This window comes from Opisthocomus hoazin, chromosome 2, assembly GCF_030867145.1.
Source record: "Opisthocomus hoazin isolate bOpiHoa1 chromosome 2, bOpiHoa1.hap1, whole genome shotgun sequence".
NCBI classification, from domain to species: domain Eukaryota; kingdom Metazoa; phylum Chordata; class Aves; order Opisthocomiformes; family Opisthocomidae; genus Opisthocomus; species Opisthocomus hoazin.
This window is the reverse complement of record NC_134415.1, coordinates 60,667,680-60,956,037: the sequence shown is the minus strand read 5'-3', so window position 1 is coordinate 60,956,037 and position 288,358 is coordinate 60,667,680. Positions and strand designations below refer to the sequence as shown.

At 40.1% G+C, this 288,358-nt stretch overlaps 4 protein-coding genes across 12 annotated transcripts; 2 read left to right on the top strand and 2 right to left on the bottom strand.

Moving 5' to 3' along the window:
* The first annotated feature begins 98,296 nt into the window (after nt 1–98,296).
* NOX3 (NADPH oxidase 3) lies at nt 98,297–138,862 on the top strand. 2 transcript variants are annotated; one of them, XM_075446440.1, is made up of 13 exons: nt 98,297–98,341; nt 99,011–99,106; nt 99,312–99,422; nt 101,252–101,336; nt 110,893–111,038; nt 114,244–114,425; nt 117,133–117,262; nt 120,372–120,464; nt 121,604–121,857; nt 125,700–125,862; nt 132,642–132,788; nt 136,418–136,542; nt 138,736–138,862. In XM_075446440.1, exons 1-13 carry the CDS (start codon nt 98,297–98,299, stop codon nt 138,860–138,862), a joined length of 1,704 nt encoding a protein of 567 aa, XP_075302555.1. The 2 variants fall into 2 exon arrangements, with proteins under 2 accessions (XP_075302555.1, XP_075302545.1); XM_075446430.1 differs by having other exon boundaries at nt 101,234–101,336.
* Nucleotides 138,863–162,012: 23,150 nt separating this feature from the next.
* On the top strand, nt 162,013–193,020 carry TFB1M (transcription factor B1, mitochondrial). Of its 5 annotated transcripts, XM_075413847.1 has the most exons (9): nt 162,673–162,889; nt 163,009–163,185; nt 163,271–163,424; nt 164,956–165,107; nt 168,766–168,874; nt 170,661–170,812; nt 176,076–176,195; nt 187,227–187,354; nt 192,072–193,020. In XM_075413847.1, the coding sequence occupies exons 3-9, from the start codon at nt 163,292–163,294 to the stop codon at nt 192,331–192,333; spliced, it is 1,056 nt and encodes a 351-aa protein (XP_075269962.1). In that variant the 5' UTR covers nt 162,673–162,889; nt 163,009–163,185; nt 163,271–163,291; the 3' UTR covers nt 192,334–193,020. The 5 variants fall into 5 exon arrangements, with proteins under 5 accessions (XP_075269959.1, XP_075269960.1, XP_075269962.1 ...); XM_075413844.1 differs by lacking the exons at nt 162,673–162,889; nt 163,009–163,185 and adding an exon at nt 162,013–162,279; XM_075413845.1 differs by lacking the exons at nt 162,673–162,889; nt 163,009–163,185 and adding an exon at nt 162,204–162,299.
* Nucleotides 180,016–180,675, bottom strand: CLDN20 (claudin 20). The gene has a single exon (XM_009936069.1). The coding sequence runs from the start codon at nt 180,673–180,675 to the stop codon at nt 180,016–180,018; it is 660 nt and encodes a 219-aa protein (XP_009934371.1).
* Nucleotides 193,021–193,064: 44 nt separating the features above from the next.
* Nucleotides 193,065–285,515, bottom strand: TIAM2 (TIAM Rac1 associated GEF 2). Of its 4 annotated transcripts, none has more exons than XM_075413831.1 (26): nt 285,428–285,515; nt 283,191–284,393; nt 276,293–276,728; nt 271,040–271,212; nt 269,757–269,981; nt 259,865–260,050; nt 258,488–258,634; nt 254,809–254,871; nt 249,962–250,129; nt 247,200–247,301; nt 246,646–246,727; nt 245,638–245,730; nt 244,315–244,575; nt 227,242–227,345; nt 207,081–207,260; nt 205,499–205,567; nt 204,986–205,111; nt 203,635–203,743; nt 202,880–203,059; nt 201,355–201,473; nt 200,069–200,177; nt 198,293–198,351; nt 197,331–197,436; nt 196,471–196,558; nt 195,089–195,243; nt 193,065–194,206 (listed from the first exon to the last, which is right to left on the bottom strand). In XM_075413831.1, exons 2-26 carry the CDS (start codon nt 284,385–284,387, stop codon nt 193,563–193,565), a joined length of 5,181 nt encoding a protein of 1,726 aa, XP_075269946.1. In that variant the 5' UTR covers nt 284,388–284,393; nt 285,428–285,515; the 3' UTR covers nt 193,065–193,562. The 4 variants fall into 4 exon arrangements, with proteins under 4 accessions (XP_075269946.1, XP_075269948.1, XP_075269947.1 ...); XM_075413833.1 differs by having other exon boundaries at nt 249,962–250,126; XM_075413832.1 differs by having other exon boundaries at nt 283,191–284,426; nt 285,428–285,469.
* Nucleotides 285,516–288,358: the final 2,843 nt, after the last annotated feature.

Here is a 288,358-nt window from a genome sequence, read left to right as displayed (position 1 = left end):
TTAAGGTGATTGAAGACTAAACATACAAACTTTTATAGCCTTAAATGTTATGCCTTCAGAGTGAAACATTATTTAAAGTATTGTGATTAAAATATTCTTGGAATGTACTTTTAACCTGAATTTTATAAAAAATATTAAGATGAATCCCAGTGTGGATTATGTCAGTCATGTCAATTTCTATCATGTCATCCATCAGAAAGATAAATGGAACAAAGGATGGAAACAAAGAGGTGGGTTACTGAGCAGGAGACAAATCAGGATGTATATATAGTGAGAGAAAGAGAGGATGACATAAAAGGGTGAACGGAGAACTGACGGTACAGTACAGAGCAGAGGAGGAGAAAAAATGCAATGTTATCATGAAAAGGGAGGATAGCTCTATACAACAGTGAAAATCTCCATAAAGCCACCTCCGGTAAACAGTCTAAAAATACTTTAACATTCTTAACATGCTCGAAGACAGTTTTAGGGTATGTCAGTATATTTTTTAACCTTTATTTGTTGTTTTCTTCCTATCAGATACCTCAGAGACAGGTTTCCCTGGATCTTACACTATTCAAAGTTTGTGTCAAGAAGGCATCAACGCATTGCTGGTGTTTATATCATCCTTGGTTTTAACATTACAGTGGCTCAACTCATTGTTCATGATAGTGCCTTTTAGTGCTTTTTTCCCATTCACAAAACCTGTGTCCCATCTGTAGTTAAATCTTGTCCCATCTATCTTTCCAGATCTGTTAATCATGAACTACATTATTAGTAGGTACAAAGAGAATGATAATATAAAGTGCAATCTTGAGTTTATGTTAAAATATCACATAGCAGTGTGGATGAGTTTCTTGTCATTATGGAGAACTGAGGTTTGTAGCATTACAGCAGATTACTTGTTCCACTGAATGGGTATGAGGTACCTGTCACCCTGGTACCCAAGCCCCTGTGAAAACCCTGCTGCCTGTAGTGAGTTGTTATTACTGTTACTGCTATTCCTCAAATAGCTGTTTTCAAATATTTTGATTGCTTGGATAGCATGCTAAAGAGAGTATATTTAATGGATAGTTGTTTTGGTTTGGCCTGGATAAATGCCAGGTGCGCACCAAAACTGCTCTATCGCTCCTCCTCCTCAGCTGGACAGGGGAGAGGAAATAGGATGACAGGCTCGAGGGACGAGACAAGGACAGGGAGAGATCACTCACCAATTACTGTCATGGACAAAACAGACTGAGCTTGGGGAGAAAAGGGAGTTTAATTCATCACCAATCAAATCAGAGTAGGATAGTGAGAAATAAATCCAGATCTTAAAACACCTTCCCCCCACCCCTCCCTTCTTCCCCGGGCTCAACTTCACTCCCGTTTCTCTACCTCCCCCCCACCCCCCGAGCAGCGCAGAGGGACGGGGAATGGGGGTTACGGTCAGTTCATCACACGTTGTCTCTGCAGCTCCTTCCTTGGCAGGAGGAGGACTCCTTACACTCTTCCCCTGCTCTGGTGTGAGATCTCTCTCCTGGGAGACAGTTCTCCACAAACTTCTCCAATGTGAGTCCTTCCCACTGCTCGCAGCTTCTCACAGAAGCCACCCATATAGCCCCCCCGCTACCAAAAGCTTGCCGCGCAAACCCATAACAATTGTCTTTTCCTTTCTTTGCTGACTGAGTAGCATCCCAGTGGTATTTAAAGCAGCTGATTATATGGAAACATAATGTTAAGGAAGAGCATTTTATTTTTTTTTCTCTCTCTGTCATCTAATGTAATTTAACAGCTAGAAAGTAGAAAACCAGACTCATGTGATTTGCCACCGTCCTGATGACAAGCAGGTTGTATCATCATGGTCCATAGAAACCAATTTGGGAACCACCTTCTAGGAGTGAACACTATAAAGAGAAATGTGTTGTCTGCGGCTGCTCTTGGACGTGAAACTCCAGGAAGAATTTAGACCTTACTTTCAGAAGCAGAGCTTGTGGCAGAGCTCTAGTGAACACGAATTCCTGCTCTCCCAGAGGTGAATGTCCTCCACACAAATCTATAATCACAGGCATTTTGTACCACTGTCTGTCAGCTGTTACACATCTTGATCTTACAGTAAGTAAACTTTTTCCATGAAGGTTTTCTAAATGTAATCCACAAATTTCAGCATTTGCTTTAGAAAGGCAAGTCTACATTTATATGCACACAGGCAATGTTAAAGGAAGCTTTTTGCCCAGCAGAAGACTGAGGCATTTTTTTACTCACTGAGCAGCTAGAAGTACACACCTCAGAAAGGCTATTGGAGAGGGCTGTCAGAACAGAAGACTTCTTCATGGGGCACTGCAAGGAATCCACTGCCGAAGGAAAGTGAAAAAAAGAATAGACTAGAAAGCATCACAGAAGCAATTGCCAGGATGTGGCAAGGCTGTTGAAGGAAAACCAAGGCAGTAAGAGAGAAAAAAAAACCCAGAAATATAGGCACAGCTCTTTATCTGAGATTAATTTCTGCCTCCAACATGGGAATAAATACTATTTTCATACTTAATGGAACTTCAAAATTCCTTCAAGATTCCTTTTTTACTTGAGGGTTAATTTCAATTAACCTCATATTTTTTAACTCTCACATGAATTTCCCCCTGATAGCTCGTATCTCTGTATTGAAGGGAATGATGCCTTATACAAACCCTTTGGGGAGAGGCTTCAGTAATTTATACTACATTGACGTCAACTGTGTACAAAGCAACACTTGTAGGTTAAGGGGGTCAATAACTGACCCTAGGTTAATGATAAATATATATTTTTGCTAGGAGGTCATAAAGCACCCCAGGGTAGCTATCAGACATATAAGGTGTTTGATCATCCTGTCTTAGCATCTCTCAGAGTATTGAGTGGTGTAATCTTTTCACGAGAAACGATGTTTTCCAAAAACCTGTTTTTAAAATTTTCCTTAACAGAATAATCAAAAGAATCCACACATAAAAAAGTAGCTTAGAATATTGTGAACATCAACTGACAAGATCCAAGAGTCTGAAAATGTGATGTAGGTCACAGCCTTTGTTTTTCTTCACAGTAGCACAAGAAGGCGGCAAAGTTCCACTCCTACCATTGAATTTCTTGGCTTTTGTCGTTTTTATCATGATGTTAATATTGATAAGCATTCAGCAGTGCCAAAGGGGTGTGTGAAAATGATAGCATAAATACAGTATTACTATGCATATAATTAATATAATAGCAGAAAACATGCACAAGCTACTGCTGTACTTGACTTGCTTGACTTTCCTCTGTTGAGCTAGAATCTGTACTTAGTTGCAAGTGTCAATATGAAGTGGTGATCAGGGAAATGTGCTAATTCTTGGAACCATTGCCCTTCTGAAGAGTGGCAAGGTGGAATTTTCTAGGATGCTTGAAATTTCAGTCCACTAGTATGATTATAGCATGTTGCAATGCAAAGTGGAATTTCCTAGTTAAGAATGTATCTCAGGTTCCTAAGCCCCAGGCCAGTGAAAGCTGAGTGTACTGTGAAGGTGAAAATGCTCAGTCTCCAAAGCAAGAGAGCCATCCACATCAATTTGCAGCAGGGTAAGTGGCATCAGCTATGGGAGGCAAGTTTACAAAGTCTAGCTTTGAGAACTGTACTGCAAAAGTTACACAGCATGGAATGAAGGATTCTGCATAAACAAATGAGAGACATAGCTAAAATGCTCTAACACCACTAAGTGTACAGAATCACAGTGCTGCAGGGAGGAAGATGATGTAGGAGAACTAATATCTCCCATATAGTATCAAATAGTGTTGATTGTATTAAGGAAGGAATTCGTTTGGTTTATACTCTGCAGCAGTTGGGATTTACATCAGACCATACATTAGGGAAATCTGTGAAGCAAGCTTTACTTATGGTGTTGCAAAACTTTGAGGTTTTATATTTGTAAGTACATGCACAAATATATGTATCTAGTCTGTGTGAATCTGTATTCCACTCCTCCCCCAGAGATTCACTGAGGAGTGAACACCAAATCTGAAAAAAAAAAAGCCCTCAGTCAAAGCAGCCAAAATTCTCCTGGTACCATCACTACAATGGCACTGATTAGGCACAGCGATTCAGTGCAAAGTTAAAAGGAGGCCCAGGCTGCCTCTTAAGTTTTATGGCCTCTGATGATTCTCTAAAAGCACATAGACTATGAATTTCATTATTACAGTGGCATCTGAAAGCAGCCAAGTTTTCTGATTTCAGGTTTCACTTTGCTCTTCTGAGACAAGCAATGCGAAAAATTGAGTTAAAATTGGCTGGCAGGAGATAATTAGGTAACATTTATGGAAGGATGCTTGAAATTGTAATAATAGTGCATTTTCAAGAGAACTTTAGAGCCTTCAAATAACACCTGTTTGTATTAACCTCATCTTATTTTCTTTCAAAATAAGGTTAATTGCGGAGATAAAATCTGAAAGCAGAAATTGCAACCTGATACTGCAATGTACTGAATGTAAGGTGTCAATTTAAGTTCCTTTCAAAAGGTGTACAGAAATGAAATCTGTATGGAATCAAAAGGCAACTGGATGGCAGATGTTGTTAATGTTGTCAGCTACACACAGACCCAGATCCAGAGAAGCCTGGATGTGGGAGAACCTAGTATCCAGACAGTGACCTAAAACCAAGGTTTGTTCCCAACTTTGTATACGATTCTGAACTTCTAGGAAGATTTTCTTCCAGCTTTAAGGAGTTTCGAACTCCAAACTTGAGTGCTTCTTCATACGTATAACAGTTTCCGCAGCTGCATACGAACAGTAAGTGTTGTAGAAAATATGTTTTTCCTTATAATGAGAGCAAATAGTAATGGAGATCCTTAAAAATGCAATATAACTTTTGATGCACCATGGAATGATACCTGCTGTTCTCATCACAAATATCTGTTACTGTGGCAAAAAAAATGCTGCATTGACATTATTTAATATATTGTGTATATGCAAACACACAGCCCAGGACAGCTTTTACTCACAGATATCTTTCAGCTAATATATATATTTTTTTTTCCAACTATAGAATTGAAATAGCATAAACATATTTGAAAAGTAATCTTATTGTTACAGGAAGAAAACACAGTGGCAGAAACTGCCAACAGAAGAGAGCTTGATTAGCGTCCTCTGGCCTTGCTAGAATCTTCAGTTGCTTCTTTACTAAACAGGCTCTCTGAGATGCTGGACGCCTGAAGGTCTGCTGGATTCATAACTTCAGGTTCCCACACTTTTCTTATTTGAAAGTTCAAGTTTTCAGGCTACAGGCTTCAAGCACTTTTATTTAATTGGAAGCTAGGCATAATACACTATTACCTTCTTATGAACAGTTTCAATAAAACACTACACATAGCCACTTGGAAATGTTGAGATTGCCTGTCTCCAGTATTTTTCTCTTTAGTGAACGTCCAGCACACACTATTGGATGCCAAATGTTGTGGTGTTCCCTTTTCAACAAGTTGCTCTCATCACTTCCCTCTGACCCAGGAGCTCTGTGAGGAAGAGGAAAGAAGAGGTTCTCTGAAAGCTACATGACAAATAAGTATTTTCAAGGAACAATTTTCTGTGTGACAAGTTTGGCATTTCAGATTATTAGCTTCAAGTTGTGCTATTCTGTCCAGCAGAGCAGGATTTGAAAGAGATAGTAAAAAGAGAAAGAAATGAGTACTAGCCAAGTGGTTTCTCTTGATTTTTGATCAATCTTGAGCAGTCTTCAGGCACAACATGTAAAAGGGCTTGTTGCTGCAATGTACCTGCCTCCACCGTGCTGCTTGTGTTCCTGGTACCAGGATGGCTGGACAGTTAAACAGAACGCAAGATTTAGTGATAAACAAAAACAGTACAGACATAACTGTCCAGAGGTCTGTTTAAGTGATTTTCTCCTTTCATGAGCTTTATTTATGTATTGCTTTGAGGTGCATGTGATCCTCTAAAAAGAAAGAAAGAACAGGGAAAAAATAAAAAAGTGGTGGTCCCATAAACCTTGCACTCCAAAACATGAGCAAATGGATGGGTGACCTACACGGTGGCTGAAGGAGACCCTGAAAATGAGTTAGGAGGGGAAAGACAATAATGGTAATGGCTAAAATGGTAATAATACTATCAAATTGTTGTTGACACCCACTTTGGAAGCAGGAATGAACCTGAGGCAAGAATCAAATCTAGGGAAGGTGGTATTATGGCAAACCAACATTTGTTCCTGACGATGTGTGCCAGAGTTGAAGCATAATATTAGTTTCATCCAACACTCTTCTCCCACTTTAAAGGTGAAAATTGTTATGCTATAGTGGAATGAAAGTCAGGAGACTCTAAGCAGGTGTGGCTGTGACTGCTGTTGTTCTAATTTTTTATTAACTACTGCATGAGTTTTAGAAGGCTCTTCTTACAAAACTGTACTTCAGTTTTGACCAAAACTTTTAAACTTATTTCGTCATCCAATTAAGTTCTGTTCATGGAGCAAAAATGGTGTAGAAGTCAGGGAACAATTCAACCCCCTGGGTAGTAATGACATGATGGTTTGACATGGTTTTACATCTGTTGTGTGTACTTCAAATAAATATCAGACTTCCTTACTTTTTATTTTACCTTTTCCTTTTCTGAAATTTGACATGAATACGTCTAACCACTATGTTTTGAAATATTTCCGTGTCCAGCAACACATGAAAAGCTTTGATCAAATGCCTCTCTGTTCGTACAAAGACCTCTCCTTTTTGTTCCATGTTTTGAGGAACAGAAATGCTGCTAGGATAGTAGGACAGTCTGTTTCAGTATGGAAGAGTAGATGCTTTATATAAAAATTTCGGGTTGTGGAGCACAGCATCACGATTTCACTCTGGGAGAATTTCTCTGTGGTGATATGTAACTAGAGTCATAAGCTTTGTGATTCACAAACTATACCAGAATACTGTACAAAAATAGCTTAATTAGGAGGGCTGTCTGACAGATATACTAGACAACAGTATCTCTACGAGGGCTAGCCAGGAATTTTGTGACAAAAGGCCTTTTCATCATAGAAAAATGATTCATGAAACCTAAAACTTTCAGTAGAAATTTTCTTTTTTATCCTACCTTTTGGGGAAAGATTTTTCAGACTCAAAGTAGAAATAATGACAAAGTCAGAAAGCTAGCCAACACTGCTATGACAAGGCAGCTCATCAAAAACACCTGCCCTGGTTCAGGCTAGAGACTCAGCTCTTGACCTTCCAAATGTCCCTCGCATACCCTGACTTTCCTCTGGAGGGGTGTCTTTACCTTCAAGGGAGTTGTTCTGTTTTGTGCCAATCAAAACACAGTGAACCAGGAACCTGAGCCTTGGTCTTCCATGCTCCTGGTGACTTCTCCTACACTTCAATAGACAGTGATTTCACCCTGTGATGGCATGCTGGCTGTTGAGCTGTTTGAAAGGGCAGAACTCCAGCAAGGAGGCCGAGCAATGAGGACTCAGTCATTCGTCTGCATTCAGGACGAACAGCAGAGCGAGGAGCTCCCACACTCAGGTGAACCCATTGGCTTCCTTCCCATCTTCTTTCCCCTCCTGCTGAAGAGATTGAGGTGGGAATTTCCTGCCACTTGCTAGTCTTCATCACATGGTTCTGTTTTTTTAGTATCTGGTTAACATGCAGCTCTTTGGGGGGTTGGACTAGATGACCCACAGAGGTCCCTTCCAACTCCTACCATTCTGTGAATCTGTGAATCTTTGGTCCTGACCTCTACCACAAGGTATGTTTTCTGAGAAACCTTGCTGTATTGTGTTACCGTGCCCAAGAGGAAATGCTTCATGTGAAAAACAAGCTGTTGCTGCCTGTGCCAGAAAGGAAATATTTCTTTCTGAAAGCCACTTTATTCCCTTGGGTGAGGATGCCCTGAGAGGAAGAATTATGCATGTGAGTGCTCATGGTAGATCTGAGGTCTGTTGCCAGTATCAGCTTTAGGAAGCTCAGGCTTCTAGATAAGATGCGCTTTAACTTAAGCTTTGCCTATATTATTTCTTGCAGCTCTGTTTTCACCATTAAACCTTTCTCTTTTTATTTCTCTCTGAATGTACTGATATCACTTCTTTCTGGAAAATCTTTTCCCTTTTGTCTAGATCACTGCTGCTTCTTTCTGTTCTGTCAGGGTCTCATGAACATGGAAAAAAAAAAGATTTTTAAAAGTCTTTTCAAAAGCAGTGGAGTTTTGTGGATTGTGTTAAGCCTAATATGTATTCAAATGAACATTGCTGCCCTTGCAGTCTCAGCTGTCCTTCAGTCTGGTTGTAGAGCTGAACTGTAACACAAAATATCTCCATCACAACAATGTGGGGGTAAGGAGAAGGAAAGTGTGTCTCATACTGAACTTTGTCTTTCTTGAAGATCAAATAGATTTGACTACATCCATGTCTAACTAGACATTGTATTGTGAGCAAGACCATTTTGCCATTTGTTTTATCATTTTTCCCCATGACTGGACCATGTAACACAACAGGCAAAATATATGATTAGAAGATATATCATATTATTTATACATAGGCAGCAACATACACAGATTTGTCAGCGAGTGCAAGTAGCAAATCCTGTATTTAATAGGAGATAATGTGTTACAGAAACTACTACACCATCCCCTCCCCAGAAGTGCTTCTTATAATTTGAACACAGTTATTAATCATAAGAAGTTCTCTAAGTAAGAATTTTTATTACATGCTGAGGGAAGGAAAGCATGATGCCAAAAATAGGCAGTCAGGATTATTATTAGTCTGTTTCCCCAGTATCATAAGATCATCTTAAAAAGAAATATTTGGATATTTTTACTTTTGCTTCTGTTTTTGTATATTAATGCTTAAGGGTTTTTTTATCACAGTAAGGACAAGAATTTTTTTAAAAAGTAAAAGAAAAGAGATTTTCACATAATACCTTCAATTCAGGAGATGAAATCTAGGAAAATCACTACATAGCACAAAGCTCTCAATAAAAATCACCAGAGTTGACAATGCAGCCTCCAAATTATCATTTTTTCACTGCAGGTTTCTATTCTGGTAAAAGAACATCCAGAGTTCAAATCTAGTGTAGAGAATAGTCACAAAGTTTCGTCCCTCTTGAATGAATGCATTCTTTCCCAACTAGGACAAGAAAACTATTTATTGTCACTTCCATTTGTGCTGCAGCAAAATATGACACTTTAATTCATTGTAAGGATTGCACAAAACAGTCTCACAAAGTCTGTATTTGGTCTACAAGAGTAACTTTTGCTAAGAAAAACAATTGCTATTTGGAATAAGTTCAGCTGCTCTGCTCTACAGACTTTTCACAGTCTAGCTGTCAGAGGAAGATTCATGGAGAGGCCATTAAAATTTAATATTTCAAAAGTGAACCCTATTGTATGCTTAGGAGGTATTTTTAGCTTCCAGAACTATTTTTACTGTTTCTCGAAGACTAAACAATATATATTCACTGGGATAAATTATTTTGCTTACCACTGAGTGGATCCAGAATAACTCCATACTCTTGAACTGTATCAACTTCAGCATAAGGGAAAGCAGGATTAGGTTCGCTGTCTTTCTGTTCATGGTGTTTCCGTATGTGTACTACTGTATTTCACGATTTTCCTAGTGTTAGTTAGTAAAGTATATGGGGTTTTTTGCAGTTCAGGAAATTTTGTTTTTCTTTCTCCTGTAGGTCTTTCATAGAATACTCTCTAAGCACATATTTACCAGTCTTTGTAATATATCTAGATACTGCATAGCTGTATTTTATTGTCTTCCTAATGTTAGTTGATAAAGTATCTATTTCTCAGTTATTGCAATAAAGTATCTCTTTATATATATAAACGAGGTATTTCACACTTCCATGGTTGGCAGTGTTCTTCCATTTGTCTGCAATATTTCATTACAGTGTATTTGAAAGTTCCAAAATTGATTTTTCAGCCTATAATCTGTTTTGTACAGAACCTTCTTAGTCTTAATATTGATTTGACTGTATCTTTGCATCTACATTTTTTGTACTTCCTAATTTTCTTTAATATTAGCTTTGGGTATAATAGAAAGTGTTAAGACTTGCTCATTGATGCTACTTGGACTTTCTGAGTCTGCTCTCCTAGTAATGCTAACTTTAGGCTTAAATTGACTTAAAAGTCAGGAGTTCCTCTGGCAGTCAAAAAACCCACAACCAACATTAGAAAAATCTACCTATCAGCTTCTCTGTGCTAAATCTAGGAGCTGGCTTTTTTTTTTTTTCCCCTGCTCATCCTCCTGCATTCCAGTTTTCATCTCTCTTCTTACTTGCGTCCCAGCTTTCTGTTTCTTACTCACTACATCCTTCAATATCCTTCAGTTCCTTTTCCACATGTTTTTCCTTCTCTTTTTTTCCCATGGCACCTTACCCAATTACGCTATTCCCTGCTTCTTCTCTTCTAGCCTGCTTTTCTGCTCTATTTCCCCATTTTCTATCACAGCCACATTTAAGGAATGTAGAAACAAAAATTAAGTTTTTTTACTAGGGGCAATTTAATATTTGCCTGCAAAGACTTCAGAGAGATAGCAACCATATCTGTAGAGAGTATTTTAGATACAGCTGTATTCAGAGCAGTGGGAGAAAATGGCATTTTGGTAAAGGCAAAAACCTTAAAGATTGCTTCAGGAGGTAAGTTTTAAGGAAGCAAAAACAGCTGTTAGACTTGTGGCAATCCTGCAAGCATCGGGAACTCAGCTCATAATCTCCTGTTCTGCAAAATGTCTTTTCTCTCCTACTCTCAGTTTCTTCAGATAGTGAGGTAAAATGGGAAAAATAAATGGCCTGTGAGGAGGGGAAAGCATGTATGAACCATAGAGGGAGATGCAAGCTGTGGTGTTTTTTTAAGAAGATATTTCTCTGGTGCTTTACTCTATTTTTTTTCAGTCATAGAATCACAGGTAGGAAAAGACCTCTAAGGTCATAGAATCATAGAATCATAGCATGGTAAGGGTTGGAAGGGACCTTAAAGATCATCTAGTTCCAAGCCTCTGCCATGAGCAGGGACATCTTCCACTAGACCAGGTTGCTCAGAGCTCCATCCAACCTGGCCTTGAACACTTCCAGGGAGGGGGCATCCACAACTTCTCTGGGCAACCTGTTCCAGTATTTCACCACCCTCATGGTGAAGAACTTCTTCCTAATATCTAATCTAAATCTGCCCTCTTTAAGTTTAAAGCTGTTCCCCCTTGTCCTATCACTACTTACCCTTGTGAAAAGTTCCTCTCCATCCTTCCTGTAGGCCCCCTTCAGGTACTGGAAGGCTGCAATAAGGTCACCCCGGAGCCTTCTGTTCTCCAGGCTGAACAACCCCAGCTCTCTTAGCCTGTCCTCGTAGCACATCATCAAGTCCAACCATCAATCCAACACCACCATGCCATGCCTACTAAACCATATCCCAAAGTGCCATATCTACATGTTTTTTGAACGCCTCCAGGGATGGTGACTCAATGCAGCTAATCTGACATTATGCTACAGCAAATGTAATAAATACTGAATTATTTTCCACGTAAGGAAAATGTTCCAAAATACTAGAAACAGCCTCTATTTTTAAAATGTTACTTTCCTTAACGGTATTTACCTTTTTCGTCTCTGTTATGACAGGTTGTAGTGAATGTAGAGGGAAGAACATGACAAAGCAAGCTGGAAAATTAGAGGTATTTGGAGTTGCAAATGAGGGGTATGGGATGACGGTACAATGGGCCTGTGATAAAAATTATTTTGTCTAATTCTGTACTGGCCCTTAACGTATTAGAAAACATTCAGTTTACTTCTCACAGAAATCTATGAGCACATTGCCATGTATTTACAAACAGAATCCTGGCAGGAATTTGAAGTGGTAGGGAGCTGGCTGAGACCAGGGGCTGAAGAGGCCACCAGGATGCAAAAAGGTACTTCAGTGGTTGCTAATGACAAGTCGGTAGAGTACGGGAAAAAAAGGAGGTATTGAGATAGCATGTAATTAAAAACTATACTGTAACACACAGGAAACTAAATGAAGTACAGGCAAACTTAATTCCAGCGTGTATAAGCTTATTGATATTTGACTTGAAAACTGTAGGAGCATGATGGGTACATGTGGGAGCAAAAGAACAGAAAAAGAGCAGAATAGGAAGGAAGAATATAACTATTAATTAATAATCCTTAGATTGGTTTGAAAGTTGCTAAGCACTGTAAAAATTCAGTGTAAGTGACAATTTCTATATAGGCATTCAAGGATCTACAAACAGAATTTCTTGTGGTAGTTCACAGTTACATAGGTATGTCTGGATTTGTTTTCGCAGTTCGCTGTCAATCTGAAACAAGGACTAGATGCAAGTGATGGATGGACTGAGCAAGTACACTATTTTTTACATTATTTAATTTAAATACATTGCACTAAATTTACTGCAAGGTTTCTTTCCCTAAGTCTGATGGTCTGTAAACCCCACATTTCTGAGGTGTAGGTCATACAGTACAGCACCAAATTTTAATTGATCAGTGTAAGTTTTAAATACATGCATTTGGAATATTAATTAATTTAGAATATATATTTGAACCCCAGTTTTGCAAAGACCAAAGCATCTACTCAATTTGTTCTAGGTCACTGCACGGAGTTTTGAGAAATGACCAGCAGCCTATGGATGTATTTTTGCTATATCAGGGTCTCCATTAATATTTTGCAGCAACTGCTTTAAAGCAGTTTTTCTAGTTTTCAGAAGTACCTGAGAAACTTCTTAGTATACGGGACAGGTAGAAATGGAAACTTAAAAATGTTTGACTGTGGCTGTCAACGCGTTTTAACAAATACGTAGTTGGAGGTGATGAAGAAAGATTGTTTGCTCACCTCTGTTTATGATTAGAATAAAAGATTTTAGCTACAGCTTAACAAATAGTAGAAAATAATATCCTTCCAAGCAGCTTTAAAATTCACTGAAGTTATGAAAATACACAGAGCAGCGTTACTGTAATTGACACTACATGCAGTGGAGAGTAAAACTTACATGGAATATGTTTGGCTGGGTGAAATAGGTATCAACAAACAGTCTTGACTGGCAATATGTAAAAAAGATTTAAGTGAGTCAATCCAATTATTAATTATGATGTAGAATTTATGTCTGGAGTTACCTCATGATGATGCTATACGGGGGAAAGTTATCGGTATGACAAGTTATTTGATCATCTCTGATACAGCATTCTTGCAGCAGAAGATCTCATTTTATGCCAGGAAATTAGAATATGGGGTACCATTATTAACAGCTTAACTGAGTGAAAAGAGCTTCAAGTACTATAGGATTTTTTGACAAGATTCTAGCCAGGCTTTTAAAAAGAACTATTCAAAACTGCATAGAAAACCCATTGAACGTAGATAGAGGGCAGACTTAAATGTAAGATTTCCTCAATAAATTTTGTTCTGAAGGCCTTCATGGACCACATGGACACAATGGACTAAACACATAAGTCTGCAGAAGTTTGTTCTGATTTTGACCTTTACATATACATATATATGTGCATATACTCAGCAACATAACTGAGATCCAGGAAACGGAGATAGAGGTTGCTCCGGAAAAGGGCATGGCTTTCTTCTGTTCAATAGTATTTGTGGACAAAATAATCAACAATCTTTTACAGAAAAGTTGAGTTTTAGGCAGAAAAAAATTTCATTTACTAATTCTGTCTTCATAATGGGGCACATTCATCATAACTGTATTGTAACTAACTGAAGTCATTCAAGGTTATTTTTGCCTAATTGTTTGACTGAAAAGGGGAATCTCTGAGTGATTTGAGGACATTTTGCTGCAACATGAACGCTTTTCTTAGTTGTTCCTCCCTGTGGTATGTTACTTTATTTTGCATTCAGAAGATGAAGAGGGGGAGAATTCCTAAAGCAGAGTTGTCATTCAGCAATGTAGTATTTTAAATGGCATCTTTATTGTATCTGAAAGCATACATCTACCTTAAAGTCAGCTGCAGAACACTGAAATGGATAGAGCCCATGACCTGGGATGGAAACTGTAGGTGCCTCCTGGAAAGTGCCGTGAGATCCTCAGCAGTCGTAAGTGGGAGGACTTGATTTTGCAGCTCATCCAGCACATAGGCTGCCGCTGTCCTTGTCGAAGGCAGATGGAGAACTTGGCTCTTTACTCACCACGGCACTAACAGGACTCAGATGCGTGTGCTGCTGGAGCACTCCCATTTGGGCACTGAGCAGGCATGATCCCGTGCAGCTTGCCATGCCTGGCAAGACCACAGCACAAACTGATGCTGCCTGGCTCTATAAGCAGTAGAGCGGTGAAAGGCCTTTCAAATTTGCCTATCCTCATCCTTCACGGAGATGTCGTTACTTCTTGTTAGAGTACTTAAGTCCTTTTTGCTCTAAGAGTTAAAAAAAAAACCACAAAAACAAACACGGAACAAGTAATGAAGATTTGTATCAATGTTTTGTATCATTCTAGAAACTAAAGGAAATGGGAGAGGTGAAAATAAGGTTTTACAGGCAGACACCTTAGGAACGTGCCAAATTTGGAGCAAAATCCAGTGTTTTTTGGAGCTGTTAAATTACTAATATAGAAAACCTTAGGAAGAAGCTGGGTTTGCATATGAGCATAGAATGATGCATTCACATTTATGATCAGAGGAACCTTTGTTTGGATTGCAAAGTATTTTTCCTGTCAACTTAATTCCTTTTCCAGTTTAACACTAGAACCAAAAAAGCTCAATTGTAATAGTATGTCTGAATGAGTTATGCTTTGTGCAAACAAAAATCGTAGAGAAGGGGACACAGAAGCACTGTGCTTTAGCCCACTGAAATCTGACAACCAGAGTTTGACTCTTAAAGCTTTGACACCTATGTCAGCATTCTCTTTGTTACGATTTTTGTTTCAGTTTACATCCTACTGTAAGTCTAGATGAAACTTCAACAATACCGGAGAAGGAAAAATCAACATTATGTACAGCTCACATTCTTCGCTGGGATATGAACAACAGCAACCCTTATATAAGACAGGGAGGAGGTTTGAAAGTCAAAGTGAAGACAAATGCTATAGAAACTGTGCATTCGTGGTGCATGGTAAAGAAGGAAAGGCAATGCATTTAACAAACGCTGAAAGTGGAGCTGTTTCAAGCAGTGAGAGAATGACTTTTAAATTGAAAAGGGAAATTCTATCTCAAGAAAAGTAAATGACAAAGCCACTATTCTCTTACAAAAGGCATGAGATGATCTCGCAAATGAGAGATGAAAACATCTGGAACCTGATAAAGACCGTATAGAACATAGGACATAGGAAAACATGCAAAATCTGAGATAGAGACTTTATCTTACGGATGCTTATTAGAATGACAAGACAAAAGCTGTGAAACACACAGTTCTAGTACAGGCAAGCTTTGTGGGGAGGAATAATGCATTTTAGTTCCTTATGATTTGGGCAAAAAAGAAATAACCTCTCTCAAGCACGCACGTACTTCATCAGGACTGAAACAGAAGCTTGAACGAATAGTTTGCAGTAATAAATCGATGGCTTGTGTCAAAAACGTTGAGCCCCAGAAAGGCATATTGGCTGAGGTTTGCTTTAAAAGCAGCTGAAATCTAGCTAAATCTTGGCATGGCTGTCACAGCACAGGTACTTCTGTTTTTATAAATAAAATGGAACATTTCATTACAAACTACCAGACTTTCTTTTCTTTATGCTTTCTGTTTCAGCTTTGGATTATTTTATTTTGAATAATTTTCCTTATTTTAAGAAAGGGTAAAAGCTTTAGACCTCATGGCCAAAAAAGATTTTGTTTCCTTATAAAATAATAAAGTTGAGAGACCTTTCTAAAATGGCTTGTGTTACTTCTGTGGTCGTTCCTGTAAATATTCCAAAGTGGTGGATAATCTTAATGCATCTACTTTGACTACAGTTGTCTGGCGGATGCTTTTATGTTGCTCTTGCTCCACTGAGGTTACTGGGCTTTCAGATTTCCACTCACATTCTGTGGAGAATTAGAAAAATGTTACATATATTGTTTCATAGCTGTACTCACAATGTGCAACACAGAACATCACTTACAATTGAAGGGCCTGTAAAACAGAGAGCTTATTTAACTCCTTTGTTTCAGTGCGCACCAATCTTGCAGCACCCTGTGATACTGCATTTTATGATTCTTCAGACTAAAATATGACAAACCTCAATATATTCCCTGAGACATTAGAAATTTTTTTTTTCCATGAAGATACTGGACTTCAGGCAGCAATGTTCAGCTGGTATTTTGGGACCCAATTACACGACCATGTAAAACCCTGGAAGTAAAAGTAGAATAAAACCTATTTCTAGAACTGCAAATCTTTTTTTTTTTTTTTTTCCCTTTTATTTTAACAAACAAACAATCAAAAACCCCTCAGTGCAGATGAATTAAAACCTGCATTTTTGCCAGAATCACTGTGCACAGTGGTCCCAAAAATGCCGGGAGGTCAGCCTAATTTTCAAATATGGGCATCTTAATAGGATATCCAAATTGCACATTTGGGTTCTTACATGGATACTTAGATGTTTAAATGTCCACTCTGTGGATCTAAGTGCTGATTTGAGCATTCATGTCTGATATTTAGACATCCCATTAAAACATCCAGATTTGAGACTGGACCCATAGTTTGTATGTGTATTATTAATGTTTAAATCGGGAAAAAGCATATGAGCCAACTATGCATTTTCTATAATACTGGGTAGCCGAATGTATTTCTACTGCATGCACTTTGGATATGATAAAACAACAACAATGAAGTTCCCAGTAAATGTACAGACAATACCTTGAACATATCTTGGATAGAGAGAACATGAAATGTCTGCACTTTAAAATAAAAAAAAATTTCAGGATACAGTTTTACTTCTAAATACATGCATTATAATTATGTTAGGAATATAAATATTGAAATAAACATTGAACCTTATTTTTGTTGTGCATAGTCCTACTAGAATCTGGAGAAAGGCCATTTATTATAATAAAGATGTTCACGGTTTGAGATGTTTCCCTAAGCAGCAGTTGCCCAGTGTGTTGGACATTACACATTCCAGACATACTAGACACATAGCCTCATTTGGTCAGGAATTCATGTCTCTACCAAGCTTTTTCATGCCTTCCCCTCTTGCTCATTGAATGATCTTCTTTTATGTTTCTGTTGGGCTTTCCAAGCTTTCTTCCATGTACTCTAGCTTAAACATAATCTTATGTGTTAGAAGCACTTCAGGCACAAAAAACCCCATTATTAGGCAGTAAAAAAATTGCAAACTCAACCTCCCATGGAACTCCTCTAAGAGCACTGTGAAAATCTCTGCATTTGGCTTTTACTTCCAATGTGCAGAAGTGTTTGATGTCAAGCTTGGAGGGGTAGTGAAAGTACCAAGACACAGTGACAGACTTGAATGGACTTTTTTAATAAAATATCAAACAAAAATAACCCCTGTTTGCAGAAAGACTGGTCTCGATGAAGTAGGAACCTGAAGGCTCTGGCACAGACATGCAGAACCTGTATTTCTAAGGAAGCCCTGCAGCACACAGACCCTTGAGCTGGAGGCTCAGGGGCCCTTTGCATGGCAGCCCTGACTGGGGATGGAGAAAAGCGGTGGCTTCTCCTCAGCTGTGGGTCCCAGAAGTGAAACTGGGAAGAATCACAGCAGTTTTGCTTGGAGAAGGTGCAGGAATCCTCCAAATGGCTTTCTTTTTATCCAGAATGGAAATGGGAAGGTAAAGCTGTACCAGGCTTTTCCTGAGGATGTTCATTGCAGGTATGACCTCTGTGATCGATGGCTTCTTGGGCTCTGGTTTTTGCAGAATTGGAGAGAGGTCTAAAATAGGCATCAGGTATGAAAAAGCAGATAGTATCTTATGAAAACGAGCATGGAGAATGAAAGGATAAGGGAGTGTGTAGGAAAACACATGGATCTTGGCATTAGCCATGTAAAAGGTAAAATGACAGTCTGAAGCAGACTGGAAGCAAGCATGCAAGATAAGTAAACCAACTATTTTTCCACTGTGAAAAGATCTTATTTTAGTCCAGCTCACATTATAACAGTCTGAAATAATTTTAACAGACTTGAGTTGCAATTATCTTAAACAATCATGCAAGTATAAATTGAGTTAACACGCCAGTATTTGAATTAATGAACTCTAACTATGGGTGATTTTTTAGACCATTCAGTTTATGATAACTGGGAATAAACAAATTTTTTCAAATACACAAGAGGTTGCCTAAAATACACTACAACTGATTTCAGGCAATATTTTTTTTTTAAAGTTGGCAGTTAGCTTTTCTGTTCTGCATAGCTTGCAGGATATTTTAATGCCATTTGTTGCCATGGTAAAATGTATTGCAAAGCCATATTCAGTTCTGGTGCAAACGACTACAAGTTGTGAGTTGTTTTGCTTATATAAGGCCTGATAGTTAGGTCCATTTTTGTTTCCCTGTACTTGAAGATAAGGAAGAAGAAATTGTCATTGCGCATTGTGCATAAAGGCATAAGGGAACTCCATGGTGAACAGTATTCTTGATTAATAAAATTTTTAAATTCACTTGAGATACACTGACTTACCAAATAACAGCTGTTGATGAAGAAACATGCTATACCAATAAAAATAGATTACCTTTACATTAAAAGATAGTGAATTTAAAGTAAGCATCTATGCTTCAGGTAGGACAAGTCTTCAGAAAGTAATTCCTTTTTAAACATAAATTAAGAATCACGCAATTCATATGATTTAAAAATAAATGCCTGACTTTAAGAAAGGATTTAAACAACTACATGAATATGAGAGCAGTTCTTCAATAATAAAAATGTGACACAGTAAAAAAAAATATTTAATAGACAAATTAATTTTGCTTATAATCATACTGTATCAAACTTTTCTGGACTTCTACTCATTTTCATTTTTCAGGCTTTTATAGTTTATTGGGGCTACTGTAATTTTAATAAGGCTGCCAAAGCTCACCCATTATACTTTAGTAAGCCAAAATATAACACTTGAGTACAAGTGTTATATTTTACATATTCACTAACACAGCAAATCCACAGATGTTGGATTTTTGACTGCTGGAACTTGATACATCAGCCTGACACTGCATTGTTTCACGAGCACACAATGGGGAAAGTCAGTATCATGTTACCACGCAGAGCTAAAATTTGAAGCATGAAGTTCAACACTTGTAGGCTGTTTTTGCTTTTAGTGGGGAACCATCCTCAAAAGAAACATGTGTCACTGAGTACTGAGGATGCTATAAAGCTTCAGTGCAAGTCACTTGCACCTAGAATTATAAAAATTCTCTGGCAGTTTCGGAAAAAAATGTAATTTTGAACCATTTAAGCAAACTGAAAAACCAGACAACCTGATCTCAGAACAGAACAGAATAGAATATTTTCAGTTGGAAGTGACCTACAATGGTCATCTAGTCCAACTGTGTGACCACTTCAGAGCTAAACAAAAGTTGGACCATGTTACTAAGGACCCTGTCCAAATGACAGACACCAACAGATTTGGGGCATCAATCACCTCTGTAGGCAGCCCGTTGCATTGTTTAACCACCCTCTTGGTAAAGAAATGCTTCCTAATATCTAGTCTGAAAAGAAGATGTTTCATTATGATCTGTGTGGCTTTTGCTACTTTTTGGGAGGATGAACGGGTTTGTGGCACAAAGTTTACCAAACTTCATGATGGAAGAGAGGATAACTGTGAGCCCAGACATCTTATAAACCATGTCCTCAGGACACTCACCTGAGATGGAGAACTATACTGAAGTCCTCCTCTCCCCAGGTACTGTCTGAAAGTTTTCTGCTTTGAATATGTTGTGAAATAGTCAATGGCTTAAAAAGACAGTAACAGGCTGGCTTTAAAACTTCTGGGCAAAACCACTCGGAGAGAAGTGAGGCAGCTGTGTTCCTGTCCCTGAAGCAATGTATCCTTTTATTTAATGGGGTGAAAAGTAAACATCCTTTCAGTTTCAGGTTGGGCATTAAAATATGCATCCAGTTCTTAGCCCCTGAATCCAAAGGTTTTAAAAATTTAAGAAACATTGAGATGAACTCTTCTGACATAGGAATGTGGGTTTTGTTTGCTTTTGGTAGAAACTATTAATTAAATATGACTCTCATTTGTGTGTGGCTCAGACCCAGAAAAATGATAAAATCCTTTTTTCCAAAATATACATAAACTACCCTGTTCTATTTGTATCTTACAGGTTGGGAATTGCAAATATCTTCTCTAAATGTGATAAACTGGTTAATAATAGAATTCAGTTAAATGCAGTTCATTTTTCTGTGCTTGTCTTTCTTGAAATAGAGATGGTCTGCTCCCCATTTCCTGACTGCTGAAGATGGGCTGTTCTTGCAACAAGCCTTGCATTTCTTAAAGTAAGATTACTGAAGTTCTGAAATACAAATGGTGTAAACCAAAATATATTGCAATTAGCTTTCAATCTGAAAATGTTCAATGCATTAGGCATTTTTCAAACCAATCCAATTTTTAAGAGGCTTTTTTGTTGTTGTTTTGGCCTTTGGCATTTGAAAATAGAGATTACTTGTCCCATCCATTACATTAAATGCCTGGGTTCTGTGTTCGTCACTGAAAGATATTGTCTGTGAACAGTTTCCTTTGAACAGAAAAAAAATGTCTTTGGACCTTGATCATCCAAATATCTCTCCTCTGCATCATCCACTGCAACTGAAACTGTTCTGCAATTAGCAAATAATCTAATGTGATTCTGCAAGGAATCTTATAGGATATTAAGCACAGTTAAGGAGAAGAAAACAGCTTCTTTAAACTTCTAGTCAGTTTAGAAAGACTTGGCCAATCCTTTTAAATGTCAGTAGTCCAGCTTAATGCTGTGTGAACAACCAAGGTTGCATAAGTGATAAAACTTGATGAATATTAATCCAAGTCAAGCACTATGCATGGAAGCCTCTTTTTTCCACCTGAGACATTTTCAGAGAAGTACCTCATTATAATGAAAAATTAATGCTTTTAAAGATGAATCTGAGGGAACAGAGAAGTGAGGATATATTTTTGTTGCAAACTGGTCTGTTTATAAAGCATGTTGTTAGCAAGGTAGTAGCTTGGGTATACGGCATATTCAGGCATCATCAATCAGCTAATTAATTATTAGGCAAATTTCACTTTACCTTTCAGATTTCTTATTTTTTTTTTTTTGCTTTTGCTTCCTTTTGGGTCATAAAATTGGCAGACTGTTTTCTTTATTCACGTTTTAGAAACCAATTTGAGAAAGCAACTACTCATCCGTATTTTTGTCTTCCACAGGGTATTTTTTCCTTCTGGGGGATGCAATCCAAAGCTTCTTCCAATTGAATCCTTCCCTGGATGGTTGCACTCCTATTCTTCTGCGGCTGATCTTCAGCACCACATGAAAAAAATTATAGTTATTAACCTTGCAGTAATCACTTCCCCCACCCCCCTCGGCATCTTCCACGTATTACCTTTGGCTGAATTTTAAATTGTGATCACATTTTGGCAAGTTAACATTACTTGATTGCAGTCTATTTAATAAGCTACCGGAGACAATTTTACTCCTTCAACTAATTTAATTATTGCATGAATTATTTAATAGAAGCTATATCTTCTGTTGGTTTACAACAATAATTCTACTATATTGACATTTTCTGATTCTTAAATGCTCTGTCTTGTTACTCAGTGTTCTTTGAAGATAGTGTATTTGTATGGAACATGCCATGTAAACTGATGTGCAGATATAGATGATTGTTACCTTCAGATCTTTTCAGCCTGAGATTGAGGTTATGACAGAACCATGTCTATGTTCAGAGAACTTTGATCATTCCTTCACCTAGCTCAAAGAGTATTTTTTTTCATTCTTTTATCTGTGCTTGAAAGTTTTGAAGCCCTTGTGTTGGTGAAGTCTGTGTTCTTTTCACTTTTTTTGGGGGGAACTGCTGTGTTATACTGCCACCAAAAAGTTGTAAGTGGTCTTTTGCAAGCATAAGCTGTGTTTCCATGCTGCAAGGTTTTATCGCAACATCTGAATAGACAGACAGGTCCAAAAACTCAATCAGTTGCCGAAGGATATTAAAGCCTCTTTCAAAAACTGATATGGGCTGCTATATCAAGTCTTTACAGTGCTGAAAGCCTATCCAAGGTAGGGGAAAATGATACTTTATACATAATTACTGATTTTTCTGAGATATGGCCCATGATTTCCCACAACCATTGGACTTTATGCGGATTTGACAATATTACTTCATTTGCCTGAAAATGATGCACTCTTAACTACACCTCTGCTATATTTCCCACCGCACTTGTTGCATCTAATTTAGCTCCTCTTTCCTTTGGTGTAATTATAAACAGATGGAAAGTGCATTTGCCTCTGTGGATTTGAAACAACATTGTCTGTCTTGCTTAACGCAGGGAAAAAGCTAAAGCAAGCAAGTGAGAGTAGTACATGCTGAGTAAAAATGCATGAAATCAAAACCGACAATTGGGTATCTCTGGCTGATTGAAAGGTCCCAGGGAATGACCTATCGTCGTCTTGGAACAGATCAGACCTGGAGACACAGTCAGGATTGTCCTGAGTTAAAATCCAGAAAAATGCTGTTTCTTTCTTTTTCCCTCCCTCCCTTTTCAAAACTCTTGGCTATGGCCCTTTCCACTGGGAAGGACTCTATGCTGCTTGGACTGAAGAGGCTCAGGGACTCAGCTGATCATCTCAGTAACCAAGGTCCCAGTTACTCCAATTTCCAAGGCTGCCTCTACTGCTAGCCTTACTGATTACATCACACTTACTTGCTGACTTACAGTTGTGTCATAACTGCCTCACCCAAAGGAATGAGCAGCAGGCTGTTGGGCAGCAGACTGGAAAATATGAGGTAAAAAATGGTAAAATAGTGAAAGTGGGTAAAGAAAGATTCAAGCAAAAAGGAGAAAATCAAGTGCAGAAGCAAAAGCTGCAAGCAAAAGCCAGAGATATTTAACTGAGAGATGGAACATCAGTGGAATGGGACAGTGGTTAGATATACTGTTAGGTGACTGAATGGTCTGTGTCTGTTTTAAACACAACATTTATCAATGAGACAACAGTAACCAGTGAGGGGCTTGGAGAAAGGAGAAAACATGTCTGGGGAACTACAGATTGCCTTTACACACTTTACCAGTGAGTAAGAACTCTTAGTTTTCTATCTTGTTTCAACAAGCTGCAGCACTGCAGATGTGATTTGGATGAGTGCACAGCATGACTAAGTTATATCAGGGCATGGGAGTGAAAATTATACCTCCTTGTGCGAGAAAGGAGGTATAATTTGATTGTTGAAGGGAAATTTCTCAAAGCTGAATTACAGGAGGTAGTAGGTTTAAAATCTGCTAGAACTGTTTTGAGAAGCCAGTGGTATATTTTAGTACTCTAAAGTAGCTGTACAAGAGATGATTTATTGCTTCTTTGGAGACATTTCCTTTGCACTCTACGTTTCTATTTCATACTCTTCTCCAGTCAGGACTTGAAAAGAATTGTGAGTACTTCTTGGTAGCAGAGCTGCCCTTTGAGATAAAAAAAAAAAAAAAGCTTATGAGGGTAAAGGTTGAACCTTGGAAAAAATGGCTTTTAGAAGAGGTGTTCCCAGTTCTGATCTGAATTGCACCACAGATATACGGAAAATTTATTTAGAAGTCAGTTCAAGACCTTTGAAACAGAAGCAGTTTCTTCCATAATACAGAAAACTTAATAGTTTTGTTCTCAGAAAGGAGGTAATAAAATGATGGAAGAAATGGGATTGCTCATGGGAGGTTTGTTACCTAGAATAACACTACGATGAGTGGTAGGAAGAACTAATGACAGAAGAGTAATCGGACAGCACAGAGATTTCAGACAGAAATTTTAAATTTTTTTTAAGAAAGGACAGAAGGCCATTTAATGTTTTAAAAAGATCTGTAATTTCCTCCACCCCTAAGTCAAATAAATTTCCTTTTGTGGATTTTCAGCTGTGCAAATAAAGCACTGGAATTTAAAACAAGCAGATAGTTATCAAATGTTTTCATAATCAATATTAAGGAAAAATCTGGGTTTGCTGGATGTGGTTGATATCTTGTTATTCTTTTACACCTGTTAGCCCTAACATGCTTCACAGAGCACTGAATTAACACACTCACTAAAGAATGGTGCAGTTTTACCCTCAATGTTTTCTTTTTTAATGTGTCTCTATTCTCTACGAGCTGAGGTGCTCTCAGCACAGATGATCATACTCTTAAAATGCCATCTTTCTTGACCTCCTGAACCTCTCATGATTGCTCTCCTACCTCTCTAAGATCTGTCTCCTAAAGAGCTGCCAAAAGGCATTCTTATTCATCCCGTGATTGGTTCTTCCCTCTCTGTTACAGAAAACGAAGCCAATTCCCTTGTCTGTCTTCTTTTTCTGTCCTTATACTGGTGCTGCCTTAAATTCAGATAGGAAGTCTTTTGGATCAAAGTCTGTCTTTTCACCTGCTCTTCGGCAGGGCCTCACTGACTAGGAGACAGGTCCTTCACTACTTTTCCTAGGGGCTTTGGCAATGCAATGAATTAACAACAATCAGAAGTCTAAGGTCTTTTCCGGTCCTCAGGCAAGGGAAATGAATACAAATGAGTAAATCATCAGCTGAAAAGAAGACAACTCTCCCTAGTAACAAGGAAGTGACAAAAAATGTATTGACTGTAGTTACAAGTAGAACCATGTGAAAATACTGCCTTTGGAATATATTGTAGGATATAACTCTTTATTGATTTCATCTTTATATATGCCTTAGAAGGTTCCAACTGCTTACTACTCAGCTAATTTTTTATGATAAAGAAGATGATGTGACTTCTAGAAATCCCTCAAAAGATGCTGTTACTTTTTAGATTAAATATTTTCAGTTCTACCGAAAAGTAGAACACTGAGATATCCCAAAGTTTTTCCAAAGCTGTACCTTCCTCTCTTTTTTGCTTTTAATCTTTTGCTTCTTTCCCTCCTCTTAAACTTACACAAGTCTGTATCTGAGGAGTTATGTTTACAGGGTGAGGCATTCTGCTTTGTGGATTTTGCTCTACAGGACATTTTCTGGATCAATGGCTTGCTCAAGAGAGTTTGTGTTTCTGTTTACGAAGTCATGTCCTGGCTGCTGCAGCAACCCAGGTGCTGAACATGCTGTACAAATGAAAGAACTTCAGGGCTCAAGTACAAATGAAGGTTCACTGTAGTTGGAGCACCCTGATGTTGGAAACAGGTTACCAAATCAGTCATGCAACTGAACGTGCCACATTTTCTCTACCAAAATATCGTCATAGAATTAGACTGGTGAATCCTTGACTGGCAGAAAAAAGTATCAGCCAAGGCGATTAATTGTCTATAGCAAACTCATTCCAAATGTTTGCAGTAAGCAATATGACAGAGTGTGTAGAAGCAGCATTGCATTTAAACCCCAGATACTTATCAATACTAGTAGAAAGCACTCCAAGAAATTGGATGTTGTTTGTAGTGGATTATTTCAGCAGTGATTCATCAAATACTATCGCATATATCTGACAGAACTCAAAACTGGCAAATGTTCTAATGGAACATAATAACAATGATGAGTCGTACATTTGTAGCACTTACTAAAAAGAATTTGAGGATTGACAAATTGGAGAGCAATGTTGGCAGACTTAAAATGAAGCATTTGTACAGTATATACAGTACTCGGAGATGTGGAATAGATTCCCATATGAAATGCAGAGAGGTTTCTTAACATCTTTCTAAAGCTTCATGCCAAGATGGTGCCTGATTTTTATCCTGTCACTCACAAACCCCTTGGCATCTGTTGTTTCAATGTGTGAACAGTGACCCGGTTCAAGCTGCTGCTAAAACTTGAGCGTTAATTAATAAGGGGAAAGATGGCTGATGGATAATTAAGGGCAGAGTAGGAAATTCTAGACAACGCATTTGCAAAACTGCACTTGGAAGAAAGATGTAGAGTGGTTTAAGAAAAATAAAGCCATTTTGAAGTGAGATCTTTAGGGATAAATGGTTGCAGAGATTATCATACATTTAAATCAGCGTGGAAGGCTCCAACCTTTCACCTTCCTGGGATACTTCACTGTATTTATCCCAGCTACTGGACTGGCCTTGTACTTGATTCAGAGTTGCATGTTCTCTTTCAGGAGCACATAACCAAAAAGCAAGTTTTAAAAGGCTCTAGCTCATCAGTGCTACTTATAGCTGCAGGTCCACAACAGGTAAAACTGCTGATCTGTCTCTTCACATGGACACTCTTACTGTAGAATTAACAGGGGGGTTCTCTTACACCAGTATACCTGGAGCCCTTAGCTGAATATTATGCCTCTACTGCAGGAAAGTGCCCTTTTATCACCAACAATTTCTTGAGGCGCATGTTCTGCACCATTTCTATGTGGACCTTTCATTCAGAACTTCTCTTAAATCTGTTTGTCCAATATATTTAGGATTTATTTCTCTGTGATGTCTTCTGAGAAGATATATTATGTTGTGCTAATCCTTTGTCCTTTGCCATCTTGTGTCTACTAAAAATTCTTCTTTGAAATTGTTGTCTATTTTTTACCTTCTCTTATTTCTCTGTGGCTGAACACAATAGGGCAGTAATCCAGATCAGAGCTTTCCACAAAGTAAACGCAGTCTCATATGTAGCTCTACAGAAAACATTTTGTAAATTTGTATGTCCCTGGAGATTCCTTTTATCTACTGTTTACTTCACTTTAAAATACAGTTTCACCAATAGGATTATTTGATTTTTTTTTAACAGTTGAAGGTGATCAAGTTGAGTGGAAAAACTGTAGCTATACACACACACCAGATAATTTACACTCATCCAGGTTTTGACTGACATGTAAAATCATGTTAAGTAATGATTGTATTCAAAAGTACTCACCACAGCTATACTACCAACCACAAATCTTTAGCAAATAATCCCAAGCATTTTTTGAGTAACAACCTCTAGTTTGCACTGCTACACTGTTGCTGAAACACATGAAGGCACAATTATCAGAAGGCACGAGAAAGGCTCTGGGATTGTGCACAAATCAGCAATTTTACTTGGCCTCATGATACCAGGACAGGCATGGCACCGGAAAGCAGGATTTTCTGAGAAACAGCCCTATGTACTGAAACTACTGCTTCTTGAACCGTTGCTGCTGATTCTTCCATAGATTTCAGGTCTTAAAGAAGAAGGAAAATAAGACTTGAACACATTCGTCAAAAATCCTCCAAGTAAACTCAGCAAGTGCATTTATGGTGTATACCTTGACCAGTGTCACATGCAAATGTCTACACACATGGTTATATACACACAATAAAAATGTATTTCAGGAGTGAAAGAAGTGAAGATGTTGTCAGAAATAAAGATATTATGTACCTGAACAGAATGACTGGCTATGTAGTTTGATTTCTTTACTTTCTTCTAAGTTCTAGCGCTCCATTTTTAAACTTCACTTTCAACAAAGATGCTTTGATGGTCATTAAATATTGAATCCATTCTGCAAGGAGGATGGTTTCTCCTTCTGCCAAGGATGAGATTTGGCAGCACTAATTCTGCCAGTCATATCAACATGATCTTCCTCAGACTTTCCTGCAATTTTCCATCATGAAAACACATAATTATGCATTTGAATGCCTCATTCCAAAAACTGAGTGAAAAAAACCTTTTTATTCTGTTTATCTGAGGAAAATGTAATTGTTATGTCACCTCAACTTTTTCCAGGTGTTCTTTTGTGCAGCCAAGTGCTTGCCATTGGGTCGAGACAGCCTGCGCGATATTTTGGCTGGGTGCTGGGTTCCTGCTGATCTCAGCAGAAGCAAGGAGCAGCTGGCTTTGCAGAGAGAGAAAAAATCCCACCTATCTGAGAGGCAGAAGCTCTAGTTTGCAGAAGGGGCTGGATTTTCTCTCTGGTGACAGCCAGAGGCTCTGGGGTCACCAGTCCCTAAACAAACCTTGCCACGGCCAAGTGGGAGAGACTCGGCAGCATGCTGCTGAGCTCAGCAAGGTGCAATGGGCCCTAACGTCAGCCTGGGAGTGGAGCAAACCTGGAGGCTGCTGCTTCACATAGCCTGCAGAAATGCATCAGGAGAAGGGGTTCCTGCTGAGCTCCTCCAGGCACCCTGCATGAAGCCTCCCTGCAAGGAGAGGCAGAGTCGTTGCAGTGTGGCTGTTCGGCATCCTGCCTCGTTGCTAGCAGCTCTGGCCAATGGTGCCTTGTATGTATCGAAACAAATCACTCTTTCCAAGGTTTGAGTATACACGCAGCGCGTAAACATCACCTTCCCAGGGGTGGGAGGGTTTCCATTTTCTTCTCCTTTGCTTGAGTGACAAGGCTAGAGTCCAAAGAACATCATTCATTTTCTTTATGCTTCTGTAACTCAGGAGTAGCTCCTTTGCAGTCAGTAAAGCATGAAAACCATGAGCACCAATTCCTGAGGCACTTAAAAGGCTGGGACAAAGAAAAAAATCTGCAAATAGTACTGTCTCTGAACAAGATTTTTTTTTCATAATGGACATGAATGGAAAATTTAATTATTTGCACAAATCTTATAAAAATTCCATTTGAAACACAGATCTTTCAGTATTTATAATATTGACAGATATGTCAAATGGCTTATTTTGGTCCAAACTTCAAAATTGTCTTTTTATTTTGTAATTCAGTTTGGAAACTAGAGGTCTTGATATGTGTGTGTGAAAAATGATATCCTTTTTCAAAATACTTTATAACCTAAAAAGGACAATATTTTTTGAGAACTCATTTTATTTTTTTTCTAATATTTTGGTTTCTAGACTCCTTGAGCACTACTGTCGCTAGTCCCAACTTCTGTATCCATTTGACTGAAAGGTACTGATGATACAGAACATCAAACCTTTAAAGGCTAGGAAAAAAAATCTTTGCAGCAGTTCTGTTCTAGCAGCCTACAACAGGATGGGCTGGAGGGCTAGGGTAAAAACAAAATGTATTGAAAAATGTACACTTGCGTGCATTTTGAATAACCATAATTACCTAAGTTTATAATGACGTGTAAACAAAGTATGATTTGGCAGAGGTGTCTTTGCCACTGTAAAATCCTTTTCCTGCTGAAAAATGTAATAACTACTTTTAATGACAATCAAGATGCAGCTGGATAATGACTTAATGTGCTCTTTCATAACTCTTTCAAGCTGTCGACACATCTGAATATCATACTTTCCATGGGAGGTTATTCTGCTTTAACTTCACTGATGTCTAGGTGAAGGCTTTAACCTATTGTGCCGGCTTAAGAACAAAAGGAACATGTTTGCCTCCAGCATCCACTGGAAATGAAAGGCCTGTGGACTGCTGACAGGGGCTGTTAACAGCATGATGAGGGGTAAGATGTTAGAAGGGAGGACTGCAGGTCCTTTAAGGTCTATTCCCTTAATTTCAGAGTAATGGAAAGACCAAGCACTACATAGTTGGTGCTATGTTCTGCCCCAATATTGACTGGTCCTCAGCACAGATTTTGTTTGCTTATTTCCTAGGATCTGGAGGACCGTGGAAGTTTACAGACTTTGACATATCTCTGCAAGTCACTCACTTTTGAACTACTGCCTCCCAGAGCAAATGATTCTGTTTGAGGCTGGACTTCATTCTGGAGAACCACAAGAAACTCTGAAGTGTCTCATTAAACCCTTCATCCAGAACATTTCATTGTCATTTGAAATTTTGTGGAAACCAGAGCAGTCCTCCAGCCTCAGAAGCTCAATACCAGCCATGAGAACCAGACGGAACTTAGGTGAAAGAGGCTGTGTGATCACTCAGTTCTCAAAACTCCTACTAATGTCTGAAATCTGCTTGCTTTCTCCGATTAAACTTTATTATGCTTCTCCCTCCTAGTGTCTGCAGTTTGAAGTTTGTCTCTGAGCCTCAGCTCCCCCATGGCGATTTGGAGGTGGCCTCTCTGTCTGCACCAAGTAGGAAATTTCCCTGTTCCCATGCAGAAGAGCTAATAGTGTTGTGTTGTCTTAATTGATGCACCTGATTTTCCATATTTGTCCTGGCGGAAGGAAGAGTTTCTACTTAGGCATTTGTACACCACCAAGAGCTTGGGGTGGAAACCTCTTCATTCATTTCTTTTCACGTACAACTCTCTTCAAAAATCAAATCTCAGACTCATATCATATGAGCCCAATCATGACACTAGCCAGACAAGGCACATAAAAATGAAACCACTTTGCACTTTCCAAAGTCTGAGCATTGAAGATGAATTCTTTGTATGACTGCTGCAACCTTCCATAGACAAAAACTGTAGCTAATATGTGTTGTATAACAAGGAATTCTTTGTTTACTGCCAGAAAAGGATTATCCGTTATAAATAAAGGAAAAGTCTGGAAATATCCTCAAGGCAGCGGCATTCAGGGGCATAAAAAAAGAGAGAAATGGATCTCTGGGAGCTGTGCACGTCTGCTGAACACTAGCAAGCAATTCCCACCTTGTGCCCCTCTGCGGGGGGCAGAGATGCAGGGAGGCCTCCTGCAGATCAGTGTTTAAAATTGCTTATACAAATATTCAGTGCATGTCATGCTTCCACCCAGGCAGTGTCATTTCTACATGGAAGGGACTGGACCCACAGCTGAGGTCTGCTGGGGTAAAGATGTTGGGGAGGTAAACAGCAAGAGTAACTCTTCTCCAAGCAGACACACACAGTGCTTCTTGTTAAAAAGCAGCAGAGCTGTGCATTTTTCCACTTTCTCTGTTCTGCAGTTGACCATTCCCTGGAGACTTCAACCTGCCAAAGTACCTGCTGATGGTACCTGGCCTTTAAAGCCTTGCATGCCCTCAAAAATGTGTGTGCATGTTGTTGTCAAACTTTCAGTATAAAGTCTGTATTTTTGTACTGTTGTTTAGTATTTCATACAGGAATATAGCTCCATACTACAATCACCAGAGAATAAAACCAAAGTACTTACTCAGCAGTATTAATATATAGTTACTTCTGAATATTTTATGACAATGCTTTAGGTGTAAAACTTTACCAGAGGCAGCTACTAAATAATTGTGTTAAGGAAATGAAAAGAACAAGTGGAATATAGCAGGAGAATGGTATGAATTCCATCATCCCTTACCATCCTCTCCTTTTATATTTTCTTTGTACCACAGAAATCTGTTATTATTTGGAGCTGATTAACATCATTGTCCCATTAAAAGCTGACTTTTATAACCTATAAATATATTTTTAAAGTAAGATTTCTCTGTGTAGCATACATGAAATAATTTGCCACAGCAGGCGTCTGAAGCAGGAGAGGTAGAGCATGACACAATATGTGGTTGGGTAGATATATAAAAATGGATTTTCCCCTGAAGCTTAAAAATGAGCCAGTTCCCAGACTTCGGTGGCATGTTGTCCATATCTGGAATGGGATGACACAACTTTATTACTATTTATGGCAAATTATTTCAAGTTTCTGTATATATTTATCTTGACCTTCTGTGTGTTGATCACTTGGACCATTGGAAATTTCACATGATGTGGTTCCTCAGCTGAATTTTCCCACATGTTCTTCAAACTTCTTTGGAAAACAGGCAGTCAAAATATATACAATAATTTTAAAGTAAATTAATGCACAACCAAAACAGAAAAATGTGCAGTCAAATATAAATATGAATAGTTGCATTTTTAAATCCTCGCTCTTTTACCTACTATAAAAATATATTTTTTTTGTTAAATGTTTCTTTTACCTTCCTGATCTTACAAAATGTTTTTTGGTTGTCTTCTTTTTTCGTGATTCAGCTTTACTGCTTTTCTCCTCAGAGATCTTTTCAGCTCTTGGATCTTCTCTCTTTCTCTGATTTCACAAAGATAAGGAAAAAGAAAGCCTCAAATCTTAATTAGTTTGGCAAGATATTCACATTGAATGGTCTTTATCAGCATGATTGGATTAATAATAAAGTTCGTTAGAAAAGTATTTGCACTACAATTTTTATTTTTTTTTTTTTTACTACAGGGGGTGTTGGCATTAAACTTCAGAGCGAACAGTAAGAGGAAAGCAACGGGACAGACAGAGCAGGTCTGTCAGTTTTGTGTGTGCAGAAACAAACTTCACATTGGTATGATCCTCTGTAAGCAGGCAGGCATTTGGTGGTCTGTTTTTGAGGTGAAAGTATTCAAAATGTGTGGTAGTTCTTAGGGTTATGCTAGAGTCCAGAAGGTGTGGGATGAGCAGCTCCATGGCAGTCCAATAGCTGAGGTGCTCCCCTGTTTCCTTACTCCTCTTTCGTGGAAGTCAAATGTTTGCTTTCCCCAGTCACACTGATTTCTTCAAGTGCAGAAATAGCTCGTTTTATGGTACCTTATGGAGTTGTACTTTATACAGTACATCCCAAAATCTTTTCAAACCTGAACAGTTCAGTAACCTGAAGAACTGCTCTTTACTTGTAAGAATAGCTCATGTAGTGTATATCAACCTGGTCACGGTTTTAGCATCTTTACAATAAATATGTATTCTATTTTCTATAATATAAGATCTGAAACAGCCACTGAGACCTGGCTAAAGCAGTGCAGGTCTTTCACCTTTGCATATCTCCTACAGGTTGCCTGAATTGTACAAAAGTGAGCTCTGAAGATGCTTTCACATGTAGATAAAATATTTACCACGATGTGCTAGTAAATGAATGGCAATTAATGTGTAGTAACACACCAACATAGAAAAACAGCTCTAGCGGTAACATACCTTTATTGCCTAAATAGTGAAGTTTACCTTTACCTGTTAAATCCTACTGACTACCTCTGCCTTGTCAGCACTGCCATATTACCCACACTTGCAACTACACAGTTAAAAAACCCCACAATCAAATATCTTCTTCCTTCTGCTGATGGCAGCACCTGCAGCAGCTGTGCTTGACTTGTGGTTATTGTGGTTTTCTGCCTCTCACCAGTACTGCTTTGCCCTATAAAGCACTCTCGTTAGGGGTCAGCTGCACTAACGCAGGACCTCTCTGTCCCACTGCTGCTGGCCCCACAGCACGTCATCTAACCGCGCCATCACGGCCTCATCCGTCTGCCACCAGGAAGTATTTCTGTGGAGGATAGCATCATAACTTCGAAGGAGTCTTTGATGGCACCTTTGATTTCCTCACCCACCCTTGGGGGCCCTTAAGTATGGGAATCTCTGAGGGTATGGCTGTGCTTATGGATAACTCCACAATTAGCTTGCTAGGTGATAAAAGTCGATTTAATTTCTACTTCTTCAGGCTTCACAGCCTGCTGGCGGATCTGCTAATTGGATTGAAGAAAAGGAGGGAAGAAGTGGTAGAAAAGCGGAGTAGTGATGAGAGAGGGTGCTGTCAGGATTAGTCCACAGAGGAATAGGTCTTTCAGAAGGTTTCTGAAAGATGAAGGTTTTGTCAGACCTGTTTTAATCACACAAAAAATGGTAACCTTTCCTGACGACTTGTAGTCACTCTCTGTACTTTAAAGTAGCCAAAGGAAACCTTCCTGAGCACTAACAAAACACTGCACCTCCGTCAGAAGTTATGTCGTCATCTAGATCAGTTTTCTTGTTGCTTCTATTTCCAATTCACCATTTTGTGATAATTAATGTGCTATTGTACTTTTAAATATCATTTATAAATATGCATAAACCGAAATAATCTGTAGCAGAAAGGAATTGGGAATAAAAACATTATGAAACCTATGTCTCTCCAATATAAAATATTATAATGTAAACATATTGCACGTAATTACATATAATGACAAACGTGTCTCTGTGTGGTATGATTAGTATTGCCATAACAAAAGAAGAAAGAAGGAGAAGATACCACTCTAGCTGTCAGCTATGTCAAATAACAAATACAGACAAAGCATCTCTCTCTCACTGTTATTCTATTTACTCATTAAATAGTCACTATAAACTAACCAACAACTTGTATTCAACTAGAGTTACATAAATTCAAGAAAGGAATACAAACAATGATCACTCTTACCCCTTTACTGGGGACTTTGAGCTGGATTCTGATTAATATACCTCATTTAGACAAAGAACGTGCAAAATGACTCATCAACTTCACAAAGAGCAGAGGAGCTTTGCTGGAATCATTTAGAAACCAGACGACAAATCATGCTCTGAGCATGCCTTCGAAAGATTACTCTACTGGGAGACCTAGAAAATGGTTAAGAAGAATCAAATCTAAACTGTATTAAGCAAAAACAAGATATTGAGTAGCTCTAGGAAACTTTCATCAAAAGCTTCATAAGAGACTCTTTCTGAGAATACACACATATGAAACACCTTTGTGAGGAGATCTATGGGACACTCTCCAAAAATCAGAACAATGAGCCTGGAGCTAATGATGTAAGTAGAGTTGGCTGGGACATTTTAACAAACTGAAACTTCTGTAAAGTTGGTCAGGCCCTACCTGGGAGGAGAGCATCCACCAGTCTGAGAGCAAACAATAAGCAACCTTCCATGGGGTGGGACATGGCAAAAGTAAGGTCAACGCTCGAAGTAAGGTAGGTGAGTGGGCTGACCATCGAACTGTTGGCAACTGAATGATGGCCCAGTCTTGCCACATAATTTTTGTAAGAAATACCGAAAGATTATTTTTAGCCAAATATTTAACAAAACCAACTTCAAAAGCTTGGGTTTTTTCATAAAACAGAATTTTTCTTTTCTGGACAGCTTGGACACAGTGTACCTAGCACCACATGCTGAAATGAATCTAGAAATAGGATGGTAAAAAGTGATATCTTGGAGTAGGCATAAAGTTACCTTGTAGAAGATATGAAGTGCATTTTAAGAAATACATCAGTCGCACGTGTCCAGTCCTAGTTCTGTATTACATTTTTGGCCTTCCAGTCTGTTCAAGCATGCTTATGAAGTACACGCATTAAAGCTGTGGCCAACTACACTCACAGACTGGAACAAGAAAATATACTCCATGTTCCCTTCCACATAAAACAACTACTGTGGCAGTGTAAAGCAGTAAATGGTAAACAGAAATATAAAGGTAAGTTGTATGTGTCTTGGCACACATAAAAGTAATTCAAGTAAATGTAGAACCTGCTTATAAGTCTAAGTCTATTGCTGGCTAAATGTCCACAATAATTTTCTTCAGACATGAAAAATGTACACTGTCTTCTTGAAACTGTAGACTGAAGGAGAGTGCTTCTGTAATGCTAACACGGTAATAGACATTTTCTTGCTGTCCACACCACTGAAATGTGGAAAAAAAATCCATCTATGAAATATTTTGTAGGAATTATACAACATATCTCCCCTCTCCCTCTATCTTACATTTATTTTCTTGAAGAAAATTAAGTAACTCATGAAAGACCAAATGAATATCAATGAAGAACACACACACTTCTATGGTTTCTTTCTGCACATGAAAGATATATGATCAGAATGCAGTATTTACTACAGTGTTTTCTTTCCATAAGAGCCCTTGATTTCGCCAGGAAACGAAAAATACTTATCATCTGCCTACAAAATCACATCTTCTAAGTGAAACCAAAATATCATCAGAGTGACAGCTCCTGCAAACAGAGAGCTCAAACACGTGACAATGAGGTCAAAGAGGAGAGAGGAGGATTTTGGATGAACTTTCCCAACAAGAAAACATCTCTGTACCCTGGATGGCAGGAGGCTCTTCCCTGCCTCCTGTTCACTTTTTTCCTGCTCCCCACTTCCCAAAACGACCCTTTCTTTTGCTCCCCCTGAGGGAGGATGGGCAAGAAGGCCTGGGAGTAGGCAGGTCGAGCCTCATGTGCTTTGGTGGCACAATTCATTGAGTGACAGCCCACTTGGTGCAGGATGGAATGCTGGCTGGGTCTGGCTTTCAGATCTGAAGTCTTACACAATATCTACGGCATCAGATACAGTTTAAAACAAGCCCAGATAGAACTTGTTTGCCCTTTTCATGGAGCCCTTTCTCCCCTGTTTCTGTTGAATGCTCTTCCTCTCCAAGAGGTACCCAAATCTACAGAAAACTTCTTCACTGAGCTGCGGCAGGAGCTAATGGGTCATCTTTAGCCTTGACAGGGGAACACAGAACCTTCATGGTAATTCAACTGTTGTTGGGGAAGGAGTGGAGGATATTGGAAAACTGAAACCTGTTCTGCAATGTTGTTTCTTTTTTACAGTAAGGGTGAGGAGGAAATGGGTAGGAGTCTTTTTTTCAAATAAAATAACCTGAAAGTAGCCTTAACTAACTCTAGCCAAAAAAAAAAAAGAGAAAAAAAAGGCAAGTATTGGAAGAGGCTGAATCAGCCCAATTGATTTTGGCCAGTCTGTCACTGCTCTAAAAGCAGGGCTGGCTGGAGCTCTGCTCCCCCGTTTATAGCCTGGGCTTCAGAATTTCTCTGCAAGTGGTGAATAGCGCTTTCATAGTGAGAGTCAGAAACCTTTACTGTCCAAGGAGTACCATGGGTGCATCCATCAAATGGGAAGGTGGAAGAACCATTGCAATGACAGTCAGTTTTCCCCTTGCTTTGTGATAAACTGCTGGCTTCTGATAACAGCTGCAGCATCTCAGCACACATTCATCTTGCCATTACAAATACGCCGAGGAGAAGCAGGGCTGTATTTTACAAAGAACTAATTTCTTGTAAGTTAGACTCAGTTCTAAAGCCTAGAGCAATCTCAGACCTCTGGGATCCTTTGTTTATTCTTAATTGGCTTTTAAGATCTTAGAGAACAATTTCAGAATGTCACTTTTAGTCAACACAAGGCTCACGTTTCTCAGTCCCTTTTGCAAGTATCAGGATCTTCTGAATTTTTAAGTAAATTCCATTTTGTATTACAGGTTTAAAGTGGTCATTTTGGAAAAATCTATTTCAACAACTTATTTAAAATGTACTGTGAAAAAAGTATACTTTCAAAGGCACTTTTTCTAGCCAGCTTTTCCGGAAGCAAAGTTTCTGGGAGGAGATTTCAAACATGTAGTGTTACCACTGACTTAAAATGTTATCTTGCATTAGATCTGGTTTAGACACTTCTGAAAATTAAATCTGAGCCCCAACAAAGCTGCATGTGAGGAAACCCACGACAGAAGACTACTGCAATGCTGGAGCATGCAAGACTGTTTTCCATCACAGTTGCAACTGAGATTCACTCTCAGAGTGGAAGTGGCTGGAAACACTGCAATAGGCGGGTGCACAAGTTAACCTTCTCCTCCTCACCCATCTGCTAGAGGTTGCCAAATCCTAACAGCCATTAGAATTTTATCACTTTCAGAACTATTAGCTTTAAGTCTTTAACTATCATAGCACTGGGTATCTTTGTCACTTGTTAATGTCATCCGTTTGTGGCTTGTTATGTTTGGTGTTTGCAGAGCTTTCATAATTTATTGCCTGATTATGCCACTGAATAGCATACACAACTCTTATCGACTTCAAGGGGAGTTTCACACAGAGAACATGGCAATATAATGCAACACTTCTAAAGTACTTCCTATAACTATTCATGACTTTGTCTACATTGGTGTTAAGATGTAAACTGAAGAATGGAAGATTATTCCCAGTAATTCCTTTTGTCATACTCTACTTTTGTGTGTTATGAAGACAACAAGAATTTGCAACATTATGGTTCCTGCCAGAACAGAAGAAAGCTAATAATTTGCCAGTGAAGTCCACTACAGAAGCAGACCAGATATAAATCTATATGCAGAGGTTTTGCACACATGAAATTCAGCAAGAACTGACCTAAACTGGTCAAGTGATGGCCTAAATGGCTGGGAAATTTCCAGAAGAATAAGTGATTGTAAAGCAATTTTCTGACAGTGTGTTGTAAGCAGACAGGTCAATTTATAGTCAAATATCCCCAGCTCCCTGCTGAATGCAGGGTGATGGCTACAGTTAGAACATTGGACAGCACTTTCAATGGCTGAAGCACTCTGTTCACAAAGGTGATTATTGCTCATCAAATATTTTAGATCATTAAACTAGCTTCAAGGAAGGCTGTCCACCAGCTTATGAACATACAAATCCTGAAGAGAATCAATTTCGGGGCTCAAAAGATGTCCCAGTTGAACCCAGCTGAATTGTTGTAATTTTTGGTTTCAAGGATCCCAGCTTTTCAGCTGGAATCAAGGAGAAGAAATTTAGAAAAAAAATCTGAAGGGCAAAATCTGAAGGATGATGAAGCAAAAACACCTCACTCAAAAACAAGGCAATTAGAACTTGAGAGTTTCTTCAAATGGAAGCCTTTTCAAATTCTCTTGCTGAAGAGAAGTGTATTCAGAACAGGCTGTATGTCTATCTTTGCAAAGATAAAAGAAAATTCTGGACTTGTAAATTCATTTTGGGAACACAACAAGTAGATTTTTTATTCAGGAGATATTTGAATCTATGAGCAGACAAAATGAATTTCAGCAGAGATTGGGAAACAGGCTCTGGAGGCAGCTCACATTTCATGAGATGTCAGGTTAGGAAAATCAGGTTCTTAATTTAGTATTTTGGTAGGTTATCTCAGTCGGGCTTTTCAGGAAAGATAGCAAAGCAAGACACATGAAAATGTTCAGTCTGTATGATCCAAGAGTCACTCAGTAAGAAGCAACACAACCTTGGCGAATGAAGTTTAGCTGTGAGAGGAGGAAAGGGAAAAAATATTCATTCTTCTGGCACTGTCTTTTAACATGCCTGTGTTACATGAAGTCTTTGGTGAAGGAAGAACTTCATGTAAGCCTTACATCATATTCAGGGAATTCTCAAGGTTCTCTGTCTTAACAGATATTGGCAAGTGGAGATTTTTCTGCTTCCCTGCTGATACTGCCTCTGAGCTCTTTGTGTGTATCTACTGTAATAGAGAAATATCCACAGAGCCTGAGGGGTTCCTATAAATGTGGAAGGAAAGTGGAAAGATAGTCACTGTCATTGACATCTAATCTTAACGGCCAAGGACATGTCACTTGCATAGCTCAGGAATGGGTGACGGAGAAGAAAGTCAGAGTTCTCTCTGTGGTAAGGTGCATCAACTGTTTGAGAAGTTCAAAACCTCGGAAACCTAAAATCAGAAGATGCAGCTGCAAAGTGCCTGGCTTGGAGGAAGAACTTCCAGTGAGAGATTTTGACCTGGCACCTTCAGAGGTGTGAAATGAGAGAGCCATCTAGCTGGCTTCCAAAAGAAGTGGTGATACCAAGCAGCCAGTCTGAAGTAAGGATGAACAGCCATTTATTGGATTTAATGGTGGCGGTTCCAGGCAAACTTAGCACCAAGGACTGGGGAGATTTTATGTAGCTCCTTTCTTTTGACTGTACCATAACTTCTAATGTGCCAAAGAAGACAGGCAAGGCTGAGTTCTGATATTGCATGGCCCCTTCTCACCCAGTCTCCTTTACTGACTCTTGACTCTGCTTCCCCTTTTATGATTACTCTACCACACCCTTCTCTTTTTCATCGAGGGATGAAGGCACCTGCTCCATGAACCAGGGATTAATGCAGCAAAAGAAAAAAGGTAACTGCTGCAGTTATAGAAGAAACATACATTTTATTTTCAAGTACATGAAGCAAAAATACTGCCTTAAGACAGGAGATGTTACCAAAACATAGTATACACCTGTTGTTAGCTGTCTTTGAGCATACAGCGTGCGGGCTGTAAAGCACCTCATTGCAACACCAGAGAAGTCAGAGGGAGAAATTCTCTTCTGTAACACCTCTGAAACCTGGCAAGTCTTCAGTGCTGCTGCATGTAGCTGGGGGGGAAAAATGATCCAAAGTGTAAAGCGTATTCTGGAAGATGGTTTGAATATATTATGATCTGAACTTAATTTCTTCATTTTAACTCAGGTGGGAAACAGGAATAATACGTATATTTTGCCTGTGTTTTACTGAACAATACATTGAAACTTGATAAACTGAATGATAAGATAGAAGGAATAATTACAATTAAAACTCTAAATAGTAGTTTTTGGGGGCTGAAAGAATTCTTGGATTATGCTAATGTTCAGCAAGTACTACAGCATCAAATATTCTTGTAAATGCAGGACAATGGTTAGGATCTTTCAAATTACCGGTGTTAAAAAGATCATTTCTGAAACAAAAACTCTGCACATTCACAAAAACTCAAACATACACAGATATAACCTGATCAACCTTCTCAAGCAAGGCAGACAATCAGGAAATAATTCTCTTCCTTTACTTGGCAAATTATTTTAATCATACTATCTGCTACATACAAAATCATGTACCGCAAAAGCAAAATAAATGCACTGACATTTTCTGTTACCTTCAGACCCTTCTTTGCCATGTTGTCTTTTGTTACAGCAAACTGTAGAGCAAAATTAAACTCCTAAAAATGGCAGAAATCTCTTTACTAAACAAGAGCTTTTTTAAAAATTCATTTTAAAGTTATCTGCATTGCCTGGCTTCCTTATCTGCATTCCAGAAAGGCTGTGCCAAAGAAGTCCCCAAAATTTGTCAGAGTTAACTATTTCGCTAAACTTAAAGCTGCCACCTCTGGTGATTAATCAAATTTTGCTCTAAATAGGATTAATTCGGGTGTATCTGTGAAGAAGATTGTCAGAGTGCACGTCCCTCTTCTCATCTGTCCTCAGGTCTTTTTTTCTTGCTGAATTTAAAATGAAGCTCGAGCTATAATCTTGTACGGCAGATACTGGATCGTTCCTTTGATAAACATCTAAAATGCTAATGAATGTGGGCTGCAGTTCTGAAACAGCAAAGCAAATGATTTGACAAGAATCTGGAGGGTAAAAAAAAATAGGAACTTTCTGACTTAAAAGAAGAACTCTTTTTGTTCACATAGAGTATTGTTTCCCCAAGAAAAATTTTTCTGCTCTGCAGAAAACAGAAAAAATCCTCCTACATCAAAATGCGGAAGCATGAAAAACTGATGAGCTTTCAGATTGTCCTCTTTTGCATGCAAATCATATCAGAAGTTCTCATTAGCATAAATGCATGAGCAACTCTAAATGCTTTTAATTTCCAATCTCAGCCAGCAGAGGAGTAATTTGTCACTGTCAGGGTGAAAATCTAAAAAGAAAAAAAAAAGAGAGAAGGACTCCATGCTAAATTGGAATCATATAAATTTTTGATTTGCTAATTGACTGATGCTGCAGTTCAATCAGCTGCCTTGAAGGTGTAAATAATTCAGTGTACAGTCAGAAATAAAAGCATAATGTGCTCCTTCTGAAGGCATATTAGCATTCACTGCAACAGGACACATCTGACCATGTCTTTTTCATAGATATCCTTTAGTCATGTTCTAAGACTATGCTGGCAAGCGCACTGCACTAACAAGTAAAACTAGCTTTGAAAATATTTAGGCTTTCATATTAAGAAACACATTTTAAGAGTTAGTTTGAAATATTTTCACTCCAAATAATCTTGTAAGTCAGTCCTAATACTTCAGGAATGATGGAACACGTTTGTATAACACTAATACTATTATAAAATATAGAAAGTGCATAAATGGAAATCCAACAATTCTGTCAACTTTTAATTATCTCTTTCCCTTAATCAACTGCTTTAAATGTCATATGCAAAATGTATGTATTGCAAAAATGCTCCTCATCAGTGTGCATACACAAAGAGTGTGTTAGAATCTGTACAAGGAGTTGCAATAGTTTGTGATTTACAATAGAGGAACGATATTCAGATTGCTTTGTACCATATGTGTTAATCAAAAATTATTTCTTTCAGAGCTTTTGCTTAAGTAAAACCTATTTTCAAATGACTAGCCATTTCCTCCTTACCTAAATCAGATAAGATTTACAGACATCTTGTATTTTTGTAATATAATTATACTTCCAAGAGCATAAATGAATAATTAACAAAAACTACCTTGAATATACTAAACCCCTGCTATGGAACATGTATGAGTAAAAGATCCAGTCTACAGTTTACCAGATGCACTGAGTTAATCGTTAATGTCTCATGGACTGGTGGATGTAGCCAAATATGGCTACACTGACCCACAAAATGAGTAGTTGCCGTAGTTGTGAATTATATTTTGAACAAATTCTAGTTGCACAGTTTTGTTGATATAACACCATAATGTATCAGATGATACACTCGATCTGTTCTTTACTTTTGCCATCAAACCCGTTTTCCCTGTCCCCATCCCTCCAAATATACACTTAAAACATAGTGGTTTTAATAGGTTCGGTTGAAACAATTGGTATTAAGACTTTATCCCAGGCAAAGAGCAGATTTAATTGCCGATAGCAGTCTTGCAATGCTTTTTGCAATGAAAATCTTAGTTTCTGATAATGAAAGGCTTACGCTGAATTCCCCAGTGTTTTCAAAGGGGATTTAATCTGAATAAAGTCTGCAGGGTTAGGTTCCAAGGTGTTCAGTTTGACTGAGTTTTTGATTCTGCTTTCAGTGAAATCAATGATGGCATTGATTCAGTCATTCACACCTTTTACTTGTCATAAATTGCACATTTCCTTTTAAAATAGTGTTAAAATATGAACCACAATAGCCAAGTAGTGGGAATACCTGAAATACAATGAGTTGAATATAAGCTGTAAGGATTCCGTTTCCAACAAGTTCCTGCTTTCTCTGATCATTGCCTAAGGAAGGAGGATAAGTCCACTGAGTCTATAGCAATCTGGAAAAAAAAATCTGAAAGTCAGTTTGAAGAGTATATTTTTTTGTACCCAGGGCTGTGGGCAAATCTCCAAGTTCCTTACTCAAGCAAGGGAAAAGCTAGAGTGAGAAAAATCGTATGAGAGCAACCCAAGTGTCCTCACCACGCTGAGTGCAGCACAAACATCTGAAGATCACGCCCCAGCCCAAAGATCCTGCAGGGCAAGCAGAAGAGGCAGATGAGAGCAGGGGGAGCAGATACCCGCAGGAGTCATTTCAGATTACAAAAGGCGGGTGGCAGAACTGGCAACAAAACTGAAGACGCCTCATCAGTCTCCACAGCCGGTGAAGCGGGGCTTCTGTCCCTGCCCAGGGCTCGTGGCCGTCCCAGGCTCTAGCAAGGGGGCACAGGGGCCCTTGGGAACTAATGGTCCCAGGGGGAACTCACAGGGCTGCTCTTCCCTCTCCTCCATGCCGCTGAACCCAGGAAAGGCAAGTGAAGGGGCTTTGCTTGGACTGAACTGATTTCTGCGGGCCCTGCTCCTCCTTTCTACATGCTCTTCCATGTTCCAGAATCCACTAAACTGGGAGCTTTGTGGGGAAAGCCCTACTGAAATATGGCTGTCTTGCCACTGCTTGGTTCACCGTTTGAAAGGCAAGCTGCTTTGTTCTGCTGGTCAGGGTGGGTTACAGACCTAGTCCCTGGTGGAAAGAGGAAGGTATTAGCAAGGGGAAAATGAACTGGATCACAGGATTAAACAGTGGGGAAATGTCCTGGAGTCTCATTCATACTGTAAGTAGGCAATTAAAATTTTGCTCTAAATGAAGAAAGTGCAAAGTATGGAAATTGCAAGCATTTTTTTTAATAGCTTTTCAAAATCCCTTTAAATATTTGTATTTCAGTCTTTTTAATCTCTTCTTATGTAGCTGCCTCTAGTTCTCTTGTGACTTGTGCATCATTCTAGCAACCATTGTGTCAGCCTTTTAGATGCAGTGGGAGGGAGATTAGTGAAACGAGTGAAATTTGGTCTTGCTCAGATCAATTGTTCGTATCTATATTTTAGATGTTCCTGTGGAGTACAACCATCATCTCTGACAAAAGCATTGCAGATAATCACGATCATCGTATTACAATAGTTTAAGACCCACATTAATACATCCACCTATCTTTTTTACATAAACATCGTGAAGAATATAAGAAAGAAGGGCAGATTTGGAAACTTATTTGGTGAGCAGATTCTCTTTACTGTTTGGAGATCAGGGGGACTCACACTCTTCAGCCGTAAAACACTGGCCAAGTTACTGCCTGGCCAGTGGTAGAGGCCCAAGGGTTAAGCAGATTTCACAGCCCCGCTGCTCTTGAACCAGGCAATCCCAAATGGGGGGTGGATGTGTGCTGGACCAGACTGTGCTGGTTGGCAGACTCACCAACATGTTCCACAAATCTCTATCTGGGCATTGACCAATACCAACAGAAACACATACTGCATTTGCTTCTGTTTTTTCTAAAAAAAAAAAGAAAAAATGGACTTACCCTTCTTTTGCTCCATTTCTCAAATGAACAGACAGCAGTGGGTATCTTCATTTGCTTTTTAAAATGTGCTGCTACTAATAGATGTGAAATGCTGTAACCTTCCTGAGGCTGCCAAGCCCACTGATCTCCCTCGCTCCCTCCCTCTCTCCAGTGATTTTTACTCCGACTAATTGCATTCATCTTTAGAGTAAAAATAAATATATAAATAAATAAACAACTAGAAATCCATTTGCACCCAGGTTCTATACTTCTGAATGTCCAGAAACAAAGAAATGGCTCTGACCCTGGTAGGAAAAGGAGAGCACGGCGACCAGGCTCACGGCTGACTCCTGTGTCCCATCTGCACAGCGCTACCAGGGATTGTTGCTGCCGCTGCCGCCTCCCAAGGTTTGTGTGGTGATGACGGGGTCTGATTAAGGTGCTGAACTCCAGGGCCAGGAGGGTGACTGCTCTCAGCCCAGAGCGTGAAATGACCATTTTTTGGAAGCGAGGGATCTAAGCGCTATTTTCAGTATTTGCTGCTGCATTGCTTATCTAGCCTCAGTAAATCCCAGGGTCGGGCTGTGCTGGACATGGAGCTTGGGGACCATGCTGGGGACATCACCTGCTGGGGGGAGCATGTGTTCGGAGCTCAGTACCTATCTTAGTTCACCTGCGTGGATTTAGCCCCCAGACGACATTGTGACGATCAGACACACAAAACAGTACCCTGATCTACAATCAGAGGAAACAAAAACCTCTTTTCAGTATGAAAGCTTGGGCCTGAACTGTGTTACATGCTTTTATTTCACCTTTTCTTTCCTTTTTTTTTTACTTATGGTAAATTCTCTGTTTCAGATGATTCTTCGAGCTTTTTTTCCCATAGTAACATGGTTCAGACTTGCAGAAATGTATGCAAATTAACTTTTTATGAAAAATGGGGGCAGAAATAAAACATTATGCTGCTCTTGCAAAATAAAAAATCATTAGTGATTGCCAAAAGCAACAAAGTTGATCTCTTGGCAGCGTATTGTATATAATTACAAATTTTCTATTCTATTTCAGACCCAAGAACAGTAGAAGAATAGCCCTATCATAGGACACAAAATAATTCTGACACCATGGTAACTCACTCGTCTACCTCATTCTGACCAGCTTCACATGAGCATTGTTTCAGACAAGCCACATTTTCAGTGGAGCTGTGAGAAGGAGAGAGAGAGCGAACATTTTTCATTACTTGAAAAGTGCCAAGGATGCTATAAGCATACCTCAGGCAGATTTAATTGTAATATTAATTAACTGGTTCACTTACTCACTAATTAATCTGCTGCCCCCTCTTCTTCACACTAATGTATTTCAGAAGCATATTCAGAAGAAATGTTAGCAAAGTTTCTTTTAACAATCTCTGAACTAAAATTTGCAGAAGTGCATGTACAAGAATCGAGTTAGGATCAGTGGCAATGCTTAATCTACTATCTTCATTTGATCTAGTGATTTTAAAGCAGGAAGAGGTAGCTACCTCTTGACTGGATAGCATGACTTAAAGACAATCAAAATATATCTTAAGAAACAATCCTTAGTGTTGCTCTATGCAAATAAATATATGTACTAGTGATATCCATGGAACAGTTAATGCAGTCATGTCTTCAGCTACAAGCATTTCTCAACCACAGAGAAATACACAACAGATATTAGTATTCACTTAGTAGTATAAAATACAGAGAAAACTCCACATGGGCTGTATCCTCATTATCCATCTCTTCTTCAATTTCTTGCAGGTGCTCCATGGAAATAACTGCTCCCACATCTACAAAAGCCAACCTGCAAGAAAATCATTCCCCCATCAGCAGCATTCCTGTCTTGTTGATTTGGAAACAAGACATTTCTGTTACCAGAAGGAGGACACTGCCAGCCTGCTGATGAGATCCACAGCACTGTTTGTTGTTCAGTAAAGGCTGATAACACTGGAGTTTAATCTAAGGCACTCTTATGCATAGACCAGGTTTAGAAGCATTTTCAATATGTTAGTTACAATTTCTCTTTCCTTGCAACAGAAAAGATTTCCCAAGAGAGTTTCAATTTATAAGCAAATGGACAAAAAACCAAAAAATCATATTTTCTTGCTGCTTTGCCAGCACAAAGATGGGCCCTTACAGAATGCTTCTAAAGGGGTAACAGGTGAAGAAGAGCATATTCAGACCTCCTGTTTTAGGCTATGGCAACTGTATAACTCCAACGTTAGCTCAAGTGGCAAGATAAGGTTTAGACATGCCACTGTGTGACAAAGGTGCCACCCACTGTGATTCTAAGCAGTAAATGCAAATACCTTTCATCACCTCTTGAGACTTAGGACCTGTTAAAGATGGAAGACCAAACCACAGAGCCTAAATGACTTTCCCATGATCAAACAGCAAACCTGGGGAAAAATAGAAAGTAGGTCAATGTCTTCAAGTACAGGAAGACACTTAGCACTGAGCCACATTTTCTGCCTTTAAAACGTTTTTGGAGGTAGGTAGAATAAGTATCATACACAGAAGAAATGATGGCATAACATAACTTCATGGTTTATTGGGAATGTCTTGGGACAGGTTGGATAGTTTTCTCATGGCTTCTGCACATTAAGGGTAAATTATTTCCCTAAAATCTTATACATGCCAAGCCATGATGTATTTCTTCCTCATTAGCATTATTTAGACAAAGAGACAAAATGCTTCCTGCTAATAAGCATTGTTAAACAGTTTCACATGGATAGCCCAGTGTTTTGGCTCAGTTCTTACTCTAAGGGTTCCTTCGAGCTTATACCTCCAACAGTGGTGATGAAATCAGTGTTCATTCTTCAAGAGAACTGCCTCTGAGACAGTTAAACAAAGGCAATAAAGTTAAAGCACTTAATGATATCTTTTTCTTGGAAAATATTTCTCTATCAAAATTGAATACAAGTTATGTGATTTCTGGCTAAAGACATTAATTTTAAAAAAACTTAAGGTACTAAGCATCTTTCAGTGGGCAATGCGAAACATCCAGTGATCCAATTTACACTTGTAAAAAGGATAAGTTCCCAGGGAATAACACTTCAAAGAGAATGGGTTCAAAATGTTTTAAAACATGTCAATGAATAAATGTTTAAGACTTTTTGGCAGGATGATGAGCTGATGCCATTGCGTTCATACATTTTCACAAAAGTTGTGGCTGAACAAGATATGAGGTCACCATCACAACTACCCTTACAATCGTACGTTGATGAAAAAGAAAGTAATTCTTACATTTGACAAATTAATGAACCAAAGAGACACAAGAAAAGCATTGCGACAATAAGTTGCTCATAAGTTATATTTCCCTGGGTTCTTTGTTTGTGTACTGGCTCAGGATTCTTTGGTGTCATCAGCCTGCCAAAACTGATATAGTTCACCCAAACCTTGGCCAAGTGCAAGATTTTGCTTTCCATTAAAAAGCTGCCTAGGAACATTACATATTTGCTATCTGAATTCTTAATATGCATTGCAAGTAAATGGTCTGGTTGTCAGAGCAGTAAAACAATGTACTCTTTAAGGCAAAAAACTGCTTTTGAAAAAGGTACAAGTTGATAGTTGAAACTGCATTTCAAATTAAATGCACTTACACTATTTGTTTCTGGAAGTCCAAATCGTGACTTGGTTCCTTGCAGACGTTAACAAAGAAGAGGGAGGAGACTTCTGTTTTGTTTGTAGCAGCCTTCCAGGAAGGTCTACAATAGTAAATGATCGAGGTAATTTGGTGTTCTGCTGTGTCTCAACAGCTGAACCCTTTCAATAAAGTACATTTTTCATTGACTATCAATAGCCTTTTTTCTAAGCAAAGAGGTAGGTTTCTATTTGTATCACTTTTGATCCCAGACCCTATTTACAGAAGAACAATTTTGTGTCAATTTCTAGATCTACTAGATTGAGATTTTCAGTAATTTGTGTAGACTTGGGCAGTACTCAGCATCCTGCAAGGCTTTGTGTTCACTAGGAAAAACAAACAAGAAAGAAGTTAACCCACAGAACTGAGAGTTAATATAGCATGCACCAGCATATCACTCTCCCTTTAAGATGTAGTCTTCAGTATAAAAAAAAAATTTCAAAGCACACAAGTCCAAGAAAATATGATTGTCTGAAAATTGCTGGAAATCTTCTGTGCTTTCTGGATTAAGATTTCATCCTGCGTTTCTCTGCTTAATAACTGCCTCATTCTAAGGATGGTCTACTTTTATTTTTGTAACTTTGGAAAAGATAGTGGCAGGTTTTCTTATGAGGCAGTGGCAACTCCCTTTCAAATTGTTAGTGAAAGCCTGCCTTAACTTGATGAAATAAGAAATACAGTGTGTGTGAGAGGCAGTTGTCATAAGAATCATATCTGGCTAGGTACACATTTGTATTGCTTTCTGGGTGGGAAAGTCTTGAAATGTTAAAAAATAGCCCTTTCATTCAGCCAGAGCATTTTCATGTCTTTTCAATCACGCTATGAACATCTTTTGCTCACTGGAAAATGCATCCCAAGGCTTATGAAACAGATTAGCTATTGAAGTCTGAGTGAAGTGGGGTATTTGCCACCATCTGGTTGTGAACCCTATAGAGAAACCATTGCTGGGCCTCCTTGCTGTTTAAGTGGTAGCCATATCCACACTGGTATACCAATTAGGAAAAAAATGTTATTTAATTGGAAAGACAAGTTCACACATTTCCAAATTTTATGGCAGGCCCAGATGAGACAAAAAAAAAAAAAAAAAAAAGAAGCCACCAACAAACTCCCCCAACCTGGTTACATAAAAAAAAGAATTTTTTTCAAATTGGCACAGAAGTTACCATATTTTACTCAATAACATTCTCAACTACCCTGGATGGGATGGGGGAGGGAAGAAAAATAATTAATTATTTTTCTGATATAGAGAGGAAAGAAAAAGCATGTGGACTCCAAAATGGCACCTTTCCAGGAACCTGATGAAAAATCTGTTATCTTTTGAGAAAGAAATTGTGTTTTGTAGGTTTTTAAAATGCACAATGGAAGGCTTACATATTGTCAGAATTTTCAAGACTTTTTTCTCTGTGTTTCGGAGGAGCTCCTGTTGTCCTAGTTTAAAAGGTAGCCTATATTTACTAGACATCAATGTATCACCTGCAGCAAAGGCATAACTCTTTTCTAATCTGATTCAGAGATCACTTACTGATTCTTTTCAATCTTATTCCATAGAAAGAACTTTCTCTAAAGTCAGTAATGGGCAGCTGCTTACAACCCTTTACCCCTGTACAGATCAGATACAGTTACATTTCTAATAACTTTATTTTTAGCCATTTTCCTACAAAAGTGTGTCACTGTAATTATCATGAGAATTAGGTACACGGTTACCTGAAGTCTTAGGGCCGTAGCAAACTGTTAGGACAGTATTATGGCTATGAGAATCAGTACTTAACAGATTTGAATAATTTTATTTTTAAAATATTCCATTTGTTCGAGCTGAAACAAAAAAAAATCCTTATTCCCCAGTAACAGTATAACTAACAAAGGGATTAAAACATCATCAGAGCTTCAGTTTGAGCTTCATTCCACCAATGCAAGATAATGTCCTTTTGAACTCTAAAAATAACAATGAAATTTCAATTAATATCTTTCATGTGTGTTGGATTGCCAGTAGCTAGAATGGTCCATTCTGTTTGCCCTCAAAACTGAAGCCACTTTTTTTCCACATATATCAGTGGCGAATCAGTAGCTTCTAAGTGTCAAAAGATGGACTGGCATTGGCGTATTTTTGCTATAGATATATGAGATTATATTGAAAACAACCAACCATGTTTCTGTTCCTCTCACCGGCGTATTAATGTGGGAAATAATGGAAGATACTTTATATTCTACAGCAATGAATTATCAGATGCTGAAAAATAGGACCAAAATCCTTATTGCCTTGAATACACCAAGTTAAGTAGATGTTTTTCCCAAGGAAACCATCAAAAATTCCTGGCACTGGATTAGCAATAAAATTATGTCTAAACCAACAAACGCAGAGCATGACACTTGTTCAGCTGAAAAAAAGGAAAACATTAAAGGGAAGTGTAAAGAATATATAACATATTCTGAAATAATGTTACTGCATAGATGTGTACATACAGAAACATTCACATACTTCGACGTCTTTCAAAGACCTTTTCTTAGGAAAATGGGCAGCACTTCATGCAAAAAGGTAGAATTCCCAAAGAGGATTTTTTTTTGCCTGACAGCTTTATCTGAACACATGTACCAAATGTGTGTTAAATAAGCGTGGGGTGCAAATCGGCAGTCAGACTCCTAGGGTTAGATATATAGCACCATGTGCTGGAGTCAATATATCAATATATCTCTAAATGAATGCAAGATAGCAATGGGTGATGTTTGAAAATTTGCCAATACTGATGCCATACCCCAGAAATATATTGTCATCCGTCTCCTCCAGCCCGGCAACTCATTACGCTGTCACGATACAGACTCCACCTTCCCAGGCTCTGCTTAAGCAAAGAGGCCAGAAGGCAGAGAGCCAGTGAAGTGACTGAGGACTGCTATAAATGCACCGTCATACAACAATACATGAGGGATCCCTTGCAATGGGTAAGAGCTGTGGAATAGCTCTCCTTCCTTGTTGTACACCAGCCAACAGAGCTGTCACTGAAAGGAGACTGAAGAAGAAACTAGAGTGTACGCGTGGCTGTGACTTACAGTCTCTTTTCTGATCTGCTTATGGGATGTTACATCTATGAGTTACTTTCAAAAATTAGACCAAAAATCGTAGGCTATAATCTAGACCACACATTTGCCATCTAACAGCCTAGTCCATAACCTGCAATTTTTCATCTGTTTTTGGATTCATAGACATAGTATCTGTTAGCAATGCATATTGGAATGTCAGGCAAAATCCATTAAAGTTTTATATCCATAACTTCAGTGTGAATTTCGGTAAGCTGTCTCCTGTGTACATGAGCAAACTGCATGTGAAGTATTTGTATTCTTAGTGAGACTGACAAAAATATTTGAAATATCACAAGGGGGACTGGCAAAATTCAACAAGATACATTTTTTAAAGATCTGTATATTTGTTTAGATTGAGGTGGTCTGCGAAGGAACTAACTGATAAAGGAAGAAAAAGTTAAAGATTCTCCAAACCTTCAGCGAGTGTCTGTTTAGCGCTAGAAGGTCTCAATCCCAAGGAAGTAAATTTCTGGTGTTGGTCCTTCTCAGTGCACTCAAAGGCCAGAAGGTTTGACCTAAGGAGATTTCATCAACAAGGGCTGCCTACTTTACCTACTGGAAGGTATCTGAAAGATCAGCCCTTAAACACAGCAAAGCAGAAGAGAGGAAGCCTGGGATCAGAGTGACACAGATTTATTTATGTCCTTCCCTATGTTGATTTACAACATCTAACTCCTAGGAGCACATTCTGACCACTAGCTTCTGATGCACTATGAATTAATTGCTCTTTAATTTTCTCATTAAAGCTGCTTCATTGTATGTAGGAGACACAAATATTTACTATGGCAGGATCTTTAACTTGGGTCTCCCAAAAAAAAGCACTCTATCTAGCAACCAAGCCATTTTTCCCTGTCTCTAGCCGAAGGAAGAAGATTTGTTGCAATAAGCCTGACACGGAAAAAGAAGCTCCAGGATGGCAGCGTCCTCCTCCTCAACATTTTCTAGCAGCTGGCTTGGGTGGCCCCCTTACTGAAGGTCTGCCATCTTCGTACCTTGTGCTTAGGTAGACACCAGGGGCAGCAGGTGCTGTGATACAAGTTACAGTTTTATGTTTGCGTTTAGACGGTTAAAACAATTCGGTTCAATCCAGACAGTATACTATTTGCCTGCCATGGCAGCTGCAGCCTCAATAGGCCATTGTAAAACAGAAATATAACCTATACTCCACAAGTAACAAAAACCTCACCTTCACAGAAAAGTAGCAACTTGTGCCAGTATCAAGAATCCCTGTAGTATTTACATGTAAACTAATCTCACCAATGTAAATATTTTCTACAAGAAAACTGCCTAGGAATATTATACATTTTAGATGCTATACTCTTATCTTCATTAGGCTCCAATTCACTTATGTTATTACTGTGTTATGGAACCACAGTATTTGTCTCAGAAGAGTAAGGTAAACTCATGGCTCTACATTAATGAAGCAGGTGTGATCTATAGGATTTGGGCTGCAATAGCTTGTAAGTAATTATACACACAAACACATGAGGCATAGATATATAAAGAACGAGTTCAGACTGTGCATAAATTTCAATTAACCCTGAGCGGGGCTTAAATGCTTTCCCAAACTAAAAGACCGCAGAAATTGAATTACTGAACAGATCAAAATGTCTCTTATTTAAACTTTATAGTTTTGGGTCATTGGTCATCAGTCTTTTGTGTTATATTTAAACTTATCACATGTTGTTTGTTACAATATTTCTGTTTAAGCTGAGAAAATTTCCTAAATAAAAAACTTAAGAAAATGATTAATGAAAAACCCAAACCAAGCCAAAACTTCCATGGAATGAAAGAGAGAATGTCTTATTGGCAGAAACTTTTTCTGTCTAGGCTGGGCTTTCTAGTCAAGAGCATATGGAGGTAAAAGTCCTGTAAGAGTGAACAATTTTATATTAAATACAGGGGTATGAGAACAGCAATTGAGGACCTTCATCTTGGCTGTCAGCATCTTGACTGAGTGCCACAAACACAAGGCTACCGGCTACCCTATAGCTGATGACTCGCTTAAAGTCAGAAAAAAACTTCTGTGGGTCTGCAGTCTGATGTCCGACAAGCACAGAGCATGAGAAGTGTTGAAAAATAACATTTCAATGGGACAAAGACATTGATTCCTGCCCAGTTCTATTCATTAGCTGCTCATCACTGAATACAGAAAAAGAAAATTAAATCTGATGTACTGACATAGCTTCCTAAAATTTATTTTGCTAAACAATTTACAAAAATCAAATTTTTCAGAGAACAATCATTCAACATTAATTTTCCAATAAAACTCATGTAAAACACACAGACCACTCAGACGGTCTAGGACAGCACTCCATATTTAATACTGTATCCTATTTATAACAGTGCTCAGAGGACCAGTTGCACAGGCAGCTATGAAACTGGAAGACAAAAAAACAAAGAATCAATCTGAAATCGCATGCAGACATGTGTATACCTGTAGCAATCTGTATCTAATATTATATGATATGAAACTTATTTTAAAAAGGAGCACATTTTTCCCCTCTGATGTCTAAACAGTATTTGCTTTAAACATCACAGGCTCATACTTTATACATGAGTAATTTTTTCTCCAAAAATGAAGGAGAGTCATACAAAAGTTTTATTCTTGCAGAATGTGCTTTTATTTCAACAAAGCAAAATGTGCCTAGTGCTATTTCGTTCAATAATGATCTGCATGCTCTCAGCTCCCGATGGCTGGCCACGTGGTTCGTCCTTCTAGACAAATAGGATTTTTTCTCCACTCCTGTAATTGATTCTGATGTGCAGGTCTGGACATTGTTTCTGTGTTGTGCCACTTTGATTCGCCTATTTAATTGAAAATGTGTTATGTTTACAGAACATCAGAGGGAGTGTATAATCAATTTGTAAAAGTCTGTTGAAGCAATTTTAAGCCACAAGATGGCAATGGTGTTTACATTTTTATTAGCACTTAGATTATGTTCTGTTATATAACCTACACTTAGTTTATGTTTAAAAATAATTGATATTTTGCTCTAGAGTGGCATCTTGAAATCTCTAACCATATTTCTAAAGCTTTAACCATGGCCTTCCCACCACCAGGGAACGCACAGTGAGTCACACTATGAAAGCCATCCCATGACCTCTGTCAGTCACCTTTCCCAAGCCGAAGGCAGGCATGATGACGCTATGGTGCAGAGAGGCATCAGCCAGCTCATTGCAAGACAACTTGAGTCCAAGGGCCACAATTCATTCACTTTGTACAACATCCAAGCTACCATTGATCTGCTGGTCTGATTTGCACTGTGCTCTCCCATGCAGATGGACTTTGAGTCCCAGGTGCACCCACCAAGAGTATCTATACCTCACTGCTTACGGTTGGGTAGACATACACAGGATGCCTCACAGAAAGCAAAGCCAAGAAACCCCTGGAAGAAATTCTGTGGTGGTATACAACAAGCTTCCATGTGCCTAGAGCTGCTCCCTGGTCCCCTTGCTGGGTCCATAACCTCTTCCACTCCTCCCAAGCTTGGGCAAGGCAATACCATCTGCCACACCTATGGCTTGCAGTGCAGGCTGCTTCGGATCCAAACATTTTTTTCCCAGAGATGTGCAGTTACTAACATGCATTTAATTTCTTCAGTAGCATCCTAATATCCATACTTTACCACCTCTAAAAATTTAATCCTCCCTGTCCTTTACATTTGCTGTCAAACCGGCTGGCTTGGTTGGTTAGAAGATTTTATGTCTCAAGATGTTTGCTTCACTCTCATTGGACACGATCTACAGTCTACTGCAGCGAGCAGAATCACTACCTGATTTCAGCAGGATTTGACACTCCCGACACTTAGTTTTCTTCCTGTGGCATTACTGGCAACCCATCCTTACTCCACCATGATTTTTTTATATATTTTTATATATATATATATATGCGCATATTAAAACCCACAACAGAAAAAAAAGAAGCAGCAGCAGAGCAGATACAGAATCATCAAAGCAGGCTCCTAACCCTGCAGCTGTAACTGCATTACATCCTTCAGCATTGAGGTTAGGAGTTAGTTTACTTAATGATGTGCTTCAATTTGCAGTATAAGATTTTAGGCCAGGGAATATTTGTTATTATTTTTTGCCTAAAATATGTCTACAGTACAGCACTAGACAGAAATGAGTAATACAACACAGAAACACTCAACATGATAAACATCCTCACAATAATCAAAACTGATGAACATCATCTTTTCTATCTTATTGTAATCTCTAGTAAGTAAAGATTTCATACTGAGAATGTACCCACAGGGTGACTTTGGAGCATGAAAACACTCTTCGCAGGAAAGCAAAGGGGAATAAATGAGGTCTTAAGGAAGAAGGCCTAGTTCAGTTTCAGCCATTAGAAGATTAATTCAACAATGGAAACTCACAAAGATGTACGAGCGAGTCTATCTCTGACATGTGCATTGGGCAGAGGGAAGCAGGATGGTAGCAGAGAGGGGGATTTCTTAAAGATGAAATGCTGAGAGCTATTGTGTAGAGCAATGGATTATTGATCCCAAAGGCAAGAATGTCAAAGAGGAACATGCAAACAGCTGTTTGGGCTCTAGGTCAGAAAGCCATCTTTATTCAATACATTATTTACGCCTATAAGCATATGATTCATTGTTGCCCTGAACATGCATTTAATGCATTTAATCAGTTTTCTGAACAGAGACCTAAATAAATATTGAGAGGTAGGAGATGAGACAGTAGAGGACTGAGCTATGTAAACAATGGGAAGGTAATATTTCAAGGCAGTTGCCATAATGTTGAAATCCAAGGAGAAGTGAAGGAGGATGAAGATGGCATCTGACTAGAAAGATGGCGTTAGTTACTTAAGTACAACCAGTTTTAGCATTATGGATAAGGTCTCAAGAAGGACTTCAAAGAAGTAAGAGAAGAGCAAAGGGCAGCAACTGTGCAGGGAGAGGCAGGTGTTGAACAGGGAGTTGGGAACTGCAGTGTCAGGGAATGTAGCATGTGCGTTGAGAGTTGGTGGGCTGTGATGGGAACAAGAAGACGAAAAAGAGGGTGAGAGGAGACAGAAGGCATTGGAAGTGGAGCTGTTGGGGAAGGAGGAAAGGGAGGTGAAGGGATACTGTGCAGCTCAGCTGGCAGCCAGTAATGTCAATCTGGCCCACAAAGTGTTTCAGTCCGGTCCATCAGTTTTCCCCAGAGGAAGAGGAGGAGGAAGATGCCATCCTGTACTCCCACAAAAGGCAATGTTTTCTCCTTTGCCTACTTCTGTCAAGAATGGTGATGCTGAGGGACCATGATCACAGGTGGAGACCGGGCTTCCAGACAGCTGTTGCCTCCACTTGCTTCCTATGGAGCAGCCTGGCTCCATATGCGGGGCATAGGCTTGTCTTCCTGCTGGCCTCGTTTGTGCTCTCTAGCATGCTCTGGTGAGCCAAAAGATTCAGTGAGGTTCAGAATAAGTTGACTTATAGCTTAAGCATGATTGTGCATGAAGACTATTTATCAGAAATCTTCGTGTGTCATCCAAAGATGAGAAGCGATGAATGTGCTCTGCAGTGCCTGCCTGCATATACTCAGTCAAAGGCAGCTGGCATTTTGCCTCAATACAGATTGCAGAATCCATCTACATGAAAGAAAGATTTCAGTATCTCACTCTCAGCCTGAAGAATCAAGACTGGCTTTTCGATCCTAGTTCTCACCCCAGCGACCTATGGTAGCACATTTTACACCACAGCTTTCAAAATGACTGGTAATTCTGGTGCCACACCGCCTGGTCTTCAGACTTACTCAGCTCCAATTTCCAGCTTAAAAATTAAACATTATATTTGAAAATGCTGCTCTTGCCTCTGGCCCAATATCCCTGTTTGTAATAAGGAGTTAGCTTATTTCCCAAGAATGCTGAGAATTTAATTACATAATGTCTGTAAAGCAATTGGAAGAAAAGCACTATATAAGTGTTAAGCATCATAATTGTATTAAATGTGTATGCCCAGCATTGCAGGGAGGGGATGTGATTATCTAATAAGCAATGACCTCTCATCACCAGCAATAAAAGACTTTGTGAAGACCACAGTGCTGGCATAGGCTGAATTAAATGTCAAGAATATCAAGCAGTGGGTTTTAAGTTTTCATTGCACAGAAGGTTAAAGGAATTTTTCTTAAAACACGCACTGCCCAATAAGAATATTCTCAGTGTTAATGATTTTACATATACTAGTACAGATATTAACTGGAAGAGCTAATTTGAGGCTATCTACTGTCACCAGCGCAGCTTTAGATGAATGAATTTTAATCTGACCCTCAAGAGTCAGTCTAGCCGAATAATAACAATGAAAAATGCATGAGAACAGCAATTTCAACATGGCTATTTCACAGACAAGCTTATTTTATGCATCAATAGCAAATAAATCAAGAAATTGGATGGACTTTCTGAATATCTTTCACTGTTCTAAGTAATTCCATCTAGCCAGTGAAACCATCAGTTCTAAAGATTGGAGAGTAAACAGAGGAGGAATACTGATTGATTGCTTTATTTGGAATGGAATTTCTAACGTCACCTTTGCCATGAATTTAGCTTATAGGGGTGAAACTCACTATTTTGTTGTTTTAAGCTGACCTGTAAGATACACTAATTGCTAGCATTTGGATTTCACTGATTATCTAAACAGAAACCGCATTATAAAAAAAAACTTCTGCAAACTTTACATAAGTATCATGGAATAATAACTAATCATTAGCAATGAGTAGTTGCACAGCTCTGGTAGAAGGGCCAATGAAGTGTAGTCTTCCACAAAATGTACTATGAACTATGTGTCCTAATTAGTAACAATAGGAATTACATGTTGTCACAGAAAAATAGACCAGTTAGTTCAAATTTAGGTGTCTAAAAAAATAACTCAGCCTATTCTGGCACAATGTTGTGGTCTATCACTATTTGCTTTAAAATAGTTTCCCAATGAGTAGATACAGTGTTTCGCTATCAAGCAAACAAGGAAAAGTACTGGTTTTGGTATGTCATTTTTCTACTCCTAATGTTAGATGCTCAGGTTTAAATTCAGGCCCAATTTCCAGGACATGCTTCATTTGATTTGGAAGATGGCCCAGACATTTGTATTAATACAAAGAAGAAAAGTTTTTATATTAGTGCTCACCAGTGGATTCAAGTGGAGTCCAGACAGCCAAAGTTTCATTAAAATCATCAAGCCCTAAACAGTAGGTTATAAAAACAACTGATCATACTTTGTTTTTAAAAGGAAGTTTGACGTATTTTAGTTAATGAGCATTCAGTTTTGCTATATGAGAACTGATGGAGCCTCAGAATAATATTCTTTAACATAAATTGCTGTATATATTTCATTACCTGAAAATCTATGAAATCAAGATACTGAAATCTTTATTTATTTTTTAAATTAACAAAAATAACTTTTTAAATACTATTTTCACTGAAATCCTCAAGCATGTACATAAGCATCCAGCTTCATGAGGATTCCTCTTCTATTGAATGAAATGTCGTAACTGCTCTATTAGACACAGATAACTGATGCATTATTACACCTGAACAGATGCACAGGAAATGACTTTTGGGTGTTAGCACTCTGCATGAATCTGTACCTGCAAACGCGCACGCTGAATGGCTGGGACCGAAGATTATGTTTGAGAAGTCTTAAACAAAAGGCTTGTTTCATTTACCCTGTCCTGTGTGGATCTCCATTGACGTGGGCAGTTTAAACATGATACCGGAATTACAAAGGAAATAGCGTACTGCCAATGGACTTTGGATTGCATTGCTGAGAACAAAACTAATGTTAATGAAACTGTTCTTCTCCAGATCCTCAGCAGAAAGATGATATGCAGCCCTTCTGGGCTTTCATTTCCAATATATTTCTCTCCTGACATGATAGCTGCAGATTGATACAGATGAGAAAGAAATCCTCACTGGCTATTTGAGATAACTGAGCCTGTTGTTTTCTGAGCAACTTTGTGAAATTGAAATTGTGTAATGTAAACCAAGAACCCACCTGGAGAATGGATCTACCAGGACAGTGGTTGGAGGAAAGACTTAATGAGAGTTGACAATAGCAAAGTGTGATTTCGAAGACAACAATGACATACATACAGAGACATTTGTGCTTAATGGGACAAAACTGAAACTAAATATACAGTGTTTCTATTGCAATATAGACATTCAAGAAAGCCTAATTTCATAGGTTCAGAAGAAAACCAGAATAAAATTCCACAAAATCCACTGTCTTGTTCAAGCCTTTAAGATGCATTTCAGAGAAAAAATAAAGTTTTATGCCACGTGTTTGTACCACATCATCAACATCACTTTCATCACAGAGACTGGGAGGCAATACAAGACCTCCACTCCACAGAGTGGAGAAAACAAATACTAAGTATGAGTACAAAAATCCTCAATGAAAATCCCTGTCCCAGTGTATTAAGCAAAAATAACATCATGAATTAAAATAATGAAATTCGTAGAAAATCTACTGTCGTCTGTATATGGCTGATGCAATTCAGAAGCATACCTAGGTTTTGTCTGGGAGGACATCTATTCTCAAACATAGTACCATGACATGTGAGCTGAGATGACTGCCATCAACAAAAAGATCCACAGCATTGGAAAAGATCTCTTGGAAGGTCATGGAGAAGATGAATATGGAGACACAACAAGGGATTCTGGTTCAATGTAGCCAAAGCCTGAGCCTCCCCACTTCCAGTGATATCACTGACAAGATATTCACAGCATGAGTACTCAGTCCCACATCAGCAGATCACATGGAATGATTGCAATGTGTTATCCTTTGAATACATTCAATGTTTGGAAAAGGTGTGCTGAAAGTATGATAACTATGTAAAAAGCGTATCAATAAGAAGTGCCAAGCACATCAAAACAGAAAGAGTGTTCTCTAACAAATATTTTCTTGCGTATTTCATGGCAGGACAAGATTTTTTGAAATGTGGAGAAAGACTTGGGGAGGAAGAGGGTCACATGATGCTACAAACTATTTGTGTATCTGTACATAAACCAGAAGCATAAATGATGGAATGAGAAAGAAACAAAAAATCAGGAGAAAACAAAACACTGAATCTCTTTGAAGAAAATAAAAATGCTTGCACAACCATGCTTCTCTGCCCTAAAACAAGTTCTCTTGGCATTTAAGGCACGTTCAAATGAAAAACATATTAACTGTGTAAAAGGGACTATTATTTATGCAAGATTAAACAGTGATCCCAAAGAAAATGCCTTTGAAACCCTGTGCATGCTGCTAGGTTAAAGATGGACAAGACAGACATCTTACTGGCAGCATGAAAGAACAGTCAGAAGAACTAGTCATAGACTATTTCATCTGTGCAAAATATCAGGACAAAGCTGTAAGGGACCTTAGATAATTTGTAATTAATCTAGCAGAGCCTGGCAACAACCGACCATAGACTGACCTATGTGAATAAATGGAAACTACTATTATGCTAGTTAGTTATTGAAAATTCATTTTTTGAAGTAATTCAACTGTATTATTCAGCACTGGGATTAATCACACCATGGCAATGTGCATCAGATTTTCTCTTCATGATAAGCTTGTTTCAGCTAATGGCTCACCGTATGTAATGAAGGAACTCTGAAGGGTTGCAAAGAACTGGGATTTCATATCTATAACTAACTGTCTGGACTAGTACAAGCCAAAGCAAATGAGAATAGTTAAGAGGCTTAGCTGAGTTTGCTAGCCTACAGAAAGACATCTACAGAACCATAGGCTTCACCTACACAGGTATATAAGCAGAGGATTTAAAACTGCACACCCCATTAAACAGTGTTGCCTAATGCTCTAAGCTGTGAAAACAATGACAGAACAAATGAACAAAAAAACCTTCAATACGTAGGAAAGGATAGAAATGCCACGAAACCATGAAAGCCTAAACACTGAAGTTCTTCACAAGACACTCCAACATAGTAATTAGACTTGTAGCTTAACAAACTCTCCTATTACTAACAATGCAGCAGATTACACAAGCTTTAGTTCAAAACCAGCATATGGTAGGACAACCGTGATCTCAACAGCCTTTGACAGCAATTCACGAAGAGCAAAGAGAAAGAGCTCTTTTAAAATCAGTACAGGCACAACCCTTGATGCCACCAGGACTCTATCTAGGAAAGCATAAAGCACCACAGTAATCCCATGTATGGGGAAACTTAAAGCTCCAAATATGGCAGGACAAATATATTCTAACACTGGGATAAGAAGAGCATTAACATCAGCTCTGTTCAATCTTAATTTAGAGGGAACAGTTGTATAGATTTAAGGAATGCCCGGAAAACGACAGCAGGGTCCTTTCTTTACTGAAAGATTTGTGAAGCATTGGAAGAAGCTGCCCAGGGAACTGGTGGAGTCACCAACCCTGGAGGTGTTCAAAAAAATTGTTTTACTAAGAAAGGCTCAAATATCTAAGCTGGAATCAGTGCAATTCCTGGCAAGATAAACATCAAAAAGATCTTGGTATTAAAATCCCCCATCTTCCAAAGAATGACACTTTTTCTCTTTTTTCTGTGCCCCTGACAAAGGTGAGCTCTTGAAAAATGAGCAATTTACTTTGGCTCAGCTTGCATATGCTTGATTTGTGACTTGCGGTTAAGAAGTGTCTTGTCTAATGGATGTCCATCTGGTCAGGGAACAATAAGAAGTTAAAATGGCAGGGGCAGGGGAGTGGGGAGGAGGGAGGAATGAAATATAAACCTTGATGGAAATAGTACCATCACTTTGCAGAACATTAGGCATGTGGAAAAAACATAACAGCATACTTTTTCAAACAGTTCTTTGACTTCTCTAACTAGGGGAGAAGGTCCTCCTACTAGGTGGGGAGAGCCATAGGGCAGAAAGTCTTTCCCTTGGTGAGGAGCCAAGCCCTCTGGCTAACTTTATTTAAAGTTGCTGTAAACACTCTGCCAGTGCATTTACAACGGATGTCTGAATTTCTGGTGGAAGGAGTGCACTGTGCAGTTCACAGAAACACTGGTGTGGTACTTTGAAGGAATGTGAGGTGGTGCCTACACACATTCGTCAGTACTGTAATTTCTCCCCTTCATTTAGGGCACACACAAAAGAAGGTGCCTTATTCATTGCAGATGGTTTATCACACAGCAACATCCTTTGTTAAACTGCCACAATACTAGGGAAGTAATAAATATGGAACAGTCATTTCCCACTTACTACTGAATCTTTAAATTGAAGACAAATTTATCTCACCAAATTTACAAGTCTACAGCATCATGAGCCAGTCACCATTCACTCTCTTTACAACTGATGCAGAGGAAGAAGTGTTGTAAAGAACAGTTCATCTGACCTAATTTGGAAGTCCACTCTAGAAGGGTTATATCTGAGAAGTGTCTTTTATCTATTGACTATAAAAGGATATAGATTATCGGCTTAACACTAGACCTAGATTGTTACTTGTGTAATATTTACTAAAGTTTCAAATATTTTGTGATTACTGATATGCAATGTACATCTTGTTTCTGTCAAGTTGGAATTTTGAGGGGAAGCTGAGTGATTTGTTGTTCATATTTTGATTTAGGTGATAGAGATTGTTTAACTAACACTTATCTTTTTGCCGTGCGATTTCTGCACTTCACGTGCTGTTTAAATACATATAACAAATCTAGGATGGAGGTCATGTATTAACATGGCAACTTTGGAAATATTTCCAAAGAAATATTATTTTTATCTCCAAATCAGCTAAATAATCTATTCATTAGTTAAGTATATACCATATGTGTGACTCCATAAATAACTGAATTACAGTATTGTATCGGTAAAGCACAGCTTCATTTTACACTTTCAGTACAGAATCATTAAAATCAAACCATTATCTTTATTGAATGTTGTAAGTATATATCAGACATACTAGATTCAAAAGAGTTTACATCATATTTTGTCACTGTCAAAACATTTCTCTTGACTTAGTCCAAACACATTCCAGTCCTAACAGATCAATACATCATAAGGTTTACTACTCTAATTAACAAGAGAAGGTGGCTTTTATATCAAGGGTAAATCATCTGTATTCTATTTATCCCACTAAAGATTTTAGTTTGGTAAAAAACAGTTATGTCTTTGTCTCTCTGAAGTCCAGTCTTCTCTTACTAACTTTCATAAAACGATCAAAACCAAAACCTTTACACAGAAATTAATCCCACCCAAGAAGAAAGGCATCTTTCAGAAACAATAGCATGTGTTCATGCATATAAATAAGACAGTAGAGTTAAGACTGTGTGGAGCATCTTGACTTACATTTTCACACTCTTGAATGCTTTGATCTACTACCTTTTAATGTAGGTGTTTGCTAATATAATTAGGGAAAAGCCATAAACAATTTCACGAAACATAGAAGCTCAAAGACTTCTTTTCGGGATCCTATCACTGTGATAGTTTGTGCAGTGAAATGTGCAACAGAGATTTAACTCAGACATGGAAATTATTTGCTTGTCTAGATCTGATTTATCTTTGCAGTCCTGGATCATTCTTATTTAACTTTCTGCCAGCCCTCCCACCACATGTGCTGTAGAGGAAACTTAAGAAAAGTCCTCTGAATGATTCAAAGCGGGATAAAGATGTTCAGCATCAACCACACCAGTTGTAGCTTGACTTTTCCAACACTGTCTTGACTTGACCTGTGAAAGAACGCATTTTCCATTAGCGGAAGAAACTCACTCGAAAAGGAGTCTGAATACCTACAGCCTATCATTGTGTGGCTATTGATACAGGGCAAAATAGGAATAAATCAGAAGTCTCCACTCAATCTGCAAACAAGGGTAAAATATAAAAATACAACAGAAGACAAAACCCAGAAGAGAAGTGGTATTACGTTGCTTAGTGATGGAGAATTAGAGAAGGCATTCAACAGAAGAGTGGACATGCAGACTGCATGTATTAAACTGAAGTGTAGGACCAAAGCTTGTGCACCGCCATGCAACTGCTCAGTGCTTAATTTTTAGCAGACTCTATCGTGGTGGTGGCTGAGCCAGCTACCATTTTCCTAGGCAGTGCCCTGGCATGAACTGCTGGATATCTTGGGCTAGAAAGTGATCCAGTAAGCAGTACGGACGGTAGCATTTGGTTTAGAGCAGGGAGGAGGGAGTTTATCTGGATAGGTCTAAGCCGGGACATGCACTTGCCCTGAGGGCCAGGGAACAGACTCTGGTCACTGTTGTTTACTAGTTAGTGCAGATATGGTCACAAGTGTAGATAGTGGAATAGCCTTTTTGCTCTCCTGCAGAAAAAAGAGTTTTTACCCTACTCGTCATAGGTGCCTTGTGCTAAAGGACTTAGTTGTTGGGGCGGGGAGAGGACAGCATGGAAAGTTTGTCATCTTTTATGGAAAGGTTCATACCCATTAAAGGTATTATTGTAATCTCATCAATAAACTAGACTTTTAAGTTTATCTGCCCGAAGACAGAGAGGGAAGAAAGACGAAACCATCCTCCTTTTTATCAGAGTTGTTCTGTGGCCAATACTAAGTAATTGTACTGTGTTTCCATATATGAATAAAGATTCTCTGTGATCTAAGCAGTGAAGATTTGATTAGCAAACCTCATGAAGATGTTCACAGTTTAATACAAGTGATGCTTATTTGCCTACAGCCATCTTTCTAGTAAGTGAAATGACTTAATGAATAATTGAAACACTGCTATTTGATACCTGCTCAATTATTCAATGGTAAAAGAAAGAATATAAATTTTTAGGTAAACATTGCTATCCTGAATTTGCTTAGCTGCGGTGCTGAGATCACAGTGGCAGGTTTACCCTCAGTGACAGTGAAGAGGTCAAGGCTATTTTCTGATGGTTATTTTATGTTCTAACAGACTAGAAGCATTATTTTCAGAGGCATTAACACCGGGGGCTCTCTCAATTTTTGTGGATCTGGGGTGTTTTCAAGAACTCAGGAAGCAGGTCAGGGATTTATGCATTGTGCAGCAAACTTTATTATCCCTTTGGGTTTGCCTATTGCATCTTACAGAAAATTCCTGCATTCTGCTCAGTTATTGGCAACTGGATTAAATTTCCAGGAAAAAAATGTAAGAAAGATAAGATACAAGATTTAGATTAACGATTTGAAGCAATGGTCAATTTATAGCTTTGAAAAAGAAAGGTTTGCAGTCTCTAGCTTACACAAGTAAACTGATGACCTGCAAGAATTACCTACAGAAAGAGTGTATATGAGTAGACACAGCACATATATTTAGATAAAGGGACAACGAGCTTCCAGATAAAATTGAGCAGTCAGCCTTTCACATCACATTATTTTAAATTGGACTAGTGAAATATACCTACTTAAGAAACCTAGATTTTGGCAGCCGAAAGTTCAGATGGGCCCAGAGAGACACCTTATTATTTGTGTAGGGGCTTGCAAGAACGTTTGAATGCTACCTTGGAAGCGAGCAGTCTGAAAGAGCTTTGGAGGGGTTGTGGTTATCACCTGCAACAAACTGACTTCCTCAGAGTCAGCCAGAACAAAATGTGAAAAACCATGACTCAAAGACATGAAAACCAAACTTACCACTGCAACAATTACATCATCACAGGGAATGTTACAACCCACCATGTGACTTTTTTAATAAAAGAACCCAATTTTTCCAAAGACATATGTTTTAAATACTCTGTCTGGACTTTCTGAAATTACGTTTTCTAACTCCACCAGGAATCAGCCAGGCCTTCAGACTTGTGTAGCAGCTCAATTAAATGTTCTGAACTTTATTCTGTGTATAGAAATCAGACTCTAAGTTTGAAGTCCCAACTGCTTTGTTTCTACAACTCTTTTCAAGGAGTTTCCAGTTCTGACTTCAGCAAGAACTCCCCTCTGAGCAATGTTTTCTGGTAATACTTGCTCTAGAATAGATGGATATGCAGGTTATTAGACATGCAAAACTCACGTGTACTTAACAGACACAAAATTTTGATGTCATTAACTTTTATTCCTATAGGTGTAACTTTTGGGTTAACTCCAAGAACCTGAGGTCCTAGCAAAAGTTTGCTCACAGTTCAACAGAAGATACAGTTTGAATTTCTAGATTTTTTTGCAATGGGTACTGACTATTCCTTTCATTACTTATTCTAAAAAGGACAAAATATTGCAAGGAGAAGCATAATGGCATAGTTTCCTAAAGTAATTTAAGTGTCCCTGATGCTTTCCCAAGTTTGACAGCAGTATCAGAAGAAACAAGGTACTGCTTCTACAACTTAATGATAATGCTTTCATCCAGGACAGCAATAATTGAGTTTTAATGTCCCGCACTGTTGCTTGTCATAAATCCTCTCTATGTGAAACTCTAACCTCTGCTAGGCAAGATTAATGGTTAACAGTGTATATAATATTTATTAAACCTCTTTTTATATTGCTTGGCAATCTGTGCTGCCATCAAACAACTTGAAATAATTGACATTTAGCGCATCAACCTTCTTTTGACTAAGAAGCATGACATTCATGTAGATAGTAAACATTTGGCAATTGCTGTAAATGTCTCCAAATTTAACGCCATGACCTTTTCTCAGGTAAATGTTTTGGGATAAAATGTAAATAGTGATTTCCTGTATGTCAAATATCATGGAACGTCAAGTCTACTGTCTTATTATTCTTGAGAGGTTTGCAACTTGATTTTGACCTGTTGCTTTATCTTTTAAACTTTTGTACAAAATACATGCATGTGATTTTTTCACTCTATTTTTATGACTTGAATATTGGGAGAAGTTAGTTGGATTTTTTGTTTTTTTGGCAGTTTTACAGTTCTATTGACAAGAACCCAGTAAAATTGCTACTAACGTAAATAAGAAGAGACATGTAAATTTTAGCAAGCTGACTTCAGTAAGGTTGTATATGTCAGAGTGCTTAAAAACAGATTTTTTTTGTTTGTTTTTTTGCTTGTCCTGTCATGTAGTCTGAAGACAGTGCTCCAGAAACAAACAAAACAAACAAAATTCACACTATGAAAAGCAGCTGAAGAAAAAATTACTACAAAAGCAATAAATGTTGGATTCATTCAGGTCAAAAAGGCATTATACGTTGTGATTGAATCTGAACCAGAATGAACACACCACGTGTCTGATTACATGTAAGTTTAGCAGGTAATTTTCTATATTTAACTACTTTGGAGTAAAGTTAATTTGGCAAGAAAACCTGGAATATATCCCTGTATATGCCTGTGATTTAGAAATAGAGGTATTTGGTTACTAATATGGTTCCTACCAGTGACAACACATGAATGTGAGCAAACATGTTCCTGGAGTGCAAAGAACGTAGGGAGTTACTGGGAGATCTGCTTTGGCCAATGGGGAGCTGAGGAAGTATGTTATGAGAGTTAGAACAAAACACATGCGTGTTTGAGTCCCATGACTTCTCTTCCTGTTATCCTACTCCTTTGCCATTTGGCTCACCTTTGCACAGTCCTACCAACCCTTGATCACTTTGTGAGGCCCACAGAAGTTGGAGTAGCAATTCCTGTGCCCAGAGAAGCCTCAGGTGTTGTATGAATGGAAACTGAAATCCTTCTGATACTGCTGTTAACTGTCATTTTAGCCACGAAATTGGAAAGAGTTTCTGACACGGAGGTCTCTTGAGAATAGCCAGAGAGCAGAGCACATACTTGCTATAATCCGGCTATCATTGCCTATCGCTGTCATCATTAGTCTGTTGTTGTCACCATTCCCTTTTGCAGGATGGTCCTGCTCCTCTGACTCATTTAATCTGCTGCTTTCAGAATATCAGTTTACACAGGAAATTCCAAATAAGGCACATCAAGCCTCAGTAAGAGCTGCTTGTGTAAAACTCTCTCATCATTGCCACTACGATCCTTCCCCCTGTACCACCACAAAAAGTTGTAGGATGCATCAGGATCTTGGGCTGTCGTGGAACAGCAATCCCTTCTCCAGTAATTTCTAACCATGAACAGATACAGATATTTTCCACTCACCCCAGGTTTGGCCTGTTAAACTTGTGTCTCTTACATTTACTGTCAAAAAGAACCAGCAATCTCTGATCCTAATCCTTCACCCTACTGAAGATCATGTGTCCCAGGAACAGACTTTTCCCCAACCAAAATATTTCCCACCAGCAGTCAGCAAAGCCTCCTGCTCTGTCTCTATAGGCCAGCAAAATCCTCTGCACAGGTAGCCAGCAGTAGCCTTCCTTGTTTCCAGATGTGTTTGTTGTGATAATTAAGCTTTCAGGCATCTATTCACCCTTCTACGCCAATGTTTTATTAATGGACCTTGCTACAAACAAATACATTGTATAAAGTAAAAAAGAAAATTACCAGCTGAAATAAATAGCTGAAATAAAATGCAGAGAATGGACTATCAAGACTCACTTAGCTGGGAATATATTTGGATTTGTGTTGATGAAATGGGTATGAAATAAATGCCATCAGAGTGGCAGGAGCACAGAGCAGAAGCCATTCAAACTAGACATCACAACACACATTTAAAACATTAGGCAGAGTGGCCATTGTGTGACAGAAGTTAGAGGAAGTCGTAAGTGTGGTCATGAACCAGTGCATAATCTCAGAACAGTAACAGTCAACCAGAAAAAAGTCAAATATATCTGCAGAGTAACAAGGAGCAAAAGCACCGTGCTAAGACACTCACAACTTAAAAGACAGGGTGCAGGACACCGTATTATTGCTTGACTTACATGATTGCTGATGGGGCAATAAGGATGAAACATATTCTGCCAGTTTGGCACTGTCTGCAGACTATCAGATAAGCAAGGATGTGTTCTTTAAACAGTAAGAAATTAACTTTGCATTCACAGTGACATATTCAGTGACTGAAGATGCCTATCCATTAACTACATATTTGCAGAACAGGTGGTATAAAACTCATTATCTCTTGACTCAAACAACAATCAAAGACACTGATCAGCAAAAGAGCTAACTCCATCAAGTCGTCAGCAGCTATAATCAATAACCAGAGCCATAGGTTTGGCCATCAAACCACAAGTGTCAAGAGAAGACAAAGGCAGCCATTTGTTAGAGTAATAATGACCCTATTGTCAATACTAATGTCTCAAACTTATAAAAGTTTAGTTGGATTTCACCAGCCTCTAACTTCCTTGGATACTTTGTTTCTGGATCACATTTAGAAATTTTGACCTTCCCCATTGATTAAATGGCAATTTCATATAGCCAATGATTAGATAATCCAATCTTATCTGCCAAAAGTGATCAACCGTATATGGAATAAAGGGCAGAAGTTGTGTAATTTACAATACAAATGAGCTGGTTCCTGTGGCTCTGATTAAATAAAACAAAAAATCAAATTAAACAGTGATCAAATTATAGGGGTGGCACTGTAACAATTTTAATTTTTCATGATTCATTTAATTTAATACAGCACTTAGCTAAAAAATAAATAAAAAATAAAAACCTTTTTACTCCTTCTTTCTTTGAAGTTAATTAGCCTTACTTAGAACTATTTCTTGAAATGCCATGGTGCAAAACATTGAAAGCTATTTTCAAAGTCATCCAAGTATTATTTCTACACCACACATAAAACTGCTGACAACATCCTCAGTGATAAATTTAACTTGGGGATAACGCTTCCACTTTTTAAAAAGATCTTTCCCAAGCTGTTTCAGTCCATTCCAGAGAAGTTGCTTCCATTGCAACACTGAAAAGACATCATCAAAGCATCAGCTCAGTTTATTGCATCCTAAAATTCACCAGGCAATTCAGCCTGGAGAACTTCGGCAACCTTTCCTGAGCATCCACCTGCTCTCTGCGCCCAGGTGCGGGAGGATGAGGGGGGGTTGGTGGCTCCCCCAGGACACCCTCCTGGAAAACCTTCTCTGGTCACTGAGCTGCATCAGGCAACAGAGGCAGCAGATACAGGTACCGGTGGGTATGTCCAGCACCAGGAAAGTTATGCTTCCACTGGCAGAGCTGTTTCTGGAGATGGACAGACTACAGTTGTACCTGTCAAAGTATGGGAGGGAAATACCATGAAGCTACATCTAAGGACCACGCATCATTAGACAGCTTTGCATGATATAGCTGTTGTCCACTAATATGGGAAAGAAGTTCTTTTTGACTGGAGAATTCTTGTTAAGTTTCTGCCCAAAATGACATGTGGAGGACACTGTACATTTTTAATAAAGAACTCAATGCCAAAAAAGTAATAAGATTGTCACTGTGCCCCTGATATGCGGATCAATAGGTCAAATGCATACAACAGTGCATGGGTGCTCATTTTTTGACAATACAGATTCAGAAATAAAACAACTACTGTAAGCATGGCATCAAAGTTATACTGTAGACAAACTGGAAGACAGGCTCTTTCTGGAAATAATGTATGTGAAGGTTTGAAAGTGGAAGTGGGATAAATCAAAATGAGACTGATTGAGGTATATTGGTGCATTGTTTATCGATATTTTAGAGATGAAAACTATGTAGAGATAAACAGTGGTTTAAAAGCAGCTCATTTCAAAACAAAAGAGCTAAATGGAGCTGATGAAAGCATTACAATCTGTTTTAATAACTCATTTCCATTTATAATAAACATACTGATTAGACAGAAGGAATGCAAGGTTTTGAGAGGCGCTTTGTAGCCTTGTTGTTTTACTAACACTGCTCTTCTGTGTACCTCCATGTCCAGTACTCTATTCAATTGCTTGGTGTCTGAATAATTCGCTGTTCTAAACTCTAAATTACTGCTAGAAAGCTTTCTGATCCCTGGACTCAGGATATTCTCCCCTCTTAGTCCTGAAAGTGGTTATCAGTTGGCTGGGAAAGCTGCTTCTTGAAAGCTCATGACAGGAGTGAAGACGAAGAGACCTCATTGGCCATTTCTTGTTCTGCAGGTATTTGTTTTGGCAATGAAAGAGAGAAATACTATTTATACGACTAAAATGTAGAATTGCTTCTATGTATTAAACAAAATCTCCTCTCCTCCTCTTCACTCCCCTCCACCCATTTTTTTTGTGAGTTCTTTTTTTTAAAGTGGTAACTGTAGAGTAAATAATTTCAAAAAGCAATCCTTATGCATAATGGTCAAGGTTCAACACAAGATTAGCAGACCTAACCTCAAGCTGGTTTTCTCTGAAGGGTAGAGTAGGATGTACCTGGCCTCCATGCCTGTGCATCCTTTCAGCATCAAAATAGTTCCCCGACTGTCTACACACTATCTTCAAGGCAATCTTTGGAGAAGAACCTCCCCATAGGAAAGTATGCTTCTACCAGTGCCAAAATCTGTCCATTAATCTAATCAAGCTTCTTTTCACCTTAGGGCCACTAAGGAATTGATGCTGTTGAGTCAAATATTATGGGCAATTCAGTATTGCATTGGTGCCATTGTATATCTTGGCTTGTTACCTCAGATATAATTATATTTCAAAAAGGCTGACACTGAGCTATCAAAAGTTTACTACAGGTAAATCTAGACAGATGGTCACCCTAAGTGGGTATGCCTGGACAGTTGAAATTTCAAGACCTGTTTTTTCTCAACTCTCTCTCTGTGTTAATGCATTGGCCCCAAACTGAATTTGGGTGTTTCAATAGTTGTAGTACTTTGACATGTTCTCAGTTACAGGATGCTGCCTCCCTGGCACTAGGAGAGAGACAGCAACATGAATACAGATCAATGATTAAAATAATTACTTAACACTAAAGAGGAAAGTGTAACTTTTCCTTATTTATAACTATTACTTACTTCATGAGCTATAAAATTTCTGAGGGTTGAGGTACACAGTTGAAATTCAGTAAGGGGATTTTTGGGGTGGTGCAAGTAAGAAGCTATATGGAGTTAATCAATTTACAAACCTATGGCATTCCTAAGGCTCTGAAAGCCATGAAAGTAGATGGCCTGAGTAAATCAGGTAGTTTCAATATAGTTGCATATAACAGAATTTGTTTTTATAATCACTGTAAATACTATACAAAAAAGAAGAAAATTGCAGTTGCGAATTCGAGCACATCAAAGGTGACGCACTCTTAAATCAGCTCCCATTTATTATATATCATGATACAGTCTTTAATGACATGATAACATACCCCTACCTCATTAAGTGTGCAGAATGTACTGTGATTAAAGGAAGAATGTTTTACAGTAGGGAAAAAAGCACCTTCTGTTACAACACAGGATGAAAGCCTAGGAAAGCAGGATGTACCCATGGTTCTATCACAAACTGCATCTGTGATGGCTATCAGAAGGCAGATAAAAAAGGATTTCGAACATGACTGCATGGCCAAGCTTGTACTTGCAAATTTCTGAATACTTTATATTTTCAGATGTATCTTTCTCTCAGCACCATTCTCTGTATGAAATATGAGTTAGACGCAAGAAAACTACATCAAAGTTATGAGATGCTCAAGTAGTCTTCTACTGGTGACAAATGCTTTTATATTTCATTGACATTAAAATACATAACAGTTCCTAGGAACAGTAAACCAGGGAGAGCCATTTTCACCACAATGCAAATTAAATTCTCATAAAGGAGTGCAAACTGGCAAGGAAATTAAAACATTCTTGCCCTGTTAGCTCATCTGATACAGATCTATACATTGAGTCATGAAATAATGGAAGCTTACAGCATTCAAAATATAAATGCACTGAAACATTTGATCTGTCCTGGTAATGCTTTTCTGTACAAAGCATTTTGTTCATTTTGTTGGCAGACAGTCCCCCTCTACACAAACAAATTCTAATTCCAGACTTAAAAATACCCGAGTACTAAGTAAACAGTGCCTTCCATACCTAAGCCATTGTAGATATTCTCCAAACAATTTTTCATTAAAACACTTCCTTTCATGTTTGTTTTCAGAGTATTGCAGAACCTGTTTCTGAAAGCCAAGCAGGAGAAGGCACTGTTCCAGTTGCAAAAGATACTTCTTATACATAAGCGGCAAGGTAGATAAAGAAGATGTTAAAGAGTAATTAGTATACTGAATAATTCACAGTCATATGTTAAAATGTATAGAAACTTACAGATTTATATTCTCTGACTTGCTGCTATCTCATTTTATACAGGAACATGTTATACATTTTTGAAAATGTTGGCTGAATTGTAATTGAAACTTGAAGCAAAAGCTTCGGGATAGTAAAAATTTTCATCAACTGCTCATGCAGCTTAAATGAGAGTTAATATAATAGATATTTTAAAACAATACAAGTCTACAAATTGAGAAATTATAAACTAGAAAAAATCTGTCTTGATAAGAATTAAGTTTCTCCAAAACACTCTTGTTGTTTCCTGAAACTTAATGCTAGTTCTTGGTCACCTCTATTTTTTCTGCAAACCATAATGTACATAAGTACACACAAACACTGTTTATAAATCTGAAAAACAGATGTTTTCAAAACTGTGATACTAAGACTTTTGAACACTGAAGAAATCATTTTAGTAATACTGCAAAAAGCAAAAACTTAACACAAAAGAATATTAGAAAAACACCTATGAGCTTATTTCTGACTTGTCAACTAGTTTGGAGTAATATGACACACAACCTGTCATATGCAATTATTAACACCCAAATAAATTGATCTACCAGTAAGTTCTCTTTGCTCCACTTAAAATATCCTGGCTTTTATTGAATTCAATATCAGGTTTTAAAACTCATTTTAGAACACTGCTGTATATTTAATTTATTTCAGACCTATATCCTTAAATACCTCTGATTTTCTTATGATTGTAGTTCTATATAAGTTAATACTTTCAGCCAACAGAAAGAAGTGAATGTGCTTTGAAATGTGGAAAAAAATGTAAAGGTAATACTCCGCAAATGCATTAACTGTACACTGCCAATCATTCATCTTAGTTAATGTGGACTTAACAAGGTTAGCAATTGTAACTTGAGTGTTGAGATTTTGGTGTTACTGCAAAATGCAAAAAAGATTTAGCACATATTCGAACATGGACTTTAATCCAATAAGCGTGGAGAGATATTCAGTACCAATTTATGGAAGATCGTAAGGTTAAAAAAAAGGCTAATTTTGTCATTATTTCCACAGAAAAAGTTTTTTCCCTGCTATAAATCATTAGGTAGAACAGTCCAGATTCTCTGTCATCTCACTAACTGTACACTGATTTAACCCTTCTTTTTCTTGGTTTATAGTGCATTCTAATTAGACTTTGTCAGTTACACCATCCTAAGATGAATCAAGCTCCTTGATTTTGTATTTCCTGTTAAATCAGCATTCAGGACACTTCGAGATTTGAAGGCTGCCTATTAGAAGGCAAAAGCTTTTCGTTTCTGAGCATGGCTGAAAACGGATGAGATTCTGCAAACAATTAGTAATTTATACCTGAGGGGACCAGTTCATATTAAGCATTTTGAATTTATGGATCAGAAACTGGGCTCCGTGGAACCGTTTCTGGCACTTGTTGTAGCTGCCTGCCCTGCTCGTACAGAGAGCAGAAAGCAGCCAGCTGTAGCTAGTGACTGTCAGGGCTCCTTTTGCGGCCCCCTGCAGCGGATGTTTCCAGGAGAAAGCTCCGCAGCTGGATGAAGCAATGCAGTGACGGCTTGTTTCAGGGTTGCCGGCACAGCAGGAAAGGAATATTGGCATCCTCCACCCTCTGTTGTACACTGAATGCAGCTGAACCAAGCCAGAGAATACGAATCTATGCTGTGCCTGCGCGCATCCTGGACATCAGCAACGTTGTAACACAAGGTGCAAACACAGTACGGATAAATACTGCAGATTTAAATGTGACAAAATGAGACTTTGTGAGCTTGGTTACCATCAAAAATGCTTTCAGAAAGGGGTTGTTAGTAGCATGTTTTTTTTACTTAGAGAACCCAAACAACTTAAACAGTGGAGGGGCCATCGTTCCTGTCCCAACCTCTGGAGGACTTTCACTGCCTCAAAGAGCTTGTAGCCTAAGCAAGTTATTCCATAAAAACTACGCAGTATTAGATAGCTGAGTGAGATCTTGATAGTTTTCCCTTCTCAGGCTTCCTCTGGTACTGAACTGAATGTCTGCCAACCTTTGGATGAGCAAGCACCTGTGTGACAGAATGTTTCTCTCCGAGTGCTGAAACAATTCTTAGACAATATTTGTTTAAATCTTCCCTTTTTAGTAAACTTGCTGGTTGTTCTAGATTGCTAAATCTATCTATACATTGAATCATAACCCAGCTTATGTCCAAAAATTCTAACTTAACATTTGACCTGTATGGCTTTGGGGATAGATCAGGAATTTTTACCAAACATCTTTAATTTAAATTCCAGTAAAAAAATTTAAAAAGTTGACAAACTCTTCTTAAGTTCATGCACCTGTTCAGCTTAAACTGAAGAACTACAGGAGTCTTGATATCCAGAAGCTAACCCATTTTATTTCCCAGAGATATGTTAAAACACACAGCAATGCCCTTCATTAAACAAGGTGGAGTCAGGGAACTTTCATACCACTTTCGCTTTAAAGTGACAAAACTTTTCACTCATGCTGGAATACATATAGAAATTTATAGTCAAAGGCCATCCGAGTATAAACTAATCCCTAGATCTTCAAAGATACCAAGCTCCTGAACTTTCATTGACTCCTAAAGGCTTTAGTGACCTAAATAGCTTTGAAGATATGATTTAGAGAGACTTTTTTTTTTTTCCTTCACCTCAGTCCTCATAAGTAAGTGACTATTCAAATGTACCGGTTCCCCATAGGGTATTACTGCTCAGTGTGAAAAAAAGGAGACTCCTGGTTGTAAAATTTCATCTCTTAGGGAAGCAACGGAAGAAGAAACCTGCAGGATGGGTGTCCCAAGCCCAAACTTTTCACTGAACCCTCATGGTCAGCAGAGGGGTGGCTGCAGGGAAGCCAACACTGGATCTTTTCTGCATAACTGAATCTAGATTCATTTTGCCTCTCCTTGTGCAAGTCACACAAGGAGGCTTTTACTGTGTGCAGAAGGATTAAAATTATTGAAGTCTCAGTGTTTCTTCAGTAAAGTAAAAATTTCCAGAATAGGGAATGCACATGGTTGATTGATAGCCATATGTAACCAAATAAAACCGCTTTTCACTAGTGTTCTGTTGTAAGAGAAATTCTCTGTGTAACAGAGAAAATTAGAGGAATCAATACATTTTTATGCAAAGGGCAGAAATAATTTTCTAGCACATCTACTATGTTCTGTGTAGAGATGCCATGATAAATCTTCAAAATAAAATAAATAGGAAAAGGAATCAACAGACCTATGTATACATTTTAGGTAGATAGACTGAAAAAACTAGTTATCAACACCTCAGTAGCAAAGGTAAAATATTACTTTTATATTTTTCCATGTAGCGTAGCTACGTGCATGGAACCACGTCATTCTGAGGTACCAGGGACTTCTTGGGACTGGTTAGCACCAGAACACACAGTGTCCCTAACTGAACACTCAGACAAAATGCCGCATTTCAGAAACTACTAGGAAAAATATTTAGTGAATAAACAAAAAAGCTAGGAAGTTGCAACTATAAATAGAGATCAGAACATTTTACTTTTCGCTCCTTATCAGCGATCAAGCAAAGCAGTTATTAAGTGCAAAGAAATTACCAGTTTTCAAATGTGGTTATTTTGAGTACACTTACCCAGTAATAGCTGTACTATTTAAGTTCAAACACATGCTAGTATAATGCCTATGAATTCCTAATAATTAACAGGAAAAATGTAAAAGTAATCTTTTACCTTTGTTAGTGAGCAGATGATAACTAGTTTTTATGACATTCCAAATACATGTATTTAGAAACAATTGTGAAGCAAGTGTTAGATAAATAGGATTATAGAAAAATGTCAAAAATGCACCAGTTTAATCCCTTACTTATTCATTGGACCAACACAGGAATTTGTTTTCACATTAAACATTTTACAGTGTACTGCACACAAGAATATATAAAATTAAATGCCAAAAGATGGTGGCTAATGATTTAACTTCTAGGATGTGATCTGCATTTGATGCAATTGACAGAATTACTAGCAGCTTTAAAAGAAGGAAGATCAGACTGCTAACTATCAGAATCAGATTTCTTCCAGCTGCCAGGAAAATGAAGGTGTTAGAAACCCACATCCGAGTTGGCTGAAATTGCATAGCACAAGTCCTAACCACGCAGTGTCTCTGCAGACAAGAGCGCAAAACTTTGTTGCAAGTGTAGAATTATCTCCCAGGTCTCCAAGATGACTTCTTTTTGTTGCAGTAGAATTAGGACTGGACAAATGTGGGAGCTCTGAAAATCTAAACCGATGAGGCTGTTTTGGAGCAGAAGAGTTCACTAGCACAGCTTATCTTCCACAAAACACAAAGACAGTGGAAACAACGGGAAAGATGCATTTCCTCTTCTCCAACAGAAGTAACATGCAAGGCATTTAGCAGTAGGTTTCAGTGAAATCTGAACAGCTCTGCACTGTAAGAAAATACCTTTTGTTGTTTCAAAGATATCTCAGGCATGTTTCTCCCCTTAAAGACTCTAGCAGAGACCCTAGTAGCTTTTCTGCTAATGGAAAGACTTTCTTGTCCTTACTAATCCCCCAGCAGACTGGTTTAGTAAACCAAAAGATTTCACCCTTCTTTGTATGCTTATATATCTCATTCCTATATTACTTAAGTATTTGAATAATTTTCCAAATTGGAGCAGTAAAATGGAGTTAAACTACTACTCCTCAACTAATTCAGTTGTCTGTTTCCTGGGGCTGATCCCAATATCCCTCTGCCCACTTCCCTGTGCAATCCTTACTTAGAAGCATCAGGATTTTTGATAGAAATGATTTGTCTTTTTTTGTACATCTTTCCACACAGAATATTTACACAAATGTAGGATTCCAGCTTGCAGTTCTTGCACCTAAAGTATTGCTGTGAATGCATGGTCAGTAGATGAATTTGGCCTATGACTGAAAGTATCTGAAATGAAGGCATGACAATGTTGTTATGGAAATGTCTAACATACAAAGCCATATGACACAGTAATTTTAAACATACCTTGTCTGAGAACTAAGGATGAATTCTCAGTTGCATCACCAACAGACATATGGTCTGAAATCTGTTCTGTGAATGTGAAAATTTTGCCAATGGAATTTATAATTATTTTACAGATTGGATTAGTTGATAAGGCATTATATGTGATTTGTTCATATTGACTTTAAATCCTAGCAAAGAAAACAGCACCATTTAGCCTACAAAGAAATTGCCACATTTTCTCAAATCAGCCAAAGTGTGAGTTAAAGGTACACTGTAAATCCAGTTCAAAGAAATCAGTTACTAACAAGAGGCTGTGAATGCAGTTGCGGGTATCAGTGGACCTATGGGATATAGAATGGTCATTACTGAAGCAGAAGTCACCAAGTGGAAGCTAAGATGAGTTATTTAAATAGTGAAATATATGTAGGTCATCAGTGAGAGATACCTGTTTGCAGTCCACTTTTTTTTTCTGAAATAGAGAGGAGGATGGCTGAGAAGGAGGAAGCAGTGGCTACTCTTTCTGAGCTATTAGTAGAAATAACAAATCTGTTCCTATATGGGGGAGGTTCATATGCATGTTCTGTAATGTGGACGAAGTTAGAGGGGGAGGGGTCAGAGGCTGTGACTAAATTTACAGGTATTACAGATTATTTTTAATACCCACTCATTTATTGTAAACCCTGTCCAGAAGTGCTTGAAAAAAGAAAGTAAGAAAACACAATAAATCTCTCCATAAATCTCTACAAGATTCTCAGTTATAACCTGAAGTCTGAGAGGACCTACTTTTAAAGTGGGAGAAGCAGATGAAGTAATTTCTCTCATCTGAAACACTCTCCATTGAGCTTATGTTCCTGATCTTTTGTTCTGAAGACACTTCAGAGGTTAAATGTTTATTTCTAAATGACTGCATGTATAAAGATGGAGCCCTAAAGACAGATTTTCTTTTCAGGCAGCAAGGAGTTTCACACCTATTCACCAAAGTGCTCTTTGCAACCAAAGTTAAGCTACATATACCACAGTCTCTTTTTTTCTAGGTATCAGTGATACAGAAATTCAGAATCACTTCTCATTATATTTGGCACTGATTTTACTCTTAATTTGAAGCATGTGGTACAAGCCAGAAATATGCTTCTGTAATCAGTTGCCCTTTAAACAAATAGACCTAAAGTTTATAGCAGACACATTATCATTAGAGTTAACCATTTAATTCCACTTCGCAGAGACTTATTCCTAGGGGCAGTTTATCACAGCAAATATTAATTTTTCCATTAGTGGAAGTGTGCATCTTCCAACAACAGTGACGCACCCCCCCGACTCCGTCTCCTTTGGGCGTGCTGTCACAGGGTGCTGCCTCCGTCACAGGCTGCACGTTGCAACTCAGAGGAAGAACAAGCTTGGCAGAGAGCTGCTGGGTCGATCTTTATTCTCCCGATCTGCACCTACTGAGGCATCTGTAATGGTTTTTAGCAATTTCTGAGAAACTCTGAGTAATTTTACCCGTCAATCAGGCTGTCTGCAACTTGTTGTATGTTTATACTCCTTTTCTTACATCATATTGATGACACCAAACAGAGTCTGGCATTGTTAATAATTTCTCAAAAGCATTGATGCCACTTAGAGTGAACAGCTAAAGGCAATGAGGCTGATGAAAAGCAAAAGGAGATACCTCTCTCAGTGTTTTGTATCTTCTTCCGTCAGTATGTGGTTTTCCTTTTTAATGGGTTCAATTTCATGATGGAAAGATCTCGTAGGCTCCCATACACAACATTTATTTCCAGATCTCAAGTATAATATGGCATCTGACTCAAAACCTAAGGCTGAGGAATTCAGTTTAACACTTACTTGACAGCAAAGCCCTAATCTGAAAATATTCCATCTCAAATTGGGGAATGCTGTTCTGCTAGCAACAGTCTTAACTTCCTCTCCTTCCTCCTTTTTTCCCTCCACAAGACGGGCAATCTCTCTGAACCTTATTTTAGCATCCCTAAACCTTTGCAGACAACTCAATCGGCTCCTGGAGCATTTTGCCAGCACTGCACAACCTAACTGTTTCCCAGAAACTGCAGTGTCCCCCTGGAAATTCCCAAAGTGCTTCCGATACTAGCAAGCATTCGCAATTAGCACTTTGGGGGCGGGGGGGGGGGGGGGGGCGTGTCGGGAGGGGGCGGGAGGCCTGCCTGGACAAATTCTGTCAAGTTCCCACTGCTCAGTTCTGGTAAACTGACAGCAAGATAGCAACCAAGCACATTTAGCCAAATAGCACACATAGAATTAATTTCAAACTACATATACAAATATTATCCTGAATGATTTACATCTAGTTAGATGTTTATACAGATTAACATTACCATAATATTAATATTAAACAAAAAAGCATACAAAAGGATTCAGGAATAAACTCAGTAGTAGTACAATCAAAGTCTCCATACTGCATTGAAGGCAGTATTATATCTAGGTGTGTAAGTTTTATTTTTATTTTGTTTTCACATTAAACATTTTACAGTGTACTGCACACAAGAATATATAAAATTAAATGCCAAAAGATGGTGGCTAATGATTTAACTTCTAGGATGTGATCTGCATTTGATGCAATTGACAGAATTACTAGCAGCTTTAAAAGAAGGAAGATCAGACTGCTAACTATCAGAATCAGAGTGGTTTTTAAATTTCAGGAGGGCATCATTTAATCTAAAGATATATTACCTTATGGAATATTAAAAATGCCAGAGCCAAAGCATAACATGTAACACATGGTATGAAGCAGAAAGAACACAGGCATAGCCTTATCCACCAGATTTACTCTGTGAAACAGAATGCAATTGAATTACTTAAGTATCAGATTTCAAGAGATGCTCTCAACTACCTTTTAATCTTACTAAGGTTACCTGCTCTCTTGAAAGAATTTACAGTTCAGCAATTAAGAATCTTAAAAATGTTGCTTCTTACATTTTGCCTTTATGGCCATTTTTTATAATGGATATTGAAATAGTTGAGGGTTTGTATGCAATTTCTTCACCAGCTTTATACAATTCTGTTTTGCTTAAAGCACAGACACCTTCATGGCAAGCTGAAACCCACTGGGTAATAACTTTGCTCTGCTTAAGTCAGTGATGAAGTTACCAGAATTTCAATCACTATATCTAGGGGCATGCTTTTAAATTCAATGTTTATACTGAGTAGCTAGCAGAACTACTAGCTAGGTATACAAATCATAGTGATAATGATATAACATTACACAGGCCAATGCAGACTGTGTCTTGGAGGCCCACCTACACAACTAAATTGTTGAAAGGTTGTGAGACAAGTTTATGATCTTTTCTACCAACAGAAATAACTTTGTAACTCCAGCTTTGAGTAAGTACCTTTCTCTACATGAAAACTCATTAACTAGACTCGTAATTCTAAGATAATAATTTAATTCATGTATCTGGACTATCATTAACTACAAATCTTTCCCCAACCACTTCATAATGAGGTTAAATTGTGAAGTAAAAGGTATGTTTGTGTTCTTCTATTTCAAAAATCACCAAGTTTGAAGCTATTATAATGAAATAACTTTTGAGTAATTCAGTAGCCAAACTAGATAAAGTACTATGACTGTAAAGCAGGGTGCTAAACTGTACAAACGGTACCAGATATCAACAAAGTCAGCAATGTGTATTTGTAGTTTGACTTTTCACCTTGTATACTGTTAGTTCCTTATAGAATTTATTATGTGCTCTTTATCACAATGTACAAAGACTGAAAGATCCTTCAATGATTACAAAATCAGGCACCAACAGTGGGCAAAAAACTGTTACACGTATAGCAGCAAAAAATATAGCTGTATTCTTTCCCCTCTGACTTCAGCCATCAAAGAATTACATACTAGTTTCACAAAAAGGGAGAAACATCTTTGCATTTCTAAACTTCTGAATTTATCTTAGACACTTACATAGATTAATGATCACTTTAGATGATTAAACTCAGGCAAAGTGAGCCCTATGCTAGTATATGACCGACTCCAGAGCTGTGAAAAAAAATCTGGTGGAAGACACTTCTCGTGGACTTCTTACATTCACAGATGCAGCAGACCATTGTGTGGAGTACCAAGAAATTCCATAAGATGTCTTGCAGAATTTCAGTATTACAGGTATTATTTGTTTTTAGCTGCCATAGAGTACAAAAAACACCTCAGGAGTACCACATATTTGTATCATATCGTGGACTACATATTATACTTTCACTTTGTGAAATCTTGGAAAATTGAATGAAATTATATCATTTACTAATTCACCAAACATACTATGTTGAGGTTCTGTTCTGATGAAAATAGCTTATGAGTTCATATATTACCAATAGACGCTGTCAACTGGCCTTAAACTAAAGAAGGAGATACAGAGGTGCCCATTGTTGCTCACTTGAATAGAAAAAGATTACATAGTGTCCTTTGAGAGAAATTGATCAAATTAAGATTTTCTTATCGTTATATCTAACTGGAAAGTGTAATTATGCCTTGTTTTAGGTATAATTAATAATAATATAAAAAAATCCTGGGTAATTTAGTAGTAAGTGGAATTATAAGAATCAATGTTACTATTAGAATTCATCGAAGAGTTCCTGTATTGTTCTCAAGTGTTATGAGTTGTATAATCTTTTCCTATAAAATACAAAAGTTCATTTAATAGTCTTAAAACTTCTTTTTTTAAAGTTACATCAGCATACTAATTAGAGAACGACTTTGATACCTTTCCATCTTCCAGCGTTCAGGTACTTCCTTGCAAGGAAATAATTTCAGCCTTAGTTGCTGTTATCAGCTGGGGTGCACACCTAGAAGTATGCATGGCCTATCATCTCCCTCACAGAGAGATATTTAGAGGGGGAAATGAGTGGAGCCAGAGGCATTTTTAGCAGTTCAAAGGAGCTGACATAGTTTGGTTTAATCAGCTACAGTTTAGCTGAGGGTGGATGAATCATCCTCTCTTTGGTCTGTGCTTCTGGACAAAGCTTGGACAGATTTTCTTTCCTTTTCACTATGTTTACTTTACTTTTTACCCTGTATATCAAACAATTGGAAGCAGGGTAATGTTGTGATCAGTCCTTGCAAACCAGGGATGCCATCACTCTACAGCAAACACAAGAATTGGTTCTGGTGCAGGTTCTGTTGGCAGAGACGCCTCCAGAATGATCGTCCCTTACTAGGACAACATGGCTGGTTTCCTCTCTTTGCTGGTGACTACTTTCAAAGCTAATCAGGGCATAAACCCCCAGCTATGCACCTCTACCTTAAGCTTGTTAAATTTATGATGTCATACATCTTCAATCTTTACAAGAAACTTCTTGATTAGTCTGTTAGTATCCAAGTCAAATAAATACACTTCATACTCTAAAAGAAATAAATAAAGAAGAATTTATGCTTTTAAACTGAACACAGTAGACAGCAAATAACACAAAAGAGGTTTTTTAAAATAAAAATTTTAAACAGAGAAAAATGCTGACATTCCCTACCTGTATCACTCTGATAAGCCGTTCAAGATGCCACCTGTTACTATGCAGCTAAATGATTTCCAATTATTCTTACTTCAGATTTCTGGAGCCTAGAAATAAACTCAAAGAGGGCTTACTTGTGATTACCATTCATTTGGCTTTTCTTTGTAGAAAGACCTTTCTTAGGATAGGTTATTTGTTTTGTGGTGTGTTCTACTCTTTAGACTTTCCCAAAGACACCTGAAACTTCTGCTGAGTTCAGAACTTCACCATGTCTGTGGTAGTTAGGGAGTATTATATTGATTCAGCTTTCATTTCTAATCAATGGAAGTTCACTGGAGAAGTTGTGCCAAACCAGTGTTAATTCCCCCATAAGGCATACTGTCAGAAGGTGAGGTTTATGCTTTGTCCTCTGATTGTGCCCGTGGGCTGCCCCTGAAGGAGCCCTGAGGGTGGGCTCCTCACAGGAGCTTGGGTGGAGAGGAGAAGGAACAGCTCTTTCAAGTGTCATCACTGAATGTGTCAGCAAGCAGAGTCCTTGCCAGTGCAGAGACAGGCATGTTACATGAAGCAAGAAGTAATATATTGTCTACCCATCTTTTTAAGTCTTAGGTATCTTCAAGATAGAATGCTTTCTGGATTTTTTTTCCCTTGCATGTCTAGGATCATGAATAAAAATCGTACTGTTTTGGATAATAATAATAATAATAATAATAATAATAATAATAATAATAATAATAACCCAGCACTTGTAACAGGAGATAAGGCAAAAGGATTTCAAAATGCCTTGGCTAGTTAGGAGTCTCCTGTTGTGCTAGTCATGATTAAAGAAACAAAAGTAAAATAACTAGAAACACCTCAATTGTACATGAACTTAATGACTCTCCTTTACAGATTACAACAGAATACTAAAGATACATCCTGGGAAAATATTCGTAAAACATAGCTCCATTTTTCCACCCAGCATGGGCAGTTTTGCAAAATGACTCTTTGGACCAGCTTCAGATGTAGGACAAAAATTTAATTTCAAGAGCATGCAAGTAGAGCAGCATTTCCAGAACAGACCACAACAATACTAATGTGGGACAGGCTATCAATTTTTCTGCATTAAACTCTACTGGTTTCAACTAAATTAGGAGAGAGCTTTAAAAGCATGTTTATTGTATTAAGAGCTTTGTGGAAGCCATTAGTAAAAACTATTTTCCAAAAGTAGTAAGTAGTATTTTCAGGGTTTTTTTTCTCGGCTTGTTTTTATTTAAAAAGAAATACTTGTATGAAAATTTCTGTTGCTCAGGAGTAGATTTGTTCCACAGAGATTTTGATTTCAAGTCAGGAAAAAGCAGTAGCATCTGATAAATTCCTATGTGCATATTTTTATGCAAATATCTCTAGCAATCAATAGGGAAAAGTGATAAAAAACCATATATGCTCTAGAAACAGAATTATTTCTATATGAAATGTTTGGAGAATTTCCCATGAGAATACAGTAGTTTTAAAAAGTAAGTCGCAAATGCCATCCTTTTTCTGAAGAAAAAAATCTATGGCAAGTTTTTCACAATATATTTATAAAAGGCATAGAAGTAAAGATTAAAGGGTGCACACACTGTCAACCTTGGAAACGGTTCCCATTAATTAAGTATGTGCACAATTCTAGCGATTGTGTTGAAAATAGGCCTCTCTGAGAGCATCCGGCTTAGCACTCCCTGTCATCTAGTCACCAGGTTACTGTCAGGAAGAGCAGCTACTCCTTCACCCAGATAATTTGAGCCTCAAGAGCTTCAACAGAGCCCAAACACCATCTGTGTTTTACTGCCCCTGTTCACTCAGGGGACGCTGCTGTGCTGGTTAGGATCCTCCCTCAAGTCTCCTCTCAAGAGACACTTTGCTTTCCTGTCTTGTTCCTATCGCCTAGTTGATTTTATCTTTTTTCCACCTTAAAACAAATTTGTCCTTTCCCATTATTCCTGTCAAACCCGTGAGCTGCCTGGTTTTCACTTCAGCTTTCTAGAAGGCACAGCATAAACAAGCAGCTAACAGGGAAATGAAGCTAGAGGTAGATAAAGATGCACCATAGATTGCCATAATGGATTACATTTGTTTGCGTCACTACTTTTTACTAAAGAAAGATAAAGCCACCAAGTCATTCAAAAACAAACTTCCAGAAAACAGTGCAACTTAGGCTATTTTAGCCTTCTCAGTCTAGCCATTCATATTTCGGAATACATGCAAGAAATTCATGGCTTTTCCACACTGTCTTTGAAGAGACCTGCAGAAAGGTCAAACTCTTTCTGCCATGGCCTGTTCTCCAGCTTAGTCCTCCCCCCGACACACACTTCGGTCACCTTGAGATTATTTTTCAAATTTCATTTAGTCCTGTTTTTCAATCCGGCCCCTCTGAGGCACCTTTCCTTACACTAGATGCAAACGCACCTTCTTCCATTGTAAGATGCCAATGAGGTGCACCCAGCTTTGCCTAAGGCTTGATGGAGCACTTCCAGTTCATGGTGGATATGCAGACAGGGGTATTCATTTGCACAACAACTTTAAGCCCATAAACTGCATACTATTTTGACCAAACACAAGGCAATCTTGAATCTAAGGCAATCCTCCTTGTCCAAACAGCAAGAGTCAAAACAATTGCATTAAAAACCAAAATTGCATGTGTCCCTCCTTTACATATGCACCTTCTCTGCACCACTGTACAGCCCACTTTCCTTACAGTCTGACTCCATACCCCATCCTCCTCCAGCAAGTAGGTGCCAGGTACATTGGAGGGTAAAGAAAATTTGTGTAACTTGAGTTCCTCCTCTCACAATGACATTTTAGCGCATTGAGGACCTATGCAGACAAATAGCCCTTAGGCTGTTATCCACAAACACAGGATGAGCTTTATCTTTCTGATCTTAACTCCCCAGGACAAAAATCTGGCTTTATGTTGAAGTTCATATGTTGAAAATTTCTTAATATCAGAACTCCTAAACCGTATAGACTGGTTCCTTAAATCGTTGTCCCACACTGATCATTGATGAGGGCAGGGTCAGGTCACATTCACATCCGTCACTGTCCTTTGGGCAAAGAATAGATCAGGTATAAAACAGCTCACCCTCAGTCCATCACCAGTAATAATAAAACACCTTCGTTTTGTAGTAATTTCAGTATGTATTCAGCTAAAATATGTTCACCCTGAATCTAATAAAGACTTGGAAAACTACAGATTCTTTCAAAAGAAAGAAACTTTCAGGCAGACATTCTAAGATAAGTTCAATACCAGTAGGAAATTAATCAACACTGGGCACAAAAAAACTCCTAACTTGACTTCTTGCATGCACACTTCACATAAGAAAAAAATCAAAGTATTTGTAAACTTCTTGGACAAAAGCCAGAAGTAATAAGCAAACCCATAGTCTATTATGGAATCTTTATCAGGCTTAGAACTGTAGGTGCCACACAGTTTTTGTAATATATGTCACATTTATCAAACATATCAAAAGATCAGTTATTCCTTGGAAATAAAGAGCACTGTTATTCAGGAAAAGAATTTTCTGTTCAATGAGAAATTCAGATTGTGAAATGTTTTCTATTCAAAATTGGGTGAGGAAACAGTTTTAATGATAGCCATGTCCAAAGCTGCTTAGGACAGCTAAACTACTTTAATTACATAAAATATAAGCAGCTGGATTGGACTATTTTAATGTAATTCCTGATAGTTTTTCTTTTCAAAAATAAAAATTAAAATTGAAAATTCCAAAAATATAAAATATTAGTTTAATGTGTTTTGAGTATAAAATATCAATGTAAACAGATATTGCCAAATCTAGTATCATAATTTTGACGAATACATATTGGACCAAATAGTATTCTCTGACAGAAAATTGAATATTAACAAATTTTCTAATGGTTTTGAGGATCAGAAATTGGATAAAAGAGGATGGAAGTAGAAAAAAATTGCACAAATTGGCATTCAGTGGATGTTCAGACAGTGTAATTTACATGTATAGGAGACAGAGCGAAGTCATTAAAGGAAAAGCAAATTATGGGATAGTGTAAGTCAAAATCTGTTCCCTTAGAACTTTAATTAGCTACCCTCATCATAGCTTTTCTCTTGTAGGTACTTCTGCCCCATCTCATTCAATCTACACCAGTCTAGTGCAGCACCTAAATTCATGGATAAATTACATGTTTTAATAAATACACCCATTCTCTGACAGGCTCGGTCTACAGCTTGTCACTCTTTATAATGTTGCTACAGTTAGGTCAGCTTTGATGGAAGATTCGCTCACTTACCACAGCCCTGATTTATCTGCCTTGGAAGCATGATCTGAGGCAAGCTCCTTACGTTTTGTGGAACTGCAGTGAAAATTTTATGACAGCAAATATTTATTTTTAAGGATTATTTTATTTGATTAAATACAACAGTGCATACTCTTGCGCACAGTGTGATTTATATGGTGTGTCTGATGTTACATGTATTTCAAACTGTCCATGTCATTTCAGCTTTCAGTGTACCATAGGCTGCCATTTGTAGGTTTGAGTTAACAGTTCATTCCTCTGTGTAGGACACTTCATGTTCCTCAGCAATCATCCTGTGATGTCTTTAAGGTCTGGAAAGCATCACTAGATGAGTTTACATTTGATTTATATTTTCAAGGCTGTCACTGCAACAACAAGGTATAGGATGTTGTTTATTTATTTGTCAACTGAAAGCTGAGATTCTTGAACACTGCTCCTGGGCCAGGGGTGAAAAATGTTTAGGACTGACTGTGTGCAAAAGTTTTTCAAATGATGGCATTATCTTCAGCCCTGATCTTTATGGCCATCTTCTGCATCATTACAAATTTTTCTACATAATTTTTGACTACCAGCTCTGGATGCATTTTCTTGTATTGATTTTACCAGTGCTATAAAGCACGTCATATTCCTACTCCTACTCAGGACTCCCGCAACCACATAGCTGTTGTCTCACTCACCCAACTCACTGTAATAGCAATTCAGAATATGTCAGTTTTCTGCTCAAAACCATGAACCTTTCTGAAGTCAAGAAGCTTTGTTTCTTGCCAGGAAACAAAGCTTCATTTTGGGCATACAATTTTACTCTTAAATATTTAGATCAGCATTCAAAGTCCGTTTTGTTTGAAGTGGCCAAGGCTGCAGGATGAACCAGCATGCAAGGGTAGCTGGTGCATCCTCCCCAGGCTGGGCAGGGGATGGAGCTTTTCCCTACAACCAAGGCTAGCCCTGCCCCAGGGGCAGGTCCCTGTTGCCAAAGCCAGCAATGTCAGGACAGGGATGCTGGAGCAGGTCTCATAACATGTGGCAGCAGTTTCCCATTTAGTAAGTGTTAATAATACGTGGGGGAAAAAGACTTTAGAGGACAAATAAAGAATTAAGCAATAAATCTTCTCATCTTCCTTTTTGTTTCTTGCTGCCGTTCTCTCATGTAATCTATCAAATCACAGTAAAAACATTTGGGTCTAGTGATCACATATTATCATCTTCTCCACTATAACAACAATTAACAGTGCAGTTTTAATGTTCTTATACATGAAGACTGCTTCAGCTTTTTTCAAAACAACAGAAAAAAATAGGATAAGTGTTGTGAACTGTTTATGAGACACAACTTGTTAGCAGTTGCTGCGACTCTTTGGTAAGTCATTTAATCTCCTCTTCTGATTTTTCTTTTTGTAATTATTTGTCTTTGTTTTACACAGTCTGACATAAAAACTAAATAGAAATCTTTGAACAGTACTTTAAGTATGGCAAGAGCTACCAAAAATTTAGTATACTTTTGAATGAAAAATAGATTATTATATAATAAAATTATGCGATTATAAAATTAAATAATTATATAATAAAATACATACAATATAAACACTATCAATTGAGCACTGTAATATATGAAACAGAACATTTTAACTAAATTTCTGTTAAAACAATTTAAAAATTAGCATGATTTGTAAATAAGTTTCCCTCAAGGTTTTATTTCTAAAAAATCAATTTTAAAAATGTTGCTCAACCTTTAATTTAATCACATTTTACTGATAGTTCTTAAAGTGTCTTTTAATTTCTTTATTCTTGAACCATAGGCAGTTGTTAGAACTTTTATGAGATCTGAAATGAGCAATATTTGAATATAAACCAACTTTAATTTCTTCTGTTTTAAAGCACTATTTTGGGAAAACCTTTAACAAAATTGAATTCATTAGCTTAAGCTGTAACTACAATATAAACAGGCATACATTAAATATTATAATCACCATGTCCTTGCAGTTACCTTTATGTTCATACTTGCAATAAGGTAAATTTACAGCTCCATGGAAATTTCAGGCAGCTCAAAGCCTTGAAACACTTGCAATGTTAATCTAAATTTAGAGCAAATTGCAGCTGACTTCCAGAGCCCTGGTGAGGGGTGATGCCCGTGGAGAGCATGGCTGGGGTAAGGCCACGGGGCCAGGGCAGTGGGGTGGTGCTTGTGACAGTGACGGGTCAGCAGGGACATTGCTGGTCACTGCCTGGCTGGAGGAGATGGGAGCTGCTTGTTCTGCTTGTGTTGCTTTCTCAAGAAAGCGCCGTGGCAGGAGAACAGCCTACACACGGTGGGGAGAAGAGGAAAAAGTCCTTGCCCAAAGGAGACGAGATGAGAAAGGAGCATGAGCTTGTCTGCTGCTTTCTTCTCCATGGTCAGACTTAGACCCCCACTGATGGGGAATTACTCCACTACAGGTGAGAATTAATGAACTCGGGGTCTTATTAGAAAGAAATCACTTAAAATTTGTTATCAATTTCAAAGACCAAATCATGAGATGTGTTAAACATGTGCAGCCACTTGGCCCTTTGTGATGGATCCGATGTCCTAAAACTCCATTGCTTTGTCCACAGCACATTAAATCAAATGTGTCACAAATCATAAGTAAAAGACGTTTTACCTATGCACGTATTGCCGTAAGATGTTGGAGAAGTCTGATGTAGGACTGATTAAGTTGCTAGAACTTACAGGGCTTTTAAAAAAAGTTTAGGGGAGGGGATAAAGATGTGGGGAGAAAATGTTGGAAGGAGAATGCGATTGAATCAGGCATCATTTGGAAACCTTTGCTCACAAGGGTACTATTGCTTAGACTCTGAAAATACTGTTTAAAGGTCTGTCCTCCTCCCACTTTGTCTTTATTCATTGTTTCTTCACCACTTCTTGGTGTATTTGATCTTTATTCTCACACACCCCCCCCCCCCCCGCCTCTTCATGGCTTGTTCTCACAACAGAGAAATACTTTATAGACAGTGACACTGGCTTATTTGAATTTAAGGTAATGGAAGCAAATAACATTTTAGTGTCAGAGAAATGAGTGCAGAACACTTACAGCTTATGCTTTTATATATTGCTATACTGCTGTGTTAAAAATGATGGCCTGTAATTACTTTAAAATACAATTTCCACTTTGAACATGCTAGAAAATGCTTTCTACTAGGTGAACTCTTAGCTCTTGACCTCTGTTCTTGTGCGCAGTTGTGAACAGCCATCTGGAAAGGTTGTATGTATTGCTACTCTTCCTGCATGTGCCTATGACTACTGACACGAAGGACTACATAGGAGTGACCCTTTAATGCTCCTATGCTGGGCAAACTGTATTTCATTTTTAATTTAATATGGAATAGGATTTAATAATAATCAGAATGAATTTGGGAAGGAATATAAAGTCTAAATGAGGAGAAATCAGTCACTGAAAACCATTCAGATAACATACAGTTTTATCAACTCTGGTAATATTAAAACGATGCAAATTAGGAATTTGCATGATGATGTGTTTTTTGGAAAAATTATTTGCAGTGCACAGTCTTAAAAACACACCTATATACAAGTCTTTATATTACTTTAATGAAGATTTTTATTCATGTCATTGGTACTCATTTTAAGGGTATATGAAGTCACTTAAATACCTATGTTTCCTTCTTATCATTGTTTTTGGCATACCAGTGAAAGAATTAAAACTGCATCAACCAAAATTGCTACAAAATATTCTACTGAAAATATTCATTCTAGCACTCAAAAACATTTCATCCTCATAAAAATGGACTGCTAATGAGATCACAAAGTTCTGAACGAGAGCCAGAAATAAAATCAGACTAATCTAATAACTTCTTCATGAAAATTTTAACAAAAGACAAAATAATTTAGCAAAATTAAATATTCTCATAGTCTAGGGTAAGAGACTTCAGAATGGTCCATTCCCTTTTCTCTAGTACACTAAGTGGAAATCACAGATATCACAAAATGGCTGAGGCTGGAAAGGACCTCTGGAGATATCCCAGTCCAACCTCCCCACTCATACCTGGGTCACCTACACCAGACTGCTCGGGACTCTATCTGGATGGGTTTTGAGAATCTCCAAGAAAGGAGACTCCATACCTTCTTTGGGAAACCTGTGCCAGTGCTTGGTCACCCTCACAGTAAGAAAGTGTTTCCTAATGTTCATACAGAATGTCTTGTGTTTCAGATTGTGCCCATTGCCTTTGGTCCTGTCACTGGGCACCACTGGCAAGAGTCCGGCTTCATCTTCTTTGGACCCTCCCATCAGGTATTTATACACATTGATATGATCCCCCTGAGTCTGCTCTTCTCCAGGCTGAACATGATCTCATGAAAGATGTTCCAGACCCTTAATCATGTTTGCGGCCCTGACTGGACTCATTCCAGTAAGTAGGTATCTTTCATATCCTGGGTAGCCCAGCACTGGACCCAGGACTCCAGATGTGTCTCACTAACACTGAGCAGAGGTGAAGGATTACCTCTCTCAACCTGGTGGCAACGTGCTTTCCTAATGCAGCCCAGAAGGCTGTTGACCTTCTTTGCCATGAAGGTCGTGCATTGCTGGGTCACAGTTAGCTTGCTGTCCATCATGACCCCAGGGTCTTCTCTGTAGAGCTGTTTTCCAGTAGTTAGCCCCCAGCTTCTACTGGTATCTGTAGTTATTCCTCCCCAGATGCAGGACTTGGCATTTCACTTTGTTGACCTTACTGGATTTCTGTCAGCTCATTTTTCCCACCTGCTCAACACTAAACCCATCATCTCATTGCAGAAGGCTATCAGGTTGGTTAACCATGATTTCAGCCATGCTGACTGCTCCCAATCACCTTCTTGTCCTTCAAGTGTCTGGAAATTATTTCCAGGAAGATTTGGGCCATCACCACCCAGGAATCGCACTGAGGCTGACCACCTCAGGCTCCTCGGATCCTCTGTCTTGTCCTTCTTGAAGACATGAATGACACACGCTTTCTTCCAGTCCTCAGGAGGCTCCCCCAACTGCCATGACCTTTCAAAGATGATTGAGAGTGGCCTCGCAGTGACAGCAGCCAGGTCAACACTTGTGTGTGTGTCAGATCAGGTCCCATGGATTTGTATATGTTTATTTTGTTTAAATGTTCCCTAACCTGATCCTCCTCCACCAAGGATACATCTTCCTTGCTCCAGACTTTCCAGCTTGCCTTAGGGTCCTGGGACAACTGAAGGTCAGTCTTGCTAGTAAAGACTGAGGTGAAAAAGGGATTGAGTACCTCAGCTTCACCATGTGTTTTGTCATCAGGTCATGTCCCTGATCTGGTCAGCCCTGGAGGGCATGGATTATGTATGTGCAGTAGTGTAGGGGTATTGGCTGTGTGCTGACGTGGAACTTGAACAACGCTTTTGTACCTGTATTGAGCCTCCCTCAATACTTTCTCCATTGTGTCAGCGATGTCCTGGCTCTGGGCGAGATGAAAAGAAGCCAGCTGGCAGCCATCTTCCCTCTCCATCACCTCGCCTGCCAGGGCACAGCCCTCCCTTCCCCCGTATCGTGGGTTATACTTAGCCTGGCAGAGCCTGCTCCCTTGACGGGCATCCTGCGAGCACAGTCTTGCAAAAAAGTGTCACAGATTGCAGACTGGTGGACTTAATAGTGGCACCTGGTACAGGAGATGAAGAGCTGGAGGGAGGCTGGCTGATGCTCAACTTGCTTGTGCCATATTAGGAACATCTGAGACAGGGCCAGATGAAAAATATCTCATTTATTATAGGATTTTTTCAGGTCTGGTGACACAGAGAAAACATCATGGATGCTACTGTCTTACCTTTTTCCTCCTGCTCCTTGTTTTTTCCATTTCTCCGCTCATCTTTAACTTGTTTTCCACAGCTTGCTACCTACAAAACAGCTGAAAGGAAAATCCATCTGGGTAACCTGTGGACACATCTATTTGTACAAGACTTCAGCTGATTTGAGGAGTTGTTTCATTTTATTAAGCTGGAAAACAGCTCATGTGGAAAAAACAGCATTTTGCACATATGATTAGGAAGGTAGGATACTCTATTTCTGGAGATGCACAGTGAAGATCTGGGAGATTCTGGCACTTACTGAAACAAATAGCTTTTGAATGTCTGATATTGCTCCTGAATATATTTTGATTACAGTGTGAGCATGGTAATAAAGGAGTCCCTTGAGAGAGAAAAGATTTAGATTCAAATATTAACATCATTTGGCTGGGAACTGATTATGTCCCAAGCTAGAGCTGTTACGTTTCTCATTGACAAACCTTTTCCGCTGGCTTGTGGAAAGAGTTGGAGCTATGGTTGCCCTCTGCAAACAGGGTGCTGAGCCCTGCTTCAGGCAGAAACAACAGTTGCTTCCACACTGGTCAGTGACAATCTCTCATGTAGCCTCCAACGTGACTTTTGATTTTGATCCCAGACCCTTGTGTTTTGCTATTCTTTCGAGTCCTTTCAAGAGTCCTGTAGGCATCGCTGGCGTACACTGCAATTCCAGATTCTGGCACTGTCCGTCAGCTGAGATATCCCTGATAGCAGTATCAGGACTGCTGACACAGGGAAAGGAAATGGTTTATTGTACTGTGTCTGTGTCCAGAGGAGCTGGACCTGAAACCAGGAGACTTGTTTTTTTTAAAGGTGTTCTGAAACTTTATTCTGCTTTTCTGGATAAAGGCAAAAGTCTTTACCTCCATTTAGTGCTCTGTTACCAATGACTACTTTTATGGACATAGTACTTGTATGCAAATGTGAATATCTTTCATTTGTTGTATAAAAAAACAAGTTTCAGAAATTAGGAAGGTCTTGGAGCCTTGCTACGGGCAGCTGAGAATAAAGTGAGACGAAACAATTCAATGCTTGCTATACCATTGCTAATTCTGCCAGCTGCATCACAAGTGTTTTGATAACTGCATGATTTTTTTGTTTGTTTGTTTTTGAAGCCCACTTCTGGGGCCAAGATTTTCAATTTTTTATTAAAAAATACATGCATTGTTACTGAAGAAAAGCAGTAAATGAGAGGCCAGATGCCCTTGAAGTCTCAGTACTCAGTCAGCACTCTCCCCAAGACTGCACACTCTTCTTTTTTTTTAATTTCATAAATTTTAGAACAATCTGATGATTTTTGAATCTTTGGCACTGACAAGGCTGATATTACATTAGTCTTTTAGAGCTTAGGGATTTTTCGAATGTTCTCAAACTGCAAAACAGTTCCCCCATCTGTAACATGAGTACAGTTCATTAAAAAAATCCATTAACATTAATGAGGTAGCTAAATAAAAAAAAAACGCTATAAGAAAACCTCTGCAAATTATATATATGTTTTTCTGCTACTAGTAACTCAGCCACTGTTTATAGAAATTCAATAAGTCTCTTATACAAAGGTAGAATCAGAGCACTGAAGAACAACCAAAGCTGAACCCTGGCCTCTGTTCCTTTAAAAGGAAAAAAGAGGAAAAAAGGAACAGGTTTGCACTCTAATCAGCTTCAGCAGCTTCTCTCTCCACAAAAGTTGAATGGTTTCTCAAACATATTGTGCAGCTTCTGCATCCATTCAACAGAAACAAATCTACCTCTCATTTCTTACACATGATCAGGAAACATTATGTAGAAATAAAGTAAAAATTGGAGAACACAGCAGTGCCATCATTTTGTATGGTCTAATATAAAGGTCTAATACACTCTGATATAGTCAGCAATTAAATGGCTGTCAGACGGTCTGCAAAATTAAAGAACCCTGATCCTACAGATCACTTGTTTACCTACATCCACCTCTATATATAGCATAGTGAAGCTTATCGAATTCATCCAGGTTACTAACAGATGTAAAGTCAAGCACACAGAAAAACTATGAAAGGGCTAGGGCAGAGTTCAGAGTCAACTGAAATGATTTTGCCTTTGAGAAACAAGGCATGCATACCTAATAGTGAAATTAGGATAGCCCTGCAAAAAGAAATATATGCATGTATAGGTATACAGTCTCATGCTAATAATTAATTTGTCTTGCAATGGGTAAGCACTGTTGAAAGTACTTTAAAAAAATTACTAACAATCTCAGACAGAGGTTGCTGTCAAATAGAATAGAACTAACTGTGATTGAGATCTGTAACAGTAATTTATATAAACATTGACATTAATGCTGAGATAGTTACATGGGAGAATTCAGCACCTCATAAACCTCTTTCCATGCAAAAACTGACCTTTTAAGCTAATGACAGGGTTGCCCGTCTTTTGCATGGGAACTTAGCATACCCATCACTGCTTTTTCCCCAACTGCCAGAACAAATTCCTTTTCATCCTTATTCTATATCCTTTTTAGGACAGTTGCAGCTCATGATAATGATAATGATAAAACAATAACAAAATGGAATACAGTTAGTTCTTTAATCAATAAAATGTCCTTCCCTGAGTCGTCTGACTAGTTTGTGCTAGAAATTGGCCAAGATCACTGCAAATCAGTATCATAAAATAATGATGACCAATTCCTTTGTAGAAAATGAAGCAATAAAGAGTTTTTGTGTTAGTTTCATGTTTTTATTGATGGATACCATACTGGAGACCACACACACTACCGTTATATATGAGAAAAAAACATAGTTGTTTCAACAGACAAAAAATAAAGTGCAGTTGATTCATCAGCTCCTTTAAGAGGACTGGCATCTGGACCACATGCACTTCAAAGTCAAATGCCGTACTGAGATGCGCTGCTTTGAAGTACAGCTGCTGATCCAGACAAATTTTGGAGCCTGAACCAGCATATGAATCTGCTGTACTCTGAAAAAAAATCTATTTCAGATGCCAGTTTTGACTCATTTTAGAAAATTGCTGTCTGGATCGGCTGAACTTCAAAGCAGAACATCGCAGTGCAGCATTTCCCTTTGAAGTGCAGCTAATCCAGATAGTGAGTTTTCTTGCCCCCCCTGCCCTTTTTCTAAGTAGTTAAAATTGGCATCTGACCTTACCAGTATTCCTCCTCACCCTCTGCACATTCTTCTTCCCTTGCCCCTTATTTCCTCTTTTTTTGACCTCTGAAAAATACAGCAGTACTCACTATCTTGTTAGCTCCTGCATTAACAAAGCTACTGTAAAGAGGGTGGTTGTGGGAATAACCTATATCAAGCCACATAACAGACAGTGGCCAATTACTGCACATGGCTTGTCATAATGTCAGTTAATAAATTATGCTTAATTTTACCATCCAAGAAAAATAAAGCTCAAAATAAATCCCTTGTAAATGCTTGTATTCAGAGTATTCATAACCACATTTCCATGGTTCTGCTAACATATTAATGGTCATTAGCACTGGTCTAAAAAGTATCTGAGTTTAATAGTATTTCAACTTCAAGAAATTATAAGCTAGTTTGTCACAAAAAGGTCTCCAAGCCAAGTCACGAAGGCCTTAAGAAAATGGTGTTACTGGGGAAGGAATGAGATTACTACAGGCAGAATTCGCACTGCTTCTGGCAGTGGGAGCCAAGCGTAAATGCTAAGCGCTCACCAGGACAGGACGAAAGAGGAGCTAGGACCTGGCTGGCCAGGAGGACCTTCCTGCAGTGGAGTTGACCACGCTTCAAAGCAATCTATTCCTTACCCCAGTTGCCACCAGTTCCACGCTGTAAGGGAGGCCAAGGGAAAGGTATTTTCCTCGGGAAAAGTGCAGAAAGGTCAATAAATTTTTCTTGTCTCTTAGTAAAGGAAAAAAAAAGTGCTCTTCACGTTAAATATAATCGTGGTGCTGGCTGCACAGATAACCACCTACTAAAAAAAAACTTTAACAGACTAATAGCGTTCTCTGTTACGGTGACCTGTCAAAGGTTTTTATCTTGCTGAGAGATACTGAATCCTGCTGATTCATTTTCACAGGTGGCTCCTTAGATTCTCACAGGAGTAAACCTCTGAGGAGAAGGAAGGAGGCTGAATAGTGCTCAGGACAAATCCAGAGGAACTGGAACATCTGGTTTTATAAAGAAAAACAAATCCTGAGAAAAAATGGGTAAGCTCTAGCCCTGGACCTTGTTTGTGGATTGCATTTGGAAGAGGCTTGTACTTCCTGAGTGCCTCAAATCCTGCCAAAGCAACATCATTTTGCAGACAAAACGTGGGAGCAGGGTCCGGAGCACATGGAGAGCCACGGTGCCTGCCAGACTGCTCAAGCCACATGCATGAGTAAGGGATGCGGTTTTTCCTAACCCCTCTGTGCTCAGGCCTCTGAAATAAGCATCTTCTGCTCACCTCACAGGTCACGGGTGAAGGCAGCTGACGTTTGTGAGGCTTGACAGAGAAGCTCAGGAGGAAATCATTGTTACTTCTCTCCTCCTAGCAGAGAGGGAAGGAAGCAGGATTAGTGTCCTTATACAAACACTGTAAATAGGAGAAACAGAAATTAATTTATTTCATGACTGCAGCCAAATGAATGAAAAACTATCATGCATTTTAACATTGCCATAATCCATATTTGCAAGAAATCCAGACGAATGTTAGAGGGGCACCCTTTATTCTGACAATTCCCAACTTCTGGCTGGGTAACTTTGTCACGCCCAAGATCTTCTAGCAATGATCCCATCTTAAACACACACAAAGGATGCTGTCATTTGCTCCTAAATTAAAAGACAAATCATGAAGAAAAGTTGCAATCTCTTCAAACGGCAAAGACAAAGCAAAAAAACCCACCCAAATTCATGTTAGTACAAGAGCACAATTTAATGACAGCATCTCTCATTTGCTGAGAGATAACTCTGGAGAGAGAAAGGACTGGACAATGACCAGCATTTTATTTACACTGGTCATGAGACATGTCGCTTGGGTGATCTGTTCTTGTCAGGGAGTCCTTAATTAGAAAATTCCTAGAGAGAGCTCCTACTCCCACTAGGTGCTTATTAAAATCTAAAGACAAAAGGAGTTAGTAGAAAAGCCTGAGGAATGGGCAGAGAACTCAGGTTACACTGGAAGGCAAGAGTCAGCTGCTGCTAGCATAGGGAGAGGCACTCAGGATGGGATGCTGGATTTTGAATGAAAAACTCTCAGTGCTGTTCTTAGTGAGTATTTTTAGCATTAAAAAATCTAATTGGATATATATAAATATTTTAAGCTTGTTTAAAAGACATTTTATGGTTTGCTTACAGTAATATTCCCAAGCTTAATGTAAAACTTACTATAAAATATTCAGCAGCCTTTTTATAACTAGTTTTAAAAACAATTTAAAGTCTTACTGTTTTATTTTTAATTATTTTTAAGTCTGTATACTTCAGTCCTCAGATAAAGGGAACAGGGGCTTACAATTTTAATTGAAATTATGTTCTGAATTATTTTCAGAGGCTATGGTGAATTGAGTATAGGAGGCAGAGAAAGGAATTTCCTCCGCTCCTGACTCCCTCCATTTTTTGAATTCTTTTATTTTAGCTTTTATTGCCTTTTTTAGAGACCAGGCTAAGCCCTGTGTTTAAGATCAAGTTTACTATCGTACAGTAAATGTCATCTATATCCTCTACCAGGGATGTGGTGATAGGACTGTAATCCTGCATTTGCTAAAAGGTAGCCTCATTCCAGCAGACATTTTTGATTTCTATCATCTGTGACCAAGAACTGCATTACACGCTGATTTTGAAGTATCTCTCAGATACTTTTAAAACAATAAGCATAACCATTTTTATGTGCACTGAAAAATATTGTAAGTATCACTAATCTGTAGCCTGTCTGTTTTGTAGCTGGTATGGCTGGGACTGAATTTCTATTTGTTCATTGATACCTTCCACTGGTATGAAGACGAAGATGCTTACATTTATACACGGATTATGCTGGGAGTAAGTACGAGTTTGATTGTTAAAGGGTTCCACAAGAAGAATGTATGCATAGGCTGATATTATTTACATCCTTCACAATAATATTTTTCATGCTTCAACAGTAATTTTCCCATATAAGAGTATTATGTTAATATAGTATTTTCTTTCTTTTGCTCTTCCTATACCAAGCTTGTAATTTAATTTCTTTATACTGTTATATGTACAGTCAACCCTGGCTTGGGCAAGAGCTTCTGCGACGTGCCTGAATTTTAACTGCATGCTAATCCTGTTACCAGTCAGTAGAAACCTTATTTCATTCTTAAGAGGAGCAAGCATTGTAAGTGCCATTTCTCAAATAGCCGTATTATCCTCCCTTTTTTATTTCCGTAGTTCAGCAGTATTATCCATATCAAACGTTTTCCAAGGAATTTTAATTTTTGATAGAGAAGTCTGTACACTACTGCCTAGTTATTACCATTTAAATTGTCAGTATTCATGACTGAAGAGAAACAAATGGCTTGTTTAACACAGTGCTTTAAACGCAACACTGATTTTGGCAGCCGCTGCATAGCATGGTGTCATGAAGTAAAAAGTGAGGAGCTACAAAAAGCGGACGTAATAATGCAGCTTGGCCAAATGGAGAAAATACACGTCCATCATGTGTATCCTGTGTAGCTGCAAACTGAAAATTGAAGATTGAAAATGTACAGATAGATAAAAGTGTCATAAGGATAATAAGGAAGATGTTTAAACCCTTCTGTCTGAGTGGCCACTGTTCAGGTCTTCCTTTCTTGTAAACATACTTTTTTGTAATGGAGTGGTCATCTGCTCAGAGGCATTTACATTAGCCTCAGCATCGTGCATAGGAAGTACTCAAGGCTTTAGCTCTACTAGCTATAGCTTCAATTTGCAGTGAATTGTTACAATCAGAGCAATTCCAACATCACATGTTTGGGTAAAAAATCACTGATCACTTCATGACTCCAAGAACAGCAGTTTTGAAACTCTAACATTAATTTAGTTTGTTGTAAGCTAGTTCTTATTTCAGTTCTGCCTTTTTCGTTCTTCAGAGTTAGAGTTACATTTCCAGCAGTCTTTCGTTTGGGAATCACCACTGTTTTATAATTGTTTGAGTCCAGGAGCTGAGCATTTAAGAAAAAAAGTCTTGTTGGATTTCTGAATGAGTTTGTGAATCAACAGACAATATTTGCATGGCCACTTTTGATGCTGAGTAAAAACTCAGAAAACTGCAACTCTTCCTACAGATAATATTTGCTCTTCTGGGTAATATTCTGCTCTTGAGGAGCGTGGTACAGAGCAAGCTGACTGGCTCCAGCAGGGGCAGCACAGGCTGGATCCAGTGACTCTCCAAGGAGGTGCCATGCCTTGGCATTGCACCCGGCGGTGCTCCAGATATTTGGAAAATTCATTAGCTAGGAAACAACGTGGACAAATGCCAGGATCTTTGGCATGGCACTGTGCCAGGTCAAGTGAGCAATTCAGACACCCAGAACACCGTTCAGAGGCCGAGTTAGGTCTGTGAGGGCTGTCTGGGTTCCAGCAGAGCGTGTTAGTTTTGGCTGATCGCCGCCCGCCCTGGCCCCAGGCTGCCTGTGCGCAGAGGCACCCAGCTGGCCATGGGCACACCACCGCCCAGCACTGCCAATAGTGGGACGACGGCTCGGTGACACGTAAGCATGCAGCCACCTGAGGTCTAGACAGCCTCTCCCTCCTGGGGTGTGCATTTCATGAAAGCAGCATAAATGTTTTTCCTTGCAAGCTGGCTTTGCCAGCAGTTCAACTGTGTTCACGCAGCTGGGCCGGAGCTTGCAAAGCAGTGGTGGCCCAGCCTGGTGTCCTTATATCAGCAAATGAGTTAATCGCCAGCCCTGATAAAACACGCGCAACTCACAGCTAAATGTAGCAGAGTTTTATCTAACCTGGTTTTGAGCCCCTACGTATGCTAAGCAGCTTAAGGAATCCTGGAGTATCACTGTACCACAAACAGTTACCTGAGCCCCAAAGTTATGACTAACCCAAAACTTCCACTGAATTCCTTCAACATTCCATTTTTAAATGTACTGAACTCCTCTCTTCTCCTCTCCAAAATGTGAGTTGTAAATAGTAATAGGAATGATATAAAACAAGTTCTGCTTTTTCACTAAGTGCTGTGCAGGAGCACTGAGGAGACAGCTTGACAAAAACATCACATTTCACAAGACGGTTGCCTATGGAATAGCTATAAATGCAAGTAAGCTTGTTTTTCTTCTTTGCCTTTGAACTGTTTTGAATTTCACAGTGATTCTGCCTAATGCTGTAATCCCCATCAGCTCTGAGACATGCTATTTTAGTGCAATCATTTGGTGACTGCAGCTTTAAAAAGGTGCAGGAGTTCCGTCTGATTAACCATTTGTAACCTTTTTTGCTTGAGGAAAGTTTGACTGTTAAGTCAATAAACTTTACACCTGGATAGTAACCACTAGTTGCCATTTAGTTATTGTGACCAACTTGTGTGCTCTTAACATTTAAAGTAAATAACTTTCAGTAAATCCCTGAGCGTAGATGTCTGGGGAGATGACATAGAATTACAGTCTGATTTCCTAAGGAAATGGTGCTTACGAGTCACACCACTCATCTGTCCACTGCTACATCTTCTTCAAGAAATTTTCAACCATGTAATCAATTTAATCTGAATCTGAGACAAGCAGCTGTCTCCAAAACATTCAATTCTTAAGTACGTTTTTTTAAATAGGTGGTGGACACAGGGAACACAGGCCCTCTTGAGAGAAAAACTGCATGCTGAGATCAAAAGTTATCTATTCTGCTGGTCTTAGTGACTTACTGAGCTATAGATGTTCGTTCTCCGGGCTGGGAAGAAGACATGGCACCCTCCTGTTCCCCAAGTGATTAAAGGACCTGGAGAAGATGGAAGCTTGTAGGAATTCAGAGGACATGAGGGGAACAGGAGATAATGTGGGGAAGAAGGATGTGCAGAGAAGGAAGAACGAAAGGCAATATGAGCAAGGACATAAGCACATAGAGATGGAGATGTACACAGGGCAGATAGTTTTCTTAGAAAACATGAAGGAGACAGAGGAGTTAATCAATGTTATTTGCAAGCATAAGAATTGCAGGGTAACAGTTCTACCCCCAGGCTGTCAGGGTGGATCCTGGTCCCAGTGTTTCTATCAGTCTACATGAGGGAGCTGCTTTTGCGTGTATATGCTGTTGCTGTCCCCATGCAGTGAGACAAGAATATGAAATCAGGATTGCCATCAGGAATCAATAGGTAAAATTTGTGCTTTCTATGTAGCGCTAAGGAATTCAGAGGTGAAGCTGGGGGATAAGAATGTGCATCTTACAGTGTATTACAATGATTTACTTATCTGTTATGTCCATTCATTTATCAGAGTTCAGTTTCAGTATAAAGCAGATTCCTATAGAACGCAACATTGCTTCTTTAATTAACAAATCAACCCAGGAATGTAAATTAACCAACATCTACTTGGTGTATAATTTGTCATGCTCCAAAAAGAAAGCAAAACTGCACAGTCAAACCTTTTATGGTTTTGGGTTTTACATTAACATAAAAATGTTTGCTAGTGCATTAAGGTGGACAGTTTGGAAAGTGCAAGTCTATCAGAAAAGTGATTACTTTATGGCTTCAGTAATTCCAAGGAAAAAAACACAGGAGCTGAAGTGAAATGACAAAAAGCACCAGTATTTAGTTCTGTCACTCTCTAGGGAGAAAATGAGGGTTTGTTTTGGGGTTGTTATTTAGGTTGGGGATTTTTCCAGAATATCAAATGGACAAATAGTGGATGAGATATTTGAGAAAGAAAATAAAAGAGAGGGAAGTCTAATGAACAAAACATGACAACCTATGAACTTATGTTTCCCTAACAAACAAATAAGCAACAGCTATCATATTTGGGAAAACACCACATCATTCTATAGTCAGACTTAGATAAAGAATGCCCAGAAACTCAGTTGCCTCAACTTAAATTTCAAATTAACAAAACAAACCCCCATCCAATCTACAGCACATATTGTAACAGAAAAGCAATGTTTCAGAGTAAAGAGGTACATACAAGTATATAGAGTCCCTTTTTATAAAATCTAAGTGTTAAAATGATGTGTAAATAGATGCCATTGTCCTCTCAACTGACACGTTATTTATCCAAGTACTACCTATATTGCCTTTTGTCACACAAAATCATAGTCAACTCCTATTAGTCTATCGCATTTTAGTAATTCTTAGTTAAATAAATGTGCTCCCCTGGATGATCAATAGCCTAAATGTGGCAGCAAGAACTTCAACCAATTTGCGGATCAGATCAGTAATCTTAACCTCACAATATAAAATTGTAGACTCCTTTATTATTAAAGTAACATGTATTCATCTCAGCTTGCCAGGTGGTGTTATTCCAGCATATTTATTTAATAGCATGTTAAAAAAAATCATTGCAACATTAGTATTGTCTGGCTTATAACAGGCAGCCAGCTCAGCTGAGGTGTGTGTGGCCTTGGAAAAAGTACCTCTGTACCTTTAATTTTTCATCAGCTCTAATACAAATTCAAGAGCAGGCTTTAATTGGTCAGGTCATAAAGTGATATAATTAGAGACTGGTGGAAGAGGGAAGCTGGAGGAAAAAGAGAGAGTAAACAATGCTATCTATAATCAAGGGCATCATTGAAAATTCAGTAAAGGGAATTCTGCTTAGTTTGGTTTCCTGTGTTCTGCATGCCTGTCTGTGATAAGAGCTGTCTGGGAGTTATTCACCCACTAATAAATCTTCCTTATAGACCTGTAACTCTCCTAGAATAAAATCATAGTTTCATGCATTCTCAGTTTGATCAGTGCAAATAATTCTATGCTTTCTAATGCAAAAGAGACTTATCAGTTGAGAGGCAGTGGTCTGAAACCTAAAGATATCTACAAGAGATAGTAAATAACATTTTGTGCAACTCCTCCCTCTTACTGTATTGTTTTTACCCTCTTAAGAAAGTACATTCATACATTTTCTGAAGTGAGGAGTGTTGGGGGGACACTTTTTTTTTTTTTTACTTTGACTTACAGTGCATAGTCTGAAGAACAAACTGCTTCTTGTGTTGTTTTGATGTTTGCAGAAAGGTTATGTAGATAAATTGCCCCAACAGTCTTTGAATTACAATATGAATAAAGCTTAATCAATTAAGGGAAAGTAGGGGAAGGACAGTGAGACTTTTTGTAGCTAGGCTGTTTGAAATGATCATTCCTGCTCCTTAAAAATTCCAGCAGTGCGATTTTCTTAAAAACATGCAAAATGCAGACAGAAGTGTCATGACACCAGGTGTGTTTGGCTTCTGACAAGCACTGAAAAATCTATAGCTAAAAATACTATAAAACCTCTCCTTTTTCAACCACATTTTGGTAGCGGTGGTTGTGTGAAGGGCTTTGGTGATCTGAGTGACATTTTCGTGTAAGCGATGAAGTTTTTAGGGAAGCAGATGCTTGTCTTCAAAAGAAGTTTAGCTGACATCTCATTGTTGTACTTCCAGAAATTACAGAAAATCAGATTTCCATTAAACAGCATTTTTTTTCAGTCAGAGTGTTTAAATCCAGACTTAGTGCAAGTACTAGGAAGGAAACTACATTAAATTAAATATTATAAACTTCCACCTAGGAGAAAAAATGGTTCAAGTCACTTTCTTTTGATGTTTATAGCCATTCTGAAAAAAAAAAAAAAATCCAATGCAAGTATGTGTGTGGTCACTATTGTTGTAATTTTTACATAACCTGCACTTTTTTAGTTCACAAAGACAGCATGAAGCTGAATCAAGTGTTCTGTGTAACTAGAAAAGGCACAAGGCAGTGGCAAAAGAACGCAGGCTTGGTCAGGAGCAGAATTTCCCGTGCCTGGGTTAGCTGCTTGCAAAGCCGTTCTTTTTGCTGTGGGCAGAAAGGCCTAGATTTGACTCTTTGATTTTATCATGATGGGTTGCTTAACCAAAGAATTTAACTGCTAGCAGCAAGCTCCAATTTGATTATTAACCCGTACAGGCATGCAGAAAAAGAGAGAGTGAAATCTTATCCTCAGATAAACACATGCAATTTCTGTTTAGTTCAATGAGAGTTGTGCATGCTTCACTGAAGGCACAATTGGCTGGATAAGACTAGCTAAATTGACCAGGCTTTCAAGATAATTTAATTACATCTCTTTGTATTTAAGAATATGTACAGTAAACACCACGCTCTAATAGCAGCCCTTTTCCTCCCTCCCTCCTTCCAATAAAATCTTTTATTCGATCTCAGAGGTGGGCTAGATAGAACGTCTTCAGGTCAAATACAAATTATGTATGTCAAGTGCTTCAGAGATTCTAGATGTTGTTAAAAACAACAGCCAAAATCCTTCAGTCTTCATGGGCAGTTATAAAGAACTTCATTTAACAGATGGCATGATTTATTCTGTACTTTATATTTGGTCATGCAGGATGAGGAAAAAATTGATCTGAAAATCCAGAGATGTAGTACCTTAAACTTCGTCCTCATGGTTAACTTATCTAAAAGGTACAGAGAAAAAAACCCCAACTGTTGTAAGCTCAGATTTCAGAAATTTGCATATTAATTTTGAAATTGCTTAGTAAATTCTATACACTGCAGATGCAAAGACCTTCAGAAAATGTACTTTAGGGATGTAAAAAATTTTAGCTAATGGCAGTGTATCCAGTGCCAGACATTTTAGTCTGCTACAACTATTGTACATTAAATGAACCACAGTGAAAATGGAATTAGATCTTTGCATTACTCTTACCATCCAGCTACAACTCATTTTTAGATTGCATCATTTTTTTCCTAGCAGCACACAAAAAAACATCAGAAGTATTAATCTAATAACACTTTAGGCAATATTTAAGATCACGGGAGACTCATGTAAACCAACATACCCAAGTACACCATTAGTTTGAATGTTAATATTTTCCAGTGTACCTTTATAGTCTGTACATTTAACAGCTACCTCAGAACAGCTTGCAGAAAAAAAACCAAACCCTCTCCTGTTCATTCTGGAAGTCTTCTACACTTGTAATATTCTCTACCTGTTAGATGACAGCTGGAGGGAATGTCACCCAGGAGGGAAGATGTGGTAAATCCCAAAGATAAAGCTATGATGATGTTTGCATTGACAGTAACACTTACAGTAAAGCAGAACAATGTGCAGGTGGACAAAATTGCGTCCTTTAATAGCCTACAGAAAAAACTTACTAGGTTAAGTTGCAGAAAGTTATCTCTTCTTCCAGGGAAAAGTTGCAACATGTCTGCTCTTCATTAAACCTTAGGCTCAAGATCTTCTTGGGAAGCTATATCTATTCAATCCATTTTTTTTCTGTTCAAGACTAGAAATACTCTATTAGGAAATGTGGACCTGTCTGTCTGGAAGAAACTAACACCTTGTTTCACTCTCAATACTTGGCATACACCAGATAACACCATGTTTCCTATTGCTTCTGACATGACCAGAATTTGTACAAATCATGTACAATCCCGCACTTTGAGGAAAGTGTAAGATTTTGTAGCCTTCTAAACAACAGAAATGTCATCATTTCACGTGAAGACTTCACAATGTGCAGTATCACTTTTTAAAAATCTATGTGTTTTGAAGGTGAAAGAGACAAAGAGTGTTATGCTATGAACACGGATTCAAACCTCCACCTCTAGTCAACTTTGCTATTTTAAGTGAGCAACGATAGTCCAAAACCTGCAGTTTATATGCTGCAGGAAACCCTTGGTAAAACACCGCCATGGATCACATCTGTGTGAAATTCACAAGGTTCCAAGGCTATGGTGACTGTTACATCATATCAGAGTTACAAAGAGCATCCTGCTGGTATAGAGGAGAAGAGGCCCAAGTCGAATCATAGAATCATAGAATCATAGAATGGTTTGGGTTGGAAGGGACATTAAAGATTATCTAGTTCCACCCCCCCTGCCATGAGCAGGAACAGCTTCCACTAGACCAGGTTGCTCAGAGCTCCATCCAACCTGGCCTTGAATACTTCCAGGGAGGGGGCATCCACAGCTTCTCCAAGCAACATGTTCCACTGTTTCACCACCCTCATGGTGAAGAATTTCTTCTTAATATCTAATCTAAATCTGCCCTCCTTAAGTTTAAAGACGTTCCCCACATACCCTTGTGAAAAGTCCCTCTCCATCCTTCCTGTAGGCCCTCTTCAGGTACTGGAAGGCTGCTATAAGGTCACCCCGGAGTCTTCTCTCCTCCAGACTGAACAGCACCGACTCTCTTCGCCTGTCCTCGTAGGAGAGGTACTCCAGCCCTCTGATCATCTTTGTGGCCCTTCTCTGGACCCACCCCAGCACATCCACGTTCCTTCATATGTTGGGGGCTCCAGAGCTGGATGCAGTACTCCAGGTAGGGTCTCACGAGAGCAGAGTAAAGGGACAGAACCACCTCTCTCGACCTGCTGCCCACGCTTCTTTTGATGCAGCCCAGGATACGGTTGGCTTTCTGGGATGCAAGCGCACATTGCCAGCTCATGTTGAGCTTCTCATCCACCAGTACCCCTAAGTCCTTCTCCTCAGGGCTGTTCTCGAGCCACTCTCTGCCCAGCCTGTACTTGTGTTTGGGATTGCTCTGACCCATGTGCAGGACCTTGCACTTGGCCTTGTTGAACTTCACGTGGTTCACGCAGGCCCACCTCTCCAGCCTGTCAAGGTCCCTCTGAACAGCATCCCTTCCTTCCAGTATGTCAACCACACAACACAGCTTGGTGTTGTTGGCAAACTTGCTGAGGGTGCACTCAGTCCCAGTATCCATGTCGCCGACAAAGATATTGAACAGCACTGGCCCCAGTACCGACCCCTGAGGCACAACACTCATCACTGTTCTCCACCTGGACATCGAGTACCATTACTGGTTGCACCAGTAATCACTAGCAGATGCTAAGATATAACTGCTCAGTAGAGGTCCACTCAGAGATTCATTGTCAGGGCTTTCCATCCTTCGAAAGTTTTCTCTCCTCTTTCCCTTGGTCCGGTACTGGAATACATGCAGCATGTAACTCCAGAACCTACCGCAGACAGCGGTCCATTACCCCGCACTGCCGTCCTCCGAGTGAGCTCTTTCAGATGTCAGAGAAATCAGGTCTTCATCAAGCAATGACTTGGTTCCCTTCCAGCTGGATCTGATAACATCCTTACCAGGCCAAAACATCTGTTCTGAAAGGAGACCCTTGTAGCAAGAGTTCCCCCCTTCCCACTCAGCACTTAAAAGTGCTGTTACACTTAAATACATAAACAGTGTTTATATACTGCTTATGCACCCGTTGTATGCTGGGGAACAGATTGTCACAGCCCCCACACAGCCGCTGCCTAAACCCTGTGGCTCAGAGCCTCTTGGGCTTTTGGGTTGTGACAGTCTGAACCCACACATCTCACTCGCTGCTTGTAGTCTAGCGTAACCTTGCTTGCAGCATCCCAGTGCTGCTGAGGTGCTGGGAGCGCCTGCACAGGCGCAGGCTCCGGGCAGTGTCTCCTGACTGGTGCTGGCCAGGTTGTTTCACATGCAGCACCTAAACCATAACAGCATACACAGGACACGCCGGGTCACTGAGTCCAATACCTTCTAATGCTCACAGTCACGTCATATACGCTATTTCATAAAATGACCAACCTTCAGCCAAAAGCTGCTTAGATTGCTTGAACCCATTATCCTGTTTATTGAAAGGTTATTTTAGAGTCTCATTCCTTTGATGGCTTGAATCTGTCCTGTAATTTCCAGGCTCATTTTATCTCTGTTCCGTTCATACCCATTTGGATTCAATGCTCATTCTGCTGAAGCTATTCCAGCTTGTATAAATAATTTATGATTCATTGGCCCAAAGATTCATAAAACAGGGGAGCTTGATTTTGCAGTTTGGGTGCTCAGGATATTCACTTGGGATGCCTGTGTCAATAAATATTTGATTATTTTTATCAAGGGTTTCATGAGGAGACAGCTCACAAGAGAATAACCAGTCAGCCCAGGACATGTGATTTGTTTTAAAGCCCTATTTTAAACTTAATGTAACAAGGATTTTAAAATAGGTCTTTCATCTCCCAGTGAGTACCTAAGTGTGGGGCAACGAGGTGAAGCAGGTGTTAGGGAGTGGCAGGGGGAAAGTCCCAAAGCTAATATTATGTTTTGAATGAAGTGCAATCCGACAGGCAACCGACCACAGCACACCTACTGCTCTAGAAGGATCACCTCAGAAGAACAGAATGAAAATAACTTCTCTCCAGCCTGGACACAGGGGCTAACCTACTGCCGGGGGAAGAGTGCAATCTTCTCCCTTTTTACACTGGTTGCTTTAAGCAATTCCATGGCCAGCATCCAACCTTAACTGTTATTCTCATGCCCACAGCTCTCCCCAGGTACTGCAAGGAGCTGGACTCTGGCATGGGAAGTGAGGGAGCTCACTAAGTGGATAGGCACCTAAAAGACTTAGAAATACCAAAGTCCTTATGCATTTAATCCTGTGTTTTCATCTATGATTACACAGGGACTAGCAGAGTAAGACATTACTTCTGTGCAAATAGTCACAATTAAAAAAAGGAAAAATAGAAGAAAGAGCAAAGAAAAAAGAAGGAAGAAGAAAGAAGAAAGAGAGAAGGAAGAAGAGAGAAGAAAAAGAAAAATTAAAAGAGAAAAAAGGAAAAAAATAAGAAAAAAGAAAAAGGAAAAAGTCTTTCGAGAGAATACTGTTCAGGGAAGCAGATGGTATTTGGTTTAGTACAAATACTGACTTTTAGAAAGGTTTTTTAAACTGTCAGGGACAAGAACAGACACACTGAGGAGAGATGATAATGCGAAGCTAATTATAAAAACTAGAAATAGCATATTCTAATAGCTCTACTGTAAACATATAATTGTTTTTCATTGTCATTTTTTTGTCCTTTGGCGTTTAGTATTTTGATTAACTACATCTTTCCTGTAATGGATTTGATAATCTCTCATATTGAAAACTGAATCCCTGCACCTGGCATTATCACAACTTTATCTATGTTAGCCAATAATAAAACAAAGTCCTTCTTTTTTCCCTCTTTTGAAATTTTCATCATTCCACTCAGGAAAAGAATTAGAGGGAAGTTCTTACTTCAGTCTAAGGCATTTTTCTAAACTGACCATTTCATATAGCTTTTGGGAGCAGGCCAGAAGTAGAGATGATATATGATGCTCAGGGTAAATCAGATCTAACACTGTGATTCAGACTTCTCTCTTAAAATTGTCATTCCTGTGGTTTCCCCAGGCTCCACCTGCATAAAGTAATGCTATAGCTACTTGTTAATAGGGGACAGATTTCGACTGCATCTCTTAAATACCCCTGGTGCAAGCTGCAAACTTGTCTGTGGCTAAAACTGACAAGTTCGTGTCCTGCGTAGCAATATTAGACCTTGGCACATCCTAGTACATTAAAAAAAAATAGGGATTTGAATGAGTTTACCTCATTTTGAACAATTTAAAGTCAGAGGCAAACACCTTTATATCATCTCTCAAGAGGTCCTACTTTGATGACACTGAAGACTGCAGGGCACTTGACTGCAAACGTGAGACTTGACCCTGGAGCTGTTCCTCTCTTCTCCACTGAGAAGCAGTTGCTCCATACTAGACACGTATTTGATAAAATTTTCCTTTTATTGTCAGCTTAACCTATGCAAAGCTCTCAGTTTACGCCCAAGCTTTTCAAATAGCTTATAGTGTGCTTAACGAAGTTCCTTCTGGCACTGTGGACAAGTACAAATGTGTCTGTAATTCCACACCACTCTCATGCAGCCATCCATATTGTTGCCCACTTGATCAACATCGAGCGGTATCATACCAGCCAGTCAAAGGAAGCGGGGGAGTTACGGAATAAACTTTCTGGTCTTGGCAACAGCCCGAATGAAAGCTACTTGAACCCAATCAGGACCTATGAAACAGTAAGCTGTCACTTTTTGGTTTTCCTCATCTAAAAAGTTCTCCTCTGTGGATTCCATTGTCGGTAAAACTGTATTTCAAAGCCTTTTAACCAGAGCAAGGAGTTGCCAAAGGTTAACCTCAATTTCAGCTCAAAACACTTACTCAGAGCTGCAATTTTCAGGTTACTAAGCTCAAAGAAATGTCTACAGTATTTTAATTAGTTTGTCAGGAGACGGGGGGGGGGGTGTGATAAGGAGTATTGTGAATAGTAGACAATGAAACAAACCTGCAAAGAATTTTAAAAAACTAATCTAAACTAACAACATACGGAACAAATACAACTTCTTTCCAGAAAGAAAAAAACCCAACATCACATAACAATACTTCTTTCACAGTTGCTATTTGCCTCTCCCCATGGTTGCACAGTGTCTTCCCAATCTGGGGGTTGATTCTGCCCTGTTGAGTGTGGCTGTCCGGGGAAGAGCACACGCAAAACCACCCAGAGGACTGCTGCACACAGGAGTCAGCGCACTGGGAAGCTAGTGCTGGTGCGTGCTCTTCAGAGACAAGCAGGACTGTGAGCACCTCAGCCCTGAAAACGAATGACTCTTCTTGCTTTGGGGAAGAAAAGTGATTCTGTCTCCTGTCCACTTCCTTGGCTATCTCAAACCAGCACGGGTAGAGAAGCTATTGTTTATATTACTCATAAAGAAAAACAGATCCTTTCTGCAATGCATGCATGTAAAGCATGCAAAAATTAATCATCTGTTTTCCTTATTCCATCATACTATACACCACATAGATATTATTTGTTTGCTTGTGTATACCATTGCATGCTTTTGTATCTTCCAGGGTTGAACTGACCCTGGTGAGATTCCCACACAGTGTTTCTGCTCTTTAGAGTAACTTTCCCACACAGCCAGCACGCAATAAATGCTGCATGAACACGGTGCGGGGCTCTTTCGGTCAGCTGTGTGCTCCACTGAAAGAAGAAACAAAGTGAGATGATGGCTGGACAACCGTCAGTAGGTTTCGACAGGATTTTTCAGTTACAAGGCATTTTGTCCTGTTTTTTCTCTGTTCCTTTTCAGTTTAGATATTTTCATCTTTCCAAACAAACAAGTAAACAGAATCACAGAATCACAGAATAGTAGGGGTTGGAAGGGACCTCTGTGGGTCATCTAGTCCAACCCTCCTGCCGAAGCAGGGTCACCTACAGCAAGCTGCACAGGACCTTGTCCAGGCGGGTCTTGAATATCTCCAGAGAACAATTCTCAAGTTTGAAGAAAACCAAGCAAATAATCGATCTCAATGGTATGAACACAAAAGTCTTGATGTTAGTGTTGACAAAGCAGTTAGTTTTATCAGAACAGGACGGCAAGCAGGGACGAAGCTGCCCAGTGTTTCTGCACCCCTGGTGCCCACTCTCACCACATGCACGTGAGATGTTCCCCAAGAACAGAACAGAGCTCACAGCTCTGAATAGGAATTTACTGTTTTTCAGCATGCATTTTTTTCTACACTAAGCCTTCCCATGGTGAAATAATTGTGAGGTAGGACTCTAATTAACACCAAGATCCTAAAAAATATCCTTGAGGAGAAAGGCTAGCATTTTCTAAGATCCTTTCCCAGATTTCTCACAGTAATATGCCCCATAATTATCAGCCTAGATTTTACTCTAACCTCTAACATATATATTTCTTTTTTTGTCCACTCGTGTGTCAGTAGCTACACTCAGAATTAATAAATTATGAAGGAAAGCAAATAAAATATTGCTTCTAACTTCAGAGAAGAAAGTTCTGAGAACAACAATTCAGGCATTTTTTTCAGTTCCGTCCTACCCCTGCAGCAGCAATGCACTAAGTGTCTTTGACATTTTTCCATGTTTCATCTCAACATTCAGACTAGCCACTGTGATGGAAATGTTCAAAATATCACATAGATCAATCCTGTTAATATGTAATAGGATCTGAACACAGTCTTCACAGGCACCAATTTGAAAATGTACTGTGTGCTGTCAAGTGTGAACATTTGAAAGAATGATTCTACTGTAAAAAGTGACTGCAAAAATGGCATTGTGGAATTTTATCACCTCAAGGATTTCCATATCATATGAGTGCACTTTACAAGCACAACAGAGGATTTTTTTTCTCCTAGTGTATTAAGCTGTAGAACCAACACAGGATCCAGAAGGCGTGCTGAGCGCCTTCATTCCTGTGCATCAGCACCAGGAAAACAGATATATATGCTTTTGCAGGCCAAATGAGGACTTCATTTACACTCTGCTGGCATATTTAGCTTGAGTCTCATCTTGCATGTGAGATTTTTACTGCTATTCTTCACGATTTGCACTTTATAATTGAGATCAGCATCTGACTGTTGTGTTCAAAATACATCTTCATTCTCACTTCAGTTTATTTTGGTGAGTTTAGACAGATGTAACAGATCTGCACTGATGTCTGTGAGTCATGAACAAGAAAGAACATGTTGAAGCCCAGTATATTCATGTTTCATCACCGATAAGCATAAAAAAACGTAAATATAAATATGTCTTTTAAAAAATAAACCCAGGTATTATCCAATATATCTTCAGGTAAATGTAGAAAACAGGTAAAGGAGATGGGCTGTTTAGGTATATGAGAGCCACTCATTTGATACACCACTTCAGATCTGCTGAAACCCCACAAACTTTGAAGTAAAATAAGCACCAGGGCCACACACCTTTATGGTTGCAGGTATCCTAGCACGTCACTTTATCACCCTCATATGAGTAAGTTGCTTTCTAGTGCTGTTTTGCTTATTACAGTTCTAGGTTTCCCGCTTCTCTAAAAATTTTTCTTTTTTTTCTGAGACAATTTTACATAAGCAAAATAGATAAAAATACTAATGACACAAATTTCCTCATTTTGATTCCTGAAACAATAAGTTGCAGCAAACATTTACACATCTGCCTGGGATAAGCCTGAGTGGGAATAGAAGGGAGGGATGTTTTTCCATGCTCTTCTGCTGGAAAATGGAGGCTTGCCTTGACTCCATGTCTTGTTCTCCTTTTGCTCCGATGCTGAAAATGTATCTTCAGTTTTGGATTCATACATAATAGCAAAAACAGTAACAATAGTAACAGCAACAGAAGAAGTAATAAAAATAACAACTACAAAAACAACTAATAATACTAATGTAAATGCAAATGCAAATGCTAATACTAATACTGTATTCTCATTCTAGAACACAACAGGAGAGGTACTAAACACCATAGCTGGAGTAACTGGAGTCATGATAACTGTGGCTTTAATTCTGATCATGACTTCATCCACCGAGCTCGTCAGAAGGTCGTGTTATGAGGTGTTCTGGTACACCCACCACCTCTTTGTGGTTTTCTTTATTGGTTTAATAATCCATGGCATGGGGTAAGTGTCTGCATAAACTACATGGGGTATATGTACACAGTTTGAGATGAAACACGATTCAAATCTATAATCCTGTGCTTTTCTATTAACAAACTGCTGGGATCTTTGCTTGGAGACAGAATGCAAAAGGAAAGCATTTTGAAATTAAAACACAGCACTTTTCTGAGGACTAAAAGTGAGATTTAGTTTTTTTAACCACTCTTACAGCATCTTACAACCTGCACCTTATCAATGCGTCAGTCCAAATGAACTGTCATCCCTGAGATTTGGGGACATCGCAGATTAGGAATCAGACCTTTGTGGGTTCAAATTAATTAGGGATAGACTTTATGGTCATAGCTCTCGCAAGGCATTTTGTGAGAGAGCTTGGACAAGCTGGACAAGCTTTCAGCATGCCAGCTACCTGGTGGCGAATGTCCCTGTGCCCATTCTCCCCTACATCCATAAACGCAAAGTGGTTTTGCCCTTTTCTGTCTGTGGGGAAAAGAACCCCAAATTTCCTCACCATGGAGAAGCAGGCACTATACTGTGAACCAGGTTTAAATGTCTACGGTAACAAACAACTCAAGTTTGTGACTAGCCCAGTCAGGCAGAGTTTATGGAGAGGGATGGCTGCCAGGTCACTGATTGTCTCCCTGTTCCTCAGCACAAGAGGAAGGTCTGATCTGTTGGTACCGGGCTCCGGTTCTCACACCAAGGGACAGCAGGGTCGGGGGAGCCTCCCTGCGAAGTTCAGGGGCTGATAAATCTCCTGTTGATGCAGAGTGAGAGCAAAAAGGTGCCTACTGATGAAAAGATTTCCATCTTCTGTATCCAGCTCCACTGACATCTGCTTTTTCTCCCTTGCGTGCTTCCATTTCCTTTTCTCACTTCTTTGCAATAGTGTTAATGTGAATCTACAGCTGCGCATCTACATTTTCATTTTAATTCAGATAGGGAGTGCAATTTTGATGCAAATCTTGTGGTCCCCTTCACCTGCTATGCTTTGGTTTATACCATGGCGCAACCTTGGGCTGCATAATACAGCATTTTGGGATGAAACTACACTGACACAAACACATCTCTGTGTGCCAAGCACTAACAAGTGAGCTATTCACAGGATCAAGCCAGACCTAGTCCTAAGCCCTACATAACCCTCAAATGTGTCCAGTGCGAGGCCCTCACCAAAGACTGCTTTGCTCCGTAGATCTTTTCTTGCTGACTATCTAGTGTACACATGGCCTTGAGCTGTGGTAAAGCTTTTCAGATCTAAGGACAGGGTCACTTGGTGTTATCATAATACACTTTTTATGTCTGTTTCGCAAAACATTCAGATGCATTGCCCACCACTTAAGAACATACAGACCATCACTCTTTGACAGAGTGGAATTTCCTATCCCACAGCAGCGTGAGTGTCTGCCTGTTCCCTGGAGGTACGTGGCGTCACCAGAGGGCAGCGAACGGGCCAGTACGATGTTTTGTGGAGTGTTATTTTTCTCACCTCTTTCCTTGCGGTTTGAGAGCTGCCACATTCAGTTTGGCTTTGACTGTTCCTGAAATTTGCCCAATTAATTAGTCCCAAGCTTCAGGGGCACAGCTGCAAACAAATGCTGTAAACTGTATCCCAGCCTGATTAAAATGGAGCCTTCCCCTCTCTCTCCGGAAAATCTTTTAGAATCCAATTTCAGACAACTATAATGAACCCTTTAAACCCTCAGCTTTGTAAGCTCCCTCTGCTTAGCCAGCCGATCAGCTCTCCTCAGCAAGAGAATGCCCTTTCGACAGCATTCAATGAGCACGCTGCTTGCTCCAGGCTGGGAGCGCAGTGCAACAGAGCAGCTCCCTGTTGCCCCAGCACATCCCTACCACTACCCCATTTATGAAAAGGAGTCAGAACCCAAGGTTTCATTCACTTCCCACCGCCTTCTCCTTCCCAGGTGACTGAACAAAACTCACTCGAGCCTACCTCCTTTTCTGTCTTTCTGTCTGAACTGGTAGCAGCTGATGACACTGCCTTCTTATCTCCTCAGGCTAGTGGGCAGGACAAGCTAATGTTGTAGAGCCAAAGTAAGTATGGAAGGGAAAAATCAGAGAAACAATATGAAACAAACAGGGTTTCCCCATAAAAATCTTCCTTCTCTACCCATAATCAACACCAGCTGAAACCCATTTAAACTGAACAGTCAGGACTGATATGTTTGGGAAAATTCACATCATTAACATTCTCTGAAGTAAAGAAGCTAGAATTTAATATTTTTAGAGAGTACACATCTAATTACGGTCCTCCAACTTTATTTGCAGCTTTTAAAAATGCATTTAGAAGGCAGAAAAGGAAAGAGAAGGTCTGCCAGTATTAAATTTTATTATTTTTCTAAACAATACCAGATGCTCATACACAGAGGAGGTCAAAGTGTCTGCTCCAAAGAACTTGGAAATCATTCTAACTTTGCCACAATCAGCAAAATGTACATTTTCTACACAAGGACTCTCCACACTTCTGCTGCATTAATGTATACCAATACCATAACACACCTCTTGCATTTGGTAAAAAAGTCACGGCAAAGCTAAAGGAAAGGTAATTTGAACAAGGGAGCAGAATAGGGTTGAAATGGGCAGTTCTTGAACTTTCAGTTATCTCCGAATCTGCATTTGACTACTAGTGCAAAACCAACAGATGCGTGGAAACGTTGCAAAGAAGCATATCACTGATGAACATTTTTGTTTTAAGTCAGCTTGTGCGAGGTCAGACATCTCAGAGTCTGCTGCTTCATAACGCCACTTACTGTAAGGATCACTACTTGGAATGGGAGAACGCCACTCAGTGCCCTTTGCCGCAGTTTTCTGGCAACAAACCTGTGGTAAGAGTGATGTTTATCTTCTGCTTTTAACTTCATGTCCTTCCTTGGGAGGCCAAAAGTCTCAGGTGGTAGGGAGCTGGAGTGTATGCTAGTGACTGGCACTTAGTGTCATGGTTAGAGGGTAGTTTCACATTTCTGTTCCATGACCTCTCCCTGTGCATTAGGACATTGATCCTGACCTCCTGTACAGTCAGTATAGGCAGGTACAGATGAAGAGCAATGTGTAAAGTTTTGGTGTTATTAATAAAAATTTTTATTTCTGGAAGATCCTTTAGTTAGGCAACACTCCCTTTGAAGTGTACGGATTTCAGAAGTGTACTCTACTTACATCTGTTGTGTACATTTATTTTTAATTATTCAGTATCACCAATATCCTTGATGTGTTCATTGCACAAACAGAGCCTCCAAGTAAAAATCTTATGAGGGTAGAGATACAGAAAATACAATGCAACAGCAAAGCTAGGGATGTAAATTAATATTATTATTTTAACTAATAATACTTTAATATGGATAGTCTAAATACCAAGGGAGAATAAGTTTGAGATAAAATTATGTCCTTGCTTTGGGGCACATGCTTCATATCATCTAGCCTTGAAGTCCTAAGTTAGGTAAAAATGAGAGAATTTGAAACAATGAATTACGAAAGGGAAAGGTGAAAGGCAGGAAAAATGTCCCATGGAAGGGTGGTTTTGCTGCAACAAGACTGCAAATCCACAGGGGGTAATTAAGCAGCAGACTTGTACAGTATGTCAGATGTCTAGCATCCAAACAAAATCATTTAACATTTACAGCTCAAGATTTAGCTTGCTCATATGCAAGTTTTTGTTGCTTCTTCCAAAAAGAGAAAACATACCAAAAGAAATCGTATAGTAAAGGAGAAAAATTAGCATGCAGTGTCTCGTAGCTTTTTTAATGGCTGACATAGACTTTTCTTGAACTAAACTATTGTTAGCCACTATCCAACCTGCATATTAATGAGAAAATGAATGCCTCTCTAAAAATTTCAGCTACAATGTCGCCATAAAAATCAATACATGGCTACGCACCATGAATACAGACACAAGCTTGCTTCCAACAGCATGTCTTCACATTCATTATCATAAAGCTAACTGGAGAGAACTTCCATTTCTCTGAATTAAACCTATTTTGCCACACTTTCCTGCATACTGAAGGCCATACTTGCAAAGTCACATTACATTAAAAGAATTGTGGTAATACCATATGGCATACAGATTGTCTATAAGACCAGTTCTTTGCTGGCCGGGTAACATGCTATGGTGTGATACCTGCTAGACACCATGGTTGGCACGAGTTCATTCAGAGGCTACAAAGCTGTGGTGAGACCTGCTCAGCACTGGCAGGGGCAGGTGCAGACATGACCGAGCAGGGAGGGGACAGCTTTGTGCACAGCTGGGATTGCGTGGGGTGACTGACACAGTTCCTGGGGGAGGCTACCATGGTGGAACCCTTCTCTCAGTCTTGCCACTTCTGCTCCCTTGCTCTGTATTTCAGCTGGTAGGAGCCTGAACTGGCTCCCACTGAGGATGCTGAAGCACTTCTGCTGCATCTGGGGCATCCAGACATTTATCCTCATAGTGTCAGCTGAGCCATCACTGCCCCATTTCAGTTCATTCTCATTACAGGAGGAAACACCACTTGGGCAAGAATAGCAATGCCCTGATTACCCAGCCAGGAGTCATGTTGCCTGGCAGCCCACTCCTCCTGGTGGATGACTTGTTGTCCCAACCCAGCCAAAAGATATTTTGGATTGAATGCTCCATTGCACTGGAGTGATGGCGCGTTTGAAATCTCAGCTGAGCTCTCGCATAGGGTAGCCTGCAGCCTTAACATTCCCGTCACGTGCTTTTATTTACAGGTAGCACAAATGGAAGGGAGGAAAAACAGGTCTCATCATTAGTGTGGCTTGATATATGCAAATATATTCAGGACACGTGAGATTACCCACTGTGCAGAGACACCTGTAGTATTTAGGGACAACGGATGTGTTGAGTTTCTGCTTTAACTGAGAATCTTCTGGCTTATGTTGGTTTATTCCCATTATTAAATCATGCATTTTTTTAATTTAATTTTCAAGACTTAACCTTGGGAAATTGCCACTCCATCCTTTTAGCACTTTCTAAGGAAGCCACATAATTTTATGGCTTGCTTCTCATAAAAGATACTTTATAACCCCTGTTACTCAGCTTGTGGAGCAAAGTCAATGTTTCAGCAAGTAAAGCTACTCTTCGGAGATCTTAAAAGCCGCATGATTGTGGAGCGACGAGTTTGTTAGCATGAACTGTGTAATTAAAAAAACTGGAAATAAAACAGTATCCCTTCTAGAAAAAGAAAAGACTTTTAAAATCATGACGATTCAATTACATCTAATTATCTTTGCTATCAATGCAACTCAGTGAAATCATCAGCTAGTATACTTGAATAGCCAAGTATCTTTGATTGCTATAGTGATCAGTACATACAATTAGCAAGTACAAGCACAGCAATCATCTGAAACACTTAAAGTATGACCAGCTTAGTATCCTAGATCAAAAAAACATATTTATTGATACAGAGCCAACTAATGGATTAAATGGAAATATATACCATTCCTCTAATTGAATATTTGGGACTCGTGCAGCATCAGAAAACTCACAGCTGACAATGAAAGCTACTCCTATCTGACCTTTCTGAAATATTTCAGACTTTGAAGAGCAAAAGAATAGCAAGACTATGGGTAATATTGCATAAATGTATGCATCTTTATGTCTACAGGTCCAATGACGTCTATATGTAACACCTAAATAGATTAATCCTTTTGCCTTTTAGTAGGAAAAGATTTTAAAGGACTCTTCTTGGCCAGAATACAGATAGATATTAGCACCACTTTTGCAGTGCGTCTGTGAAGGAGTCCCATATGTCTGCTCCACATGAGAGCCAGAACTGCTACAGTAGCAGCAGAAATACTGTCTTGAGAAAAGTAAACCAAGAATCATAGAAGAGAAATCAAATAATTTCATTTTAGGCTACCTGCTGCTTTAAACCAGAAATGCAAAATATGTTTCTAGAAATTAAAATAAATGTTCTTTTTTTAACATGTAACTTTCTACAGGCTTGGAAGTGGGTTTTAAGTCCTATGGTGCTGTATATCTGTGAAAGAATTGTTAGATTTTGGAGATTTCAACAGGAGGTTGTCATTACTAAGGTATGTAACATAGCTTGCATTGTCTGCGCAAACAAAAAGTTATGATGTCAATGACCTTTTTTTTTATCTTTTATAGATAACTCCTTTACATTATGATCTCATTTTTCACTCATAGCTTCAGCAGCTCTTCCATCATTACCGTGGTTTCAGCCAAGTATTGATTTTAGGTTTTGCATTTATTCCAATAGCAAGTCCATAAGAATATTCCATATGGGACCAGACTTGATTAATGAAGTCCCAGACTTACAAGGCTACACCACCATAACACAAACCTCTCCACAGACAGTCTCTCTTCTTACTGAGCTGAAAACCATGTTCCACTGGAGCGAATGGAAGAGACGTGTCTTTGCAGGACTTCGACTTCAGTAGGACATGGTTTTTACTTTCAAATCTGGAGCCTTCCACAGAGATTAAGGGTTATATTATCAGTTAGCATAAATAGTTGAAGCTTCATTAATACCATTGTAGCAATTTATCCCAGTTGTAAATATGTCTGCGTGCTAAAGACCTGTTTAAGTCACAGCAGAATGGATGGGCAATGCCTCTGCTGAAGTAGCCGTGTCCAAATGTATCAAGGCAACGATCAGAAACAGGCTTATCTTGTGTGAGGGGAAAAGCATGTCGGATAAGACTTGCTGCTGATTTTAGAGTGGCTGTGATCTGAGAATCTCAGTATACTGTGTGTGACATAAAACTGGCTGCTTAACTGAGATTACCTCTTAATAAAAGCATACTAGAATTGAGCTCACTGGGCTTTTTTCTTCTTGCCAAGCCAACAATAATCCCATACATGTGTTACATGACAGTAAAACTGGGAAATTATTCCACTCTCTTAAGGAATACTTTTGCATAGGCTCTACTAAGGTAGAAAGTTGACAAATTGTTGAATTGTTACAACCTTACACTCAAAAAGCAAGCGGCCCCACGATACACGCTGTATGTGCTCCCAAGCTGTTGGGCAGCAACAGCACTGCAACATGCAGTTCAGGCCATAATCTACACAACACTTGAAAATTACTGTGCATCTCAATTTGCATTATCTTGTGGCTGAACTCAGGTAGATATCATCCATAACCTAATGGAAACAAACAGTTACTCTTCTGAAGGAAAATAAAACAGGTCCTTTTATTATTGTTTAGGTAGTGACACATTCCTCTGGAGTCCTTGAGCTTCAAATGAAGAAACGTGGCTTTAAAATGGGACCTGGTCAATATATCTTTCTACAGTGCCCATCTGTCTCACAGCTGGAGTGGCACCCTTTCACTCTCACCTCAGCTCCCGAGGAGGACTTCTTCAGTGTTCACATACGTGTTGTCGGGGATTGGACTACAGCCCTCTTCAAGGCCTTTGGAGCTGAGGAAAAAGCTTTCAAGGAATTGTGGATGTTACCAAGGTTTGAATTGCAAACAATACATTTTAAAATATTAATTCTACATTTTAAAATAAATGTTAACATTTTAACTTTAATTAATTTTGTGTGTGTTCTTTATGAGACAACATTAGATCGTAGTTCTGGGTCTATAAATACAACATTATGCTAAAAACCCACAAATAAACACAGTTGTGAATTTAGGCCAATTGCTGTCAAAAGAATCTGATCACTAACACAAGATTTAAAGTCCATATCAATATCTATGTATCTGTCACTGTCATCTAAATCTCTAACATCTATATCTATATCTAAACATATCCATTTTGACAGATAGGTGCTTACGAACTGAATGAAAATAACAGTAGAAGATATCTGCTAGCTTTGTGCCTATATGCTTGTGCTCTGATGGCACCCACCACCTGCCATCCAAACTTCCAGCTTTTCCCTTCAGTTATTAGATGTTTTGTGGCCTCAGAAACTTCTGTCTGAACCTTACTTCTTTCCAGTAGCCTCCGTCAACTACTTCTCTGGTCTCCAAACCCTTCTCCGCTTTATAAATGCTATCAGTGTTCAAATTCTGTATCTATGGCATCTTAATTCAAGAAGAAGGTTGATACTTCATTGTTACAAGTCAGCAGGGCTCCGCTGATGCTAATGGAGCCATCCAGACTTACACCAGCTAAGAATCTGGTTCTACACGTAATGGATTCAAACCACTTAGCTCCTTGCAAGCGTTGTGGAGATTTTCGGAAAAGAGCCCAGCATGGGATCATTTCAGTTCTGGAGGAGTGTGTAGGGCCTGGGACTGAAGGGACTGTTTTCCCCCTGGAAAATTGCTTTTGATGAGGGAGTTCTAGCAAAACAGAACAGCAAAAGGCACCTGTTTAACTATGTTTACATAATTTAATGGGACTTGGATGCTAAAGAAGCTAAAAAGCTTATAGACACCACTGAGCTACAGAGGCACATTAGAAGGTAGGGCAGAGAAGTTGGGTCCACTCTTTGCATTATATCAGTTAATAAGAATTAGAAATGAAAGCTGTGCCTTTGTCAAAGGCAACTGGAATGAGAAGTATGCCGTTTCAGCAGAACTGGAGCAAAAATGGTCCACAGTGATTGACAGCCAGTGTAAAGAATGAGAAAGAGAAAAATATTATCAAACGTTGTTGGCCACAATACAGGGCTGAAATTAACAGCGCTGTCATATACAAAGACTCTTCTTTTTAATCTTGTTAGGCTGCCTAACACCATCATTCAGTTGCTTTCTTGCAATATATTAAAACGAATATTTCAATAGTTAAGCTAGCAATAAAGCAAAAAGCAAGTCTTTTTCACAGGTTTCAATATCTAAGGATAAACACCGAATTGGTGACTATATTAAAAAATAACATATAGCAGAAACTGAGCAGAGACAGTAGCCATGTAGCAACTGAATGATAAGGTAAGATCTAGCAATAAAATATGTATATTTTAATTAATAAAAGAAGACTAAAATAAAATATATGTGCATTTATACAGCTAGAAAAGATAGTTGTGATTGCTGGTCGATTTGAGAGATAAGATCATAGAATAGACCATTCCTGTGAAAATAATCAAGTTCCATATTATGCTTCCTTGGGATTTTGGCTCACTTAATTGCTGTTTTAGTACACTGTCCCAAAACCCAACTTCTCTTCAGTCAGGAGTACTACCTCTGGGGCTGTTTAGTCTGGAGAAGAGGAGGCTGAGGGGGTACCTTATTGCTCTCTACAACTACCTGAAAGGAGGTTGTAGTGAGGCAGGTGTGGGTCTCTTCTCTCATGTAACTAGCAATGGGACAAGAGGCAATGGCCTCAAGTTGCATGAGGGGAGGTTTAGATTAGATATTAGGAGACATTTACTGAAAGAGTGGTCAGGCATTGGAACAGGCTGCCCAGGGAGGTGGTGGAGTCCCTATCCCTGGAGGTGTTTAAAACACGTGTAGATGTGGCACTTTGGGATATGGTTTAGCAGGCATGGTGGTGTTGGGTGGATGGTTGGACTTGATGATCTTAGAGGTCTTTTCCAACCTATGATTCTGTGATTCTATGAATCTGTGATTCTATAATCATGCTGATGAGCAAACATTTAAATTCTAAAAATAATTCGAGAATCTGCTCGTGTTACTTTTCCAAAACTAAGTATTTTGCCTGTCTTCCCAAAAAGTATAATGCTTCTTTCTAATGAAATTGTGTAGATGGACACAAAGAATATGGACAATCCAAGCCATAGCTAGAAACAATCTTTAGCCCTATTTTCTACTCCTCCCTTGGCAGATTCAAATGTAATATTTTTTGTCACTCTGTTTTCTATCTTCCTACATTCCTCCACCCTTTCTAGATCAAATGAATGGGTTGTATAGCTCAGTTTTTCTTTCTCTGTTTTCTCCTCTCTACATCTCTCAGTCTGTATTTGGCTAAGCTCTCAAGCTGTGGCTGAGCAAGGCATTCAAACCAGTGATGGGATCTCTGTCACCTGAGGAACTAGGAGCAGACTGACAAGACAAATGTCTGTAAGAAATGATTCAGAAATAATTGATCCTGTCTTGTAGCACAGAGATAGATCAAAGAATCTCTTGCAATTCCTTCAGATCAATTTTTTGTCAATCTACTAACAGTAATGAGAACTGCTCCCAAGCCCACATTGAACTACGTAGAAAGCTTACCTGAAAACAGTTCTTGGGCATTTTAGATATATTCCCTAAATTAAACGTATTTTACAGGAAGTTTTGAGTTCTCAAAACATACAGAGCTGGGCATTAATCTGAACAACGATATATATTTTTTAAATAGCTTATTTTGTTCATATCCAAGGGCAGATTTTCAAAAGTTGTCCGTGAGTAGCTGTTTCATTTGCTACTGCACTTGCAGAGCATTTGGAATACTGAAATAAAAATGAACCATGTGACGTGTGCAAATGAAATATGCTTTGGTTGTAGTATTTGAGCTGAATTTTAAAGATGATTCATACAATAAAGAGTACCAAGCAATAGAAAATCTGAAACAAGGAAAAAACTCATCTTTTCTAAGGACCAGGTGTTAGTGAAACTATCTTCCAGAGCATTTATGTTATTTAAAGACAGAATGGGCAGAGCACTCCAAAGTGCTGTGTGTATTTACACTCCATGTCGCTAGAGGAACGAATCTGATTATTTAACAATTTTTTCAGCTCTAATTTTGACCAAAATGAATGCCTCAGCATCAGCAACGTTGATTGTAGGAGGTAGTAACATACACAAGCATTTCTCCTTACAAATATCGTCTTTATGTCAGATACTAAATACAGTATTATTGCCAAAAATGTATTTCTGAAATACCTTTTTTTCAGAAAGAGTTGAGAAAATAGTAGTTTCCTTGCATATGATGACCACTCTCTTGCTTTCTCATTTATTAATTTAACACATATAGAGAACTTTTCAAAATGATTGATCTTTTCCTCTTTATTTGATATATAGAATATAGAAAATACAGTTCTAAACCAGGATGCTTTTCAGTAATTCATAATTAAATATGCAGATTCCACAGCTAAATTTGGACATGCAATTATATGACTAATCGCATTTCAGAAAGCCAGAAAATTGCAATTGCATGCTTAAATAGATGGCCAGGCCCCAAAACCACATGGGTGCTCTTGTTCTCTCATTTCAGCAAAACACAGTTGCTTTGCTATTAAATGGTACCCACTGAAAATTAGATGTGTTTGTACGGGTAATTTGTGTGCCAGCCTAGACATGTCTTTTCTCTTTTAACAGAAGTTCAGTTTTGAAAATATGTAGCCCAACATATTTTAACCTTCCTGTCACTTGATATGCTGCTGACCCTTGACTAAACGTCTTGTTGCTGTAGAGTGGCCGTGGATGGACCATATGGATCTGCAACCACAGACGTCTTTCACTACCGAGTGAGCGTGTGCATTGCAGCAGGAATTGGAGTCACGCCATTTGCCTCGATTTTAAAATCCATTTGGTACAAATGCTGCAACGCTAACACAGTGCTGGTGCTGCAGAAGGTAGGTGGGAAAGTCTATCACTCCATCAAGAAGTTTCACAAATAAGCCTATTTCACCAGGTGAGAGAGCCAGTTCAGAGCTAGAGACTCACCTGAGTGCTTTAACTCGCTCTTAGAAGCAGTCGCTCGCTTTCGAGCTGCGTCAGGAGCTGTTGTGGGTAGGGTCTCCTGAACTCACTGTCACTCCCTGAGGAAGAAGGTAGCCCTGGCTGCAGTGGTTTTATTAAAAGCCGAAGAATCAGATTTTCAGTAGCAACTGGAGATAAATGTGGAATGTCCTTCATAGCTAGACAGATAGTTAGAGAGACAGAAGAGAAATTTGTCCTCTTTCCTACCAAAAATAAGTCCTGCAAGGTCATCTCAGACAGAAGCGAAGGGCAGCACTTGTTTCTTATCCAGTTGCAGGTTTTGTGATGGCCCTTTGGCTGCATGTCCTGGTCCTGAATGATGCATTCAGCAACCATTAGCTGCTTTTCTCACCTTGCAAAGTCAGAACAGTAGCCAGCGTAGAAGGAATAAGTAAAGGTATTTAAGCTCTGGATGAGATGCACATATCAAGATGCATATTACTGCCTCAAACCACTTCAATTATTTTGTTGAAAAATATATTGTGGTTTGTAAGGAATGAATGGCAGCAATTAAGTTAATGTACTCTTCATCTGCTCACCTGTTATACATCTTCTGCTAAGGACATGTGAGGTTGCACTGGGGGAAGATAGCTGAAGAAGAGATAATAGGTGCAGTCGGGTGAGGGACAAGAAGGTAACGGAACAAAAAATCAGCTTTAAACATTCTCTTCCCTATCCATCATGGCAAACGGTAGCTTGCGGACTTTACAGCTTCTTTTAGCTCATTTTCCAATCTCAAAGCTGAATTGGGAACTGTTCAACATTTCACATTTAAGGACAGATGTTGAAATTGCATTGGAGTGGACAGAACTCTGAGAGGGTCAGTACACATGGAGATGATTGCAGGACCAAGGGGCTGATCTTTTTAAATGAAAGAGTGTTAAAACTGGCATCTTAATGACAAGCTGGCACTGAAAAAGCATCTGGGATTTTAGTAACTGAGGAGTTGAGGACAGGTTCAAATTGCCAGGGGGGATCTTTGAGGCAGCACTGAGAAGGGAGGGAAATAAAAATGAAAATACGTCCTAGTCGTGAAAAAAAGTGTATTTGCAAACACTTCCCCTGTACCAGAATTATCTTTTCTACTGGAAGGAGAGCTATGCATATGTACATACATGTTATAGAAGTATATTATGTATATTACATATGTACACATGTAAAACTGTTATTGTCATTGTTGTTGTTATCTTAAGGGGAAAGAGAAGGAAAGAACAGAATTTAACTATGCATTGAGGGTATAGTATACCTAAGGGTGTTCATCCATAGCTGGGTAAGTGTGCCACAACCATAAATGCATGGTGCCTTCTGCCACTGTTTTCTGCTATAGGATTCGATTTTTCTGAATTCCTGTGAAATACAAAATTAACATGATCTCTACATGTCCTTTCTCTATATCTTGGCTTCCTTACTGGTGCAGTGGGAATAGTGATGCTTATTTTTCAAAGATGTTATGAGGGTAAACTTCATCTGTGTTTGTAAAATATTTTGAAAGCCTGGATGAAAGGTGCTGGGGAAGTTCACAGCATTACTTAAAAAATTTAGCAGTCATCTTAGTGAGAACGATTAATCTCAGGGTAGCTCCACATTTTTTTTTCGTTGGTTAAAAGCTTCCACTTGTGGTATAATTACAAATAATTTAATCTTCCTCAAAGTATTCAGCACTCTCTTTCTGCCATGATGAGTACCATAGAAATGTCTATTAAGGAAATAAATAAGAGGTTTTTCTTTTTTTAACAATTTCATTTTGATTTGAGTACAGCTATCATTACAATTATTGAACTAATATTTCTTAGTGTTGCCTACATACGGTTGAGATATAAATACTCATAGCTTCCATGATGTCTGCAGCTGTATAATTTAAAAAGCCCAGCAAATCAAAAGAAGTACACATTTATCTAATTGATTCTTCACAATTAAATAGCCCTAGAGCCTTCATTTCCCTGTAATTTTTTGCAATGAGGAAGGGCGCTACTACTAGTTATGGCTGGAAAGTTTCTACTGGCTTTAGTTATGCATAAAATGATCTTTTTTTCACATTAGTGGTCTCATTTTTCAGATCAATTGCTGCTGAAATTAATCAAATTGTACTGATCCATCAGATGCTAGTATTAGCAAACATTCACTTTATCTTTTACCCTACTTAAGAACATAAGAAAGGTCCTGCCAGGTCTCACCAAAGATCTGTTTAGCCCTATATCCTGTCTCCAACAGTCGCTCTTCATGAACACCTAGAGAAAACGTACGCAGACAAGAAAATCACACAGTGGTATGTTCTTAGTGGACACCTTCTCACTTTTGAGCAACCTGCAGTTCAGTAATGTCTTGATACAAGAGCTGCATCTCTCTGTTTAATACCCCTTAGCAGATTTTTCTTCTATGAATTTGTCTAATTGCTTTTGAACCCATGTAGATCTTTGACAGCCACAGTAAGTTGTGGCAATAGTTCAGCCACATACAGTGAGGAAAACACAAACACTATCTTCCAGGCACTAGTCATGTCTAAGAGGGAGCAGCAAGAGTCAAGGATGAAGATGCCTCCCTGGGTATCCCCTGCTTCATCACCTTTTACGCCCCTCTGGCGTTGCCCAGAGCTGCAGCTCCACTTCTGTCTTTTGGGAGCAGGGAGAAACAGATGGATGGTCATCAACAGATAATTATTGATGACTTTCCACATGATGGAAACTAATTTACGAAGTATGTTCTTCCACCTTACAGGAACGAGGTACTGGAGCTCTTGCTCTTGTCTGTTGTATAAAATTCAGGACGTGGGAAACTGAATGATAAATATGCATGCATTGCAAGGGAGCAGAGTATTACAGTAACAAGCGACTAAAAACCCTGCGTTACAGATCTGATTAATAGCAATACTGCATCTAACTTGATTTGGAAAAAGAGCACTTGGAAAATTTAAGACAGTTTACTTGGGCAAGCCATCAAGTTGATGAATGCAGTTGATGGGGGTAGGGTGGGTGGAGACTAATGAAACATAAACATAAAACAGATTTTTAAGGGTCCTAAATAACTGCAGTCATTTAATAGTCCAAGGCTTACCAGAAAAAAATACAGCATTCAGAATAATTGCTTAATTCTAGAAATGCACTGATTCTGCCGTTATTCCACAGTTTTAATAAGGATTAATTTTATTGTGCATTTACTGTATTTTAATTATACATGTAATAAGTTATGCTATGCTATGGGCACTCAGTGTAAAGAAAGGAAGACTTGTTTGTAAACACCATTTATTTTAACATACTATACTAGAAGTCCTCTTTCATCTAATGGAAAAGGAGACCTTTTACCCTTAGGCCATCCTGCTTCACTACCTCTTTTCTTTCTAAGATCATAATCATGGCCAGAAACACTTCTCATAATGACAGTCTTTCGTCATTACCAAATGCTCTCCACCTCTAAGATGTGAAAATCGGAGGCAGTGCAATGGGTACCGCTTCAGCGAAACTGCACCAGGGATGAGTTTAAGGAATTTCTGCAGCTTCAGAAAGCTGCATCTTTTCTCAAGAGGACTGTGCCAGAGGCAGCTTGATCTGATTCAGCTGGACTGCTGTTACTGTGACAGCTAGGTCTGCAACCAGCTAAAAGCACTCTTCCAAGCTCCACAGCCTGACACTCTGGAAACCAGTCCCCCATTTCCAAGACCACACCATCTCAACTCATCGACTAGCTTTTCTTCCTTCTTCCCTGAATGTGCTTGGCTCCCAGTCCTGCCCACATGCTCTCAGTTGCTACCCCATGCACAACTCATTCATTTAGAAGCACATGCCTCCCCTCCACACATGTGTACTAAATACACATTTCCATAAAATGAACTGCTGAAAAGACTTGAGATGTAAGATCATCAAGCAGAGGCTGGGGGAAGAAATTTCTCACTACAAATCAACAGCCATGTTGTGACACAGACTGACAGCATTCAGTGGCCTGATTTTCAAGGTGCTGAGGATGTGGAACATGTGGGGACTTCAGATTTCAGACACAACGAACTACATAAAGGTTAAGGCTATAAACCTTATCTAGTTTTGGTAATTTAAAATTATGCCATTCTTGGTTACAAAAATGAAATACTATAAAGTCAGTGGGCTTGATTTTCCTTATAAGTTATGCCAGTGTAAATCAGCAGCAAGCCCCCTGTAAAGCAGTGAGGTTATATTTAAGGCAAGACATTGAAACAGAAGCAGAGAAAGCAAATAGCCAAGACAGCTGGTACTAAAGTTCAGCAGACAGTCCTATTCCTAGGCTGTAAAAACACCCTACTTAACCCTGAACACTTTATCCCCATTTCCTGGGATCATCCTTCATTTATACTTCTTACAGAAACCACAGATGGTCCCCTACAGTACACTCAGATCTAGCAAACATCTCGAATTTCTGTTAGTCTCTTTCACCAAATCTCCAGTGAAGCATGGTGTTACCACATTTTTGTCCCACCACCTTACCAGAAGTCCGACAGTCTAGCATATTAAAACTTCAGGAAATCTCTTTATAGCTTTCTGGTTTCTTCTCTGATTTTTCACTTCAGAAGTGTCCAATATGCATCTTTATCTCATTGAACCTATGGAAAAGGGCTATAATTTCCAAATCATCAGAACTCCCATAATGATTACTAGGGGACAGGCCTTCCAGATTAGCTTTGATATTGAGGTATAATAAAAGACAGAGGGGTTGGTGAGCACAAAGAGAGACGGGTTGGAGGAAATTAACAGATTTTGCAACAAAGTAAAAATCACGGTCAAAATGAAAGAAGTTCCAACCATCCCTTTGTTATAAGCTTATACATTGTCCTCCATGCTGTTCCTCTTTCATCTGAAATTGTGTATTTTTAGGCTTCCTCCATGTTTGTGAATTATTTCTTTGGAGGCACTATAAAAATAATTACACTCAAAAATACATTGCCCACAGAAGCCCATCGGAGGTCTGGTGCCTTCTGTTCAGAAGTAATGATGGATTGTGTGGCAAGAGCTACAGAACTCGCGTTACAAGAATTGCAATCAATCACATTAATCTTATAACTGTGGTTCAGCCAGGCATCAGGGTAGTGCCTGGGCAGACACCCCGGGAACTTCATCCCCTGGGTGGTGCAGAAAGTAGTCTAGTCATCTGCACTGCTGGACCGGCTTGAGATGAGGGACTTAGCTGAAACCAGGGGATGGGCTGTACTCCCAGCCAAGAATTTGACTCATTGGTGGAGCAGGTTTCCAGGTGGAAATTTCCAGCTGCCCTGAAGACTCCCTAAGGCAGCTCAGGCTCTGTATGTCTCAGTGTGTTGATTAAGATCCTGGGAGGGGAATCTCATCAGTCTGGAGACTCCACAGGCAGTTCCTGCTGCAAAATTGATTAACTTGTACACCACGGACAAGACATTTGCAAATGGTCAGTAAAAACTGTTCCTGTAGAAGTGGTCACACAGGGCAGTGTTTTATACATAGTTAATTAGTTAGAAGATGCTTTGTATCTAGTCAACACAATAGACCCCCATAGACCATGCACATGCTGGAGTGGTCACAATGGTCTCTGGGCCAGCTGGCTATAAGAACAGAGTAGAAAAAGGGTTCTGGAGAGTCTCACTGGATCCACCTGAAGATGTCACAGCAAGGTGTCTTGAAATAGAAACTCTCATCATATGGGCAGTGACTAACCATCTTGTTTGAAACATTTTATTCCCTATGCAAGCATTACCCTATGCCATGAACCGGATAAATCAGCTTTTTTAAAAAAAAAAAAAACTCTACTCTGTTTGTAACTGACTGCAGTACAGGAAGAATAGACAGAAATAAGCCATAGGAATGATTAAAGTGTGGAAAAATAGCCCCTCAGTGACAGATCCCAGGAATGTTTAGTTTATCATAGAGAGGATTATAGGATGGCTTGACCCCAGGCTCTGATTTTTATATAGGAAACAAAACTTTAATGACAGGCTCTCCAAACCAATAGACAACTAAAACAAGATCCAGGTTATGGAAGATGAAACTAGAGATAGCTGGATGTGAAAAACTGAGTACATTATTCATAGCGAGGAGGTTTTCAACCAATATAAAACCAATCATGGGACAGTGGTTCATTTTATCCCTTTGACAAATTTAAAATTACAGTTTCATATTTCTCTAGAAAGTATATGCCCCAATTTAAACAAGAAATACATTAAAAAGGAAGTAGGAGCATTCTGTAGCCTGTTTTATAGAGGGTATCTGACTTTAAGAAGATAACTATCTTCTGAACAAATCAACTGTTAACCTATGGCATAAGGTCTTGAGAAACAGGAATTCCTTACTTCAGTGTTGAATGAAACTGAACTTCCATTTTAAACATAACTGAAGATAAATACAAAATTTCAAAGAATAATCAAGTTATTTGCAAGAAATGCAGGGTTAGGTATTATAAGTCAGAGTTGAGATGCTCTGGCAGGAGCAGATGGGAAACTTGTACACTGCCTATCTTCACTGGCACATTATTTTCACTCAATGTTTATATGAAAATGAAATTTTTAAAAGATGGAAAGCACGTAATCAAAATGATGTGTAATTACAATTAAATTTACAGTGGAGAAGAGTCATACACTATGTGGTTAATGAGTATAGCCAATCATTAGGAAGTTTTATTGAAAGTTTGCTTCTTGTTAAATCTCTTTATGTTTATCTGACAGGTTTATTTTTACTGGATTTGCCGAGACCCATCAGCATTTCAGTGGTTTGCTGATCTTCTGTTCCATTTGGAAACAAAAATGGCTGAAAAAGGGAAAAATGATTTTCTAAGTTATCATATATTTCTTACCGGCTGGGAGGAAAGTCAGGTAATAATGAAACTCTTACGAGACTGAGTTAATGTACCTTGCTTTTCCAGTATGGCAACATATGGAACAGGAACAGCTGAATAAATGACAGATGAAGCAGAGAGACAAAGAACTGTAAATATAAAGACACCAAGCCGTCTGTTTCCATCTCACATTTAGGAAAACAGGAATGGAGAAATCAAGCCAGTGATCGTTCCAGTCGTGTATTTGTCTTGGGCAGTGCTGATTAGCAGGTGTCTCACAGAAAAGTGCAGAGAGCGTTTCAAGAGCTTGTGAAGGAACATTTTGTCCACGTGTTTGGAATGGCATTTTTGTACTGAAACATGGAGGGCTGTATAAAAAGTGTTGTGACTGTTTACCCTTATTATTTACTATAATTTCCGTTGTTCACATGTATGTCCAGTGCACTTTTGAAACCTGCTGCACTCAGAAAATTTTGGCAACAAACTCTATGGTCTAATTCATGTTGTTTGAAAAGACATTGACTTTAATTTTCCATCTCACGACTTCATTGCATTATCCCACCTTGAGGCAATTAATCCTCAGACTGAGTTGATTTTATTCAACTCCTTTAGTCTTCACCTAGACCCAAATGAGTTGATTTTTTCTCTCTCTCTTATTTTTAATGGATCACTCAGATCACACTGCAATCAGTTAGGCACCTGCCAGAAAACCTCTCACAGGAAAGTCTTTGCTCTACTGTTTGTTTCCTGCTGTCTCTGTTGAATGAAGGACTGTCTACTAGAGATTAAAAAAAACAGATTTCATAGAGCTTTTCCCTTCCTGCCTCTGCTGCCACAAAAAAAAAACATGGTTTCTTTCTGCTTTCCTTAGGGTTTCTGTCAAGTAATGAGGTATGTGCATAAAGCTGTATTCAGAAAAATCTACTCCCATTGTGAAGTATATGGCAGTTATAGAAACTACCACTCTGCACGAGCAATATCACAGCACATTATCTAAAACCTGCTTCGAAAGAAGCTATTGAGGAACCTAACAAAACACAAAGTTGCCCTCATCTCTTAACTGTCATGATTCTGCTTCCCTCTTGGGCAAACATCAGGCCAGAAGTCAGGCAGGGAGACAACTGTTCTTGCTGGGACATCCGACTCTCTTCATTTGTGTGCCCTGCACTTTTCTGAAGTACCTCCTCCTTCTCTTCAAAGCCCATTGTCCAGTCTCCTGCCAGTACTGCCTCATTATCCTGTGCTACTGGTTAGGTGACACAGGAGCATCCCTGAAGCTGTGTTGCCTCCCCGCCTATGCTGGTACTGCTCTTGCTCCTGGAGCCTCCCAGCATCCCACCTCTAAAGGGCTGTGGGGGAAGAAGAATGCTTTTCAGTGGCTGCTTCTCCTACTCTGACCGAGCCCAGCGAACTGTGCTGGGTAATAGCTCCACCTTCTTCAGACATCCACAAAGCTCCCTCATCTTATAGGTCTAACTTACCTTTAGTAAATTCCATTTCATCACTCCTCAAAATTTGAGCTTCAAACCCAGTAATATTTGGATGATGCTTTACCCCTCCCTTAGCAAACAACAAAAGCAACATTCTACCCGTTCTCTCCCTGACTCACCATATAGATGACTAGGAGTTGGGTGAAGGTGAACCCAAGCAGGATGGGCAGTTTACAACTTCTATTGCACCCTCCTCTACTGGCAGGTATTTACTCCTTGGAAATAATGCTTGCTCAATGCTTTGAGCTCTTTGTAGATTGGCATCAGATGGTCAAACAGATATGGCACATGTCTGCCTCTGCCTGGACAAGAAATAATGTTTCAGCCTATTGCTGCATGCGATGCCCCTGAGATTCCCAGGCAACTTTAATGCTGTGAGCTGTAGCAAGGGCTAACATCAAAAATCCTGGAAACGTTCCACTTAGTGTGAACAGAAATAGCCCATCTGCTCAGTGGCACAATTTTGCTGTAACAATTAAAAAAATCCTGCAGTTCCCCAACTCCCACTCTCACCAAACACTTTAAGTTCTTTCTTAGACTATCCAAGTCCTCCATGACATTGGCTCCAACTAACAAGAAGAACCTTTTAGAAACATGACCCCTTGTGACAACTGTGCTTGACCAGAATAATTGAGTTGTTAAGCAACAAGAAGACTCTTTAGCACAAGAAATATGCAATATTCCCAGGAAATGTATCTAAATTTCAGCAACCGCTTCTTCAAGAGATGATAATGATGCCTAGTTCATGCCAGGGCCTGAACTAAATGCAAAGCCCATTTTTTAGCTTAGCTTTCCTCTGGTAATTTCTTGACAGTGATAGTAACGATGATAGTCTGTAGTGAAAGCAAGCATATTACTCCTACTCAATAGCAGTACAATTAGGAGAGACAGTGGTTTGGTTTTTAAATGCACCTGGGAAGTACTCAGATAGCATGGTAATGGGCATAGCATAGGAACTGAGAGTCAGTAAATGCTCACGAAGATCAGGATTTGTGTTCTTGGCACTGAGAGCTGTGCAGCTTGCTTAGTTCAGTGCTTCACTTGAGCTGATCCACTTTCCGCACCTGCCTCCATCTGAGGAGAAGAGTCAAATCACTCAGAGTTTCACCTCTGCTGAGCTCGTGCATCCACTGTCTTTTCCATCAGCAGCAGAATGCTCTGGACTTACTTAAGTTGCATGTAATTGCTAATATTTATTGTCAAACTCTGTTACAGAACACTTTGTTCCCACTTCGCCTTTAAAACGGTGACTGGCACTTCAGGATCTGCAATGAAGGAAGTGTAGGGTGAGATATTCAAAGGCTCAGACGAGGCTTAGGAATCTAAGTCCTGCATGTAACAGCGACTGAGGCACTTAGGCCCAGGCCAGTAAAGATTCTTTTCAAATATTTCATCTCCAGAAGCTGAACTGCTTTGAGGTCTTGGGCACTTTTGGAAGCGCTTTTTACACTTCTAGTCATTTTGTGAGCTCTTGAATACTCCTCTCCTCTCCTCTCCTCTCCTCTCCTCTCCTCTCCTCTCCTCTCCTCTCCTCTCCTCTCCTCTCCTCTCCTCTCCTCTCCTCTCCTCTCCTCTCCTCTCCTCTCCTCTCCTCTCCTCTCCTCTCCTCTCCTCTCCTCTCCTCTCCTCTCCTCTCTTCTCTTCTCCTCTCCTCTCTTCCCCTCCTTTCCACTCCCCTCTCCTCCCTTCTCCTCCTTCCATTTGATAATTACACAGCTTTCTTTCCCTCATTAATACTTCTTTTACCACAAAGCAACATTATTGCTTTCTCTTCTTGCTTTGCTTCTGAACCTAGCCTTCCAGTACCCTTAAGGGGCCTACAAGAAAGCTGGAGAGAAACTTTTTACAAGGGCATGTAGGGATAGCACAAGGGATAATGGCTTTAAACTGAAAGAGGGTAGATTTAGATTACGTATAAGAAAGAAATTCTTTATTGTGGGGGAGGTGAGGCACAGGAACAAGTTGCCCAGAGAAGCTGTGGCTGCCCCCTCCCTGGAAGTGTTCAAGGCCAGACTGGACAGGGCATTGAGCAGCCTGGTCTAGTGGAAGGTGTTTCTGCCGATGGCAGGGGGGGTCAAACTAGATCTATAAGGTCCTCTCCAACCCAAACCATTCTATGATTCTACTTGGAGTATACATTTTTGACTCTAAAATTATCTTGTAAATTTGCCTTTAGGCTACTCACATAGCACTACATTATGATGACAAAATGGATGTAATTACTGGTTTGAGACAGAAGACCTGCTATGGAAGGCCAAACTGGGACATTGAGTTCAAGCAACTAGCCGAAAACCATCCTAGGTAAGGCAGGTTGGTTTCTAACCTTGTTAGGTAACTCTTCTCTCAGCATAAACAGTGGGAGAATGGGAGGGAAAACCTTTCTAAATGCCCCTTTAAAAATAATTCAGTTTTTTTGCTGTGTGGAAAGAAGATTTATGCTTAATGAAGCTTTTAATGAAGAAATCTCGGAAAGAGAATGCCAATAAAATCTAATTTTTGGACAAGAAAATCTAATATTTAGAAGTATTTCAATATCCTGGCCTTTGTCCAGATATAATTGAAACACACAATCCAATTACTGTTCTGCACAAAGGACAAAGTAGCATTAATTTCCCTTGAAGATGGTTATTAAAGAGATAAACTGTGATTTTTTTCTTAGGATGTCAAGGATATGTTTGTTCCCCTAACATATTTGGCTACTCTTGCAAGACTATGCTGTTCTGTTATTAGTTCATCTCTGCTGGCAAAGACAGTTCATTTGAACTTGGTGGATTTGCTAGTGGTCTGAGAAAAGCTTCTTTGTTCCTGAAAGCCTTTGAAGCAAGAATTTGGAATATTTTGTGTTCAGCAGTCGAAAATTCCAGAATCTCTGTGACTGTATGATTTCCAAACACTTACCTGCTAATGCAAAATAAAGGCTTGCATTTGGGAGACAGATACAAAAAGAAAGAGAAGGAAACTTTTTTTAAAGATGAAAAAGACCCAAGACAAATCTGAAAGAGAGGAAATCAAAGACAGTATCGTAAGCTACAAGAATACCATAAAATTTTAAAAATAACAGTAATAAAGAAACCACTTGATGAAGGTCAAAATAAATACAATCAGGAAACATGAAAGATTAAAAACAGAAAAAGGGTAAGAGTAGAAAATATGATTTTTGAAAGACCTTTTATAGGGATTCTACTGCATAAACAGAGCTTTTAAACTTATAGTTGAAACACTATTTTTTGTAAGTTTTATTAAGTACAACTGAGAAAAACCTGATTTTCTGATGTGCAGGGAAGAGGATGGGCATTAACTTTCCATACTGGATCTTGTGGTATTACCTTAGAGAGCCAGTACTAAAGTGACAGTAAAATCTCTATTTGCCTCTGAACCTAGATGCCCATGTTTATGATCAATGTTGAACCTTTTAAACAAAACCTTGCATGAAATAAGTACTCCTTCTGAGAAAAAAAACACCCTACCTTTTCTTGCTCTGAGTTACAGAAAGTTCAAGAAGCAAAGAAACTCAAGAGTTTCTATTGTGTGATGGAACAATCAGCTTTTACGAACCGACAAAATTTTGGGTCCCTGCACTTTGGTCCACGGACTTTCACTTGACTGCAACAGTGCCTTTTAGCGGGTTAGCAGGAATATACCGCTTCAGGTTATACCTAGTGCAGTCAAACACCAGAGCAATGTGAGCACTACTTCTGGGGGCTATGGCTTGGGCACCCAAATCATAGCTACAGCCCCTCCTTTACAGGAGCAAACTTTTTGAAACTCATGCTGTCACTCATCACTTGTGCTGCATTTACGCATGAGCTTTCCCCAGTAGCACAGCATGTCTGTGTATCTGTGCGTACACATATATGTTTTAAAGCAATATGTGTTCTGTACTTAGAAGAAAACTCTTTAAGGCCCTTTGCAGCAAGTAGCCAGGTTTCCAACTCCCTGTAACAGACTTGTGTGCTTACAAACACGATTCTTTGTTCCGTTGGTCACGTTCTTACCTTATAAGAATTACCTACTTCCAAATTTTATTACTAAATCAGCCATTTAAAAACTGTCCATAGGCAGAGAAGTGTTAAAATGAGGGGAAAAAAAGAACAAAAAAAAAGAACAAAACTCAGAATTAACTGAGAATTTTGTATATTTTTTTAGAAAAAAAGATTAACTTTGCTGGAGAAAGAGCATTGAAAATTTTCAGCCCAAGCAGTGTGTTTGCTTCTCTGATTAAAAAAAGCTATGAAGATCAAAACCAAAGAACTGCCATTTAAAATAATTTGTGACCTCTAATACAGTAATCCAAATAAATAATGCAATAAGACATAATAAACGTTGAAGTATTAAAATAATTATACTGTAATACTTTGTGACAGTAACACAAATTTTTTCAAATGTATTTCTTAAAAAGCCATTTCAAAAGATGCAAAGCTGAAGGCATCCAAAAGGTACAGTATATCCATTTACTCTGCTACTCTCCTGTTTTTGTTGTTATTGCAATTACAGCAACAGTATTGGAGTATTCTTCTGTGGACCCAAGACTCTCTCTAAGATCCTTCGAAAGACATGCAACTCATATTCATCAGTTGATCCAAGAGGAGTTCAGTTTCACTATAACAAAGAAAGTTTCTAGGCTGTACTTCTTAACTATGTATTATGTATTACCAAATTGTGTATTTCTTCCTCACCTTCTCCTGTCTACTACTCATTCTGCAGCATTCAGGCCAGATATTAGGAGCTGTAAATTGAAGTAGGTGTATTGAATTCAGCAGAAAAATGTCATCCTATGGCAGCTACAATTCAGACCCCATCCTTAGCTCTTCCTACAAAGAACTGAAGGGCCAGTTCTCCTCTGCTTACTTAATGCTGCTGTGAATCCGCCTACATCTGTGTGAAAACAAGCACAAACCACTAACTGTTGGAGAAAAAGGTTTGAGTAAAATGGACATTTAGAACTGTACCTCACTGTTGTGTATGATCAAACTACTACCGCAGGCAATACTCACATTCCTGCTGTTTAAATCGTGCCCAGACATTCAAAGCATTTTCCTTCCTGGTGTTCTGATTTTGCACTTCTTACAGCCTCCCACCGCGCTCACATCCACATCACCTCTTGTGCCATAGCAATACTTTTTATATACACACTGTCCAACAAATTTGCTTTGCCCTACCAAACTATGCACCATTTAAACCTGCCATTTCTGCAGCGATGGTGGCTGTGCATGCCATAAACTAATCTGTTCTGAGGATTAAGATGTTAAGCAGACTCCAGAAATTTTTGCACTCAGCAAATGGATCTCCTGAGACAGGCAACTGAAACTGAGGAAAAAAGTTTCAGGTGTCCTTGAAATGTCACACGGGTTCACAGGCACAGAAGAATGGGCTTTAACAGATACAGAATCACAGACATATGACACAGTGACTGAGGTGGGAAGGCACCTCTGGAGATCACCCGCCCCAACGCTGCTGCTGCTCAGAGTTGATTCTGTGAAGACAGGAGCAACATCTTTATTCTTCCAGTCCTCAGGAACCTCCTTCCATCGCCATGACCATTCAAGGATAAGGAAGAATGGCCAGATTCCTCAGCACTTGTGGGTGCATCCCATCAGTTCCCACGGACTTCATTAAAAGTTCCCTAACCTGATCCTCCTTCACTGAGGGTAAGTCTGAATTGCTTCAGATTTTGCTACTGGCCTCAGGAGCCTGGGATCTCTGAAAGTCAGTGTCATCTGTAAAGACTGAAGTGAAAAAGTCATCGAGTACCTTTAGCTTCTCCTTGGGTATCAGATCCCCCAGCCCATTCAGCAGTGAACCAACATTTCCCTAGTCTTCCTTTTGCTATTCATGTGTGCATAGCAGCCCTTCTTCTTGTCCTTCACTTCTCTCACCAGATTCAACTCTCAATGGGCTTTGGCTTCACTAAGCCCATCCCTGCACACTCAGTGTCTCTATATCCCTCCTGCTTCACCTGTCCCTTCTTCCACCTCTTGTACACCTCCTTTTGTGCTTGAGTTTTGTCAGGTGGGATTTGTTCACCTATGCAGGCCTCCTACCACCTTTGCTTGACTTACTCCACAGCAAGAAGGATCATTTTTTGAACTTGGAGGAGGTGGTTCTTGAAAATCATCCAGTTCTCCTGGATCCCTCTTTTCTCTAGGACCATATTTCATGGCATCCTTCCGAGCACAGAATTCCTCCTGTATTCTCCCCATGCCACATGTGTTAGAGTACAGGCGGTTCAAAGACGCATCCAGCCATGTGGGTTTTCCAGAAGAGGTGTTAGACCTGTCCTGTAGGGACTTGCTTGTTTGTGTGGATACCCTTGGAGTGGGCCCTCTTCTGCCCTGTTTTCTTGAATGCAATGTCTCCCCTGTTCACATCATCCAGCACACTTTGCTTGTCACTGCAGTCCACCACTCCTTCCCCATCATTCCTAATTTAAAGCTCTCATCACAGGCTGGTCAGACTTTGCCCCACTGCAGCGGACCCCATCTCTTCCTAACAGTCCTCGATCCTCAGAGCAGGCCTCATGGTTGTAAATCCAGATTCCTGTTGTCAACACCACATGCACAACCTGTTGCTGACTTGCAGGATCCATGCCCGCCAAGTTCCCCATCATACTGAAAAATCTTTTGTTTGGTTGGTTGCTCAGTAATCTCTGCTGATGTGGGAGGAACCATGTTTGCCTGCCATTTTGTCATATGCCAAGCTGACCGCCTTGAGAATGGGGTATGGGTGTAAAATGCACCCATACATATATTGCTGCTTAGCATTTTTAAAAAAGTCCAATTCATATCTGCATTTCTTGTTTTTAAATCTGGCTTGTAACTGGTCCAGCCTTTCCTCATAGGTCAGACTGTTACTCAGACTAGTTGTCTGTTCTCTGCTACACTCACATAGCACTGAGAGGTAGGCACAAAACAGTTTCACCTCTGCAAACCTTCTCAGGTAGCTGCTGGGAGTCCTGAAGTATAACTGAGGCCAGCTGCAGAGCTGCTGGAAATGCTGTTGTCTGACAACTGTGTTTCAAACAACTCATCTAGGGCCCATGGAGTGTTCCCTGGAGCCACATCTTCTAACATGCTGGGACGAACGTAAAGCTATGCATGCCATCTGTACAACTGCTGATGCTTTCTCCAGCAGAGGACTGTCTCCAGCTGGTTGGGTCAGCCAGCCTTGCAGCACCTGGTATATCAAAGCAATGAAACAATGGCCTTCATGCAACCCAAATCTTTACTCATCTTCTCATAGGTCTCAGTGGCACTAGAGCTGCCGTGGTTATAGGTCCTATCCCCTAAAACAGTCCTTCCCTCAAAGCTTTGTACTGGTCATCTTTGACATCTGAGTATATCATTGCCACCTTCCTAGCCCTGATATTGTCTTCCACCTTCCAGTATTATTTGTATTTAGCTTTGTGACTTTAAAAAAAAAAAAAAAAATCCCTATTCCCCCAGCACAGAAAGTTAAAGAAAAACTATATTAGAGTTAGACTGAGGCGTAACAGAGTTCACTGGGATCATATAACACATTTACCCAGCCACACAATAAAAATGAGAGGTAGAAAATATCCTGTGAATATCAGCACTCAAATAAGACAAATGACAACATTATATATGTATACTTATACACGCACACAAAAATGCCCACTAGAGGGGACATAACTGTATAGACAGAAGAAACAGAATGATAAAAATTATGTCACAGAAGACTCCAATATTATTTTATACCTCTTCTATTAGAGGATACAGTATTTGTGAACTGAGACTGTTCTACAAGATACAGCTGTATTATTATTAAGTTTAGGGCAATGCATCTTTGTTTTAGAATTGTTGAAGTTTTTGTAAATGCTTGCCTATATGAAATGATTAATGTGGTGCATACTGTGTAGCAGTGGAGTGAGTGGAGAATTAGAGCCTCTGCCAGTTCACCTAGAGGCATTTATCTTTTATTTTTTTCCCTGGTGCCCATGCTGAGCCTCAGGGTAAGCTGACACATTTTTTAATATAAATTAAGCTTCTTTTTTTAATGTGTGTTGAAAATCTTGAAAGAAATGAGAAATGTGTGTAGGCACCAATACCAGCTGCCATTGAATGAAAGAAAGAGGTGACAATTTCCTGCAGATTGTGAATGATTGTTTTAATGGGGTTGGATCGGAGGTAACAAGCACAAAGATATTGTGCTGCCAGAAAAACAGGATCTGTTCTCCCCCTAGCCTCATGCAACAAGATGTAACATTTAGCTTCTGGCTCAACACGGCATCTCTTCACTGCTTTGATTTATTCCCACTTTTGCAAATCACTGTGGTATGCTACAGGAGATGCATTTAGAGCCCTTGTTATAGTTCATTGGGTAGCACTGCTGTTATCACCACCAGAGGAGAATTTCACTTGTATCAGGACTGAGTGACCTAGAATAAAGGAAAAATAATAATAATAAAAAAAAGAAGCAGGGAGGTTGGTTGGACTAGGATGAAACTGCATTTAGGTTGAATGAAAATCCCTTTATTACAAATACAATTTAAATCAAAATGGGAACTATGAAGATTTGGCTTCCTGCCTTGTTTTGAATAACACTGAGCACACAGCAGCTATGATAATGTGAGTGCATATGTAATGACTCTATTATTATGTTTATATATGGAAACATCATTCACTGTCAGGGAAAATGAAAGATATCTTCATGGATTTGTCCATTCAGCTTCTTCAGCCGGAAGTATTCAGCACTGTGTAGGAAAATGTTAGTAAATAAAATACAGTCATAACAGTACAGACTCAATACATCCTGTGACAGAAAACTAATCACAGACAAAGATCGTAAATATACAGAGTAATTACTTTGGTTCTTAGAATAAAAAAAGTGGTATTATAACGATTGAATTTGTGTTACGATATTTTAAGTTTATTCACTAGTAAGTGTAAATTGAAATACATGTCTTTATATGTTCTGGGTTTCCCCCCTCTCCCCCTCCTCCCAACTTATGCATGCAGCAGAAATTATTTAAGTAAGTTTGCTCCTTGGTTTACACTGAAAGATTAAACAAGAACTGCCATTCTCAACAGAAAGTCCACCATACAGTGCCTGTACCATATCATCACCATTATAAGGACTCTCCTGCTTCTTTGCTGCTTTTAGATTTAATTAAATGGTTAAGAGGAAATACTTTTAACTGCAAAAAAGTGACAAGCTTTTCATAGGTTTGAGTACTCCTGATTAGCAGGAGATTTTATAATAACTGCCTTACAGGCAGTTCAGCTGCTATGGAAAAGTAATAAACTAAATGACATGGTAGGCTTATAATCTCAACTGGTCAACAATTTCAGTGAACTATATTTTTTATGGAAAATTACCTGAATTTCTTCAGAAAGAGAGAAAAAGATAAGAAAAATGTGACAATGCTTCCACCCAGCTTGCAGTATGAAGACCAAAAGCTTAAATGACACATGCATAGTCAGTAAAGTAACGAGGAATGCAAAGCCGTGATGGTCAAGGCAGCTTAGTAGGCAATGGACTGGAAGGTGCAGTACTGTGTGCAGCAGAGGCGAATTATCCCTAGGCCTTCTTCTCTTCTCCTGACACTTCTCATGCAATCATATACCAGGCACGGAGTCACCTTGGTGACCACTTACAAGGTGGAGGGCACTCTACCAAGGACTGGCTGGCCCAAACCTTCTGAGTGCTGGAAATCAGCTGAGCTGAGGATTTCTCACCTCAGTCAGATTATCTGTTCTGCAGCAGCAACTCCAACTCCTCATGTGTGATCACCTAATTGTCTGAAAAATTTTGCATTTCTGTGGAATAAAATCGGGTGTCCATTTCATTAAAGCTGCAGCCATTAAAAGAATTATTTTCCAGGAATGTCTACTTACGTGTTACTGAACATGTTTGAATGATATTGGACTGATGATCTGCATTTTAAAACTCTAACCAGTTAAGTCGATTTAACTGCAGTCTTCTTGACCTTTAACAAATCATATTTTACAGTAAAAAAAATCTCAGCTACACAATGGCCTTAATATATGTGAACAAAAGTGTTAGTTGACATGGAAACACATTTTTTCTCCTTTCAAAAGCAAGAAAGGATGAAAAGGCTTAAACTCTTTAAAAGATGTATTCATATCCTTTCAGAACACGTAGAAACAAACAAAAGTTGTATAGTATAATGAACCACTCAAACCAGTATATTTCAAAGGCTATATCTGCTTCAAATATTTGCAACTATTATTTCTAAACAATAACGACTTTTAACATGGTATTTGTATTCATTGAGGATAAAAGCTCTGAGCCTGCCAATACTTTCACATGTGCTTTACTAACTTCAAACAATCTTTTTACTGTCCTAGAGGACTCAATATGGTTTCCTTTGAAGCTCACACACAGAAGACTGATGTCAGGCTCAAGATTGGGTCCTGAAGGCTGATCTGTACCACTCAGCTATTAAACTACTGGACTATCTTGATTCTTGTCTAGAGACCATTTCTCTGGTACAGTAATTCTGAATATGAAAGACAATTTACAGTCACGCTCGCCTTAAGGTACACAGATTAGATTGCACTGCTGCACTTTAAAAAAAGGCCTGATTTTCAGTGGTCTTACAGCTTCTATTAAGGAAAAAATGTAGGTTTGTGGAGAGATTATATCTTTTTTTTATTTTGACCAAATGGTGAATATACAGATCTGAACATTTTATTCTGTGGATATACACAAATAAGCACGAGAGAGGGCAGATACGAGCCCGTCCTCTGAGACAGAAGTCCTGGTCTCCAGCTTACTGCTGGCCATTCTCCAGCATCGCTGCCTTGAATGTTCAATCTCCTGTCCCATGCAATGGCCTGCACTCTTGCTTGAGACAAGGGTTCTCTGCACAAAAGCAACATCTTTCCTCCTGTTGCTGTACGAGGCTGCAAAAACCCTCACAGAAATCATTACCTCCAAAAAAATGAGCAAAGTGGGACTCTGTGAGCAAAGATGAAGCAGCATACACAAGCCTAAATTAATGCACAGTAGTTGTGGCGTGGATGCACACAGGAAATCTGCTGTCTGCTTTAGATCTGACAGAAGCTGATGTCCACAATTGCCTCTCACTGTAACAAGCACAATATATTTATTCTCATGTTTCCACGAACTGACCAAGGTTAAAAAAATGAAAGACAAAATTCAGATTCAGAAGGTCGCGGGCACCTAATCAACCTGCAACACATCACACTCATTAATTATACATTACTATACAATTACATTACATTTTGGTAAAAATGTTTAGACTGAAGAATGCCCGCCACTTGCTCATTAATATTAGTAAAATATCCATGCAATTTTCTGAGTTTGTGTGCTGCTAAGGAAATTCAGAGGGCTATGTAGAACGCATACCAATGCAGAGCTAGCCATGTAAGATCACTCTTTTTTAGATTCCTGACCATGCTGGCAAGAGGAAGGTAGTTAAGCAGCACAGTTGGACAACTTTGAATGTAATATCAAAGGTTTGAGGATGAAACAAACAAATGTATGCTGTGATACTGGTCAACACAGAAGTTACTTTAAACATAAATCACGTGGAGAACAGCTAGATTCGACTGAACTGGACTTTGTGTGATACAAACATGCTCAAGCACAATTTCTCTGACAGGAATGTACATCAACTGTTTTATTATTTAATGGAAGCTGTGGTCGTCATTACAAAAATGTATCTATAGCACGAGACATCAAGGATAATTGCAAATGCTGACCACCCTATGTATATTACAGCAAATACATCATCCTTCTAGAACATTGTGCATTCATAAAGGAACTTGAAATACTTTAAAAATGGCCTGATATTGGAAGATACTGAGCTGGAAGACCTTTTAGTGAAACCAAATGAAACTGTATCTGCTCAGCATACTGCAGAACCAGACCTTTGGAGTTCAGACAACGAAATTAACTGGGGTTTTGCCAAAATGAGGACAGTAGAACTTGACTCAGTTAGTCAATGTCAGTGCAGAATGATATATTGCAAATATTGAACACTGAACTTCAAAGGAAAAAAACTAATTAGCTTCAAATTGTCTGACTTGTTTATAATGCAATAGCCAGTGCTTTATTACATGCTGATTGTCTTGCTATATGTGTAGACAGCCATCAATAACGAAGTCTGTAAGTGGGGAGACACAACTTTTTGGGGATGGACGCAACTATATCCATATATATAATACATATTATAAATGATACCATTAATGTTACTACACCAGGCTCCAGTTCAGCAGAGCATTTGTGCTTATGCTTAGCTGAAAGCATGTAAGATGGGTTTTTTGATTCAAGGGGGTTAGACCTATGATCCACACAGAAGCTCTTCCTAAATTAGAAGACATTTTTCTCAGACGGTTTGTGAAGCAACTAGGAATCTCCTTGGCTTTGCTCTCCAAACAAATCTTGTCGTACATAGGAGTATGAAATCAGCTCCCTTTACTGGGGAGCCAAGTAAAACCAATCTCAATTCTTATACTTGCATTTCTCATAACAACTGGTTGTAATGTGGTTCCTTAAAGAAATAAGACTTCTGCAATTATGATGTGTGTCTGTCTGTCTGTCAGTCTACTGGTTCCTTTTTCTGCCCTGCCACTCCTCAGCAAAAATTGCTTAATCTGCCAACCAACTTCAACCAAGATATAAGGTAGATAATCTTATTCTAAATTCTTATATAGCCCATATCACCAAAAAAGATCTGAATACTTCAGAAGCTTTAACAAGTGGGCAATGTCACAGGGCAGTCACTCAAACAAAAACTCTCTGAACACAGGAAGCTGAGAAGCTGCACATCTCAGGGCATGGAAGGTATGCCAAACTCCGAGCATACTGCTGGACTTTGGCAATTAGTAACACTGAAGAAGAAAGCGAGGCTTTACTAGACAAACATCTCATCACGTGCACTCAGTAAAATAATGCAGCAAAAGAGATAATTGTTCCTTTGTACGTGGGAGGGACGAGACTAATACTGGTGTATTGCCAATTGTTCTGTTGTACATCTTAGGATGTTAAGAAGAGAAAAGAGCCACAAAGCTATTCAAGGACTTCATAAAATACCTTGTAATTAAAGGTATTTAATTTATTAAGGTTAATTTATTAAGGTTAATTTAATTAATTTATTAATTAAAGGTATATAAAGCTTAGCATATCAAAAATTAGATTAAGAGATGACTCTATGACAGCATAGAAGTAACTTCATGTGGAGGAAATCGAGGCACTAGCAGGCTCTTTAATCTAGCATATTAAAGCATAAGAAGAACAATTTTGAATAGGAAATACGGCACTCGCTTTTAACAGAGGAGGTGATTAGCTGCTGGAAGGTCCCATCAGAAATGGTAAAATCTGTATCTCTTGCTGTCACCCAGTCAAGCCTGGGTGCTACTCTGGAAGATCCATGCTAGGCAGGCATAAGTTTGGCCCAGTTAAGTGGAAGTTATTGGTGCAGCTGGGTAACTGGCTTCAAGGTATTGTCTGCTGCTACTTGAGCATCAAGGGTAAAAGGTGTAGCGGTTCCTTTGGGGTTCAAAATACTTTGAATGTATGTTTTCTCATAACAGCCTTGTCTGATGGAAGATTTAATACTTCCAGTTTTAGATGAGGAACCGACACATAGAAATGCTAAGTGGTTTGCCTCAGGCTCTCAAAGGAATGGCAGAACACGGATTAAACTACAGCCTTTCAGGACCAAGACTATTGCCAGAACTGCTACAGCAATTTTCCTCCTTCATAAACTGTATTACGTATATTTGACACGGCCCTTGAAAATATCTGTGAGCTTTCTGAATGAACATAAAACTGAATTGAATTATTTTCTTTTTAGTGGCAACAGTTAATATTGTTATTAGGAAGCATGGTTTGAAAGGCAAGCATTTTGATTCCCAGGACCAGCATGATATATATTTGCTCACTCTTAGAATTATATGTATGATACAAAGCATTTACATGAAAAGTAGGTCCTCTGACATACAATAAGTGATTTCCATGATAAAACAGGAGGTTTAAAACAAAAAAATAATATTCAACAGAAAAGAAACAAGATTTGGGGTTTTTTGCTAAGTATTATCCAAATAACTGAGTACAGATTTTGATGCTGGACTCAAGCTTGATCCTTCTCTGAGCAAAGAGCACAGGACAATGCTTGTTGCCTCACGTAGTAACAGGATCCAGCTAAACACCACCATAGCACAGCAATGTGCTGTCAGGAGAGCCAAGGTTTCATTTTCATGTAGCACAGATCAGAAAATTTTCCAGTGTATTAAAGCTTCACTTTAAATATTTCATGTAAAGACTATACAATAATAAATAATAAAGCTAGGTAAACAGATAACATTCTGCTTCAGTTTCCTGGGATGCACTTATCCCCTTTATGACCATTTGAGGCTACACTGCATTTGTTTGCTTTCTGATTTCTGCCACCTTGCTTGCACTTTGAGAATTTTCTAAAATTGCAAAGGTGGACCCGGTTATTTCTTATGCCTGTCCTCCACTAACAGCTTAAAATAAATTCTAAGAGAACCAGATATCAAGTCTTCATCCTGACTCTTTATCACCTCTGTTATTGGCTCCATAGTAATCCAGACTAATGGCATTTTGTTATTGCCCTGCTCAAAGGTACATTAAAGCTGTGCTTGCAATAATACTATTTACAAGAGTAAATTCATTACTTCTCATTCCATTCACTAATATCTTCTATTAAATTAATGCTAGGCGAGGAAGGATTTAATACACTTTACCTCCTGCAGAAGTAATCAGAAAACATTTATGAATGTTTGCAGTTGTGATGGGAGGAACAGAACAGAAGGCGTTTTATTATGCTGATTTTATCCTATTTCTTTTGACTGGTGTTAGCTATTGTACAAAACCCCAAAGCTCATCACAGAAAATCGATCTATGAATTTTCATAATTCCCTGTCAATAAAATAAATTTGAGAGGGAAAAAGTAATTTATACCTTACTGTGTGAGTTCAACTCCACCAGTTGCCAACGCCACAAAGCACTGGGACGTACTCTTAAGCAGAGGAATGAAAGCTACTTTAAAAGACAGTATCAATCGAGAAATTCAGTCACTGAGAGCTTGCTTCATGAACTAAAGCTAATTAATGCTCTCATGTAGGGTTGAACCCAAACCATCAGAATGATAGCAGCTCCACAGCTGAATTACTTTTTTAGTATACTGCCACTTAAAATTCCATCCAGTCACTTTAAAAGGATGGAGCACACAACTAAATTGAGCTATGGGAAGGGAAAAGATGAACAATTAAAGTGAAAATCTCCTAAAAACCAAAGATGATCTAAGATATTTAAATACAGAGCGACTTCATATTGGAAAAAAGCTTTCTGCAAAAGGCATCCTTTAATTATCTGCACAGAGTTACTCTTTGCACAGCTCTGTTTGGAAGCTCTAGCAAAAGTACCTTTGTCAGCTCAGTCTTACATAGCAGCTTCACTAAAGGAGTTGAATATCCTAGTATCAAAGCACAATGGTGATGCTGACAGCATGAACTATGCAATTATTTTAACCAAAATAATTTGTCCATGTAGATGTCTGGAAGAATGTGAAAATAAAAATCAAGGGTACATTGAGCAGATCCCTTTACCTTAGGAGTGGGAAACAGCACAGATCATTCTTACAAAGGGTACAAATCTGGAATATTTGCAAGTTACGTTCACATTTTGCAAAATGACTTTAACTCGGCACATTGTGCATGGCAGTGCTTTCAAGCCTTTCAAGTTTATTTGCACTCCTAGCTGCTCTTATTTGGCTACTTTGCTTTCTGAAATAGACAAGAATGAGATTTCAATGTGTGCTTAGGCTGGGAGAGGATGATCAGATGTATATGGCTATAAAACCACATCTGCTAATGTCTCTAAACGATGCTACAGCTGCTGAAAATCATAACATTTACTTGTCTAGGTTATCAACTAAATCAAAATTATATTTACAACTGGATTTTTCATCAAATGCATAAGATTATCAAAGGTAACATTTCAAAAGGAATTGAGTTAGGAGACTAAATCACATTGACTTTCAATACAGTGCAGGCATTTATGCAACATAAATATGTGACATATATAGATTAGAATTTTCAGTACTAATCCGTGTCAGAGGTATGAGGCCTTTTGCTGAGTTGGGAAACAGCACATTGGAACTGAGAAGAAGACAAAGGTGTTACGGAAAAGGAGGGGCAGAGGAAGCGTAACAGTGGGCATGGCATTTTTAGGGAGCATTGTTCAGTGAAGCATGCTTTGCCCTCAACCAGGAACAGCTGGAAGGCTTGCTCATGCTGCCCTGAAGGGGCATTAGTGTCATATTCTGTCTGGTGTTTGGATTTGTTGTGATTTATGCAAACTAAGCCAGCCTGCGAGATTCAAACCAACATGGCTTTAGCAATCCTTTGTCATGGTCAGAAGATAGGAAGACCAGTCCCATAGTGGGGCAAAAGTGGACAATGAGGCCACAGTCAGTGGCAGAATGGGTGGTAGGGAGTTGCACAAGGTGGTAAAGCACGTGGAGGCCCAGCAACTGTACTTATTCTAGCTATTGAACTGGGCTTAGATATGTCACACAAAGTAGTGTCACACAAGGAGAGGAAATGCTCATATGGCAGCAGCTGCTTTACAGATGTTTCAGAGTGATCTCTGAGGCCCATAAATGCCCCAGGCGTGTACAAGCTCTCTTCGTGTGATTGGCATGGTGCGTGGCACAAGCCACAGAGATGCCATCCCTGACTGTAGCAATGTGAGTGAAGATGTCTACTGATGATGATTTAGGCAGAAAATGTTCTTTTCAGACTCATACACAGGACAACATCACTGCAGCTCAGTTCATGCAGCTCATCCAGAAGCATGTTCCCCTGTTGAATCATGGATTTTGCAATAGCTTTCCATTGGGCACCATACAAAGAAAAGTTCTGTCTCTAACAATGTCTCTAGCCCCAAGGAAATGACATAATACGCAGTAAACTGATAGCAATTTTTACTTGGGCTTTAGACAAACAAAAGAGGCAAAAGCCTAAGGTTTTGAGCTCCTACGTTTGTCAGCTTCTCCTGAACTTCTAGGCTGCCACCCCTTCTGAGCTGGGTCTAGTTTTCTCTGTTCACATACACTTGGAATCATGGTAGATAACAGCAGTGAGTTAGGAGAGGTGAGCATTTTAGCAGAAAGGAGACCTTAATTTATTTCACTGTGAACAAGTCACAAACCTAGTATCTATGGTTCCCTCATGTTGAATACCTGTAGCTCTATCTCAAAGGTTGCTGGAGAGCTTCTAGAACTACAATGGGAAGGACACAAGTAGTGGACAACTCAGAACTCCCAAAGCTAAGTAACAGGCCCAAGGCATGTTTATGGGATCCAGCTGTGGACTCTAACATGTGGCCAGAGAGACACTGATCCTGAAGTCAGGTAAGGTGATGATGGCAAATGGCTGTGACCTCGATGCATATACATTTAGGCTTGAAACTGGAACCTAGGAGACTGATTTCTGTTATGGATCATAAATCAAGTTCTGTACACTTGTGTAACTGCCTAGAAGAAACTGCCCTTTCCTTTTATCACTTCAGAACAATGGAAATCACGTCCAGAATGGTGGAACGCTGGAGAATGGTGTACACCAGAAAAACAGTCTCTGCGGGCTGACTGGAAAAAACAGCTGTGTTTCTGGAACAGGCATAGTTCCAAGAGAAGCAACCAGGTTGTTCAGTTCATTCTACGGATGACTGGCAAGTGAGATGCCAGTTTATCTCATAAAGGATTCCCAGTACCACAGGTAGATGTCCTGATGAAGATAGGACAGAATGAAGGGATAAGGGCTTGCCAACACCAGATCTTGATTCCCTGTAAGACAAGATCATTCAATAGCAACAGCTTCCTGGGCTGCATTAGGAAGAGCAGTCTGAGGGAGGTGATCCTTTCCCTCTACTCAGTGCTGCTGAAACACACCTGGAGTGCCGGGTCCAGTACTGGGCTACCCAGTAGAAAGAAAGACATGGGCTTACTGGCCCAGCAAAGGGCCACAAAACCAGTTATGGGACCAGAGCATCTTTCATAAGAGGACAGGCTGAGAGAGCTGGGACTGTTCAGCCTGGAGAAGAGAAGGTTCAGCCTTTTGTAAGTACCTGATGGGAGACAATGAAGAAAAGACATACAAACACTTCCCAGTGGTTCCTAGTGACAGCACAAGAGGAAATGGGCACAAACTGAAACACAGGACTAGACTATCTCAAGAGCTCCCTTACAAGTTAAACAATTCTGTGATTCTTTAAAGCTATTGCTGTATTTCTGGTTTGCCCTTTAACAAGTCTCAGTGTCATCTATGGAATTTTCTCACTTTCCATTCTTATACATAAGGCAGCACCAGTGAACACTGAACCTGCAGAAAAAAAAAAAACAGGGATCAGAAGTAAAAATGTGATCTGATATATCCTCAATCTGAAGGAGAAGTTGCACAGAGTTGGATCCTTTGCCAAGAATCTAGATGCCACATAGAATTCTCAATAGTAACACAATTCAGTGTTGAGCGTTACTTACCAAAAAGCTGATCAGATTTTGCTTTCTGATGAAAACCAACACCAAATTGTCAGAAATTATCACATCTCATTTGGGATACCATGGTGAGTGGGGAAGCTGAAAATGTCATCTGTATAGTAGGGAAATGTGGCCATGACAGTCTACTGCAGTTTTGGAAAACAGGGAAGATGTGTTAAATTCAAGGTTGTGCTGTCCAAACTAACCTTAACAATTCAAATATGTGTCCTGGCAGAGGACCTAAATAACTCCTCAGACAAAACTTATCACAGTTCTCAAAGACGAAGCTACGTGACTGGTTAAGAAGCGGTCACATGTGGTGATAACCAGGTCAGCTAAGCACTTTTCTAAATATATGGAACCACTGCCTAAGTGTAAGAAAACACTTTGCGAGGTCGTTATCAAAGGCAATCAAGAAATAGTTACAGAAAATAGTTCATTTAAGCATCTTTGAAAAGACACAATTGTTTTAGCTTGTAGTATCTGCATTTTGTATTGATTTCTAGAAGGGTACTAAAAAATGAAGAAGCTGAATTTGACCCAGTCTGATGCTTTGAACTGATGAAATGCAAAAGACTTGGAGAACAGCCATTGAACAAACAATCTTGAGTTAATGAATGGATATTGGCAAGCTCTCTTATTCTTGAAAACTAAGAGTTACATCAACTGTCTTTCTAGTCCCTGTATCAGCTGTATCTGTTCCACATCCTGTTGCTAGGGTTAGATGGAATGGTTTGACAACTTGCAGGATGAGGTACTTTGATACTACGGATACTCAGACCTATATCTTGATACATCACCTTGTGAACTGAGTCCTTGCATAGAGAGCTCCTGAAGTCTCTAAGGACTTTTTCTCCAACAGTGTCACGTAATTGACCACAGGTTTTAGTAATATCTAATAAGGTGTTTAGACACTGTGCAGCCTAGTCACTGTGGGTTTAATCAAAGCAAGTCTCCATTTCTCTCACATCAAATATAAGCCACTTATCTCCACCCCAAAGTCCCCCAGTGCCATATTTCCACTCCTCTAAGATCTTGTTCACTAGTGTGACTTTACAAGTCAGTGAGCTACTTATACAGGGGAAGCCACACCTTGGATTTACTTTAATTCCTGTTTTAAGGCCTTTTATTGAACACAGAAACAATGTTTTCGAGTTAGAGCAACAAACCTTCAGTCTTGGTTAGACCTCCTTCTCTAACACTCAGCTGTCCTTCTAGATCATAGCCAGATCCAAGCTTTTGTATCCTTCTGATTTACAGCTTCAGTCCTAACAGACTCCTCCTACCCTGCAAATAACTTCCTAAATTCTTCCTGCTATCAAGTATGTGGAGTCTTTTGCAAGTGCTTTCTGATCTTGATCTTCTCACTTCACTCTTAACATGTGCTAAGAGTAGGAGGCAAGAACTAAAGCTTCCAGTGTGTACCTGTGTGTCCAGAATGAGGCCTGGGATGGCATGGTCTGGACAAACACCTTAAAATGTTCTTCCTGTGCATTCCTAGCAATACTCTGCCAACTGTGCTCCAATCTACTCATATAATCAGACTACCATTATCACCTTGGACCTCTGACTGGGCCTCATTGCCAACCTTTGTCTTCCAGATCTTTCTGCACAACATCTGTAAGTTACCTTTTCGCTCATATAGTTAAAATTCTCACCCAATTCTCAACTTTGCATACCTTGCACACTGAAATCACCTTCTCTATCATCTTCATAAATGCTTCCTTGCCCCACTTGTCATATCCAGCAAAAATCACTCACCCTTCATCACTTTTCTACCTGCTTCTCGCTTTGGCCATATCCGTCCTCTCTTTACATCTTCCACTGCTTCATCTTTTATGCTGCAACGTATGCCACAAACCCTCACGTTCACTTGCCTCTGTAGAAAGATTTCTCCGTCTGCTTCCTGGAAACTTACGCATCGGTGAGAGGCCAGCTGGTTCATGAGAGCAGCCCATGTTTCAAAGCAGCACCTTGATGTTTTCTGCGCTCTGCCCTCCCTGTAAACATCCTCAAAGTTCCCTTACTGTGCCCTTCAGATCCTTCTTTTGTAATGCTATAGGAAAAATGCTGCCCTGCTGAGACCACAGCTTGTGATGCTGACCATTACTAACTCAGTGCCTCCTTATTCTCTTCATCAGTATCTGCTCTTTCCTGTTGTTTCAGACTTACGTGACGAGGTTTTCCTGACAGGAGTCATATGCTGTGTTAGTACAATTTCTGGCATGCTGGAGTTCTGTTGGGGGTTCTAGGTGTAACTACAATTTTAAAAATCCATTCTAAGCTTTGAATACAACATTGAATAGTGTCTTTTGAATACATAGGGTTAAACAGACACATTCATTAGCAGTCTGAGCGGAGCTGTGGCTCCAAATTAACTTCAAACAAGAGTTTTACAAGTGAAAAGCTAAAAAAGAAATCAGTTTATCCCCCACCCACCTTCATTTTCAGATCACAGTACGACAGAATATATCTGGAAGTGAGCAGATCACTGTTGTACTTTCAAAGATGTTTTAGTATTTTGGTTTAAAACCAAAACTAACCAATATAGACACAGAAGAATTAAAAAGTATTCCCACCTGTTAGAATCAGCACAGTCACCATGACTTTAACAGAACTCTAGCAATCCATAGCAGGTAAAGCCTAAGCACAATGTATTTAGAACAAAATTCACAGTATGGATTAGGGGAGCAATTTCTTGCTGATGATTTTTAACTTCTGTTTAGCACTTCCCTTAGTCTGGACAGAGAAATCATTCCACTTAGCTTTACTCTCCCATACCATCACTACAGCAGAGGTGGTTGTTTGCCACCTCAGAAAGGCATGGTCAGAACGCTGTGGTAGCTACAGCACCCTAACGATCTAAATAAGTCAAGGTTCAGAGGCAGTATGTTTTATTGTACTGGGCGCATTAGATGGATAAAGCTGAATTAAAATCTACCAGTTAAGGAAATGTTTTCTTTTTAAAACAGATTTTTGAATCGGTCTTCTCAACCTTTTCTTAGCAAAACACAAATTCTGACCTAGCCTACTTAGGAGCTCCCAAAAACCAGAGCAGTGATGATTAACAACCTGAACCTCCAGGTTTTGCGGCTTGGATTTTGCTCGCTAAATCTCCCTTTCTTGTTTACTGTAAGCGTCTGCCATTGACCTTCTGCTTTTTACTTCTGCTAGGCAGAATATACGGCATTCACATTCCGGCAGCCTGACTCGGCACAAGGACGTACAGCGGAGCGAGCAAAGTTTCTGCTGCTGGATGGAGACTGCGCAGCTCACCCGCCGTGGAACAAGAGTGGCACCCAGTGGCCGCAGAGCCGGGCCCAAATACTCACGCCCTGAAGCTTCTGCCTTCCGCATGCCTCAAATCCCCTGCCAGCATTTCGAAGACAGAAATCCTTCCGTGCTCAAGCTCGCAGACCCCTCTACCACCTCTGTACTTGAAAGACAGAAGCGAGAGAACTGAAGCTAAAAGCTTTCCTCTCTGTAATCTGTTTGAACATCGCTTTTTCCCAAGAGCAGAAATAACCCACCACGGGTGCCAGGCACTGACAACAGGGTGCCGCTTGCTACTAGGAGATCAGGGAGCGACTGACTTGCCCGACATAAGCACAGAAGAGGGAAGAGTTCGAGGACCTCATCTAACTCCAACACATTGTCCAGTACACCCAGATGAGGTAAATACGTATTTTCACACTGCCCCGCAGAAAATGCGGCAGCAGAAGAGGAAAACCCAGGGATGGAGCCTGCGTTGTGATCTCCCCTCGTGGGGAATGTGCAGGCTCTGTGCTGCTCCCAGTCTGCGGATGGGTTTTGCAAGATGACAAATTAGATTGTTGCACAGGAGGCATACATGGTGACATAGTGTGGCGATGAACACTGTTACCTGTGCGATAGTACAAATTTCACGCACTTCTCAGAGGTTCATGTAATTTCATATTTGTTTTTCATGATACATGATCGAGTATGAAAGCCTGGGTTTCTGGTGATATGCTATGCTGTACTTCCAACGAAATTCTTTGTGGGAGCTGCTGCAAGTAGTGAGAAAGCTTTTACTCTCAATTTTTTTCTTTAACTTAGAGATACTTAATGCTTAAAACCAGAACGTCAGTTTTGAAAACACCCTGCCAGAGAGCCTAGTTGAGACGCAAACAGCTATTACTCATGGAAGCATTCTCCATGATGGAGCCTTGGCTGTTGGGTGACCAACACCAAGCTCACTAAAACACCAGTATTTCAAAATGCTGTAAAATTCCCAGTGATAAATGGGTGATAGTGGTGCAGCGGCTTCCAGTGCTGAGTCTGGGTTCGTGTTTTTGGGTCCTACTTGCAGTGTGAAAATCCCCATTTCTACCAAGGCCAGCAGATAACGTAAGTGAGGTAGTCTTGATTCTCGTAATTCCTGGCATTCCTAAAATTTTACCACAAACCTTACATTAACTGCTATTCCTTCTGAACGACCCAGCACCTAAAATGGTATGATCAATTGGAAAACAAAACTGACAACTAAAAATAAACTTTCTAGCGTGGATGGCTATGGCTAGAGCTTGACAATGTGACCTGAGTAGATTAAATGGCTCACAAATCAAAAGGCACATCAGAAGAACCAAGCATTAAAAGAAAATCTAATGTTTTAAAATAAATATAATGATTTTTAGACATCTGCTGTGGCAATACTGAAAGACATGGATTTTTGTACTTCCTGAGTTATGTTGGGAAAGAACTCAGCAGTCTGGACAGAAATTTCTGCCAGATTTTCTGTTAATGGGAAGTTTTTGTTCCTTGAGTGCTTAGTTTTTGCTACACAACATCACTGCAGTGGTAAAAAGGAAAATACTGTTCTTGATCATAAAGCGGCCTGATGAATCCATAGCAGTAGACTGAAAAAAGTAAGATTTTCCCCATAACTGGGTTGTTTTGCTCTACGGGAATATATGGATGTAGCAATAGTCTGTTTTATTTCACACTGAATGTAACCATAGCACTGGACAGAATACTTATTTCAAAAATGTATCCTAAATTGCATTGCCTCCACCATTAAAGGGCAAGAAACTATCTTACAGATCCTCTACAGAGTTAATACTGAAGATATGTCATGACAGTTTCGCACTTTTTTGCAGCCTGTGGCTTCTAAAATTACTGTGACTATGCAATTGTACATCTCTGCTGTTATCTTACCTGAACTTTTTCCCATTTGCTAATGTATTTTCTTTAGCATTTTATCTGGTCACAGAAGTTTTCCTGAGGGAAGGCAAGCACCCTGTTGTTTGTACAGTGCCTGGTGCAATGGGCTCCTAAAATCTATTTACGATCCTTATGAGCTAGTGCAATAGAAATAACAAACATTTTATTTTAACAAACAATAGAAAACAGTGTCTTTGAGAACAAGCTGAAGAATAGAGGCCTTCTGGTATGAAAATACTTCCAGCAGAGTGGAAAATACAAGACTTTCTGTTCACCTCTTTTGGGTGTTACACTTCCTTATAATTTTTCAGTGCAATCTGGCCATTTACAATTTGTCATCTTACTTATCTTAAGTTGATGTAAAGTAATTGTCAAATAGATTTTTTCTGTCTCAGAACCTGAATGGAGCGTGGCATTTCAAGAGCATGGTGTGAACCCTGTTTTCTACAACACGATGCTGTAACATAAAACAAGTTACAATAATCCCAAGCAACATGATCATTGTAGATCAGTGATATTGTACTTCCTTTGAGGGGGTTATTTTTAAGTTGTAACAACCTGAATATAGAACTAGTAAATAATTAGTATCTATGAATGAGCTCAGCAAGTATGTAAAACTGAAAACTGAAATACCACAATTACTCTGGAATCTTTCCACTGGTGCACATGCTTTTTCGTAATTACACCCACAACTTTGGTTTCAACCCTTACAATGCTGGCAGCTGAACCTGAACTGAAGCCACAGTCAAGAGAAGAACCGCAAGTGACCCCATAAGGGTGTCTGCACAATTCAGGACCTGAATCTGAGCTGCTTCAGATGCCCAGTTTATCTTTCTCTGGCATCTACCTAATCTCTGGAAAAACGTGCTGAATGTTTCATTGGTTTCATAATTAGCAGGCTCTGTCTCTAAGGTCAAGACACAATTCAATGATGAAATAAGCCAGATGGTGGGTTCCTGCCATTCTCAAAATAAAGTACTTCAGCAGCATTCCAAAATTCTGTATTTTATTTTGTCAACAGCCTCACTCTGGAGGAAGGAAATTAAATACACTAAAAACTTCTTTAATAGATTCTTGGGCCAAGCTTCAGCACCAAAATGTAGTTGTCCAAAGTCTAACTTGAAGGGTCATTTAAGTTTTATTATTGCTATTTATGGTAGTGCTCTCTCTATTCCAGCTGCTTTCTACACACTTAAGGACTGTCCTGACCATGGTATCATAACCCTTTGTTGTTAGAAGAAAGTCAATCCTGTCACCAAAGACCTTACATTCAAAGCAGGTAAGACAGCTATAAGGCAGTAAATGTACAGAAGCATGCATGGTATCTCCCAGCGGTCACATAGCAGATCACTGGGACAGCGAGCCGGGAGCAAAATCTTCATCTCCGCACTTATGGGTCACTAATTCTTGCAGATTTTGAGGCACATAATCAGAAATGTCTTCCAGTGACAATGCCAACACATCAAGGGAGAAAGCATTTTCCATTAAGAGGCTGGAGAGTCACAAGGTGGGTGTCAGGAATTCACACGAATGGAAAAATTCCTTCCGTTTTCTTCTTCTCACATTGCTTCTGTGAACTTTGTTAGGACCGTAAGAAGGAAGTGCTCTTCCTGCAGGCCCTCCATAACTTGCAGAGGAACGAAAGGGCTGGGATATGCAGCTGAAAGCTGTGAAGGCTCACTTTTCCTCTTGCAGAATATGCAAGACCTAGCTGGAGACATCTCCTAGAAATGACGAGATCATGTGAAGAGTTAAGGCTTAACTCATCCACTTTCCCTTCCTGAGTTTTAGGGGCACCTTGACTCTCCAACCCATACGCTACTAGCCCTAGAGCAACTTTAGGAGTCTGGAAAACAATTCAACTATAAATTGGAATTATTGTTTTAGCAAGTGATTTTTCTCCCAATGTTTTTCTACAAGTAGACCTATTAGCAGAGACTGCTATATTTCTTTCAAGTACCTAAGTGTAAATCTATTATATCTTGTTATTATTACAGTAAGAGTTATGGCCACACAAAACACCTGGAAACTTCTGTATGTGCATCTAGTCAAGAAAAAGCTTGTACTTTAACAGAAAAATATTTGCATACAAAGACTGAGTAGACTTGAGGTTGCGAGACAAAAAAGCTCAGCCCTGGTGACAATCAAGTATGAAATGCATTATTAAAACAATGATCTGACATAGTATTTTTTACGTACTGACAAAAACTTTTAAACTGGCATCATTTTGCTTTAGTGTCAAAACAGCCTGGATGCCTGAGCTGGTCATAAACCTGATTCATCCCGTGCCATTTTCATACTTGCTCCTCCTGAGACCCAGCCATATTCATTCAAATTTCCTCAGATTTTAAGTAGAAAAATCACCAATATATTATTTTCTCATAGGGAAAAGTAACAAATAACATTTGAAATCCCACATTTTCACCAACAGGTGGAGCTTACATTTTGTATTTCATTTATAATGACTTTAAATTCCAGTAATACATATTAAGACAAGTACTTTATGCCTTACAAACTCAAAACTCCAGTGTTTCAGGTAAGACCAGGACCACGACAATTTATCCTAATATTCCACTGTAGGTAAACAATATACCTTAGGCCAAGTCCTTTCCTTACTGACACCAATTGCCAAGTTCCCTATGTTTTTAATGACTGCATTAGATCCATTTTCCTTTTCTTTAAAATGTGGCCCCTTCGCATTACATTCTCTTTCCCACTGACGCCACTACTGTTTACATACATTTAATCTCACGTGCATAGGTTTCAAATGTGATAAACTTCACTGATCTCAGAATAAAACTGAACCTGCATCTGTGAAGAGATACTGATGCAGATATTGTTTATCAACATTCTTCCACAGAATTCTTCACAGGACAACACTAAAATGCATTACAGCCTCTGCTATTTAACTAGAACAGGCTACTGATGGCAGAAGCTCTGTCTAATGCACAAAGCTATTTAGAATTACACCCATTATTTATTCCGAGTGAGGAACTTCAAATCCTTTAATGTCTTCTTTTTCTTAAATCTACCTAAAAATATCTTTGATTATCCGTGGCTTTTTAATAACTGTTTAGCTTTCTGGAAACACCTTCTTAGTGTTCCCTTGCACTGTCATAATAATCATCAAGCACGGCATTATAAAGCCAAAATGGAAAAAGAACCTTAAAATCCAATCATTTTTCAAAAGTGCTGTGGAGAAGGGAACTTCCTTAATCCACTAGGACAAAAGATACTGTGTAAATACTCTGCCAAAATGGCTTCTGACGTTACCAGTGAATTTTAGGATGAGCAAAACTGGACAATGTTTTAAGAATATATACACAGATACAAATATATATGGAAGTATATATGAACACATGCACATATATGTTGGTACAGAATACCGTAGTTAAAATTCTGTTGTAACATGCAATTGCTCAGTTTGTATAATGTAATTACTCATAAGAACACCACTATTAAATGTTTCTTCAGTGCTAATTTCCCAGTCAGACCAAGACGTGCGTTGTACAGCTCCAACTGGAAAGACTTAACGACATACAGAAACATAGAAGCATTCATATTTTCAAAGGAAATGAACTAAATACTCTAAAATTAATCTCTAGACACACAAAACGAGCAGAGCCAGACATTTGTGCATTATCCAGACTAGCTGAAAAATGGCCTAGCAACTGGCTCATTCAAATTAAAAAAAAACCCCAAACCTCCACTGTAAATACAGATGTCCATTTCAATTCCAGACTGATCCACAAACCTGCATTCCCATTCACTTTCCATGCCTTTTGAAAACACACCACCAACACCCACGTGCCTGCCCCTGGAGCCTGCAGGCATCAGGTCTACCTCCCTGCCAGGGCGCCAGACAAACCGCGTTACCACAGAAATGGATGAACTACACTTTAACTCACAATGCTGACCGCCAATGGCTTTTTTTTATTGCCTAGAATCATGCCATTTACGTCAGACCGCCGAAGGCGGCCCATCCCCGCCAGCCCAGCCTGCAGATCCAGCGCGGCCCCGCTCCGGGGCCTCCCGCGCGGGCGCCGCAGGGGAGCGGCGGGCAAGCCCAAGCTGCCTGAAGAGTTTGCACTGCGGGGCGGAAGGGCCGCCGGGGCCGCCCCGAGCTGCCAGAGCTGTTCCCTCAGCCCACGGAACCGCAGTCAGCCGCGGACCCACGCCGCTCGCCCACTGCGCATGCGCACGCGGAACGACGGCCAGGCCCCTACCGGCCCCGGGGCGCATGCCTGGCCCTCCCACCCCGGGACACGGAGCTAACCAAGGCGCCGAGCTGGCGCATGCGCCTTTCCGGGACGCGCCGGACAGAGGAGCAGCACTTCCTTTTCCGGGTTAGCTCGCACGGGGCCTGGTGAGGAACGCGGCGCTGCTGGGCCGCCGCTCGGCAGGTTTCCGTTTCGCGGAAGCAGAGGGAGGAGGGCCGCGTGCGGCGGCTCCGCGCAGCGCGCCGCGGGCCCCCTTTACCCCAGCCACTCTGACGGCTTGTGCGCCTGCGCAGCCGTTGCTCGGGATGGGAAGTCCGCGCGGGCGGTGGGTGGGGAGGGGGGCGGGGCTTCCCGCTGGGGGCGGGGCCGTTACGGGTGGGTCGGCTCCCGCCAGGGGCTACCGAACGGCGCCTGCGCTGAGCGCTCGGCTCCGCCTCCCTCGCCCGCCCCCCCCCCCCCCCCCCCCCCCCCCCCCCCCCCCCCCCCCCGCCCCCGCCGCTGTGGTGAGGCCGGGAGGGCGGGAAGCGGTCTCTCTTCAGGCGCGCTGCGTGCCGGGGCCCGCTGCTAGGCCGCGAGCGCCCGGTGGGGTGGGGGCTGCCCGCTGCCGGCAGGGAGGGGCGAAACGTTCTGTCCTGTCGTGCTGAAAGGGAAAGGATTCTGCTTTTTTTCTTTTAAATTAGCTAAGGCCGTTGTTTGCCCTTGGCATTCCTGCCTTTATCTCTGCTTCAAAAAGCAGGTGATTCAGTGATTAAAAAAAAATTAATTCTTCTTCAGGGACACTTCAAATATATTCTGTCTTTATGTGATGCCGTGAATTCGAGCAGATTATCCTTAATGATACTTTTTTTTAAGTAGGGGAAGACTGATGTTTAACCATTGTGAGAGGGTTCTGTTTTGTGTTGATGTTTCGGGAAAGCTATGGAAGGGGACTTGCCCTAATCCCTCAGATACACTCTGAGCGCTGCGTACGGGGGTCAAAACACAGGTGTTTAACGTCTGGCACTTGTATAAGGATTTGTAAATCATGCCTCGGTGTGTAAACTTCGTAGTATTTTTAATATTAAGTGCTTTAAAACTTGCTGCATCTACTAGAATTGTCTTTCTAATGTCTCTCTAGGAGGAACACCAGTTTTGGCTTATGGCTGTTCCAGGAAAGGTGGCAGCTTACCGTCTGCCTCCCCTCCCAACTGTTGGAGAGATCATTAAACTCTTTCGCCTAAAAGCACAGAAACAACTTTCCCAGAACTTTCTACTGGATTTGCGATTGACAGGTTAAATATTTTATTCCGATATTTTTAGCTACTATAAAACACGCTGTCTGGTTTTCTTCAGAATTGAGATTCTAAATAAGGACATGATGTTTGCACGCTGACATCTGTCAAACTAACGGCAGCTCAATGGTAAACCTTTAGAGACTTCTTTTAAAAGTAGTTTTAGCTTAGACAAATGGATTTTACTTGTAAATTTCTAGAAAACGTGTTTCTTTATAAAGTGTAGAGTAATTTTTAGGTGGAAACTATATTCCTGTAGAAAATATTGGTTGTTGATTGAAATGCAAAAATCCAAGCCTTAGTAGTACTTGTAACATCCAGGTACTACTACAGTTTATAAGTTTGATTCAAAAATTAGTATTTTTTTCAGATTATTATGTATCATGGAAAGTACCGTAACTCATTGTGCAGTTTAATTTACTGTATGCTGTTGTTAGGAAGGTCATTTGTCTGGGCTTATCAGAAACGTTGTAGCTTTTTTGAATGACTTACATTGTTCTAAACAATTCCGTTTCCTCCAGCTTCATGTCAGCAATGGATGACAAAGCTGGCAGTGTGCAGTCAGTGGTGAGTTTCTTTACTGTCCTAGCGGTGGCTGGGTTTTGCAGCAATAAATGCAGTGCGGCTTCATGTAGCTGATTTGGTTACATTTGAAGATTCAGGTTAAAAAGATTTAAGATGTGAACATGAAGCTCGGTTCCACTTCTTGAATAACTAGACTCTTACCCTGGAATAACAATGTCTGCATGTATTAGTAAAAGCTTACAAGTAGATAGGTCTTCGGATATTTCTTATATTTGTTGCACACGTAAGAATTTACGAGTGAGAAGCATAATTTCTCTCAGCATCCCCCTCTCCGTGCTTCTTAAGGATCTCTTTGTTTCGTTAGCTACATCTTTAATCCTTTTTTCAATCCTTAATCTGTTTTCTTCCTGGCTGTAATGCCTTCCAGTGTTGTATCCTTCCACTTATGCACAGGTATTTTTCCTCATCTTTCAACTGCCCCACTTTCTGTGACTACCAGTTGCTTGTATTCCAACTCTAACTTTACTCTAGCTCTTCCCTCCTAAAATTGCTCTGTACATATTGTAATCTTGGAAGAGCTTCATTGTATCATTTTAGCTTCTCAAGTTTCCTTGAAACAGAGATACTGTAGTGAAATACCTTTATAAGGATAAGTAGTGAGGCTTTAGGATGTTGAACACAAGTGCTTACTTGCAGGAGGAGAATAGTACTGCTGGTTAACAAATCAGAAATAATATTCTCTTTTTTTATTTGATTCTGTAATGAGCAACAATGTATATTAAAGACATTAAACTGAAAATAGTCTTTTAAACAGTTGAGCGTATCTTGTATGAAACAAATCTGAATTCTGTGCAGTCTAGCAGGTGCGTGATCAGTTAACTGAGTTGTGTCACTGTGTCTGTTCTGAGGTAAGCACACTTGTGCTTTAACAATAAACAATGAGTTTATTTTAGTGAGCTGGATCTTTTGGCGAATAAAGGCTTAGTATGTTCTTTGTGTCTTGCAGACAAGATAGTGAGACAAGCTGGCGAGCTGAAAAATGCCCATGTTTGCGAAGTGGGCCCTGGGCCAGGAGGAATTACGAGATCCATTCTCAGTGCTGGTGTTGAACAACTCCTTTTAATTGAAAAAGATGCTCGGTTTATTCCAGGATTGCAGGTACCACCTGGAGAATAGTTTGTATGAATGTATCCACAACATTGAATAAGAGCATTTTAAGGAAATAGAAAGGTTCCAAGTGTCTTACTGAGATTTCAGCATTGAAAATAGATTTGCTTCTTTGGCTTAAATCAGAGCTATCATTTGCCTGAAGATGAAAATACACAGTATAGCAATTAATTTTTCCTGCTTTCTCGTATGCCCTTTCATTTAAATACCCATTGTCTCTTCAGGACCTGATCTGTGACTGAATTAAGGCTGGGGCCTGCCTGTTCGTTTCGGGTGCTTGAAAGGTCTATCTAAGCAGGTGACATAGTAGTTTGAAAGGTGAATGTAACGTCCTTTAGTCTTATTTTTCACTTTAATCCTAAAAATTGTTTTAAAGCTTATGAAATTGTGAATGTGTGTCTCCAGTTAATATAGTTCAACATTGATTAACATCCAGATATAGAAGAATAAAGCAAGCATTTATTTTACATTTTCAAAAAAACCACTCCTAAACTCTTGTTCCTTTCCTTTAAAGTCGGTGTAAGTTCACAAGTCATTGTGGCATTTTTCAAATGCCATCTACTTAACGTTGCTGTTAAGTTTCCCTGCTTATGGAATTTGGCTGCATAAATCTAGCAAGAAAAGTGAAGTCCAAAATCTGTTTCAGTTTGACTGTATTCTTGTGCCTATGCAACCTCAAATCATCGCAGTTCAGAGGGCTTTCCTTATATTGCGCTGTGCTTTCAGTAGTAAATCAGCAGTGAAAATAAACAAGTAGTTCACTTGAACGGATACTTTCTCTTTGTAGGACAATAATCATGTAAGATACGAATGAAACTGCACATATCCTTAGACCTGAATATGCATGTAACTGTGTCTTTGTAGGGTTAGCCACTGATAATTTAAAGTATGCCATCTTTACCTTATGAAGTATGAATGTTTTCATTCATGAGTGGTGGCAAATCTGCATTTTTTTGTTACAGATTTTAAGAACTGTTTTGGGACTGGAGACAATTTGAGATTAAATGATACTCACTTTAGTTAACAGAGTTTTTTAAGTACTGAGACAACTTTTCTGGTCTTCCAAAACACAGCCACTACAACAGATTTCTGTAGATAAAAGTATACTTTTCAGGGTGTGTAATGAGCTTTTGGTATGTAATTGTCTTTACTATTGAAGTGAATTAATGCTAGTCATTATTTTTAATTAGCAGCCTCCTCACACTAGAAGCAAAGATGTCTGAGGTTATTGAATATAAAGATGCTGTAACTCAGTAACAGTGGATGTGAATGAACAAGAAATGTTACATCCATTAGTGTTAAATTTGGTATTGTTTTTTTCCCCTCCAAATAAGGTGATACGTAACAGAATGAATCTTTCTTTTGTGATAATATGGGTTGTAATAACTATTTTTTTTTCTGGTTTCCCATTAAAAGCTCTATCAAAACCAAATGCTTATAAACGAGTTGAGATTTGAATAACACAAAATGTCAGAGATTTAAAATAACAATTCAGGACTATTACTTTAAAATGTCTCTTTAGATACTTGAAAAATGCTGTACGCTTTACATCAGTGATTTTACATCAGCTGTTTTTCAGTTTGTGGTCTCTGTCACGAAACTGAAGTTGGGATCCTTTTTACTGCAAAATTGAAATATGGTGAAGAACATATGTGTACAGAGTTAACAGTTTACACAAGATGAGTGTCTGTTCTGTCTCGCTTTTCAGGAGTCACAACCTCCCTATGCCATATGCCCTAATAGTTGTTAGGCTGGAAAGATTTATGAGGAAAGAAAGGGCTCCCTCAGCCAGAGAGTGGATTGAGTATAGAGTTCTTACAGGAATGCCATTTAATTTTTTAAACTACGCCCTTTGTGTTTGCTTTGTGCCCTTTTGGTTGCATATGAAGAAAAAGAGGATCTGTGTGATGGAGAATCACTTGGCTCATGTGCTTGGTGCACAAGAGCCCCTGGAACTGTGTTAGCTGCACACATTGGCCTTAAAATGGGGAAAGGTTCAGTGGGTTTCTGAGTTTATTTCAAATTGGAAATATACAACTGTGATTTTTCTGCTCGCAAATTAAATGCCATTCTCAATTGTGTTAAGTGTGTTTTCAAAAAACCCCAAACTGCTCTTGATATGAAAACTAGTATTAAAAAACATTGTAACATATGTTAATAATCCATCATTGTGTAGGCAGCTGTCTGCTTCCTCTTATGCTATTTTCCAATTTTATTGATCTTACATTATCTTTCATCCTGTTATAGCATTTATAACTGCTTCAAAGAAAGATTTGACAAATCATGGGAGATTAGTGAATTTGTATGCCGTATAATTGCTAGTGTAATGCTGAAAAATCCGTTAAGTGGTTTGGAGTTGGGTGAGATTTATTTTTTCTATTTGGAAATAATTGCACTTAAAACATGTAGGAACGCTTAGGTTTTAGTTAAGCTCTTTTTTTTGGTACTCTGCACAAAATTTAGCTGTTTTAGTGGTAAGAAAAACTTCTACTCAAAAAAAATTCATGCAAACATTTTGTGACAGTGTGAGAAAGCAGCACTTTCCTTTGGCTCAGAGACCTATAAAAGCTGTTTGTGCCCCTGAGCATATAAACGTGATTCAGACTGAAGATGGAACTAATGATGGGGAGCAGTTTACTTGAGCAGTTAAGCCACTAGCACTTAACTGTTTATGGATTTGGATTTCTGTGCAAAACCAAAATTGTTCTTTAAGCCATTTTTCATTATTCTGACTTAGGAACAATAAATACCCCCAAATGTCATCTTTGTAAAAGTCGATTTTACTTCTGAATTGTGCTGTTTGTGCATTGTTTCATACTATACAAGAAAAGATTAGTGCAATGCTAAAAACGTAATGAACTTTGATTGTGTAAACTGACACCAGGAATGAAAGAACTGGTCATCAAACTACAGCTGGTTCTGAGTTTGCATTTCAGCCTTTATTAAATATTAGATAAGCTGCAGAAGCGGGATAGAGAAGCTGACAACAGAGTGGGTTTTCTAATGTCCAAGAAGATACAAATTTTTGATATTTCTCTACTGGTACTCATTTCCACATTGTTGGGTATTCCTTGGTTTCTAATGGTGTGAGTTCAGACTACTACAGGAAGTATTAAGAGAATCTTTTCCCCCTTTTTTATGTAAAATTAAAAAAGACTTAAATATTTCTGCATCCTTGTATCACATATGGCTAATATTGGGTAATAGACCCTGCAGTTGTGGGGCAGACAGAATAAACAACGTGAGCCTTGTTTCCATAGATAATAGATCTAAAAAGTTTTCAAAACCTGCTGCTTGCATTATTACTTAAATCAGGTGGGGTCCTGTTAGTTGCTGGGGCCTGTTAATGGCCCAGGGTCTATTATTATCCTTGTTAAAGAGACTCTTAGCAGTTTTTTCAGGTTTGAATTCCCTATGAAGAATCCTGCAGCTGTGAATAGTAAGCGTTTACAGAATCACACATTAAACTTTTTTTGTGTTTGCTTTTTGAAAGTAAATACTAATAGTGTGCTCTGTTTTAACTGCTATTGTGCTTTTTTTGTATATTGAAGATAAATATATAGCAATGGTTTCATTCCTGCGGTGGCTGAAGCTGGAAATCAGTTTGGTTAATCCTTACTGTGAATTCTGCTTGCTTGCTTATGAACAGATGTTATCCGAAGCAGCTCCAGGAAAAGTACACATTGTTCATGGAGATATCCTGACATATAAGATGGAGAAGGCTTTTCCAAAGCACTTAAAAAAGAACTGGGAGGACGGTTAGTATTTGGATTTGGTTCATTTCATTTTTAAGGTTTCTGAGTTAGTCTTAAGTGTGGTGATACAGTTGGAGTTCACTCAGTGCAAGTGTTACTCTCTTCTGGTACAGTACATTTTGAAGGTAAGAAGAGAGAGACGAGCTGACTTTCCTCCTTTCTAGAAGGAAACAGAATCATATTCGTCTTCTGAGACAAAACAGTGGACTTTGTGTGACATTAACCTCAGTCAACACTGAGGAGCTTTGCAGTTATTAACCGTAGGGTGTCATGACTGTACAATAGTGACTCTTGGAAAGTATAAAAGGAAATCAAATGGTGATACTTTCTTCCCAGCTTCTTCCTCTTTTTGAAGAAGCCAGAAGCCACCACTGCTGTTGTTCCACTGAAGAAATATCTGTAACTTGCTTTGAAACTTTTAGGAAATTTGTCCTCAAAAATTTAGGTTTCTCATTGCTGTGGTTTCAGCTGGATCTCTTTGGCAAAAATAGAATTTAATCAGAGATTTGGGGGGGTGTTTTTCAAATCTCAGGTTCTTGTAGGACTCAGTTTCACCTCCCTTTTAAAACATGTAATGTTATTAGATAAATCAGCGATGACCTCCCAGGCCCCTTTTTCCAAATTTCTGAATTTAAGGTAGAGTCACTGTCTGCAGTGCCTGAAGAACAGTAAACTGCTTTCTGACTTAGGACATAAAAGACTATGCCACATTATGTTCACCTTAAATTCCATGCCGTATTTGCTTCATTGCAAAAGGTAGGTGCTTCACAAAACAAAACTATGAGCAAATTCATGTATGAAGGTATAGTGCAGGTTTTAAAAATTTTCCTTTCTTGAACATACATATAAGTCATTGTTGTCTTTGGAGCTAACTAATTAGAGGTAAGATATACTCCTCTGTTATTGCCATATGAAAATCTGAAAGGCTGGTGGGTTTCAGAAAGAGACTTAGTCATGTCTAATGTATGTGTAATATTGCAAATATGCTAGAAGTAGCACAGCCTGAAAAGTGGATAAGTGTGCCAGAAAAACAGCTTAAATTTGATGTTAGCATCTCTTATTGGTGTTATTAAATGCTATAGTGTCTAAGAAACAACACATTTGCTTTTGTTTTGTCCCCTTCCGTTGCACTCCTGCTTAGACATAAGGATTCCTGCTAATGAAATGCCTACTTTGTGTTGTACAACACATATATACTGGTACCATACATAGCTGAACAGTATCTGTCACTTCTTATGGCTGAGTCTTGTACTTGCTCTAGACCTTTTGGTTTCAGAGGAGTCTGTACAGAAGGAGAGCTCTGTCCAGTTTGAGCTAGGTGATTGTTTTGGGGACTGTGGAGTCTCAGTAAATTTCCCCTGGGAGGAGCGTTGTTGGACAGAAGAATGAGTGTGGCTATTTACTCTGTACCCAATAGTCATAGTTTAAAATCATGGAAACACTGTTGTAGTTTTGCTGCTGTTACAGTTTTGCTATTCTGGAGTAGCTCAGCTGAAGTCTACTGATCAGCTGAAAATCAGCTGAAAACTACTGAGTTATTCAAATGTAAATGACAACCAAATCTAACCACTTTTTTCCAAGTAATTACTGAGAATAGTAACACGGTTTTGTCAGTATAAGACAAGTATAAATGGAAGGGCTTAATTTTGGCGTGGCACGATAAAAATTGTTTTCATGTTTTAAGTCTAGGTTGATATGCACATATCTTTCTTACTTACGCATTCTTTAACGGCAAAATCTTAACCCAGAACTTTCTGACAGTTGTTTTTCTTTCATCAAATGTTAACAGAGCCACCAGATATACATATCATTGGGAATCTGCCCTTCAGTGTTTCAACTCCTCTAATCATCAAATGGCTTGAAAATGTTTCTAAAAAGGATGGCCCTTTTATTTATGGCAGGACACAGATGACGTTGACTTTTCAGAAGGAAGTTGCAGAGGTAAGATGTTAGTGTTTTCCCAAAATTTTACAGATGCTAAATTGATCAAAAATTTCTTTACGTGCAACCTTTTGTTTGGAAGTACAAAATCAATCTTAGTTGGCTTTAAAAAGGGAGGAAAGAGTTGGTTCAATTTTTAGTTTGTTCGACTGTAAATTATGAATTTTAATGTTGGTTTAATCATCTACTCTGATCCTTTCACTGCACATAAATTAATTTTTTTAAAAAATTCTTATGGAGGGATATATTTGAGGTACTTAACCTGTTCTTTTCTGAGGTCTGATTTCTTCGATGTTAATAGATTCCACAGCACTCTTCTGTTTTTAACATATCTTTCTTCTCTCACAGTCATTCATGCACCATTCATTTCATCAGTATGTTTTTCCTTACCTTTCAGTCATCTCAAGAAATACACTCATAGTTATTTCCTTTGCCCTCCCAATTAAAAATTATTTTTGTAAAAAGACACCTTCCTTGAAATAAGGAAAAATGGAAGGTTAGCATTAGTTCCAGTTGTGATTAAACACTGAAAACGCAAGGAGTGTTTGTCAAGAGCATGGAAACTCACTCTGGCTTTTTTGAATGAGACTTGGTACCAGAATTATTAATGGATTGATGCCAGTCTTGTGTTTGTAAAAAGGCATCATTTGAGTTCTCTCACAGCAAGTCCAAGAGCAAATTGAGAATCTGAACTATTGAGACAAAGTGACATCTCAAAGAAGGCCAAACTGATTGGCTATGTAGTAGTATTAATTCTACAGCAGCTGATACTGGGTTGATTTACTCCACAGTGCTTTGAGACTTAACAGTTTATTTCTGTTGCTGTTGCATGAAACATATGATAACACAGAGACTGGAAGACTTTTTGCTTTGTATTTATGAAAGCAGTATGGCTTTCTACCAACATCTCGCTGGCTTTAAAAAAAAAAAAAAAAAAAAAAGGAATTGCGCAACAGTCTGAAAACTGAATTTGTACCTAATTACTCCAGTGTTTTTAAATATCTGGTTTTCTGTGTGCAACCTAAATGTGTGTATTGTTTTAATTTTAGTCTTTCAAAGTAAAAATTCTAATGGGAAAATTTTGCTGTGTTTTTTTCAGTACATAGGTTAGCAATAATTATATATGTAAGTGGCACGTCTGCTGTAATTTTTTTTTTGGTCATAGAAAACCATATTATGCTGTCATTACTCTAGCTCTGCAACCAGGACTCAAGATGAGTACTGAAGTATTTCCAGTAGGTGGCTCTAGAGAACACCAGGGACAACCTTTTAGTGTGAAATAAACTAGATTTCTTAATTCAGTTCTGAGCTCATGTGGTTTCAGGCATTAAAAAATCCAGATCTGTTTTCCAGAAGGACTTCATGTCACTTGAGATTAGTCCATTAGCCATATCTTATAATAAGGTCTATGATGTAAAATGCAAAGTGATGATGGGTAAGATGCGAAGTTTTGCGACAGCAGTGAAACAATTGGCCTAGCACTGAGCAAGAGCGTAAATGTGCTCTGTACTTTATATAGCTGTAAGCAGCTGCATATGCCATTGGTGACATGCAGATTATAGTGCTTCTGCACCCAGCGTAGCTCAATGAGATGCAAAATACCATGCACTCCTTGTACTTAGAATGCTGAGGAGTTAGAAACACTAGGAAATTGAATATGTTGTTCAAGGTCATGCAGTGAATCAGTGTTAACTATTGTTGAGTTTAGATTCTGGGATCTCTTGATTCTTGTTCTTACATCTGTTTAAACACAGATCTTCCACTGAGGACAAAATTGTTCATAGTTTCTGGTTTGTGTTTCTAGAATTGAGTTGACATAATGAAAAACTCATTTGAGAGAGACTGTTTTGTTTTATGATTACGAGAAGGGATGAAGTCTGTGTCTTTTTTCTGGCCCTCTGGAGTTGCTTAAGTTAACCATTGTAATTTGGCATATACAGGCATATTCAGTACCAGGAAATAGAGAACAGTGTAACGCAGAGAATACATAAAATATCAATAGCAACTTATTTATCTGTGGGCTTATATTATTGAAAGGAAAATGTTTTGGACTCAAAAGTTTGATGTCCTTGCTGAATGTTTCAAAGAGAAGAGCCTAAATATCAAAGAAAGTCTCATTGTATATGCCATAAGCTCAGCAGAAGGATAAGATGCTGTCATGGAATGGAGCCATGTGTTTTATAATCAATCAAGATAGCTTGATGTTAACAGTAAGAAAATAAAGCAAAATGCTGTGTTATTTGTTGTCAAGCTCATTTTTCGCTAGTTTAACAGGTAGGAAATACCTTTGCCTTACTTGCTGGTGGTAGTTTCCTGCGCTTCTGCTTCTTTGTAGCACAGCTATGTTGGCATGAGTTATGTCAGTATAGACCAATTACTACAGACCCACTCTGTTCTAGTATCATTTGATTACATTGATTAAAACTGCTGATGAGAACCAGCAGTTATGTTATATACTGAATTCTGAGACATATTAAGGAGGATAAGGCCAGATATCCACAGCAGTAAAAATGACACTTTTAAGAGCCAGGCAGATCATTTTGTCTCTATGTAGTTTAAATTCGTAAAATTGTTACTTTGTGGATAAGAATTTTCACCTTGCCCTGAATTCCTCAGTGCTTCACCTCAAATCTGCCATCTGGGCTGGGTGCTTCCTGTCCCACTTCCATTAAAATGAGTCATATTTCAGTTTAAATAGAAGATCTTTGTCAGTCTCTAATTTTGAGTAAAACTGGGCAGGACAGTAGTTTGCCTGAACTGCTCTGCCAGCAAGATCTGCAGGCTGGGAGGTGGAGTGCTAAACTATTAGATATCTAGAAGGCAGGCATGTTAGAAGAGTAGAATACTTAATAATTTTTTATCTAACACTGCTGTGTGTTTAGAACACCAGGCAAAAGGTGCTAACAAAATGGAAAATAATTCAGATTTTTGAGCAGCAAACAGAAGAAAAATAACTATTATGTTTTCGTAACTGATATAGGTTAAAAATAAATACTTATGTTTTAAAAAAAAAATGTTGTTTTGGAGAAAGTGGCTTGTCTACTAAAATGTGTTTAATTTTCTTTTATATGGTCAGCTTTGTCAGCCTGATTCTTCATGTAGGTTACTTCCTGTGACAGATTTTGCAGATTCATTGATAATGGGGTTTAAATATGTGTTGATGAAAAACACAGTTGTGTGGTATTACTTACTGAAGAACAAAACAAATAGTTGTTCCTGAGGTAGTCGTTGAGAGTGGTTGACAGTGAGCAGCATTATAAGAGATGTCAAGTACCACCTCCATTATATTCCAGGTGAGGCTTCAGAATCTTTGTTTTGCTTTGTCTTGCTGAAATTTTAATAGCAGATGGAAAAACGTTACCTAGTTAGCTGAAGTCCAGCATAGTTTACTTAGTGCAGTTTCAGATGCTATACATATTTTAAATGCAGGAACAAAGAAAATTTTGAGAGGGGGGGGGGGGGCCCTACAAAAATAGATCAGGTTACAGAAGTATGGGGACAAACCTTTTTTCAGGGCCTGTTATAATAGGAGAAGGGGTAATGGTTTTAAACTCAGAGAGGGTAGATTTAGACTAGATGTAAGAAAGAGACGTTTTACAGTGAGGGTGGTGAAACACTAACATGTTTCCCAGAGAGGTGGTTAGATGCCCCATCCCTGGGAGCATTCAAGGCCAGGTTGGACGGGGCTCTGAGCAACCTGGTCTAGTTGAATATGTCCCTGCTCATTACAGGGGGCTTGGACTAGATGACCTTTAAAGGTCCCTTTCAAGCAAAACTATTCTATGATTCTATTCTTTGAGTGTATTCTCAGCGTTTTTGTGTTCCTTGAGCAGTGCCATACGCAAGTATGTTCCTGCTGGTGTGGCTGAAGTGGTTTAAGATGTTACTGCCCAGAGGTGGATGTTAATTATCCCTTCTGTAGCTGAGAAGCAGGGACTAATTGCCTGAGACTTGTTAGATTCTTTTTGTGGGAAGTAGACTGGCTTGTTTCAACTGGCATTGGAAGGACTACAAAGTGTTGTCATTAGGTTTGTTTTGTTTCCACTAGAGAGGTTAAGGAAGTGCCCATCTGATTGCATTGTTAGACTTTGCAGCCTGTTTTTTTTTTTAAAGAGAATAATAACGATGGCAGAGAGATTTTGGTTTTTTTTTAATAGGTTTCCTCTGAAACAATAATGAAGGTACTTTTAAATGCTGATTCAAGCAAAAAGAATCACTGAGCTTTCTTTCTGAGAAGTCGTTGAAAATATTTTACGTGCTTTATGCTGATGATTAAACTTTTTCAGGAGAGTTGTTTAAAAAATTAAAACTTCAGCAATAAATTTAATTTTATTTTTCAGGGATAGTTTTCATAAGCATGGCAGCATTTCATGAGTAGGCTTTTCATGCAAAGCTACATGATGTACAGTTGTTACTGGATATGCAAATTGGTTTTCATTGTTTGGTTTTTTATTAAGGTAGTGGTAAATAAGAAGGGGAATCTTGAAAATTCTCTTTTTGTATAGTGTAATGTGTTTTACCGTGTAAGACTTGTTTTACTGGGTGCTTTTTTGTTTAAATCTTGTTTGTGCTAGCAAATCACAGAGAACTTGTTTCTTGTCAGGTCATGAAACTATAGAAAACCTCTGTCCAGGCTACTTTGTTGGTAATCTTTGTAAGAAATTTCATGGAAAATCAGAGAATTACTAAATTGAGCTTTAGGTATTAAATGCTCTTACTGTTAAGTATTCTAAGTTTATGTAAAGTAGATCCTGCTTCCTTGCATACGTTATAAGCATTGAGTAGTTAATAGTGAAGAAATTTTGGGTTCTATCTGATTTTGAGTTTATGGAGCTTTGTTTCCTCTTGAAGGAGAAAAAAATAGTAATATTTGATACAGAAGCAGTGGAAGGAAAGGATGTGAGAATACTGTCAACTGGTGTTATGTTTGTTCTGAATCCTGCAGTCAGAATAGTTTTCGTTTTCTCTTTTGCCCATACAAAATTCTTTTGACAATCGTTAAGTTCTGTAGAAGTTTGTGGAGCTCATTTTCTTGTACCTTTGATTGCAGGACTGAGGTTATAAATTAGCATAGTATCTTACTGAAATGCTGCTACATTGGAGAACGCTCTAGATTAACTGGGCATAAACGTTGATATGAGTTCTTAACAATTAATTGGGGTATTTTTTTTAACCTCTTATTATACAGAAAACCAACCTTTAGTGTAACTGACAACTTGGTCAATTCAGTTTCACTGATTTATGTGCTTTGATTCTTCAATAGAGGCTTACAGCTAATCCAGGAGGTAAGCAACGTAGCAGATTGTCCATCATGTCTCAGCATCTCTGCACTGTTGAAAACTGCTTCATAATTCCAGGTCAAGCCTTTGTTCCAAAGCCAGAGGTAAGTTTTGGTGTATTTCTTTCAGGTTTTTGGTTAATTTGTCAGTCAAGCAATATATCTGATATCTGATTTTGAGTAAGGAACACAGTTGGGTGCTCTAGTTCAACATGTCCGTACTATGAAGTGGAATGATATGGTATTCTTGTAAATGAAGCATACTTGCTTCAAGAAGATGCTTTTTTTTTTTTGATTCCTCTGAACTTGGCTTTGACCTTCAAGCCTGTCTGCTAGATCAGCATACTTTGGGTGTTTCTGGAGAGGGAGGTTAGGATTTATTGACAGGATAGTCTGCTAGGCTTGTAGCATGTTTGGAAAGCCTGCTGGTTTACAGTTTGCATTTATAAACAGTTTGGGAATTGTGCCTGGAAAATTTGATGAGTTCCAAAAGACCCTGATAAATAAAAGCTTTTCATTCGTCATTTTTTGTCACATGCCTCTCATTTTACCATGTCTATTATCTTTACGTTTTCCCCTACTCATCCTTAGCATATTTAGCTCCACACTATTCGCTGTAGCAGTTTGTCACCTACATCCCACTGCCTGTTTAAAAAAGTAACAATCTTTTCTCCCTCCTGTCTGCTCTTGAGTGAGGAGAACAGTCTCTTTGCTGTCCTCTTATCTACTGTCACTGGTTTTTATTAATAGCCATTTTGATTACAGAAATCAAGGATTAATAAATTAAACTCAATTCTGGACAAGAATTTATCTTTTTTTTTTTTTTTGTAAAAATGTGTGCCTGACACTAAGTGTGGTCTATTTCCTGAATGCTCCTGGAAATCTACTGTTCTGTTTCAGAAATGAACTTGCAGCTTCTGGAAGTTCCTCTTAAACTGGTTTGTTCAGCTCATCAATACATCTCCTTTCCCCCTTATCACAGTCTCTCTTGGTCTCTTTACTCTTCAGGCTTATCTTGTGAGAACCTTTAGAAGGTCATTCTCTCTCTTTTATCACAATGAATTTTAAGGCCTGTATCTGGGCTTATTCTGATCATGATTTAAAATTCTGTTAGTATTTTTTGAGCAAGTAACTGTTCAAACATGTTAAATTATTAATCATGACAGCAGTCTGTTGTGAAGAAAAAGGACCATGCTTAAGACATCTTATTTTTTCGTTTGTGGTTTTGGGTTATCTTGGGTTTTTTCCTGTCTTCTAGCTGAATGAAAATCATTTCAGGATGTCATCTCACTGTTAAATATGTGAAATAGTGTTCAGTAAGGCCAAAATCCAGTTCAGTGGTGATGGTTTCTCAATGGTGGATACAATTTAAGGGCAAAATAGAGCTAGTGTAGTCAAAAGTCTTGTGCAGACTGTGTCTCAGAATAACTCATAGTCCATTGTCCTGTACTTGAAAGGCCATAGTTGACTGAGAGGTAACTCACAGAGTTGTGATAAATGTCTTATTATAAGCAAATCCTACCGTCAATTGATGCTCTGTTGAATAAAAAAGGCAGTACCACTGAAGGCAAGCATATTTTTTTGATATATTTCTTTCAGTTAAAATAAGTATTGCTTATACTGCAAAAGCAGAAAGTACAAATTTTTCAAACAGACCTGGCACCGGTTTTCATTATGTTTTGTTTCCTTCAGACTCTTGTTGTAGACTGATCTTCTGTTTTGTCCCTGTTCTTTAAGCTGTGGACTGACTTGTCATTTTAGATATTACTGTTTCTGATAGAATCTTTGTTTTCTTGGAAAGCTCTTGCAGTATATTGTGAATGAAGTGGCTCAGTGCTTCATTTTTGTTTCATAGGTATACAAAGAAGTTCAGGTACTTCTGTATAAAGTTATAGGAAGAAAAATTTGCTGCTTTTGTAACCAATGAATACTTCATTTTGCTCATAGTATGCAATTATTACCTTTTTCTTACACCCTCCTGTAAAAACACCTTTGCTTCTTACTTTACAAATGTTAGTTTTAATTCACATACCTAGCAATGATCACGGCTTAGTGTCATGTCAAACCCCTTACTAAAGGTGGAGATGCATGGTTTTGGGAATGAGTTGTTTACCTCATTTGCTCAATGAATGAATATTATTTCAACAATACGTATGAATGTTGAGATGTAAAAGACTCCTGGTTTATGGAATGGAATGGTGCTGTACTGCACTGTGTCTCAGCAAAGAAAATTTGGCTTTTTGGTTATAGTTAAGTCTCTGTAGTACTGAGTAACTGCTGATACTAGCATTAGGAATAGTACAAAATAAGCTCTGTGATGACATATATGGGAAACTCAAAGTGGCTATGTAATAGTAATATAAACAAGAGGTAATTCCATTCTTTCTATATTAGAATAAACACTCTTACATAGTAGATGCATAAAACATTTCACTTTCTCAGATGCTGTAAGATCTTACTTTTTCCAACAAACTATACATATAATGTTAAGCCATCTTCATACTGTTCTAGTGATTTTTGAGCTAATAATATGGGAAATGAAAGTTGTATATAAACAAGCAAGCTAAATAGCGGCTGGTTTTGTTGAAAGACTCATCCAGCATTATCGTATTCCTAAATTTCAAGGCCTGTGTCATATCCCCTTTTCATTCCCTTACCTATGCTAGCAAAGTAACATAATTTTGATTCTTGTTTTGGGAAGCATTTAGATAGAACATACTCTGCCAACGACCAGTACAAAACAAAGTCTCTGTGTTGCAAGAGAAGGTTAAAGGATTTAAGGTTATTAATCAAGCTAAGGGGGTTAAGAAAATAAATTTAAATGAAGAAGCTGTCTCTTTATCACCATTGTATAATACATTTTACAGCAATAGAATACATGAGAGTGGGCCTGAAACAGACCCTACTGGAATAATTAAAGACTTGCAAAGTTCTTTCAGAAGGCCAGAAACATAGAAGACAATAAATGTTAGCGGCATTATCTGAGCTGTTAAAAGCTACTTTGAGCAAGTGCAAGCCAGAAAGCTTCTAGATTTTTCTGGAACATAGATATTTAGTTTGTATCCTGAGTGTTATGGTTTGCAGGTGTTTTCATGGTCATGGTTATATTTCTGCTGTTGTGTAGCTCCTCAGATCTAACATTCATTGTGTAGTGATAGATGAGTAGCAATTGGTGAATGCCCGGTAGACATTTCTTTAACAATAATAAATGAAACCCGGGGCGGGAGAGCCATTTTTGGCAGCATCTGAATGGTACTGCTGATTCTTCAGACTGATATGCAGAATATACAATGCAGCTAAGGTTTGGGTCTGTGGGGCTTTTGTTGTGGTTTCATTTGTTTTATGTATGTGCGGTTTTGGTTTTTGTTTTTGGGGTGTTTTGTTGGTGGTGTGTTTTTCCCCCCCCCCCCAAATCTAGTTACCAAGGCAATTTAGAAATGAAAATGAAAGACAGGTGTGTCTGTTACTTAAAAAACATTGAACTGGGCTTCTTGGACAGAGTGGTTGTGTTTGGTTTTTTTTTTTCCTTGCATCATAATTAAAATAAAGATTAAAATGTAAAATACACTATGAAACATTATATGTTATTGATAGCCTGACTTGCGAAACAGAAGGCAGTTTGTTTTTAAGCATCTTTGCTGTAACAAGCCATCAGTACGTTAATTGTACTGTCAGTTATGATTTAAAATAGTTCATTTTTCTTTAGTAACTGTTACTTGGAAAGGCAAAAAGAATGGTTTGAAAAATCAACAACAAAAAAAGTACTCTTGCAGAATACTTAAGCATTGTTTCCTGCTTCATTTTTTTTGTGGATGCTGCTATAAATGCAATACCTTGCTTAAACATAATTGCAACCCAGCTGTAAGAAAAGTAATCAAACTATACTTAGCACTAAAAACGCCTCAATGGATAGAAATAACTATATTTACACATAGTCCTTCAGGTTGTAAGCTCCATTGCTCTCCCGCTCTGTGGATGGGAAATGATGCTGCTTTGAAGGGTAAATCCACGCTTCTTGCTGCTTTTTAAAACAGGAAGTGCAGAAGATCAGACCTGCGATAAGCAGAAGCCCTGCTGAAATGAATCCTGTATAAACTGCTCCTCCTGGTTCGTGTTTACGGCTCTCTGGAATGGTCTGGTCCAGAAAATCTGAAATAATTTCTCTCGTGTACCAGGATGTTGCTACTAATCCAAAGATTCCTGCAAGAATGAAGCAGACCCCTCCAGCAAAACAAGCGTGACTTTTGCTGTCAGTGTCCCCTCCCAACTTTGTACATTTCATTCCAACGGTAGTGATGCAGATCCCAAAGGCTGATAGAATACAAGACAGTACCATGGTGGTCCGTGCAGCCTGGATGTAGACGGGAAGAGAGAGAACCGAGTATTTCAGGGTACATCTAAACATCCCAGTGCTGTACCATGTGCAGTCCATCCAAAGTCCTTGCATCTGTGTAGTAACTGTTATGATGTTTGAACCAACGTCTGCATTTACCTTCCAGTTCGGTAGCAAGGTGGCTATGATATCTCCAAAAACACCAAACAAAGCCAGAACAAAAGCAAAGAACTGCAGACTTGCTGATGCCATGATGATTATCTGCTGTCACCTTTTGTCTGCCTGTTTCTCTCTTGTAAATGAGCGTAACTGGTTGGTAGCTTCGTAGCCAAGGCTGTAGCCCTCTGTGTAATAGGGAGGAGGTGGGGGGAGGAGAAGTGCACGGGGAAAGAAAGAGAAATCAGCAAACAAAAAAAGCTTGCATTTAAAATTAGAACTATCTGAATGACTATCTGAACATGACCCTGCAGCAGATGAGAGCAGCTGAGCAGCTGTACACAAGGTACTTGAGCATAAATGATGGCAAATGGACAGTGTTTTAGAATTGCTTGTGAGAAGGAGCTGCTGCCCTTTCATACGTGATTGCAAGCCATCGAGCATAAGTTATTTTACTGGAGTTGTTTTTCGTAATAGTATACAGATTACAGGCTTACTAGACAAATATACATTGTAAATGGAACATTAGAAACTTGCAGATTAGAAATTATTCCTGAAAAACACTGTGGTAGAAAATACATTGTACTCTTCAAGTACCTTCTTTAAGTGTATTGATGGCTGTAGTCACCTCCTGTTGAATATTTTATAACAATGAACGTCGATAATATCTTTTATTTGAAGTATGGGTAAAGGTAACCCTTTATTTCAATTATTTAAATATTGTCTAATCTTTTGATTAATAACCATTATGAAATTTCATGTTTTTGAAGGAGAAGATTGAATATCTTTTGCAGCATTTTCACAATTAGGTCACATGTGACTTTTCTAAATCAATATTTTATTTTCAGTCAGTGATTCTTAGTCCTTGACTTAGAGCAGCAGTATTGAGCAAGTCATAAGAGTGAATATGATCTGCTTTTGTCTATAAAGTAAAATACTGGTTTTACACTGATATGGAACAACTCAGTTGTGTAAGTGCATTTTTTTAATCAGTCACTTAGCTGTCTGAAATAATTTGCAAATTTGCCATAAAGTGGCAGTTTTAAAAATTAATTAAAAACTCTCTCTTCTATTCTTGCATAAAAAGTCAAATTTCATTTGACAGATGAGAATGTTTTAGGCAGTATGATAACTGTGCACCTGGGAAGACAGAACTGTTGCTGTTGCATCAGCTGGACTGTTGGGATAGCAGATGAAGAAAAACAGTTTGAAATCTCTGTGATGGGATTAGAAATGGTGTCCTGCCTTTTGAGTGGGTCTGCGTAATTGCCAGGTTTTGTCATTTATCAGAGGGATAGAGAAAGGGCAGGCCTCAGTCTGGTTTATGCTTTCTAAGACATTCTATCTAAATATGAACAATAATATTAAAATTGGATTTTAGCATTAGAACATTTTTGAGAAGCCATAATAACAGGGGATAAAGCTGAAATAAATGGAACACAAAATATCTGTAGCACTGTACTCTTATTTCATTATACATAAGACAAAAAGATTTTGATCAATATGTATTCTGTCAGTCTTTAGTGGCATTACGTAACAAGTAATCCTCTAATTTATATATTGTACTTAGTTCAGGTAATTGTTCAAGGATGTACTGACTCTGTCCAGCATGCATATATATATATATATTTTTAAAATGCTTATAGTTAAGGTGAGAATATTAACAGCTACTCGTTTTTAAAGTCTTATTCCAAAGACATGTATATTCCCAAATCCCTTCCGCTTGTTCAGATGGTGAAGAGTTGCTTTGGAAAATATGTATCATTTGCTGTATCAGGCCCATGGGAAAGATGGCTTCACTTCCTTTTACAGAAGGAACTGAGATGTCTGGATAGTTGAAAACTCATTCGAAAGTATATTCTAGAACAGCTAATTAGGATCTTGAGTTAGCCTTTTTCATTGCTTCCTTTTTAAAATTTCAGCATATGCAAACACAAACACAACCACTGCAAATGGTAATCATACAATACATTTAATGGGATGAACTAAATTAAAGGCCTGATAAATTCAATTATAAGCGCTGCAAGTCTAATAAAAAATACAGTTATGTTTCATTCCTGTTTGTGTAGCACTTACTGCTGGATGTGAGGTCTGAGATGTTTTCTTCACTGTAGATGTCCTGGAAAAATGCAGTTTCTCCTGAGTGAAACTATCCCTTCTCATATAAAACTGCATTGGCATGTATTAACAAAATTTCTTGGAATGTTGTTTTTTTCTCTTCTCTACAGCAAGTGCATTACTGCTGTTTGTTCACTCTCTTAGTTCCATCTACCCAAGAATAAAGGAGTACTTTGTTTAATGAGTTTTGTTTGACAAACACTCAGTTAGGGAAAGCAAAGAGATTATGGAGAAAAACACATGGAGGCCCTTAGTCCTAAATACATAATGATATCCAGGTTCTTTGATGAAAACTGTGCATAGTGATTAAAAAGAGTAAAATCTTGAGAATCCAGAAGCTGCGTAGACTTATGGATTGAGGGGGGATGGGAGCGAGGGGGGAGGGTAGGATTTATTTAAGTTGAACTGAGAGCCAGAGACGGAGGGTTTTGTTGTTTGTGGGTTGATGATTTTTTTTTTCTACGACACAGATAATCTTATTAAGAGTTTAAATTTCCTGGGAAAGAACTATGCAATTTATTTTAATTTGTAATTTGAACAGCAGGACATTTTTATTCAACTACAGGTTTTGCTTATCTGTTTTTGATAGCCTTAGCCTTCTGTAGGTCATCCTATAACTTGTTGCCTTTGTATGAATCTGTAAAAAGAATGAAGAAATAAAGCTACTAATAAGGCTTATATGGTAACTGCAGCACACCGGTGAAATGGCCTTGACAAATTGGTGTGTGAAATCAAGAAGTTAAGAGAAAAGTCTTGCTGGTTACAGCCATGATAGACCCGTAGATTCTGTACCTGGTTTTTTGGTTCCTGTGATGCTATTTGTGAGCCCAGTGTGACTGGAGTTAAGTTACAGGAATTAGATTATTGCTATGAGTGCAGTGGCACAGTTATTTTCTGCTGGAAATGAACCAAAATGAAACCCTCACATCAGAACAAGATCACTATGAGATACACGTCTGGTGTTTGACCTAACACTTGTCTGTAGTAGACAAATAAAATGCTGGTACTGAACACTTGGTTGGTGAAAGTGCTGCCTTAGAACTATCTTAGCAGGATCTCACACACTCTGTTTTCATGAAGTTGTAATATGTTCTGCTTAGGTTTCAGTTCCCTATGAGTAAATTACAGCTTGAAAAATGGTGTGTGGGTTTGCTTTTAATACAGCCCTATTGCAAGATACATGTATTACCCATCATGAGACCTTTATTGTCAAAAATTAGTCAAAATTGTCTCATTTAAGCTTATTCTGATTTTGAGTGTTGATTTCATCAGCAAGGCAGCAGACTTCTCTGAATTAAATTGTACTCTGTCATGTGTCCTTCCTACCCTGCTAGAACATAAACCTTCCGTTGTACTGATACACTGAAACAGCAAGGGGTGAATATTTGCTGTACTATTGACAGTTCAGGATATATCAGTTGAAAAACTTCTGTATTCATTACTTTGTAAGAATTGAGTAATTTGTGAGAAAGAATTGAGATATTTTGTAAATATTTCTAACACGCTTGGGGGGGGGGAAGTGCTACTAATAAAATCTGCAAATTGTGTATTTTAAGTGCTGTTGTGTACTCTGTACTGGCTTTCATAATTTTACTCTCTATTTTGTGCATATTGAAAAGGTGAGAGAAAAATAGCATGTATAATTTTAAAGGAGTGGCCAATTACAAGTGAAAAGCTTTCTCCTGTATCTGTTGCTATAGTAACCAGGCAGCTTTCCTGGGGTCCAAAGAAAACAGCGTCTATAATGGAACAAATGCTGAGAAGTGCTGTGTTTTGTTTCAGAAGCAGAAATTATTACCCACTGGCCTTGAGACTGCAAATTGAGCTGTTTTTCTCTTAAACTGTACACTGCATCTAGATCGTGTTCTTTTTTGCTTTTCCTTCAGAAATTTTTGTTAAAGATGCAGCTCCTAGTCCCAAAGAGCCCTGGTATCTCACTTAGAAGCAGTTCGGCACAACTGAGGCGACTGTTAGATGCCAGATGGTCTCTGGTGGTTTTCTTATCCCAAATTTTTTGGGGGAAATACCTTGTTTTATTTCTTGACAAAAATGTAGATAAACATATATGTGTGTAAGTAAGCCCTTAGTATTTCTGTGCAAGGAGTTAGTTGGTCGTGTGAAGTATGTATTTGCACTGTTCAAAAAGATAAACTTCTCTGACACTCAGTGTGAACACAGCTTTTTGCTGTGTTCCTGTGGTCTTCCTGACAGGTAGCAGCAATCTGTGGCAAAAGTAAGTTAAGAAATTCAGAAACTACTTGGGAAAATACGTTTATGCCCATTTTGCTGCAGATTCTGTATGTCAAGTTTTCTTTGTCACCTCATTTTTAAATAAGTCCTTGTGTCTTTACATTTTAGTATTTTAAAATTTTTTTCTGCCTTGACTCTAGCTTTCAGAAAAGGTGGAAATGTAGAGGAAAAACCACTATCTGTAATATATACTTGAGATCAGCAGTGCTAATACTGCAAAATTGCTGTGTTTTTTTTTCATCAGCACCGTTAATCGGTGTTTTCTTTCTTTTTTTCTAGCCAGTATTTTCATTCAGATTTGTAAGTTCTGTCTACATAAAAAAACTTACATTGTTTGAATTTCATAATTTCTGTAGAAAGCAAATGTAGTACCTCCGCTGTTGAAGCAGTTGTACTGGATAGATGTACTTGACAGCTGAGCTGTTCCCACTGGAAGTACAACATGGATGGATGAGAGGCACCTTTGTGCCAGAAGAATATGTCCACATCAGAGGTTACTATGATTTAATTGATTTTAAAAAACCTCACAAAATTAGAGTGCTTTTGATTAGAGCAGTAGAAACCCCCCCTCATTTTTTGAAGTACTCTCTTCCTATGTGTTTTCTCAAAGAATTGGTACATTGAGAGAGTGCCTAGAACAGGTGTTCAGTGGTCTGAGTGTATCTTTTATTTCAGTCAGAATTAGCACTTCTTCAGTTTAAGGTCACCTAGAATCTCTTCTATCAATGCCAATATTGACTTTCAGACCTTTTAAAAAGAAGGATGATTGTCTATCATATTAGCAGACTTTTTAATAAGAAACTGAATATATTTAAAAGTCTGGCACTTAAAAATTTTGTAGTCATTCAGTACCCATACTTTTACAAATTGTACAAGTTTTCAGTGTGCTCCTCCACAGAAATTTTTCATGTTTATTGTTGATAATATCGAGTTTGGAAGATGAACTGCTTTATTCGATGCTCTGCAGAACTGGATTTTTATCCCAGCCTGCATTTTGTAATACAGAATTCTGAATTCAGGACAGTTCTATATAATACGGTATATCTATAATTGCATGACATTTTTTGTGGTTTTTATATGTATATATGTGTACATTAAAGGGAGGATATTATTTCACTCTGTTTTCAGACACAGGGGAAATGACCATTCTGTGAACCAAGCTGATCTTAGAACAGTGAAAGAATAAAACAAGCTTGAAAAAAAATCTTTGTAGAATCAGTCAGATATAATTTTGGATGAACTGAGATACACACGGTGTATACAGAGTTGTATGGTCACTTAAACTGAATGCAGGCTTATTTCTACTTACCAATCCATTTGTCCTGGGTTTGGCCGGGACAGGGTTAATTTTCACCGGACTCCAGGAAGGGGCACAGCCGGAGGTGGGGGCTGAGCCCACCTGGCCAAACAGAGCCCGGTATTCCATACCATGTGTGACGTCACGCTGGGTTCCGGGGGAGGCGGGGGGGGGGGGCGGTGGCGCGGCGGGAACGCACTCGCGGCTCGGGAGCGTGCGGCGCCGGTGAGGTCCGAGAGAGCGGGTCTGTTTTTGTTGTGTTTTCTCCTTATCTGTATCGTTGTTGTTACTGTTCCCTCTGTTTGCTGTTCGGTTAAACTGCCCTTATCCCGACCCACCGGTTTTCTGCCTGTTTCTTTCCATTCTCCTCCGCACCCCGGCGGGGGAGGGGCGGCCGCGTGGCGCTTTTGTTGCCGGCGGCAGCCGAAACCAAAACACCATTAAATAGGCTAGAATTTTAAAATCTTAATATGTTGAAAAGTAATTCCTTGGCTACAATTTTAGAAAAGCCCTAGAGCAACAGAAAACATACAGGGAATGGGTTTGATTTCTAATTATAATAGCAATTTTCTCCAGCTGCCCTTCAGCCTGTATTTTAAATATTGTCTAATTTGTGTATCATGTCAGAATTGTCTTGTGGAAGGATCTGAAGAAAGAAGTGCTAATTACTTCACAGATTACACGGAAGTTGTTCTAGATGGAGGAAGTGCCATGGGGAAAAAAAATCCAAAGTAGTCATGGCCTGTGAACTAATTGGAAATGTGTAGATAAATAAGACAGACCAAAATTCTGTAGGGCCTTGAAAGTTACGCCAAATCTTTATATTCAAATACTATGACATTAGTCACTGCACAGCTATGCTGCCTGTCACAATTATGTGTTCCTATGTTCTGCCTGTTTCCTGATGTCTAACCGGTTAACTTAGAAATAATGTGTTTCAGAGGGATGTATCTACTCAGATTTTTCTTTCTTTTCCTTATAGGTGGATGTAGCTGTGGTGCATTTCACTCCATTGGTGCAACCAAAGATAGAGCAGCCGTTCAAGCTAGTGGAAAAAGTGGTTCAAAGTGTTTTTCAGTTTAGAAGAAAATACTGCTTCCGTGGAATCGAGTAAGGATCTTCAATGAAAAATTCTCAGATGCTGTTTTTCATATAATTGTAGAATGGTTTGGATTGGAGGGGACCTTATAGAGGATCTAGTTCCAACCCCCGTGCCATGGGCAGGAACACCTTCCACTAGACCAGGTTGCTCAGAGCCCCATCCAACCTGACCTTGAATGCTGCCAGGGAGGGGGCAGCCACAGCTTCTCTGGGCAACCTGTGCCAGTGCCTCACCACCCTCAGAGTAAAGAATTTCTTATTTCTAATCTAAACCTATCCTCTTTTAGTTTGAAGTCATTACCCCTTGTCCTGTCACTACAGGCCCTTGTAAAAGGTCCCTCTCCAGCTTTCTTGTAGGCCCCTTCAGGTATTGGAAGGCTGCAAGAAGGTCTCCCTGGAGCCTTCTCCAGGCTGAACAGCATTAACTCTTTTAGCTTTTCCTCATAGGAGAGGAGTTCCAGCCCTCAGATCATTTTTGTGGCTGTCCTCTTGACCCACTCCAACAGGTCCTCCATGTCTTTCCTGTGCTGAGGGCTCCAGAGATGGGTGCAGGGCTCTAGGTGGGATCTCACCAGAGCAGAGCAGAGGGGCAGAATCACCTCCCTGGACCTGCTGGCCACACTACTTGTGATGCAGCCCAGGATATGGTTTTGCCTTCTGGGCTGCAAGTGCACACTGCTGGGTCATGTTGACCTTCTCATCCACCAGTACCCCCAAGTCCTTCTCCTCAGGGCTGCTCTCAATCCATTCTCCACCCAGCCTGTACTTCTGCTTGGGATTTCCCTGACTTATGTGCAGGACCTTGCACTTGGCCTTGTTGAACTTCATGAGGTTCTCGTGGGCCCACCTCTCCAGCCTGTTAAAGTCCCTCTGGATGGCATCACTTCCCTCCAGCGTGCTGGCTGCACCACACAGCTTGGTGTCATTGGCAAACTTGCCAGTCCCAATACCGACCACTGAGGAATGCCACTCATCACTGGTCTCGACTTGGACAGTGAGCCATGGACCACAACTCTTTGAGTATGACCATCCAGCCAATTCCTTATCCACCGACTGGCCCATACATCAGATCCATGTCTCTAATTTAGAGGCAGATATGTCATGCAGGACAGTGTCAAATGTTTTGCTCAAGTCCAGGGAGATGATGCCAGTTGCTCTTCCCTTATCCACCAATGCAGTAACCCCATCATAGAAGGCCACCAAATTTGTCAGGTGCAGTTTTCCCTTTGTGAAGCCATTTTTGCTGTCACCAGTAGCCTCCTTATTTTCCATGTGCCATAGCAGAGTTTCCAGGAGGGTCTGCTCCATGATCTTGCCAGGCACAGAGGTGAGACTGACAGGCCTGTAGTTCCCCGGGTCTTCCTTTTTGCCGTTTTCATAAATGGGGGTTATGTTTGCCCTTTTCCAGTCACTGGGAACTTCAATGAACTGCCACCACTGCTCAAATATGATGGATGGTGGCTTACCAACTTCATCTGCCAGTTCCCCCAGGACCTGGAGTTGCACCTCATCAGGTCCCATGGACTTGTGTGCCTTCAGGTTCCTGAGATGGTTTTGAACCTGATACTCTCCTACAGGGGGTGATTCTCCTTTGTCCATGCCTTTGCCATCTGCTACTTGGCAGTGTGGCTGGAGCACTTGCCAGTGAAGACTGAGGCAAAAATGTCATTGAGTACCTTAGTCTTCTCCATATGCCAGGTAACCACGTCTTAATTTTGTTCCAGAGAGGGCCCACATTTTCCCTATTCTTCCTTTTATCACTGAGGTACCTATAGAACCTTTTCTTGTTGCGCTTGATGTCCCCGGACAGATTTAATTCTGTGAGGGCTTTAGCTTTTTTAACCTGATCCCTGGCTGCTCCGACAATTTCTCTGTATTCCTCCCAGGCTACCTGTCCTTGCTTCCACCTTCTGTAGACTTCCTTTTTGTGTTTCAGTTTGTTCAGGAGCTTCTTGTTCATCCATGCAGGCCTCGTGGTGTTTTTGCCTGACTTCCTCTTTGCTGGGATGCATTGCTCCTGAGCTTGGAGGGGGTGATCCTTGTTTTTGTAAATAAGTCAGCTACTAAATCAGCTGAGAAACACTTGTAGCTATGCATTTGATTTTATTCCTCCCATTTTAAATTTGTCATCATAGTTTATCAGATTTTTCCATTTCAGAGTGGTTTCTGGAGACAAAAGTATGAGACGAATCTCTTTCTGCTGTAATTATGTAATAATTATTATGCTTTTTTGTTAGTGCAGTTGTAGTTGTTAAAATTACTAGGATAAATTGGTGATCTTTCCAATAGTTTGACTGTCCCATAAACAAAAAAAAAACACAAAACATCCCACCAACCACAAAAACTACAGCATTTGTGGATTGAGTTAAAAAAATGAAAGCAAAATTCAGAACCAAAGATGACAGTGTGAGGAGGGAGACTATCATCTGTGGGAAATTTTACTTATTTGGGAATAATGTCAAAAGGTCAAATTCTTATTTGCGTGCTTGCCCTTTTAGGGAGTTCTTACTGATTCCTCTTTTAAAATCCTCATGTCTTACTGAGGGGAATTTACTAGGTTCTCTGACTGATGAAAGAAACCTGCAGTCTGCTCACCAAGGATCCTGCTCAAACTCCAGCATAGCCACCTGTCTGCCTTTGTGTGGGGAAAACCCCAGAATTCAGCGTTGCAGAACATAGAACAGAGCTGCTGTTTGGACTAGCAGCGTGCTGCTTCATCTTGGGCTAGCAGATTTTTGCTGGGCATGGTTTTGGCCCTGATGCAGTCTAGAATTAAGGTGAATGCCACCTTACTGAACTTCAAGCCTTATACAAGCCTTATGTGTCACTATTTTAAAGGTGAACATAGAATTTTACCTCTAGTTTTGGGTTGTTTGCTTGAGGCAGTGAATGGTATTGATGTCTGGGCTGCAGATGTTTGGCTTAAAATAAGTACTGATTTGCCTGTGTTAAGTATGTATTTGGAGGCGTTTTTAGAAAATTTAGAAAATTTGTATTTGATTCACAGGGTTGTTTTTTTGGTGAAGGAACAGTTTCAGTTGATAGTGTAAGCAGAAGGTATGCACAATCAGCATATCTACATTGTGTAGAACATTTTTGCCAAAGTTTTAAAAACCCCCAAGAATTGTGTAATCTCAAATTGCTAATAACTGCTCTACATTCTTTTGAGGCAAGAAGGGGGAATCTGAACTTTTGGACATCACGTATCCCCTAGCAGCTTATCATACTTTAACTCTAGTGTGCAGCTAAGAAACACAATCCTCTTACTCTTTAGCTGACCTGAAAAAAAAAATTAGCAAATTTTGGTATATAATAAGGCTATTAAGTTTGTTACAAGGTATCTGTCTATTGCATATACTCTATAAGGTGATCAAATCAGTTTACATTTGCATGCAGATTTTGGGATCTGAGAGAGACATGGCACGTAAAATGAAGCGATTTAAGTCCATGAAGAAAAATACTGTAGTATGAGTTGCTGTTCATGGACATTGATAAGATGGTTCATAGTCTGTATATAGAAGGTGATCAAACATTTTTGGCTACAGGTATGTCTTTTAACCCAATGAAAGGAGAGAATAACTTAAGGAGTGATATCACCATAACAATTGATCCATTTTAACCTTGCTGACCTAGATGCTGAACTATCGGGGATGTTTTTGACCAAGGCCTTGAGTAGCATGTGCTTTCAACCAGGTTGTTCCCAGAAGTTCCAGCCTTCTCTTGTCATTTTAAACCCTTTCTTAACGTTGTATTCTGTCTGCCAACTGTCACTTACTTATACAAAGCTCTTTGACTAGTTTGTCCAGCCAACCTGTAAAACACAGCTGGAGGCAGGCTTGGTGGGGGCATGTTCCGGTAGTAGAGGCACAGCATTTTTAGGTCTTGTGTGTGTAATACAGAGGCAGATAATTTGAAAATTGAGACATGCACATCAACCATGGGAAAATTTTCTGCCTTCCTGACCTGATGTAGACTGAGAACTACTGCTAATAAGAGCTAGTCCTGTCAATAGTTTGCACTTTGTAGTATGCATTTGTGTGAGACATTAAAAATCACTTGAATTAGCACTATTCATTAAAATTTGGGAGAGGGAGGTGCTAACACATCTGGCCACAGAGTAAATGAACTAGTTTGACTTTCTATGAACAGTGACAGAGCAGAAAACAAAATCTAGGACTCCTAGCAGAGTCTCTGAAGTTCTAAATACTAAAAAGTGAGTGGTCATTAAATATACCTTTCCTCCTTCTTGGCTTTTCTTTTCTGGCACTGGAATTATGGTATTAATGACAAGTGACAACAATATCTTTCCCGTTGCAATGAGACACTTGGCCTGAGAGAGTCTTACAGTTTGGATCTGATCTGTTTTGCACCGTTTAATCTGTTGTTGCTCTCTAAATATGAGGCTAATTCTAAGAAGGCTCTGTGACTGTATCCATATCCAAAGCTCTTTTTAATGTTAGCAAACATGCACATACGTGCTTGTGTTTAAGGTACAACGTATGTGTATGCTTTCCTGTGTTGTTCTAATTTGCATTTGCAGAAAAAGGACCCTTATATGTTTCCATTTGCTTAGATGATAAGCTATATTAAGAGTGCAAGAGCTAAAATAATACAAGACAGGTTTACTGTTAAGTAAATTCCCAAGAGGATGATGTTATTCTTAAGGGAAATGGAATTGTCTGTCTGAATTGTTTGAATTTGTTTGTCTTCTCCCCATGCTATTTAGGACCTTGTTTCCTGAAAGTGGACGTTTGAAAAGAACAGAACAGCTGATGATGACAGCAAATGTTGATCCAACTCTGCGTCCTTTTCAGCTCTCCATGTCACACTTTAGAAATCTGTGCAATACATACAGGAAAATGTGCGATGAAGACCCAAGCCTTTTTGCGTACAATTACAGAGAAGACCTAAGGCAAAGGAAGACGATGAGGAATTTACTTAAAAGTACCAGTGAGCCCAAACAGACTGAAGAGGAAAACCAGCTGTAACTGCAGCAGACTGAGTTTTTTATTTAACTCCTTGATCTAGAGGTGTTGATTCAGTAAAAGGAGGCTTATATATTTCTACATCTGTGCAGATATGGAAGAAATACTTTTGAGAAAGTGGTGGAGAGAGAGGGCTTTCGCATTTTATTTTCATTCCATTCAGCTGTAGACAAAAGTGAAAGGACAGTCCGGTTGCAAGGTGCCTACAGGTTCTTTTTTATTTGAGGGGAGCGGCCTGAACACATACCAAGAACAAGGTATGTTATGAGACGTAATTAAGCTGGGATGCTTCTGAAATAATTGTTTTGAATGAATGAAAGCGCATTATTGAAATGTAAGAAAAAATACTTTTCATATTTCAACATGTAAGACAGTGTTTGGTTTTTGTGCTCTTTTTACCCTAGAACATCCTACTGTGCAGAGTAATTTAAAAAACAAAAGCCAAAACTCTTGTATAAATATACTCAAGTGACTGGCTTACAGGAGGATAGTGCACAGATTGCCTCGGGGTCTGCCACTACTCTTCTCATTCATGCAGAAGCAAAGAATTTGGGATTTAAAGCTCCAACTACAGAAAAGCAGCATGATAAAAAGTAGAAAACATGGCTGAGTACAATAGTTATTTGTCTTTTACTGTACAGACTGGTAGAGAAAATAAAAAATACAGTCAAATAAAAGATTACAGGCCAAGCTTTGTTTTTGTATTTACACATATGTATAAAGTATAAACAGCATCTTGAAACTTACAAAAATGAAATTTCTTCACTGTTGTGCACTAAAACACATTAAAATAACTTAATTCTGCTTTAAATAAAGCAAAAATGAAAGCCAAAGAAATAAAATGCCCAAGGTATTGAAAAATTCATTTTGCAATGCTACTTTCCACTGTAATCCCCTCCGCCACTCACGAGCACCTTTTCCACATTACTTAAAATATTAATGAGGCCATCCTTCCTTTCCCCTCCCCAAGAATACTACATCATCTTAGTAACTGCTTGAAAGGTATGAAGTAATTTACAGACCTTGGCCAACTTAGTCTATTTTTGATCCACAATAAATTAAAATAACTTAAGAATCCTTTACAGCTGGTTTTGTGGAAAAAATGTATTAGTGCACAAAATCAGATAGTAGTTTTCCTGCAGCTTCCATGAATTTACTAGTTCTAAAGCAAAATAAGTTTGTTGAATTTTATGTGGACTTCAAATGAATATTTTAAATATAGTGCTTAGAAGCTAGGATTTCCCATGCCTCTCCACGGCTTCATAAAAACAGTCCTCATTAACTACAGATGTTAAACTCTGGACGCTAAATTCTCTCTCTAAAATAGAGTTCAGATCCAGGTTTGCAGCATCAGGGTGACTGTCAAGGGACTGGTGACGTTCTTGCATTGCTATTAAAGTTCCTCTGCTACGCTTTGTGCTGTTTACTTTTCTCTTCACTGGGCAGAAATGGCCACGCACCAGCTTTGGGTGTTCTTCTGTCTCAAAGCAATCTCCTTCCTCATTTTCAGCAGCCTGATTCCGCTCGGAGTCAGTACTCGGTTCCTCTGAAATCTTCAGCCGCTGGAACTGTATTTCGATGTCTTTCGTAGGGCTGCCCTTCTTTAGGCTCCGATAGTCGTCATCGTCGTCATCGTCACTGAGAATATCAGATTCTTTGACAAGAACGTTAGAAAAGTCGGCTGCACAGCTCTCTTCGTGCTTACTGGGAGATGAGTTTTTGGGCTCCTGCGTGCTCTCGGCGGTGTGGCAGCTGCTGCTCTGAGTGCTGCTGCTCAGGCTGCACTCATCAGAGTCCGGGAAGGTGCCTTTCCCCACCTCACCGTTCCACTCGCCGCTGGACGAATTCTTCAGTACCTTCAAGGACCTTGTGGAAGCTGTGCAGAGGAGAAAGGCAGGTTCATTTTTTCAACACAACATCAGCTGGTGGTTAAACTGTCTGTCTCAATAGCTCACTTGTAATTACAGTGGAGTCGCATTTGATCATCAGCCCAGGTCAGATGGGTCAGCATTCCGATACCAACAGTGCCATCCCGTGTAAGAGTTTTCATTCTACCAACCCCAGGGCTACGTGCTTGCCTTCACGTGTAATTTATACAAAACCCTCCAAAAATTGTAATAATCTACACACATTCACAGGAAAGCAAGACTTGATTCGGGCACCTCAAGGACTGGAGCGCCGGGTTGGAGGCATCAGGTGAACTGTGCCTGTTCCTGTGATGTTAAGGCGGATTCACAGACAACTGATCAGAGGGCGAACGTGAAAAACTAGTAGCTACTCATTTAATTAAAATGTCTGAAGCCTGTGCTTCATTAGGGTATCTGCTGTGATGCAGATTTAGTGCACTGAAAGAAACGAGACCCCTGCCTTTTGCCAGTTGTTTTAGCTTTAAATGTTAATGAGGGCTGAGTTACTAAAGGGAAGCCAGAGGAAAGAACACTAATCCTGCGTGCCAGAGGGAGTCTGTTTCTTCCCAGCAAAATTAAGTTGGGCCTTATTAAGTCTTCCCTTAAGAGAGCTAATGACACACCAAATGTGAGAAAACTGGGCAGTGGGGGTGCATGGCAAGCTTGCTTATCTCCCCTAGCCCTCCTCATGCACTGAGTTGTGGAGAAACTCACCCACCTTCCCAGCCCAAGAAAGAAATGGGATTTGTGGGTCTGGCACACGGCATGCTACAGTCGTGGTAATAATTGCAAACCTTCTGCCAGCGCTGGAGTCCAGACTCCATTTTTCACTTTGGGAACGTGTTTCTTACCCAGTTTGGCTGTAGCAGGAACACGGTTCTTGAGTGGGACAAGGCGATCTTTAGATGTTTTCTCCAGTGGTAGCTCACACTTTATGTGGCGTCTGAAGTTCTCCCGCAAAATAGAACGGATCACCTTCACAATGTTAGTCTTGTTCTCGCAGTCACTGCAAGTTTGAGGAAACAGACAACCTAATTTTCCCCTCTGAAGTAGGACACTACTGGGATGAAATCTGCCCTTTTCTGCTGATGTGCTTTAGTACACTTTTTTTTCCAGCAGCTTGCTTTAGTAGTGGCTTTGCAGCTAACATCGTTGTATGTTGTTAGCTATTTTGCACACTTTGTGTTTTGAGATCTTGGTTACTTCCCCTTAGAAAAACAGCCTGAAAGGGATCACCCCGTAAGCTGGCTTTATTGTAAGGCAATTTCTGTCAACCAACTGAGAGTCTGATAAAATCAGTTACTTTGCCTGCATCACCTGGATACCTGGGTGTCCTGGTGGACGACAGGTTAACCATGAGCCAGCAGTGTGCCCTGGCTGCCAAGAAAGCCAATGGGATCCTGGGATGCATCAAGAAGAGTGTGGCCAGCATGACGAGGGAGGTTCTCCTTCCCCTCTACACTGCCCTGGTGAGGCCTCATCTGGAGTACTGTGTCCAGTTCTGGGCTCCCCAGTTCAAGAAGGATGAAGAGCTACTGGAGAGAGTCCAGCGGAGGGCTACGAGGATGGTGAGGGGACTGGAGCATCTCCCCTACGAGGAGAGGTTGAGGGAACTGGGCTTGTTCAGCCTGAAGAAGAGAAGGCTGCGAGGGGACCTTATAAATGCCTACAAATATCTGAAGGGTGAGTGTCAGGAGGATGGGGCCAAGCTCTTTTCAGTGGTGCCCAGTGACAGGACAAGGGGCAGTGGGCACAAACTGAGGCACAGGAAGTTCCGTCTGAACATGAGGAAGAACTTCTTCCCTCTGAGGGTGACGGAGCACTGGAACAGGCTGCCCAGGGAGGTTGTGGAGTCTCCTTCTCTGGAGATATTCAAGACCCGCCTGGACAAGGTCCTGTGCAGCCTACTGTAGGTGACCCTGCTTTGGCAGGGGGGTTGGACTAGATGACCCACAGAGGTCCCTTCCAACCCCTACTATTCTGTGATATTCTGTGATATCATACTGGAATTTATTATCATATGTCTGTGCAGATTTCTGACATCATATCACTGTGCCAAATTCACTCCAAATTGTTACGCTTTACGCAGTTAAACACTGGCATAGTGCCTGGATTCAAAAAGCAAGAGCTGCATTAAAAGTGCTGATGCAAAGGTCACGTAGGGGAAAATCTTTCATTTTTTTTTAATTCCATTAATGTGATTTGTCAAATACAAGCTCCAAGTAAAGCTTACCTGCTGCACAACTGAAAAATTGTTTCTGGCCTGCCTTCTAGTTCTGACTTTGTGTGAATCAGTTCCCAGATACAGCTGTTCTCTGTTCCTGTGCATGGAAGGAAACATTATTTATAGATACACACTTCTCAAAAGCTTCAGCATTAGAAAGGCCAGTGCAGAGCGCCTCTTTTCCCGAAGGCAGTGTTAACATAGGCATGGGTGGATCCACAGCAGATCTCGCCCGAGGTGGAACCCAAAGGAAAGTCCCCTGAGCTCTCCTGTTGCACAGCCCAGCCAGTGCTGCCTGTGATAAATTGACCTCTCTTGGGGAGCTGCTTTCCCCCATTCTTAATGCTTCTTGCTGCCTTCCAGCCTTCGAAGGCCTTCTCCCAGGTGCGCAGAGCATTTGCTCTGAACACCTAGTGACACTTCACTGAAGATACAGAATTGGATAGGATCATAAAGATCAGCTCAAAGGGAAAATAAAAACACAGCCCTCTACTACCACTGACTACACAGTCAGCTTTCCCAGATTTGGAAACACACAAGGGTCAGCACACACAGCATAAGGGCGTCACCAGGACGTCAACCATGGTAAATCGCCTTCTGTTCATGCTGTCTTTTCATTGCGGATTTCCATTCTGTCATTCCTTCACATCATGTTGCATCTTCCTGAACTCACGGAGGAAGCCAACATACCAAATGAAGAAAGTCTGTTAATGCACCACGCCTGTACCCCCTGAGTGTAGAGACAACAGCAGATACTATTTCATCTACACCTGCCTGTTTCCAGAGGATCCAGAAAGACACATGGAAGAAGCAGCATTACAGAATCCCAGAAAAGCGTTCAGTCCTGAAGTATTCCGTGCAAGTATTACCTGCTGCGTTCCCCAGTCGAACTTGAAGAGCAGATAAAGGAATCAGCCAACGAAATTTAAATGGATCCAAGTCACCATAACCATGTGCAGCACGAACATTAGTAGGCTGCAAAACGAAAAAACAACAAGGATATTTCTAAGAAGTGAAAGTAAAAAAAAGTGAGGCTTTTTTTGTTACTCTTAAAAGACCTGCCTCTGAAGAGAAACTAAATTCATTAGATTTTTTTGCTTCGGTACCCTAATAGGTGCTTATAAATGTAGTTGAAATAGTGATAGACACAACCTTTGGAATCTGTAATTGCTTCAACTTCTAAAAGCACTTGTTTTTAATGGATAAAAATAATACTGTGCATATAAGTACTACCAGGGAACAAGTTTCCCATGAAGGAACCCGCAGACTGTTGATTAGCAGAATACATTAATCACGTAGCTGCTGCTGCTACTCTGAGAGCCCCTCCATCTGTTACGACAAGCATAGCGCAGTACTTCACCACTGGTGCTCAGGATACACAACTCGTCACTTCAATTCAGCATTCCAGTTTTGTAACTGGGGACAGGGGAGGTTATGTTTTTAATGCCCCTTTTCCCTTCCTTCCAGGGTGATCAAGGGTCTATAAGCAGAAGTCTTTAACCTACACACTGTGTTAAGGCAGGCCATTGTAAATGCCAGCTGGAAGCATTAATGATTCCTTTATGGCAATGTTTCATATTCCAGCTGACAGAACTGACACGGGACTCACACAGAGAAGATGCCGCTGCTTACTAAATAACAAAAAATATTTATTACTATACAGATACTGAGCACGTGTTTTAGCTGTGATGATAGCTAGAATTCCAACCTAGCGAGGAAAGGTGGTGCTTCACCACAGTCACTCCCCCTTCAACACCGGTATGGTCCATCTCACGCTGCAGTAGGATCCCATGCATAAACACCCACCACCCTCCACCGATACCAGACTTACCATTTTCTTTTTCAGTTTGTAGTTCTCCTTATACACCAGTATTACAGCCCTCTTAAAAACTAAAAAAGAAAGAAGAAAATGAAAACTGTTAATTATAGGTGTAATATGCAATGAAAATGTTATCTTGGAGAAGCTGACAACTGTAGTCACAGGAATGTGAAGGATGAGTTAAGCAAACTGACTGAAAAGCACCTGCCCTGTGTGAAGACGACGGCTGAGTTTTTCATCCCACCCTTGTTCACGCAATGGCAGTATTTTTTCCTCAGCTTTTGTTCTGACCATTTAGGATGAAGCCATTCTGCACCTTTATTCTGAAACTGCCCACAGCCTGTCTCCTGGTATGTGGTGCAGTCTTCACACGAACAGATACAGCAGATGTAGACTAGATGTAAAGGTTCAGATTTTCTTTTTGTCATCAGTGGAATGTTTTCAAGTGGAGTGCAGGGCCTATAGTAGAGAGGGCTGTGAAAAAGGACAGCAAGTCTGTTCTTTCTGCAACTAAGCATTTGCTTAGTTGGAAACTCGGACATCTCAATTCCTACATTTCCGTTTGCAGGAATTCTCTCCACAACATCCGACTGGAGCGGCTCACTAACGTTATCTAATCTTGCAGCCTCCAGGGTGGCAGGGGCATGTTCTCTCTCATCTGGAAGGAGGAACAGAACCATGGGGGCATTGAAGCTGCAGCTGAACTAAGGGATGGCTCTGCAGAGCAGTCCTGGATCCCAGATCGAACTCGAGGGCAGTACACCTCTGTCCCTGCTCATGCATCCACGCTGGCTTCCAGTGGCAGAGGAGAGAGGGGCAATGGTACGCAGCTGCGTCTCATCCCTACGTGAAGGCAGGATACAGCCATAGCGAGCACAGCATTATTTACCCCAGCGCTTGGGAGCTTCCTTCAGTTCCACATATTAGGTGCATTTTCTAAGCTGCCAACTCAGGGTTTGAAGTGAGAATAAAACTCAGTTTTCAAAGTGGCAGACGAGTGGTCTGCCATTCATTTGTACACGTCCTGCTGGGAAGCATCTGGCATACGTGCATCACTGCGGAGCTCATCCAAGGAACCTGGGAGGTAGCTCCTGTTTGTTCTGTTAGAAGCTTCCCCTCCCCTAACCTGTCATGCTTCCTGAGGAAGAAATGCACAACAGCCCTGAGAAAGAGAAACTTGTCTCTCGTCAGCCTGAGTTGTTCTGTCGGTGTTTATCCAATGACATTTTAAAAATATACCTTTTGAAGAAATGGATAAGTGCCTAAGATGTTTCACTGGAAGATTTAATTATTTAGGTAATTAGATGATTAATCATATATGTACTATTAGATAGAACTCTTGGTTGTGTGCTCTCATTTCCACATTCATTCCTCAGGTTAAAATAATCTGGACGGGGATTTCGACGCTGTAGCTGTAAAGCAGAGGTTAGCCTAAATTCCCAAGAGGAGAATAAATCAACATTCTCCTACCAGCCTCCTTTGAAATCTTGGTTTAGCAGATTGTTCTAAAGAGAATATTGTCTCTTGAAAATCACTGATTTCCATAGTTTACATATAGGCAAGAGAGCAGCTGAGGTTGGCTCACAGAGCAAACAGCAACAGCAAACAAACGAATGGAAACTTTTCACTTCTCATATTTTTAAATATAACTATGTATTTTTTCAGATGTAAGTCTACCCTAGATATCACATGGCTGCAGGGAAAAGAGATGGTGTCTTTCATCTTGTGAGAAGATTTAATGTGATTATCTTTAGATCTGAAAGAGCAGAGCGTCATTAAGGAACTTACCAAACACTGTAAGTTCAAGGTCTTTTCTTGCTTTGCCCAGTGACGGGAAAGGATTCAGCCAGGAAACTGTAGAGTGCATCAGAAGTTCTCCCATTGAAAGCTCTGTCACCTGTATTAAATTATAACAATAGTTAATACAAATAAATAGTATACATACATCAGTGCTGCGATCCACATATGTGAGTAAAATGTTAATGAGCACACATCGAGAACAGAAAACATAGATCCTTTAACTATTTACTGTATGTACAGAGAGAAAGGCAGAGACCTGCACTAAGTCAGGAAAAGAGTGAGCAATCCCCTTTTTAAAATAGGTAACAACTGTAAGAAGTAATAGCCCCTAAGTTATGGAAGCTAGATGGAAGTTCTTACTATTAATAACTTAGAAGAATATTAAGTTGATCTGATGATCTGTCACTTACATATAGCCAGTTGTGAACTGGCTGATTTATCAGCTGTAAGTATGTTTAATTTCTATAGAATAATTAGCATTAATGACACCACCAGTGGCAGAATTGATGGAGGTCTTGAGCTCTGAGGCTGCTTTCTTCTGTGGGACACAACGTAACTCTGCGAAGAATCTCCCAGGCTGTCAAGTTCTGTTTCCCTATAAATGATGGGAAGCCAGGTAGCCAGCAGGGCCGATTTGGCTTTTTACTAGGAGGAAATGAAACAACCGAGGCAGCATTTCTCATATCTGACCTTCACCTTTACGGATTTGATCTGCTTAGTGATGGTTTGATGTAAATAGCTAAGCTGAGACCTTGCTGCCCCAGTTCTGGGAGATGCGTGCACACGGCCTGTTTAACTAAATGGTTTTTGCTCTGACAAACACCCGTGGATGTCTCCGCGCTGGAAGTGTAGAGAATGAGAATAACAGACATTAATGTGAAATCCCTCAAATTGCCATTTTCATTTGTACGGGTGAAAAAATATCTTAAGAACTTGAGAGCTCTAAAGCATAAAGTCTGAATGCCTTGGAGCATGGATAATCCTTGCAGCATTTGACAAGAGGAGGATTTTTTCCTAGTGAGAACTCTGTCTACTCCTGCTCGCAATTCCTGTCAGTCCAGAAGGCGGCTCTGGCAGCTATCTGAAAATTTTACCGTAACCTACTGACAAAAAGAAACTTGACAGACAGATATGAAACAGAAATCAAAATATTAATGGAGAATGGAGGAAGCCCAGCACAAATTCCCAAAATTACCTCAGGAAGAGAGAAAACACCCAATGGCAAGCGGGATAGTGCTTCAAGAGTGAATAAAATATGTCGTTCCTTCTCTTACCTCCTTCTCTGTTCCACTTTGATCTGCAACCAGTTGGTCAAATACAGTGCCATAATCTTCATAGATCTTCTGCATCTCGTTGATATGACTTGCTACTTTTTCCATTGCCTTCAACGCTTCTATAAGTTTTGAAAATTTCATAAACAGCTATGTAATTCAACTGTATTTTCTAAACATGACATTTTTTATTTCATTCCACTTGAGGTAGGCAAAATGACGCAGTGTTCCCAAGGTTTGGTGAACAGAATTGTAGCTTTATATCAGTGCTTTCTCATAGCAACAGTAGAAGATAAGCCTCCTGATCAGAGTAAGTGAAAAATGCTCGTCTGGCGTCTTAAGTGCCTGAAAAGGCTGCAATAAGCATTCCAGTGATAAGCCCCTAGATGCATGAATATTCCTATCAACATGCTAGTAAGCACGGTTGGGTTTTGCATCTTGTGTATATTGGGCCACTAGGATCTCTAGAGTAAGAGCTAGGATACTAGGATAAGCCATCTGATGAGCTTTAACAGAAACAAATTGCATTTGGCCCACCGCAGAATCGGCAAAGAAATACAATGCCAGGTTGTACAAGTTCCTCATGGATTGTATCCATGAAAGTACATGCTGGTGGGCAGGTTGTGTTTACATTTTGTTTTCTAAGCAAGAACAACACTAGGTTTTGTTAGACTTTTGTGTTAATTCAGAAAGGAGTTGGAGAAGGGCGCTTAGTTTCTCCAGTCCTGGCAGCTCTTAACGGTGCAGCCTTTTAGAAGTCTGGCATCCATCCTGACCTGCGAGTAAGTCACCCCCACGTTGGTTGCAAGGGTAAGGGAACAGTATTAGAAGGTCCCTTTGAAGTCAGTAACAGCCTCATGACTTTTTGCTGACAATTTATTTTGCCTGAATCTGTTTTGTTAAAATGACAATCATTCCATAAAATACATCACTAGACTTTCATCTGCCAGGTGCTGAATTTGCCAGGGTGAAGTCCCAAGCATCTGAGCTTAGAAGAGCCATCAACTCTAATATATGTTAGACAGACAAGTCTTTCTGTGTGCAAAACTACGTGCAAAAGACTGCAAAGCTTTGACACAGATCTTTTCTATGCAAGCAAGAGTCACATCCAACCCTCAAACAACTGAAGTTTCTGTCTGTGACGCTCTTAAACTTTGACACATTTCAAGAACTGAGTAATAACCACAAGATGGAGCTTTGGTCAGTGTTTCCCAAGTTGGAAAGAAAAAAAAGCCACACTGTGACTTGACATGCTCCTGTGCAAGAATTGAGGAGGAACACCCTGGTCCTATTTCCCATGGCAAATCGTGACTATATCTACTTCTCAAAGTGACTTGGACATACCAAGTAGGACTTTTTGCTAAAAGCATGAAAAAGCTACTTACTATTTTTAATGAGAGGGAGGGAATTCTCTCTAGGCTTTGACAAGTTCTGTGCTATTTGTCAGAATGGCTACCTGCATCTTCAGAAAGGGCTGGCAATAAAACATAACTGTCATTCATTCCTGCAGAAGAAAGGAAGAAGTTACCTGTCAAATGGTAGTGCTCCTCACTCTCGTTGTCTGTCAGAGACACCAGCTCTTTTAAAAGCAGAGGATATTTCAGCACTCTCTGAACAGGCTTTATGAGATACGACTCCAATGTAGAAGAGTGTTGCTTTGTGGGATTTCGAGCATCCAGAAAGGCCTTAAAGGCACTATCTGTTTTGGCTAGATGTAAATAAAAGAGTGGGTCAGTTGAACATGGAAGTCATAGAAGCTGCAATAATCTGAAAGCACAGAATTGCAACTTGTAACCAGCACCAAAAGCCTCACCCTTTCCAACAGATGGTTTACAAAGTGGTTTACACTATTCATTTCATAACCATTTCCTGCATTAAACAACATACATAAGGGCTAAGAGAGCAATTATATCAAGGTAAGATTATTCCTCAATGTAATTTTTCCACTACACTCCAGTGGATGGCAGAGGAAGTAATTCCTAACTCACTCTGCCATTTGTTGCTGCTTTTTGGAGCATGAGCTGTATCTGCAGACACACAAATTTGTGGAAGATGTTTCTGCGTCTGTTCAGGCTACTGCCTGGATGTTACAAAAGGAATCTGATCTTCAGTTCTATACCGTACTTCAGCAGAATCACAGATCTTAGCTATTCCTATTGAAAGATGTCCAGTTAGTCCTTGCTTTGTACCCATATTCTCTGCAAGTTAACGAGATTTGTTATGGTAGTTCACTGCAGTTTAAATTGAGGCAAATGAATTACAATAATGAAGACAATCAATTACCTCTCTCGAGAACTTTCTGAACTTTGATGTGGTTTGCACAGAAGCCGCTGTACAGCTTAAAGTGGTCAGCATAATACAGAAAGGAGCCTCCAAGGGAAAACAGCAATTTCTGAAATCAACACAACCAAAATATTAATTCAATAGTAGAATCCTAAATAAATGTTCAGGTATAACACAGAGGCTCAACAGTGTGATTATCTGCTACCTTTCTATACATATCCTATACTTTCTTTTTTTTTTTTATATATATATATATATAAAACACATGAATATACTACTAGTAGTAGCTCTGTGATGTTTCTGTATTTCTCCAGGTGTAGAGTTTAGCCAATTTAGGCAAAGCCTGTGATTTTCTCCATTCTCCCTGAGCAGATGACACCACGCAGCCATTCTGTATAACTGTATCTTTCAGGCAGCACAGGAACAAAAATCAACAGACACATAACAGGGTACATTGTGCTGGGCAAAAAACATGAGCAATAGGAAGCAAGGCATGAAAGTGCCAAAGCCAGAAGGGACAGTGTAAAACAAACACAGAGGATTGCTTTCCAACTATTTTCCTTCTTCCAGACAGGTGGTAATTACAGGGCACCTCTGATGTTCTTGGATGAAGGGGCGGCTGGGAAGATGTGGGAGGGACTGAATCACGAGGGAGATGTTTTTAGAAAAATGCTTCCCAAAGCAAAGATAAGAAAGAGGAGTTGTGAGGGTGTAGGAGGGGGAGGGGGAGAGCGGCCCTCTCTCCTCTTTTTAATCAGTGTTTGCTCCACAAAAGGCAGCAAGTGTCCGGGAGACCCGCCAGCAGTCTCGCCTGCTCCTGTGGCAGCGACTCCATCCCTGGGGAACCTCCTTCTCCCAGTTAGAGCAGGCACCGAGCGGTGCCACAGTGAGTGAGACAGCACAGCGAGGGCACACTCCACAGCCATTTACACTTTGTAGACCCTCTTCTTGGACCTCACAACACGAGCAACTCGGGCAGCATTTAACAGCAGAAGCTCCCAGCCTGCAGCGGGTGAACTGGGCGCGGCGGGGAGGAGCACAAGGCAGGGCAGAATTCACCACAGCCACAGTAACCTTTCTACAAAGGAGTTCTGCATCGCAAGCATTGCTGGTTTGTAGCATATTCAGCGTCTACTCTGCGTCTTCCATGTGGCATCCTCTGCCATGGGACAGAGGATGATAAACCCATGGAAAACAGCACTTATCTTTCGCTGTTGAATAGGTGTCATAATCCAAAGTAAAGCTTCAAACGTAAAAGCAACCATACGAAACTTAAATACGAGTTCTTAAAGTCAGATTTCCACAAACACTTCCAGGCACACTGCAGGGTATTAAATAACTAAATATTTACCTGGAACTGGGATGGCGTTTCCAGTGTATTAAAATCTGAGGAAGAAGATATTCCATCTTCAAGGGTCTCCAGAAACACCTTCTGGAAATCCAGCATTTCTGGCAGACTGCCGAACAAGGACTCCATCTGTAAGAAACATCAAGCTATGAAGTACAGCACTCCATACATTTACCTATGGCCTTACAAAAACAGTCCACTAGAGAGATGTCACACACAAAGAAGTTGCAAAGGCCAATAACATCTTCGTTAATACTTTTCAAATGGGTTTTATTAAAAAAATAAAAACCACCTTACAAAAAAGCGAAGATTTCTTAGCAGTTCAGTCAGAAGAACAATTATCCTTTAAAAAAAGAAGTGACGCATGCACCAGACAGAAAGGCACTGACTTGTGTAATTCCTATTGTTATGCTCATTGTTTGGTTTTTCTGTCGTGCTCTCAGCAATGAAAAACCCAAGTGCCAAGGTCTTCACCCATAAAAGAATGAAAAGCACATCTTTCAGTTATTCCCTCACCTCGTCCTGGGTAAGGAAGGTTTCATTTTGAAGGGGCTCCAAGTACAGCTCAAAGAGGCAGCTCAAGTCCTGCAAGAAAAAGAATTCATTCACTTTGTATGTAATGGTTTGAAATTGTTATTTATACGACAGCTGGGGCATAGGGGGAATTTTGGGGAATGAACTAGAGATACAATTCCTTTTCTGTAACAAAATCACCTGCGTGTTGTTAGCACTGAAGTGATTGCTAAATTAGACGCAATTGATTTCAGTGTGATATTTTTCTTTCATCCTTAAGGCTTTACAGCTTGATTATAACAAATTATATTTTAGTATAGCGTGAGGAGAAAATATTACAGATGATGGCTTTCTAAAGAGTCCATGTATATGAACAGCATCAAATGTTTTAATCATGCATGTTAGATAAACCTTATAAATACTCATTTAAATATCAGTAGTAATATTCAGAAGGAAACATTTTAAAATCCTATTAGGTATTAAAGTGTTCGGTTTTGTTGTTGGGGGGGATGCGATCAAGGGCTTTTTCAGTCACTTCTTCAAAGAGTAGGTGCCACTTTTGAAGACTTACTATCCCACACCAAATCATGACGGCAGGGCTGGGGCCCACTGCAGGGCTCTCCGACCCTGAGAAGAGAAACGGCAGAAATTCTTACGCAGAAGGAATAACGAGCACCTCCCTGAGAACACCATAATGAGTATGTAAAACCTGCCAGGCTTTTGCCTGGTGAAAATTTCACACATCGGTGACCTCCATGGTCACGCCTTTCTTCAAGTGATTCCTTCACAAGAAACACCAGTTGGACATACAAGGGGGTCCGTGTTCTGTAAAGCTTCCTCCAGCTTTACAGAGTATGGCTTTATTAGTGTATTGCTGGATGTAGTAACAACAACAGACTGGAAGAGTTTTCTCTTCTTTCCCATATACATTATTGCAGCAAGTACTCGTATCTGTAGGTATCTGTTTGGCGATCAAGTAAAGCAGGTGATTCCTCCTTGCTGGCGGCCAATGAAATCAATGCTTTCATGTTTCTTTTGGCATACAGTCACATGAATTTGGGGTTTATAAAAAGAAGAGACATACATCTAACAAGTTACGGACTAATCAGTCAAAGGAGAAATAACATATGTGTGACGCTACAACCAGCTGGAGTTGTGCCTTTTAGCTTTGCTGACTCAAAAATAATTATGCACTGTTTTCCACAACTAAACTTTTTTTCTAACTCGTAGGAGAATCTATTCTGTTCTTCTACCAGATCTATTTTAATTTTGAAAACTATGGAAACATCCCCTGGAAAATTCCAGTGTTCAAATATTGCAGGTATATACCCCCCCCCAAATTATCACTCTCCAATATAAACACAAATCCACTAGAACAAAAGCTACTAGATCAAATCCTACAGCCTCAGTTACAGGAGCAAGCCCTCTGAAAACAACAGGAACAATTAGATGAGCGGACTTCATAGGTTTTGGCCCCTGTAGAGTGCTGGTAATATAAAAGTAAGCATGAAATATGTTAAGACCATCTACAAACCATGGTCAGACTCAAAAAGAAGGCTGTAGCTAGCCAGTTATGTTTTTTTACCTTGACGTAAGATTTCTCAGTGTCCATAAGTTCTTGGATGACCTTCCTCAGTCTATCTGCGTCAGAAAGGTGGCGAGCCAGTGGCCGTGGAGGTGGATCCTGGTTGTCCTTCTGTCCTTCCATACTACTTGCTTGGACTTCTTGGAAGTTTCGGCACAACGCACTGATCTGTTCTGTGCTCTGTTAAATGAGAAGAAAGAGACAAGCACCGATGTTTTAGAATACATGCTGTACTACAATTATTTTTAAATTCCACAAATTTTGCTCTTGTTCCAAACTCGGGGGCCAGAGTATGCCATTGATTTTTGTCAAATATGTATCCTGATAGCTTTGAACAGCTTGAATTTATAGCAGATCCAGATCACAGCACTAAAATGAAAAGAAAATTTTCTAGCGGTTTTCCAGTGCAAATTATTTTCAGTCTTCAGATACAAGTTCGTAGGATGCAAAAGATGAGAGGGCACTCAGATATCTCATATACTTTGATTCTTATGACGCTAACATCACACTGTTTTCCATCTCTCATTTTGCAATGTTCATTGCATCAAAATAGAAAGAATTAGTAGATGGAGATCTTTTAAGCATCCAGAATAACTGTTCGATTTGTCATCTGCTACCTCTACTGTGTTGTGTGTTTTTTTCAGACAACAAGGCATGGAGCTGAGAATTCAGACTCCAATGTCCTGGGTTGTCAAAAGATGTTTAGATGTTTTCTCTCCAAGGAGTCAACTACATATCAAGATTTTTTACTTTCAAAAATGGCAAATGGAAACCTAAATCTTTGAGATTCTTTAGAAAAATGATAAACATGAAAAAAAAACAGAATGTTTTCAAGCAAGGTAGGAACTGGAGATGGAACAAAAGCAGTTAATCTTACAAAGGCAAAGTTGGACAAGAAAGATTTTTCTGACACTGTGAAATGGTTGTTTACTTCCCTCTTGCAGGACCATCACTAATATCCAAGAGCAACTTCTTCAGGCAATAATCTTTAATGCTTAATTTGAAAATTATTCCACAGTCCTCTTTCTCATATGACATTTTCCTGAAAGCCAGAATATCACTACCACTACCCAATTCTACCTTAACAGCTGTTGGTATCCACCTCTTTATACTACATGAAACAATTCTTCTTCAGTGCTTCTGTCTTTCAGACACTCTCTAAGACACCGGATGGTTGCATACGCTGTGCCAAATACTATCTTCTATTTAGCAAATGCATTCAAATGAGGACTACATGAATGCTGCCTTATTTCAAGTGGAAGTCTTGTTTCAGTAATCTTGTTTCAGTGAAGAAATTAGGACATGAGCGCCTTTCAGAACTGTCTTAATCTGTACAAATTTATTCCGCACACTGTTTTCAAGTGGTCCTTTTTGGATCTCCTGATTCACCACTGATTATCTGTGTACCTAGGTTCGCGAACATACTAGGTCATTGATAAGCAAATGCAAAAGTTATTCTGAAACTGAACTGAGCTACACAAAGCCTTCTGTAAGGTGGAGGCTAAATGCACTAGCAGTATTAAATCTCGACCATTCATGTGACAAAACATAGGTACATTTCTCACACCTACATGATGGAAATAAATGTTAAAATGTCAAATATTTGTCATGTAGTCCATATTACTCTGTAGCTTCCTAGCCCCCAGTTTTGAACAATGACACCACTCTAAAAAGAAAATTATTTTACTTTGCTCACTAGTATGTGCAACCTTCTTCCACAATCCCGTACAACAATGGCTTACAGGAATACAAAATTTAGATACATTTTGTATTTACAACATTTATTGGGACCCAACAAAATGCCACGTAAATGGAATGGTGTTTGTTGGAATTACAGCTGCACACCGATGGAATACATTTAAAAATCACAGTTACTCTGCGCCACTAAAATTAATTAGTGCTTTGGAAATAAAGCACAACTTCATTTAGGAAATGGGGGGTGAAGGGGGTGTATTTTAAAGCAACTTCTAAATAGCTGAATGCCAAAGTACTTCAGTCTTGTTTTCTTTGTTTCTGACGTCAGAAAGTTTTGTATTTGTATCAGAATGACTCAGATTTTATGCTCTCTACAGCTCAAGGTGCACATGGGCAGCTTGATTTACATCAGCCTGATGCCTGATCAAGGACACTAGATCAAGGATGTGAGACAGCCTACTGAAAGCAAGTCATAAGCATCATCATCAGGCACAGTTTTACAAGGACAAGTTAGAAGTCCTCTACTCCTCTTCAACCACCTTTGCACGTAGGGCAGGCAGACATTGGAGAACATGCTATGCTCTCCATCCCCTTCAGTTCTGGGGCCAGAGCTGCAACGCCACCAAGAACCACTGGATAAGAAAGCATATGGAAGTAGACGATACTCCTCAACATAAATACTATTTGAGCACCTAAGCAATATACTTTTGGTGTCAGAAATTGTTCCGCATAACTACCCCAAGCCTAAGGCACCGGATTACCTCTCAGCCGTACTGACAAGAAGTAGTGATTTTTATAAACTTTACTATGTTTCTGAACATGTGCAGGCCTGGCATTAAAAATATTGCCCTCGTCCCGCAGTGCTGCTCGTAGGCTCTTGTCCTTTCCTGTGGCCTTGCTGCTCTCTGTCCTTCCCTTTATGAGAGGCTTTTAGACTGTACAATATCCAGACCTCGCTCTCACTCTTTGTACCGACTGTGGTATTTACATTTGAATCAAAGCAAGCATGAAATGGTACTTGATCACAGGACAGAAGTATTTCACATTCACTCCTACACATTGCATGGACCACAGACGATGCTGGAACCCATTTTGCCAGTGAAACTACGAAGTGTACCGTAGGTTCTCAACCAAGAGCCCAGTATTCATAAGAAACTTCATAATAACAAATAAGTAGAGAGGAATAAGAACTATTATTGCTCCACATTTCTTCCCACAACTCCCTTACCACCCAGGTCGGGATTTCCACCTTTTTTCCACACTTTTTTGGATGATGCTAACCAGTGTCCTGCTTTATATTATTTTTAGCTGTTTAAAACAGATCTTTTCTAGAAAGGCTCTAGTGACAACCCCTAAGAACATCTCTTTTGTATCTTTTATGTGTGGGCAGGAGAGGCCCAGCCTGACTGCAGCTGGGATTTCAAAGCCAGCTGGACATTCTGGATGTCAAAGCAGACTGTCAATGACAATGTCTGACAATGACATTGCAACGGCTAACACAGGGAGATTTGAGACTCTGATACATCTCGTAAACTCCTCAAGCACACAACTTCTTTTATTTACATAAGGCCAAGACTATCTGTACTTAGTAAATGGTAAAAAAAATTATTTGTGTCAACCTTTACAGTGTGCAGCTCATCAGAAATAAAAAACATTTAAACTGGCGAAAAGAAAAGCCCAGATGACTGACTGTGGACAAGGCTGCAAGGTAGCTGGGTGCAGAGAAAAGCGGAGGAGAGCATGCAGAGGAAGCAACAAACTTTCTCCCAAATCCATCACTTGAGCTTGTATATGCCACTTTCAGCAACATTTATAGGAGGTCACAAGCAGCTTCAGCTGACCTTTGGCACTGAACAGCAGCCAGATGAGGCTAAAAATCCAAAAATTTAGACTAACAGTGCTAGAGTTGGAAAAGACAAGTGGCGCTTATGCAGGGTTTATAGAGAAAACAAACACTTGCATTCCAGGGAGAATGAAGTTACACAGCACTGTCCTGTTTGTTTTACCAGCCATTTTCACAGATTTTCCAACAAAGCTGTACAAACCCTTCTACAGACCTAGCAGTCAGGGGGAGGAGCATCCTGCCCTATACTCTCTTGGCTTCTAAGAAAACAGAAGGATGTGTAGAAGCAGCCTTGAGAAACTTTTTTGTCATCCCCACATGTTTGCGACTCATAGTTAGGTCCTACATCCTTTTGCATGGAGTATTCCCTGAGACTAAGGATTGCTCACAGGAACCTTAGAAGGGAAAGTTCCAGCCCACATAATCATCAGCTTGACCCATAGGTGTCAACCACCACAGCGGTGCTCAGCTTGTCAGATGGAGATGAAGCACATCCCATTTTCAATAATACTTGTGGTAAGAAATATCAGAAATTATTCATTTTAAGTGAATAAAGGATACTCTTATACGGAACCTCTTACAGATTTTCCTTGCTCCTTGCAGACAAGCATATCATCATCTGAGGCTGTGCTATCCCCACCAGAGTTAAAAATCTCCATAAAATTAATTGGTGAGAAAGCAGAAGACATCAATCAGCAGTGGTTAAGCATCAGCACAACAATTTCATGGCTACCCTGTGTCTTTCTACTGAATGATACTGACTGAGCATAAATGCTGCACAGGGTCAGTTAGTGTTACAGTGTCTCTGCTCATCGCTGTTTATTTCACCCTCATTTATACACATCGGGTACTCTGTCAGTCAGTTAGGCTTTGTTTGAAAAAGTGAGGAAAAGGAATATTTTGAGTAGGCTTAGAAAACTCTTCAGCCTGAGAAAGACTCCTTGGGGAGGTGGGGGTAAAACCGTGCATGTCCTTTGATGAGTTTTCAGATTCCTGTCCCCCTGTGCAGGACACTGACCACATGGAGATCACCAGTCCTTTGCATTCCTTATCCGAAGAGGAAGCATGCTCAGAAAACATCCTGCAGAAACAGATTACTCTCGTACCCTCTAAAAATGAATAGCTAACAGCCTGGCTCTGCCTGTATATATTTCCAGGAAATAAGACTGAAGGCACCAGCCAGCAGAAGAAATACAGTTATAAGGGAATTTGAGAAATGAACAACTGGCCAGAGAACTTTTTACATCCCTCACTCCCTGAAAAAGGAAAGCTTTTGGAGATGTCCATCACTTTTCCTTTGTGTTCAAAGACATTTTTCTGCAGAACAAATGCAGCCCGAAGAGCCATCATTTTTTTGTGGCTCCATCACTCTACAGACTTCTCTATCATCCTCATACTGGGAAGTACTTTCTAACCAAGCAAAGTAAAAGGCTAGAAAGTCACAGGTGTTAGCTTCCTTAAAGACCACTGAAAAAAGTCACTGTATGTTACACACCAGTACAGCATGTGGACTCCTCTAAATTAAGACTGAAATATGTCAACAGAGTTTTACTGAAAACTGCCCTGTGAGATTTTCACCATAGGTATCTGGGCAAGACTGCTGCTCAGCTTCAGGCAACAGAAGCTAAAACAAAGTAGTAGACTCCATCATTGCTTGTCTTCTGGACCTTCTCCTTGTTTTTCCCAGCATCAAGGCCACTCAGAACATGAAACTGTTCCTGACTGACACTGCTGAAGTTTTGGGGGTCTGTTTTGTTTAGCTGTGCCTTTTGCACATCTTTTAATTTAAACATTTAAAACATTACTAAAGAAAAGGTTTTTCTTTTAAAAAGTGGCCACTCAGATCCTTCATAGCAATAAGCCAAGCATAGCTAGAGTTACGCTTTAAGGAGGGAGAAGCAACCGCTGTACACTGTGTTTTGAAAAATCACCCTACCAGACCAGACAACAGGGGACTAAACTTTTATCTTTGAATCAGAATTTCCCACTTTCAGGAAGATTTACATTCGCAAAGTCAGCCTGCTCCGGTAACTCAAGCAGGTGTCACCAACGTTATTTAGAAATCCCAAGCACAGTAAGAAGAGGGGTTGATGACCTAGTAACTCCTTCCTGACAGCCCAGGTCAAGGCCTGAAATAAGGCTGAACACGTGGCTGTGTCAAACAGCTAAGATGGAACCCACCTGACATGGTGCCTGAGCTGTTGATATGATTTGCATGGTGGCAATTCTTCCCCCTCGGCTGCCGCACAGAGAGAGATGCCCATCTTTCTCCCTGGCTACAGAAGAACCACCGCTGGTGACTTCGGTCCTTGGCTGAAACGCTAGTTACGAACCAAGGCAAGCAGCAGGGCTCTGGGCCCAACAGCTTGCGCCAGCCAGGTCCCGAGGACCAGTGGCTTCCACCGAGTTCACACATACTGTGCTCAGCATCTCTAACATCAAAATCATCTGATCCAACGCGTACCAAAGTCAAAATCAAAACAGAAACCATCTCCATTATGGAAGGTTAAATCCTGGCCAAACTAAATGTAAAGGTAAGAGCATCAGACAAAGAAAGGCAGAGGAACCCTTATGGCCAAGGTCACAAAAAGGTAACACACACTGCAAATTTTCCCAAACCCTGATCTTGTCAAAATATTGTCATTCTCTCCTTCCCCATGTCCTTATCCTGAAGTTGCCAATCTTTAATGCAGAAGGCTCAAGTATTTTTCTAGCACATGTGTAATACATTCACAGCTTTCTTATATTGCCCTAGCAGTACTTGGATTGTATATCTTTTTTCCTCCCTTTTTCCACAATCCTAAATTATTAGTCAAAAACCAGAGAAATAGTTAACACATTCACGCTGCAGTTATTTCCAAATTTCCTTGAAGAATCTAGCTTTAACATCCCACCTCTTGTCAAAATCTGGATCGTGGCTTAGTCCTTTCTCTGACAGGCACAAGAAATAACTGTTTGCTTGAGCCCAGCAGCAAACAGCGCACGCAGCCAGCCCACCCTCTCCTCCCCCCAAACTTCAAAAACCCCAAACCTTTTCCTGTGCAGCATACTGCTATAAACTCACCCGCCGACTACATGTCACCAGAATCCATTATTTCATTATTAATGCCAGGCCAGTCGCTATTTATCAGGCTCAGGCACCCTGCCATGCTCGCGAAGCCCCTTCACCCACCCCAGCCTCATTAAGCAGCACCTCCCCAGCTCAACCCCCTTCGCCTACCTCAGCCTCATTAAGCAGCACCTCCCCAGCTCGATCCTCTTCGCCTACCTCAGCCTAATTAAGCAGCACCTCCCCAGCTCAAGCCCCGCCGGTGCAGAACTCACCGCAGAAAACACCCTGTGCAGGGAGCCGCACGCTGCTGCTGCCTGCTGCCGGGTTTTGCGAGCCAACGCTAAACTCTTCGCTCTGGTTTTACTCCTCCTGAAGGTGGGCATCGCGGCTGGTGCACACAAACTTTGCTGAAGGAAAAGGCCCCTCGGAAGGAAGCCACGGACGTTCCGGCGCCCCACGAGCACACCTTCTCGCTGAGCTCAGCTGCACAAATTTCTCTTTCGTGCCGATTAATGAAAATGGGAGAAGCTGTCAACGGCCCAGTGTAACGAGGCTAAGCAGAGTACGAGAGCACAAACAGAGCTGCCATGCCGCCCTTTCTTACTACAAAAGCAGGGAAGACATGCCAGATAAGAAGCGTGGTTTTTTTTTTTATAAATAGCTCGATGTAGTGAATGCGGGACACAGCACAGTTATGGCAAGGGAAGATGGGTTTTATCTCCCCAGAAATGTACCTGCCTCTGTGCCCGTGAAATTCACTGCGTAAACAAAACATCAGGTGCTTTAGAGAAAATTAGCCCGATACCTAAAAATATCCAGAGGGTGCTGACTGCCCTGAAGGTCAGCATGAATTATCAATGGTACTGATGCTCTGTCAAGGGTATATGCTGCTAAATGGCGTGGCATACAAACCTCTGACCATGATAAAATGAAAAACAAATAGGCAGCGCTCCGGATGGTTTCTTTACATAATTGCGCTTGTCCTTTGCTTGAACTTTTTAGTTGTAATTACAACAATGAAAAGAAATTTAAACTGTGTAGTTCAGTAATAAATTCAGGCTTGAATGTAAAAGTCTCCATGTTGATATATTTACACAAAAATAATCAGGTCTAGATTATTCTAAAAACAATGTAACTTTAAATGAAACATTATAGGACATGACACCACTGAGCTGAAGAGTTACAAGACTGACAAGCAATTCATTAATAAAATGAGAACTATACCAGAGTCATAATAAAACACAGTAACCCCCATGTCCCCTCTATCACAGCACTGTCAGAGTGCAGTGATGTTGACCTATAAAGGCTTCATTCAGCACTGCCCTTGCCACCGCCCGCTGCCCCCTACCAAACCCTTTTCTTGAACCCAGATGGTACATGAAGCCTTGGTATCTACATCCTTGGTTATGAGTGTGCTGCTTCAGAGGTTTCAAGGATATTCACCCTCATACAAGCAAGGGAATAACGCAGCCCTCTCCTTTAATTACTGCAATTAAACTTACATCCATCTCTTTCCAAATCATTAGCGCAACTTGACAGCTCAGCATTTGCCAAGCTGTGAAGCTCATTTGCCGAGGGGCCGCCTATCAGAAGAACAACGATGCCGGAGCCCTGAAACAACATGCTGCTGATAAGGCTCGCAGAGTGCATCGCAGCAGTAGGAAGCTCTTGTTTGGCCGATGGACTATGCCCTTTCTTTTGGAGACAGGTATCAGATTCACTGGGTGAGAAAACTATGTCATGGAAAACTAAGGGAATGGTCTCGAAGGAGCGAGAGAGGTTTTTGCCTGCTCCCTAACGTTTCATTTTTCGATGGACACACAGCCTGTTTTAAAGATCCAATTATATGGGCTGCTAGTGTGTAGCACATACAAGCCTACATTTCCTATCCACCATTGGTGGTTGCCTCTGTAGTAGTCCATAGACCCTAGGGATCCACCGACCAAGTCTGAAGAGAAAAAAAATGAAGTCACTAGTCTTCATTAAATGTTTACAGTGCCACATATGGCACTGAAAAAATAATACAGGTCAGGTCACCAGATCCACATTTATTAAGAATATAACTATACTTTCTGGAAAGGTGCAGTTTCTCCATTTTGTATCAGCATGAGTCGTGGCAATTTCAAGCTCTGTTTTTGTAATAGATACGTGTTAAAACACAGCTCATCCACTGGGACCGGGAAAGAAAAGGCTGCTAAATTTCAGGTCCAAGCAATATCATCAATCTTGATGAAAAACAATGACAGGCCTTTTTAATTCCATATTAGGAAGTTATTCTTCCCCAGATTTGCTAATTAAGTCTGAGTTATTAGCTAGCCATATGCCAGCTAAAAGATGTTACCAATTAACAGATTTTTTTAATGTGTATTCATAAGAAAAAAACCACACTGACGTTTTAGCGACTTGGATAAATCAAAAAAGTGGAAAACACAAACTAAAATAAACCAAATGAATGAAAGCATTTTATTTAGCCTTCTTCTCTAGAAACACGCAACAAACATTCAAGCCCTCTTCCAAAATATGTCTCGTACATAAAATTCACGTGTAAAATAATCAATCACCTTGAAATACTTTTAAGATGACTGGGAAAATGACATGGCCGTGTTGTTTGTTCCTGTGTGCTTTGAGTACCATACATTCCCTTTACAGGCATCTGGTTTTCATCTTTCCATTTTAGTGGCACCAGGCTTGATAGTTCCCATAACTGTAACACCCTTCACAATACAGGCTTCCCTCTATTGTCCCCATACATCTAGGTACGCTTATCCGCATCGAGTTTGTTTCCCATCCTGCTTTTGCCCTTAATGCATGGAGGTGAAAGGCTAATTTTGCTCCGTCTGTATCTACTTTGAATGAAAGGAAACAGCAGCTTGCCTCCGGGACACTTCTGGGCTACTTTATCACATCAGTCCGGACCACTGGTGAAGCAGAAACATAGTTTGTATACACAACATGTATTTGTTAGATATAAGAGTGCATATGTGTATATATACAAACACACACACATGCACTCTTATATCTAACAAATACATGTTGTGTATACAAATAAATATACATAAATACACATACATAAAAAAAATACACAATATGTACATACACACCCTGGACTAAATAGGAGCTATGTGGTATTAGTGGTCTGTAAGTATTATAAGGTCAAGCTTAATTCAGCCGGTCGTACAGATCTCTACAGTGAGATCCATTTTTTACTTTTTCTAAATGTGGGTGGATGATTTTTCTGAGTATTTTTCTATCACGCTTATTATACTAATAACATGTTTTTTAAATGCTTTCAAAATGTATTTTCAAAGCATAATTGACCACAATGAAGACATCTGCTTTATCTCCAGCACTGAAAAAATTAGTTACCATTCCAAACATTTAAATTGAATTCTTGTTTAATTTTTAATTTCAAGCATGTTAAATACTGTTTGTAACATTCTCACCCAAAGTGTTTTGTGCTGAATGCAAAAACTTTTCTCAACTGCTGAATTAGAAACTATGGCAACCACCGAGACATTATCTTTGCAGTTGCATTCATCTTTCACAATATATTTTTGCTGTGTGTCTTGTCTGGAGACAGAGAGGGTGACCCTTATCTCTTCTGGTTAGTAGCAGGCATATTGCGTTTCAAATGTTAAAAGATGCAACAACCCCCCTGCAAAGACAAACACAGACCCCCTGAACTCCGCATCAACCTCTCCCCTGGTTTCGGCGGGGTTTTGTTTAGGCACTATGGAGGGATTCTGCTGCCTCAGAAGGAACTGAGCACCACACGAGTGAAGGTCTACGTCCACCCACAGGATGTTAACAGGCAAAGAGAGAAGGAATACAGTGCTATGGACAGCAGGTAACAGAGCAAGAAAATCTGTGGGACTTCCATGTGTATCTGACTCAACCGATCCCTTAAATTTTCTAATTTTCCCCCCTCTTCCTTCCTTTCAGCTATCTTTTTGTCATGTTTGATTTTGCAGAATCTGCTGCAGGTAGCAGATTCTCTCAGTTTTGGCATTGCAGGTTTACCTTTGGCTTCATATGTTCCTGACAGCACAAAATTGGAATCAGATCCTCATCGAAGGGTTGGAGGGTACCCAGGATGCTGTATTTGTCTGAAAACCTGCATTGCTACTTTGTGCGACTTTGAAGTGACTTTGTGTCCCATGGGTAACTACTTGGCACATCACATACCTCAGCACGCACTAGAATTGTGCTTCAATGCTTCTGCATTGCAAGGAAAAAACACGTCTGTTATTGTCAGCACTGTAACTGCACAGTGTCTTGGTCTTCAAAAAAACCCACCAAATGATCTACAGCTGGCAGAGCGGTTACCCACTCCCCTGAGCCTGTCAGAAGTGTGATTAGATATCTCTGCCTTTGATTCCAAAGTGCAATGCCGCCGTCATACCCTGCCCTGCAGGCGCCCAGGGCTGCCTTTGGAGGCCAGGGGTGGCAGACCCCGGGGCAGCTGCCTGCCCCTCAGCGGAGGAGTCACGAGCGTCCCCAGAGACATTGCGAACCGTACCCTGTCGCAATGAACCAGGGCTGCTGCCATACACTTCTCCTCTCACCTGTGGGTAAGCCCCGTGGATGTTTCCCAGAAGACTACAAAGAAAAGCTGCATTGTAAGTCATCTCCCGCTGGCTTCTTTCATTTGCAAGCACCGAGGCAACACAACTTCTACTCCCGATCAAAGCGATCTGCACTTTTTACACTGACAGCTGTCACAGAGGATGTTTCCTTCAGTCAGAGGAAAGACAACAAACACCACCTCCCCCCCCGAGACCCCAGCGACTCAATGTATTAGCACAAAACAGAGCAACACAAGTTCACACCTCTGCCTGCAAGAACTGCACAATCTCCCTTTGCTCTTGTTTCTTGCTGTTCTTGTGCCTCCCCGACGGTAACCATTCACACAGGTCTCCACCTAGGGCTTGACCTAATGGCTGGTAGCAGGTTTGCTCTAAATATAACACCTTTCACACTTCAAGCTTTATGGTTTCTAGGCTCCTCACTATGTTAGCTAAGACAGGCAACTGTTGTGTTTGAATTTTGGGCCATCCAGACGGTGGCTTTGCTGCATTTAAAGAACGGCAAGATCAATGCAACAAAGTGAAATCCAGGACTGGGGTCAGCAGTAAGCATTTACTGGCAGGCGTACAGCAAGCCTTCTGTAACCTATAGTCCATCAGCTTTGGTGCCTTCTCCATGGGATGGAATAAAATACTGAAACCTAAACTAACTAGCAAAACTCTTACAGACTTCTAACAGGCTACAGTTTCACTCCTATCACTGATGCCCCTCTCAAAAGGCACATGGTGACAGCAGGGGTCCAGCTGTGGCTCCACACTGCTGGAGCCAGAAGCTCTGGTTGGGCTCACCACAGGGTGGGCCGTCTGCAAGGGAAGCACAATAGTTAGCAGTGCTCCCCACAGGCTTCTGTCACGCTTTTGATGCAGAACTGTCCCCTCCAGGCACGACTGAATCAAGGAAAACCACTGCAGAGGAACATGCTATTTTCCCATGCTAGCTCTTAGACTCCCTAAATGCATCTCACATCTGGAAGGAAATGACACTTGAATTGCAGAAGAGTATACATGATTTTGAGAGTACTACGTTGTTAATCTCTCTCCTACAAAGAACAGAAAAAAAAGGATGTTAATTGCGGACTACTCCCCAAGCTTTTGGATCCCATCAGCTGCTAAAGAGAAGTTCTCATGATGAAAATTAAGGAAAGATCCTTAATGTCCTTAAGATCCATCCTTATGGATGCTGAGTAAACCTTCAGGCAGGCAGCTCTCCCGCAATTAATGACATGCTGGGCAAGTGGGAACTGCCCGGGCAATGCAAAATAGAGCTAATGAGAAGCTATCACCATGAACATCATTTAACTGGAATTGCCTCCATGCAAGAAATAGGTTTGGGGCATATGGGCATACCAGTAGTTTTTTCTTCCTCTTATTTCACTTTTCCCAGAGGGAGCTCCGTTGAGCTCCCGGTCATTTTTGCTTGGCTTGCTTTCCATGTATCTCAACAATTGATGTTTACTTGATTAGTAATAACATTCTCCTTCCACGATTTGTACAGTTTTGCTTAACAAAATTACTCCACAAACTTTCTTTTTTCCCAGTGCTAATGTTTCTTTAGGGATGTTTTGAGGGTAGGGGTCACTAACTGACTAGCAAGAAAGGATGCCGCTTACACCAAACGGAGAGCAATACGGCTCTGAAATCTACCAGGCACATGTGAACATACACACACACGCTGCCACACCATCCTAAATGTAATCAAAACACAATCTGTATTTGTCAGTTTTTATGTTTTATGCACAGTATCATTGCAAATCTTCCTTCTAACTCAGTATATTTTGCTAAATCTTTAGCTTTCTCACTGAACAGTCATGCTAGGAAACTGTTTAACTTTAGTCAGGAAGAATAAACATTTCTTGACATTTATCCACTAAAAGACAAGCATCCACTGCTTATATACACACATTCAGACTGATGAACCCTACCTCTTCTCTGAGAGTGAATGAGTGTCATCACCAGACCAAAAATAAATAAATGAACCACCACAACTGAATATATAGGATTACATTTACTGACAGTGCCAACGGAAGGCTGTTGGGTGTGTTTTGAGTAACGGTGCCTTGAACTATCCCACAGCACATATTCTACAGATCACTTGCTTGTACAATATTTTCTAGGTAACAAATCAGAGGAATACATCGTTCCTTCCATCCACTTGCTTTCTTCTGGAAGATAAAATACCATTCAAATCATCCACAAACATTGAACAATTGTATTAATTTTCTGCTGGGATTGGACTATATGACTAATGATTACTAACTGCTTTCACCTCTGCTATTCCATGGCAATATCAAAGTTGCCTCCTTCCTCTCCCCAAAATCAAACCACATTTTTTCTTTAATAATTGAGTGTTCAGACAGACTAGCAACAGAACACATGTTCTTTCATTCAGGTTTGAACCTAGGCCTGAATATATATTGTACCTCAGGATTTTTACCCTTAAATTACCCTATCTGCATGAGAAGTTGATTGCTTAGTGCTACTTCTAATTAAGGGGTTTCAAAATCAGTTTCAGACAATTTGAAGACAAAATACTGATTTCTTCAACTTCTGAACACCATCCCTCCAGTTCACGGCTATGCCATTTATACAAGAGGCCAAAATCACAAATGCAGCAAACTCTTTACAATATTCTCTGATTTTCATTACAGAAATAGCTGTGTGAAATCAGCTAACAGGTAACACAGGGATTTCCTTTTTGAAATCATGACACATGTATTTTGCATCTGTTGAAATCTGTTTGCATCTGTTAATGGGCTGAATGGCCGAACTCAGAGGGTTGTCATCAGCGGCGCTGAGTCTAGTTGGAGGCCTATAACTAGTGGTGCCCCCCCAGGGGTCAGTACTGGGCCCAGTCTTGTCCACCTTCTTCATCAACGACCTGGATGAAGAGTTAGAATGTACCCTCAGCCAGTTTGCTGATGACACCAAACTGGGAGGAGTGGTGGATATGCCAGAAGGCTGTGCTGCCATTCAGCGAGACCTGGACAGGCTGGAGAGTTGGGCGCAGAGGAACCTGATGAGGTTCAACAAGGGCAAGTGCAGGGTCCTGCACCTGGGGAGGAACAACCCCATGCACCAGTACAGGCTTGGGGAAGACCTGCTGGAGGGCAGCTCTGCGGAGAGGAACCTGGGTGTCCTGGTGGACGACAGGTTAACCACGAGGCAGCAGTGTGCCCTGGCTGCCAAGAAGGCCAATGGCATCCTGGGGTGCATTAGGAGGAGTGTGGCCAGTAGGTCAAGGGAGGTTCTCCTTCCCCTCTACACTGCCCTAGTGAGGCCCCATCTGGAGTACTCTGTCCATTTCTGGGCTCCCCACTTCAAGAAAGATGAGGAGCTACTGGAGAGAGTCCAGCGGAGGGCTACAAGGATGGTGAGGGGACTGGAGCATCTCTCCTACGAGGAAAGGCTGAGGGAGCTGGGCTTGTTCAGCCTGAAGAAGGCTGAGAGGGGACCATATAGATGCCTACAAGTATCTCAAGGGTGGGTGTCAGGAGGATGGGGCCAGACTCTTTCCAGTGGTGCCCAGTGACAGGACAAGGGGCAATGGGCACAAACTGAGGCACAGGAAGTTCCGTCTGAACATGAGGAAGAACTTCTTCACTCTGAGAGTGACGGAGCCCTGGAACAGGCTGCCCAGGGAGGTTGTGGAGTCTCCTTCTCTGGAGATATTCAAGACCAGCCTGGACGCGGTCCTGTGCAGCCTGCTGTAGGTGACCCTGCTTCAGCAGGGCGGTTGGACTAGATGATCCACAGAGGTCCCTTCCCACCTCTACCTTTCTGTGATTCTGTGAAAGCACTGTTTTGGGAAGCTTGTTGTGGTAGTTGGATGACGCAGAAGTGGGAAGACAGGTTTGCTTTCTGCCCCAGTCTCAGGCTCTGCATTCACACCACTCGAGCACCATCTGACATGCACACCAGCTGCTCAATTGCACACACACTTTTGAAGGGTTGGAATAAAAACCTCAGCAATTATCCAAGTTAGGCACGTTTGCACACTGGCTCCTTGAACACAAGAAGTGGGACTGTATGCAGGGAGACCAAAAACCAGATTTCTCACCATGGTCACAGATAATGCGGAGTTCATGGAAATACTGACTTCTCACTGCACTTGCAAAAGCTCCTCTCTGGCAAATAGAGGACTGTTCACAACTGGCATCAAAATAAACAGAATACACAAGCTTTAAAAGCACTGGAAGGATGACTTGACAATACATAGGAAACTCGAGCATCCAAAAGCAGACTTCTGAAATGCACAAGTACATATCTTTTCTACTTTCTTTTTACCCCCATATCTATAAACATGGACACTGCAAGTAGGGTCATTATACTGACCTGCACCTCATCCCTATAAAAAGCTGAATGCACTTCGTGGAAATGCTCCGTCCTGCAGGAGATTCAGATTTATGTTTGCCAAAAGTGTCATGGGCTCTGCTGACCTGACTTGTCGCAAGTTCTTCATTTCTTCACCAGATGGAGGGAAAGCAAATGTGGTGGTCAAACGGGAGAGGAGAAAGAGTGAGTTGAGCTAATCTTAAGCAGTCCATGCTGGGGAAAGTTGTTCAGGGATTTTTTACCATAATTTCTGTTCCTTGCATTAAGAATGGTATTCCCAAGAAAAAAAGTTTTCTCCCTTTGCAATGTGTAGTATCTTTTATTTATCTTTTATTAAGAGGTGATGGGGATAGACTTGTCCTTGTATGCACATATTGATGTACGATCACTAACCCATTCTGAGAGTTGATTGACTATTTTAAGTCTGCAGCAAAGCAAAGGCAAGTTCTGTAAGTCTCTACACCCAACTTATTCCCAGAACCAATTTTACTTCATTGTTTTAAAGAAATATAGCACCACTTCAAAAGCATTACAAAATCAAACCAGTTTGCCATTCTTTAGAAAGCAAATTCTTGTTAACATTCAAAGTTTCTCACCACAGTAGCTTCCGTTTCTGCATCTGCGATGTTAATTTTTGAAGATGCCAGCACAAAAGCATTCTGCATTCACTGACTATTTTTACCGTGATTACAAAGCATCACACTAGCTATTTTTACTGGGTTTCTTAAGTTTCTTAAAGAACTCTACAACACAGCTGACAATACAACAAAGTTTTGCGAAATATTTGCACAGAGTTTACCTTAAGGTTTTCTTATGATGTGTAAAATATTTAAACTGAAAATACATCTTCCCTCTCTCAAACATGCATTTATACAAAGTTCCTTCTTTCCGTCTGTTAAAATTTAATATAATTTCAGAAATACTTATCTCTGATCATACTCAAAAGATTGAGAGCAACCAAAAGTCAGATCACAGCAGTCTTACAAGACACCTTGGAATAGTAGCTACTTATCTGGTAAAACTTCACCTTTTAGCTATGTTCATCTTTCATAACAGGACGTTTTTAATATATTGAAACTACAAAGTAAAGATAAGCCGGTTAGTAACAGACTACTAAACTTCACCTTAAAAGAATCCATTCTCACTAGAGAAAACGTTTCTAACCAATACAGTTTGCAATTAGAAATCATGAGTAGCTAAAGGAAAAGTTGCGGCTTTTAATTTATTCAGCTTCGTGCTACTTTGATGTACGGAGAGCTTGATTCTTGGCAACTGTCAACACACCAGGGTTTAACTGAGCACCAGAAGCACAGACAATTAGTTCTCAAAATTATTAAACACAACTAAACCTAATTGCACTGACAGGCATACTCAATCCCCAGAATTTCTGAGGGCCTCTATTCGTCTGTAAACTGCACGCCTACATACTCCAGAACCAACAATTGCAAGGACGACATGCCACTGCCAGATAAACAGTATTTTAACACAGTTTGAAAAGGTACTGCAGCAGAATGTGTTAGAAGTATAACATCTATCCTTGTTAAAAAACAAGCAAACAAAAAAAAAACAACCAGAAAATAAAATTAAAGATATTAAAGGTATAGATGGGGCATTTCAGCAAACACAGAGCTGACACAACTAATGAGCATCTGGAATGGATGGTTCTTGATGTCCATGTGTTTTTAATAATATTTTATAACTTATGGAACAGCTTCCATTTCAGGAATGAAACAATCCTCTGTTGCCCTTCTAATTAATTTGTTAGCTCTCAGGTGAAGGACGAATATACAGCTATTCTAAATTCATTCATTTCTCGGACTGCAAGAAATGAATGAATGAACGAATGCATGTTTGAACGTAGTACACATGCAACAAAAGACTCATTCCTTTGAGGTTACAAGGCACTTCTGAAATGCCTCTCTGTACTTTTGGTTAAGATGATGCCTAACCTTAGCTTGGTATGAGATGAAGAAAATAATAGTGAAAAACAAGCAAACAAAAATGCTCCAAACGAGAAACACAAAATCTAGAAATCAGACATGCAGCCATTAAATCCAAAGCTTTAAGACTGTTTTTTGTTTACTTACATGTTACGGGACAAAAATGAACCAAACTTCAAAGGAGTCTGCTCCCTCAGAGCCGAGTAATTACATCTATAGTTGCCGTCAGCTGGGAAGTGAGCATCTCTAGCTGCCTCTCCCCTGAAATGATCCCAAACTGCCTGCTGTTCCAGGCTGTGCTCAGAACCTCTCAGCGCCACCGACGTCTTCTCCACAGAGCAGTGCTTACAGATCTCCTCGCCCCCACGCCTCGGCGACATCGCCCAGTGCTGAGGTGTCTGCACTACTGCTCTCCCACAGGCGTGGGTCAAGCTAGCACATGCAGGAAACAGAAGGCAAAGGGGAAAAAAACACCCCAAACCCAAATCCAGATGCTGTGCTTTTCGAGGCTGCACAATTTCCTCAAACTAGCTTTTATTAGCAATAGCTATTGTTCATCTGGCGAGCAGTCCCAAATCACAGCTCTAAAAACAGAAATCACTTTAATTCCTTTTATACCGAATCACAAAAGCACATACAATGTACACCACCTAAATTTACCGTGAGGTTTGTGGTTTTTTTAATTCTACATCTATTGGAGACATCAAAAGGGTCAGACAAAAAGCTCTGACAGTAATAGGCACCCTCCACCAGAAAGACAGCAATCAATTACAAACCATTTGCAGAAATTGTAGAGCTATCACAGACCCGTTTACAGCTGCAGTTCAAGCCAGACCGCCTCTGATTGCCAAACCATTTTCCCCCCTTACACCTACAAAACTAGGACAGCTCCAGACAATTTTTAAAATGACACTAGCAGACCTGCGTGCCAGCCCTAGAAGTGAACTGCTATCTGGCGCGGGCAGTTACCCACAAGCCATTAACGCTGCTGGACCGGGCAGACTTGAGGCTGGAGAGGGGGCAGGGAGCAGACCTGTGTTTTCCACTTTTTTTTGAGCTTTAATTGCAGCACGTAATTTAGAGCATTGGAGCAAATTCAATGCATTCAGAGCAACAACTAGCGTACAGCAATTGTCCTCTGTGTATTTAAATCCTTCTGAACTCTCCCTAATTTTCTGTCATCTGGTGCACTGGACACAGGCGATCAGGACTGGCTTTGTTTTTCTGCTGAAGCAAAGCCGACGCCTCAGAATCCCATCCCCTCCCCTGCAGCAGGACAGTGTACCCCGGACGAGCAGGACACCCTGAGGTGCCTGGGGGAGCCCGGCCATGCACCAGCCTGCTCGCACAGCCAGGGCATCCTAACCCTCTGGGTCACCTCTGCTGTGCCCCCACAAAGACCCCTGCCCCTAAAACACTGCAGCAGCCCTAAGACAAGATGGCGGAGAAATCCACATTACCCCTTCCAAAGGAACCATGTGTCCTAGGGGGAGAAAAATCCATTTTATTCTTGTTTGGTTGCAAAGACTTTTTTGGAGCATGAGCAATGTGTTCTACAGGATACAGATTATCGCTGGGGGAATGCCCTGTGCAGCAGGAGATGGGCTAAAGACCCACAGTCACTGGGCTTCTCCTTACTCTCTACAGAAACCGCATAAAGTCACCGATATTAGACTGAAGTAGATTACAAATTCCAAAAGTAAGAGAGGATCAGCTCCTCTCAGTAGGTATGGCACAATATATCTTACCTGTTCTGATCTTCTGAGTTTTTTATGTTCTGCCTTATCTCTACCAATTTTTCATAAACCGACATACAAGACAGTAATATATTCCAGAACAAAAAAATCTCTCAACTTCATTTCTGTTATGCAAGAATGTAATGCAAGAGTTATCACAAATTTGCTTGGAGATACAACCAACTCATCAACAGAAGTAACAAAAACACTTCTGTTGTCAGAATGGCAATAACTAGTAAAATCATGGCCACCAACACAAAAACACTACCCATGCTAGCAGTTGGGAGGTTCAAAACAGCATACACTTGGGTTGGACACAGGCTGCAATTTGACTGACTCAGAGAAAAATGATGAAAAATTGCTCTTCGAAGACCAATGCTTTCGAAGGTGGACACTTATTCTGGGGGTCCCTGCCTCAGCCTCCAAAGTCCTGACTAAGAGGAGGTCTGAGCATCCATTACTCCAGCGGAAGTCAAACAGTAACTGCAGACATATAAAGGGTCTCCAAATCAGAGAGTAGGAATCACTGGCTCTCAAATACTGCACATCTCCAAGTCCAGTCTAAAACTACTGACGTTAAGTGAGTGTTGCTATGGTCACTGCAATCTTAACAACAAGCCCTAGAAGTACCAGCAAAGAGAGAACATGAGCCAAACTGAATCAGCTGGAAAGCTGTAGCAGTTTTCCTGTTGTCTGCAGACCTGGGTTCAGGCAACATAGAAAGACGAATCTGATAGGTCTCCACCTGTTTGCTGTTTGCCCCCACCACACTGCTTTTGAAGATGCAGCAGCTGTGCCATAGATGCTGACCTGTCAGGGTGACCTCCAGATAATAAAACACTAAGTACAGCTAATATGCATAAAAATTTTTTCAAATTAGTGGCATATGTTAAATTCTTTCCCACAAAATGCAGAGCATTAACACTACAGCACTGTCTTTTTGTTCACAAGGATTGTTATGTCAAGCACGTTCTTACCCTGAAAGGTGGATCAGCCTTCTCCCTGTGTGGCACTTGGTCCAGAGTGCCATCAGTACTGCTCCTTTTCAAGCTGGATGTGACATCAGGCACGTTACTAAAATCTGCATTCAAAAGAAAACACAGAAATAAATAAACTATAAGGTTATAGGACAGGAACAGGAAAAGTATTTGCTTTTGTCTGCAAATACTGGCATTGTCTAGTAGAATGACTACAGGGGGAGAGAAGGAATACCAAATTTGCAATCCTCTCCACCCCCCAGAAAATAACACAAGAGGTCAAAGCAAGGAGCAACTATGCCTGGAAACTCTGCTTTCAAAACAGCAGCTGGACATCCAGGACTGTCTGAAGCAACACGCATATTTGATCTACCAAAATAAACCTAACGCTCCTGCTAACAGCGTGCTTTCAAAGGTAGCATTATCTATAATCAGCACACTCTGTGCTGAGACAGCCAGTGAGGATAATTAAAGGCGCTCAGTAGTTCTCCCTGGATGAGCACACTATTGTTCGACACGACTTAGTCCCGAATCCCTTAAAGATTTAAGAGTTTTGCCTTGGAACAAACACCACAGCTCATAACATGGACAAAATCCCTTCTTTGTTACCGATAGTTTACCAGTTTTACTAAGTTTGGAGCCCATGTACATAGCAGCTGGCACAACGCAAAAACCAGTGGAGGCACTGCCCTGCTTTACTTATTGATAGACTGGAGCTTTCAATAACATTTATGTGTAAACTCAAGATCTGTCCAACAATGCTGAACATTCATATAAAAATGATGGGTTTTTCTCTTCACACTTCCTCAATTGAATGCTTAAAATCTGCAGAGACGTTTACACAGAAATTCTAATTAAAATCGTAGAAGTGAAGAAGTGCTTTTTCATCTGCAGCATTATCAGTCTGAGTAGCTGAAAATCATAAAGCAGTCACCAAAAAAAATAATGAGGAATTTTGGCAACCTCAGATGATAAACCAGTAATAAAATAAAGCATTATTTTTTATTCGGTGCTTTGTTTCCCAGTCTTTAAGCCTCTAGGGTATAACTCACACCACACTACCACATTTTCAAACTCTTTCTCAACACCTACAAATGCTGGAGATTTATTTTTTAAGTGAAAACTGAGATTCTCAGTTAATCACTGACTCCAGCAACTGAGGTGGTAATCAAATATCACTTATCTTGCCCTAAAATGATGAGAATTAGCAATAAGGAAATTGTGAAGGACAACAGTATCTCTCCGCCTGGATGTTGCTTCTGTGCTGTCCCTGCAGAGCAGGACCAGCTCCTCTCAGCAAGAACTGACAAATGTGGACTGAAGCAGGGAGCGAAATGGGAATTCTAGGCCCAAAAGAGCACCTTATAGCCCATGAGGAGCCTTCCCGGGAACACAGCAGACAGACTCCACAGAAGAGCCAGAGAGAAAGATGCAAATAACGCAGTACAATGTCCCCTTGATACCTTATTTTTCCATATGTTATTAAAGTGCCTATGCCCAGCTTACGATCGAGACTGATGCTTCCCACCCTGATGCCAAAGACTTGACTGGTCTGTCATTTCCCTATCCTTGCAGAATCAAGGTCCCATCACTTTTGTCCCCTCAATCTCTTTTACCTTTTCCTCCTGGAGTCCAGTGTAGCTCCTGTTATCACAGAGCCTACATAACATGCAATACCCCAAGAGTTACCACCTTTGCAGAAAAAAACCCATATTTTACACAACTCCACCAAACAGCCACACATCTTCTTTAAGAACTTAACAAGGCGTCTGCCATGTCTATTTATTTATTATGCTTTTACCTCTCTTTCTCCACCATGCCCGAATAATTTTCTCCTGCCCTCTGGATTTCTAAAGTAATTTTGAGTCCCTCTTCTGTATATAGGTCTTCCACCACTATCAACTCCTGGCTTCAAAAAAAGGTAAGTCAATGCCTAAAACACGAACTGACTTTTAAATAACATATTTTCTTGGGGGTGAGGCAATGCCAAGGACATGGTTTACCATTTGTGCTCTTTTTACTTGCCTTCTGGGTTTTAATGCATCTGTTCCCCATACCTCCAAACAGCATGCACCTGAGACAGATTCTGCAGTGGCATAAAGGATCTAGAGTTTGATCCCAGATAGCCATCTAATGAGAAAAAACTCCATGTCCTTTCCCTGATTTTACAAAGTGACCATTAAACATATTTGTCCTTTACAAAAAAAGGAAGTAAAACTAACCTAACGCAAGCAATGAAGAGAAAGCATAAATGTAGGAAGAGGAAAATAAGGTAAAACAATCAGCAGACAACATGAACAGAAGAAATTAGGATAACAACACCCAAAGTAGGCAAACAGACTATTGCATCACTTTGTCCAGATGATCTATCTTTTCCTCCCTTCATCTTCATCTTGTTTTTTCCTTTGTATAGTCTGCAGGACTGTCAGAGTTAGGTCTACACAGTCTTGCCCATTTTTATAGCATTTGCTATTGGCAAAATGTGTTGCTGACGGTCACTAAGGTAAGCAGCAGTAAATGCTATTTTAAATAGTAAAAACTAAAAAAAGTTACACGGAAAGGATCCAAGGTGAAAAAGGACATCCTACAGCACGTTGTATGCCAAACTAACAGGGGGAGGGAAGGAAGGAAGGACGTATGGCTTGGTGATCAGTTTAGCATCCATATCCTGTCTCCCTTTCCTTCTTTTACTGTGGAAGCAGACTTCCTTTGGATCTGCTCCTACAAACCATCAAACTATTCCCAAAGAGCACAGAGGCATCAACATCAGCTGCATGGCTAAAAAAACAAATCAAGGGGCAAAGGAAACGTGTATTACCTTAGAGAATGGGTAATTTCAAATGCAAAGCCTAAGTACATAAACACTGCAGCAATCTTAATATTTAAATTCTCTCTACTTCTAGTACGAAATGGAAGGGGAGTTACAAGCCAAACCACACAAAATGTGTTTATTTTCTTTAAACATTCAAATTTGGATTTAGTCTATAATGGGATTCATATTAACAAAGATGTTCAAAAGTAGTAATGTAAAACTGTAATCTTACAGGCTGGATAACCACCATCCTTTCAGGCAAAAACAGCAATAAAACTGTAGAGAGTACACACAGAATTAACAGAAATCTTACAGCTGTGCGAGTACAAAATCATTCCAGTATAGAACGTTCTGGATCTTTGTTGGGAATGATCACAGAAAAGTATGCAAGGAGATATACATTCCTAAAAATCATCCAAATGTGAGGTCAAATCGGCACTTCCTGGCAATTCCTTTTTTATTGATATTATTATTTTTAAAAAACTACCTCGAATGTTACTTCCCTTACTACAATTACACTAGTGACTAGTTAAAGAAAACAGGGACCACTGCTGGCAACATTGCTTGAGAGGCTTTCAGCATAGTTACGGTGAGTATACCGTGACTAAGTCTGCCTGTACAGCTCCATTACAGTAGTACTTTTGATTTATTCTTTTGACATACTTGTGATAAACCTGCCTGGAAGAAGAAAGGGACTGATACACACACTCTCTCTCACACTCATGTATGATGAGTTGAAATGTGTATCACTTCCATCTGGGAAGGACAGGAACCTCTCCAGCAGATAGCTTTTTCTGACCTAGCAAACAGGAGTGTCTCCAGACACTAAAATACAAAGTCAGCTTGTTGCAAACAAGAAGAGTAGCAACCTCAGATAAATGCTAAGATTCTCAGAGAAGCACAGGGGAAAAATGCCATTATGTGAAAAACTTAACTACATCATATGAAATTTATACCGAACTTCTTGCTTGCTTTCTAGCAATGAATGACCAAGTACTAAGAACCTGCTCAGCACCTTCAGATACCAACAACATCACCAAAGCAGAATGCCACTACTCCTGCTATATTGTGTCTTGCTGCCAGGCAGATATGTGACTCACAATCATTCGAGAGAAATTACACTGTAACCACTAAAAACTGAAAGACAGCATACTTCCTAAGTCATGCTCCTCACTACTCATCATTCAATTAAAAGTGGGCACAGAGCACACAGATGGGCAGTCTGTGAGGAAAACAAACATGTACAAGCATATCCAAGAGCTCTGTACGCCTACAGGCATGTCTCTTCCCACGTCGCTGCGGTGATACACGTACAAGTGGTCAACATGGAAGCTATTCACGTGTTTGTGAGTGGTGAGGTACAATGGAAATACATCCTCTAGCAGATGTGTGAGACAATAATAATCTCTGCCATCATCCCAGCCAAGAAACCAAAGGAAATAAACTGAAAAACATCAACATCGACCATCCGGCAATTCATTTACCATAAAGAAGCCATCAACAAACGCAAAATGTCACTTATCTCTTTTCTTCTGTTTAATTAACAAAGAAGCCTTAATTACTTTCTAGTCAGAGCTGCTCTTACCATTTTAGCCACTCACTGCAAAGGTAAAATTACGACGAGAAAAGTGGGAACTGAAGATCCTGTTTCTTTTATAATATTTTTTTTCATAATACTCAGAACTTGTTCTGTTTTAGATTTTTCTCACCAATTTCAAAAAAAATGCCAAATAATCATCACAAGCATGTCAAGTGTTATAAAATGTCAAGCACTATGTAGGTGGTGTAGCCACCCCCTTTTTGAAACTACAGCAAGAGGGTGTGTTTCCACCTGCCACTCTACTGACAACAACAAATTGAACAAAAAATTCTTTCTAGCTCTACATGAGAGGACAACACAGTAAAATTAAATGCACCCAGTCTCTCGCTCCAAGATGAACAAAGACCACCAGAGGGGCATCATCTTCAGCTCTGGGAAGCGGCAGCAGTTCTGTGCATCACTTGATAACTATCCTCAGCAAGTAGAGAAGCACTTTAAGAAGCACAGGCAGCCCTGACCTCCGTAAAAATATAGTGACTACACCAATATGAAAAATCGCCTTTCCATTCTGTAACATTTCTGAGATTTGAAAAATGGTTTGCTTTGTATCAGAATGAAACTATATCCTTTTATGTTATGGTATTTTATTTTCACCAAACCGCTGACAAAGAGACACCATAGAGAACAAAGAAGTAGCTTGACACTAGGATATTCACCCATGATGTAGGACAGAGCGATGAATTCTCCTGCTCTGTCAGATTCAGGTGAGGAAACTGAACCTGGGTCTGTCTCAACTAAGGTAAGGTGCTTGTGTAACAGCTGGTAGCTGTGAGTCTTTCCTGGTATCCCCAACTCCACCTCATCCACTTACTGTAATCAAATATTCACTATAACAAAGAGATTCAGACTCTAAAGCTCATGGTAAAGCTAGTCCCGTAGAACATGACTGACCTGGGCTGAAATCTGTCTGTCCTCAACAGGGAAGACTGAGGCAGGATATCCATTAATGACTAGAAAATAACCATGTCTGAGGTAGGTGCACAACGAGTTGCGCTCCTGCAACTCAGCAGGGGATTAAACTGTCTTTAGTTATCAACATTTAAAACCTGGCATATGAAACTGAAACTCAAGAGGAAGGATTTTAATAAATGATTCAGCTGATGATGGGGAAAAGAAGATGCTGCTATGCAGCTGGTGAACAGCAAGCAATGCCTATATTTAAAGAAGGAATGGGTATGTTGAGGCAGTCTAATGTAGGAAACTACGTATCTGTGACCTGTGTAGTAACCTAAGGCTTTCACAATCAATTCAAGGAAAGAAAAATTTAAAAAGTGGAGCTAAATGTAAAATTATATACATACGGTATGGGTAAATAGACTGTGTCAAACTAACCTGACATCTGCCTTTGATAAATGATTTTTTAAAGACAAAGAACATAATATAAATCAAATCTTCTGGAAACTTTGCTAAAAAAAAAAGAAGAAAAAAGAGAAAAGAAACCTTTATAACATCCCAAGGGAAATTATTAGCAAAAATGAAAATGATAGAAATTAAAACAAGGCAGAACTGGCTAGCAGGTAAGATAACAACAGATGAATCTGAAAGAATTTCTAGGCCGGGGAGAGGCTAATGGTAGATTTTGTCCAAGGGAGGTTTGGGGGCCAATTTTACTTGATATTTTGATTATTTGTCTCAGCAAGGAAGCACAATAGGAAGTAGTCTGATCAAATATTCTAATCATTGAAAGTTAATACACAGCATTCATTAAGATCATGACTAGACTACCGTAAAGGAGATGCAGGATGACCTGGAAGATGGAGCCACAGTCCCAGAATGAAATTGCACGAAACAAAACTTCAGGGATCAGTAAGACTAATTCCTTCTGTAAGCTGTGGCTCATCAGTTGGAAACACAAAAGGAAGAAAAGCATGGAAGTGTGGAGAAGAGGTTAACAACATGCTGTTGTGAGCTAGAGCTACTTAAGCAATGGTCAAGGCCAGCAGAGACTGATCAGGTACAACATTGGCCAGGAACATGTCTGTGCTGGCAATTAGAAGACTGGCTTTCAACCATCACATGAATGAATGTCTGGAAGAGGCTTATCAGGGAGCAAAGGATGCAAACAGTCTATCCCATTTTAAAATTGAATATGATAAATGTATTAATAGGGTTGTTGAAAGCCTCGACTAGCAGAGGACTGGACTCACTGAGTCTGAAAATTCCTTCCCATCCTAGGTTTCTCTGTCACCAGCATAGCACACATATTACACAGATGCCTAAATACAGCTGCACAGACAAATAGATGGCCAGAAACCTGTCTGTTCAGTAGAGCACAAGAAATACTTCAATTTTCATTAACACTGGTGTGTAAAGATCCTGGCAAAGAGTGTTTATGACTAAGAGAACACTTATATAACAAGTGCACATCGGTGAAGGAGCGCCGACGGTTGTCCTACACCCCAGTTGCTTGCTGATTCCAGCTCAGACGCTCATGATTAACACCAGTGGTTACTCTGCTGCAAACTCATCCTTCTCTTGTTTGTAGTTTCTCTGGCACTTGATCAGGAAATGATGCTCTCATTTCCCCTTCTCTCTGCTGCAGTTTTTCATCTGCAGTAGTTTGACGCTTCAGATACGGCAACACACACACAGAGCCTCAGCACACACACAGAGCTTCAAGCAATTATGATGGGCTTGGTCTAGTCTGTAAAAGACAAGATACCCTGATCTCGGATCAAAGCATTGACAGCATTTTTAAACACTGGTATTGTCCAGTGATTTCAGATATACGTTGCAAAACAGCAATGAAGTGGGCAACAATTTATTTCTGAAAATACTAATACTAATTTTAGCTTGAAAAAAATTCTGATCCGTAATTATAAGGAATCATAGGAGGTCCAGTCTATGCACTAGGAAGGAACGTATTCAATATTTTCACTAATTCCCAAATGCTCTAGAAACTGCCAATAAAACACAACACAGCCAATCTTCAGCATGTAGGATATTCTCCCTCTCCCCATTACAGAGAGTTTCTGTAACACGGCTGCATGACTTAGATGGAAATGAGATATTGCATTTGGACAATAAAGTTAAGCCAGGTGTATGGAAAGCTGCATTTTTTCATTGTTGTGTGAATTCCCCAGACTGATCAGTTGATTATGATAAGCTTGCAGTTCCCATATTCTTCTAGCCAATGTTACTATCAAGAGAAAAGCAAGCTTCCAAGAGAAGATTACAAATATTTCCAAAATCCCTGGTGCAAATAATACTTAAGTCTGAGCCAACTCTCAGAAAGGTACAAAGCCTTGGTGGTCTTAATGCTTACTGAAAAACAGGGAGTGGTAGGAGAAGCATTCCAGCATTGCCTGGAAAAGAGAATTAATAGTGTGGTGAACTCTAAAAATGCTCCCTTGGAGACCAGTACTCATAACTTCAGTTAAACAGTTCAGCCTGGCAGGTAGCACACATGCTTATTTCTTTTGGTTCAATACAAATACATTTCAGGTGTTCAACAGTATATTTACTCTTTTGCAATGAAGTTAAAATTTCGGTATATAAGCATTTCCTTCTGTATCCCTTTCCTTTCTGAAAGACTTCAAGAAATATGTTTCTAAAAGTAACAGTTGATCCAAAGGAATTTATTGAATGGCTTTCAGGAGACATTCTCACAATCTCTGTTAAAGAAGGCATCCAAGTTTCACCAGAGAGATATGAAGGGTTCTGGGTTCACTAGTTCAGTTATGAATAACTCATATGTCTTGCTTCTGTGGGGATCAGACCTTTCAGTCCTTTGGCTGATGTTATCCCCTGGGATTGGCATGGAAGGGGCACCCAGCAGTTGGCATTCCAGGACAGAGCCCATGCAATCTCTGCAGCCCTTTAAATTTCTGTCTAGGTTGCAGAGAGCAATGTTAATTGTGGTCAGGAAGGAGAAAAGCAAGAGGAGGAGACAAACTCCCATGGAAGATTCATTAACTGTCCCACAACATCCATTTGCACTGGAGAAATCACTAGTAGAAGTGGGGATGGTCTAGAAGATGAGGTGTGGGGATAAACCTAGGTAGGTTTAGTAAAGCTGTGATACAAGAGGACACTGCAGTTGCTCCAGGGTTTCCATCATGAAGGCCCAGGTCTAGAAACATCAGGACTTGTTTGGAGGCATACAGTTCTTTAAGGCCTTCATATAGAAGCAGGTTTTTTCCTCTAAACCCTCTTTGGCCAGAGACTGATGATTATAAATTGGGTGATAAGTCAGCTGAAAAAAATTCAGAGCCCATAACACAAGAATGGTCCAGCACAAGTGACATGCAGAGAGCTAATTTCCACCAGGAAAAGTGCACCGGAAGGTCCTACTTTACCTCAAGCTGTTGATCTATTTCCTCTGCATGTCACAGCAGCAAATAAATAAATAAATTTTTTTTTTTTGCATGCTTATGTCCTACCAGTACAAGCCTCAACATATGAAAAATGGCTGCACTTCATATCCTCCACCACTTCAAGCTGAATGCCAAAGCAATTTGATTCACCTTTCATCTTCACTGGGGTTCTCTGTGAATCTGGGCAAACGACTGAGGTACTACAGACCCAAAGTGCAGATTGTTATTAATCTCCAGTTCAGTTCTCCAGAATTATGGTAGTGTTCATGTTAGCTCAATTCAGTAATTTTAACCAGAATTTATGTAAGTTTTTAACTATTGCACAGTGCCAGTTCAGTTGTTTCCCCACAGCTGGTACTCACAGAGCTTACTACTTACACATTCCCACTCCGGTGCTGGAGTAAATTCAAAACAATTTGCAGGCAGTAGCTGTGGTTATTAACTGTACAGTGGTTTACAGCTTTCATGCTGCTTTAGCCAACAGCTAAAAAAGATAGTGAAATGCTAAATTTATTACCAACTCTAAAACCTCTTCCTCTTTTGGCCTAGGAAGTTTTCAAGTTCTTCTGAAAGCCTTTCACCTAATTTCAGATACCAACTGGCTCAAATTCTCAAGGCTAAATTAACGTGACTTGAGTCTACTAATACAAGTAACTTCAGTTTCTAGAAAACTAAAACCAAACATGTCAGAGAAACACAAATAAAGTGCATTGGATTTTAATAATTCAGAATTTTTTTAGTCCCTGCAAGATATTTTGGCTTTTATCACTTGTTGTCCTAGACATTTTGTAACCTATTTTGGGACTGACTGGAAGGTACGTTCCCAGCTTAGCTTCAAGGCTGTAACAACTGAATCTTTGGTGTACCTAGAAACTTCATTCAGGAATTCATTCATGATGTGAAATCTGGAAAGAAAATTAGCATGCAGCTGTCATAACATCAGTCTTCCTAGATAGGGTTCTTAAATACAGAATTAATAAATGCCTGTCACTGACAAGACTAACTATTACCAAACAACACATGCAGTTACAGGCCAGACAAGGAGGTTCCCTACATGGCCCCTCTCATCCATATGTTTTGGCTTCAGGGAGCAAACCACGAAACATCAGAAGGTGCTCTACATGCTTCCTGAAGGACAATGCAGCCAGGATGCTTATTTTGGAGATCTGATAACTGCCTAGACAAAGAGAAACTCATACTCTGGTCAGGGTCTGAAATGCTCAAGCAGGGCAAGTCTCTCTCCTTTGTTCTCATCCTTCAGTGTCAAAAAGTGATGTATCTTCTTTAAACACTCCATATTTTCATGTTTAGAAAAAGAGAGTATGTTCATGCAAATATTTTTGTATCGTACAGCTTGCTTAAGACATGTTGGGCCACATGCTGAAGGGTGGTTTAGCTCCAGTCAGCCACCTACTTCTGCAAGTGTGACTTTCTGTAGGCTGCTTTACACTCTCTTTTCTTTTTTTTTCTAAGTAACTGCAGAAACATCCATTTTGAAGCTGGAGCAGAGTCCTTTAGATCCCCTTGGAGTTCCTTTGTTGGTTAACTGTGCATCGTGAAGCAAAGTAATTTGACTCATTTGCTAATTCAGTAATCAATAGGAGATACAAATTAGCAACATAATAGGAAATAGCTGCCTCCACTTTCTGTAGCAATGCCTGATTAGCCCTTGCAAGTCAATGGTATGTTTTTATAGGGTTATTTAACTTTCTAAACTTTCTCTGTCCAAGTCAGACAACTATTCAGGCTTTTCAGTTTTAAGCTTAACACTTCATACTGGCTTCTCAAATTGTTACCTAAATACATTTGTTTCCTAAGTGCATAACAAATGCCATCTCAGGCAGTCTCACTGGAGGCCAGTGTCAGCCGTAGCTAGTGCGTCACCCTTCTACCCTGGTTCAACAACCGGAGATGCGTGGCTGCGGTACAGAGGATGAAGACACAGCAAAGCCCGTGTTGGGCGGCCACCATCCTCTGCAAGTGTCAGTCAAGGCGGCAGCCTACGGCAGCCATCAGGTCTACCAGGCTGGGGCTGCTGGACATGCAGGGGTGCTGTCAGTGGCTCCTCTCCTGGTTTCTGCTGCCACTGGGGGATTGCTCACATGGGATGGCTTTGGCCATTCTCAGAGGTCATTTGCACCGAGGAGAGCAGGAAAGCAAATGGAGCTGTCCTCGCACAGCTATGAAGCGTACCACCTTAGTGGTACATTTTCCTCTCGATCTCAAATTTATAGGCACAAAAGTAATGAAAATAGAACAGAAAATGGGGAAAAACAGAAGTTACTTAATAGTTGAGCAAGAATTTGTGGCTAGCGTAGACAGTTTTTATAATTACTCAACCTACCTTACCTCTGTGAAACACAGAACATCTGATGTTTGGTGTGTTTTAAATTATGCCAAAGGCACTGGTTTATATTTGGATGTCTCTATAATCATTAATAAATCTCCTTGCTGTCCGTATTGTCACTCTACAGAATTCAGTAGGATGGGCAGTGTCATGATTCATGGCTATGTATTGTCACTGAGCCAGAAGGTGCAGCACCACAAAAAACAATTTGGCCCACTGACTTCACAGGGATCAAATCATAGCAGCATTTAGCAAAGCAGAACAGAGCAGTCTTTCAGTAGAAAAGCACAACGAGGAGCTTTTAAGGCTGTCCCATTTTATAGCATAAACAATCTTGCAATTTGCAGCATAGACATCTAGCAGGAAGCCACCAGGACAGTTTGTCAAGTGCCAGCAAGAGCTCATTAAACCACCGCTCTTGGGAAACACTCTCTAGTGCAAAACATGCAGTAGGCAATGAATGCTCCTATGGATCCAGCTACCGAAGAGGCAAACGCTTGCTTTGAATTAACCTCTACACTGCTACAGTCCCGGGTATTGCCACAGGCCAGACCTAGCCTTTTCCCAAGGATTCATGAGAGTACAGGACAAGGACACTTGCGTTAATGGCACACAAACGGCCGGAGCAGGAGCCAACCTACCACGGCTGTCCAAGACTACTGCAAACACACACCTCACCTCTGAGCTTGCTCTGATGAACAGCCACTGCGAGTCCTATCACATCTATGCGGCTTCCTGCTGAAGTAAATTGGATAATGAGTAAAAAAAAGAAAACCCAGCAGAGTCATCGATCTTCAGGCAGATAAGCAGTTGCGCTGCATAGACAACTACACGTCTACGTTAAAAAGAGGCACGGCTTTTCTAGTGAGTTGCCTCATACCACCAACACCACCGGATATCTGGTATTAGATCCACCAGGCAAGAGGGAGCGATGTGTGCAGACCTGCACAACTAACACAGAGCGGGGCCCACGTCTAACAGGACTGTGGGCGTCCTTGGGACTCAGGAAGCTAAGAAGCAACATTCACCTCTTCCGAGCTCAAAGAGCTTCCTGTGAAAGAGTAAAAATACAGTTCTTTGATTGCTCACACATGCAGTGCAATGAAGGCCTTGCCCTGCAGCACGATGAAGAGAATTTAAATGTCGAAACAGCAGACAGGCAAACAAACAGCACCTGATTTGGGAAGAGCTAAAAGTAGAAGTTCTTTTAGAAACGTTTTTCAGTTAAGTTTTAGGTTTACTTTTGTTTACAAAATGCTTTGAAGGTTTACATTAAAAGACGCTTAGGAAATGCTTTAAAAACTATGGGCAAACAGCAACAAGCAGAGCGGTGTAAGCCAGTGCTCCAAGCACAGCCCCCAGCTGCTGGAGGCTACAGACCACCTCAGCCTCACATCCTCCTGACTCTATCTCTTTTCTTAAAAGGGACACACAGGTCTTTCTGGTATCCAGGATGGGTTGGGGCTGGAAGGGCATGCAGGCAGCGCTACCTGGAGAGGCGTGCGCAGCGACGTGCGTACAGCCAGCTGGCTGCAGAGCCAGCCTCTGTCTCCCTTCTCCTCCATCAACTCCGTGGTATCTGACGAAGCTGAATGGAGCAAAGTTTTTCTGGAGAAGCTGTGAGCTGCAGTTACACTTCACAGAGGCATCTAAACCATCTAGTGAAGCGTATTTGAAACAGAAATTGCCTTGGAATTGAATGCAAACCAATTATTATTATTACTATGACCACATTTTTAAAAATAATTTAGTCATGTAAAAATTAAACTTGTGGCCAGCTGATGTGCTTTGCTTCTGTGTGTGCTTATTAAGCTTAAAATCAGAAGTGGCTCATGTCTTGGCAACACAAAAGCCACTTCCCACATAAGGGTTCAAATCACCGATCCTCCTCCTGAAGCAGTTACATTTTGCCAAAATATCTCACTGTTCAGCAGATCAGGAGCTGAAATGTCATTGCTCCTCTCCAGCATGCATCCCAGCTACTTGTCAAACACCATAAAGCCTGACTGTCTCTCTCCAACTCCAGCCATGCTTTATACAACGTGAAATAGCTTCACTGCGAGCGACTCCAACCAGCACGTCCCAGACTACACCACTGCCCAGGGATCAGCGCGAGAGGTGGGAAAGCAGAGGGCAAAACCCATGCTCCAGTGAGGCTAGGGAGGTGCTCTGTGGGGAGGTCGGCTGAAAGAGAGCTTGGTGCCTCTGACAGCCACTCTCCTTGCAACCAGCTCTGTCCCGGCACCCGCTAGCTCCCCTCTGCTCTTCCTCCGGCTTACCTGGCTCTGGCCCTCGTCAGACCTCTGCACCTGCCAGTTCAACTCACTGAGTTTGTAGGGGCAGGGGGGAAAGAAAGTCTTCTCCTTAATTAGCTTCATCAAGGGCTCCAGCAAGTGCTGCTGCCAGCTCAGGGGCGGGACAAGTGCTATGGGGCTGGAAGGGAGGGTCAAGGCGGTGCAGGGGAGGAGGAGGAGGAGCAAGACTCGCCCTTGTCATCAGCACCCAAGCATTCTTCACCGCTCCTGGGACCATACCTCTAGAACGATGGGCCAGATAGGAATCCAGGCCCCACACAGAAGGTAAGTGCCCTACTCCAAAGATGAAGAGTGCAGCGGGGAGCGAAGGAACAGTATGTCCATCTCTAAATTTTTTTTAATTTTCTTTTTTTTAATGGTTTCTTTCCCATTTAGCTCTCTAACTCTCCCAGATGAAAGTGTTTCTTCATGGAAACTTGTTAAAGTATATCCAAACTGCCATCTCCCACTTTTTTATTTCTTTTATTTTTTCAGAGGTCTATTTACAAATTAGGGTTGATTTCAACAGTGTCAGTTAACCAGAAATGACAGCTTTCATGGCAAAACCCACTTGCTGGGGAAAAAAAAAATTGCCCAACTCTGACAGCAACTCACATACTGCAATGGGTTTTCACACCTACTAATGCTTCTACCTCCTGCCTCAGCAATCTATAGATATACCATTAACCCACACGGCATTGCCCTAAATATACGGTTTTCAATTCTCCTGCCTGCTCTGTTGCTTATTCCTCAGATACCCATGCCATCTTAAAATGAGGCATTTTTTTCCTCCACAGTTGTAAGAATTCCAGTCCAATGCCCTCATTTTTTTAATTCTACACAAATATTTGTTTGATTTCCTCAGCACTGGAGCTTGGAGCAGATTTACTTGCTTGGTTTTCCACATTTATGAGTGCATTTTTTAAAACTATTTCATCTCATTTCTTTTCCAGGAAAAGCTTATTACTAGCCAAGCGGCTAAGCAGCAAGCACACAGTGTTGCCTTGTGGGAGATCAAATGATACGACCACAGCAGGTCCAAAACATAGTTACAATGGTATAGCAACCTCTTGGAGCAAACGAATCACTCTCACAGAAAATTCCCTGGGAACGATTTTTGAGGAGTGGCAGAGTTAGTGGCTTTGGAGAAAGTCAATCACTTCCTTTCTGTACAGTAAAGGCTGCCAAAGTTTGCCACAAGGTATAATAGGGTATACTCAACATAGCAGAATACGTAGGAAAAGGCATTCCTCAGAGTTATGCTACGCAGTTACAAAACTGTAAACAAATGAGGACAAACTATCACTAGCCAAGTTATATGAAGCCAATGATTTCAAGTAAATTCTGTTTTGCTTTCGCCTGGTGGTTGTCACCAAGCACCAGGCAGGGTATTAACATGTGACTCGGTGCTGAAAATTTCCATTTTCCAAGCACTTTGTTAATTTTAGCTCATTAATCCTCACGGTACTTTAGAAAGATAAATAGAGTTAGTTAATTTTTAAAAATTAAGGAGGCAACAGCAGAAATATTAAGAGTTTTTAACTTCAGATATGTACCTTGAGCCAAATTGCACTTGATTGTTGAAAGAGGTCCCCCTCTGCTGGCACTAACTGACTTTCAAAGGCGCTGCCGTGGAAGAACAGGCTCAACATGGACAAGCAAATGTCAGAAATTATTTCTGAAAACTGTGGTGTTAAGAGTGACTCACTCAACTCTACCAAAGGAGACAGAACAGTATTAAACACTGGATGTGAATTTAAGGGTCTCTGGCCTCCAAATCCCTGCTTGGATCATTAAATACCCTCTCTTCTTATCTAAAATCTTACTCAATTCCTGAGTGAGTAATAGGACACAGAACAGTTAAACCCTTTATGATTACCTATTTATTCAAAGTAATGCCATTTTCTTCTGTTTCCATTTGAACCCGATCAGGTGACCAGACACTAAGCACTGAATTCAATAAACACGAAAGTCCTTCTCACAAAGCTTAATTTCAAACTCTGTGCTCCCTTTCAGAATAAATCTTCCTTAGCTGCTTTTAAGCAGAAAAGCAAATATACTATGTCCCTTTATCCACTAGCGCTTGCGGTATAATACATACTCCAGTAATTTCCTATTATAATGGAATATTTGCACAGGTTGCAAATTTACCCTGGAGGAATGAGGAATCTAGTGAATGGACACATACATTTATTATACTGAATACTCCAGGTAATGCTGGCCTATGATATCAAGCCAACAAGCTGAATGATAGCACTGGTATAATTATGTAATTAATTAGCTCTATCATAATTTTTGTTTTATGACACTAACTTTTATGTGCCACTAGTCAATTTAATGGCATTTTAAATTGAAATAAGGCCCCTGAGAGAGATGCTACTTACTGTATCACAAATCATGTATTCAGATTTCTTTTAATTTCAAAAGATGACCTAATAAAATGGCTTTATAATTAAATCCATTCTAACAACTTCTCCTATGTGATTCTTTTTCCCATTTTTAATTTATGAAAAAAATTCCAATCAGAAAATACTTGCCACCGTAATTATATACAAAAATCAACGATGCTTTTTTGTGCCTCTTGCTGTTCTCCTCGCACAGCCGTGCACCCCGGCTATCCTTCCTGCAGAATTTTACTAGCATCCTCCAGAGGTGCAGCGAGGAAACTGCACCTTTTACACTCCAGAAACTAGAGTTAAATTTGCTTCTATCTTGCTTGAAAAATAGTCAAGGCATGGAAAGGAAGGGGAGCAAATCCCCACATACTTTCTATCCCAGACAGGCATTTACAAGTACTCTGGTATCACAAGAGGTACTTCCCACGTGAAGTAAGATCAGCTAAAGCAAGGGAAGGATGACCATGGCTCTCCTCCACCCAGCGTGGTGGTGCCCCTCTGCATGCCACGTCCTATTTGCCAGCTGAAAAGGCAACCCACAGTGAGCACTAGCACCCTCCTTGGGGCTGGAGGCCGTGGCGTCATCCAGGAGCAGTCCTTACCACACAGGCTTTGGCACCTTCCCCGCCTGGTGCTTCTCATACGGAAATCCATCAGGAGCTCACCCTGACACAGCACTGTTAGGTTATGTCCTCCATTTGATGCTTAATACAGTGGTGATACATTGAGAAGGAAATATGAGCAGGTAGTAGCAAAACAATCCTTATGAAAGCTGTTTCCACAGGCTTTCTTCTACACAGTGAGCAGCAACGTCCAATGGGAACACAGTAATATCATCGGGTGGGAGCAGAGCCAAATGACTGCTTTCTGAGGTGATGATGATTATTGCATTTAAAGCACCCTTAATGTATGTGGTACTTTACCATATGTAAAGCATGGTACACACAGAACAATACTTCTGCCTTTGAGAGCCGTCACATCATTTCAGCCACTGATGGCTGGGACATGGAAGTACTGGAGGTACCCGAAATGACACATGACAGTTAAGAGAGCGCTTGATAATACTGCATGGCGTAGCCAAACAGATTAAAAGAATATCATTTCCCTGCAGAAATTATCATATTCTGTTCCATTTCCACTTTTTAGAAAATAATAAGATAACAGACATATAAGGAGCATAAATGGAACTTAATTTGTACTCAGGTTTCTCACTAAGGCAAGCATAGGATTTTAAACATAACTGAGTTTTAAAAAACAGTGATATTGGAAGTGAGGTGAAAGTAACAGAATTATTTGTCAACCTCTTACCATTTGCTGTGTTCTTTTTGAAGTTATCTAGAAATTCTTCCAGGAGCTGTGACTGGTTTGGAGGGGGCAACAAACTCTTTGGGTCCCTGGAAATGTCGCCATCTGACCAGGACGCACATAAGGGTTGCTGGGTCCCGTAATGGTTCATTCTCAGAGTGAGCATCACACTTCTCTCTGAAAACAGTAACTCCATCTGCCTGAGGTCAAGATCAGACACAGTCTCTCCATTTATGCTCAGGATTTCATTGCCTACTCGGAGCCCTGGGAGAGTGAGAAAAGAAAGAAGAAGGGGGGGGGGGGGGGAAGAGGGAATATAAAACATAAAGGATCACAAACCAAACCTTATGCTGACGCACTTTTTATTTTTGTGGTTTTAGTTCAAATAGCCTAATCCTACCACAAGTCCATTAGAATTGATGGGAGCTTTATTTGTGCTAAAATTATACAGATCGACCTCATGCTTACTTTGACAGGTGTTACATACAGTACAGCAAGCGAGTTGTTTCTCTCTAAAGATGCTACAGAATTTGATGGGTGGGAGGGCAGCACAACTTTCAAGAAGATTAGAAGCGAGACACCTCTCACAATTCAGATACCACCAGCGTACAGCACCATAACATGTATTTCATTTCCTGGGAAGAGCAAGGCACTAGTCACGCAGATCACATAATTCGTGCAAAGCTGGAACAGTGGATGGAGTCTTTACCAGCTTTTGTATAAATCTAAACAGTGGCAACCGCTGACTTTCAAGGTCAGCAACAACCAACCGGTCATTACCCTTAGGTAGCAAGCAGAGCTCTCTGTATCCATTTTTCTGGGTTTTTCCGTTTTTCAGAGAGCAGAACTGGTGTGATTCTGCTGTGCCAATGAAGAGAAGCACGGTTTCTGAGCAGCACAGTAGAGAAGGCGCTCACAGAAATGTATGCAGAAAACTATTTTGGGGAGGGAGGCTATTCTTCATTGCCAGCAAAAGTGGAAGTGATGAGTCTTGGAGACTGATCAAGTCCATGAGGTTCCCCAGTGTGAGACGAACTCTGTCTCCAGCCTGTTCCTCTGTGCAAAAGCACTTGGTCGGATGGCTGAACGCAGACGTTGTCTCCAAGCGTGAATAAGAACTCTCCCCGTTATACTGAAAGGATAATTCAGTTACTCTGTGTACATTATCTTTCCTAATATCACATACTTTCCACAGTCTTTGGGAAAGAAAATCACAAATAGTAAAAGCCAAGAATCATTTCAGACAGCAGTACTAAAGCTCCTTCATGTTTTGGGACTTTAGAAAGATAACGAAGTACAGTATTAAACATAAATATGATACAATACCTTCCTTGTATGCCAGTCCCTCAGGGAGAACATCACTTACAAATATACGGGTGAGATGCTGACTTTCATCAATTTGTGCTGTGACAGCAAAGCCTGAAGCAAAAGAGGTTTAAATCACATAAAGTTTCTCAAAAACATTTCCCTTTTATTTTGTGTGTTTAGTAGACTCTACACAACCAGAGGGAGGATACTTCTCATGAGAACACACCCATGGAGTATAGAGAAATTATCACATTGTCTCTCAGTCATTGTAAGGCCTGTTAAAACTAATAGGACTTTTCAACTTCCAAGAAATGTCATACTGTGCTGTCAAAAAAAAACAAATTACGTTTAAAAAAAAAATATTTTCTACCTCAGCCCCATATGACATTTCAATTACACAGCTCATCGTTATTGTAAGAGTTCTGCAGTGTGTCCATCAGACACAGAAGCATCTTAAACAGATCCTAAAACTGGAAACCCAACCTGTAAAGCAGCAAATCCTTATAGACCAGTGAGCGAGCCAGCCCAGAAAGGAGTAATTTATACCAACAGACTTGCAGCTAAGGAACCGCACAGAGCTGCCTTAAAAAGGTATCTTTGCAAGGTATATAATTATTCCTAGTATGGACAAAAAGCCTGTCAGAATTTGTACCAAAGGACACTCTGTTGATACTGTGCCAACAGATGGATCACACGGCCAAAACAGAAAAGCGTAAACCTTGACCATGGCCTCACTGAGACCAACTGTATTAATCCTGGCAAAGGACACTTGTCTTCTGACAATTCCAAGCTTGAATTATTTGGCCAGCTTGGCAGAATTAGAAAGTGGACCCTTCCCAAACATCAGAAAAGCACTTGCCAGTGTAAAACATCCAGTTTGGGTCTTTGTTGTAATGCCTCGAGTCCTTTGCAGACTCAGACTTTGAGCTATCAAGGATAGCTTTACCTGGTCTGAGAGACAGAAAAGTCCTAGAGAGAGAAAGTAAGCAACAAGAAGAATGAAAAGAAAAATTCCTGAGAGCTTACCAAAATCACTTATGTTTTCAGTCTTTGTTAGATGAATATGATAAACATTTAATGGACAAATTTCTATTTCATCATACACCTGTTGGGAAAAAAACAATAACAGAAGTCAACAAATTAATGAAACTGCAAGCATCAAAACCCAAAGGTACAGCATCAGAAAGAAGCACAATACTTTTTTGCACCAATGAAGAGCCAAAACTTGCTGTCTTTGTGCAGAGAACTGTGTTACTGTGCGAGCATTACTGGTATCAGTGGGACTAAATGCAGAGTAAGCTAAAGACAGAAAACCCAGCCTGCAGTAGAGATTGACACTTTGCTTTTGTACCAGAAGCCCCACTTCAATTTTCAAACGGTTCTTGAAGAGTGTGTTTGCAGTGCCTAGCCACCCAAATGTCTGCATAGGCATGGACTGTGTGAATGAGGATGGCAGAATGTAATCCAGGAACAGCTTTAAAACCTTATTTTAGATCTAAATCACACATATATGTAGGTGAAAATTCAGCTGTAGCTACAGACATCACGGAGCTTTATCTAAAAGGAGTCACACTTTCCTGGTCTACTATGTATTCGTACGGTTCAGGAGCACAATACTCAGTATTTTCATCAACCAGTCTTCTGAGTTGTAGGCCATAGTGTCTTGGTTCCAGCTGTTTCATCTAAGGAATAAAGAGAATGGGGTTTGGAATTTGTTATTTATTTCCAGAATCCCAGAAGACAAAGCAGTGACACATGCACAAAAAGCTCTTTAGGAGTCATGCAAAAGCAATCCTCGACAAGTCATTTTCTAACTACTTTTGTGATATAAACAAAACTAGCTGCATTGCTTAGAAGATAAGGTTCAAGTGCAATTTCCATTTTCCCTTACAATCTTCCCAAATCCTTCCATAAACACTATGTCTCAGCTACTAGATTAACTGAGTACTGCTATATGCTTCCAAAGATATCACAATTGCTTTCTGTTCTTTTGAACTTCCACTCACAACCGTCTTTTTCTGTGAGTACTTTTAATGACTCAGTTCTGCTCACCAACTTTTTCTTCTGATGTAGAAAATGTATATGCATGTTAGGAGAGCGGATGGGATGGGAAGCAGGTTCCCTAAGGGTTTGCCTTTATTGGATTTTATTTTTATTGCTGGGTTTCATCCGCGATCAGAGAGTTTCACCTTTTTTTTTCACCACGTGAGGTCAAAGCAAAAATCCTGTCTCAACAGGAAGTCAAAGGGAAACAGGAATATTCTCAAAGGATATTAGCCTGCAAGTGCCGAGCCCCTGATGGGAGTCTCTCTGAAAATCAGGATGCTGGTGAGACCACTGCACAAAACATTTCATTTTAGCATATTAATAGAGCAACATTTCTAAAACGGAGGAAGCAACACTCCTAAAAGAGGACAAATGACTGCATCCCTGAGGGTTACTTAACCTCTTTAATGCAGCTTACAAAATCTAAATCTACTGAGTAAATAGTAATTACCTTAACATTTTGTTATGTGTAACAGTTTATGAGTTGCATGTGTTCTGTATCCTGAACAACTGTATTCAAATACAAATTTTTTTCTATAAGTGCTATCCAAAAGCCTCAGATGGAAAACAGAAATGGGAAAAGTATAAACCCCATAAAGCATGAATGAAGGAGAAAAAACAACAACCCCTTTGAACTTTATCCTTATACACATAACATTCAAACATGTTCTGTTATGAAGAAAAATTCCTTACACTCACCAGAGCAGAATGAAAATGTAAGAAGGAAAAGAACCAGGACAGATGAGCAGAAAGTATTCAGCATTAGAGAATGCTTATGAAAAGCTTTACACACAGAATAGAAAGAAAAAATAAAACAGAAAAACTTTTTTAAAAAAATCGAATAATTTAAAACCAAATTTTCATGCGATACAGACAATGAAAATTAAAAGTCACCTTTACAGTCACAAATATTTTGGAATGATGGAGTAAGAGAGGTAAGGAATTTCCTTTTCAACTCAATTTTACATTTATAAATTTTATTTCCTCTTTCAGAGGTCTTGCAAGTCACCGTAACTACTTCCACCCGTTTCAGCTCCACCGTGCCATCTGGTGGTCACACAGTGTCTCAGACAATCCCTTCAGCCTGCCTGGGCACAGTGAAATTTTAAAAAGTAATGCCAGGCAATAAACTCTTTCTCCAGGATTCAGTCTGCACCAGCAAAAGCAACGTAAAGATAATCTCTTCTCAGGGATGCCATGGAGATGCATTGTGACTTGGCTAAATCAGTGTCCTTATTTTGATTTAAAAACCGTAGTTCACCCTATATTTTTAAAAACTTGTATAATTTAATAATTTTTGTTTGTTTGTTTACAACATTACCAGGTGCAAAGAGCCATTAAACTGGGTCCTTTCCTCCATTAGAAGCCTCAAAATCCATTAACTTCAAGCCAGTTGAACGAGCTCACCTGAAAGTTCACACTAACCTATGCCAAAAGCTACAGCTGGATTTTGTACAGAGCAGGACTCCTTTCTTTCCTGTTTTGCCCCTTTACTTGTGAAGTAAATAAACTGTATTTACCAGTTGTCAGAAAACACAGCTTGCGAGTAAAAAGTTAGTTGTTCCACAAAGCTTGTTTGCGTACTTTGGGTGACTTGAATCATGAACTTAGAGCTAAATTCCAGCGCTGACACATGTGGAGACTAAGGTGCTAAGTACGCTGCGATGTTTTAGAGGCGCTGGTTTTGGTCTGTAGTCAAAACTGGTATTTCTACTTTACCTTCAACCTGTGGCTCGGTTTTCTGTCCCAAGATGTACAGCAGTCCCTCTCAAACTGCTGGCACTGACTTTCAGAAGGGAATACACTCTTTGAAATTCACAAGTAGAGATGGTACTTAATGAGAAGCTTAAAAGGGTCCTTTAAGAAGCAAACCTGTATGATAGCCTTTGTCACAGCAGTCTTAAATGTCTTGATCTCCTGGCATTAACTCAACCAGTCCCTGTTACTCGTCTGTGACTAATTAGCACGGAACTACAGGGTTCGCTGCAATGACAATGCAGAGTGGACACGTGCTGAGATTTCTCAGGGGCTGACTACCTGGCAAACCATCACCACTCTTTAAGTATTCACTGTGCACTGTCTAGAGCAACACTTCTTGAAAACCTTTCCACAACCTGCTACCTTGGCTACAACACATAAATAACACAGCTATAGGAAACAGAGCAACGTGCCTTAACGGAGAGACAGGGAGATGCCAGTATTATGCTCTCACTATTTAGACATCCTCTGATGTATTACGTTCCTTCTCAAATCCACAGCTACTAACAAGGTGCAATCACACACGAAAAACTAGTACCTTGCATGCCAAAGACAGAACATCTTCCACTCTGTGCTCTGGCTTTAGGGTCAATGCCACTCCTTGGCCGTCACAGAAGTGAACATACGTCTGTGTTTCCCAGGCACTGTCCTTCTGGATGCTCTCTGGCACTGAGCAGTAGACATTCAAAAAGTCGTCGACTTGCTGCTGGAAACAAAGGAGTAACATATGAAAAAGCCCCAAAAGTACAATTACATTGGCAGATTGCAGTGGATATGTATTTTGATGCAGTGCTGTGTACTCCCCCATGGCAAGACAGGGACAAAGTTCTGCTACCTGCTCTCATTCACTATCGAAGATGTGATTTTCTTGAGAAGCGATTGCACTTCCTCTGTATTCCCATTAAGGGCTCTCATGCCTTTATCTCACATTAACTGTTGATTTAACTCAAAGTGAAAATATGTACCTACCTGATATTATATCGCAGTGGAAATAAATTCTTAAGAAGAACTGACTACTACAATTTTACCTCATTAACGGATACAAGAAACCCAGAATTATTGTAATTTTTACAGAAAATTATAATATAGCAAACTTCCAGCAGAGAGCACTGTGAAGCAAGGCTTACCATAACATAATAAAGGACTTAAGCAGGAATAAAGTGTTCCTGTTCTATTCACAGTTTAAGAATATTTTGTTTCATAGGTAGCACAGGGTATTTGCCTGTTTACCATTTTGCATCACATTCACCCTCATTCCAAAGCCACTCCACTCGATCAAACAACAACAGCCACCCCGCATGAATTCCCCGTCACTTTCCCACCCTTCATTTTCACACTTCCTCCTGTACTGCACTTCAGGCTACACATCTGAAAGGAAGCCACACAGGGAGAAGAAAAACACTGAGAGCTGTTCAGAATTTGGAGTTTCACCTATATATTTGGGTCTGCCTATTCAGCATGTCACTTCAATACCCACAACGAGGCATTTAAGTTTACGCAGACAGGGTCCCTCGATTCCCCTTACAGTCAATGCAAAGGGACAATAACGCTGCAGACTGGCAGAACTGCCACCCAAGAGACATCTTCAGCTATCCTGAGCTGTTCTCAGGAGTGCCTGTCTCCCCAGTGCTTTTTCTGTGTGTTTTTGTTTGTTTGGGTTGGGGGGTTTTGTTGCCTGCACAAAGCCCCTTGATCGTGCAATTCTTTCTCCTGGCTCTGCGGGGACACCAGCCCAGGGGTGCACTGCAATTAAAAGCTGCAGTAAAATCACTGCACGGAGACTGCTTCCCTTGCTGCAGGCAGCAAAGTTATTGACAACAATCTACCGGGAGCAACAGAGAGACCAATATTATTTTGTTTTCCCAAATAACAACCCTGGCTGTGAAAATGATGCAGCAAGCAACATGATTCAGGTAATTATCAAACAATGCAGAAATTCAGGTTGCAGCCGACCTAGAGTACAGTACAGTAATAATCTGATGCCAGCGTAATGCTGGTTTTGGTGGAATAATATTAATGAACTCCTGGCATTTACAAATCTTACATCTCTTGCTCATCTGTCCCTTTTAACGAGTTGAAAATGAAATTTCAATTAACACAGGTCCATGGAAATCCTACTAAAATCCAGCAACTACTACACATAACAGGAATCCTGTTATGCTACTGCAGTTGATGGAGCAATGAAATCTACACCAGGTGAAGTTTCACCTCGGTGGCTGTGGTTCCAGACTGCTCATAACACTGGTATCGCTGAAGAAGATAATTCCCACAGAAGCGTGGTCCTCTCAGAAAGCACTAAATCAAGTGCCTGGGAATAAATGCTGACCTCCTTCCACGGTGTAAATAACAGAAAGGAGACAGGGCAAGGCAGGCAGGCTGCGAGAGTGCAGCAGGAATGAGTCAGACTGAATTCTCCGGCGGCTTCCTCCAGGGAAAACCGAAGCTATGTTGCCTCAGCTAGGGAGATGCTCTCAGCAGCTCAGAGGTTTGCAGCCACCGCGATTGTTTATTGCACTGCAACAGTAGTTCTTCAAATCGGTGCAACTGAAATAAATCTCACTATTGCCAGAGATGAAAAACCAAACCCCAGAACACAGAGGATTAAGGTGATGAGAAATCGGTTTAAGGCCACCTTTTTTCCGGAAGCTTTTAAGACGGGACAGAACGTTCTGCACCCAAAGTGAGGTACTTCCCTTTCCTTGCCACGTACGCTGGTGCCCAAGCACAGGCCTTGAGATAAACTCGCCTCTGTTACTAAACATGACTCTGTTCCTTAACTGCAGTCAAGTTGCTTCATCCACTTTTTCCATCTCAGAAAATCTGACACGAACAGAGATTTTTTTTTTTCCTGTTTTGCCTGCAGTGACTAATTCTACAATAGTTCATTCATTCATCGCCGCAGAAAGTTATAACAACCCATCCAATTTTCCAGAAATAGGCGCCAGGATTTGCAGACTGTCACACGTTGTGCCACAGGGCTGCTGCGGGACCAGTAGGTTACTTCATAATTTCCTCCCACTATTTGCCTCTGGTTTTATTATCCTTTTCAGGGAAAATACAGCCTCCCTGGCAGACTTCACTATTTGTCATTCGCTGCACTCCTCGGGTAGCATTTTATAAAAGTTTTGATGCTGTTTTTGTTTTTCTTTTGAAATCAGCCAGTGAAACTGGGCTGATGCCAAAGTAACGGTTTTCAGAGTTATGATGAATCATTTCTGAGTTGTTGTATGATTCATCAAAATGTCAGGATCTTAAAAATGCCCACGCTATATTTAATTCCCATTTAAAAAAAAAAAAAAAAGTTTTTGAAATAAGGTTGAGCTCCAGAGCTCTGCTTCAGCGCCTAAATTGGGGTGGTTTTTTAAGTCTTGAAACACAACACTGTTGGATTTTGTGAAAGCCTGGCCCAAAATCTGCAGCAACATTTCCCCCAGTCCAACGGTCCCCTCTATCTGGGGAATGGGACTGCAAACCCCTGCCTGAAGTTGAAGAACGCTGCTTTTATCCAGAGCTGGGTCAAGAAGCCAGACCTCGTCCCTTCCCCGACACGGCACCAGAGGGAGAAGACTTCATTCTGCCTGCTCCCTGGCACCCTCAAAACCTTCCTCTGTCTCCTCAGATGGGGTGAGGAAGAGCGAACGCTCTTGTCCGGCCAGAGGACAGGAGACCCCCAGCAGACCCCGCTGCACAAGGCAGCACTGGCGACCTCCCAGCCCTGAGGGGGTCAGCGCTAAACCCCGGGACTGGCATCACAGACTTTCGGGAGAAACCCTCTCGGGGTGCACCCAAGGGGGTTTGCCTCTTCTCGGCTTTAGGAGGGAGCAAACCTTTCCATGTTTTAATGGAACCAGACAGGAACGAATTGTGCTTGCTGTCTCTGAGGTGGGAAACGGATGTCATCTCACGCCACACCCAATGGCATGTTCTCTCTACAGGAGATCATTTCACCCAGAGAGCCCTAATAATTATAATTTATTTTGAAAAGAGAGAAGTGATTTGGTTTAAATACTTTCCCACCCCAGGAAATAACAAGCAAGTGGTCAAGTAACTAAGGGCATTCAGGAGTTTCAATATGCTTCTTGAAAGAACAGACAAAATGTGCAGATACTTTCAGGAGGCAAAACACCATTATAGAATTAGCTGCTGTCAGTGGGAGATGCCTCTCTCAGTGGTATAACTTCTGCATAATTATATATTTCTTTCTTACCTAGCCGTTAAATGAATGCACTTGATGAGAAAATAAACCATGTAGCACACAATGATACAAAAAAACAACATAAAAACCTATGAGAAACAATGAACTTTGTCCAAACCTTCCTCAGAAGATTCATTACAGCTCTTCATTATAGTTAATAATTTTCAAGAGCAGTATTTCATTTTAAATGCAGATTTTGACTTTTTGTCTAGTACCTGGTACACAAATTCAGCTGAAAGAGAACAGTACTGTGGTACTATTCTTTAAAGTCTTCTTTCAAGTTTTAAACTGCATCGGGGAGTATCTGGCTCAGGAAACAAAGGAGGAAAAGGGACAGGGGGCAGATGGGAAGACAAATAGCCCTTTGAGTCTGGCACATGTTGCCACTAAAGAAACCCAGCTATACCATACACAGAAACCCTGTGCCTAGGACTTAATTTGAATTTTTTGTTTGGAGCCTGCACGAGCCTACTGAGGGAGAAGGATTCTGCCTGTGTAAGCCCCGCATTACACAGACAATACCTAGTGGTCCTACATGTCTGTGATTATGGATTTTGGAGTGTCCTGCTTTGCTTCCAGACAGGGGGAGGGTGCCGTTGTCCCCACGGAGGCCCGTGACTCACACCAGGCAGAGGCGAGTGGCAGCTCTCCTGCTCCTGAGCATCCCAGAACATCAGCTGCAGCTCTTCACCAGGTAACGCTGCTGAGGGGATGCTGCTTCCTCCCCCTTTACTCCAGCTGTATATTAACTCTCACTTCTCTGCTGGTATGGCTCCACAGACTTTAATTAGACTTTATTTGCCTTTATACTCAAAATACACAGGTTCTGTTAAAGTCGGCAAAGGAGAAAAATACATCTTGGGTTTCGCCATACTGTGAAAGATGCTTTCAGACAAGCTCAATTCCAAATCTCTCTCAGATAGTGTACACACTGTAAGGATTAGTGCTGTGAAGTGGCTTCTGGGGAGTTTTTTTTCATTATTATTATGTTTTTTGAAAAGGCTAGCATGCATGTTCAGAAACTTATGTTGAAGTGGTTTCATTAGCAGAATTATAATCCTGCCATCTAACACTAACTGCGTTTTATGAACATCTGTGGGATTTCTGAACCAGCCTCATCATACACTTTGTGAAATACATTCAGGAATTTGAAAACAACATAGTGCAGAATGCGGACAGGCATAGCTTACCTCAGCAGAGTTGGCTGAATTCTGGACACCAGTAAATCCGTGTCCTCCAGCTGAATCGAAAATCTATTAAAAATATTACAGATAAGTAAATAGGTTAAACAAATAAAACCCTTTATTTTTTACCCGTGTTAGGTAAATTCTTTGAAAATAAAACCGAAAACTAAATGAATAAATATATCTCAACCTGCTAAACCCCAGGGATCTTATTGTACTTTGTATTGCTTTATTCTGACTAGAAGAAGTATTAAAGAAACACAGATCTCCCTCTACAAAGAAAATTTAAGCATGTTTTCTATTTCAGGCTACATGCACACTCACATTCAAACATGTATAAATGCACTCACGTCCTTGTTTTTTCCTATCTACTGTTTAGCAACAAGATTAAATTTGCCTTCAAATCACGCACTACATTTGAAGTTACAGTTTCACGCTTTGGGATACTCTTAGGTACAGCTACAAATCTCAGAATTATTTAAAGCAACTATTTCAAATCATGGTTGCTGTTTTCTAAAACTTCTTACCCTATAGTTTTTCATCTCTCCTAACCAAGCAGTCAGCTTGACACTATCAATGGAAACTTTTAGCTTAGCTTTAAAGGCATACTTGACCCAAAACCCACACTATTAAGTAATGAAAATAGCTGACTACTATGTCTGCTCTGGAAGTGATGAAAGCAGAAACTGAGACTTACATTCCCCATCTGTTTTGAAAGCTTAACTATTAGTATCTCACAAAGGTGTTTGGCTTATTAAGGAAATTTTTAAAAATCCAATAAATGGCTGTGGATACAATCAGATATTTTAGTGATAAGGGTTATATAAACACCGGATATATCTATACAGTTTATACCCAATGTTGAGATTTGCAGGTAATAACATTACCATCCCAAAGTGCAAATATAACTAGCATTTTTTTAACTCCTGCAGTCCACAAATCAGAACAATATCAAAGTTATACCTGAGCTTTTTTTGTTTGGTTTTTTTTGTTATTGGTTTTTTTTAGTTGCCTTTTTTTTTTTTTTTTACTAGCAAAAGCCTTTTGGATAATCCAAGGTAACAACAAACCCTCTCTTAAAATTTCATAACAAATCCAGTTTCTGCCAATGCAAATGAAGGCCACCACTTCTGAACTTCCTCTTCCCTGTCACACCCACAGATGTAATCAAAGTATTTTATTGTTTATGATTTCTCAAAACAGTTTATCAGTTAGACACACGAAAGCAGATAAGCATTTAAGAAACTGAGGATAAGGTGAGCCTAGACATCCCCCATCTGCTGCAGTGCAGTTTTACTAACTGATTTGTAAAAGACTGAGACACTTCATTGATGTTTACGAAAGCCTCCCAGCATAGAAACTCTGAGCCTTTTTTTTATTAATACCATAAAATTAAACATAAGATAAACTTAAAAACTTCTCTGACAGAACTGTGTTCAAGAATATACCATCTAATTTTGAAGCTAGGGTACGGCAGATTAAAACATACCAGCTCCAGTCAAATGAACTTTAATTAAACCCAAGAAAGTAAGACATTTTTAACCTATTGTTTGACACAGGCACTGCAGCACAATGAGCAGAGAAGTGAGCTCCGCTTCTCTGCTTAACCAAGCTCCCCAGTGGGCTGACAGAGATGACAAGAAAGGCAGCCTCAGGCTTGTTCTGATTTTGATATACAATTATGTGCATACACACAAGTCTGAGCAAGGGTGTGGGTCCCTTTTCAGCCACCTTCTAGGTTCATGGGTCAGTTTTCAAGCCACGCCCTTTAAAATTCCTTACTTTTATGAGTATGAGTCACAGCCTGGTGTTATTCATATGCAACACTCAGCATTTGTATTTCCTTAATTTTATTGTAGGATGGTCAATAAAAATTAAAAAAAAAATTTAAAAAACTGAATTCATGGATGAAAATGAACACTTTTTTGGGCCAGCTGGTTGCAAGGTCTGGAGTAAGGAGGGTGAGGACGTGCCAGGGGCACCTCCGCCTGTGCCAGGGCTCCCTCCTCCGCGCTCAGAAAAACACTGGGAGGGCAGCAGGACACTCCTCTCCTTGACACAGAAATAAGATTCCCTGTCCCTGAGCTCCACAGAATCTCCTTCATGGGCTATAAAACATACGGGAGGATGTATTACCCAGTTACGACAGTGCGAGGTATCAACTCCGCTGAGAACGGAGCAAAGGGGCATAAAATCCCTTCCCTCAGGCCTTTTATTAATCAAGAAATACAGGTGCAGGACTTGCAGACCAGCCTCACCTGCTGGGGAACACAAGGGAAATTATGTGAAAAGGATGACCCAGAGAAAATTTCTCCTTCAGTTTAGCCTTTTGTAAGACAGACTTGAGTTTTACTCAATTTTACCACGTAAACAAAACTGGATCAATATGCTAAAATGTGCAACAGTCACCTTGAGAAGCTTCATCACAGTGTAACACATAGATAAATATTTACCTATTAAAAATAAAAACCACCAGACCAGAAAATCCTGACATGATATTTTGCAACATTGAATCTGTTGCATCAGCTCTGGGACTATTGCAGTATGCGTACAGATAGGCTTGTTTAAATATTCCACAAGCAGATTACCAGACATGCAAGAAGAGCCAATTTTCAAGTGCTCATCATAGATTTTTGACTAATAAAATCAAAACACAAGGGCCAGGGAACAATAGGAACAAAGTCACCTAATGTCAACGCTCAAAATACTGCTTTGCAGGAGAAACAGCAGACATGGCAAAGGCTAGTGAAAACAGTGATGTTCTGAGGTGGGTGGACCTCTACGACTTCTGCCTCACCTAGTGTCTCTGCTGTTATTTACCTTCTTTTTTCAGGGAGGAGGCAGCAAACTTTTGTTTCACATTTAACTGTGCCTTTATTGAGAAACATAGACTCCTGAAGTGTGGGGTTTACACTAAACACGTGCACAGGCCGTTAGTTTCACAAAGAGAGAACGTCCCTGTGAGATGCTGTAGCTTCATTAGCAGCAACGCAGCCCGTCAGCGGGGGCACGCATCGGCACAGCCCCTCTCCCCGGGGCCAGCCCGCCCCAGCACATCAAACCTGCGCCAAGCCTTCGGCTGGTGTAAGCTGGCACGGCTGTACCAGGCAGCTGCCTGCTCCTGCAGCCGGCCTCCTGCCTGACAGCAGTCGTCTCTTGTTGGCCAAAACATACTTCCAAGCAGGGCGCGTTGCTTTGAGCGGCCATGCCGAAGACGGCTGTCTTTGCAGCAGTCTCTGCTCTCTTTCCCTTGAAGACTCACCTGTGTTACTCTACATTAAATTGCAATAGTACTTCAGAGTGCCAGTCACAAGCCAGCACACAGTGTGTTAAGGACTGTGCACACAGGCTGTCTCCAAACAAACCCTATCCAAACAGTTTGCGATGTGCCAGAAGACGAGTTTTGTTACAAATTGAAATCTGATGGTCTTGTGCTGCTGATAATAAACTAACCCACTGGGTCAAAACCTCTCATTCACCAGTCATATTTATCACAAAGAAATCCAAAATTAGATATATACTCTTCACGAGTGATACTCCCATTGCAAGTCTGCCATGGCTACTGAGACTGCAAATGTGGATTTGATGGACAGCTGTCTCCTATCCTGTGCATCAGCAGCACCTCACAGGATGAGCCCCGGCAGAAACAAGCCCTTCTATGCTACCCCCAGCAAATAAGATCTACCTGAGTTACAGAAGGTCGCTTTTCTTTTCCTTTTCTTGCCAAAGTGTCCAGTCCTTTTAGCGAAGAAAATAATCCCTTCTTATTTCGGACTCTCTGTGACAGAGATAGGGTACGTTTCCTGAGAGCAGTGTCATCCCTGGAGCAGATCTATTTAAACACAGAGACAGGCCTTCCTGTATCACTTTCATAAGAGCAAAATGCTGACACAGTTACTTCAACGTGAGGCATCAAATGAGAGGTACTTCAGTTCACCTCAGTGTAACATGCCAAGGTGCAAGGACAGTGTTTTTAAGATTCAGTGGTGATGCTTGTTTTGGTATTTCAGTGGCGTAACAGTGCATTTTTTCTGTCATGGGGCAAAAATGGAAGGTGATAGGAAGGGAGGAGCTGAGAAAATATCTCTGTACAACAAAAGAAGTTAATAAAAAGGCTCTGAAGAAAAATTACAACCTATCATTCAGATATGAAATTGCCAGAGGAAGCAAGACTCTCAAAAATGCCAAACACAGGAGATAAAGGTGCTATGGCATTGAGTTAACAAGCATTGACACAAACCACACAGATAAAAACAGTGGCATGGAGGAACAGATTGTGTGCTGGGACCTTCAGGACCACTATTCAGACTGACTTCTCAGGCAGCAAATGTGGTCCATCCCTCTCTGCCAAGATCAGCCTCACAACGCTGCCAAGGTTCCAGAGCAGAGGCGAACCTGCTACTGCCATACTTCACTTACAGCCGACAGCGTGACAACAGCTTACAGCAGCCAAGGATCTCCCTCATTCTTCTTTGCAAATGCAGGGAACAGTTCTTAAAAAGTGACTTATACTTTTGGATTCTTTCTAGTTTCAGCCTATTCTAAAAATACTTCCTGTTTAGGAGGGTATCAAACTGTTTCTGAAAAACAGAGCCATATGGGACCTCCAAAAAAGATCAGCCCAGAGGAACCTGAACTGCTTTTGGAAATTTCAGTGTTAGGCTCTTTTCACTCCAGGTGACTTAGCTCCTATACACTTTAAACTCTGAACTCAGTGGAGGTGAAATCGCAGTGACAAAATCTCAACACAGTGACTCATCTACATCTGAAGAATATTTTGGTTTGTTTCCTTTTTAGATATAGGTCAGAAGTACCCAATTCTGGAGTCCTCAGGGGCCAAATAAAAATCACGGCCATATCCTTATAGTTTTAAAGTCTGCCTGTGGAAGATTTTTTTTTTTTTTTCAGTCCAGTAATAGGCAGGAAGGGTGAGAAGGGAGCAGGCTGTCTGAGCAATGCATGTGGGTGCAGCCACGTATCATCCCAGCACAATTCCACATCTGAGCACAATATTAACGGTGGCTTTGTGTAACACACCCATGAAAATTGCATTCGGACTTACCAGGGCATGGAAGGATGAGACGGAGAAAATGCCAAGCCGCCCCAGTGCCAGTTTTGAAGGACGACTGGCAGCAGCCAAAAGGCTCTTCGGATTTGGGAGCTCCCCACCTTGCAAACTGGCTAGGTAACATCGCATTCGGAAAAGGTCCATGTTAAATTTTTCCAGGTTCTGTTCCCATTGCTGGATCTGTTTAGATATAAAAAAGGACAATTAAAAGGGGGAAAATGTCTTTGTGGGCTGCACTGAAAATTCAAGCTCTTCCCCAAACCCATAGTAAATTACTTTCATCTGGTAGTATATGGATTAGATTAGTTATTCTCTGCCAAAACACATTCAGTCATCTTGTGTTACATCAACCCAAAAGATGGCTTGAAATAAAACAAAGCTGGTGGTCTTAAATGTGTACTGACAAGATGAACACACCATGAACCTCGGGTAGTTTGATAGCCACAAAAGCAGTTACATAAAAACACAACTCTGTGGTTCATGAAGGCTTCCCCCTCCCCCCCCCCCCCTTCTCTCTCCTTTTTGGAGATTAGTTTTCTTTCCTTCATTTTAACGAGCTCAGGTTGGGTAGCTGTCTGGCTGAAAGCAAAGCAGCATAGCTATGCTAACGCACTGTGCAACGCGAAGCAGCTACGCTGACAGGTCCTGCTCATTCTTTACTATCGCCCTATGGCCTCCCTGTCTGTAAACAGGAGAGCATATTGGCCACACAGGCATGGTGGTGCTTTGCCTGACTAACACTTTAAGACATGCTTATGCTCAGGCAAACTGCAAAATGAGCTATATACGCCCACTACAAACCACTGGACCAAAAGCAAGAATGTATACATACCCTTCATGCAATTTTTAAACATATCTAACACAGGTACGTGCAGATGTAATAGCTTAATCCAGTTTCAGTGTAAAATTAGGAAAGTGAAGAGATTCAGATATTTACTAGACAAAGTTCTGAATCAAGACTCAGATGACAGGTTTTAAGTATCTGTCTAGCTACACGCTCATCTACATAAACACATATTCTTATGCACTGCACAAAAGTCGCCCAGAGAGGCAGTGGAGGCCCCATCCCTGGAAACATTCAAGACCAGGTTGGACAGGGCTCTGAGCAACCTGATCTAGTTAGTGGTGTCCCTGCTCGCTGCGGGGGGGTTGGACTAGATGACCTCTAGGGGTCCCTTCCAACCCAAAACTTTCTATGATTCTATGATTCTATGATTCTATGATTCTATAATTTTTCTTTTCATTTCCACAATTTACAGATTGGTAGCTGCAGCTAAAATCTGCCCCACAGTGTACAATATACATTAACACCGATAAATAGTAGAAATAAAAAGGCAGCTGCATTTAATAGTGCAGGCACATTCACCATGGGAAAGCAGGAAAGGCAGGTCCATTAGGTTAATGCACACCAAGTTCATGTACTGAAGATAGTTAATATCTCCCGACAATGCTGATCTTCCAATGTCAGCTCCAATCGCTGCATGTTGATTGTTCAACAAGCGGCTCAGGGCTGCAGAGAAAGTTCATCACGTTTTCTCTAACATGCACTGACTTCGTACCTTTCAGGGGCACGCCTGGCCTGTCCCTGTGCGTGCAGGACGTTATCGCCTTACACTGAGATTAGCAAAGGCTGGGACAAGCACTTCTGTGACTTGGAAAAATACAATAAAAATCTCAGGTGAACTATGACCTGCAGGTTCATCTAGAAGAAATATCAGTTCCGCTTCCTTCTAATGGTGCCAAATATCGCAAGAACTAAACAAGTTACCTTGCCTCTTACTTTCAACAATGAAGTGAGTAATGAATGGGCAAAAAGGGCCCTGTCAACAAAATGGTGCTAAGGCTTGTACAACAACTGATAGAGACCTGACCTTGTCTGGCTTCTTACACGTGTGCTTACAAACCATGGCATCAGTTATGGCTATACTTCTGGACGTAAGAGGTAATTTTATTTGGTGGGTAGGGTGACAAAAGGGAAGACAATATACTATTTTGTACATCTGTGAAAGCAAAACTATAACTTACGGTACACTAAAAAAAAAAACCTTTCAAGGAATGACTATTAAAAGCCAAAGATACAATTTACAAAAGCTTATAATGAAAGCAACTCCCAAAGGTCCAGAGACATACACATAACAAAGCTGTCTCATCTAATCTCTCACCACAGACACTCAAAACATGCATTCTTTGCTCCCCAGAAAGAATAATAATTTTTCCCTGGGTTTATTTCATCACTGCCCTTTATTTTGCTTTCTTTGTGCTCTCAGACACTCCTCACAGAGCATTTTTCTGCTTGCCAGTACTTTACGCATGGGACGACTCCAAAAGGAGGTTTTGTCATGAGCTCTTTCTCTGTGTCGACACCCAACTAGAATGAAAACATGGTTGTCAGCTTTTCACAAAGCCAAAAGCTACAAGCTCAGGTGAAATCCTCCCCTTTGGGATGACACCTCCATGGGTACAGAGCCAAGCCAACTCAGAATAGCTCGGGAACAGAGCAAGGCTTGTTCTGGGCGTTGCTGGAGGGGAGCATCCTGTCCCCATCAAGCACCAGCTGAACACAGGCATTCTTGTGTTTCCAAGGCCTTCCTCCAAATCCCCATTAAACATTTGTACTAAGTCGTATTTTAAAATAAAGATAATCTAAGAAGGGGGAGTGGGGTACAACATGAGGACATTCTGAAGAAATAATTAAATTACAGTGTTTATCAGTCACGCAGGATGCTAGCTAATCAGCTCCAAAAGCATCGGTAATCACGATGTTACGTTTAATGGCATTAGCAAAAGCTGTAGGCAGGGAATTTCTGGGATTGTCTTGTAGTCTTATCAAACCCAGGGATGTCTGGAACCAATTGGAGACCACGAACCAATACCAGCTGCCATTTGTCTAAGCCTTTTAAACTATGATAATTCTTCCTAAAGATTTATATTCTTGAAGACTAAACGGGGGAAGCATACAAATAAAAAAGCAACAACTTCAAAGTGCAGCATGACCTGGTGCACGAAGTTAATTTACAGCCTTAAGACTAGCTGCTGCGATCCTTACTCCGCTATTGTGTGAGGCAAATCTCTGCCCCACGTGGGAGGACTGCCCGCAAGACGGCTCAAGGACTTAACTTCATCCTGCACGGACAAAACAGCCCTTTTGAAATCCGCTCGAAAGCAAAGGGGGAAAAGCCGATGCACCAGACGGCCCTGAGAGCGGGAAGGGGTGGCAGAGGCTAACAGCGGCACGAAGCGAGTCCGCCAAGAGATCAGCGATGCCGCCCAAGGCGAGGCACGCCAAAACGAGGGAGCACATGTGAAACGCTCCTGCGCGACCTGTTCAGCTGTCGCGCTTGCCTGTGCCGATGGCTACAGCACCCGGAGCATCCAAACCCATCCTCTCTCAGTCACCGTCTCAAAACCTCCACTTGGATTTCTACAAAAAGCATTAAAGGCTATTCCTAGAGGAAAGGGAGGACATTGTTCTCAGCACAGGCAAATGTTAGGCAATGATTTCTGGGTTTAGTGGCAGCGTGAGAGCGCCTGGGAGAAATAAAAGGAGGGGCCACCCAAACAAATGTATTCAGCCTAATAGGATCTCTGTAAGGTAGTGAGAAAAAGGAGGCTGTGGCAGAGAGATGGAAAAGAATAAAATATGGAAAGCCTTAAGAATCAGGACCGTGAATTATTTAGTCTGGGCCACTAGGAGAACTCATGCAAGGAAGCCTGGTGCAGGGACAAGATGGCGATTATGTAGGGAGTGCTAAGTGAGGGGATGAGTTTGTGCATAAGAGACTGAATTCAGGAATCATTTTTTAAGCATTAACGTACAAAGGAGCATGAGCATGGTACTTTTGGCAGTACTTTAGCAGTAACGATTACTTTCAGAACATAAATAGCCAATTCTCCTCCAGGTTAGTGAAAAATCCATCCAGACATGAAGAAACAATTGTAAATTAATTACATTTTAAATCACACAAACAGACGAGCTAAAGGAAGATGCTTGAAAGCAGGTCTCTTAATTCAATAACCTTGCCAGGTTCTCTACAGATAAACTCCAACGTGGGAAAGACACTTCAGAGTTTGCCTGTAGTAACTGAGAAAGCAAGTGGTAAATACATTCAGACCAGACAATACAGACCAGGGATTTCCAGCAGGTGACATGGGTATCCACAGCTCCTACGTGCCATGCAGTCCTCTCCGCAGGTGACATTTCTAGTGGCACCTCCGCTAGAGCATGCCTAGGGTTTGCAGACTGTAAAAGGGAGGGCCCTGACAGTCCCAGAGAAGGCAGTGCCAGCAGTGTTTGTTGCTCAGGGATGGCCCCTGGCTACTTGCCCTTCTTATAGTACGGTGCAAACAGCATCTTTTGGGGGGCTGAGGAAGGACTGCCTTGCTTTCAAATACCTGTTCTGTACAAAGTAAGAGGAGCTCAGTGTAATAAACCCCAAACGAGTATGTGAATGGTGGAAAGCAGTGCCAGAAGTGACACCGCATTAACTTGAAGTAGCAATGCTTCAAGGACCTAAAGGAAGGAAGGAGAAAATTCCTGGACGACAGCTCACCTGATAACATAATACCAGTTTTCCACTTGGTGCTTATTTAAGGTACCACAAAAGAAAAGATGCACAGGGAGGAGAGCCTTCTCTTGGTGCTTAAGCCTCTAAAACTGACTGGATTTAGTAACATTTCTTATACTATATAGAACCATGAGCTCCTCACTGACAGAATTCACTATCTACAGCAGTGAAAAATTCATAAATTTTCCCCTATGCAACATCTTCTTCCCAGATGGAAAGTGTCTTTGCAAGCTGATGTAGGGAACTCTATGGATTTAAAAGAAACTTCTGTTGCTGTTTCATAGGAACAGCTTTTCAACCACATTATAAGCACCACCAAACTCTCTGCATTCCAGTCCCTGGTTCTCAGACACATTTCATATTGTACCCATCTGGATAAATGAGTCACTCAGTTTCTGGGGACAAGGAGAAGATTTTTATTGTCATTACTTCCTAAAGAGAACTGGAAGAAGCAAAAACTTCACTGTCCCAGAAATCCCATTACTTTAAAGGACACTACAGAGATACTGTAATAACTTTTAGCTCAAAGAAATAAAAAAAAGAACATAATAGAGTACAACAACAATGATGTGCAATTAGCAAAACCCTTTATTCTTGACTCTGCCTGGTGACTTAAAAAAGTTAAGAAAGCTTCCTGAAACAACAAGACAACTATGGGTTTTTTTACAAAGCCATCTTTCTGCTTGTTTTGGAAGGACTGAATTTTCATCATTTATAACCAAAACAGAGGAAACCATATTCCCAATACCACTGACAGCACAAAACTGCACCCATGTGTACCTAATTTACACTCCTGTCAATAATCTGATCAAAATTGGCAATACCACATGTATGTCTACAGCTAGGGATGAATTAAGAAAGCTACTGAATCTTTCTGTCCAGCTGTCCCTCCCGAAAACTTAGAAGGCCAGCCCTTCCTGCACAGGCTCCTCCACCAGCTTCATCGCATGAGAGAATGCTATGCAACTCCACATCCAGTAACATTTGATTCATTATTCACTATTTTATACTAAATCTTTGTGAAACTGAGATGGAAATTCACCTATCTGCAAAAGAGTAGTTACAGCGGTGAGGAGAATGGAGATGACTTTCCTCAACTTTCCTGGCTGCCTACTTACTTCATTCCTCAGTGACCAGCTACTACCAAAAGAGAAGGATTTTGCTAATGATGTATACAGGGACCACCCTACACTGAAGAGTGACACCCGAAAAGAAATAGTACTAAATCTCTTGGTAAGGGGATCTCTGCTCTAGCCAGTTCAAAGACCACCCAAACTGAAGATCTGTTGTAACAAGTTCAGATATTGTTTTCTAGTTTAGGAGAATATGGAAGAAAGAAACGTAACTGTATGCTGTGATTCATATTGAATTTGTATGCAGCAAAACTAGCATGTGATAGCAAAGCTCCCTGAAAAGATTCTCTCTTAGTGTTGTTCTTGGAATTTTCATCAGAATGTCAGACAGTATTTCATTAGATGGTTTAAAGAAAATGAAGACATGAAATTTGGGCTTTGGGGAGCCTGAAGAATAAAATCCCCCAAACTACTCCAATCACATTCCCATAAATGTGAGAGAAAAGAGAATGCGTCAAGTACAGTTTAAACAAAAAAAGTAATGAAGTTATGCTCTGTGTAAAAAGCCAAAAACCACCACAGGGAATGGAAGAAAGGTACTAATGGATTTAATGACCACTCAGAGTAAACAGGACACCACCTTACTGATCCCCTTCTTTTTATTTTTATGGCAACAGATAAACTACTTTCAGTTGGAGGACACACACGAAAAATTCCATAAAAATCACCTCCAAGCATGTGCCTGTTCTTCTCATTAATGCCTCATCATTTCAGTGCCTTCAAGTAAATAGCTATGTTCATAACCCATCTGATAAGTAAGTTAAGTATCATGTGCACAGAAAATATGAATCACATCAGAAAATTCTGAATTGCTTGGAAAACACGATTATACCAAGATATTAAAATTTGAAGAGAAAAGTCCAGAATGCTTTCAAGAAACTATTATTCACATTATTGTTCTAAAATGAGACAACACAATAGATTTATGCACCAAGCACATCAAGAAGTACACCCAGACTTGCAGTGCCCTCACTGTGAGGTAGATTTTCCATCCCATTAAAAACAGTTCTACAGGCACAGACAGCCTCGCTTTTGACTTAATGTGCAATATTTTGTTAAAAGAGCTCCAAATAAATTCTAATAATCCCTTTCACTAACTTCAGTAGCAGTTAGACAGGGCTCCATATTCACAGCAAACATTGTGATTCTCTAGCAGGTTAAACAGCTGGGAAAACTAACATTTTTTTGAAGACTGTGACTCCAGGGGCTTTGTAATTCACCTCGGCGCCAGGGGATTTTCAAACTCGCTACCTTTCGTCCTAATTCTCTTTGGTTTAGGGGAGAAGTTACACCCTGGGGTAATACCACCACCCACAACATATTTATTGCACACAGTAATACAAACACACGTGGCTGTAGGTAGTATGCGCAGAACTGGGATTTCCAGCCATGCTGCCAGTGGCCTACTGGGACTGGCTGCTGTAGGTATACCGCTCTTGCAGATGCTTCACTGATCTCTTCTAAACTGCCCAACGCTATCAACAGATATGTGAAGGCCCGCCATTTTCTCTTAAACAGTGATTAAGTCTATTATTATTGGATCAGCAAACCCTGATAGAGAGAAACCCTGACCTAGGTCGCAAGGCTGAAGACATTTCTCAACCAGTTTGATAGTATCAAGTCTCTGAAACTTCTCCGTCAGGAACTGTGTTTTTTCAGAATTGTTAGCTTACTAAGTGTATTAAGAATTCATGGTTACAAATTACATCAAGATTTTTTTTTCTTTTGCAAAAGCCCATATCTGAGACATTAAATCAAAAGATTAGGAAACCCAGTTATCTATTGACTTTTCTCTGAAGTGACTTTGCCAACAAAGCTTCAGCAGTTGTAAGGAGAGATTTTAGAGATCAAAAGGATTAAGACTGGAGAAAAGGCTCATTACAAATTTATTGTTTGCTAACTAGTGGATGTTTGCACATGATCCATCTCACTCTTTGTCTCACTGGTTTGCCCTCATTCAATGTTTTGAGACATTCACAGACAGAAGATTAACAGGAATAAATCTTCTGCAGCCCTAGTGATGGATTTCAGTTTTAGCAGAATGCAGCCAACTTCTTCCAGGGACTGAGCTGGAAAACAAGGGCAGTTGTTCAAGGATGGAACATCTAATTAGTACATATTAAAAGCACATCATTAATATTCTTCAGTTGACTCCACATAAACTACTAGCATCAGTATCTGATGGGGGGAGGGGTAAATTAAGTTAATTTATTTAATGTTACAAGGACTAGACATGTCTAGAAATCTATGTAATCTTCCAGGTCTCAAAACCTACTGCAATAAAAGGATGCTTAATATTTTTCCTCCTCCATTCACCTCACTAGGGTCTGGACCATGAAATAAAGTGACCTGGAAATAAATTATGAAACTCTAAACCACAAATCCATACACAAACCTGCATATTGAACTCTGCTCATACAGCTTCAGACGGAAGTGTGCTACAGCAGTTTGACAGGGAAGTCAGTATCAGTCAGTCTGCCCTTCACCAAGTTCAAATAACTTTAAATATTATAAGCATCAAATTCATGAAACTAGAAGTGTTCCACTAACTAATGAAACGTAATTATGCTGTATTGGATCAAAGGAAATAAACTTTGCTTGCTACTCTAGAGGTCATAATGTGCAGCCTAAAGTAATGACAGAGCAATAGCTACCCTAACTGGAAAGGCAGGCAGGGATGGGCTCTCAAATACCAGTCAACGAATACAAATTATCAGATGTCTTCTGTTAATGGCCTAGTAAAATAAAAGATACAGCAACCTCAGTCCACAGACCTCATAGGCTCTACTACTAGACAAGTTTGGTACACGAGAGTCCCTGTGTAGTGAAGCCTTTGCCTCAACGTTAAGCCAGTATAATTAAAGCATCTTTTGCCTGTTGCTGACTGCAAAACTGGGGACATAGGCAATATGTCAACACCTCAAGACGTACTTCCATACGGTGCCACTGGAGTTATTCGTGGTTCACATGCTGGAAGTGAGAGCAGAGTAAGGCTTGATGTCTATGCACCATCGTACAGACAATGAGGTGACCATTTTCACTGAGGAACAGTTCTAGCTTCTCATCAGCCTGCCCCGACCTTCTGTCTTTGGCATGGCTTGGCTAAAATCCCAAGGTACATACACACCATGAACACTAAATTTTGGGGAGGCTGTTCTACTTTTTGTTTAAAAACCAAATCTTAGTGGTGAATCTGCCTCAGCACTAAGCTGCTGCTTTAGCCAAGATTCAGGCATTCCTGCCATCATAATTTGAAAATGTGATCAGAATAACCCATAAGGCATCCGGACGCCATACTCAGATTTGCAGAGGGAGGCAACCAATGACTCAGCTCATTTCTTGCTGCAATGAAACAAATTAGCCTAGACACAAGTTTGGATGCGAACATTTTGTCTGCTCCAGCCTTGGACAAAGATCTTGCCTTTATTATGTTACCTCTCCCAAGCTAAGCAGCGATGGGCCCAGGCTTATACTGAGATAAAAAATTCCCAGCACGCAACCACAGAGTGTTACAAGAAGTGCTGTTAGTGACTAAGCGTCCCCCTTTTCTTCGATTTGATACTGGTCTAATGCTCAGGCCAGTGGTACTCATGGCAGTGTTTTTCCACCTCGGATAGAAAACTCCAGTCTTGACTTCCTGTTCTCATTTAGACTCATACGAGGCTTTTTAAGAAGCCTAGTGGATCCTGGCCTTCTAGCCATGGCTAAATTTCAACTGAAGAAGATGATTTTGTCTGCCTCAGTCCTTCCTCCAATTTTATCTGGATAAAGTACTCTTCACATCCTGTCTTAAGGTGCAGAATGGTATTGTTAAGTACCTACTCTTAAATCTCCACTGCAATTCAATAATAAATTATTCACAGAACGTACTTTATATTCTGTGGTATGCTGTGTAACAGTTAGGTATTATTAAAAGCTAAGTATATCATAAACCAGTGAAAATTAATTAAATTTTTCCAGAAGAAAAAAGAAACAGCTTTGTGCTCATAAAACAGATCGATCTGATCCTCAGCTTTGAGACGCCTACCTCCCGCGCTGCTCTGGATTGCTGTAGAAACCTGGCAACAATGACAACCACCATGCCAGCTATCCCCAGTACTACTCTCAGGCCTAGAAAGCACTGACAGTCGGAGCCCAAAGCAAGAAGCAATGATAAATATGGTCCTGTAAGAATACTGTTTCAAGTACCTGATTCTCTATGGCCTTCCTGTTTTTTGGATCACTAACAATTGAGAGCTGCAACTCTGCCATCTTTTTCATCTTGCTATCCATATCAATCTTCTGGAAGAGACCCTTAGTTTGATTTTTCAGGAGCCTAACGGTGTCCTCTTTCCCAAGCTTCTTCGCAAAGAGGGAAGCACAGGCTGAGTGTATGGCAGTTACCCAGTTTTCCAGATCCGTCTGGCTTGTCGCCTGTGAAACAAATCAACGATGCAACATTATGAGCAGACAAGAAGAAAAAAAAAATCAGCAGCTCTAGGACATGAAGTGCTTGACGGGTTCACTGAGATCTTAGGTACTTTATCTTAAAACCAGTGAAATACAGTTTTATCTTTAAAACTGTGCAAATAAAGGAACTGTGAGCTTTTCCTGCACTCTGCCATGACTTGCCTCCAACCTTCAGCTTCTGCTTCTTAGACCTGCAACGCCTGAAGGCTCCGCAAGCACAACAGAGTCCCAGGAGCTACGTGAAAGATATGACTTGCATCCTTCATACCTTCAATTAATTAAAGTAAAAATAACAGATTTCAAAGATGAACTTCCTCTTCCGCAGGTAACACAGCAACGTAGATGACTTTGACAGGTAAGGTCTGAGGAGAGGTGTTTGCCTTCTTACAATATGCCAAGTTAGTGGAGAGAGGACAGCAAGGTAAAGAGACTACATCTGCACAGAGTGTCTCTAGAGATCTTTACAAGTGTGCCTATAAATCAACATGTTTTTATGCAGGCAGTTCCACATAATACTGTTCTTTCTCAACACTTCCAGTGGCGCAGTTAGGCAGCTAAGATCTTTAGATTATTTTTAGCCCTCTTTTTCGAACGTCTGGCTCAAGCAAACTCTGTTTGAGGCCACCAGATTCAGGGCTGAGCCCATCATTCTGTACAGGTGAAATGCTAACTGACATGGAAAAGAAAAATTGTAATAAAAAATTATAATAAAGCTGATTTTCTAGAAGCCTGTAACCACAAGGTACCAGAAGTGTCTTTCAGATTGTGTTCTTTTTATTTCTGAAGCATAATTACCTGGGCCAACTGAGGTAACATCATATATCTGAAGTCATATCATACACTTAAATCAATATTATAATAGTATAGTATAATAGTGTAACTATACTATTATTTTTAAGTCAAAGGCACATGCATGATGTGTGTGGATGTGTATGTACATACAGTCATATACATGCATGTGCACACTCACAAACACATCCTGAAAGGGAAACAATCACAAAGTTAGGTATCCATACTGTTACCTGAAATAGGTAGACATCTCCAAAAGAATTGCTGAGACAGAACACATTTTCTTTCTTGGGATGTTCTGGAACAGACTGTACTACACTGTCTTCTGCGAAGAGGGCGTATCGAGGCAAACTGCTCTGCTCCATTGAGTTCCTTCCATAGGTCTCATAAAACAGAAGAGTACAACCTTTGCAGTTCAGAGGGACAAAAAACGTAAGGAGAAAGTAAGTTCTGGATCTCACATTTGAGTTCACTTATTATAATGGCTTTGTGATTAAGATACCCTTCAATGAGAGGGAACACCAGTTCTTCCCCTCTTTTGAACTAGAGAAAATGGGAAGATCCTCTAAACCAGAAAACAGCTAAAATTGATCATGAATTTGTCAATGAAAAGTTGGAACAGATATCTAACAGGGACACAACAAACGCCCACAGACTGAAGAAGAAAAAAAAAAAAACAGGGTACCTTAATATGGAAATGTTCAAGGTCAGGCTGGATGGGATCTGAGCACCCTGATCTAGTGAAAGATGTCCCTGCCCACGGCAGGGGGTTGGACTAAATGATCATTAAAAGCTCCCTTCCAACCCAAACCATTCTGCGATTCTGTGAATAAACTCAGCCTATTAAAATGTTAACGCATGTAGAAAAGATTAATTCCTGCTTAGCTAAATCAGCTTTTGTGTTTCTTTATTAAAATAAACCAACTCTTTCATAACAGCCACCTAAGAAATTTTTGTATTTGTTGAAAAGATTTGTAGAAACTTTTGTCTTCAAACAACACGCTTAGTGAATAAACTTCTCAAATTTAAACTGGATTTCCTTTAATCTACCTGCAAATTGTGGACTTGATGACAATGAACACAATCAGAATAATTTTAAATGGTTTAAAGGGGTTGAGCTTGAGAATGTTCAGTCTCATAATAGCCTAAGGTACAGGACTTGCATCCAGAAAACAAACTTCATCCTCGATGATGACAGTACTGAGTACACCAAGAGGAATTACTTCTGGAGGACAGCAGAAGAGACTTGATCCCAGTCCCCTGCAGTACAACTAGATTGCCATGTCACCTTTGGCAGTGAATCTGGCTTAAGAAGGGCCTGTGCCCCCATCCCTGCCATTCCTGTCCCCTATTACAAGCCACTGTCCTCTGAGATGCACTGATCTGCCTGTCCAAGGGGTCACAGTCTGAACTTCATTACTAACATAGTCTAGCTATAAATTATCCTGTCTTTCTCACGAATTTCTTAGGCTAGTTGTGCATCGAGAGAAAATAAAGAAATAAACTTCACTTTCATTCCTGGAAAATGGCAGTTTAGTAATAGTGAGTTTGGTGTGGTTTTTGTTTGTTTTTTTTTAACTTGGAAGATAAATTAATACTATGCTATGGCCAGATGTTTAAACTGGAAGAACTAAGACAAGATACTATAAATACATTTTGAAAACTGAGAATAACCTAAGCCTAAGCAGGTAGAAAAATCTGAGGCTGATGGTGGATTCTGAAGCAAGGTGAGGCTTCTCCAAAAGCTATGCTCAAATTCATTCAAGAACTAATTTAGAGAAGACCTACGGCCACATTGCATAGCGAGTCAGACTGATCACAGTGGTCCCTTAGGGCCTCGTAATCCATTGGTACATTACTGATGTAACCCCTACAAATACTCAGTAGAGGGCCTGAAACTCGGCCAATATAAGGGTTAAGTTTGCTAGGACTACAGCATTGACTCTCTAGTCAGGTTTTTTTTGTTGTTGTTTTTCCTTCAAATCAAAGAGGCACCACAAGACAGGGCATCACCAAAACTGAGATTTTGGGTTGACTTGTTGATTTTCAGGTTGTTGGTGTTTCTCTGGATGTACATATGCACAAGCAAACACGCCTAGGAAGTATGTATCACGGCGACGTTGCAAAAACTGCAAAATAGCAATGTTTCCTTTGTGGATGTTTTTAAAATACTTGGGATTCAACCTTATTTTAGTACTTCTCTAACATTTACACTTCACGCTGTATTAAAAATCCCAAACACATCAACACAAAGTCACGTAAATTCAAAGGGAGCTTCCTCAAAGGTCAAATCTGAAATCAGAAACAAAATCAAGGCTTATTTGATTCTTCTGTCTGGTAAAGGGGAAGGATAGGCCTATTAGAGTTTATGGGGCACATTTGCTGTGAAAAGTGGTGGAATACACTGGTCCTCATACAGCCCAAATCTGAAGTGTATGAAAAGTGAGATCTATCAGATAGATTTCATCACATTCTCCAGTGCCAGTGAATGTACACCAAGAAAAAGGTAAATATATATCAGCGGTTACTGACCAAATCATCTGATGACTGAAAAGTTTTCAAAGGAATGAATCCAATAAATAGGAATGCCTCTATGGTACTTAAGTGCACCTTTTCCTATTACTGTCCAGTCTCTGGCAGAATACTTAGGGTAAGAGCAAATCCTGCAGAATTGGTCCTATACTTTTCCCTTAGTAGCCCTCACGATCTTCTTTATGGCACAGAAACACTTGGAGGTCTCCGCAGATGGAAGAGAAGGATATGGTTTGTTATGCTCTGCTTATCGGCATGGCACTGCTGTCATCATTTCAATGTAACAGGACAAACCAAACCAACAAAACCAAGTCCCCTCTTGTATTCACCTGCAGCAGCAGGACTGTACAACCACTTCCACTTCTGCATTTTAGAAAAGTGCAAATTAAGCTCTATTTTAAACTCCCATATTTCCCCTATGTGTTATCAAGAAGGTAACTAAAGACACATCATTTTTTTATCCTGACAGTTGATAAGTACATAAATAAAAAATTTTGAGGGGCATGCATGTGTGTTTAGGTGTATGACACCCCAGGTACATCCAGCGATCCCTGGAAGCAGCTAGTTTCATCAACTCTGACAGACCCACTGGGACTCATTATCGTCCAAGTATTTTAATCAAAACTTGAACTGAAGGGGGAGGGCAAAGTGAAAGCAATTTCCCTCGTTAAAATAAACTAATTAGACAGGACAGATGGAAAAGAGAGTTCCTCTTGTTAAAGGGTTACTATTCAAGCTCAGGTCTTGGTGGCCCTGAAAGTAGAGCAGAGGCCTCAGGACATGTATACTTTAAAGTCTGGTAGGTAACCAGGTGCTTATGAACCTTCTGCATATTTATAATTAAACACATCTCAACAGAAGTGCAAAGAAACATGCTGTTCTCCATTTCCATATGTGGCTATTTTAAGTAATATTTTAAAATATCTTGGCTATTTAAACTTCAAGAGCAAATTAAATACAGATTTATCCAAAACCCTGTATCAGGAGAACCAAAGCAAACGCCTTGATCTTGACATAGTATATTATGAAAACAGAACTATGCCTTGATATCCAGACAGGCAAGCTTATTTTGGCATCAGAAGTCTCCACAGCACAATAAAGGTACGAGATCAAGGAAATGAGGAATGTATGTTCAAAACAGTTAAGAAAGCGGAAAAGATTCTGCAGCACGAATGCAGTCATATCACCCATCCAAAGTAAAAATCGTTGTCTCTAATATGTCTTACAATGTCAGAAGTTAATAAAGTTTTTACAAAGAATTTTATTATTGCTTTTTCATAGCTGGGAAATTCAGGTAGCAAGAAGGGACATGACTTGTTCAAGGTCACCAATAAGCCAATTTTATCGCAAAGAACTGAACACTAAACATCTAAATTACTTCCCAGAGATTCACCATCCCAGAAAGGCATGAACTAGTAGTATATAATGTACTTCAGTTTAGAGTTTTGATAGGATTGCTTAGAAACTACTTGAATTTTAGAAGAGCCAGATCAAACTCCTAATCACACTCCACAACACAAACACATACAATAAGAGGGTGGCATTCAGATACTGTTTTTCCCTTTGTATCCACTGCTTGTAAGCATGAATCATGCTATCTGATGATCAAGATAAGTGATTTAAATTGTTAAGACTGCCTACATTTTTGATCCCTTGATAACAGGTCTCTGAATTATTAGGCAGAATTGCTACATTCTTGCAAGTTTGCTTCTTTTAAATCAGCACTATCAAGGACAACATTCCCAGCACTTCTTGTTTGCTTTTCATTTTTCTTCAGGTCTACACCCATGCACAATTTTGAAAAGGGCAACCTGTGGGAAAGTTGTTATTTTCTCTCCTCCAGCCCCAGATATGCTAGGAAATCATTAAGTTTGATCATTTCCTTACTCATTAACTTAGCATTATATTTACTGAAAGGCAAATCCTTTGGACGCAATTCAAAAAAAAAAGAAAAAGCGTATGAACTCACCCATTAAATTCCTCTTCCTCCCCACAATAGCTGTTATTTTCCTTCTCACACTTCCTGACACCCGCATGCTCCTTGCGGCACTCCTACCTCCCCAATTACCCTGAGCCATCAGCGCGCAGCGTGAGCGCAGCGCTGAGCCCGGCAATCACACCGCAGCCCACCAGCACCAGCCCCTTCGAAGCCGCTTGCCTTCCCACGGGGCTGTTTCACGGCAGGAGCAGCCGGTGGAGGTGGGAAGGTGGGCATGCCAAAAGGCAGAAGGGGCTGACATTGCGAGGAGCAGGCAAAGGGAAAGACCATCCAGGGACAGGAGGGAGACTGGTGAGTCCTGAGAGTGGCCCATTGCAGCTGAGCTTCGGGAACTGCACGGCTTCCCCAGCTGTTACTGCTTTGGTCTCTTTTGCCCTCAACTGCACACTTCTCTGTGTAAATGCTCTAGCAAGGGGAGCTCACCTCTTGATTATCTTGCCACCTGAAGCACTGAAAATGAACTGAACATTTTCACCTTAACTTGCCCCAGCTTTCAATAAACCTCATAGTAGAGCCCAAGGAACTGCATGCCTGTGACAGGGAATCGGGCACCACGGACTTCTCCTGATCCTTACGTTTTGAATACCCCTGAGACAGAGGTGTAACTTCTGTATTTTATTCTGTTTTGGTTCAGTTTGGTCCCTGACCTCCAAATATCCAAAAGCATCTTCTAAACCCCCAATTCTGTGTGAGTACAGAAACTGGGAAGTCAGACAAAACAATTCCTGCTATGGTATGAAATGCAAGGCTACTCATGTAACACCAAACACGCTCCATTTAGTGGGTTGCCTGGGCACAAGCTCCACTTTCAGCATGTGGATAGACTGTGTAAAGTCAAGCACAAATTTCTCATCCCCTTGAATCTCCTAACAGAAACCAGCATGCATGAAAAGTTGCTGAGGCACCATGGAAACAAGTGCTGCTGCCAAGCCAAAGGACCAACGCGGTGCCTTACCTTTGAGTGTGACCCAGTATTGCTTCCACTTTCGCCGTGTGACCAGCTCCAGCTTCTTCTCCTTCTGCAGGGTCACCAGGGGTTTGAAGAACAGCCACCCTGCCTTGCGCACTACTCCTTGCTCTTTCTCATATAACAAATCCAGCTGCTCCAAGGAGCTGAGGGACTCGCCGCTGGAGTCCTCCGTTTCCGATGAGGTCTCGGTGTTCTCCAGGTTTGTCCTGCTCATCTCCAGCTCCCGCATGAAGTTTTCATAAATGTTCTGCCTCAGGGCATCACTGCTGACCGCATTGGTGGACTCACTTCTCTGGGACAGGACATGGCTGGAGCCGGGTGACCACAGCAAAGCGGAGAGCTGTGATGGTGCCAGCGTGTCTGTGGTGAAGTTGTCCATTCTGCTGTCAAAGTACTCACTCCCATCTTTATACTTTGGCTCCTGTGCAAAAAAGGAAATTGCCCGTGATCAGTCACCAGGGCTACAGTGAAAAGACACACTTCATTTGGCATTTAAATTTGTTTTATTTTTAGCCATGGCCAGTTCCTTCGTCAAGGGTCACCTCTTTTCACCATTACAGGCTTTGCCCCAGCAGCCACTGACACCGTCAGTGCCACCACTAAGGGTTTGCTCAGCAGAACCCCATTTAACCCTAAACCCTAAGTCTGTGAGCTTTGATAACTCAACCACCTGCGAGTGATCTCCAGATTCACTGGGAACTACAAGGGCTTCCACTGGCTGAAACGTGATCGACTCCAGGAGACAACCACATTCTCTGGCTGAAACCTGATGGACTCCAGGAGACAACCACATCCTCCAGCTGAAACCCAGGCACCACCACTTCGACGCCTGTTTGAGTATAAGCGCGAATAGTGTCACAACAAGTTTCTTCATTACCACAGGATTTTCAGCACTTTGGTGACACTCCATTTGTGCAAGTCAGCCACATTTAACTTCGGCATAGCTAGGCTGATTTTACCTCCACTTTCTATTTGTCATATAAACTGTGCTTAACCAACACAAAAAAGGTCAAAAGTTTAGAATATTTTAAGCTTGTTACTATTGACCAATTGACAAAAATCTAATCTAACAGAAGATGTGGTTTAAAAAAAGAAAAGACGCCCTTGCTGACTGGCACGAATCCAGCCTCCAAACTGCAGAGGTGTCTATTTCCTGACTTGCGGGAAGCCCCTCTGGGAGCCTGACTATCTCATCAAGCACCAACAGGCCTTTCTCCTAATTGCATTGTGCAACTTCATCCCTTGTATTGAGAGGTCTGGCCAATCTTATTCGAAATACTCAGGCCTGATGGTATTTCATGTATGACTTCGACTTTGCCTTGTGATATGGAGGGTAACATAGGTCTATTTTTTGCTACTGCTCGTCAACTTGGGATCTTGTGGACAGATTGGGCCTTTTCTTTCTTAACCCTTTCCCAGTAACGTGCTGACTGCTCCTAACTCTCCTAGGCTCCAGTGATGGTCAGGGATTTTTGTAGTACACAAGACAGAGCCCTCCGGACTAACTTCACTGTTGAGAAACACACCATAAATCACAAGAAGCCATTCATTGTCTTTCCAACATAAGTGCTACTGATGGTATCTAAAAGCAACTGAGATTTCATAGAATCATAGAATGGTTTGGGTTGAAAGGGACCTTATACAGCATCTAGTTACACCCCCCCTGCCATGGACAGGGACACCTTACACTAGACCAGGGTTCTCAGAGCCCCATCCAACCTGGCCTTGAACACTGTCAGGGAGAAGGCAGCCACAGCTTCTCTGGGCAGCCCATTCCAGTGCCTCACCATGCTCAAAGCAAAAAATTTCTTCCCTATATCTAATCTAAATCTATCCTCTTTAACGCCATTACCCCTTGTCCTGTCACTACAGGCCCTTGTAAAAGGTCACTGTCCAACTGTCTTGCAGGCCCCCCTTTGGGTACTGGAAGGCTGCAATAAGGTCTCCGTGGAGCCTTCTCTTCTCCAGGCTGAACAGCCTCAACTCTCTCAGCCTTTCCTCATTGGAGGGGTGCTCCAGCCCTCAGATCATTTTTGTGGCCTCCTCTTGACCCGCTCCAACAGGTCCCTTCCTTTCTGCGCTGAGGGCTCCAGAGATGGACACAGGACACAGGTGGGGTCTTGCCAGAGCAGAGGGGCAGAATCATCTCCCTTGACCTTCTGGCAATTTAACAGCATACAAGAAAAAAACATGCTGCCTTTTGCAGTAAAGAAAATTTGAGAGTGTTGCTTGAAAAGTATGAGAGAAAAGATGACGATAAACTACCAAAGAAGTGAAGCTATTACCCTCAGTAATAATAAAGCTATTATATTTTCCTTTCAACTTTAGACTGCCTCTCTACAAGCATTTATTTGCTCATAGACTTCTGTACATGGACAAAGTAAATAAATCTTGGTCTCCTGTGAGCTGCTCTCACCAGCAGCTTTGAAAGCAACTACTTGTTTGTTCCTTTGCTTCCTACTTGATGCTCTTCAAAACTGCAGCGGAAAAGCTGTGCTGTGTTTTGATAGCATCACGATCTCAAGCGCGCAGCCAAGAGCAACAGTGGGATCGCACGCCCTCCCAAGCGTCACCAGACAAGCCACTTCTCAAGCAGCAGGACGCTGCCAGTCGCGGCCTCGCAAAAGCCAGCTTCAGGTGAAACCCACGTTCTCTTACAGTACACTGAAGTTCAAGTCTGGCTTTTCAGATCACTACGTCTGGCGGCAAGGATCCAGTTCTCCTGGTAATAGAGCACCTTCCTCATATCTTATTGTAGAGTGTTAATGAGCGTTCTCTTAGAATAACTCCCTAAAATCAACAGTTTTGGTTTTTGTATGATAAAGAGAGGGAAAGGGGGGGGGGGAATCATGCATGTAATGTGTTAATGCCCACAAAGCGACCATACAACATGGATCGTACAATTGTGCCAGCGATCTGCAGTTCAGTGGGAAACTGGAAGCTTTCTTCAGCCTCTTTTTAACTACTGCCACTATATGCACGTGCCAAAATCTTGTCCTTCAATTGTTTGACTATTCTCCAGGAGCTGCCAGTGTCCTCTAGAAAACATTAATATTCAGTTTATTACAAATACGTATTTCTTTCAGTCCCAAAGCACTAATGGGAAAAACAAAAAGAGGCGCATACATAAGAAGGTGTCTGCTGCGAAGGGCCACTACTGGAACAACAAGCATTAACGAAAAGGGTGGGATACAACCTGTTCATTTACAGCCACTAACCACATCCTGTGTTTTCTCCAAGCACACAGAAAGTACAGAAATGAGGAGGTACCAGAGTAGAGTAAATGGACACAGGATCCAAAATTAATGTATACACTTCACCATGACAACATTACCTGTATTTTATTTTTTTTACAGAGAAGAACTGGCAGAGTCACACAGTCTCTGCTGGTCCTCCGGGAGGCCGTCACTGTATCTGGTCACCACTGAAAAGTTCTGACCCAGATTGCTGCTGGCTGTGGTTTCCCTTCCAGAAGCTCATTCTGTCTCTGTCGCATCTAGTGAGGACAGAAAACTACCACTGTTTCCACTCAGCTGCATTCAAGCAGATCTCTCCCTGTCTGAGATACACCCTGGGATAGCTATAGATAATGCAAAAGATAAAGAGGCTTACTAAGATACCAATTAGACAAAGTGACGCATGTAATAATTAGCTGTAAAGAACAACGCAGGAAACAATGCAGCATGCTAAATTCATTAGGGCCCAAGATGAAAGTGGAATCTAATACCAGTTTTCAAGCCAATAAAGAGGTTGTCTCGATGTACTTTTCTTTTAAATCCCCTTTACCCCACACTTCAGGACTCTGGCTTACAAAGTCAGGAAATTTCAGAAATTATTCCCATGAAGAGGCTGTTTACTTTGTTGAAGAACCTATCTGCACCACCTGTTTCTGGCGGCTGGATTTTCATTTTACACAGCATTTGCTCATTCTCTCCACGTTATACAGTTGCACACTGAGTTTACACCACCACATTTCGCAGTGGCTGACTGTGCCACAACTCTGCCTAAATTCTGTCCACAGGTCTCACACGCATCGCATATACCTTGCCGCTCACACACAGTGTATGGTGATACAGCATCTCCCCAATGCCATTTCAGCAAGGATTAAACTGAACAAGAATGTACCATGAGCATTAGGACACCCTCGTGCAATGAACGCTGGATCATGGCACAGAACGACTGCAAGTCTTGATGTGAGACCATCAGAAAGGCAAACTCAATTCCAGCATACACCAGATCAAGTATCAGATCAAGACAGACATAAGGAAACGTCCATGTCACCAGACAGGGCACAGCCGAGGGCTCCTCTGGAATATCCCACATCCGAACCTGTTTATGGATGATTTAAAACAGGTGCAGAGGAAGGGTGTCAGAATGCAAAGGAAACAGACTTCCTACCTTAGGACAGAAGACCAAAGAGAGTCTGCATAGCCCCGCAAAAGTGGGCCAAGATATCATTTCTCCCTTTAAATAAATCATAACAGATTAAATAATATGGAAGGATAACTAATGAAATGGACAATACTGGCATCAGAACAAACTGGCCAGGACTACATTTACTCTGCACATCAGCAAGCATCAGAGGAAGAGGGTTTGGAAACAGCCTTCAAGCTTGGGAAAACCCCACCTGATTTTAAGCTGCAATTTGTTCACAAAGGGGATTAAACTCCACTGCCTTTCTAGTGGCAGAGGACCGGCCTCAGTATCCCAAGTCTATGCCTCCTGGTCCTGCACCCCTGTGAAGCAGGAGGCTTGGCTGCCTTGCTTCCACTGGGGCAGCCAGAGGGACCCATTCACCCAGCCAGCACCGGCGCTGAGGCCTACTTAGAGGGAAGTGGTCCAGTTTTCACCTACGCTCAGCCCAGGTGACTCACAACGAGTTATTAGTAACATTCTGAGGAAGGGACACGTTGCTCAGAGCAAAGCGTGGAGGCTACAATCGCAGTGGTGAGCAGTCCTGCACACAGGGACCAACCGCCTGGCAGCTCATAACCGTGCACGGTACTTCTGCATTTTTAAGCCAAAGGACCCGGTGAGAGTATAATTGTTACCAAACTACAACACGGCAATCCCTAGGAGAGACAGCAGGTTATTCAAAGTGTGCAGGGTGGAGGGGAGCTGACCAAGCCTCACAAGGAAGGCAAAAATCATAAAGCATTCGCTACCCTTCTTCTCCTTCAAGTCACTGGATATTTGTCTGATAAAAATCAATGACTGTTTCCTGTGCCTTCTAAGAAATCGCCACTTTTGGAGCTAGGGACAACTTCCTTCTACCAGAATCAGATTCAAGCTTGATGCAATCTCGACAGCCAAATTTCCTTGCTGTGTCTGAAGTCAGTTCACTGCACAGTGAATTCAAAACAGCTATGAATCGTGCACCACAAATACCATTCTGAGAATGTCATAACTCAGTAATACATGGCAAAAGTCTGGGATGCAGAGATCATACGTAAAGCCTGGCTGTAAAATCCAGAACAGCTACGGATGTTGAAACCAGTGAAGAACCCTGGCACAAGGCGCTGAGGCTCTTCGCTGATTCTGTTTTTTCTGCCTTCTCTTTCACAGCTGAGTAAGAAGGTGAAAAGACAACATCTGATAAACTACATTAGCACCAACTCACAAAAGAATTGACCCAAACAAACACCTTTCATTTTCATTTTCCCAGTTCTGTAGCCCTTAACTAAGATTTATGATGGCAAACCTTACGCTGACCTAACTTCTGAGCTTAAGGGTCCATCAGAGTTTTACATGGCAATGACAGATGCCTGTTAAGCACGACATCTGTCTGAATTTCCAACACAGGAGACAGCGTCTGCCTTACATCTCACAGAAAGCATGTGTTATGGGTTTCCCTTCACTCTCTGCTCACTTCTGAAGTGGCCAGCACCCTAATGTTGCTGAAAGGGAGCAGATTCTTAATTTAGAGAAGCACAGTGACTGTTCCTGTATGAGAAACACTAGGGAAGGTTAAAAAAAAAAAAAAAGAAAAATCCAAACCAAAACCAAAAACAGTCTCTGCCCTCCATCTCAGCTTGCGAACTCACACGCAGAAGTCCAGGCACAGTCTGGACTTTAAAGAGCTGATTCTGGGGCCTACAGCTAGAGGTGAGAATTTCTTTCCTGACCACAGGCATCCTAAATTCCTGTTAATGGGATTAGCCTTAAATTCTTCTAAAGAAACATCCTTTCCCTCCCTCTTGCCCTCCTCCCATCTCCTTCTTCACACCACCATCTCCCGGCAAGCCAGATGGCAATTCAAGCTTTTCCATCTGGTGAACTAAGCTGCCTTGCAGGAAGGAGGAGGGCGCTCTGTGCAATGCCTTCAGAGGAGGTGGAGGCACGACTAGAAGCTCTGGTCGATACTCTACAGCTGATCGCCCTGCTAGAGACCGACCGACAGCAAAATCAAAGTGAGCGAAAAAGCCAGTAATACAAATAGGGAATACCTGCAAAGATATTCATAACACTTGTACTGCTCCTCTCACACTCTTTAGATAATGCATGCTGATTCACAGCATATATATGATATTTATATTTTCATAGTTGAAATAAAGAGAAGGCTTAAAAACTCCAAGTCACTTTATAGGTAATATAATGATTTCAACAGCTAATTCACTGAGAGATTAGGCTGCAGAGACTTAGAGTCAGCTAACCAGGCGACAAAATAGGAAGGGAAAACTTGCACACACAAACATGTATCTTTTTTTGCTGTTGACATTTCAGACAGCTCTGGGGATGCAATACTTCTCAGAATTCCACAAATTACCAAATGAGATTAACAAGTAATTATCCTGCGAGAAAGACAAACATGATGCCATCACTACATTTCTAAGACGAATTTACAAACCAACTTTCAGGCACTTAAGCTGGGGTTTGTACATACCTGCAGCTTCCTTTTCTTCCTTGAGAGACTTCCCGTCCAGTCACTGATGCGTCGCATTCGGTTTTTTAATGTATCCTTCTTGGATGCATCCTCACTGAGGGGCTTGGACTTTCTGCACGGGAGTGTGTAGGAGGAGTAATGTGCAGGACTTCCCTGCTCTACCCTGGAGGGAACGTCAATGTCTGAGGCAAATGAGACACGGTTGCTCAGGCTACCGTGAGTGTCAATATACTCATCAGACAGCCTGATCCCAGGTGGAGGGGTGCTTTCCAAGTTTGTATCCTTATAGAGATCTCGGAGTGAGGAAAGAGATGAACTTTGGTTGAAGGACTTCTTGGTGTCGCTCACTGGGAAACTGGCATGAATGCTTGTATCTGGAGTGCTCCTGGTCAAATATGGACCGTCCAACTCATTGATATCCCCAGCATTTCCCCAGAGAGAGTCATACCATGAAGACTCAGAGCTGAGGGAGCTTCCTTTACTAGATCGAAGCCTTGAATCAGTAGGTGACAGATGATGGCTTGAAGAACAGTCTGCGCTGGAGTTCCTCCTGACATCGAGCAGGTTATTTGGCTTAGATTCCAAGGCAGGCGAATACCTCAGCAACTGGACTGGTCCACTGGACTCCTCAGTCAGCACCTTGTTGTTGCAGCTGTTGTGGAATTCAACCCTCAAGCAACCGTCCAGCTTCCCCAGTGTTTTAATGAGAACTTTCGGACTCCTCCTGTCCTCTGATGGGGAGGTTGATGAAAGACTCTCATTCTTTCCATAGCAATTTAAAATGTGTCCATTGCATTCTCGGGAGGCAGAGTGATTACTCCCAGCTTGAAGGCCAATATAGCGGAAACCGTTCTCGGGCAAAAACATCGTGTTATTTCCCTGGCAGCAGTCCCCTGAGGCATTTGTCCTGTGTTTGGCATGGGCATTGCTTTTAGACACCTTCACCACAGTGTCACCAAGTCTAGATGAATAAGGCTGACTACTCTTGAAGTGTGAAAGGCAGCTTCTGGCGAGGGACCTCGATTTGTAGTTTGAGCCGCTATTGGTATGTCCCCATCCATGCATGGAGCAAGACTTCTCATCTTTAGCGTGAATGCTGCGAATTTTCAGAGAGCAAGGCTTCTGCTTAGCACCAGCTGTAGAAGCAGTATGATTTTTTGATCCCTGAAGACTGTATTGGCTTTCTGAATTCCCCATTTTCCACTAAATTAAGAAGAGTTTCATTAGAAACAATGGCTAGAAGACAGAGCAAAAAGTAACAGACCATTTTTACCCTCTACACAGGAAAGTTACTTTTTAAAAAATGATATGAAACAATTGTTTCCCAAAAAACCCATTAAATAGCCATTTACAATATTAAATTCATAACTGAACTTATTTTAGGGAAAGGCTAGGAAAGCCTATTCTCTGTATGGTTCATTACCCCTCTGTCATAAAGCTGGAATCTAACTCCATTGAAATCATGTCAACACCTTTCTCCACCCACACCACTGGCAACATCCTTTTCTTATAACCTACAAAATCTCTGGCTCCCAAGAACAATGGCATAATGAAAGGGAGACAGCAAGATAATCATAACTTAGATGTAAAGTGAACTGTACTTTCAGAGAACTCCTTTCTGCCAGGAGACAAGCCCACTGCAGTTTCAGCCTGACTGGTTTCTGTGCAACCAAGTTTTGCCTCAATAAACTGTTCAGCAAACCCTAACTTTGTGTTTAAAAGGATTCAATCCAGGAGAAAGAAAAAAAAAAACCCACACCAAAAGAACAAATAACTTGGTTAGTGAATAGCCTCATCTTCCATTACAGCACAAAACTGCATTATGTTCACTTAGCATAGTGCAGTTTGATAGTTCACTTAGTAAAACGCTCGTCAGCTTTTTACTGAATTCACAGCGAACAGCACACACTGGAGCAGTCAAATTGCCCCAGTGAGATGACTGAAGATTTTGGACCTACATAAAGTGTACCCAAAAGTAAAAAAGATCGATCTATTCTTTCTGTTTCTTGCAGAAACAACATCAAAGCACTTCTTCCACCAGCACTACGCTTCTTTGCACGTCGGATCTCAGACTATCACTCTTCAGAGAATCCACGGCAGCCTCATTAAAATTTTGTCAAAATTAGCCATTGTGAAAGCAGAATCTTATTTTCTAGAATTTGTATGTATTTTAACACCCCTACTTCTAGCCTTCAGCACTTCTAGACGAAAAACATCGTAAAAAACAATGAGCACACCTGTAGGATCACTCTTAAACACGGGCACGGTTAGCAGTTAGCATGCTCTGCATTGTCTTCGTGGCCAGCCGCTACACCAAAACCAGGATCCAGTTGCACACAGCCTTCCTAGAAAACACCAAAATGACAAAACAGGGCTCTCAGTCACATAGAACTTACACTTTACTCCAGCTGTAGGCAAAATGAATACCAAAAACAATCAGACCGAAGTTACAAATGGAGGAGAGATCTAGCTAAAGGGATTCCTGGGCTTCAGACATACATTTGTATAAACATACTTTCACAACTGTCATTAACTTAACACAATGAAGTCACTGTTTGGGCAAATGTTTTATTTTTTAATTCCGCCCTTCTCCCCTCTCCTTGACAAGTTGGGGCAAACTTTGAGCCCCCTCCAGTTTGCTTTTTGGAAGACCAATTACAGATAGCAGGATTGTGCAGTGATCCATTATAATTTGGACCAAACCGACCAGAGCAATGTCCTGCAGCATCCGTTTATCCTTCCCCATGCTTGGATTCCAACTATAACCCTTGCAGTGCAAGGCCACCACACAATTCACTCCACCAACCACCCAGCAACCTCTCTCTTTAGGTTTGTTCTGATTTTAAGTTAACTTGCCAGTAAAAAAAGAAAAAGGGAGTGCCAAGCACTGCACGTGCCCACAAGTAACAAGACCCAATTTCTCCCTGACCATCTGAACACACGGGTCTTCACTTGGCACACAAAGGCTGCAACTCAAATCAAAAGGGCAGAAGCTGACTCTCACAAAACACACCAGCAGTTCAGGGATGGAAACACTCTGTACAAGAAGCTGTACAAGATCTTAGGGTGAACTTTGGAACAAACATTTTAACTACGAACCATTCTTCATACACTAGCCCCAGAAATACTCTTTTCTGCTTAAATTCAGTGACTACTGTTCGTAATTTTCAATTGAATAACTACATGATTTGAACATGCAGAGTTTTGCTCTTTTTGACTCCTTTTACTGCATAAGAACCTTGAAGGTATTTAAAGGAATTCACTGGTATCCTAGGTATTTTGCTAACCTTACCAAACACAAAGGGAAAAGTTGAAAACTCGAGCTAAAAACAGTCTCAATGGCAAGCCTAGAAAAAAGTTAGCAAATAAATGACTTAGAAGAGATATATCCTTTTGGATCGTGCTAGAGATGCTACAGACCTATAAACACAAAATCATGGCCGTTATCATGAAGATATTTGATAAAACAGATAAGCTGCAGAAATTTCATTTTACCCTCAAAAAAAAAAAAAAAAAAGAAGAAAAATCTGTTTAACTTGCTTATTTGCTCTAACAATTTAGAAAGTTACTATTCAGGACACCCTTGCCTTGTAGGTTTGATTTGCCTGTGCTGCTACGTGTACACATTTATGTGAACAGTTTTTAAAATGTGATATGCAACACAGATTGAACAAAAGACTTTTGATTCAAGGTAAACAGAAGACAACACACAAACTTCCTAAGCTCCAGGCTGCTGAACAAATTGTGAACACCCAGCAAAACTGCTTTCCTCCATCCAGGAGCTGCAGACCGCAAACAAGCAGTGAGTTTACATTCAGAATTCTACATTTGGGAGCAGAAACTACATTCAACAAGGGGGCTTTGAAGAGCTTATATCTATTCATAAGGGAACGCTGAACCCAATTTGCCTAAAGAAACAGGCAAAAAGACCATCTGGTCTCCATAGTGATTGTGCAATGGTTAGGTAATCCTTTTAACAGAGTGGGCAGCGAGCAAGCTGCTGTCATGAACCTCAGAAGATAGACATTCAATTCGTCAAGGCTCGAGCTGCTACCACTGGGTCCATTGTATGTGTGCGATCCAATACACAGGTCACATAATGGATGAAGGAATAAAATTATCTCAGGGTACAATGTCTACAAAACAGTATCACAGTCTGTGCAGGAATCAGTCAGCAGTACAACAGCACAGTCAATAAATCCCATTGAAATAGCCCCGAGGGACTTCTCTCAGCATCCCAGCCGTCCAGAAAGCTACGGTAGGCTAAACATCGCCCGCGCTGCGATAACCAACTGGGGCATCTGCAAGGCTGCACAAAGACCATCCCCGCTGAAAATCCGCTGTGATGCCTTTCTCTGGTGGAGCGATTTTCTTTCTGCTCGTTACGATGCGGGGGGAGTGGAGCAAGTCACCTTGTGCCCGAAGGCAGCGTGACGCCGGGGTGGGGGGCGGTCGTAGACAAGCTCTGGCTGCGCTCGCTCCAAACACACGTTTCACACCATTTGAACTTGTGGACGGGAAATCACAGCACAGGGGACAAAGTTCAGCCTCCCCTATATTTCTCACAGCAACCTACCACCGCAGAAGACAGCATGCTTTTCTCTCTTCCTATGCAGAGGGATGAATGCTTCTTGTGAGCAAAACCAGCTTCTATGAATATTTTCTGCAATTATAATCAGTATATTTAGAAAGCAGCTCACTGCGGCTGAAGATGACTATTAAGAGTTTATTTGCTTTCAATTATACCCACACTCCCTAAAAAAAGAACTTTTTAATCTTCACCCTGGTTCCCCTTGACACATTCAAAAAACACAGCTATGCAAACATACTAATCCGGGAACCCCACCATCCCCACCACACCCAATAATTAGCGCAAATCATAACCCCAGAGCTAAAAACGTATTTCCCCACCTTGGGGCTTCTCCACATAAAGTTCCCCTAGACTTTTTTGGCTCCAAAAAACAAACACACAAGCTCAGGAGCCATTCCGGAGAAGCGCCTGCCCGCTATGTTCCCTGATCAACACCTCCACAGCTAGACTGCTTTGTAACTGCTAGAGGGGAAAATGCCTTTCTGAAGATCAAAGTGAGCGCACGTACAAGCAGTGCTCTGCAATGGCACGAGTCCTTCCCTCCCAGGTCTTCATCTCTCAAAATAAAGGTTTACAA

What these genes read in the sequence shown, in the direction of transcription:
- TFB1M (XM_075413844.1), top strand. Translation starts at nt 162,229, where the DNA reads ATGCGCCTTTCCGGGACGCGCCGGACAGAGGAGCAGCACTTCCTTTTC. An exon ending in AGCAGCACTTCCTTTTCCGG is followed by an intron (nt 162,280 to 163,270) that starts GTTAGCTCGCAC and finishes ATGTCTCTCTAG; the next exon opens with GAGGAACACCAGTTTTGGCT. An exon ending in TACTGCTTCCGTGGAATCGA is followed by an intron (nt 187,355 to 192,071) that starts GTAAGGATCTTC and finishes CATGCTATTTAG; the next exon opens with GACCTTGTTTCCTGAAAGTG.
- NOX3 (XM_075446430.1), top strand. Translation starts at nt 98,297, where the DNA reads ATGGGATGCTGGATTTTGAATGAAAAACTCTCAGTGCTGTTCTTA. An exon ending in AACTCTCAGTGCTGTTCTTA is followed by an intron (nt 98,342 to 99,010) that starts GTGAGTATTTTT and finishes TCTGTTTTGTAG; the next exon opens with CTGGTATGGCTGGGACTGAA. An exon ending in ATACACGGATTATGCTGGGA is followed by an intron (nt 99,107 to 99,311) that starts GTAAGTACGAGT and finishes TTATATGTACAG; the next exon opens with TCAACCCTGGCTTGGGCAAG.
- TIAM2 (XM_075413831.1), bottom strand. Translation starts at nt 284,387, where the DNA reads ATGGGGAATTCAGAAAGCCAATACAGTCTTCAGGGATCAAAAAATCAT. An exon ending in AAACGCCATCCCAGTTCCAG is followed by an intron (nt 203,744 to 204,985) that starts GTAAATATTTAG and finishes TGTTGATTTCAG; the next exon opens with AAATTGCTGTTTTCCCTTGG. An exon ending in TCAGAAAGTTCTCGAGAGAG is followed by an intron (nt 203,060 to 203,634) that starts GTAATTGATTGT and finishes ATTTACATCTAG; the next exon opens with CCAAAACAGATAGTGCCTTT.
- CLDN20 (XM_009936069.1), bottom strand. Translation starts at nt 180,675, where the DNA reads ATGGCATCAGCAAGTCTGCAGTTCTTTGCTTTTGTTCTGGCTTTGTTT.